General features: G+C 41.2%; 6 protein-coding genes and 1 non-coding gene across 14 annotated transcripts; 6 read left to right on the top strand and 1 right to left on the bottom strand.

The window, feature by feature from the left end:
- Positions 1-13,187: 13,187 nt before the first annotated feature.
- On the top strand, positions 13,188-86,807 carry LOC103189389 (protogenin). Its single transcript, XM_042344089.1, has 20 exons — positions 13,188-13,300; positions 19,622-19,924; positions 52,084-52,228; positions 52,442-52,575; positions 53,852-53,989; positions 54,177-54,335; positions 54,780-54,942; positions 55,148-55,395; positions 56,789-56,953; positions 57,893-58,198; positions 60,811-60,999; positions 78,195-78,290; positions 80,064-80,250; positions 80,693-80,820; positions 81,032-81,202; positions 83,255-83,446; positions 84,634-84,757; positions 85,365-85,530; positions 85,820-85,930; positions 86,222-86,807. Exons 1-20 carry the CDS (start codon positions 13,228-13,230, stop codon positions 86,663-86,665), a joined length of 3,642 nt encoding a protein of 1,213 aa, XP_042200023.1. The 5' UTR covers positions 13,188-13,227; the 3' UTR covers positions 86,666-86,807.
- A 17,193-nt stretch (positions 86,808-104,000) lies between these two features.
- dnaaf4 (dynein axonemal assembly factor 4) lies at positions 104,001-110,210 on the top strand. The gene is made up of 9 exons (XM_007906582.2): positions 104,001-104,155; positions 105,385-105,532; positions 105,671-105,804; positions 106,302-106,602; positions 107,209-107,351; positions 107,753-107,862; positions 108,188-108,341; positions 108,611-108,716; positions 109,153-110,210. Exons 1-9 carry the CDS (start codon positions 104,033-104,035, stop codon positions 109,260-109,262), a joined length of 1,329 nt encoding a protein of 442 aa, XP_007904773.1. The 5' UTR covers positions 104,001-104,032; the 3' UTR covers positions 109,263-110,210.
- Positions 110,211-112,212: 2,002 nt separating this feature from the next.
- ccpg1 (cell cycle progression 1) lies at positions 112,213-134,612 on the top strand. 5 transcript variants are annotated; one of them, XM_042344032.1, is made up of 12 exons: positions 112,213-112,391; positions 117,091-117,166; positions 118,664-118,751; positions 119,607-119,689; positions 120,211-120,418; positions 122,457-122,552; positions 125,713-125,967; positions 127,369-127,380; positions 129,981-130,099; positions 130,465-130,581; positions 131,463-132,904; positions 133,745-134,612. In XM_042344032.1, exons 2-12 carry the CDS (start codon positions 117,107-117,109, stop codon positions 133,941-133,943), a joined length of 2,679 nt encoding a protein of 892 aa, XP_042199966.1. In that variant the 5' UTR covers positions 112,213-112,391; positions 117,091-117,106; the 3' UTR covers positions 133,944-134,612. The 5 variants fall into 5 exon arrangements, with proteins under 5 accessions (XP_042199966.1, XP_042199967.1, XP_042199968.1 ...); XM_007906601.2 differs by lacking the exon at positions 112,213-112,391 and adding an exon at positions 114,727-114,744; XM_042344033.1 differs by lacking the exon at positions 127,369-127,380.
- Positions 134,613-135,662: 1,050 nt separating this feature from the next.
- On the top strand, positions 135,663-136,578 carry LOC121850844 (protein PIGBOS1-like). Its single transcript, XM_042344023.1, has 2 exons — positions 135,663-135,916; positions 136,495-136,578. The coding sequence occupies exons 1-2, from the start codon at positions 135,710-135,712 to the stop codon at positions 136,576-136,578; spliced, it is 291 nt and encodes a 96-aa protein (XP_042199957.1). The 5' UTR covers positions 135,663-135,709.
- Positions 136,579-137,309: 731 nt separating this feature from the next.
- trnap-ugg lies at positions 137,310-137,381 on the bottom strand. Its single transcript has one exon. It is a non-coding gene; the product is annotated as a tRNA-Pro (tRNA).
- Positions 137,382-141,236: 3,855 nt separating this feature from the next.
- On the top strand, positions 141,237-182,650 carry rab27a (RAB27A, member RAS oncogene family). 4 transcript variants are annotated; one of them, XM_007906628.2, is made up of 7 exons: positions 141,276-141,339; positions 157,534-157,661; positions 167,183-167,355; positions 176,247-176,332; positions 177,346-177,449; positions 179,698-179,821; positions 181,398-182,650. In XM_007906628.2, exons 3-7 carry the CDS (start codon positions 167,203-167,205, stop codon positions 181,597-181,599), a joined length of 669 nt encoding a protein of 222 aa, XP_007904819.1. In that variant the 5' UTR covers positions 141,276-141,339; positions 157,534-157,661; positions 167,183-167,202; the 3' UTR covers positions 181,600-182,650. The 4 variants fall into 4 exon arrangements, with proteins under 4 accessions (XP_007904854.1, XP_007904819.1, XP_007904851.1 ...); XM_007906660.2 differs by lacking the exon at positions 141,276-141,339 and adding an exon at positions 157,360-157,413; XM_007906663.2 differs by lacking the exon at positions 157,534-157,661 and having other exon boundaries at positions 141,237-141,339.
- A 6,053-nt stretch (positions 182,651-188,703) lies between these two features.
- Positions 188,704-195,767, top strand: rsl24d1 (ribosomal L24 domain containing 1). Its single transcript, XM_007906672.2, has 6 exons — positions 188,704-188,859; positions 191,010-191,123; positions 191,229-191,301; positions 193,140-193,203; positions 194,600-194,685; positions 195,508-195,767. The coding sequence occupies exons 1-6, from the start codon at positions 188,779-188,781 to the stop codon at positions 195,579-195,581; spliced, it is 492 nt and encodes a 163-aa protein (XP_007904863.1). The 5' UTR covers positions 188,704-188,778; the 3' UTR covers positions 195,582-195,767.
- Positions 195,768-262,581: the final 66,814 nt, after the last annotated feature.

Raw genomic sequence — 262,581 nt, forward strand, 5'->3', positions numbered from 1 at the left:
CACCGGTTCCCAGGTCCCCAACAATCACGCTCTTAACTTAGCTGTTAGGAGCTTTTCTCCTACTCTCCTACTTTTCTGTTCGCCCCCTCCCCTTGATAAACTAGGGCCTGCTGCTTGTCCCCCGTCGGGGATTGGGGAAGCCAGGCCTTTTTGCAACTATGCACCCAACCTTTGGAACTTCACTTCCCCCACCCCCTCATCTCTATCGATAAATCCCAGCTGAAAAAATAACCTCTTTGACCGCATCAAAAGTCCACCCACTCCTCCCTTACTCCGCATACGGGAGCAGCGTATCTGAGCTGCCATCCTGCATGAGTTATATGACTTCCAAGTTGTTGTGCAATGAGGAACTCGCCTTGCAAGGCACGACCTGCATCTTCTGATGAATTATCCTTAATAGCGCAGTGATATTAATTCCTGACCCAGAGGATTTATTTTCCTTTTCCGCTGGCTGAAACGTACTAAGCAGCCAAACTTTACCAGTCGGTGTGCGTATTGATTAACTGGGGGGGGAGAGGAAGGGGAATTGTGTGTCCAGTTGCTGATTGTTGAAGCAGGAAGTGTCCATGCATTTAAGAAGAAACTCAACCTGAGAGAGAGGGAAGGGAATAAATATGGGGGTGGGGGGGTGGAGCGGAGAAAGGAATTGGCGCTATTTCAAATTGAAAGGATTATTTATTGTTCCGATCAGCGTGAAACTCCCACTTCGCCATCCCAACAAAGTGCCTTAACCAAAAGCTCAAGAGAGCAACCCCATCTGATCCACTGTGACATTTTAATTCTTCATGCAGGCGTCCCTGTGGGCTGTCTCCAAGCCACATTCTCAGTTCAGAGAGAAGTCGTGCGGGGTTCTGGGTTGAGACTGTCTGAGTAGAAATTCCACCTAGGTCTAGATTTACTCCGGCCACCTTAGTATTCCAGAGTTTGACACGTAGATGTACAGTACAATTTTGAAGTCGGTTTTCCTATCGGGTTCCTTTTTTTAAAAAAAAACACACACTACAGAAAACCGTCTTTGAAGAAAAAGACTGAATTCAAACAATACGGCAAATTCCGAAAGGCTGAGAAAATAAAGAGTAAATCCAAACCCAGTGGAATTTCTACTCCATCCTTTCCAAACTTGTTTGAAGTTGTAAGGGAAGGAATCTCTTTTTAAAATCCCATTAGAAACGACTTGAATTTGAGCCCAGGTCCCAGACGTGAAAAGATTCTTTGTCAGTAACTTTTACTCTTAATTTAAGAGTTTCGATTAAAAACTTGCAGGACTCTGGGATAAGAGCAGGGAGAATGGGAGTAGGATAGGCCTTTCAAATAGCCGGCACAGGCACGATCGGCCGAATGGCCTCCTTATTTACTATGAATAAAAAAACAGCATGAAATTCCTCCATAACATCAAGGCACCAGTTGCTTTGAGCATGATTCCCACCGGGAGCTCTATTGACAAAATATTCATACAGACTTCCACGCAGAACAACTTTTTAAGAGTTCTGCATCATCTGTTTATATATAATATATGTGTGTATATACAGTATATACTTTTGGAGGGGTCTGCCTTTCCCCAGAGATAGAAAATAAAAAGGGTACAGTTTGCGTTTCGAGATGATATATATATATATTTTTGTGTGAATGAAAATCTGTTGCGTTCAAATGAAACTGCCGAGTGTTACTCCAATAGCATCTGAATGAAATGCAGCCACTAAATAATATAACTTCGCCATTCAGCGGTTTGGCTAAGCTTTTTGTGACGAGAAAGTGTAAGAATGGATTTTTTTCTGTTTGGAGCCAGTCTTGCCGTTTGGGCTTCAGTGTTGTATCTTGTGCATCTTAATTGTTTTCTAAAAAAAATTATACCTTTATACGATTTAATGTACCTTGTCATGTAGTCTGTACTAACAGTATAACTGTTAATAAAATATTGTCATGTTGAACATCATTCATTAATAAAACACTTGGATTACTTCAATTGAAACCTAAAGACTCCCAACACAGAGTCATGAAAGGTCTTAATTAAAAGCACTCTTTCTTTGCATAGGATTAAGGCGAATTGGGTACCCAGTTTTCAAACAATTCTATTTTATTTATTGTTCCTTCTCCCTCTCACACCACCTCAGAATCAATGTCCACTGACAAATATTACAATACATCTTGCTGTACAGATAGCTTCAATTTTATTATTATTTTTACAAATAGCTCAATTTTATTACCATTAAGCTTGTAAGTCAATTGAGTGCAATTACACACCCTTTACTCCCCTCCCCCCCCACCCTTCTCCACCCAGCATTTTTCACTCTATCTCATCTCGTGTAACTTGACACCTCTTGTTAATTTGCTTTTTTGTAAATTGAATGATTAATGTTGCGGAGGGGAAGAGATTTGACCCAAAATTGTATTTGTACAGCAATAAAAAGGTCAGAAATATTCATCAGTTGTGTCAGAGGCAGAATTATGCCCCATTATCTTGCAAAGGGGATAAGAGTTTTGTCAGTTTAGTGCTTTGATTAATGGCTATAATAACACGGTGGGCTAGTACCCAGAACACACTGGATGAAAGACACCAATGATCTTTCCCCCAGGCTGATCTATCCACGACACACCAGATGGTTTTGCAACACTTGGCAGACAGTTTGGGTTGTGAGACGTACATGAAAAAGAAATGATAAGGGAGAGAAAATCAACAAAACTTTGGCTTCCCCCCACCAACCCTCCCAAATATATTTTACCAAATATTTTCCTGGATTTATTCTATTTTTGATTTCGTGCGATATGGATCATTAAGATTGTAGTAATGTTTTTATTTGCCTGATAGAATAACTTCTAATTGTTCATTTAGATTCTGTCCATTCAGTGGAGTTCTGTAGTGGTTAGCGCAATACTGGGTTCGATTCCCGGGAGGGTGATATGTTGGGCAAGTTTCCTTACTCCACACGCCTCTGTTTACCTAGCAGTAAGTAGGAACCCGGTTGTTAGTCAATTGTCGGATCGCTTTTCCGGGTTAATAATTCCTTAAAAAAAATAATTATTTGGTCACTTCAATGCACGACTATTTGTGGGACACTGCCGAGCGCAATTGGCTGCCTTGTTTCATCCACAAAATGTACAGTCAATTCACTTCACAGTATATTCTGTGAAGCGCTTTGAGCCGTCTGAGAGACGCGATAAGGCGCTATGACAAAATGCAGGGATTATCAAGTTACATCCACGCCGCATTAAATAAACTTCTATCATTTCAATGCACCTTGCGCAACTGCAGCTATTATGTTTGTCTTTACAATGGTCATCATCATCATCATCATCTCACGGAGAGATTGGGTGGAGATGCGGTATTTGTTTCGAATGACTGAACGTGTTGTGCAAAAGAGGAACGGTTCAGGTGACCGAAATCCAATGCATTTCACTGCAAACCACGGCGCGCATTTCAAGGATCGTCTTGATGCACTCACACGAAGTGGCCACTGGGCGGCAGTCAACATTTGACAGACACAATCCAGAGCATATGGGACTTTAAATGGGTGTATAGTGTAATTATTGACAGGTTGAAAACATTTGGTACAAGCTGCAATTATGTATTCTTTCCTCAGATCCCTGAAAGAGGCAGCAGGAAAAGGTGCAATTTGTTTTTTTTTTGATTGGCCGGGTGCGGAAACCCAACACCGTGCTTAACCAGACTGAGCGTTCCACAAACGTTACACCACAACAACAACACCAACAACAAAATTACATTTGTATAGCGCCCTTCACGTCGGGAGGACGTCCCAAGTTCGCTGGACAGACAGGCAACCTAAACATGGAAATTTTCCTGTGTCCGGATGTGTGCGTGATAAGAGTATTCAGCTGGATTAAATTATCCTGCTAACGTATCAAAAGGAAGAGAGAGGGATGGCAGAAACGTAGGAAGAAAGGAGGTATAAATAAATGATCCTCGCATTTCATACGATAATAATCCTTGCATTTGATATAGCGCTTTTCACGTCTTCCAGACATCTCAAAGCGCTTCACAGAATACATTGTAAAGTGAATTGACTGTATAGTTGTGGGCGAAACGCGGCAGCCAATTGCGCACAGCAGCGTCCCACAAATAGTCGTGGATTGAAGTGACCAATTTATTATTGTTATTATTGTTTTTTTCTTGAAGGATTATTATCAGGCGTGTGGAGGAAGGAAACTTACCCAAGGTTTTGCCCTGCTGGGAATACAACGCTTGCGAGGCGAGTGCTCTAACCACTGAGCTACAGCACTCCATATAGCACAGATAAAGTAGAAACATCTCAGAAAGCTCTTCATAGCAATTGCTGTGAAGTGTAGTGACTGTGTATTTGTAGACAAATGCAGCAGCCAATTTGTCCCAACAACAACTAGGAGGTGAATGACCAATTTATCTGGAGGATTATTGACCAAGACACCTGCATTAAATGCTGCGGCTGTACAACAACATTTGTATAGCGCCCTTCACACAGGGTAGTGTCCTAGAGCGCTTAAGGCTATAGACTGGAGTATTTGATCAGCTTGGATCAAAGCCATGTATTTGCACTGTCCACACAGAAATTAGAGTTCCAGTATTGCAAGAGAACCTGAGTGCTATTTTGATTGAGTCTTTGCCTCAAATTTGCATCTTACAGAAACGATTGTCTCTGCTTAAAATATGCAAATGCTTTTTACCCAATTATACACTATTATTGAAAAGCCCTAGAGATATGCGTCTGAGGCTGGAAGGAAAAAAATTGATCTGTGGCTAACAAAAAAGCTTTTATTAACAAAGAATAGACTTTTAATTTATGTCCAAAAATAGATGTGACCAGCAGGAGCCACTCAAAGCCAAAAGAAGACAAGCAGTAATCTTTAAATAGAAACAAAGGCACTTCTATGCTCTGTGAAAACCAGGAGCTCATTCAGGTCAAAAAAAAGCTTTACTTGTACACAGTTAATGCAGAAACTGGTTATTATGAATGAACAACGCAATTGTACTTGAAGTAAAGGCTGACTTAATAGTTCTCACAAATGAGATTTTGATGGTAAAATGGAATTACAAGTAACGGGTGAAAGTTTCTGTACAGTTACATCCTGATACCTTTATGAATCAATCTAAAAGGCTTCCTGGGACACGATGAATTAATTTCAGGTCAACGTGTAAAAGTGAACAAACTTTCATCCAAGTCAACACTCGGAGGGATTTCAGTCGGCAGAGATGGAGCGGATTTTAAAATCAGCAGGTGGACAATTTTGATTCACTTCAGATGGGTTAAGGTGCAACAACAATAATAATAATTACTAATAGGAATCCTAGCATTGATACAGCGCCTTTCACAACAGGCAGATGTCTCAGAACACTTCACAGGACAAGCTGTAAAGTGTAGTTGCTTTGTCTTTTGAAGGCAAACAAATAGCTAGTTTCCCTCAAAAAATCATGGACTCAGCCAACAGCAGAATTAGAAAAACGTTTGCATGTGTTCAATTTAATTCAATTGTGTGTTGATAAGCCCAGTGGTAGCATCTCGCCTCTGAGTCAGAAGGGTGTGGGTTCCAGTCCCAAGTCGGGGACTTGAATTCACCAATTCTTATTGCCTTTGTTTTTTTGGAGGATTATATTAGGCGTGTGGAGTAAGGAACTTGCCCAAGGTTCGCCTGATGCTGGAATTGAACTCAGGTCTCTCGCTTGCAAAGCGAGTGCTCTAACCACTGAGCTACAGGACTCCACGAGGAAAGAGAGAAACAGAGAAGGAGGGAGAGAGCAGAGCGAGAGTGATTGAGAGAATGTGAGTGTGTGAGGGGGAGAGAGTGTGCAGTGCTGGGGGGGGTGTTGCGTTGTTCGAAATGCCGTCCTTTTGGATGAGACATTAAACCCGTCTGACTATTCAGGTGGACATTACGTTTCCATAGCACTGTTCAAAAAGAGAAGGTAGTTTCTCTTATTATTAATAATAATAATTATGAGGAGCAACAGCCATTTATTTCAGTTGGTATTGCTTTACTTTACTGTACTGCCGTTCGCCCAAATACAGTCATTCACTTACAGTGTTCTGTGAAGCGCTTGACGTGAAAGCGCTATATAATGCAAGAATTATTATTATTATTAGAAATGTGATTTGCGCGCGCGCGCGTGTGTGTGTGTCCTGTTTTCACTCTTAGGACAGTTGTCTTCCTTTGTTTTTTGGGGTGGGAACTGCAACAGACAAAAAGTGAAGAGAGAGGCACAAACAGAAGCAGAGTGCGAGACATCAATCCCATTTGTACAAAACTAATCTTTTTGGCAAGCTGAGATTGCTCACAAACAGGCCTGGACATACGCAGACGTTTCATACACCCACGTTTGTTTTCTCTTGATAAGATGTGGCTGTCTCCAGGAAGCTGATGGGCGTGAGAGGCTGCTACTGATACAGACTCTTCTGTCTTGTGTCACCCCACAATGGTCCTCCCAGAAATGTTTACAGGCTTTACAGTCCATTGAAGTTGACTATCTTAACTCCCACCCGCACCAGTTAAATGCAAGTGATTATTTCAATGGTATAGTAAAACCAGTTGGAGGAGGGGACGTGCAAGAGGATTTGTAAACAGTGAATACTGGATGAGTCGTGGCCAAACCTCTGAGGGGTTGGATGTGACAGAGAGTTGGTTGTGGTGCTGGCGTGCTTGTGTAGCGTGCACAGGCACAATGGGTATCCCGGCATTAGCGGGGTCCTGGCAACAGCTGGAAACACCCTTGAGGAACCCAAACTGACTTCACCAAAGACCTGGAATCTCTGCCCTGCAGCGTATGTGTTTGTAGCACGACCTGTGATTAACGACAGCCTGCTCCATGTGCCCAGTCCTCGACGGGCAAGCTTTCAGCCATTCTGCCTCCACTCTCTGGAATGGCATCCCGGAGTTTCTCATACTCGCTGCTTTCTTCCCTTCGCTCAAGTCCCATCACTTTGACCTGTGCTTTAGGGCTTTAGGTCACCTTTCCCCTCCCCACCCACTTCAGCTCCCAACAACAACAACAACAAGATTCCATTTATTGAGCGCCTTTCACGTCGGGAGGACGTCCCAAGGCGCTGTACAGTTGGGTCAGGACCCGAGCAAGGGGGAAATGGTCAGGGTGAGGGGAGGGAAGGGAGGGAGCGAGGGGGGGGTAGAGAGTCGAGAGATGAGCTGAAGGCACGGCCAAAGAGAAAGGTCTTGAGAACGGCCTTGAATGAGGAAAGGGAGGAAGCGGCGAAGGCACTGGGGGATAGAGTTCCAGAGCCTCGGAGCTGAGAGGCTGAAGGCCCGGCCACCGATAGTAGGGCGGTTGGGGCGGGGGATGTGGAGCAGACCAGAGCCAGAGGAATGGAGGGTACGGGCGGGTAGGTAGGGGGATAGTAGGATAGTAGCTCCTGTGCCAAGCCAGTAACGTCAAGCGCTTTGAGATTGTTGGCCAGGACACTGGAAGAAACTCTCTTCGCTTTCGATCAGTGCTATGGGTTTCTTTAACTTCCAGCTAAACAGGCAGATGATGGGACCTTATTTACTGTCTCATCCAAAGCACTGCGTCTCCAACAATGCAAAGCTTCCTCAACACTGTATTGGAAGGTGAGCCTGGACTGGGAGTTCAAAGTCCCAACCTTCTGACGGAGCCAGGCCAACAGACTGGACCTTGTTTGAGCAGCCAGTGTAAAATTAAATAACTCTGTTTAAATCAAAGCATCGTCTATCAGAAGATGATAGTGGCTGTGCCTCAATTGCTCAGCTGGTGAACTCCAAACCCCCGCTCTTCAGAATGACACAACTGTGCCATCAAATTGTTTAATTGTGGCTTCACTTTATTTACCATATCAATTAGGCATTTAGGTTTACGCACATTAACTGCTATTTCCTGTCGTATCCGTCACTTGTGTCTTGTCTCAGCATGATGTAAACAGCCCTGCTAAATGCTAAGCTGTGCGTACCTTGCTCTAATGTCACAGACACGTCTCCAGGTGCAAACGTATAGGGCTGCTATCCCTTCTAGGATGGCGAAAAAAAACAGCACCTCCAATACCGCAGCACTCACCAGCACCACAAAGGAATGTCAGCCTCGGCTACACAGCGAGAGGAGCTGCCTGTCTCATGTGGGAATCAGTTTCACTTAAAAACGACAGCGGAGCAGCAGAGGAGAGCGAGAGGAGTAAAAAGACCCCCAAAAAGTTTGCAAGTAACATTTTCTGGTACTCGTCTCCACTATTTAAACATTGCTAACTTTGCGCACGTTTTACTGGGCGATGTTAAGTTTACTCTGCCAATGAGTGAGCTAGTGCTGAACCGGACTGCGAAATGTGGTGTGGCGGAAATGAACATGAGAGATGCTAATAAAAAAGATGATTTTTATTAAAGGGTTTGTGCTGTATGACATTCCCCCCTCACCCGCCCCCCCCCCCCCCCCCCCCCCCACCACACCCTTCCCCCTCCCCCCCCATGTTTGGGGGATATTGTCATTTCAAGCCACAACCCCTCAACAGAAAGTGTCATGTTTGTTACTCTCTGTAATTAGAGTGGAAATGTGAACTGCCTCTTCACTTTGAAAATGTTAGATTTCTGTGTGTGTCCCAGTGTGGGAAAAAAAAACAGGGCTCTTTCTGCACAGAATAAGGGACAGTGTTGGATGCAGGGAGCAGCCCTAAAGCTGCTTTGTAGGAAAATCACATTACTCTCCAAAGACAAATCTTCCAGTTTGATAATCTCTGAAACTACAGACGGTTCTTACACAACAACAACAAAAAGTCCATTTATTCCATTGCCATATATATCACATCATGTTTAAACAGTTGAGACATTTCGATCCCAGTTTATCTGGTCTTTATTCAGGAATGTACATATCAAGTAATATAAAGTTGACACTAGTGGTGCCTTCGAGAATTGTTAGCTTTAACTCCCTGTTTCAAACAAACTCGACCTGGATACCTGGCAAATACATCATTGTTTGAACGTTTTGTCTCTTCCTCAGTTTAGCTTGAATGTGTTTTTTTTACTTGGGGTCTGTGCAGGAAAAAAGCCATGCAGGTTTACTCTAAAACATCTAGAACAGCAACAATTTATAACTGACTGGGAACCTGGGATGGGGGATGGAGGGAGCTTCGGTGGGGTGGCAGGAGAAATCTCAGAGGAAAAAGTGGTGGAAGGAAGAGATCTTGAGGCATAAAACACTGGACTGTTTTAAAGATGAAGGTCTTTTGTGTATAACATACAGATTGTAATTGAGGCAATTCGGCTGGACTGTGAGGTGCACAATGTGTGGTATTTGGTGTGAAATGAGGCTGAGGAACTTGCATTAAACTTTTTTTTGAAACTCCCCCCCCCCCCACCCCACAAAAGTTTGTTTGAAAAGTTCTGACCTCAAAAGTCGACTCGATGCATCCAATCATTATGACAGATGGAGCATTGCAATTTTTACAGGGGTTTTGTTTCAGGGAAATGATCAGGAAAAAAAATCTTCAGAAAATATAAGGAGATACAAACATGTACAGTATTTGGCTGAACATAAGATGCTTTGATTTCATCTTATCTGACACAGCATCAGCTCAGAGGATGACTGTCCCCTATTGAATTCCCTCATCTGTGGTTCATTGCTGAGCGACAGTCTCCTCCACTTGAACATATACAATAAGTGTACAATTCTCAAGTGGTGGGCGGTGCCAAAAAACACATTGGCAATAGAATAACATTTATTTCCCCTTCTGACCACCTGCCTCTTGAGGGGTGGCGAGGGGGGAAGTGGAGGAAAGCATATTTGTTTATTCAAGAGGATTTCTACAGTCATTTTTTTTACGCACACACACTCGCTCGCTCTCTCTCTCCTTTTAAGAAAGCTGGGAGTTTGAAAGGCTCCCTTTTAGCCAAAGTTGTGGATTGGAGTACAGCTGTTGTATGTTGTTCCTTGATTGTCACTTGTTATCAAATGTTAATTCAGAGGCCTGGGGATTGTGCTGAACAAAGTTCCCATGTTTCAACTTTTTAATTGCCTTGGAAGGTTTTAAAGCTGCCTGATACAGTGAATCGACCAGCCAGTGTGATTGCTAACCCACTTCTCTTGTGGAAACATTTGGTGGTGGGATTTTTTTGAATGTTGAGGGCTCCGCCACCCTAGTTTCCCTTTCCTCCTGACTTGATTTTAAATACTTTTTTTTAAACTCTGACTGTTGTCTGAGACACTTCTCGTCTGTTTACCCAGAATGGACATCTAAACTGCCAGCCAAACGCTGACTACAACAACTTCACCTTTTTATAGGTCCTTTTTCACGTCGGAAGTATAATAATAATAATAAACAATAATCCTTGCATTTGATGCAGTGCCTTATCAGGTTGTTGAGACGTCTCAAAGTGCTTCACGCAACATATGTGAATGCATATGAATCTTAGCGCATCATGGAGGGGATGGGGGACAGCTGAGGAAGTGGGGGAGGATGAAAGGTGACCAAATGCGACGTCAAAAAGAAAGGTCTTAAGTTGGCTTTAAAGGGGGGTAGAGGGTGCTGCTTCTTCTTGTGGTGGAATTTCACTGGTCCTTTCACTGGGAAGCGCGTCCAAACCCAATCCAGCTCACCAAACAAATTGTCTTCTCGTTGGCGGGGGTCACTGCCAAGTCAAATCCTGTTCACATCCACTTACAGGTATGTTCTACCAGGATTCACTGATAGAGATTAGAAGTATGATCCTGTACAATATATCCCCCCCTCCCTATCCCATGGGCACCGAAGATTAGTGTAGCTCACCTTAGTGTTCGTATCTGGGATCTTCTTGGCTTGCAATTAGCTCAGCGTCACTCTGGGAAGTAAGTGGCTTTGCCATTGGAGAAGGACTATAGAGCCAGTATTACTAAACCTGGCTTTTTATTTTAAACCAACACAAAAATAACTTCTCATCATAGAATGGAGCAAGATTCCAGCTGTACTGATTTGACACACTTGGTGGCGTGAGCAGAAAGGAAGGTAAGCTTTTCATTGGCATGAGTTTTGCTCACAAGACACACTCCACTTTGTAGTATATCTTGTGAAGTGCATTGGGACATCCACCCAGTAAAAGCTGCTGTACCGAATGTAAGGATTATTATTTTGTTACTATTGTAAATACGCACTGCTGAGGATGGCAACATTACCAAAACAGAGGATTGGTCACTGGAGACCTGGAGATGTGATTCCAGCTGTGACCGAGATGGACAACAGTGCCTGCAGAATAATTTGCTGGATGGTGCCCAATAATAAAAGTTTTTTTTCTTCTGCTTATCGTGCTATTTGTTTTTGAAAGGCAAATGATTTCCACAGACCTGGCTCTGATAAATATCATCCATCAACATGAGAACTTGGGTGGTGAATAACCGCTGACTGTTTGAGCTCCCAGTGGAAAATGGGATCATTGGCTAAAGGCCGGGTAAAGACATAGGAAAACTGGACAAACTATGGTGCTCCCGTTCCACTGAAGAATTCCACGTTTAATTCGGCGCACAATTGGTGAGAAATTGAGATTTTGTCCTGTATTAAAGGGGTGGTATCGCCAGGAATTTCTGGTATGCAAGCCAGAAATTCTTGACTATAATCAGCAGCTAGTTCGGAGTATCAGAGATGGTGACAGGTATGTGAGTCCAGCACAATGTTTACAATAAAGATGATCTGAGTGCATTTCGAGAAGCTGACGTCCCCAAAGGAGGAAGTCAATGGAATGCTTAGATTTTCCAAACCATTTCGATGGCTCAGTTATGATACAGATTATTTCACATTCCAAACGTGAACTCACCCCAGTGATGGAGTAATCTACAGGTCTGCTGTACGGTTAGAAAATCCAAACTGTTTTTGGTGTGTATTAACTTTTGCTTCACAAGTTTGCCATTTTTACGCTAATTACCCCTTGATTTTATCATGTCCATGTGTACCTAAGTGCATGCGTGCAAATAATAATATCAATAATAATGCTTGCATTTGATATAGCGCCTTACCACGTCTTCGAGACGTCTCAAAGCGCTTCAGAGAACATTCTGTAAAGTGAATTGATTGTACATTTTGTGGGCAAAACGTGGCAGGCAGTGTGTGAATGTACGTGGGTATGTGGGCAACTTTATCTATCTGTGTGCGTTTGTGAATCCATGTATGTTTGTTATTGTTGATAAGGATACATCCTGGTGTCTGTCCTGAAATTGCCCTTTTCAATCTGAACCTCTTGTACTGTTCTGAGTTTACTTGTTTTCCAATTATAACAGAAAATAGAAGTCTCTTTTATTTTGCAAACCGTTATAATAACAATAATAATCCTTGCATTTGATACAGCGCTTTTCACGTCTTCTGGAGTCTCAAAGCGCTTCACAGAATGTACTGTAAAGTGAATTGACTGTTTATTTTTGGGCGAACTGCGGCAGCCAACTGTGCGCGGCAGCGTCCCGCAGACAGTCGTGGATTGTGTGACCAACTTATTATTTTATTTTCCACCACCGTTTTACGAAAATGCCAAACAAAATGCGCGCGCAACACAAATAAAATGGGTGCATATCGAATTCAAGTTGTCAGTAATATTATTATTGTTGTGATAAACAAATACCAAATAAAATCAACCGCCACCAAATGCGTTGTGGCGAGAAACGCCCAATAAAATTGAACAAACACAACTGTTGAGCGGCGGTCGCCAGAAATAACAAATTTGCCGCTGTAATAAATACCCGGTTGTAGGTCTCGCGAATGCCCGGGGGTGGGGGGACGGGGGACGGGGGACGGGACGACGTCCTCCCGACGGGAAAGGCCGCTCTACGCGGACGCAATTTTTATTAATTTTTGTTGCCGTAAACGCCAAATAAAATGGCAAACGTGGCACGGCTGACCCTTGGGTTTCTCGGTCAACGCGTCGCCTGTCCTCACCCGGAGAGTTAGGTGACTGCTCTGGATGGATGGGTGGATGGATGGGTGGGGGTGGGTGGGGGTGGAAGTGGGTGGGTGAAGAAAGTAGTGCGTTGGCGGAGGAAGCCAGGGAGGTGGTTGGGTGTCTTGGGCGAGAGGGAGGGGAGGGAGGGAGAGGGGAGGAGCGCAATGTGCGTGCGGTGCCCGCAAGGAGTCCGCAGTGAGTGAGTGAGAGGACAGAGCGGAGACGCTGGAGTTGGAAGTCCATGAGAAGCTGCTGCGGGGAAGAGGTTTCCCAGCGTTTTGGGGGGCGGCGGCGGTGGTGGTGGTGGCGGCTGCGGTGGGGAGGGGAGAGGGTGGGGGTGGGGGGGTTGGAGGTGGGGGGGGTCCTGTGGTATGAGAGGAAGACATTGTGGATTAAATGGCGACTCGTAAAGAAGGAGCGTGCGGTGGGGTCGGGTTGGGACTGGTGGCTTTGCTGCTTCCTATTTCAGGTGGGTTTTCCGAGGGGGGGGTTTCTCGGGAGAAGGAGGGGGAGGGGGAGGGAGAGGGAGGGGTGGGGGGGGGTGTGTGTGTGTGTGTCCCCCACCCTTGTTGTTGAGGCTTTTGCGGGAGCAACTGACCAGAGCAGTGTCCAGGCTCCGGACGGTCCATTGTACAGCACAGTCGGGCCACTGCTCTCTCGACCCTCCAGGAGTTTAACCCCCACTCTCTCTTCTCTCTCTCTCTCCTCTCTCCTCTCTCTCTCTCTCTCTCTCTCCTCTCCTCTCTCCTCTCTCTCTCTCTCTGGGGGAGGGCTCCCCATTTGGAGTTGGGAGTTGAGGGGGTGAGAGAGAGAGAGAGAGAGAGGGGGGTTCCTGGGGGGAAATGGGCTGCAAAGTGTGTGTGTGTGTGTGGGGGGGGGTGAGGAGTTGGGGGGTGTGGGGGGGGGTGAGGTGGGGGGTGAGGAGTTGGGGGGTGAGGAGTTGGGGGTGTGGGGGGTGAGGAGTTGGGGGTGTGGGGGGGGGGTGAGGTGGGGGGGTGAGGAGTTGGGGGGTGAGGAGTTGGGGGTGTGGGGGGGGTGAGGAGTTGGGGGTGTGGGGGGGGGGGTGAGGAGTTGGGGGTGAGGAGTTGGGGGGTGAGGAGTTGGGGGGTGAGGAGTTGGGGGGTGTAAATGGTCTCTATCTGCCTCTCAGAGCCAGAGGTTACTTATCACTGCAATGGCCGGCAATGTCCACACACACACACACACACAGAGGCTTTTGTGTTGACCACTCCACCTCCAGAGCTCTCTTGGTTATCTCTCTCTCTCTCCTCTTCCTTCCTCTCTCTCTTTTTTTTTGGGGGGTGGGGGGGGGGGGGGGTTGCAAACTGGGGCAGAGGGGAGGTAAAAGTTACACAGCGCGTCCTCTTGGCAAAGCTTCTTGATGTCGGCTCAGCCACACGTGTATTTATTTATTTATTCCTTGCGTTTGGATTCCCCACAACTTCCCTTCTCTCTCTCTCTCTCTCTCTCCTCTCCTCTCTCTTCTTTCACTCACTCACTCACTCACTCCCTCTGTTCACTTCTGTTTGGAAGTCGAGACTTTGCATGGGATCACTGGCCATTACATCCCCCCCTCTCTCTCTCCATCACCTCTCTCTCTCTCCCCATCACCCCCCCCCCCCCTCTCTCTCTCTCTCTCCCCACCAACCCTCTCTCTCTCTCTGTCTCTCTCTCCCCACCACCCCCTCTCTCTCTCTCTCCCCACCACCCCTCTCTCTCTTTCTCCCCACCACCCCCTCTCTGTCTCTCTCTCTCTCTATCTTCTATCCTCTTTTAACCCCCTCCCCCCCCCCTCTCTCTCTGTGTGTGTATATATATATAGAGAGAGAGAAGGGGGGTCTTAAAAGTGGATGGAAGATTATATATTATCATAGAAGATTGTTATATATAGAGGGGGCTTTGTATACATACATTTTATATAATATTTTCTATTTTAAAATATATTTGATAGAATATTTGAATTATAATAGTGAAAGTGTTAAGTGTCCAGTGCGGAGTTATAATATATATAAAAATATATTTATATCCCCCTCTCTCTCTCTCTCTATATATATATATAGGTATATTTATGTATCTGTGGGTATATATATATATAGAAAGTATCTGATTTACAAATTCAGTACTTTTTTTTTTGCTCTTCCATCCAAAATGATGAAACTTGTTGACACCATCTCTCCCCCAAAAACAAACCCCCGCACTGGACCCTAACACTCTCACTGACTCCCTCAGTTAGTGACGAAGTCTGTGTGTTTTTTTCTGTGTTATACAATATATATGTGAAATGTATCGGTTGTGCAATGTTTGTAAACATTGTCGATTTTCTGCTTCCGATACTGTGAACCGACCTTTCCTTCGGATCGGTTTGAGCTAAACTGTTGCTATTTTTTCCCCCAAAAAAGCAAACAGTCGTGTAGTGGTATTAGAAACAACACCTTTGGGGATGTCTGGGGTTCAAAGTTGTTATGTTCTTTCTGTTTTAATACCAGAGAAAATATTTTTTTTCCTTCGAAAACAATAGAGACTTATCCTGGATTTATTTTTATTTATGTATTATATATATATGTGTGTGTGTGTGTGTGTGTATATAACGAGTTGGATCCACGCTATCCATCAGGGAGGGTTATGTTGTCCATAATGAAAGATTAATTTACGTCCTGGAAACTGGGATGATTCCAAATTGGGAGGAGGGAGGGAGGGAGGCAATAGGGGAGGGGTGGGGGCAGGAGGAGGGGGGGTACAAGGAGAGAGGGAAGGGGGTGCAGAGAGAGAGGGTGTGGAGAGAGATGGAGGGGGGCAGGAGGAGAGAGAGATGGGGAGGGGGGCAGGAGGGGAGAGAGAGATGGGGAGGGGGGGACAGGAGGGGGAGAGAGATGGGGAGGGGGGAGAGAGATGGGGGGAGGGGGGCAGGAGGGGGGAGAGAGATGGGGAGGGGGGAGAGAGATGGGGAGGGGGAGAGAGATGGGGGAGGGGGGGCAGGGGGGAGAGAGAGATGGGGAGGGGGGCAGGAGGGGGAGAGAGAGACGGGGAGGGGGGAGAGAGATGGGGAGAGGGGGACAGGAGGGGAGAGAGATGGGGAGGGGGGCAGAGAGAGATGGGGAGGGGGGCAGGAGGGGAGATGGGGAGGGGGGAACAGGAGGGGGGAGAGAGATGGGGAGGGGGGGCAGGAGGGGAGAGAGAGATGGGGAGGGGGGGACAGGAGGGGAGAGAGAGGTGGGGAGGGGGGGACAGGAGGGGAGAGAGAGGTGGGGAGGGGGGGACAGGAGGGGGGAACAGGAGGGGGGAGAGAGATGGGGAGGGGGGCAGGAGGGGAGAGAGAGATGGGGAGGGGGGCAGGAGGGGAGAGAGAGGTGGGGAGGGGGGGACAGGAGGGGAGGGGGAGAGATGGGGAGGGTGGGGAGGGGGGGACAGGAGGGGAGAGAGAGGTGGGGAGGGGGGACAGGAGGGGAGGGGAGAGATGGGGAGGGTGGGGAGGGGGGGACAGGAGGGGAGAGAGAGGTGGGGAGGGGGGGACAGGAGGGGAGGGGGAGAGATGGGGAGGGTGGGGAGGGGGGGACAGGAGGGGAGAGAGAGGTGGGGAGGGGGGGACAGGAGGGGAGAGAGAGGTGGGGAGGGGGGACAGTAGGGGAGGGAGAGAGCTGGGGAGGGGGAGGGGGGAACAGGAGGGAGAGAGAGAGATGGGGGGGACAGGAGGGGGGAGGAGGAGGGAGAGAGATGGGGAGGATGGGGGGGGGGTGGGGGGGGGACAGGAGGTCAGATTTGTATTGATAGAGAGAATTGATCAGTCTCGTCTCCCATCAAATGCAGGGAATTCGGTGGGTGGGGAGGGGAGCCCGAGGCGATGGCTCGTTGCTGTTATCATCCCCACTGACAAATAAATACACTGACAAATTAAAATGGGTTATAAACTATAAACTGGGAAAGAAAAAGAAAAAGACTCCCAAGTTCCCAGATCTACCGTTAAAAAACAGCAGTGTTTTTTCTCCAAAAGTTTCACCAAAAGAAAATATAACTCCCAACTTATTGACTTGATCTTCCTCTCGTGCTTTTGGTTTTCAACCAGTTCACCAGCGTGAGGATGGTTGTGACACCAGGGCAATGGGGGTGGTGTGTGTGTGTGTGTGTGTGGATTTTATTAAATAAAATGCTTTTCAAGTCGAATTATTAGTTGGTGGATGGTTTAACGACGACTGCTCTTTGTCCAGAAAGGAGATAGATAGAGAGATAGGGAGAGAGAAAGAGAGAGAGCGAGAGAGATGTCTTTGGGAAGAAAACCCTGATTCTCTTGAGCAGGAGTTTACATGTGGTTCCCCTTCCCCGAGAGAGTGTGTGTGTGTGTGGGGGGGGGGGGGGAAGTGAAAAAAAAGTTTTCTTATAGTGGAGGAGAGAAAAAAAACTTTTAGTATTATTTTTATTGATTGACGAAAAAAGAAAGGAAAGGCGGCGAGAGCTTATTGATACACACGGGCAGTGTGTGCTAATGATTTCTCGTAAAATCAGACTTTTACGACTTCGCCTGTTCAGGCTCCTTTTTGACAAGCTTGTAAAATTAGCTAACATCTTGCGCCAAAGAGACTTCACTTGGGCTTGCGTGTGTGTGTGCGTGTGTATATATATATATATATATATATATGGCCGAGCGACTTAGCTTTGCTTGCAATTTAAGATTATAGTGTAATGTCCACCCACCCACCCCAGCCTGTGTTTAGAATCAAAATAATAACAGCCTTTTTTGCAAGAGCTCTCTCTCTCTCTCTCTCTCTTCCCCCACTTGTCATTCGGATTTTAATTGAGTTTTCTGTTCCATATAAAAGCTCAATAAAAAAAAACCTTTACCATCTGTAATCCTCCCTCCCTCCCTAACCCACCCCCACCCCCTCCTGTTTCAACACGTAAACTTTAGGTGTAAGTAGATGTGACTGGGTTTGTTGGAATTAATTGCTGATCTCGGATTAAGTGAGGGTAGGTTTTGGTGGGGGCTCATTTGGAACTGTTGCAAAGTTTTTTTTTGCAGATGGTTCTTGAGTAACTTTCGGCCCCCTCCTGTTTCGATCGCCCTCCTTATTTTTGAGTAGTTTGGATTCCTTTGGGAATAAATACATAAGCCCTTATTTTAGCCTCTTATCTGATTGTTTTTACTTCCTTCCCAAATTATTAATGCGGTTGAATTTTTGTCAGATTTTTGTTTTATAAAAAAGTTTTTTTAAAAAAAATAATCGCAACAAACAAATGGTATTGTAGTTCTGGGTTTTGTCTCTCTCTCTGGAACATCTATTTTCCGTGTCTTTTACAAGATGCATTTCTGGTGATACAATGAAAAGATGCTGGAGCCAAACACTGTTTCGAAAGGTACCACATGTTGTGGTGCAACAATATCTTTTGGATTATTCATCATTCTTCAAAAGATTGGGGGGTGGAAAGGATCATTTTTTCCTGAGACACGTGGACCCCATGGTATCTCTAATTAATGACGGTTATCAAGATTTTGGGGGAGAAAGAGTTTGTACAAAATACAGTTTGCCACTCCACGTGTGTGTGCAGATTGTGATGTGTGTTTGTGTAGCTTCTTTCTCAGGTTTGAGGATTCGAGGGAGTGATTTGCAAGGAACCTTTTGAAACTGCCATTGTGGCCGGTTAAGTTCGGGACTTGGCTCAGGAATGGGAGGACATGTGCTTGGCTCAAGGGGGATGGGAAGAGGTCGAGATGGTCATAGAATTCTTATCCACAGGACCTAAAAGACGATTGATGCCAGTTGAAATGAGCTGGATTAGATGTAGCAGCCTTGTCTGATTGCAAGTTTTACATTTTTACACACAAGACCATTGTGTCTAGCCAAAGTGGGACGAGAGCTAGAGTGAAGATAAAGGTTGTTTTAATCAAATATATAAGTATATAAGAATATAAGAAATGCTAGACAAAAAAAAGACCAAGGTCTATCCAGTTCGCCTTCCACCTTCCTGGCGGTCACATGCACACGTATCCTGAACTACCTATGTACTATATCCTATAATGTTAAAGAAAAGTATCTCAAAACTATCTTAATATAATTTTGCAACACATAATTTTTTTGGATTATGTTTGTCAAGCAAAGTAGGGCTGGGGGGGTTGTGGGCGGCTTATCAATAGCACCGTTCTGAATCGTGGACTTTCTTGTGAAGCGGAAAAGTTTTACAAAGGTTTTGATCCAAATCTTGTCCCAAGTTTTTAAAAGAGCGTTGACACAAGTTTATGGATAAGGAAACAACGACAAGATTACATTTGTATAGTGCCTTTCACGTCGGGAGGATGCCCCAAGGCTGGATAAAAGATATACTGATATTGATTTATTAAAATCCACATGCATTAAATTCATCTTGGAGTGGCTTATTGATCACTCTGTGATAATAATTGTAAACAATGTGAACAGACCATAAGAAGCTCGGATGGCTCTTGATTACAGATGGTGGGAGGAGGTGAAGCGATCTTTCTTTATATGAGCTTTGATTTTATGATGAATGAACCAATTTAGAAATCTCAATGTGTTGACTTGATTGCATTAAAATTCAAGCATTTTTTCCCTTAAATGTTTGTCCCTATTAATCGTACATAGTTTATGCACAAGTCCTCAAATATGTTCCATTGGTTAAATGACTGCTTCATGTCCCCAGCATTAATTAGAGGACTTTGTTGATTTGAATTGTTTTGAACCAGGCATGGAAAGATAGGTTTAAAGGTCAACATTGTGTTGTAGTTTTTTTAAATGCTCAATACGCATTGGGTACATCTATAATTTGCATTGCATTGTGTTTCCAGGAGTTTGGTGCTTTACTGAACTGTTTTTCGCACGTGAACCCCAGGATGTCATTGCTGTCCGGAAAGATCCTGTGGTTCTTGATTGCCAGGCTAATGGAGAGCTTCCCATCACCATTGTATGGATGAAAAATGGAGTGAGATTAGTGGACAGTGAGCGGATATACAAGTTATCAAATGGGTCTCTCTATATCACTGAGGTTGAACATCGGAGAGGAGAGCGATCGGACGAAGGCCACTATGAATGTTTGGCAGAGAACAGTTATGGAGCCATTCTCAGCCAGAAATCCCATCTTTCTGTTGCCAGTAAGTACAACTTTGGTTTAAAAGGATTAACATATTAAATCAAACCTACATTGTAGATGTTATCACACAAGATCTAAGATGTTTGGTGTTCGCTAACCATACTGTTAATTTGCGCTCGCCCCTATTCCCCATCCCTTCACCCGGGTATAGGCAGATATCGCAAGCTTGGATCAGCAGTCAGTGATGAGGAAACTGATCTCAGCCAAAGCAGCAGTTGGCTATTAAAGCTGCCTTTGGCCCCCTTGATCTTAAGGGGAGAATATCAGCCTGATCCTGATCTCCAACTGCAGTAAACTCCTGATAACTCATCCCTGGCTTAACTTATCACTACCACTTAAGACATCGTGCTGTCAATATCTATTCCAACCACATTTATTTATGTATTAATACATATGCCTAACTCACCTCTCGGATATCTCGTCACTGAGCCCTCTTCCCTTGGAGTGACGAGTTATCAGGAGTTTAATGCAGTGCCTCCTATTGGAAAATGCGATTGGATAGACATTGAGTTACAACAGGATTGGACTCGACCTTGTGGTCAAACAAGCCCCTTGACACCCAATGTCCAGGATGCCCATTTGGCGATGGTTTCCTTCAACTGTGCTACAAGTGTTCGGATTACTTAAAGGTGTCCAACCAATAATCCAGCTCTGTTTTACATGCTCCATCCTCTTGATGTGGATTGGTTTCAAAACCTACCTGTTCATCTTGCAAAGCAGTCTCTCTAGCCTTCCCATATATTGACTGCTTGTTTGCAGAAGTGGAGTGCTGGGCTTGCTGTATCAGACTGCTGAAAGACGTGCAGCTTCATTTCCAGGAAATAACTTCCAAACTGGTAATTTGTACCCGTGGCCACATAATCATTGTGCAGGGCTTTGGTCTACGACTTTGATCCATTGTGAGCAGATTACGTTCCAGTGGTGGAGTTATCATGCGCCAGTATTACACACTGTGATACTTGTGCGGTACTTCTGAGAAACTGCAAACTCTATATAAGGGTGGAATTGCTCTGATAAAAATCATTCGGATGCAGAGAAAGCAATGGGGGGGGAAAATGTTAATCCGATTTCCAAAGCAGAGTAAGCGGCCTTATTTTAGCACTAGAAATTCTCTAGAAGCACAAGATTATTTGCGGCACACGTTTACTTGTTTGATAGCGATCATCCCTTTGAAATTCGAAACTCTTCAAACTCTAGCCTGGCGCTTTCTTAGCTCCGTGGCACTTCAGTAATTTCTTCTGCTACTGATGTAGTTGAGTTATTGCATTTGCGTGTTAATGTAACGTGATAATGCAGTGGATGAAAATCAGTTAAGAGCTTGAAGGCAGCAGTGTTTCGTTTTGGTATTTTCCCTCCTACCAGCTTACCAAGTTCCCTAATCTCTCATTGGGAAATTGCATGGTATGGTTTGGCACCAAGTCATTACAGGCCAAGAACACCCCACGTTTGAGACTTAACCCCTCTTGTCTTCATTGATCTTTATTCCAGTTACTATTACGTAGGGCATAGTGTTTCCTGTGCTTGGTGGGAGAAAAATTACCAAGGGTTCCAGTTCCTGACCACCAACTACAGATCAGCCACATTCTTACCAGAACTGAGGGCTCGAGGGGCTGAATGGCCTACTCCTGTTCCTATGTTCCATCCGTCAAATGGATTGGAGACTGCACCATGGTGGATGTTGGGGTGAGGGCACTATAGAGGAATAGCACATAATTTATTCCTTGGGCTCACATAAAGAGGATGAGCTGTGGATCGGAAGCAACACCAGTTTTGGCGGAAAAAGCTCCTCGTTATCGATCGTGGTGTTGCAGCAACCTATTAAGTGTCACAATTTTGGGAAATAAAACCTTTCGCTGGACCATCAAGCATTCAGCTTAAGGTTGAAACATTGACTTTGTTGCAACCTTCAGCCCCCTGGGATGCTGCAGGCCGCTGTATAAATGCAAGTTGTTGTCGTTGTTGACCTACTGAATCGCTGGAGCTGCCGACTTGCCTGACGAGTTTGCACGACTGCGATTTCCAAGCTGCGAGGTCTGAAAAGGACCGTTACCGGGTTTTATCTCGGAGCTGCCGTCAGTAGGAGACCTGCATCTAGTCAGTTGCATTTTTTTCTGAGATAGGAGGAGGCTGCGCTTTGTTCACGGGCAGGAAACGAAAGTTGCAAACCCCTTGATTTTTTTTTGATACAATTGTGGGTCCTGTCAAATTCACTCTGCGGGGCAAATGGCGCGGATTTGATTAAAGCAGCAGGGCAGGACAGAGTTGTTGGTTGAGGCGATTCTAATTGAAATGGCTCTGATATAAACAGAGCAGAAGCACGAGCAGGGAGTTGCAGGAATGTTCTTTTAAGTTCAGTGCACTTTTTTTTAAAAGGAACTCTCTGGTCAGTAAGGTTATCCTTTATCTTAGATGGGCAATGTCTGATATGGCATTTGGGAACGTGATTTAATCCATCCACAAGAGTTTGGACCCGAGCAACACAGAGAGATAATGACGCAGATTTCAAAGTTAGCCGAGAAGCTGATACTCGCCCACCCCATGGAGGAGAAATTGATTATTCATGTGCAAATTAAGAATTCTTTGGGTTAAAAGGTTAGAGGCTATGCAGGATGAGGTTTAGCCCTGTGATAAAGAGCAGATGACCCTTATTCATTGTCCATAGCTTTCATGTTGTTCCTTCACAAAATACGTGATTGCCAGGAATTGTTCTTAAGGAATGCAGGGATTCGTATGCCTTGCCTTTAGTGTTACTGTGGAGCCTTATCACATAAGGACATCACAGCAGGTCTTCAGGGACAGTTTCTAGCCCCGAAGCCCCCAAGGTCCTGTTTTCTTCTGTTCATCCATGCATACAGGAATTTGCCAACTTTACTTACTTTCTTGAATTCCCTTTAAAGTAATTTCCAGCACTCGTGCGTTCAGCAGATTATTAGAGATTCGAAGAAAAGGACTGTACATTTAATAGATGATTTGACTTGTAACTAGGGGACAATAAGAAGTTCTTTTCACTGCTGTTGTGTTCTTTGTGAGACACCCTGCTGGGGAAAATGCCAGCGAAACAATTGAAGACCCATATGAGTTTGCTTGAGATCCAAGTGAAATGAGTGCAACTGATATGGGACATGTCCATTCATCGTGTGGCAGGATTTCATTTTTTTTCTAAGTAACTTTTGGCTGTGATATAATTGGACGTTAACTGTTTGTTGACTTGTGAAAAGATGGTAATTAAGTTAGACACGTCTGTTAACCAGTTCTCAAATTAAGCATTCTTGTGTCCCTTAGCTTTGCAAGCTGACTGGCAGATTCTGCCTGTGGAGNAAAAAATCTTTATATCTTTGGCAAATGTTGATAAACTTTGGAAGGTGTCCCAATTTGCAAAAGGTAGAACATTGAAAGGAGTAAATTGGGAACTTGCACAAACCGGATGACAAAAGTTTTTAAATTATTGTAAGGACTTTTAGGGTTTGGGGAAAATGATGATCTCGTATCTGTAAATCCTATTATCAGTCCATTATTCTCTTTAAAGCTGTGTCCACATTTAATTCGGTTTCCCCCGTGATGGAATCATTTTGACTGTTGAGATAATATTTTTCTTTAATATATTTTTTAAAAATAAATGTGATGGTTTTGAGTTTAATTACTTTTACTTTTGGGGGGAGAGAGATTCTAAGGATCTCCAGAAATATTCTTTCTACTAATAACGATTTAGCAGAATGTTTTTTGCCATTTCCAGATCATAATCCTCTAATCCACGTACAATTATAATGCATTTACAGATTTCTGTGTGTTCTGCTATTATTACAACAGCTTTGATAGAATTTGTGCGGTGCAGTGTAAATTGGTCTGCTGTCCTTAGGATGTAAAGCAGACTCCAGATAAAGGACGATCTGTCTCTTTAAACATTTCTTTCCTCACTCTCCGTGGGTGCTGGACCAGTTAAGCATTAAAGTCACATTAAAGCATTTAGCAATTGCATTACATTGTATTCCCCATCAAATTCTTCACTGATGACTTTGGGCACATTGCTTCTTACCATCTACTATAATGTGGTTTGGGGGGAAGGTTTTCCTTAAGGTGATGAAGTAGTTTGTGTTTTATTTAACAGGCTAGCTTTTAGAGCTCACTTACCTCTCTAATGGAAGACCTATCCAGAAGGCCATGAAATTTGCAGGTACCTGAGAAATGCTGAAGGGAGGAGACGGAGGGGTGGGGGAGGGGGGTGGTGGGGAGTAGAGTTGAAACTCCTGACCACATTGCCACCTTTTCATGTTAGCCCACATCCTGCCAACAGTTCCCTGTGTGACCAAGTGTCTAAATTGCAGTGGTTTATTGCAAAGCAACTCACTGAAGCACAGGATAGTGCTGGTCCTGCAATTGTTTTACACTCTTAATACTCCAAGGGGCCGGTGAAAAGAATTCATTCGGGTTTCTTTGTGTGCTCTGATTATCCTAAATAAAAGAGATCTTTTTTTTCTTCTTCTTCTTCGCTGCTGTTTGTGCAGGGATTCTCTGTTCTCCATAATTTAACAGCTGGACCTATTGATTATGTGCAGGACAATCAAGGTGATGATTAAAGAGGAACTGGTGGGGGGATTAGGAGTCGGAATTGGGAGCAAGAATTACCGTTTTAAAGATTTAGAGAGCTCGGCGTTTAAAGTCAAACTCTGTTCCTTATCGTTTGCAAGTTTATTCTGTTACATTTTTTTAAAAAAAGAAAAGTTTGATGTTTTGAATAATCATCAGCATTTTCTTTGGGAGGGGAGGCTTAAAACTTCTCTTTTTCAAAATAGTTTGGCTTCCTCGAATGTCTAAAAAGGGGGAATTTTGACACATCTATGCTGTTGTAACATAAGATAAAGACGAGAGTTTCCACAGTCCCCAGTGTACAGAGGGGATTTTCAACACAGAAGCATTCAGCTCTGGGTAATCCAGGATTCTCCCTGAAGGGAGAATCCTGCATTACATCCTAATGGTTTTTTGTTTTATCTGCATACTTGCCTCAGCCTTCTAACCTCACACATTCACTGGCGTAATCAAATTACCTTTTACTGTGTTGTGAAAGACGAGTCTTTTTAAACTCAATTCGAGAGGTTAAGAACTGTGTAGAGAAAACACACGCTCATTACAATAAAAAATTTCATTTGATGGGTTATTGAGGTACTTAAGGCACTTTGCGTGTTATTTTGAGTTTTTTTTCTAATCCTGTCTTGCGATTGATCGTCTCCCTTTTAAAATGTTTTTTGGGTTTCTTTTAATTTAAAATTAATCCCTCTGGTCTATTTGTGTACTCTTTAAAATCCGAACACAGAATTGAACAGCTCTTAAGACCCCAAATGCATCGCTGAATTCATGTGTTTTTTTTCATTTGAACTGTTCTTGACACAAATGATGTGAGTCTGAGAGGCACATGGATGAATTTGAAAATCTTGAAGAATAGGCTATTGACAGCGTGAAGGGAAAACAAACTTGACCAAATGTAAGGTTTATTTTATTCATGATTTTAATGGTGGAATATAATTTTTCTTCAAATAATAATTTGTTTTAAAGATTCAGATGAAATGCAAAAGTAGACATTCTGTTGCACGCATACGTTTACAAAAAGTACGTAAAACAACATGCAAAGTATATTTTTTAATAACTTTGATAACCATCGAATGGATATTTTTACCATAATATGTAAACTTCCTGTTCACCTTAAGGGACCTGGTTTAGGATCTAGCTGTTGTTCGGCATTCTGCAATCCGGTCGTATTAAGGAAGCTATGTATAGACTGGTAGGTACCAGAAGCACGCCACTCTGGGCTTGTGAGCCCGACTTGAATAACTCAAGACCGGAAGCTCTCAGTATTTCAGGCCCACTTCTACTTCTGTAATATAAACACGACGTAAGTGGAGTCGGCAGTTTTCAATCAAACTGAGACAGACCCAATGCAGGGCAGGATGATGCCCAGTCCCGTGGAGGAAATAAAAAGGCACAAAGTGAAGTAGCGCACTCCAGCTCTCGGGGCTCAAGTACTTTTGACTTCTTTAAACAGGACTATGTTTGCATTCTATAATGTTTTGACTGAATTGACCATTTATACGGCTTTTGGTTTGTTCACGTCCCACGGTCTAACCTGCCTCAGTTAGTACTGGTATGAGCACAGCACTGCACAGGAGGACAATATAATAGTGACTGTTTTTAATCAAGTTGTTTGCACCAGTTGAATAATTTTTGATCCTGAACTCGGAAGAAAGTGGCGAGCCCAAATGTGCTAATTGATTCTCAGACTGAACTGCAGCAGCAAAGTAAACGCTGTCTTACTGTGCTTGTGATGTATTTAAATTCAAAACAGCTGTATCTTGTGTGCTACCAACAGAATTACCAGCTGCCGTGCAAATGGGATATTAGATTAAACGGGAAGATGGAACAGAGGCAGCACCTGCTCAATGCAAGAGGAAAGTCCGGCTAATAACAACGTGATTGATTGATTTCTTCATTCTGGGATAGTTAACAATAATAGTAATAATAAGATAATGTAATCTATAATTTATTACCATAAGTTATATAATAACATCTTAATGAATCAATATTATTATTAATAGTGTACGAATATCAGTTTGTACAATCAGGAATCAAAACTTCCCATTTCCAGTTGTGCCTAAGTTTTCCTTTTAAGTTTCTGTTGATTTGTGTTGTAGTTCTGCATCTGAATCAGCTACAGTTGTACAGAAGTTCTCAATGACCGGAGGTGCTCCCTCCCTCCTTCCCTCCCCCCAGTCCCCCCCAAAAGGTATTGGCTTCTCTATTCCCGATTAAAGGTTTCCAGCTTCAATACTTTGCTTTGCAAAGACCACAGCAGACATTGTTGGACATTGTTCGTGTTGGAGCTCTTGGCAGTGAGTATCGGCAGGTAGGCTTCTCGACTGTAGAGTTTTTCGCAGCCAAGCCTGACCTCTTCCCACCCGGCTGCCCCACACATGCACAACCAGTAGAGGGGTGCTGTAGCAGGACCAGGAACCCTGATTGGTTTCCCCCTTCTTAACCCTGGGAAGGCTAGGGCCAACTTATCCTCCTCTTGCAGCCTTGGCTGAGACACGAAAATCTCAGCAAGGACTGACCAGTGAGCTTTTAGTCCATAGGATGCAGCCCCATCTACTGCGGAATGTAAGCTGCCCTGAAATGCACGTGATTTTAAAAGTCCACCACGCGATGAGAGTCAGTGTTTACTTACAAATTGTAGCATCTTCGTGCTGTAGACGATACTAAGAAAAGAAACCGTTCACACACAGTGGTGTCTACTGCTGTACTGGTTTGAGATTGGCTCACTGAGAGCAGGCAAGGCGAGAGGATTGAACCTGGGACCTTCCTATCTTTCTTCAGAGCTACATATTGTGCAGTCACTTTGCCTTTACCCCAGGTGGAAACATCAGGATTATCCCTTGTAAGAAGTGAAGTGGCTCTTCAGGGCAATGACAAAACCTTTCAAGACCATTTGCCAGACTAGTTTTTTTGGGGGTGGGGGGGGGGGCTCTTAAATATTTTTGATAGCCTTAAGAAAAAAAAACTTTTTGCTTTGCCGTCAAGAGCATAACAAATTAATGTGCCTGGAGGAAGATTAATGTGGCCCATTCAAAGCAGTGGCATTTACAAATGATTTTTCTTGAGTTTTAAAACCAGAAATGTAACAAACATGAAGCCCGTTCTTTGGTGGCCTGTAAAAATAGAACTGGCAGGGAAAAACATATTGTCTGTCGAGTTGAGTCTTAGAAACTGCTATAGGCTACTTGTGTATTTGCCAATACTGTACTTCTAGTTCTTTTGTGCAGTTTGCAGTTTTGCGTACACCCTGTTAAGTGCGATTATATTTCTCTGTGTCTTTATTGGAGTAGAATTCATTATGGAAAAGTTCGCAAAATATTACGTGACCCGTTTGCCCACGAAACACACACTTTATAGCATATCCTGTGAAGAGCTTTGGGACCTCCTCTCACGAAAGGCACTGTAACAAATATAGGGATTATCGTTCTATTGTTTTATGAACCAAGGCTTTTCATGCAATGCTGAACACTTGATTTGTCACAATTGGAGAAATAGAATGGTTCATCTTTTTGTAGCCTGGTTCATCCCTGCGGACTCTTCCAAGTCGCCTGCAAACAAGACTCCTGTTGTAGGGTGAAGGCTCCTGTTCCGAACTCAGTAGAGTTGACATTTGCCACCTTCTGTACCAACCACCTTTTGTGAACCGTGAGCGAGTCTGCAGCTGTCTACAGCTCAAGCGCTGGTAGCCTAGGCTGCTGTGAATTTCTACCCCTGATGGGGGTTATTGACATTTAATCAGTGTAACCTTTTGCCCTTGCCAGGAAAAATTGCTTCCGTTCTGAAAGCTGACGTCTTGGGCGAAAAACTCGCCCCCTGAAGCCAGAGGTAAAAAAGGCCTATGAAGTACAGGAACCTAATTTTCGGAACCAGCATTTACGGTTAAATTACCAACACTTCCAAGAGCAGCTCAACGTTGACCTAGCAGATAAATAATTTGATGAGTTATCATTGCCAGTTTTTTTTAAAATTGTGCTTTTCTCTCCGAAAACCCACTTCATTGTTGGCCTAATAAGTGTAACATATCCCCTAGGCTAAAACTTGTGTTATCACTGCTTCACTTCAATAGCAGTCATTGAGTTTATCTACACAATGACAGGCATTCATCATTTTATGTATAAAGCTTGTGTATGTCATTTAGCCACGGGCAAAAACTGGAAATGTCAAACGTTGCTAAATCACTCATTGTACTGTTCAAGTAGCTTTTTTTTAAAAAGAGAGTAGCTTCCTGAATATTGGAATTTGGCTGCTGATGAATTCATAGAAATTATTAGTTAAGTGACACCTTTCATTGATATCAACTTTCGAAGCTTTAAATGGCTCCTACGTGCTGATTTACACCAAAGCTGCAGGTCAAATCTTTTTCTGATTGAGAGACTTGAGCCATTTATTGTCTATGAAAGGCATCAAATCCTATTCTCTTTGTAGAGGAATAACTGTAATGCTACGACTGGGCGACAGGTAATGCTCTTTCTGTGGCACTGCTGCCTTTATTTCTAGTTCTTCTATTTTAAAACAGAAATACAGTGACTAATAACGTGGAACGTTCAAGCACTTCACAACGTTTCTGCAAAGTGTAGAGACTGTGTATTTGGGACATCCTCCCGACGTGAAAGGCGCTTTACAAATGTAATTTTGTATTGTATTTGTAGGTGAATGTGACAGCCAATTTGCACAGTGTCCCACAAACAGCCATGAAACCCAGGAGAAACTCCCTTCTCTTTTCAATAGTCCTATGGGATCTTTAACGTGCACCTGAAAAGGCAGAAGGGACTTCAGTTTAAAGTCCCATTTGAACGACAGCACCTCTGAAAGCTAGCGTATAAGTGGGATTCAAAGTTAGGAAATCGCATGAATCCAAAACGACACGCTCTCGGTCACAAAACGTGGCGCTGAGCTCATTGAGTTCAATCCAACAAATGTGAAAAGGTACAGTTAATTTAAGTTGTTTCATTTATTCACACGACACATCCTGTACCTGAAATTTACCTAGCTGCATTTGTACAGTTGTAGATGGAGGAGACCGATGAGGATACCGATAACTTTGGTTCAGTTGAAACCACTTAAAAGTTGAGCTAAGTGAAAAGACGGGGTTGGGTGCCAAGCGGTGGAATTGGGTTGGTGTTGAAGAACTATTCCGCTCACTGCCACGCACGCTTGTTAAGTGGGGAGGTGCTGAATGTGGGAGGGGCAGAGAGCAAGAGAGAGAGAGAATTGGAGTAATGCGTAGGCAGATCCTCGGTGCCTTTGTGAGTCAGGAGGTTATAGGGTCACTGGTCGCTAGCGTCTAAGTGAGAGAGAGAGGGAGAGAGAGGCCTTGAGCCCATCCTCTCATTTTCAGACATGTGGTCACACAGACAAAGACATTGGGAGGGAGGGAGGGGATTGGGGGTGGAGTGGAATTCTAAAAGATAAAAGAGGAAACTTGAAAGTTTTACTTCCTTTTTAGGGGAATGATCCAGAACTGACTTTTCAAGTAACAAATACAGGAATAGAAGTATTTTGAATATCAGTTACTTGGGATTTCAGCTCAGTTAATAATAATTTAAATAGTCAAGTCAATTGAGCCTGAACCTCAAATTATAAACGTCAGTTAACTGGTGGGAAAGGGGTGTGTATTTGCTGGATAGATCAAATGGCCCGTAGGACTTGATCTCCGTGTGACCATATCAACCGCCCCACTATGCAGAGCTCCCAAGATGCTATCCTGTGCTACATAGAGTGCTGTACAAATGCAAGTTGTTATTTTGTTGATTGGTTTATGAGCGCAAGGTGAATTTACTGAGAGAATTTGCACGATGCAATTCACGGTTAAAATCCATAAGATTTGTTCGATTGGTTGGAAAATTTCTGAATGAACTATGTGAATTTTATGATTTGCTCTGTCACACCTACTTTCATTATAACGGTTTTAAAAGAGGAAGGTTGCGGTTGGAATAGTGGACTTCAGTGACTAACTTTTTTTGGGGGGAGGGATTATTACCCCCGGAAAGCAATCCGCCAATCGACTAACAACTGGGTTCCTACCTACAATTAGGTAAACAGAGGCATGCGGAGTTGCCAAGGGTTTTGCCCTGCCCAGGAATCGAACCCAGGTCCTATTGCTTGTGAGGCGAGGACACTAACCACTATGATACAGGACTTGTTTGCCTAAGAAAGAGAAATCTAAAGCTCCAAATTTGCTTGAAAAGTGCGGGGTTTTTTATTCAGCAGTTTTAGGAAATAACTCAGTGTAACTTCTTTGGCTGCAATGACATGATGTGGACAGAGATGGCAACCATAGATAGATCTAAACCAGGAATCTTCAGCACTCTCTGAATATGCTCATTTAAACATGATTGAATTCAAAATTCTTCCCCACCCACAGCAAGATAAAGTTTTTTCCTTAATTCATAACTCCCGAATAAACCAGTGCTTTATTAACGTATAGATAGAGGTGGGAATCTGTGCTGATATACTTTCACATTTTATTCCGAGTTGAATTTTTTTTAAAATTTGAAACATAAATCTGCTGATATGGTTCAATTATGTTGCCAGCTATTCCTCTTCTTTCCACATTATTATTGATAAATTGCTTCTGATTTGTATCGGAAGCGTTCAGTTCCGATGCTCTGTATAAATGAACAACTTGTCACAAAACGAAATATTGCTGGAATGGATGTACTCTGAGGTACACTCAGTCTAACTCAAAGGCCTTAAGAAGGAAGTAATGGCTGGTAAAAGTGTCAGCACTTTCAGTTCTTTGAAAGAATTTGAGGGAGATGGGAAAGAATTCTTCCAGTGGGGTTAATTTGCTTGGTAAAGAATCAGTGGAACTCTAATCTTTCCAGAGGTCAAACACTGCCAGCCCCACATGGATTCCTGAGCCAATTGAGTCTACAGTTTAGCTAGCATGCAAGGAACATCCCAGCTATGTTACAGCACTCGGCCATTTGACAACCTTAGAGCTGGGATGTTGATTCATGGTTCATTCACAGAACGTAGCATATCCAAATGTCCAAATTTGATCATTTCTTTATCCTCGTTCGCACACCCCGTTAAATGCTTTGGTGAAAGTGTGTAATAATCCCCAATATCAATGACTAACTTTCTTGCTCTCCCTTCTTCCACCAAAGCTTTTTATAGACACTCTGGAAGAACTTGAATGAAGATTGCAAACTGAGGTTTAAAAATACCAAATTACTTCAGAGCACCAGTATTTAATTGCTGGGTGACATCAGTCTTCTAGTTTCTTTTATTTTAAAAGAAACCTGATTACGTAATTGATCTGAACCTTAAACTCATGTGGACAGTTTAAATAGTTATTAAAACCTTATTCTCTTTGGGCATTCACCTGACGCTGAGCTGTTGCATTGAGTTACTTGCCACACAATGTGCCACAACAGGCTTTGAAAGAGTAAAACAATAGGAAAAATGACCAAAGTGTGCGCTGAAAGTTACTGCTGAGAGCCTCAAAGACCGAAATCATTTTTTTTTAAAAAACTGATGCTGATGCATGTCTGTTTAACAAAATGCCCTCAGTGTAAAAAGTATTTTTTTAAAAAAAAGTGTAAGTTGACAAAAGTTTTTTTTCCCTTCCTCCGCCCCCCCCCACCCCTTCTCCCCTCCCCCACCCCTCCCCGTGGCAAAGCATTGACATTTTAAAATGATGAAATGGGCAGTAAACCTGAAAACAAAGCCTTTGCAGGAGCTATCCAATGACCCCTGGGTTCTGGGAGCAGGCTATTCATGGGAGAATTGTCTTTGTTATCTTTTGCCAGTGGTCAGTGAACTCTGGCAGGCTTTTAGTTATCTGCCCTAGCAACAAATGATGTCTCTCCCCATCCTCCCCCACACCATCTATCTCTTGATTAATTTGGCCATCCTCCCATCACATTTCATCCCTTCAAGTACTTTTTTTGCAGCGATGGATCTGTTTCTGGGAACCATTTGTTTAAATCCAAAAGTTTTATAAAGGGGAAGATTTTTGTTGGAACAAAATGAAAAATTCTGTTTCTCTTTTTTTCCGAAAAGCTGTCTTTTCTTTTCCCCCCCTCTTCTCCCTCCCATTATTAATGAACCCCTAATTGCCCAGATTATTCGCCAGAATAATTATCAAGTCTTTAATGCGTCAAAATTCTTCCTTTGAAGGGCAATTTGTGACCGATTGTAGTGATTTTGAAAAAAACAAAGGCTTAGCTGTGCCAGTAATTAGTGTGAGGTCAGACAGGGATTGGAAAGGGACTATTATCTCCTAACAGAACTGTTCACACGTTCTTCCTGCTCCCTGCGTTAGGGAGTATGTGTGTTCTCCTTTGCCTGTTTGCCACTCTCCATTTCCCTTGATCACAGCATGCAGAAAGTTTATGGTCATTTGCATATGAAGTGACAAAATGACCCTTTTGAGCTTGCTCTGTGATTTGTGGAGGAGCAGGCTGCATTCCACTGCAACATGAACTAACTCTTGCTGGAGCCAGAAAGAGACAGTATCTTTCTAGAGTTTTTGCAGCGGGTTGAGCCTGAGCATTAGTTTTCAGTCTTTAGGTGAAAGAAACGTCTTAAAAGTCACTTTTCCGGATCTCCTTTCCACCGGCATTCCCAGTGACTCAGTCTACCTCCCTGTTCAGGCATTTTAAGTGACTTTTTGAAAAAAAATTGTTACTTTACAAGGACTAGCTATAACCAAAATTGGCACATCTTGAGCCCTGTGACATCTGCCACAATGTCCGCCAAAACAATGCAAACTTGCATTGAATTTATTGATCTTGTCTCCTTTGCATTGTTCCCAAGGATGTTTAGGAATTGAAACATCATACCTACCTCTGCTGGATGTGGAGTTTCAATACCAATATGCTCATGTAATGCTGGGCGAAAATATAGTTGGTGTTTCATTTTTAAAAAAATATTCACCAGCATTGCTGATGGTTCCTGGTGGCTTAATGGTCCAAATCCCTGAATCCCCAGCACCTTGGGACATCCTTCTGACGTGAAAGGTCTTGTACAAATGTAATTTGTTGTTGTTAATGCTGCATGGTGGGGAGCTCTAAAGACAGACAGACCCAGAAGGTGTCAAAATGAGATGCCAAACTATGGATCCATCTGCCTGCTTCATTCAGGTGGATGTTGAGGATTCCCATAACAATATTTTGAAGAAGAGCAGGGCGTTCTCCTGGCATCCTGGACAATGTTCCTCCTTTTCCTAATTCCCCGCCCAAATAATTTATGGCACGTTTGCTCCATTTGTCATATATATATATACACATATATATCTGGTCCTGCGATATGAAGGCATTCATTATATTGCACCATTTCATGATTTGTTTTGGAAGTCCACGGTGAGCAATCCCAGATGTGGCTTCTTAAAGCATGGGCGAAGCTGATGTTTTGCTTAGGCCCCCAAACCAGCGCTGATGCGCATCATCGGTCCGCACAGCCGGAAGATAAGCAAGGCTGCTTTTTGCATATTAAATGTGAACAAACTCCTACCACAGCATTATACAGTATGACGTTGATAGGTAGTTTGGAAATGCTTGCCACTTATTAAGGTGGGACATTTCACTTCATATTTTCTATTGAGGATTTGCCTTATGTAAAGTCCCTGACTCTGTTTCAGCGAGTATGAAAAAACTTGGCCAAAAAAAAGCTTGTGGCTGTCAAAGTAAATTGCTTATTTTGAAGATCCCATTTTCTGCCGCTTGCTTATCCAATTGGTTTCCATTTTCTAGTTGGGTTGACATGGTACCGCTGAGAGTACTGGTTTTGGATTTAAGGAACAATCCATCAGCAGCTTCATTTGTCAGCTGTGAAGTCCTGTGGCAGCAGATAGTTTCGTTCTCTCTGATGTAGGTTTCACTCAAGCAATCCTTATGAACGGCTGCGGAAAGAAATGCTGCCTTCTGCTTCTAGTGGACCTAGCAAGCATTAAAAGGCAGATCCGACTAGTTAACCTCTTGCTTTTGTTTTGAGTGAACATGACAAGCAGCCCATAGACGAAATATGATCTACAATAACTTCTTTCCCTGGAAAGTTTTATGACTGTGTGTTGCTTGATTTGGCTCGTTTGAGGTGTTCCACAATACGACTAAGCGGTGATTTACGAGAGGATTTTAGTTCTAGATTTGTGCACACAACCAGCTGAAATGTGTTTTATTAAAAATATGAAAATTGTTGCTTTCCAACAGGTTGCTGGATGATTAACTGTGAACAGGGGAGATTTCATGTGTGTGTGAGCTGTGTGTAAGGTAGAGTGTGAGGGAGATGAGAAGGAAGATGGAAGATAACTGGGAGCAGCAATTCTCCAAACTCCATCCTCACTTCTTCCCCCTACCTTATGTATGGTTGCCATTGACTCCTATAGTATATAATATCACTCTGTCCCACCACTAGCTGAGATCAGCTGACTGTGCACAGGACACTGGCTCAATACCTCACACTAGTTGGTGAATTGCAGAAATGTGAATGTCCACAATATTTCTTGTTTTCTTGAAAGTTTCAAACCAATTTTTGATTAAAATCTTTTTAGTGCAGGAATGATACCGAAGGGTTAAGCCAGTTAAAAGAAGTATTTCTGAAACTTCAAAATAAGTTACATAAATCAGTTTCACATTTATTTCATGGATAAATCTTGCTCGCACACACTTCCTTATTGACTCTGCTTTATAGATAAACACTTGAAACCCCATAAGCAAAGGCTATGTACTGTATGAGCTGTGCCAGGAATCACTCTTAACCACTGTTAAACAGACCAGGCAGAGTAAAAACATGTGCTTTTTTTTGAATGAATGAACAGCAGCCACACAAGTAGAATTGCTTTGATGAAACCTAATGTGGCTTATTGGGTGTGACCCTTGGCATTTCCTGCCTTGCACAGTATAGGAAAAAAACCAAGTGAATCTTGACCAGTGTATTATTGATGTATTTTCTTCTTCCCCCACCTCCCTATTAATCCCCCCCCCCCCCACTCATACACACAGACTTTTCCTAAAGATGCTGAACTGAGCTGGGTCCCATCCTCTGGCACTAGTTGAATTCTATTATTTTGCTCAAGTTGTCAGTTTACATTAATTTGGAGACAAAGACAGTGGGCGTTAGCAGGGTATTTGAGGGGGGTCATCAAAATCAAGCTCCTGTTCTTACCTGATGTCCACACAGACAGACTTTCTAGGAGGGGTCAATGGAGAAGCGAACAGATGTGAGACTGTTCACTGGGCGGAAGTGCTCCCTCTCTAGTTCAAGTGGTGCTACATCATGTTTTCACCGCCAGCTGTTATCAGCAAACACAGTACAGACAGACCAGGAATCGAACTTGTGATCTTCTGGATCTGTATGGCTTAGGGTTACTCATTGGACAGAGAGTTTTATTGCCCTCTTTGATAGCGAGATTCCCAAACCCTCTAGAACTCTCCTTCCTCAACCGCTCGGAACTCATCCCTTTGCCTATCTCGTCTTCAAAAGCAACCTGAAAACCTGCCTCTGATACAGTCACCTCCATCCTCCTCTCTTCCCCTGCACCATCCCAGTAAAACGCTGAGTGACATTTATTTACGTGAAGGGCGCAGTATAAATCCAACTTGTTGCTGTTCACGCTGGTGAGGGAAAGAAATTCAAACTTTAGCATAAAAAATCAAACTGATTCTGGAACTTATATGGTCCTGGTTTTACATTAAAAAGAAGTGTGAGTCAAACTGTAGGTAGCCTGAGGCGCAGTTAAAGAGAGAGGTTTAACATCTCATCCGAAGCACGGCACCACCAACAGTGCAGCGCTCCCCCAGAACCTTGCTGGAATTGTCTGCTCTTCGACTCAAGAGCTCAAACTCCCAATGTAGAGCTTGAACCCCTAACCTTTTGACTTAGGTGACCGAGCTTCCAACTGAGCCAGACCGACACCTGGATAAAGATGATATGAAACATCTTCCTTAGTCAGATACCTATCTTTTAGATTAGAATGAGTCCAAAGAGAATCATTGCTCATCGCTGAATTAGCAAGACATTCAGTGAAATGGAAGGTTCTGGATCATTCTGGGTTGCAGCTATTGCTGAAAAATCAAGTGGGTTTCCTGTGGATAAAATTAGCTGACTTTTTGGGTTCAAGGGACAGTTTTTTTTCTGCAGGCTAATCCTTTGAGAGCTGCTGGAGCAAGAAACAGGCAGGATGGCATACCACTATCGCAAGAAGAATAATGAGATTGCGTTTGACATCTCTGAGGAAACCTTTGTTCTGTCCTGACCCGGCCAGTGACCTCTTGTTTACTCTGTTGCATTGCTTAGTGTTGCGGCTTCTCAGGTTACGGAACAATTGAGCAAATTAGCAGTAGAGTTTCAATGGGGGGAAAAATACTACTGTTTTCTGTGTGAACGTCTTAAGTATGCTGCGTCGAGGGTGAAGTACAATTTGCGGGGGTTTTTGTTTGGTTTGGCGTCGACTGGTTTAATTAAGCACATACGTACATAGATAACTGTTTTGGCAGCAAAGGGGCTTCGGATTGTCTGTGAAGAAAAGGAAAGAAAACCTGCGAGAGGCACAATGTGTCTCAAGAATCCCAGTGGAGCTGGGCCCCCTGGTTGTGATTGATTGGCAGCTCGTTGGGAGCGAGGCAGGCTCATGTAATATGGTCTGTGAAGCAAACTCTGCCTTTGGTTTACTAAGCATTGCTTCAGCAAGGATTTGTGGAGGCCAGAGGTGATGGGGCAGGGGCAGCGGAAGGGGCAGATGGTTAAATCCTCTTTCAGTGCACATGGAATTCTCCAAGCGATTACCTCTGAAAGGTTTCTAAAAAAAGGGCTTTTGAAAACATTTTTAAGCTATCGACCAAAAACTGAAACAAGATGAAATAAAGTGCAAGAATCTGACATTACCTGTGGAGTATGCGGTTTAAGTACGTTGCGATATTGTCACATAAACCTAGTGTTAAATTAGGTTTCATTCCCCCCGTGCCCCCCCCCCGCCCACCCATACCCCTTGCTACCCCGCAGAATTTTTATGTTAAAGGTCCAAAGTGACTGAAAAGAACGAGGTTAGGACTGAAAGGATTTGGGAGAACAAAGAATTGATGAAAATAGTTTGAACAATGGTCCTTTGCATCAAAAGATCCATTCTGGTGGTCAAATAATCTTTGCTTAACCCTTAATGTACTGAAGGGTTGACACATGATACCAAATGAATTGGTATCATGTGTCAACAAAAATTAACCAAACCATCAACTCCACTTTCTTGTGCTGAATACAAAGTACAAGAAATAAGGAAAGTGCACTGAATTGCCCTGTGCTGTGACTTTCTGAATCTCGCTAAAGAAATTATTGTGAAGATGTATTGTTTCCAAGGAGCTCACTGCAATGGTTAACTTGTGCACAGGAAATTGGCCAAACTAAAATGCTTATTAATAAGTGACCCCAACAAGTGAGAAACAATACGGTCATTACCACAAATGTTAGGTTCTGTGCCTTGCTGTGATAGTTGGGTCATCGTTAGAGAACTCCTATCTTTCATTAGTGTGAATCCTCATCCTGTCTTGTATCTGTGAAGTTCTGTAATAACATCCCTCTCCTACCCCCGGGGCCTGTGCTGGTTTGATACCTGCCTGGTGAGAGAATCTCTTGTGCAGCAACAAGGAATTTCCTTTGAAGTTGATTAAAGGTCTGTACCCTGTGCTTTATATAGTGAAGGGAGAGCAGAGGGAGGCTTCTGGACTGGGCTGGCCTCTGTTCTTTCCCCCACAGTTATGATTTCAGAGTGCTGAGAGCAGACCACTGGATGATTAAATGACGGAGACATTTAAGAGACACAAAAAAGGCAGAAAACAATCTTTGCTTTGCTTGGCTGACGAAAAAAAAGTCTAAATACCATTATACACTATGTGCCCAATTAAAGAATATCAAAAGAAATTAAGTCAGTTTTTGCCGAGAAGTGACTTTTACTTTTTTTAGGCTCAGTCATACAGATAAAATTCTGGACTGAATCATCTCCATATAGAGAAACTCCATAATTTATCACACAAGATACTGCAATTTGATACATATTAATAAACTTAAGGTTGTGGTGACCCCACCTCCTGTTAGGGTATTGATGATCTTGCCCCCCCTCTCTATCTTCAAGTCCCACTTTAAAACCCAGTTTTTCAACCACACCTATGGTAACCTCCCTCTTCCCCCCCTCCCTCCCGTCCCTATTGTGTCCGTCCCCTCCCCTGTAAACTCCTGAACCGTTGTTCTACGCAAAGGGTGCTATATAAACGCAAGTTATTGGTTGTGAAGTAGTGTAGATAGAAGGTGTGGTAATGGGGAAGACAAGGGAGGTGTAAATTTAAACAAATTTCTGCTCTTTGCTCTATAATTACGCCCCAATAAACATTCAGTGATTGAGATTAGCAAGGAGTTGTAGAGTTAAATTCTGGAGAAGCAAAGTCTTTCAACTTGTCTGCTGGTGCACAATAGTATTCACCATCACTGTGGCTTTTAGAGAAGTCCTATTGTGCTCTGCTTTCATTAATGCTGATAAGCTTTGATTTAAGCACCAGCCTTTGGAACCCAACTTCCCTGGTTGAACGATTTTGAAGATTACCGAATACAATCTCGGCTTCTTCCTGTTTTTGTTTTCAAGTATTGAGGGGGAGGAAGGGGGAAAGAAAAGTGCGTGGGGGTTTGTGTGCAGGAAAACGGACGATAACTAGGAAAGGTTTGAAAGAGGAGGAAATAAATGAAAGGAGGGAAGAAGTTAGAAAAACAAAAGCAGAGGATGGGAGAAAGGAAGATGGGGGTAATAATCATAATAATCCTTGCGTAATGATCCTTGAGATGTCTCGAAGCACTTCACAGAATATACCGTAATTGCGCACACCAAGGTTGGAGAGAGAGCGCCATTTAAGCATTTAAAGTAAAAGTGAGAGCAGGAAGCAAATGCACCAGAATTGAATCACGCAGCTCTGCAACTACTGGTGTTTTGAGTGTGTGTGTGTGGTGGGGGGGGGGGTCCCCTCTATCTGAGAGACCTTGTATAATTATTCTGTGAACAGGAAGTGGGCAGTAGTAAGTTCCTGAATTCCTGAGTGCTCTTTAGCAAAAGACAGTTACAAAATGTTGTCAGATGCAAAGGGCTACTACCACGTCTTATTGTTGTCTGCATTGAACTGGCACAGCTGAACAATCAAGACCAGATAAAATAGAATTAGGGCGACTTTGATGCAGGCGAAATCTAGAAGCTCCTTTAATCCCCCTCTCTTGCTTGGGTTCCTTCTTTCTCCCTTCCTTCTCTCATTTCACAATATATATCCCATTAGCAGATACACTTTGGTGGAAGGCTTTAGAAAGCAAACACAGGCGAATACTTTAAATTCTTTCACTTAACCTGCGCGAGCACAGATACCGGCTCCACTGTTGGAACTCGGGGTAAAGGATATTCCTGATCTCTTGCCCTGATGAATCCTTGATGCAACTGCTGACAGTGTTGTGTTGGCTTTATATTTTTCCGAGCACAATTTTAGTTACCAAGAGCCTAGCGCGAGCTAATCCTCAGCGGTGCCATTGTATCTTGGGAGACCACAGAGTGCAGTGAACTCCCCAAAGATATTGTTCCTGTTGTGAGGATAAGACCTCAAAAATAAACACTGCCATCAGATGGCCAGAGCTGATGAAAACAAGAGGCTGACACTGCAAGAGGCGTTAACTGATCTATGGGCAGCTCTTTGTGTCCCTGCCGTTCATGATGGAGGGGAGACATTTACTTGCTAATATCCATGGTGAAAGCCATTAATCTGCCATCTTGTTTTTTTGCCCCAGAAGGGGATGTGGATTGCCTGTAGCAGCAAACGCCTGTATTTTCAATCATACCAGTCGGGACGGGGACGTTTGCTTGTTGCAACTGAACAGATGCAGGCTAGCCTCTGCCCTCTCAATAACTCCATGGTGTAACATTAGATGAGATTTAGTGATAAGGCAGCCTTTCCTGCTATCTAAACAGTGAGAGGCAACCCAATTGACTGCCTCCAGCAAAAGGCACTATTGATTTTTTTTTGGGGGGGCACTATTTTCTCGACTTGTTTGGAGGAATAGGAAAGCCGTCGATAGCAATATTGACCAGTTGCCTCGCAAAGTGGTTCTAATTTGGATTAAATATGAAGAATCTCGAGACACCTTTGGTGTACTGACCAGCGTTCTTTTTTAAACAGGAACTAACTGTTTTAATTCATGTTGACTAACTGTGCAAATAGTAAAAGTGCTTCTTGAATTGCCTTTGTTAATGTTAGCCATCCTGCTTTCTCACTCTCCCTCGCTGTGTAAGTGGTACGTTAATGTTGCAGGAGCACTTCTGCAGTCGTGCCTCAGGGCGCTCTTTGTATTCAGGGACTTTTTTCCCACAGCAGCCAGAACAGGGGATTGCAAGCCAAGATTTCAAGCACAGATTGGGCGTAAGTTGTAATTGTACAGGCGGAATGAACTAAACCACGCCAATGCTGTGTACATGTGGGCCACAATTTAGAATGAACTGTCCATGAACTGTAAAGCAAACCGTTCATGTAACAACAACAACTTGCATTTATATAGTGCCCCTCACGCAGGGCAGTGTCTCCAAGTGTAATTGCTTATTATGACCCAATCTTTTATCAGCTGTGAATCTACGTTGAAATGTTATTTGACTATGTAGAGGGAAAGGGGGATGAGAGAGGAACGAAGGATGACAGCCTAGCACACCTAAATAAATAGTGATCAGCGGCAGGAAGAGTGCTGTTTAGAGAAATGGTCAGAGAAGGCATTTTACAGATTTTGTTCATGAATACTTGTGACACACCTAACCATTGCAATCACGCTACCATTTCTGTAACACCGCAAGCATCATCAGGGAGTTATTTAATAACAGCAGAACCTGTGCAGAGAAACTCACTAAAAAAGAAATATCTCGTCAGACAAAAACGGTTCTACTGGGTTGGCACAGTTAAGAGCTTTGTGTTCAAGAAAATTCAAGAAAATCTGAATTTGTTTTCCAATTAACGTGATTGTCAGTGTGAGAAGCAGGTGAATTATTTTGTAAGCCCTTAACCACCCTCCCTTCTTTGGCTTGGCTTTCTTTTGTTAATGGTTTTCTGGAAACTGCAATGAGATTAGTGTAGAACTCGTCCAGCGAAACTGAATCCCTTTCGCGAGGCTATTGAATCATCCCCTCTCTCTCCTACCTCCCGTGCCTTGAGCAGGGACGGTTGCTAAAAGAGAATCCTGTAAAGAATTTAACAGTTGGGTAATAGATTTTGACAGCTGTAGGAAGTAACGACTGTGTTTTAACTGTTTTGATTTGTAAACCACAAAGTGGATTACTGTGCTGATTGAAGGGTTATGTCTTTGAAATGAAATCCATTATGGAGGTTATTACCAGGGGTTTGGGTCAGTGACATTTTTGGCAGCATTCCAAACTGTCACTTGAGGGATAGTGGCTTTGCCGATAGACACAGCTCTCACTTCCTTTGGTTATTCAAGCTACTCAAACTTTAAAAATATTCTTCAACCCGAGGGCTTGATTCACTGTGGAGTCGGAGGGGGTGTCTCAACAGTGAGTTGATATGTTTCAGATTGTGGATATCGCTATTGAGCAACTGAGTCCAGCAGCAGTGACGATAGTTACATATGGATTTCTTTCCGGGTGGAAAGGGTTACCTTATTAACCATTGATTGACCAAGGCGTAACATTAGTAACTATTGATCTGACCTAAGTGTTTCACCAACGGATGGATCTCGACCGTCATCAGGGTGCACTGCTCCCTGAAGACGATTAACGTTTAACGTCTTGCCTGTTTGCCGTCGGTGATAACTATTTGTCAGGTTTACCAGAAGTTGTGGGAAATCATAGGCTAATTTCCTCCCTAGTAATAAATGCCTCGAGCTGTCCAAGCAATGGGAAAGGCGCTATACGTATGTAATTTTGTTGTTGTCGTTGGATTTGTGGCCAAATTTGCGAAACTCACCTGTGACCTCTTCGTGGGAATAGAAGCCATCTTACCTCAGTGGATATGAGCTGTTCCTCCACCACCCCACCCACCACCACCCGAGCTCACCTTCTACATGTGTGTGTGTATAAACTCCCTAAGAGTCTCATTTTAGCGACAGCCTGAGGAAAGATGGATACAAGGTGTTATGAAAAGCGTGTGTGGAGGAGAAGGAAATATTTTAAAAAGTCTCAAAAATACACAGTCAATCCACTTTACATTATATCCTGTGAAGGGCTTTGAGACATCTCAATGACGTGACAAAGTGCTATATCAAATGCAAGGATTAGTATTATTATTATATTGCCTAGTGAGGTATTTAGACATCTTAACAGTTTATGCCTCTCGTTCAATCTGAAGATGGGAATGTTTATTGCCTCATTCTCCCCCCACCTCCCTGAATTTTTATTCGCAGTGTCCAAAGTTTTAATGAATGAGAGAATGACTTGTATCCTTGGTTTATTGATGGTTTTAAAGTTCAGCTCACACAGGCCAATAGGGAAAATACTTTCATAAGTATCAACTTTTATCTAGTTTTTTTTTACCTTTGACAAATGAAAGTCCCGACAAGTCGAGTGATCCAAATTGAATTTGACTGTGGTTTTCGTCTTGCTTGGATAGCTCTAGAGGCACTTCTTATATTCTTATCGATGTCCTACTTAAAGCTACTTAGTTCTCTAAACATTTAACCACACGTAGCATCCATCATACACAGTGTACATAGTAGCTCTGCAGCGCAGTAAAACTGTCCCAATGATAGGTTAATGATTCAGCTGTTCAAAGCTCCACTGTCTCATTGCAAGTTCTTAATACTTTTTTAAAGGGAGATTTATCATGTATCTTGCACAAATCCTATTATGAATTAAATAGGACACAGGGAATTTCCCCTTTCCCTTCCTCACTTTTTGTAACTAAAATTAAAAGCCAAGCCGTGGTGTCCTCTGTTCTTTTCTAGGAAGCAAATTGGTGGTCTGAAAAAATAATTTTCTTTTACTAATGATTGTGTTGATCTTGAAGTTTTAAAACTATTGTATTGTGGTTCAAGGTGTTGGGGGGGGGGGGGGGTGGTGGGCGGGCATTAGCTCAAATACGTGAAGCGTAATTGTGAAAGTGCTTCTCATTAAAATCTGGAGTGACGAGTTGTCTCTTTAAAGAAGGTGTAATGCCATGAGCCTTTTTACAAATTCTGCGATTCATTTTCCATTCAGCTGGCTTCAAATGTGTTCCTAATTTGGAGCCCTCGAATTTGGCATTCAGTCCATTTATTGTGTAATAGCGATAGTTGAATAAATTCTCCCACCTCACAGGTGGAATTTCTGTTTAGAATTTTTCTGTCATGTTCTCTTAACTATTTTTTAAAAAACAGTCTATAATCACTTTACCAAATTCTTCCATGAGGGATAATCTCCAGAATGCTTCAGCATCCTAGAATGATGGGCGTTGGGTCTGTACATGAGATTTCTTTCATACCTAACGAGCTCTTGATTTTTGAGCGTTGCCCCCATGCAGTTGTCAAGTGGAAGTAAACGGAATTAACTACCCCCACAGAAAGAAAGAAAAGTACCATGAAGTGCAATAGTTTCATTAAACATCTCTGATAGTTTAATGGGGCTCTATTTTGTATTTCGTGGAATCCTGAGAATAGCCCTGTGTTCTGCTTTCCCTTTCCAATATCCAGCAACCAGACAGGTCATGAATGGAGACCCAAAGGCATGTGGAGCTTCAAAAGATTGTGAAGACCCAATTTCAGGAAACACACCAGGAAGTATTTCTTTACACCAAAGCGGATTACCAGAAAGGATGTTTGAGACCAGGACACTGAACTCACTTAAGAAACTGTCTGTGCTCTAATGGATGGACAATAGGTTGGGTATGGTATTCCCAAAGGATGAGATGAAATTGGCTAAAAAGGCCTTCTTCATCCGAACCTCTTGTGTGATCTTGTGAAGTCAAGGGGGCTACAAAGAGCACTCAAGTCATTCTGTCAGCACCAGTGGTATGGACGAGAATACAAGGGATCTGAATTGAGGCGGCCGAGTCTTACTTGTTTATCAGCTATATGTTTGAGTTTATGAAATCAAGATTGGATGTCCAGGCCTGTATTAAAAATATATTCCATTGGAAGTGATGGATGGTGTAGGATCTACGTAGGAACATCTGAATTTGCTAATAAATATTAAATGGGACAGCAGTCCTAATCTTATTACTAGGCATTGATGGAAAGATTGATGATGTGGGGAACCTGCCCCATTTATAACATATTTGTCGTGACAAAGTTTTTAAAGGGAGCCTTTCTCCAGGGCTTTGTTTCTCATTAACTTTACAGTGCGTTGGCCTTTTTGTAGAGGGATTTAATGAGTTCTTATGCGGATGAGCACTCAATTTATTACAACGTAAAGAAGAACCCTTCAATGTCAAGGGTTTCATATTGAGTTAATTGTACTTGTAAAATAACATTTTATAGCATCAAATAAAAAGCAAATTCAATGGGCTAAAAGCTAAACTAATTGCCTGCAGAGCCTGTTTCAATGTCACCCTAGTGGTTCTTTGAGAGGTTTAATTCCCTGGTAAATAAGAGGCTCAAGATCTCTCGCTGTGCTCTTTTTTCTCTATGAGTTGTGAAATGTTGCAGTGAGAGGGAGGAAAAAATTGAAAATGCATTCTGCCCCAAGGAGCTGTGTTTGTACTCCACGCTCAACTGCGGCATTGAAGTTCCCATTTAGATACTCTTAAGCATGGTGATGGATTTCCGCATGGGTCAGACACCCGACTGATCAAAAGAAAATTACCATTTTGTTTCAAGTTGATGTTGCAAATTGGTATCCATTATGGTTTTTTTGTGTTATCAGAGTTATTTAGTAGTGACGATGAACATCATAATAATAATCATCCCTGCATTCAATGGTGTTTTTAACATGGGGAGGACTTCACAAAGCACAACACGGGATTTACTGCAAAGTGTTGTGACTGTTTTCCAGGCAAATACAATACAGTATTAACAATACTACTTAAGATGTAGTCTCTGAACACGCTTTTGGCCATCTTTCTCCTCTGTATCTTCCAGCTAATGTGGAGTGGATTTTTGAGTGAAATGCCTTTCTCCATCCCTTTCCAGTATTATACAGTAGAGATGTGAATAAATGCCTAGTGTGAGTCTCCTTCTGACTTCAACTAAGTCCACTCATAAACTGAATGTATAAACTAGATATGAAACAACTTCTTGGTAAGTTTGGACCAACTCAAGATAGACTGTGAGATGGAGCATTGGCATTCATATGGCTTGAGGCTGAAATCAGCCTTCTGACTTGGTGGGAGTGTGGGGGGCTATTTCAGTCAGTGATGGCAAGACAGAGATCACTGTGTCCACAATCCTGTCTTTGTGCCTTTGTTTGCTCAATGCAATGTGGATCTTCTTTTTATCTTGCCCCCTCCCCCCGTTTGAAAATTACATCCCAATTTCCAGGGAAAGAAAGGTCTGGAGAGGCAAAAATCACATCACTGACCCATTGGAGGTGGCCTTTGTGCTATAGCTTTAGCTACCGTACGAAGTCTAAAAATGGTGCCAGACAAAAGTCAAACTGGTGATAGGGTCCTCCATGATGAAATTAATGTTAAAAATAATAATCCTTACCTTTGGCATAGCGCCTTTCATGTTGGGAGGGCATCTCAAAGAGCTTCAGGAATTACTGCCAGGTGCAGTCACTGGGGTTTTGTTTTTGTGAAAAAAAAGAATAATTTTCTGTTGTCCAAATACCATATGAAGAATCTTCCTCCCTTGTTGTGGGGAACCTGAAATTGTGCGTTGTGTGAGGGTAATTTTAGAATGCTTCTTATCCAGTAAATGGGTTTTGGGGTTATTCAGGTCCACTTCTAATAGTCCAGATGAAAGGCTGTTCTTTTGATCAGGGTTTGTTTGTGTTTGACTTTAATTCTGCTGACATCACAAAGCACACACAGACCACCCAGCTTTTTGAAGTTTAGGGCACTTCAATATTGGGCTCTTCCTGCCACAAGCATATCCTGCAGAGGGAACAGCTAAGTAAGTGTTTGCAATAGGAAGTTCCAACCCACAGGATGTACTTTCAGCAGCGAGGCTTCAATTACATCAACACACCTGAAGAGGAAACCGATGTGGATGGACTCAGGAGCTGCAGTCACTGGTGGTAACGAACACGGACTCTGTGAGGAGTTGGGCAACAAACACAAATTGACCAAATCAGAAAGTCACCTTTCAACACATCCATTATTACAATTATGACAGATCATTAAAAAAAAGCACTTAATATTTGTAAAGTAATTGAAAGCAGCTGCCTATAACTGATTCAATTAGCTCTGACTTTAGCCTGTGCCAGGGCTACACACATGCTTGACCTGGGTCAAAACCCGACCTCCACTATTTTCTTCTTGAACTTCCTACAGTTTCCATGGGTTTGATGAGTACAATCCTTTGCTTAGCTTAAAATTGCCTTATCGACTTACTTAATTCTGCATTTGGATTACTTTATCCAAGCTGGTAAATGCCATGAATTCTTCCTTAACATTAAAAAAAAGTTTCTGTCTCTGAACTGAGTTGGATTGATGTGTATGATTAATTTAAATTACTTTCCATTTTTATATTTAAAAAATTGGCTTAACTTCAATGTTCCACTGAGAAAAGGGGTTGCTGTACAACACAAGCCAATCCAGACTTCCTATCAGATACGATTGGTTTTATTTAAGTCCTTCTGTGAAAACATTGGAAGTGATCAATGCTTTGATGAATTTGGTTTTATGCTTTATTTACTAGCAGTTAATTTTGTGTTTAAAATATATCCCAAGTTCATATTTTACCAATGTTTTTCATATTAATTAGCATGTAGCGTACCATAAGCTGCGATGTAAATGAACTTATAGGATTCTGTAAATTGATAAAATGCACATATAGGATTAGGTAAATAGGGATGTCAATGTAATTTAGCAATGTGCCAGGAGCGACAAATTGTGTAAATCCACAAATACTTAAATTGGCATTTCTTGAATGGCCAATCTATAATCCCATATTCATCACCATTAGGTCCATTGGATCATTCAGAGAGACAAAAAAACTAGTACCCCCAACGCTTTACAACTCCCATGACTTAGCGGTTTTATTGAAGGGGCATAAGTTATTAAATAAGTTGATTGTTAATATTAAAACAAGAGGTTATTTTATGTAATCAATGCATTTCAGCCACATCGCAAATGGGGACACTTGTTTTGACTCGATCTTAAGATGGCATAATTTCCCAGTGGTAGGCCTGCCAGTTTATTTTCCCTCAAAAGCATCATATCGTCACAGGGGAAATCCCAAGAGACAATACATTGGCTCATCTGGAATATCAGCCATCACCATCTGCTTCGGAGCCCTGTAGACCTTTCTCCCAAAGGGCCTGATTTACTAGTGTGATAGGTGCTATATTTTCAATCGTCTCTTCCTTGCTCTGTTACAGATATTGGCACAGAGGAGGCCACGCGAGTCTTTAATATTTTTCACGGTATTTCCTCTTCCTATGGCCATTGGCCACTATATGTTTTATAGACAGTATATGACTCCCCTAGTCAGTCTCACCTCGTCACAGTGGCTGGCTTTCTCTAAGCCTTCTATTGATGCATGGTCAGGGATGGTGCCCTGGTGACAGTTGTGTTAACAATAGCCCCTGCCTGTGCTATGACCTATTTGCACTTGCCTTCTGCTTGCAGTGGGGGGCTTACCTGGAAGATGAATGAACTTGGTCAGACTGAGTGGGCCCTCCCCAAAGTACTCTCTCTCTACCCTTCAGTTCGAGTGGGGTCAGTGCTGCCTTGTATAGTGAGTGTCACTGAAGTGGTGCTGGGTTTTTCTACTGAAAGGTAGTGATACGGTATTGCGGTGTTTTTTGTTTGTTGCGACGGACCCGAGCTCCAATGCTTTGGTAATAAATCTAGCAGCAAAGTACGAGGCTTGGTCTTCATTGGCAGCTACACAGGTTTGTCTGGAGGCTCCAGGGTACGAAAGTTCTTCAGTGAGAAAGCTGAGTACATCTGTTTTGAGTGGCTTCACATTCTTATAGGTCAATCGCTAATTGTATAGAATTTCATTGACATTAATGAATGACAATATATTCAAAAATCTTGTGTTAGGATGTCATTTGTGAAACTTGTCCTCCAGGGCCTGAAGAAAATTAACCTCGATGAAGATGGATAATAATAATAATAATAATCATTGCATTTAATATAGCGTCTTATCACGCTTTTTAGACGACTCAAAGCACTTCACCGAATTATACTGTAAAGCGAATTGACTGTATATATTTCGTGGGCGAAACACGGCAGCCAATTGCGCACAGCAATGGATCCAAAGAGAGGTGACTTGGTGGTGTTGGTGATGGCGGGGAGTGAGAAGTAATCTAATAGTTTTAATGTGTTTCTGCCCACACCACAATAACACGTTGTGTAATTTTGTTTACTGACAGTCCCACCCCATCATTTTGATGATCTCTTTTCCATAAGGTTCTCCGTTTCCCTGTATCCTCATCTCAAGTTTAAGTATTTTATTTCTTCAGTAAAATTGTGAATCATTAGGGTACATTATCTTCGCTCACCTGTACACGATCTTGAATGATGAGGGCAAGCCCGACCTCTCCGATCACATTGTATGTGTTTATCATTATCCAGGAAGTGTGGTGAGGTCAGGGCATAGGACTTGTTTAAGAAATATTTTTAATGCTGTAATGTGAAAACTGTGGTGTTCAGCATTCTGGAAGGATGAGATCAAAAAGGGACCATGGGCTTTTTTCAACCAATCTTGTGATCTGGCCAATTAAATCTTTAACCAATGTTCTTCCACTGCCTCAGTAGCAAATGCACCTTATACTTTATCTGATGTGAGTGTGGTTGGATTGGTGGAAAGGAAGACTACATTTGGCCCAGAGGAGGAAGTTGATCAGCGTTCTTGCCCTTCTTGATATGCAGTGGTTTCTGCTGAAAGATTATTAGCAATTATTTTGTGCTTTCGATGCCTTTTATGTCAAATTGCAGTTGCTATTTTTTGTACATTATGCAGAGAAAGACTTCCTTGTATAAATTTGCCTCCTGCAGTGAGTTTCAGTTTCCTCCTGTACCTGGGATTAGCTCATTGACACTTCTCTGTAAATGGGGTGAAAAATCAGTTTCTGGTTGATTTGCATACCCGCCGTGTTGTTCAGCTGTTAATGTGTAAATTCAGAATGTTTGTTGTGAAAGTGGAGGAAGTATCTCATTTCTCCCCGAAATCCTGGTATTGATTTCTGCTCCATACACTTTATTCAAACATCTGCTCTCCTGTAGCCTGCGAATAAGGCCTGTAAATAAATGTGCAGAGTGACCCACACCAACTGCCTTTCACAGCGGCAGTGTAAAATGCTGTTGCATATGGGCGACCTTAACTGAATGTAAATTGGATTAGTAGTGGCCAGCTCTGGGCTTTCATCTCACAGGAAGCTAATTGTGTTATACTAAGAGAATCTGACAAGCCACTTTTGTAACTCAGGCAAGAGGCTGTCAGTAGTATTGTGCTAAAACAAAAGCAGATTGCATTTTACATTCGCAATAAGATCAGGGGCATTAGTAACTCACAAGAAAGTGTGAAAATCCGTTTGGCTATAGAGTGTTCCCTACATCTCCTCAGATTTTTTAAAAAAAATACTTTTAACATGACTTAAACATGCAAACATTTTCTGGGTTGTGCTTTACGCTTTGGAGAATGCGATTGATTCATTAATTCTCCACCCCACCCCCGTTTATATAAAAAAAAGTATCTATATTAATTTGTCAGATTCGCCCAGAGTCGTAAATATCACTGTAGCAAATGGATTTGGGTGGTGGTGGGTCGGAAGGGGGCAAGATTGTTTATTTTAACACGACTTAGTGGGTTTTACATACATTTTCATTCCTGTAATACATTACAAAACGTTTAAGTAAAACGGAACGATTTCTGTGTTGAGTCTGTTCGCAATTGAAGGGTCATAGCCTTTTAGTTAGTTAAATAAGACATTTGCAAGATTACATTTTCCCTGCTTGACGGATATAATAAGTTCAATTAAACCATAAATGTGATGACTGAAATCGTATAGTACAAGCTATCCTCTTAACTGTAATACAGATGGTGTCTCCTGTTACTACTGAGAAGGGGTGGGATGGGCATTTTAATTTCCATTGGTAAATTGTGCTGGATCTTTCTCTAAGAAGAATGATTGATCTCTGACATTTATTGGGCCCCCCTATGGGCTGGTTGATTATTAATTGATTGCAATCTGTATTTTTACCCATTGATTAGGCTTTGGGTTTCTTTAATCTTTCAAGGTTTCTATTGATGTGCGAACGCCCGTCTTTGTTTATGACACCAGAATTTAGATTTAATTCCTTTTTACATATTGATGAGCCGCAAGTTTCAGGCGCTGTGAAATATTTATAAGCTGTAATGTTCTGCTGATTGCCGGGATGAAGGCTGGCAGAGTTTTGTGGGCTGAGTGAGTGAGCGAGGCACTTTATCTTGGGAAAGTTTTTTTTGTCACCTGCAACTGAAAGACTCTGGAGTTCCTTTCAGATCCTGGAGTGTGAGAAATGACTTCGCTCACCGAGTTCCTTTCAATTACTGCTGGCAAAACATCTGTGAGATGATAACCACAATCAGTGAAAAATAAGATTATTTTTCACATTGCTTCAAGTCCCGTCCAGTTGGGCAAATAAGCTGTTCGCCAAACAATTTATATGTCAATGCCAAATGGAAGATTAGTAAGAATTTGCTGTTCAATTTCCGGCTTTTGTTTTCATTTTAGTATCAAAATGCTGAAAGTTTCAGTGTTTGCCTGACTTGTAGGAAAACATTTTTTTAAAAAAAATAAAAACAATTTAAACGTGGGACCTTTTTGTCATTTGCATTCCAGGGAAATTCCTATTTCTTTATCTGATATAAATTGATCTATGATTATTGGAAAATATTTGATTACAATATAAATAAAAATCAGGCTCTGCCATTGTTAAGCGCTCTGAGATGCCGTTCGGCGTGGAGGGCGTTATATAAATCCAAGTTGTTGTTATATAAGTACAAGTTGTTGCGGTTGTTAAATGCTACGGTTAAAATAGAATGCAAGTTGTTGTTTTTGTTGTGCACAAGATAACTGACATTTGGATTTGAATCTGGTTTGAATGTATAACCAACATTTATCCATCAGTGCTGCCTGTCTGCGTTGTCACAGCATGTGTCCTTGTGTAGTCCTGACTCACATGGGCAATGTAAACGCGGAGATGGATCTTTGCCATTGCGTGCAGAGCTTAAAGCTGTAAAGAAAATTCACATTGTTGTGGAAGTTATCTCTAACTGTTACAAATTAATCTTGGGGAATCTGTTTCTGTTTAACAAAATTGTAGGAATAGTTGAAGATTATTGCCGTTGTGACTGTTTTGCTTTGATTATTGCTTCTTGCAGTCATCATTGAATGTTCAAATGCAACTTAAGAAACTTGTACCAGTTCCTTCCATTAGTTGCTTTTGACTTATTCCTGTTATCTGTTCTATTTGAGTTTTTCCTCACTTCCACTTTGCAGCTTTGTAACCCAGCTCCTAGTTTTTTGTGTGTCTAACTGTAGCCATTTCATTCTAGGTATGACTCCATTTGAGGTGCAACCAACCAATACAGTGGCCAGCAAAGGGGAGGTAGCACGATTTGTTTGCAAGATACATGCCAATCCTCCGCCCATCATAACCTGGGAATTCAACCGGACGACACTGCCACTGGTGACGGACAGGTATGATGATCTGTCTTATTTAGTGTCGCCAAAGGAATCCTTTGGAGTCCTGCACCAAAATGCAATGACAGAAACTAATTTGATACTCTGATGGACTTTATTTTGTGCACAAGAGTTTTATGTTAAAAATGTACCAAGTTGTTCCAACAAGAGTAACGTTCAACCTTCTCAGCTAATGCCATGGTTATGTGGGAATGTACCTTTCTCTTTCAGGATAACTGTTCTGCCGACTGGAGTCCTTCAGATATACGGGGTCAAGGAAGCAGATGCTGGGCATTATCGCTGTGTTGCAACTAACATTGCAAATAGACGCAGGAGTGTGGAGGCTGGTTTAACCGTTATACCAGGTATACAGTTAGAATGGGTTTCTGCATTTTGCCCACACTCAGTACTTAATGCAGTCGAGATACTCATGAACCTTATATGTCCACATTGTTAAGAAAGTTATTCATTTAAGGATACTGTCTATATTTTGTTGTGGTACAAAAGGTGAATGGCTGAACTCTATGGGGATGAAATGATGCCTTGTTCGGAGCTGATAAACAAGCAGCAAGCAAGATGTTCCATCAAATTGCAGCTAGCAGTTGTTGAGATTTATTCTCGAAGTTTATCATGTTTTGAAACTCCAAAACCCATTCCTATAACGGTCAAACAACCTTACACTGACGCTCGTTGTTTCACCAGAGTTCTGTGGAAAAGGAAAGGATATCATTAAAGTGAAACTTGGGGGCACGGCAAACTTTCGATGAGAACGTGTCTGCGGGGAAACCTCTAGAGATACGAAATTCCACTTTCAGTATTAAATGAGGCTAAGCAGATTTCTCTGCTCCCTACCAATTTCCATGTTTCTGCAGGCCACTGGCATTATTTTAAATCAAATGCATCTGTGAATATTCACACAGTTGATGGCTCCACTTAATTGTGTGGATATTTTTGTAAAAGAATCTCTTGCCTTTGCTGAGAATGGAAACCTACATCACAGTTCATGACCTGCCTCCTGACATTACAGAAACTCTCACTGTGATAGGATGTGCCTGGTGGCATCAAGGGAATGGAACATTCAGGATCTAAAGTCTAAATATGTACCTTTGGCCCTGTTTTAGTATTACTTCCTTTTATTATTAAAAAGGAAATCCTTTAACCAAGACGGTATTCCAATTTCCCTCGTTTCCTCCTTTGGACGGGGTATAAATAAATAAATATTAAGCCTTGGAGTGACTGTGGATTTTTGTAGGCAAACTATTTGCAAACAGCCATGATGTGAACGACCCATTTTATCCGGGGGAATTGTTTGGCCAGGACACCTGGAGAAACTCGCTTCCCTTTTCAAATAGCGCTTTGGGATATTTTGACGTACGGCTGAACAGGCAGGCGGGATCTCAGTTTTGAGGATGGCACCTCCCAACAATGCAGAGCTCCCCCAAGTACTGCATTGGAGCACCAGTCACGACTGTGAATTAAAGTCCCGATGTAGGGGCTTGAACCCATAACCTGCTGCTCCAGGCGAGAGTGCTCCCAACTAACCCAGACTGACACCCACGTGTATTTAGTATTTGTTTAGTATATTGCAGTAGGTGTATGTACGTATGGACTGTTTTTGTTAACTTGCTCTGTTTTTGATAGCTCTGGCAGCAAAAACCTTTCAGAAACCAATGATTATAGCGGGTCCTCAAAACATCACTGTGCCGGCTCACCAAACGGCAATTCTCGAATGTGTCGCCATTGGTTCCCCGAAGCCCCTCGTATCTTGGAGTCGTTTAGGTAAGCTGTCCGCATGCTCTCTTCCCTTTCCAGTCCTTTTCACCTTCAATATTTGAAAACCACAGACCAGTGGTAAATCACCAGAAAGTCTTGGAAATGCCTTGACTAATCTAGCAAATGATTCGAAAGTGGTTATGGATCGAAGGCTATCTACTAATCCCTGCACTTGCTTTTTATTGCCAAACAGACCACAAGTCCATTGACGTCTTTAACACACGAGTTCTAGGGAATGGGAATCTGATGATATCGGATGTGAAGGTGCAGCACGCTGGAGTGTACGTCTGTCGGGCAACCACCCCAGGAACACGTAACTACACTGTAGCCGCTGCTCTGCTCACTGTGTTAGGTAAGATAACATGTCTAAGTCAAGGGGCCTGAGCCAAGACTCAACCTGAATTGCATTAAAAATGGCAAAATTTTGAAGACTCTTGCCTTTGAAATTATTTGAAGGTTTTGATGGTGCAATTTTATACAGAAGTTATGCAATGAAAAGTGTACTATACAATCTCCTTCAAAGTTAAAAAGAAATGGTTAACACTACCGCCGAGCTGGATAAATGTTCTTTCTGAGGCTGGCTGAGGCTCATATCCCTACCAATTAGGGATAATGTAGGGATATGTTTCGCCCACAAAATATACAGTCAATTCACTATACTATTCTGTGAAGCGCTTTGAGACCTCTCGAAGACCTGATAAGATGCTATATCAAATGCAAGGATTATTTTACTATTATTATTAAGCTGAACTGACGTGTGCCCAAGTCTTACCCAAGACTTTTCCTCTTGTTTCAGCTCCTCCAGCTTTTGTTGAGTGGCCCGAGAGCCTGACCAGACCTCGGGCTGGGACAGCCAGGTTTATGTGCCAGGCAGAAGGTATTCCCACACCGAAAATCAGCTGGTTGAAGAACGGAGAAAAGATTCATTCCAATGGACGGATCAAAGTCCAATACAGCAGGTACAGATTGTTCTGTAAATGTATTCTTTTGTAAAATTTACCCCCATTGACTTTAGATCTGAAGGTCTTTGGGGCAAAAAACTACCTTGTGGAAATAAATAACAGTTTCCCTGGGAATCAAGCTTTTAGTGAATGAATTCTGGACTTGAAAACTGGGTTATGAAGTGAATTTTTTTCAACTTTTTAAAAAATTATTATTTTTAAGCAAATTGGTGATCAATCAAATCATTCCTGAAGATGATGCCATTTACCAGTGCTTGGCCGAGAACCCACAGGGCTCTGTCCTTTCGGTGGCCAGATTGATCGTCATCATGTCCGAGGACAGGCCCAGCGCACCTCGGAATATCCGGGCAGAGACCGTGTCCAGTTCGGGGATTCTTCTGTCCTGGGAACGGCCCATGTACAACTCGGATAAAGTCATTGCATACTCAGTGCATTACATGAAGGCAGAAGGTGAGTGTTGCGTTTGATTAATCCACTCTGGCTCCTCTCAAAAGATCTGAATTTTGAATAAAGCAACCTCACAAACCTGTGTTCTAGCTCAGACAGTGGACAACGTCAAAAATAAGCACATTTTCGCTGTGGGCCGGGTAGTAAAGGAATGGTCAATCTGGCAGATGCAGCAATTGGCTGCTGGGTTTTACCCACAAAATATACAGTCAATTCAGTTTACAGTACATCCCGTGAAACGCTTTGTGACACCTCAAAGACATGGTAAGGCGCTATATCAAATGCAAAATTTATTATTTTTTATTATTAGATACAAAGTTAAATTTGTCCGGAATTTTAAAGGCAGCAGGTTACTATTCTCTTTAGGTAGTTTTTTTTATATATATTAAGAAAAACTTAGGAAGCTTGTTGTAAAGCTAATCTGCAAAGCATCATCCTTTCACTTTTTTTTGTTGTTGAGGCTTCACAGTTCCCAAAGCCTAATTGGAATGTGAGAAGTTTGCCATCTGTTGTTAATATTCTGTTGTGGGCAGAGGTCACAAAGAGAGAATAGCCTGTCTAATGAAATGGGAATAGCAGCCTTCTCTGTACAAACAATGCGATCTGCTGAGATGATTAAAATTGGGTAGAAGGTTTACCTTCTCAAGGGAAAGGTGTTTATTATGAGTTCATAGAGCGGGAGAGTATAGAAATGCATGAAGGTGCAATTGAAGTGTGCTCAGGCACCAGCACTGATTTTCTGTAGGCTTTAAAGTGTTGGCTGCAGAGCGTAGATTGCAGTCGAGCAGTCGCTTTGTATTCCATTATAGTTATTTCATTAAGCCTCAGCGTGAGTTCTGCTGGAGTATTCAGCAGGGTAACAAGACTCTTTAATTTTCCTTCAAGGATTTTGTTTACTAGGTCAGAAATCAGGACTTTTTCAATTCATTATTAACCAGCAATTACTGCTCGTGTAATGGGGCCCTTGAGTTGTTCAAATTAAGCTGCTATCAAGCTCATTCATGAATGTGGGAAAAAGTAATTGGGGAATTATTTTTTTTCTTTGCTTGTTGCTTTATTCAAAATTCAGATCTTTTGAAAGGCAGAGAAAAGTATGGGCCAAGTTTAGTCTAGGAAGGTCAACTTTTGACACAAAAATTGTGACTTCGGTATTTCTCCCTCTACCACCGAAGTTCAGGTGAGAGAAAAAGATTCTCCGCTTTAAAATGCACTTTTGAAAAAAAAATCCCAAAAGTTTTAAAGTCTGAATTCCAAAACCATTTAAGCCATTTCAAGGGTTATTTTGACTGCTCTCGTCATTTCGTTTCTGGCGCTGGTCGCCCACTGTAGCTTTAACAGGCTGCCCAAGTTAATTATCCCAGGCTCACAAATTGACGCAAGGTTTTTCTTTCCCCAGGTTTAAATAATGAGGAATATCAAGTGGTCATTGGGAATGACACAACTCGTTACATTATTGATGACTTAGAGCCGGCCAGCAATTATACATTTTACATTGTAGCATACATGCCCATGGGAGCCAGTCGCATGTCGGAGCTTGTCACTCAACACACTCTGGAAGATGGTAAGCATCGTTTGTTTGAATTTTTTTCCTTTTTTTTCCTTTTAAAAATAAACCACTCTCGACAGTCAACGTATTTCAGATGTCGGCTTCTGCAGCAATGACCACCTCCACCCTAACACACCCCCCACCAAAAAGCAAGCAAAAAGCTACTAGTTTTTGCGAAAATTCCAAATTATTCGCTCCATGTTCAGTTTTTTTTATCTCTTAAAAAATACTGTAATTGAAAGTTTCCTAACCCACTTGCTCGATCCCTGATGTGCCAGTTTACCTTTGAATCAATATTTGTTTCTCTCTTACTCTATACCGTTTCTCCTGGTGTATTGTTTGTGAAGCACAGCCAGTGAGTGCCACAGGAACCATTACTTCGCTCGCACTTATGCTGCTTATGAATTGTGCCAGCCTTTGTGCAAGCCATTATCTTCTATTTAATAATCCCCCCTGCAAAGGCTGATGTAATCTGATGCATATCATTTAGTTACCACCAATGAGTAACTACAAATGCCAGTCACTTTACTGTGAAAACCGTAAAATGCTTTAAAGACGTCCTCCTAACGTAAAGTGTGCTGCACCACATGCAGATGTTGTTGTTGTTATTTTCACATCGGCTAGTGACTTTAACCTCTAAACCTTAAGAGGAGCAAAAAAAATCAAGTCATGCAACAATAGTTTAAAACAATATAAAGTGAATTTGGATATTTCTGTGGTCGTGACTTTCTTTGAATCATAGTTCTACCTGGCTGTCATCATACTTGATGTTGATACTCATTATTATAAAAAAAACATGCAGCAACAACAACAATCTGCATTTATTAAGTGCCCTTCATGTGGGGCAGTGTCCCAGAGCGCTTGAAATGCAGCTGTTATAATGTATGGATTAATTTAGGATAATTTTGTTTGATGAAGATATTCCTGTTGCCTAATGCCTTTCCCCTCACACAGTCCCTCTGAGAGTACCGGAGATCAGCTTGACCAGCCGCAGTCCCACCGACCTCCTGATCTCTTGGCTCCCAATTCCGACCAAGTTCAGGAGAGGGCATATTGTTGCCTACCGCGTTTACTACCGTAAGAGCACAGAGAGCGATGTCCATTTCCTGGAGCTCCCTGGGAACACTCTCGAGCATCTACTTGAAAGTGTCGATCCTGACAGCATTTACCTCGTCCGGATCTCTGCAGCAACGAGTGTGGGATGGGGAGATTCTTCGGTCTGGACATCTCACAGAACCCCAAAGTCCACCAGTGTCGAAGGTGATTTATTTATTTGGTTTTGATTAGAATAGAATTCCCAATTTTTTCTTTTGAAAATTCCCATGCCTACTAATATTGGCCAGAAAGAAGTAATGCCAAGTCTTATCAGTTTCTGTCCACGAAAGTTACAGTGAAATAGTCTCGTGAGCTAAATCTCAAAATCTTCATGTATTCTGAGAATCGCGATGAAACTTGTTCAATTTAGCTTCTCTCACTAGTTCACTGTTCTCAAATTTTAACTTCAGTTGAAAGAAACTCACTTTAAATTATTTTACAGATCGTGGGGAGAAATTTTCCTTGTTCCTTGAACAACCTTTTTGTTACTATCTTCCGTAATGTAACTCTAAATGTATCGCAAGGAAACAATTTGATGCACATGTAACTTAACATGTGTCTGTAAATGCGTAGGAATAGTGATTAATGTGTGTGCAAATGTAACTGCATGCTTCTGTATTTATTAGCTTTACATGAGGAGCTACGTGGGTCATTAAGTAGCAACACGATCACGTAGAAAAATACACAGTCACTGCACTTTGCAGTGAATCCCGCGAAGCGCTTTGAAATGTCCTCCTGGCGTGAAGACTCGAAGCAGAAATTATTTATTATTATTTTACATTATGATTTATGGACTTGGGTCTTAAGTTAAATTCTATAAGTCTGATTACTGCACACGGCACAAGAGATCTCTGAATTAATCAGCACAGCTTCAGATGGTTTTATCCCCAAAATAGGTCAACGGCGGGGGGGTGGGGGGTGGTATTTATACTTGGCTGAATTAAAGTAGTAAGTGCACTCCACCCATTCAGCAATTCGCCTTAATTCTACGCAACTTACGCATCCAGTGCAGTACATTTCTGTAACTGAGATACAAGATGTCTCTTTATTATGACAGGAGAGGAAAATGAAAACCTCCACCTCGGAGCAGGAGCATATGGCGATCAGCCTGTTGTTCAGAAGAGATTGTTGCAATATTCGTGTTAAGATGTTGCAGTTGTTACCCGAGTGGCCTTTGGCCCCGTGCCAGTAACATCAGAACGGGCCCCAAATCAATGGATCATGAGGAAGGCTCGCTTGCAGTGGGTCTGATAGCCCTCAGTCGTGAGGAGGAACCTATTTGTGTTAGCAGTAACCGATTCTCTTGGTGGGTGGGGGGGGAATACACGTAGTGTTTAGCTTTGATTTTTTTTTAGTAACTGGTGTAGGTCCAAAGAATAATTCAGGTTGGCCACAAACAGGGTGATGGGTGTGTTTACCTTTGCCATTGCATCCAAATAAACAGTCGAAGCCTTCAGTATTTCACTCTGGTGCCTGCTATCTTCAACCATCAATCTTGTGGCTGTCAGGCAGGGGGCAGGACACATCCCTGTGGGGATCCAGGCCTGTTGTTTTCATCAGATTAGGGGAGTAAGCAGCAGGGTGGACAGCATTCCTTCCCTTAAAAGAAGAAAAGCCAGACTTAAAAAGCTCATCTCGAGGCTCTGATTCTCCTTGTGTTTTTTTTGGTATCTTCCCTTTGTGTTTCAACCTCCCGCTCCTTCTCCCCCCCCCGCCCCACCTCCGCCCTCCCTTTCCAGTCCTATTCTGAATTTGCCTTTCCTTAACGTGTCTTTTTTAAAAAGGTCTCTTGTGTGTACCTTAGATTTCCTTGGTGTGAATGATGACTGTTTAAAACTCCAAACCTAAAGCATTGGGTGTATCATTGCAATGAAGCGTGTGTGTATAAAGTTAGCCTGAAACTTGAATCTCCAATTTGAATTACTCAGTGCAGGGTTCAGGCTTGTTCTAAAGCAGAAAGTTGCCAACTTCAATTCTTGGCAGTAAGCGGCTTATTTTAACCAATCTTACGCTATTTTAATGGGAGTTCTAAAGGCAAAAGGTTTTCGGGATTCACATTGAGTTATTTTGCCCTCTCAAACCGTCACCCTATCCTTAACCAGTCAGCCTCCATCCATGCAAGTGGCTCTTTTCCATGCCCACAAAGATCAAAGGCTGGTGAGATCAAGGATGATAATAAATTTACCAACTGTAAAGTTCCCATTCCTTATTCCTAGTATTTTTCACTAGGGTTTTCTGTTCACTTTTACCCCTGTCACTCCTAGCCTCTGGCGGTCGCAAAAGAAGGCAAGCAAGTCACTTCTACTTACAAGATGTGCATTTTGTTTATTTAACAGAAACCCTAGAAACTATTCAATGTGGTTTCTTCAGTTCAAGCAGAGACAAAGGGTCAACTGTTGACCTATTTTGAGTGTTACAGAAGGTGAAGAATGTCACCTTGCAAGAAAAGACTTAATACAAAAGATCCTTCGTAAGATGGCAGCACTTTTGATTAACTCTCTGTGGCTGGAAAAGAATCCGTATTTAAGAAAAGAGGTGAAGTTGCCCGAGTTCACATGAGGCTCCTAAAGTTAGCACTTCTTATTTTCCTACGGGGGAGGTAAATTTCAACAATGCAGGGTTCAAGAGGTAAGAGCTATGCTTTTATAATTTAACCAAAAGATGAGGAATTATTCAAGTTCCTTCTGTAGCTCTCGAGCCCATTTGCCACCTTGTTAAGAGATGCTCAAGGTTTTTTTAAAATAATGTTTCCAATGTTTCATTATTTAATTTCACAGTCCCCCTGGCTCCAGAGTTACAGTTGGAGCCTTCGAACTGCACAACCATCACAGTGAGGTGGAAGAAGGCGGAGGAGAACAGCGTGAAGATCCAGGGATACAGGCTCTTCTATAGGGAAGAAAGCCAACAGGAAACTGGGCCAATTTCACTGGGCATGCAAGATTCCCATTATACCATCAGTGGGCTAGGTATGTGTTATGACCATTAACTTGTAATGGCACAAATTCTCTGGTTTGAAAAGTGTGATGCATTTTTCTCTCCGGTTTGTATTTCGGGTGTCTGCCATGTCGTGTATTTTGATAGCTTCAAATGGAGGTTTTGTCAGACTGTTCTTTCCACACTCCCCTGTTTGTGTTGCTCTTTTGAGCTGGAAATCCACAGGGGTTAGGGAAAAGCCTCATTTTCCCTCTGGATCAGCTTCACAATCAAGTTAGAGTAGCAAAGGGTGTGAGAAGCATTGCTGGGAATTTGCTCAGGAAAATGTATCCAGTGTTATTCTTGAACGGAACAATGACGAAGAATTATTTTGTGTTTCTGGTCTGAGGCAAGTTTCTCTTCAGTGAAATGGCAAGGAATTCCCCAGAGGAGCAGCTTCTAAGGGATTGGAACACACCTGTGTTTCTGAGGGTACAACCTTTTAAAGCATGGGCTTTATATATAATGTATAATATGACAACTACAACATTCAGCGCAATAATATCAAATGGAGTTACTTTCAGGTATTGCTCTGTTATCCTTTGCCAGAGAGCCACAGGACAGATTTACCCCTGTACATGGACTTACTCCAATACATATGCAGACAGCAGCTAATGTTGCTCCAGTTGTTCAGTATTCTAGTAAAACAGGAGTGTTAATATGTTGTAAATGAACAATTGGAGGTAGAGCTGATATATGAAGACCCCCAGCTATACAACATCAAACCTCATCGCAACTTGAATTGCTTTGTGTCCGTTCCAAGCACTGTTTGTGTCATTGGTTCCCCACACCACACCACACACTCACTTGTGTAGACTCGTGCTAGGGTTCAGTTGCATGGATTCCCTCTGTTGACTCTACGCACGCTGCCTCCAATAAACTGATTCAGTTCAGCCCAGAGAAGGTTTGAGTCTGAGACCTTCAGAACAGCTTACTAAGCAACTGTTTCCACTCAATATAATAATAAAGAATTCTTTAAAATTTGATACGACTTCTTTCACGATGAGAGAAGATCTCAAAAGTATTTCCTAGGATTTACTGTAAAGTCTAGTGAATCTTGTTTTTGTAGGCTTAAGCCTTTCATAGGCCCCTGGAAGTAGCCCAAATTTTAAAACAATCCTTATATATTGTTTTTTGGGAAAAGTACAGAATCAGAATCTTATGAAATGAGCTGATGTCAATGAGTATTTCTACTTTCACTTGACCAGACTCTTAATGACTCTTCAGTAGCCACGCAAGTTGTGAGGAAATTATTTTCTTTCATGTACAACCTGTAAGGAACACGATGAGCTCGCTCTGTAATTTATTTACAACCTATTGGAGCAAAGTTTTTAATTTGTGCTTCTCAGTGGGGAATTAAACGACAAGCCTTAAATAATTGGAAGTGTACAGATTTCCTGCAAGTTAGCCCTGGAACTTGTGACTGACTCTGTAGGTGTGTTAATATGGACAGGGTTTGGTCTGTCCTCAACGAACATGTCCGAATGTTATTACATTTGAAAGCCTTGTGCTGAATGTTGTAGAAGTATAAGCCATTCCAGAATGATTAGGTCTGACCCCAGTCACTGTTTGGCTGTGGCCCTTGACTGTTGCTTGGTGATGAGCTTAGATTCACATATCCCTGCAATGGGCCTCAAGTCCTGTGTGATGTGGGAACAACAGCACATTCTTAACTACTAACTGGACAACTGACCATCTGTGGCCATTCCAGCCATAGCAGGTGGCTGCCAGCTGACCATTTAACCAGGCAAAAAAAAACTATCGGAGAATGAGGATAGCATAAAACTAGACCATTGATTTCATTTGCCTCATATGTGGTATCTTGTATGTCCGTGCTTTTTTAAAGTGATTTTAGTTCCTCCAGCATCCAGATTGGACTATTTACAAAAATTATATACCAGACCAAGCTACATGTAATTCAGAAAGGATATGGGGGTGGGGGTGGAGGATGTGTGACTCAAATCATACCCATTTGTTGGATCCCTTCCCTTTGTTGGATCCAACTCACAGACGTTGGCTGGATTACAAGTACACCTTGAAATTTAAATCCAAGAACAACTTTGTAACACACAAGAAATGCCTTGATTGAAGGAATAGGAAAATTGGGGATTGATCTGCAGTTGGACTCACCTCCATGCTCAGGTTTCCGAGGGTAACCAGGGCAGAATGATATTAAATAAACGGTAATATTGCAGAAAGCCTCTTTATTAAACCTTTCTTTCAGAGCCACGAGCACACATTTTGTTATTTGGATATAGATGTGAAACGTACGATTGACTGTAGAAAGATTTACATTCTCGTCTTCACCTCCACCACAAAGTTCACAATTTATGCTGGACGGTTTTCCCATTATTCTGTTTCTAAACATTCATAGTCAACGACCAGCATTGAAAAAATCCAATATAAATCCCGAGCACATGTGTGTTTGCTATTTCTGCATTAAGAATATTTTGGTGGTTTTTAATTTTGTAACGCTTGTAAAATTAATCGACAATTGAGCAGCTTCCTTGGATTGCTGGTGAACAGCGTTGATGTTTTATTGCTGTATCCCTGCTTTCTACATGTAGATCAGTTTAATGTGTGGCCAATATCTTTACCTCTGTTTTTTCACCAAATTCCAAGTGGAGGTTAGATGAGCACAGTTTGCTTAAGGCACTCGCCCCAGTCACTGCCTTTTGACCTCTACAAACGCAGTATTTAATCTCTCCCAGTGAACTCGGCTGAAGGTCTGCCCTTACTGATGGTTGATAGTGCCACAACTGAACAAAGCACTGACAGTCTGCGGAGTTTTACAAATGTATCCTTTGCAGCGCGCTCCTCTCACAATAACCAGATATAGTCCGTCAAGACTTGAAGCAGTAATAAGAGAGTTTCTCAGCTATACTTGTGAATTTAATTGCAGACTAGTTGCTACATCGGGATTTGGTCATATGTCTGATATCATTTGTTAATAGGCCTGCAGTGGACAGACAACACACAATTCACAGAGCTAGGAGATGTGGCGTTATGTTTGGCGGAGCTGTTAAACAAAAATATCCCAAACTCAATCAAATATGCAATGAGGAACAAGCAGAGAGAAGAAAGAATGCACCTTTATTTTGAAATAGTTTAGACTGCGTTTTTAAGTTTTTAATCGATTGAGTTATTCTGAAGTCTGCTGTGCCGCAGGAAAAGTTAGTATCAAAAGCGGTTTAAGTTCTCGGATTGGGTCCAAAAAATACACCTCCCAGCAGCCCCTGCTGGCCACGAAGGACACTGCGGGGCAAAATTGCCCTCACAATTTAATTGAAGTTTTTAGAAAAAACTTTCCAAATACTTTAGATCTGGCATGCCATAATATTGCTTGTTTTAGGCAGTGATTTCTTTTTGATTTTCTAAATTTCCAACAGAGTTTGAGGCTGGTGTCTCTGGCTCTGTTGAAATCTAAATACAACTTTTGTCCAGGTGCCAAACTTGAATCAGGTTTTTGTGTTGCTGAGTGAGAGCGGTTTTGATTTTGCTTCTGTGTCGGTTTGCTTTAAGGCCCCAGTTTAACCGTTGGGTTGAGTGTAATCCTGGGAGATAGGCTCCTCTCATTTGCAGATGGGATGGCAATGGCGTAGCGTTACATTTCTAAGGCTGGAGAAGGAGACAAAACGACCAGAATTCCTGGTCTGATGACCCCTAGATAGGGTTTGAAAGTGATGCTCCCTCTTCCCTCTGCACATATGGGCCAATAACCAGTGGATTCCAGCGCTCATAAAACTGTACAATAGCATAAAGTACCAACTCTCAGAACACAACTGAAGGGCAAAGTTAGAAAATGTACAATTAACACAATAGGGCACCTGGATCGCAATGGTAATTGGCCGCTGATGAGAGGATTTGTTTTTTCCCCCTTGACAACGTCAGTGCGTCCAGTGTTTGGTTTTATTTTCAAAATAACAGGAGTTGAGACCTCGCCGGGGTGACCTAACTTTTTGGGGTGGGGGGTGGCATTTTGACCTATGCACTCGAGGCCCATTTTAATGAGGGTCTCCCAGGGTGCAATAAAATTATACAGGCCAGGGTGGGCCTGAAAGACAACACAAATCGAGCTAAGTACTCTGAAAGGGGGAGGTAAATTGGTAGGAAATGGAGTCTTTTACTAGCTGTTTGTGTTTAAATAGTTGCTGTGAGTTAACAAGGTGTGAAAATCTAATAAACTTCAGAACACCTGTATGGAAGTGTGCCATTTTACAACGTATACAAGAGGCCTTCCTGTGGACCCTTTTTTTAAAAAAACGTGGCTGCATTGTGCTCCGTGCTTGCAGTGTGGAAACGTGTGTGGACCTGGATTATTTTGAATAGCCTCAACCTGTGTTTTAAGTTTTTGTGTATGTGTGTGTGTGTGGGTGTGTATGCACGCATGCACACACACACACACACACCATTAAAATGATTGAAAACAGGAAACGTCTGAAAAACCGCAATGCTGCAACGCAACGCAGTTTGACGGAACAGACTTCTTGACTGCGCACATTCAGAATGGTGGTGTCTTGACTGGTGCCTTGGTGTATCAGCATAACCTGATTGTGGAAGTGCGGAGTTTGGGAAAATGCAAAAGTTTACCTGACTTTAATAAAAATAATTTAAATTGACAATAAGCAATGTATTCCCGAAGCTTTGCCGAGCCCAATGAAATAACTCTAGTCTGTTTTATGGGCAACCATAATTCTACTTTGATGTTCAAACTTAACAATCATGATTAACAAGTTGGAATTAATCCTGAAACAAAGGAAACAGTGTTTGTTTGTGTCACAGATCATTTACAAATGCCAACAATCAAACAACTGGGAGATAAGGTGCCATGATGTAATTATTTCTCGTGGTTTGCTGTGAAAAAAATGACAGTACAATAAAATGGCAAATTGAGCATTGGACAAGAAATAGATTTGTATTAGGAGAGAGACCATTTTTAACGTGGTTCAAAAGTTCAATTGACCATTGCTTTACCATGACAAGATCCCTCCTGTTTCATTTATTGCTAAATGGACATGCGCTATTCACTTTATAGAAAGAGTGGCCGTTTAGTGGTTCAAGAGAAAGCCAGGGAATAATATTATCTCAAGAGAGCATTAAATTTATAATGGAATGACAAGTCTTAAATGCAGTGGGTTATCATGGGACCATGAGCGAGAAGGTTGAGGCCAAAGAGGAACAGATAATGGCAGAGTTGATGTATTTTCTTCAGTGGGTTTACTGACATCAGTAGTGGAAGGTTCTGCAGGCTTTTAAACATGGACTTATGTCATTTTACCTATTACTGATAGCCCTCTGAATGATTGATATAGGTTAATCTTATCCTCGATGCCTGTGCAAAGCTCCGGTTAATTTTTACAGTTCCGTTGGTTACGAGGGTCAAGTATGAAAGTGTATGAATCAGTGAAGCGATTGTGCTTAGATTTGTCTGCCTTTTGTACTTTATCTTCCAGAGAGTCGTTCAATGTTTGTAAACTGCTGTTGACACTGTTTAGTTTGCTTTAGAAGTCATTCTGACTTGCTAAGAGTGCTTTTTCACCTCGGGACTTCAAAGTCCGAGTGCCTGAAAAAATACACAAGGGTTTCAGGAAGCATTATGAATACACACACTTATTGCTAATTGAAATTCTTTTTATTAAGGCAGTTTGTCGTGATTCATCACGCGCATTATTGATCAGCCCAGCACGATCAATAAAGTAATATTCTCAGTACCATTATTTTTTCGCGTTCATTGAATTGGTTTCTCCTTGCAAAACACCCTGTTTGCTGCAGCACCACAGCTGATCGCACCAACACAGGGCTCAGTCACGAAGACTGTTGCAACAGGCGTTAAAAATTTAATTCAAATGATCCGAATTCCCCCCCCACCACCACCACCAAGGAATTAGCAGTTTTAAAACATTCCTTGTTTTAATTTTAAAAACATCTTTATTGATTTATGCTAACCAGTACCCTGTTTATAGATGCAGAGAAGACATTAAACAGTTGCAAATATTAATTTGAACTTTATGGTTACAGTAATTTTTGTTTGTAATTACCCGTCCACCAGATAGATAAATTAGTGGGTTTACCCTACATGAACTATGTTAAGGACAGGGTCCAAGGGCATCTGCCCTGTATTAAAAACCGTGCTGTGTTTCTTTGAAGCTATTAACATGGATATAAAGGAGCGGGGGTTATAAGACAAAAGAATTGTGTTTGTTGGGTGGAAATCACTGCAACTTCAAAGGGTAGAGGGGTCAGGCTCCAGCAATGTTTAGCGCTCTGAGACGCTATCCTACATGAAGGGCAGTATATAAATGCAACTTGTTATTGTTGAGGTTTCCTTTCCTCCATCCAAGCTGCTTCATGTGCCCTCTGCCCCACCTGTGGTAGGTAAGCTTTCAACCATTCGGCTCCCACTATGTGGAACTCTATTCCGGATCCCTGAGGTGAAAGACGCTGGCTGTAGACGTGTAAACTATTTGTTGTTCATAAAAGTTGGGAATCATCAAAGCGATTGCTGTTCCTGGCTCCAGCAATGAGGCCACATGCTTCCGAGCACTTCAAAGATCACAATTAGTTGATAACTGAGCACCTTCAAAATATTACTCTTCATTTATAGCATTAGGCTTTATCACCGCAAAGTGAGATCAAAACGCTGGCCTTGTTTTATCTGATAAATTATCGGCAAAGACTGTAAAATCCTGTTTGAATAAATGGCAGATAAGAGCTATGGATGGGTCCGTAATGATATAAGTAAATATTTGAATGACTTGCAAACACAGTTAATAGTTTGCTGTGTTTAACTTGGTAAATTATTAACTTGATACACTTTTCTTTGGAGTGACTCATATGTTGTCTGGCTAATTTTCAATCTCGCTCTGGTCAGTAAATGCCTTGGCTACAGTCGAGCCTTGAGTAATGGCTTGCTGTCATATTAATTTTACATGTTTTGCTAATGAAAATCTGTACACTAAATAGACATGTGGGCATGAACCACAAAGCCTCTGTTGTTCTGGGTATAAAAGTAGCTCTTGGGCTTTAAAGCACATCCTTGTAAATCCTCTTTATTTTAGTAGTGCATAACTTCATCTGTGGTATAGCTAATGGAAGGAAGTGCATTCAATCGGAGGGGAGGGTGAGTACTTGTGATGAAGTCTGGATTTAAATGCTCCAATGTTGCTTTAAATTACATTGACCAAATCCGCGCAAGAACAAAAAGGGAAGTTACTGCTTTAGACAGCTTTGTTGGGTCAGACGTGCAGAATCTTTCCATGCCCCCAAGTCTTAGCTGTAATCTGCCAAATTTGACATTCTAAACAGAAGCCCGTGTTTAAAAGAGTTGATCCTAGAATTTCCTGAGACAGGAACTGACGAAACCGCACGACTAAAACAATTGTCAAAATCGAACATCGGAGAGTGATTTTAAAACCTTTCTTCACACCAGACGAGGGGGTCACTTCAATGTGATGTTTGAGCTGACTGCTTTCTCTCCATTAATCACATTGTGAGGCAAAATGTGGCTGTTCATTGATTGCCCTCAGAAGAATAAGAAGCCATCAGATAGATGTGTGAGGTCCTGAGTCAAAGGTGCACCGAGTGCTTTGAAAAGATGCTGCAACTTATCACATGAATCGGGCGTGAAGGGAGTTGAGAAGTAAAGAGATTGCTTGGCTGAAGCTGAAATCCCAGACAAATGGTTATACAAAATTCAGTCTCGGCAATAGTCAGTGAAATGCGGGGTTTTGAAGCATGGCTCTTTTGACTCCGATCTGAAGGCTGATGTTGGTTTTTGCAATGCCCCTTGTTTATTTTTAGTGGTGAGTTATGAAATTCCTACGGTTTGCCTTAAGAAGACGTCACATTCCACAACTATTGGCGTCCGACTGGCAGAAATCTTGCACTTGCTTGTCGGGACCTCCTGCCCCCAGAACCTTCTGGAGAAAGTGCTTTTGTAAGATTCACCATTGATAACTGCCCCACGTTCATTCTCTGTGGTTAGAAAAGTTACATTGTGGGGAAGAATGTGCAGAACCACTGTTCTGATGCAAAGGGAAGGTGCAAGCCCGAGACATTGAAGTCAATACATCTGGGGGATAGCTATCTGCCTCTTTACATTACAACGTTGCCGCTTCAGGCAGCAACGGTGATGCTTAAAGTTACAATTCCTCCATTAACGTTAATTATTGGAATTTCACTTAATATGCATCAGACACCCTGTTTTCCCCGCACCCAAAAATAAAATAATATTATAAATCTTGTCTGGTGGAAGTCTCAAAAGTGTTTCACAGCATTTACTGTGAAGTGCAGTTCTCCGTATTTTGTCGGTGCAACGATTATTTGTTTGCCGCTGCCCTTGTTTTAATCAGCCTCGTGACTTTCTAGCCGCCTTTTTGATTAAGTAGAATTGTACTAAACATAATTGTAATTAAGTGATGTCGAGAGCAAACTCTCTGCCACATTATTTTCTTTCCATTGTGTTAGAATAGCAACAAAGTGCCCCTGAGGTGCCCTCAAGTCAGGGGCTTGTGGATTAGCAGAGATCTGTGAGCACAGAGAGCCACAGCCTAAATTCAAAGGCTTGCCTCTTTCATCTATAGTGATCTACAGCATGAATGTAAATTCTACACACCCATGTCTGGTTTGTGCAGCAAAATAATTCTCTACCCCCCCCCCCCCCCCCCTCCCCCCACCTCCTCTCTGTAAAACAGCATAACTGAATGATGCAGGGAAAGAATTCACAGTCCCAGGAACTGGGATGATCTTACAGACTCCTAGGAATTTATTCAGAAGTTTTGAATCCTTGTTGGTGTAAAATCCTGTTGAAAGGCATTGACCTGGGCACAGTAGGATTCTCTTATCTGAATTCCCAAGATTCAAAGCACTTAATTGTGCCCTCCTCGATCTCATTTTGAAGATGCATACTGTCGCTGGTTTGCTTTAAGTTGGATTTTCCTTCCTCCTCAAGGAGTTACCAGGATTAAGTGGATAGATACAGCTGTCAAGAAAGATGGGACGGGTTGGAGCTTTCCTCTCTAGAATTGAGATGATTGAGAAGAGACTTGGCATAGGTTTTCAGGATTGTTAAGGGACTCGATTAGATGGATATTGATGGGCTGTTTCAACTTGTCGGTGAGTCCAAAATAAAGGTGGTGCGATAAATATAAGGTTGTCAAATCTGAAAGGGAGTTTAGAAGGAATTTCTTTAGACAGAGAGTGGTAAGAATGTGGAACTTACTGCTGGAAGCATCAACGTATTTAAGCAGAAACTTGATGTAATCACAAGGGAAAGGGGAATGACAAGATTGGTTTGGGTGAGGGGTGGGGGGACCTCGTGGAGTATCAGCAGCAGTAGAGACTAGTTGCTTCCTCACAAGAGGCAGTGCTGGAAGCCCCCATCCCCCCACCTTTAAATCTATTTTCCCCAACATATTCATGGCCAGTACAACTTGTGGAGAATTTGAGCACCCACCAAAGTGCCGCAGTGCTTGCTGTGGCTAGTCTGTATAGCCAACACCAGACTGTTGCCTTATTGCCTTACTTTAACCAGTTGTGTAGATGTAAGTTTTTTTGTTCTGTTGCAAGGTCACAATGGTAATTAACCCATGAAAAACCCAATAGAGCCGTGTTGATTCTAGAAGAAAATATATTTCTTCGCCTGAGGGGACAGTTAGGCCCAAGTAGATGTTTTCCATTTTTTATGTTAATATTTGATACTGCTTTACGCTGTGCAGTGGTGTGAAGCTTGGACTTCTGGCTTGTGCTGGCTGAGGCATTTGAAACACTTCAAATAATTCTGCCACTTCCACGCTAAGCCGAAGACCTGAAATTCCACCTCGAACTGTAAAAAGCATTTTTTTGTCTTTTTAAAAAAAAATGAGATTGTGCAGAATTGTGGATTGTTGGCTATCTTGATTAAACATTTTCACCTCTGTCCTGTGCGAAAAGGGACCATTTATTTTGGGAGGTGACCCGGGTTCAGTGGGGGGTGGAGTGGGGGAGAAGAGGCTCTGTTTGACCTGAGGGCCTTCAGAGGGGGAAACAGAACAAAGACTCCAGATAGCCAGCATTGGGCAAATAAATCATAAACATCAGGTGACCATGAAGATGTGAAAGGATTTACAATGGGTTAGCGCAGCAATTAAATCTCTTAAAACCTTAGTTTACATTTGCAAATTCGACAATTCGCGCTAAAAAGTTGCTCCTTCATTGCAGCCAGAGCAGAGCACTGGAGGAGTTTATTTCGCTCTGGTCTGTGCTCGGAGGTCGGCTTCGCATGTTGGGCAGTAAAATGCATCTTCCCTTTTTTTTCCTTTTGGAACCGAAAGTAAATTGTCAGATCAACGACTTGATAATGAATGACGGCTGTCTGTAGAAATGGTCCATGATTTATATTCGGTTTAATATAAATTGCTCCTGAATTATTAAGCGGCTACGGTGTGAATTCATCAGAGGGCACAAGGCACACAATGTTGTCTGTGCTGCAAAGTGGAGCAAATGGTTTCTTGGGACTTTTACTGGTAGGGTTGGGGTGGGGGGGGGGGAGGGTAGGAATTAAGGAGCATGTCAGCACCGACACCGCCTTAGATGCCCTGACTTCACAAATGAAACTGCAGTAACACCTCTCTGGTCGAATTGTTATGGGTAGAAAAAAAACAACACTTTTCGGAGGTTTCTGTAACATCATACAGCTTACTTTAGGCTTTGTTGTGTGAGTGCAACCCTTACAGTCCCCCTCTCCTCCCCCACTACCCCCCAGATCTCACAGTCTCTCAATTGCTTCAAAAGCAAGGCTTTAGTCAAGGCAGATTCTAAGCGTGTCAAAGGGCATGGCCCAGATGTCACACCATCTAACATGGTTGGATTCTTTCCTGCATAATTGCTGCATCTTTATTGTATTCTGAGAATGGGCTTGGGGCAGTGAGCTCACCCCAGCAGGCTAGCCCTCTGGACTGCAGCAGGACAATGAGCAATGGGCTCACAGAAAACCAGCAGTAGAAGGCAATGTCTTTTTGTGTGTGTGTGTGGGGGGGTGGGGAGAGAGGTATAGTCAACCTACTTCCCGAATCACGGACTAGAAATCTTGCTTGTGCTTTTTTTTAAAAAAAACAAGATGGAACTTTATCTTGTGTTAATACTCGGTGCAGCTGTAAATTTTCGGTGCAGGCACTGTTTTTGTCTTGTCTAGCCAGCTCTTATCTGTTGCTCGGTCCCAGAGGGGACCTTTTTAGAGCTGCGAGGTCTGGTTTTTCAGGGGCTTTTGCCTCAGCCTTTATCACTAAATGAGGGTTAGTGTGGGTGGACTGACTCTTCAAAAAGAACACATTTCTCCATGGTTTTGACCCCAGATTCATCTTGCATTTCTTCTCTCTGCGGTGACCTGCAAGCCCTTGTTTTCTTCTTTTTGAAGGTCTCTTTTTTGGGGGTGGGGGGGGGGAGGTTTTGCAAACATTTCCAGCAGAAAGGAGAAACTCACGGCTTTTTTTGAAGCCCCAACGATTTACAGCTTGTCATTGGGAATGAATGGTTAGCAAACATTTGCCGGGCAATGATGCATTTGGCAGATTGTTCAAAATGCTTTGCTGACATGTTGGTGCAACCCTTAAATGAACAATTCAGTTCACTTAATTTAGACCCCTGGACAACTGCACTGAAGTGATTGCGCACAGTGCTCCAGTGAGGCCATAAATACAAAATTGAGTACAATGTAGTACAGCACAGTTTGCATTTTAGATCATTTACCTGTAGCCTCAAAACTTGGTTCCTCTTATTGCAGGTCACCGGAGGCCAAAAAAATCCAGCCACTCTTAACCTGTAAACCCATTTTGCCTTAAAATGTGTGAAAAAAAATATTCGATTCAGTTTTAATGTGGTGAAAAGAATTGGCAATTTGAACCGTGGAAGCCCATCATACAAATTAAGACAAGAGTTGAAGAATTTTCCAGTCACTGTACCAGTTGAAGAAATTCGACATCCTTGTGAAAGTTGCACCATCTCTTTTCCAAACTTTTACTCGTCCTTTTAAAGAGAAATTTTGTAAGCGAAAAAGCGCCGGGTTCAGCGCTTACTGGAACCACTGGACTACCCAGTGCGTTGTAGTCTGTAACACTGTTATCTGGAGGGAGGGGGGCAAGGTGGACTTGCTTATTAGTATGGACATATTCTCTTTAGATGCTGTTGTATTCTTCTAGATCCCAATTTTAAAGCAGAAGAAAGCTTCACACCCACATGCAAGCTCGTAAATATTTCATTCCGTTTTTAGACACGTGTTGGTAACTAACTGTAAGTTTGTTTTGGATTGGGAAACCATAATGGACTGACTGGTTAATGCTGATCTGGCGATGATCTTGTCTTGGCGAATCTGCCTAAGTTGTGTTGAAATGTTGGCAAGTCCTCAGGGTTTCCCTTACAAAATGGACAAGCAATTAAATATTACCTCTGCGGCATCAGTGCCATAGATTGTAGCTGAGTGACCCAATTTGTGCAGAACATTGCTTCTAATGAACTGTGACATGCTTTAAAATATTAAAGACTCTTTTTAAAAAAAACTCCTATGAGACGTCGTCTCGTTAGTTTGAGAGATTCAACAGAATCTGCTGAACTCTCAGAGGAGTGTGAAAGAAAGTGGCTTCGTCCTTGTAATTGCAGAAGCACGAATCTCCCTTTAGCGGGTCACCGTGTCCAGTCTTGATGTTTGTTCTGGACATTGACAGATCGATTGATTTTTATTTCAGCATTTTTTTTTCAAAAACCAGCTGTCCATTCGGGAGTGCATGACTTTGTTGCGTCACAAAATACACAGTCAATTCATTTTATAGTATATTCCGTGAAACATTTGGAGCGTCTCAACTACGTGATAAAGCTCTATATCAAATACAAGGGTTATTATTATTATTATCTAAGCTACTGTGGAGGTCGATGAATAGGATTTTGAAAAGGGTGGGAAAAGGTGTAATAAATCTTAAACCAATTTTGTTTTTGTTTTCCTCCAAAACTTAACTTCTGGAATTAAACTCCTGCCTCAATCCCTCCACCTTACTCCCTCTTTATCTTTAAATCCTATCTGAAGACGAACCTTTCCAATCTGGTCACCTCCCTCTTCTCCGTTGCATGGCTTCCAACCCCCGCCACTGTTTAGCTCTCAGAGACACTATTCATGCTGTATAAATGCAAGTTGTTGTTAATGGGTGATGCAGTTTTAAAATTTGTCTTTGGCTGTTAGATAGCTTTAGGGAAAGAGCTGATGTTTAGAATATCTGAGTTCTGATGATGTTGCTGATGATGTCTGAGACTGCCTTGGTCTGGAGTGTATTGCACGGGTTCATAGAATCATAGAATTATACAGCATAGAAGGAGGCCATTTGGCCCATCATGTCTGTTCCACTTGACGGTGGTGGTAAAGTAATGTTTGCAGCCATTGGGAAGATCAATAGGATCTCCAGTGATGGCTTCATTGCTGGTTTGGATGTACTAATAGCAAGTTGCTGAGCAATGCACAGAGATGTCGCTCAGCAGCACCATACCCTATTCCATGCTGCTCTGGCAGCAGAATCCTTTTCTTTTTAATCAATGATTTAGTTGTAGACTGTGTACAATCTTCCCATTACTGCAGATAAGCACGACTTGCAGATCTTCCATCTCTCTTATCAGTCCCCTTTACTCTCGTCTGTAGAGGCAATCTTTAATGAACCTGGAAGCAGAATACAGATACAAGCTAAAATTAGATACAAGATGCTTTACAGCGTTAGCTTAATGGTGACGAGATGAGTTGCTTACTATTCTTAAAAAAAAGGTACCATTTGTTGGACAATACTTAACCCACACCCCCCTCTCACACATACACACAGACTCATACACACACATTCCTTGCACCCGTTACTGTCTGATAAAGTTTTACTACTTTTAAAATGAAACTCTTTTTAACTCTCCCCACTGTATTGTCAAGAAAAACAAAGAGTAGATAATCTTTCAAAATCACATCCGGTGCTAAGAAAATGTCAACTCTCGCCAAAGCCTTAATGGGGTCTATTATACCCTGTGTGCATTATGCACTGTGTTAAGTGAACAGAGAGGCTTAAAGGTGGCCTCAATTGTGTAATTAACCAGCGATGAAAATGATTTATTAATTATATAATTCATAACCGATCCTTTATTCCTAATTAAGGGCAATTATAATTTCCTCTGTGCACATGCATTTACACATGGCGTATAATATATCTCAGTAAATATAATATATCTCGGCAAATCTTATGTGCATTGTACTGAAACATACAGATTGGGAAGCTCCCGTTTAATCCTTGATTCATGTTGAATTAACCAATCTCCCCAGTACCCTGTCGTTGGATGCTGCAGGGAAAGGTGGGGGAGGGAATGTTTAGCCTGGAGTTCCTTAAGATACCTCTTCTAAGAGTATTTTTCACGAGGGTTCGCACTGTAAGTGTTGGTGAGTTTATTTGACTACAGGGAATATCACAACCAACCCCATCCTGTCACCATATGACATCCACTGACGCCTAGCAGGGTTTACTGAATACAGATCTGGGAAAGGAACGCATTGCTGTAGTCATTTATTTTTTGTTAAGAAGCCGACTGCACACTCGAGAGCATTTGAAATGCTCATTCTGAAAGATCGACTGGAAGTTGATTTGGTTGTTTTGTGCTGATTTGCTCTTTTGATTTAAATGCTCCTTCAAACCTTAATTTCCTTAAATAAAACACTTTTTCTTTCTCTCTCACACACACATAAACACACACACACATATATATATATATAATATATATATACAAACGCACACACACACAGAGCAGTATGTATTTTGGGCCAATAAATATTCATAAAGACTTCACGGCTTCAATGATTTACTTGTATCCAAGCACAGGCTGATTTGTACTGTATTCTGGTATTTATATAAGTTTTAGCTTTCTATTTAGTTTCAACTCCAATTGAAGGAATTCATGAAATCGACAAAGAGGAATCTTTACAAAAATTAACTTTACGGGAGATTTTGTTGCCGTCTTCGAATCGAACACAAAAGTCGTTGTTGCTAGTGTGGGTTTCAGTTTGTACAAACTTTCCGGGGAGCTTCTGTAGGTCATCAAAACGAAGCTGCTTTGAAATCTCGGAAGAGATTCTTTAAACATCTTCGTTTAATATCTTAATAGAGCCGCAGAGTGATGGATGGGTTGCATTTACAAAGAGAAAACAGCATGTGTTAAGGTGCATTGTACAGCCCATTGCTGTAAGCAGTCTCGCTCTCAGGAAGGGCAATTCTGTGTTGACATTAGACCTTCACTTGTCTCCATTTAATGGACAGTGACCGGTTCTGGGTGACCACTCACAAGGCCAGCAGGCATTTTTTAAGCCACCTGACAGTATGATGAATGGTCAGTGTTGCCAACCTCTTTGACATTCCCTTGCAGATTAAGTTGCTTTGTGGGAAGGGTAATTAGCCTGTCCTTTATTGTTTTCTGTGGGATAAGAATATTTTGGCATCTTGTTTTATTGCCACTAATTTTGATTGTGGAATTTGCGTGCTGCGTTTTTTTAAAAAATACATCTTTTTTTGAGAATCCAATGTCCGGAGTTAAGAGGAGGAGAAAAAGTGATTTCTGGAGAAATGTCTAGTAAGCTGTTTCGGGAGGGAAGGTAAATGGCTTCCCTCCGACCTAAAAGTAGCCAAACACTGACCTCTATTTGCCACGATAAATCCTCTGAGCTTCACTGAGCAGAGAGAGAGAGGTGCATGTAAGAGGCACCTCAGGCAGTTGGACACAAAATAAGGTGGCCGTGTGGCTTGTGTAGAGAAAGCCCATTTTTCCCCTTTCCGATGTGTATATTATCTTGAACAAGCCCCTGTGTGCAAACTTGCCTATGCCTGTGATGTTTTAATGCAGTGGGTGTAGATTTTCATATAGGTTGGGGGGGTGTTGAGAGGAGCTGGTTGGTATAAGTGGAGCAGCTTTGCAAACGTGACATATATCAAGACAATTCAGTTGCTGACCTCTTTCCCCCCTCCCCCTCCCCCTCCCCAGCCCATTGGCCTCAACACAAACTCACTTCGAAATATCCCTGGGGTCAGTGTTGGGTGGCCTGGATACCAGAACTGGAATTTTTTAAGATGAAACCTTGCTTACACTTAATACCTTCTAGGTTTAGGTTTTTTATCCACTTTTGCATTTTTTTAAAAAAAAACTCCCAAGTGATAGAACAGACAAACCACACAAGAGGGGCAGTGAGATCATGATGGCGGGGGTAGGGGGGGTGGGGGCGCGGGGGGGTGCAGAGGGATGGGGAAAAGAGACGAGGGAGTAATACACTGAGCAAAACTAATTGTCATGTGGCCTGACTGAAACAGTCGAGAGAGAGAGAAGTGAACTAAACAAACAAAAGCCGGGGGCGGGGAGGGTAAACTTCTTCTCTCCCAAGAGTGGGGGCGGGAGAGGGTTTAAACTCGCCAAAAAAATAAATATTGGGGGGTGGGGGCTGGGGTGAACAGCAGGGAGCGTGCCAAATGCAGAAGGGTGCCATAAAATGTCATTGGCACTGTAGGGGATTGCTATTAAATGCCAGTGTCACTGTACAATTACAGAAGAGATGAGATGCAAATGATTACAGAAAAGAGCAAAGAAATATCTGAATAAGTGGAGGATTTATACTCCGCTTTCTTTACATTAAATGATGGATAACTTATTGGATTTACTTCCCCACGCCCAAAGCTTTGGTCATCAAAGTAAGGAAATCAAATTATAACAAAAAACATTACTTTGCTGTGATGTGATTTTTTGTGGACTACAGTTCCACTTTTTCAAACAATATAATTTTTTTAACCCTATAGAAATACCCCCCAAAATTTGTGTAGCTTGATTTGCTTACTTTGACATTTGTTTGCTGATATCTGGCATTTAGTTTAGCCGCTGCTTAAAAAATATTCCCAGCCTGAACTGGTGGCCAACTTAATTCCTTCCAACCCATCCCACTCAACAGGACTTTTGGTTTCAGCAAACAAGGTGGGAAAACATGCTGGAGAAAGAGCTACGATAACCACAGGAGAAAACAAATGACCGAGTGCTTACAGTACAATACAAAATTACATTTGTATAGCGTCTTTCACGTCGGGAGGATGTCCCAAGTTTAGTTGTAAAGTGATTCACACACGCTGCTTTTCGGGTATTTTCTTCACAAACTCTTCTCTTTTGCTTCTTTTAGATCCTCGACGGAAATACCACATGAGGTTGCTTGCGTACAATTATATGGGTGAAGGGTACCAGGCAGATCAGACTGTGAGCACCCCTGGATGTGTGTGTAAGTGCGGCACCTTTAACGTTCCAACCTACGAACATGCAATCAGTGGGTTAGTTGCCTTCCAACAGAAACTGGCGATGGTGGGAGTACGCTCTTGCAATTTATTTTAAATGCACCTATCCAACATGTTTTCCTTTCACCTCTTTCACTCTTCCTTCCTCCTCCGCTGCCCTCCCCCCATCCCCATCCCTAAATTCTTAATCCAGATGACAAAATGCTGAATTCAAAAGTCAAGTCATTAGGAGGGTTGGTAAACAAAGTTTATCTGTCAATCACGGCTAAAGCTGCTAGTTAGTTGTTTTAGAGTCACCCGTTCCCATTAATCACTGAGATTTCCAGGAAGTTTGAGTCTCCTCTTGTTTGTTTTGTTTTATAAATTATTTTCGGCAGGCCCTGTTTTTTTTCCAAAAAAACACTTGAGGAATTCACACACCAGCAGCAGGTAAAATGGTTTGCGTTGGGTGAACAAAACTAATTCGGAAAATACAGTAGGTGGGAATTGTGTCCCGGAAAAAAGCTTAGAAAAGCACAGCTTCTGACCACAGAACAACAAATTCAAGCCCTTCACAGCGAGGGTTGTTGAAAAGCACAGAGCAATCCAGCAAATCAATACCTTGGGGAATGTTTCCCCTTTAACAATTTAAACCAGTCTCTTGCCCTTTGTGTGCATTTCCGTTCAAGGCACATTTTTACCTTGCAATTTCTGCCAACCAATTTGGCCGCTTAAGTTTTCTTTAGTTTCTTTTATCCTTTTTTTAATCCCAGCCCTCAAAAGCATCTTTACATGTATTGGTTCTACCATAGACATACTTATTTGACTGCACTTTCGGTCATCTTTCCTCTCCCCAGCTCCTTTTGGTTCCCACCTCCAGCTTAAGTGCCCAGCTTGTGTCGGGGACTTTGAAACATCCTCCCAACTTGAAAGATGCTATATAAATGTAAATTGAACTGTGCGTCGATGGATAATACACCAATGCTACACTGTATATACTTTTTTTTCTTTTAAAGCATCTTAACGGCATGTACTGGAGTGGATAAAAACAACAACAAAATGTTTTCAAATTTCAATGTTCTAACAGGTGCATCACCTGATATGATTCATATCTACATAACCTGTGTGTGTGTTTGTAATCAAATCCACCTTGTAATTCTATACTTTGTGGTCCGAGAGCTGCAAGACACCTTATCCCTCAAGCGTAGGTTTTGTGTCAGGCTGGCTTTCTGCCGAAGCCACTTTACTTCAATTAATGCACTAGTAATAAGAATACGATTTAAAAGAAAAAAAAAGAGGTTTTTACTAGGTTTCTCCTGTAACTCCCTCCCTCTACCCCTTTGTCCCACCCCTTCCCTATCTCCCAGTGTCCTGGCCAAGAATCCCCCTGGTAATATTGTGGTCACCCACTACATGGCTGTCTGTTGGACCTTGCACTGCATATATTGGCTGCCGCCTTTGCCCACAAAAGTATCCGCAGTTGCACCACCTTCCAGCATATCCCATGAGATGCTTTGAGGTGTCTGGACAACATGATAAGCCACCATGTCAAAAACGAGGATTTTGATTATTATCTGACTTAGGTCCTGCCTTAAAACCGACCTCTTTGCCTGAGATCTACACTCACCTCTCCCTTGCTCGGCCAGCATTCGACCCTACCTTTGTGAAGCTCTCTGAGACATTATTCTACACGCAGGGCGCTAGATGAAATGCAAGTTGTTGTTTAAATACATATATTTTTAAGCCTCAAACGATTACAATGGCACTTTTTTGATTGACAGCTGTTCGAGACCGCATGGTTCCTCCCCCACCTCCGCCTCATCACCTGTACGCAAAAACCAACAGTTCGTCTGCCATCTTCCTGCACTGGGGGAAGCCCGCCTTCACCGCCGCTCCAGTCATCAACTACACTGTCCGCTGCAACCCGGTGGGGCTGCAGAACGCATCACTGGTCATGTACCTTCAGACGTAAGTCCAGTGCCTGCGTTTGCAAATTCAGCTGTTGCTTGTGACACCGAAGCCAACAACTGCTGTTATCAATCGTGACTTTTTCCCTCCGTTCAGGGCGCTCCGGCCTGCTCCACGTCCCCCGCACACCTGGCCATCCCGACCCCACCATCGGCGGTCGGGCCTTCAGCCTCTCTGCCTCCACCCTTTGGAACTCCATCCCACGATCGCTTCGCCTCGCTCCCTCCCCTCCCATGCCTCCTTCAAGGCCCGTCTCAAGACCCTCCTGTCGACCGACCGGGCCTTCGGTCACCCTCCTACCCTACCCTCCCTGCTCTTCACTCCTGGATACCAACCCCCCAGCTCAGCTCAAAATCCAGCGCCTTGTTGTTGTTGTTGCTGTGAAATTAATGCTATTAAATTGTTAATTTCCTCTTTCCCCCCCAAAAAAAAAAATTAATAGGTCTGAAACGCACCTGCTTGTCCGAGGTCTGCAACCATTGACTAAGTACGAGTTTGCGGTCCGTCTCCACGCAGACCAGCTCTCCAGCCCCTGGAGTCCGGTGGTTTATCAGACGACTCTGCCAGAAGGTGAGGACAGCGTCGCTCTCGCGCTCATTTGTACACTGTATTAAAGGCTTTCGAACCCCAAGGCACTGAGATTCCCCATTTATTTGTGGGTAATGACCAAACAGGTCAGCCGCAGGGAGGGAGAGAAGGGGGGAATCCCCGAAGCCAGGGGCCCTCCAGGAGGTTTCAGGCTAGAATTTGGGCTGTTCTCATTGATGGTTTCATCCCACAGCCCCAGTCAGCCCTCCGGCAGGAGTGAAGGTCACTCTGATAGAAAAGGAAACGGCTCTGGTTTCTTGGAAACCTCCAGAGGACACCACCACAGCCATCACTCGCTATACCATCCTTTACGCTTCCAGAAAGGCCTGGATTGCGGGTGAATGGGAAGTGCTACACAGGGAAGGTGAGGGTCGCTCAATAATCTTTTTGCATGTTTATAAGGGTCTCATTGTTTTCTGGAATGTACTCTTTGACCAGGGGTGCTTTGTCATTTCCGTGCAGGCCAGACTCCCTTGTAAGCTTTCTCTCCGAACACATAAGTATCTGGCCAGCTCCCAACCTACACGGTTCTCATGCCAGTGATCGTGGCAATAACACGGGAACAGTGCGATGTGGCAAAATCGTCCCCTTAGTTCGCCCACTGTGTGTCACTGTACACTGGATTCCTCTGTCTTTTTTAAAATAAGGTTTAACATCAACCTGCACATTTATCGTTAGACAACACCCAGGCTTCTTCCAGTATTGCTCTTGGCACAGCAGTTAGGAGAGTGTTTCGGGGAACTTCTGTTGTACGATATCTAGTTATGGAACTTCTGTATGTCAGTGTACTGTGCTTCTACCCACTGCAGATCAGTCGGGTACAGTGACTGACTTGTACAAAGAGCTTGGTTTGACTCGCAGCATGTAGAAATGAGTAAAGTATTGCCATTTCCCAGCACCAGCATCCTTCACAATGATGACCACACAAAAAGAAAAATCAAATTATAATTTAAAAATAGAACCTGGATTGAATAGACAGTTGATTGAATCTAAATGGGATTTTAAAGCCATTCCCCTGATTCCCCTTCAATTTACGAAAGATCAGTTCTTTTTTTACTATGGTCTTTGGAGGCAATATTTTGGTCTGTCTTCTAACCCTGTTAAACATTCAGAGAGGTTCAACTAAAATAACAATTGCAATCATTTGCAGGTACAAGTTAAAGCCAATGATCATTGCAGGAAGTGTTTTTTTAATGTGTGGTGAGAATGTATCTTAGTGCTGCAATGTGTATTACGAATGGCGTTTCTGAACCTGCTGGTTTTATTATACACTGCTTATCAGAAGGAAAACCTAATTGATTACAGATAGCACTGTAAGCGATGTGAAGCATCCTCGCTTTGTTCTGCACCACCTCTGAGAGGGTTAGAAGTTAGGAGGATTGTAACCCCGGTGTGCTTAGGTCCCCAGTAAATCATGCCCAGGACAGATCCTTTTAATGCTGCCAATCAGACGAAGGCTGTCTGTGGACGTCTGATGTTGAAACTTGACCTCTTTCTTAAGGGACGTGGAATGCCGCCTCCACTTTGGTTCTACTTTGCGAACCCGACCCTCGTTGAAACCAGAAAGTTTTTCTTCTCTTTTTCTTCCCATGTATATGTTACACTCGGCTGTCTGAAAGTGATGGATCGTAACAAAGTCAAATGGAGACGGTGGCACAGTGTAGAATTCCCCTTGTTGCTGTTTTATAATTAATAGATCTGAAAAAGATCAGACCCCAGTGTTTGTTCCATGACTGAAACACAATAGCAACAGCCTCGTCATCCGTCCCTCGAACTACAAACGTGTTTTTTTCCAAGGTCATCGGAACATTGGGATTCTGTGTCAGAAGCTGACCACATTCCTGCACGCTTGGATTTTATAATATAAAAATCCCGAGTTTTTTTTTGGTTGGTTAAAGTAGGGTTGTTTTGCCATTCGTGTTATCCGTCTGTGATTGATGTTTTTGTGACCCAGTATGTTAGTGGCCAGTGCATGGATATGCTCATTTTGTCAGTCCGTGCTGACTGACTCTGCTGATAAGCATCAATCAAGCAGAGGAAAGCTTCCAGCAATTATGAAGGTGATTTGCCCAATATTGCTGTGTGACCAGAGAAGTTTACTGTGGCTTTGTAATGAATATTCCATCATGTTTAATACAGCGCTGCTATTGACTCTCCTCTTATTTGCTGGAATCTTTGTTGTTACCATTAGTGGCTGTACAGTGTCCTAATTACTGAGTTGCATATGGTCGAGCTTGTTCCAGTGCCCTTTTTTGTTTGTTAGCCAGGACACCAGGAGAAACTCCCTTCTCTTTTCGAATAGTGACCATGGGATCTTTTAACACCTTCTGACTCAATATGCCCAGTATCGGAGGGCTTCTGCCTCCCTTGGTCTTCAATAATGCATGATCCATTGATTCCATACGTTTGCTTGTAGGAACGATAACCATGGCTTTGTTGGAGAACCTTCTCCCTGGAAACATCTACCTCATTAAGATATCCGCAACCAATGAAGTAGGAGAAGGGCCCTTTTCGAGCACTCTGGAACTGGCCATTCCTCCGAAGGAAACCGTATACCTCAGCCAGGGACCTAAGTGGTCTGACTCTCACAGCAGTGGAGATGCCAAAGGTCAGTAAACAGTCAGCTGCCATTAAGCCAGTGCTGCAACTATGTGGCTAATGTAATCCTTTAGGCCGTTCCTGACAATACCTCTCTTAATGGCAGCCTCAACGGGCCTACTTGTCAGCGAAATAGTACAAGTAAAGCAATCAAAAACCTGCAAAGAAGGAATCTAAAACCAGACAACTTAAAGCCCGTCAATGATGTCTGTCAGCCAGTTCTCCCAACTGGATACTAATTAAGTCCTAATTATATCACGGCTAAAATAGTAAAATGCAGATCTATACTATTAGTTGTGCTTTAATATTTTTAGGTGGGAGATAATGTTTGCACAGGATCTGGTTTGAGTGGTCCTATGTAAGATATGTGGTTGATTAATAAGGAGGGGAAGGGTAGAGGAGAGGAAAATCTTCCACTGATAGTTTGGAGATGCAGTAAAAAGCCCTCATTTTCGAATGTGTTTTACAGCAGTATTTATTCATTCCACATTATTACACTGTATGAAAGGGAACAATTCAACACCCAGCAAGTGCACATCTGCAGCGATAGTGGTGGGGGCGATAGGGAGGAGGGTGAAGAGGAGGAGAGAAAGGAAAGTCACATTACTATTACCAGCTGTGTGTAGTGCAGTGCAGTGTTTGAAAATCCAAAGGATTCACTTTTTGTCAAAACTAAAGTGGGTGATGTGTGAGCTGTGAGTGACCTGATTTTGTCAAACATTCCAAGTGGATTTGCAGGCACCTGTTGTGCTCCGGCCCCCACCTTGTGCTCTGCGGAGACAATAAAATGGATGCTTTTGACTCGTTACCCCAGCATTTAATTTGCTCGTGTGGCTCCAGTGAATTATATATAAATAATTTGTCCTACTCAGGACAAACTAAACCCAGTCGTGTACCAATCTTCACTTCTGTAGTTTTGCACTGTTTCATTGTTTGAATATAGATAAGCTTTTCCCTCTGTAAATCAAAAAATATAACAAAGGTTTAACTTATGTTTCAGAGCAAAATCAGTTGTTTGGGTCATTCTCAAGCCTTTGAGAGCTTCAGATTCTTGTCTCTGCTTTATTTTTGCTTGTGTGAAATCTCTAGGCTCTAAAATTAACAGTAGGGGAGGTATCATAACAACCAAAAGGGAGCACATTGAAGCACTTAGAGTTAATCGTTCTAACTTCCGGTATCATTCTGTTTACACAGCAGCGGATTCCGACGGCTTTTATCACCTGGACCAAAAATCAATGACTGGAATTATTGTTGGAGTTTGCATTGCCCTAGCTTGTATCATCATTTGCATCCTTATCCTTGTTTATAGAAGCAAAGCCAGGTATTGTGTGAACATAGAAGTTAATCACTGTAGGTTTTGGGGGAGGAAGGATTATTGCAAGATAAAATTACTGGTTATTAAATTGTTAGCATAAATTTACAAAATGCATCAGGTCTCATAATGAGAAAGTATTCTTTCCATTAGTCAAAATGNTTTTTTCCAGTAAATGGCTCGCCCTCCCCAACCATTGGGATGACGTTCTTAAAGATTATGTGTGTTAACTGGGATCGAAAACTTTCTAACAATGTTCAGGTGCAGAACAGATTTCTTTTTACCTGTATTCTGTTCAACTAGAAGTACAACCTTGAAGGGAATGGTGTGCTAGTCAAACTTTGTTTATGTGTGACATATTATTAGATGATTTATACGAACATGCTGTGGTTATTGACGGTACCAGCTGCCTCGTTACCATGTGTAACTGTGCAGAATCTAAAATAAATGCCATTCCCTGAGGTTCGAATCTAGTAATACCTTGTACCCACCGACATGCATGAAAGTTTCAGAAAATACCTAGCGATGCAATATATTATATAAATGTGTGTGTCGCGAGCATACTTGGCAATTTCGAGAACGGTATTTTAATGGTGACACTTCTTGTTGCGACTAGAAAATCATCCGCTATCAAGGCTGAGCAACAGGGAAACATCCAGCTGGCACATGTGACCAGACCACTGGTCAATGGAAACCATGTGCAGAAGAGTCAGGGGGCTCAGCAAGAGAATGGAGAGAGCTTGATGCCGATGATGGCTGGGAGTGACTTTTTGGATACCAAGGTAAGTTGGTCTTTTTATATACATAAAAAAAGAAACTTTCCTCGTTTTATAACTAAAATCAAACCCTTCCTCCAATTATTTGAAGCAATCAATACTGCTGTCCCTGTACGATGAGGGTTGGCCGGGGTGGTGGGGGGCGGGAGAGGGAGAGAGAGAATTTACAAGGTGTTTTTTTGGTGGCCCCAATCATGCCATATGGGTGGCTGGAGCAGCCCATCTGCCCGTGGTGTTTTTTTTTAATCTTGATTCTCGCCAATGATTAAATGGATTATGTTTTTCGATTGGACAGGGTGGAACTGACATGATCATCAGGAGCTCTGCCCAAGTCGACGAAAAGCCCAAAAAGTGGTCATTTTTTAGATCTGTAAAGAAATCGTCGAAGCCACCCAAAGAGAAGCAGGTCAGATTCGAGCTCTTTACTAATAAAGGGAGCAACAGATTGGTTAACTACATAGCACAGACATCAGGCCATTCCTGGTCTTTATGCCAACATAGTGCATTTACCAACTAAGTTATAGAAGGGATTCCTTTTTCAGTTCCACTGATGGGTTTTAGTCAACTTGCATGAACTTTCGATGAGAAGGAATTTGTGTTGTACTTTCTAAGACTTTTTTTGTTCCTTAAACGGACCGGACTGTAATTTGAAGTTGTAGCTCGATGTAACGCCTACAAATTGTTGTTTTGATCACAGTCACTGCGAAGAAACGGCCGGGACCTGAGCTCTTACCACCTGACGTCTGCTGTGCTGACCCGTGAGGAATCCGATTGCTCCATGCTCGCCCCCCCCATGTCCCTGCAGGCCGTGTTCAGCGCTGCGGGCGACACCGAGTGCTCCCACAACAGTGAAGGGAGCCATGAAACCGCCGACTCGGGGAGATACTCGCACGACTCCAGGGAGGAAATGGAATTGGCTCACCTCTCGTCTGTCACCTGTACCACACCCAACTTCGAGGGCCCTTTCCTGCCCACCGAGGTGGCTGGCACACCTGTGTCACCCGCCTCAGAGAAAGCCCAACTCCTGCTGATTGTTTCACACACGACGACAACTACCTCAGACCTGCTGGCCTCACCAGTGCGTCCGATGTCTTCTCTAAAAACTGCTGGTGGAAATGACGACAACCAATTTCTAATATAGGCGGCCCGACTGTATTCCGCAGTAATTTATCTGTACAATGGACAATGTGCAGGGAACCAAAGAACACTCGGGAAAGCAAATCTGGGTCTTTTTACACCTCCAGATTCTTAACATGCTTTTGTTTTTATGAATGTTACATTTTTATTTTACCCACCATGAATGTCTGTATTTCAAAAAAAAATGTGAAAAGGACCGCTACATTTCTTTTGATTGTTTTTGAAAGGTATATCACTGGAGCAAGAATAATATTTCAGGTTTTCTACTGAAAAAAGAATCTACCTCAATATTACCTGAATGGTAAACTCCAGTATTTAACAGGTATTGTACTCTCATTACCTTTATATAGCTGTTCCTTCCTTACAGCAATATTTGTTTTGCGAAAAGAAATGTTTGTTGATAACGTTCTGTTGTGTTGTAGGGCTGTAAGGACATTGCCATGAGAGTGTTTGACTAAAGCTCTGTTTACATGTGCAGGTGCCATTCTAAAATTCATACTGGAAGGCAGAGTGGGGCGTCCAAAGATATCTTAATTCCCTCAGACTCTTTATTCAAAAAAAATTGAGGCAGAGGGAAGCCAGTGAAAAAAACCTGAACAGAATATTAAATATCGCAATCGCTGATAAATATTTGAAACCTAATTAAGATCACATTGTAACTATCACGGCCTCTGTTAGTGGACGGAAAAAAAAACGCAAGCAGTGATTGATCAGACCAAAGATGCTTTGGGTGGAGCAGTTTTAAGGAGCTGTTCACACAAATCCATATAGTGCCTTGTCTGTCTACTGAACTATTGAAAGGTTCACCTCTCCTGTTAGCTTGAAAGGCCCAGTGAGTGAGAGCAATGGTACTGTACTCTCTCTGCATGTGCCATTGAAAACAAACTTGCATCTGAACCAATGTAAAATGTGGGTCTGGGGACGTAGAGGCACTGAGTTGAATATCTGCTGGAATGCATAACGTTCAGATTGAACCAGGCCAGGGTTAACTGGAATGATTACCTAAATGCTTCCTGTTATAGAAACTGGAAAATACGATGCAGATGCAGAAATTAGGAACGACATGCCTCCTACAGTGACCCAAATCACACTTGGCCTGGATGGGTTTTGATTTTATGCGTCCCAACAAATAGTACATTTTTGCGCCTATCAGTGAATACGTTGAACATCCACAGGTTCAGGTGTAGGTTAATTCATGCCTATCTCGTACTTCATTATTTTGGGATGATTTGTCATCACATTGGGAAGTTCCTTTGTAATTTGAAAGCCCCAGTACAGTATTAGCCTCTCCTTGGGTACAGTGTCTTGTTGAAGAAACCTTAAATTGCGCAAATCAAGAATGTAAACAAATTGGTTTGAAGTGTTATTCTGAGGAGATTTTGTGTACTTACTCAGTCGTGTGGATTCTCTGCTTGAAGACTTCTGTGCACCCCCGACCACCTCACCCGGTTGTCTGTGCACAAACTATTTTTTTGAACCACAGAATAACCGAGATGTGATGGGATTCCCACTTAATATCACCTTTCATCTCCCTCACATTTCTTTCATTAATAATGAAGTACCTAGATAATGAAGTGCATTTTACTGATGCATTACTTTACATTGCATGACATGTACATGGCAATAATACAATGTACATTGAATAATTCACTTCACAAATGTTCCTGTAGCACTAAACCTTTCAAATTCACTGAGGCCATCTTAAGAATTTTGTTTGCTTTTGAACGGTAGTTTAATCAGAAACCTAAATTAATAATAAGTTGCAAATTCGATTGCGGTTTTCAAATTGAACGGAAGCTACGTTGCTTCAGGTGAATCTTTAAAATACATCCCCAGGTTTTAACAGAATTTTGCAGAGGTGGAATTGTGAATTCTGCTATGGAATATGTATATAATATAATAGAAAACGGCCACCTTTCTTTCTGCACGAGGATTTTATCGGTGCATTGAAAAAGATAACTGAATTCTGCTCCAAATAGCTAACGAATGCCCCCTGCCTGCCTGCCATTACAGAACAAATTCACTTCAGCGTTGCTAATAGGTAACCTCTCGTTACTTGCAATCCAAAGAGTTCCATTGATCGATCGCAATGCAATGCTGGTTGTGTTTTTAGAATTGCTTGTATAAAACAGAGCTTTATGATACCAAAGATTCACAGGGAATAGAAGCTGCTACTCTCATGTGCTCTCGCCTTGCACTTCCTGTTTGATACTACCTCTTTTAAAACCTATTTTAGTGTTATTCTTTTATCTAACCTCAGGGATCAATTTGTTACATTTGAACTGCCGCACCGAAATGTGTTGGCGTACTGACAGGGTATCTTGCTAGAACTTTTGATTGAAATAGTTACTGTGTAGCTTTTAAGAGTTAGAACAGATCACTAGAAATACGTGCCAGTAAATGTTTTGCGATGCCGATTATATCGAAAATTTATTTTAAAACAAGCTTACCAAAGAAAATTATAGTGTATATAAAGTTTGCCTCAGTAGGATATTTGTGGGCCTTGTCATTTTTACCGGTTGAATTCTAATTTTTGTTTAATGATAGTTACTAATCATACAACAGTAGTGACTTGTATGTGTTTGAATAGAAATTGATTGCTTTTCCAATACAATGTGAACATCGGTGTATTCGGAGCATTTGTTTGGGGGAAGAGCCTATATTACAGTGAGATTTTAAAGGGCCTTTGAGTGAATGTGGCTAATCCTCCCTTACTAGCAAAACTGCCTGAAACAATATTGAATGGGTGTCTGAACTTTTTCTGATATTGAAAAAACTGGTTTCAAGCGAGCATTTTTGCCCTATTCAAATGTAAACTTATTCAGCATTTGACTTTATTTGTAGATGAAGTTAAACAATGATGTCTTTGTATCGGCTCAAAGAAAGAAAGATCATTAGTATGAACTACTGAGTACAATTCTGGTTAGCTGCACTCTGCTCTTTATAGCGTAGATCAGAAATTAGAGAAGATAGTCAGTTTAGCACTTGTCTTTCAGATTAGTGTCATCGCATAGGGTTAGGGGTGGTATGCAAAGGTAAATGACATGCGTCCATATCCAAAGATTTACTTTTTCTTGCTGGACATTTTTTAATATTAAACGGGCACTGTGTCTACGCAGTATCTTGAATCCCAGAACCTAAGAACTATGTCACTTTGCACCTTGATGGACAAATTGATAAAAAGAGGATTAAAGAAAAAGAGAATTCTCTTGTCGTTCTAAATGTAAATGTAGTCTGACAATGTGCATTTCTACTCCATGTTGCAATAAGTACTGGTTTAATATCACTGAACGAGCGCAAGAGCATTGTCTTTCACTGACTGACTGATTTAGGAAAACTTCAGATAACTTTATTTGAAAGGGTCTAAATGCCCCCCCCCCCCCCCCCCCCCCGACTAACCCTAAATCCCAATACAAACCAAATCTTTTGCATGAACCAAGGTAAAATACTCCAGCTGTCTTGTACGATTCACTTTAATCTCCAGCTGATTTGATTGAATTCCTGCCACACAACTTGCAGATTCTTCCTCTAATGGTGCCTTGACGGCAATAGACTCATTATCTGTAAAGATTACATTAAAATGCCTACACTCTGATAGCCCCAGACAGAGCGCATGAGAGAAAACGTTTAATAGCTTTTAAGAAAATAGATATATATATATATACATACACACTGTGTGGCAAAATGATTCCGTCTCTCAACTATACGAGTTTCACCAAGTTGTGTGCCGTATTCCTAAATAAAAAGTGCTTTAATATTGAAACCCCCAAATAATGAAAAAACAATGAATTCAGTATTAATATAACTTTATTTTCAAATACAGCTAGAACAGCAGCCCACAAAAACCAAAGAATTTTTTTTTTGGCTTACCTTTGTATATCAGGTGTAGCAGTTTTAGTCCGACGTAACTAGGAAGGGCAGATTTTGTGTCTCCTCGTGAATGTTGTTCGAAATCCCTTTTTTGTTGTTGTTTTGGTGCAGAAGTGTGTCTTCATATCCTAGGTCAAAACCAGCATCTTTTCATCTGTCGATGTCCGCCAGTGTACTTCCCCACTTTTATAATAGTGTTAAAGGGAGCATGTGAATTAAAGGGTGCACCTGCTTGGGGAATATTTCAGGCGAGCTCCATGTCAGAAGCTCTGTGTGGGTAGCTGGAGGAGTGCGTGCCTTTCCCTACTCCATTCACTGCTCCCTGAACATTTTCAAAACTTGCTTTGTGTCTAATTGTATTCACAGTAAGAGAAGCCTTTGAAATCTGACTGCGGTTTCTGTGATTGTGGCAGCTGAAAATGCCTTGTACCACTGACAGAATGGTAAGCTGGGACATTTTATCCTTTGCATAATACCATTTGCAGTGGGAAAAATGTCCCCAAGCATTTCAGTTATCCAGAAAATCTTAAGGAAAATGTCCTGGGCGTCTGATGAAATTTTGCTGGTATTTCATTTTAATTTAGAACCGTTTAGTAAAATATATAAGTAGAAACCACTGCCTCATTTGAATTTGACAAAATACATCTTTTGAAGTATTTGTTGATGCACATTAATCTGGAATTGTGTGTTAAACTGTCTTGACATAGTATTTTAATTTTGATATAATATGTATTAAACTTGTACGGCTGGGTGTCATGTGCTCACACTTGATGCTTTACGGTATCCACACACCTGACTTGTTCAGGTAACTAATGTAGCCATACCGAGAAGTGTTTTGTGTGACTGCTCATGAAGACAGGCCAGAAGAGCGGGAGAGAAAGGTATCTGTGAGCCCGCGAGGGTTTTCTTTTTGCTATTGTTTTTTTTAAAAAATGAGAACGAACAATATTGTGTTAGTTTTTGATTTAGAGAGCGCTGTTAAGGTGTGAACTAAAGGGAAGAAGTGGAGGGTTTGGTCTCTCGTGTTATCTCAGGTGTTCCTGACCTTCCAGCTTCAATTGCCAATTGTCGTGTAAAGACAAGTGTTTGCGATTCTGCGGACTGGACAAGTGGACCTGGATTATATCAAATTTTATTTGTCTCAGGGGATCAGCTCCATTGTGTCCATTCCTGCAAAAGAGCCAACGTTTGCCTTGACTTGTGAATGTACCTCATTTATGTCTTTAACTACTTTTTAACTGTTTTATTGAGAAACTGTGTTCCTCTTCTCCCCACCCCACCCCCTATTTTATAATTAGCAATACGGTGACTGTTGCCTAACGTTCAGGTGCCTGATCTGTAATCTTGCTAAGTCATGCCAAAAATTATAATTAGTCTAAAAAGCCAAAATGTTTTAAAACTGTTGTAAAATAGTCTGAATTCTGAACGATTGCACAGTTTAAATAAAGTTTTTCCATAAAACGAGAATATTCTGTGGCTGCACATTCATTCCAATGTTTCAAAGTATTCTTGGATTCATGTATTTGAGCTTCTTATCCCCAGTGGAAACTTGTTCATATTACCTCAAGCATCTTGTCACTTGGAAACTGATATGACCCAGTATTTTGACTGGTTCACAAACCAAATTCATTACCAAAGAAAACTTTTTTTATTTGAACAATATATTTCCTGCTAATTTTCTCCTCTCTCCTTGAAGCATTTTGGCTATTTTCCCATCTACCAGACCGTTGTATGGTTCAACAAGTACTTGTTGCCCTCCAGGCCCTCACCCAGGTGACTGTTGTTCACGCATGAGTTTTGCCAAACTCGCCCACCACAGGGATTCAAAGTTGAAATGGATCCAACCAGCATCCATCCACGCAGTACATACTTTCCAGCACTAAAAAAGAGGAAGATTACTTATTAACAGCATGGAAAACCTGCACATTTCACTTTACCGACAGCCAATTTGTACATCACTGTGTCCCACAAAGATCTGTGGAATAAATGACCAATTCTGTCTGGGGATTTGTTGGCCAAAAGTGCATTTGTGACACTTTACAGTAAATCCAGTGAAATGCTTTTGAGTCGTCCTCTGGAAGTGAAAAGTGCTGTATTTTTATGGGGGTCATTCTTAGTGTTTTGACAAGACATACCAAACTAGACAAGATTTCCACATGTGTATCCCTCCGACACATTGGGAAACTTGCGATATAGGAATTATTAACTTGAAAGGAAATAAAGAATAGAATTTTCACTACAGCACAGCAATAAGGGATAGCAAATGTAAGTGTGTTTAAAGGGATCAATAGTGGCAGCTTGTGTGGTGTGGCAGGATGTGCTTTCTCTTCCAACACACATGCCTTTGATCTCATCAGTGCCATTTGGGGGAGGGGGAGAGAGAGACAGGCAGAGAGAGGGGGAAAAAAAGCCTGATGAGCCAATTCACAGCACTTAGATAAGCCAGTTCAGACTGGCACTGACCAGAGTCCTGGGTCAGCCTTTGTGCTGACCATTTGTTTGAGTGCAGCTCTGAGGGACCTAAAGTACTGAGAAAATAAAAGCACAAAACACCCGGGAAAAATATAAAATGTTGTTTCAAAAGTTTGTGTTCTGTGGCACTTGGAAACGGTGGTTTTCATTTAGTCTGTTCTTTTAAGATCAAATCTACTCACATCAATGCTGAAACCGCAATCTATTAGGGGACTATGGTGTCGATAGATAAAAGTGGAGACTTCCAAGAGAGAATAAACAAACACTTAACCCAATGCTATGGAATAGTTGATGCATGGATAAGTAAGTGCAGAGATCAGAGAAATTGTGGTACAATTAAGGCAGAGGCAATGGCCAAAAAAAAGGAAGAAATTAATTGAGGTAAGGAGGGCAGGGTCATTAGAGTTAAGTGAAGGGATAAAGAGGAGCTGAAGGAGGCAATGCAAGATTGGAGTGATCAAGCAAGGGCGATCGCTATTCATTGTGTGTACTGTAGAGTCCTTCAAACAATAGATGGACAAGACTAGTAGAGGAGCTGTGTGATTCACAATGCCTTAATAAGATTGTAATTTTATTCAGGAGCAGAAGGAACGGCTGCAAGTTGGAGAGCAGTGGGACCCCTGGTTACTTTTGTAATTCGAAATACACAAATGTGGAGGCTCCTTCTCTAGCTGGTAATGAATTCGACTGATGCACGAGTTGAGGCCATTATTTATGATTTTTCAACATGATTGGGGAAAGGTTCCTATGTCAACTCCTCTAAATATATCAGTTAAACTAGTTGCATTTCATCCCAAGTGCAACACCCAACAAATTGCAGTTACATAGCGCCTTTACACGCATGCAAGATTTCAGTCTCATCTTGCTCTGCTAAGTTTATACTTTTAAATATTTGCAGATAAACCTTAATGGTAAATCAAATCCACAATTGAACAGCGTGGGTGTATATTTGTGAGTGAGAGGGGTTGGGTGTGGGTGTGAGGGGTTGGGTGTGGGTGTGAGGGTGGGGGTGTGTGTGTGGGAGAGGTCGGTGGAGTGAGTGACTGAGTGAGTGAGAGTGTGTGTATGAGAGTGGGAGGGTGGGGTGTTGGTTGGGTGAGGGGTGAGGGAGGGGGTGGGTTGAGGGGGTGTGTGAGAGGTTGGGAGTATCATGAAGATTTATGGAGAGGTGGTGTAACATCGAGGGTGTTTTCTGATTGGCTGAGCAGAGGATCTCCATGACAACAACCAGAGGCCCTGCTGTGATTGGTCATTGTCATGGAGATTCTGGGACGCTGATCTGAAAATTTATGAATGAATGAATGGATGAATGGATGGATGGATGGATGTCCACGTGTGGTCATTAGTAGATCATTCAATGCTTTTCACACCGATTTTATATTGGACTTAAATGTGCTGGCAATTGTCTGATCAATTCGCTTTTTTTAAAAAAAACACACACACACATGGGTTCACGGAATAGTTTGCTGGTACCGTCCCTGATTTCGCGCCGTTCCCTAAAACATTTCCTAAAAATCCCAACTTTTAACCACTTGGGTAACTGGAGTCGTCCCACTCATGACTCTCTCGGGGCTGTTGGGTGGCTAATGAAGTAACAGGTGACCTCGGCGCATGTTCCAGCCAACTTGAGAGAGAGTGAGAGGGTGCGAGAGAGTGAGAGTGTAAGAGTCTGAGAAGGTGTAAAGGGGTGAGAGGGTATAAGAGTGTGCGCACAAAATGGTTGTGATCTGTCTTCCCAATTGTGCAATTGACGAGAAATAGGACACTATCGGGAAAAGTGCTTATTACAATCTACAGTGTGTGATTTCCCCACGTTTAGTTTTTAATCAATGAAGTGAAAAAATGTAGGCTGGCAGTAAAGTGTAGCTCGATGGCACCAATCAACTGCCTGCAATTTTCCACAATCTTTTGTTCCAATTTCACTGCAATTTTTGGCAAATATTTCCGCATGTTTCTAATGGCCCAGCTAATGACCATCTGGGTTGCACTCTCCACTGTATCTCAACCACAGAGAAGTCACCACCAACAACTAAAGACAGTGTCTCTGGTGTGTCCATGTCACCTTACAATGAGACACACACAAACACACACACATGTGAGGTGATGCATAATGTCCCTGACACTGATCAGCATCACACGATCATGCTAAGATGCATTCGGGAATATAAATTGCCCTGTTGAGAGGGGCAGTTGTGTGCAGGGGGGGGGGCGCCTCACTGACTTGCAATCAACCAACTCAGTGCAGACAGAGATTTGAACCTGTGACCCTTTTTCGGTCTGGTCTGTACAACCCAGTGTTAAGTTTTGACGGTAAAGTTGCCCACTCGGTTGGGGAGGGGGGGGGGAGGAAAGGTTTTTTAGTTTGGCAGATTTAAATCAAGGTCCATCCATCGCTACCTTTAAATGAGTGGGTGCCACGCGCGCGAGTGTGTGTGTTTTTTCTCTGAGCTGCACACATCTGTAAAGATGAAATTCAACTTAGAAGAAAGCATAAGACAGACAGGACAGTCCTTCCCCCCCCACCCCCTCTGAGCAGCAGATGTCACAGCCCCCTGTGTGTGTGTGTGTGTGGGTGTGTGTGTGCTCCCCTTCACCAGCTGCTTTGTTTAGTTTTAACCCTTTACTGACACTTGCCACCACACACACACACACACACAGACCAGAGAGAGAGAGAGCATCATCAAAGAGGCCATTGATTTTCTGCAGTGTGAAAAAGTTCCCCCCACTCCACCTTCAGCTTGTGGATCAGTTGCAGTATTAAAGGAATCTTTTGAGTCAGATACTATTTGTTCAGCTCTTGACCACAACTGGACATCCATATGTTACACTGGTCCTAACAGTATGCTAAATAAGAAAGGAGATGATTCCAACCCAGCAGTTTGCATCAGCTGGATGCGAATCCCAAAATGCTCTGAGACTGATATTAAAAGGAGCACTCGGAAAGGAAGGTGGAAAGTTTCATCCCAAACTCACATCAGAAGTTAATTTGCACAATTCATGTGGAGCACTTTGATGGTAAGCAGCTGTAAAACTGCGGAACGAATCTGATTGTACAGCTGTACATTCAACAAAGCTTTTGACCCCAATGATCAGGCTGACCTCTACGGTCAGGCTGAGGCACACTTGCTGTGTGATAGTGTGGGACAAGTCAGACAATAGGGAGGTTTTTTTTTCGCCCCATCACCCCCTCTCCCATTGATTTAAGGATAAGGAAAATAATACAATTCAGCTACAGTTAGCTCCTCTGTTTATGGTTTGATGTTTCACTCAGACCAGCTAGACTCCTATCTTGTCTAAAGCAGTGCTCAGACCCAAACCTCTAACCCAATGGGTCTGGAGTATGCTCTTACGTGCTACATTACACTATCAACAACAACAAGATTTCATTTATAGAGCGCCTTTCACGTCGGAAGGACATCCCAAGGCACTGGACAGTTGGGTCAGAACCCGAGCAGGGGGGAAATGGTCAGGGTGAGGGGAGGGAAGGGAGGGAGTGAGGAGGGGGTAGAGAGTCGAGAGGGGAGCTGAAGGCACGGTCAAAGAGAAAGGTCTTGAGACCAGCCTTGAAGGAGGAAAGGGAGGAAGCAAGACGAAGGCATTGGGGGATGGCCACTCCCAGCAGTTGTTTTTGTTGTAAAACATCACGAGAACCTTATTTTTAATGCCTGTATGTTGCTGGTTATGTAACCGATGTGCACTGAATCCAATTCAGGGCAAGCGTTTTGCAACTTAACTGTGATCTGAGTATAATGTTCTCAGTGGGGAAAACAACATAACCAACTTTAATAACTGAGGAACTACTTGAATCAATTCAAGTGTGCAGGGTCTGAGGAAGCCTGAGGGAATCAAATAGGGTAACTTAGTGATAGGAACTACAAAGTCTTATCATGCTGGGATCAAACTGCATTAGGAATAGCACTTCTCATAATACTGGCAGCTTTTTCATGTACATTTAGTGTTAGGTGACATTGTCGCAGGTGCCATCCTTTGGACGAGCTGTTAAATTAAGGTCCTGTTTACAGAATACATAGTCAAAACTCTTTGCAGTATCTCTTGTGAAGCACTTTTGAGATGTCTTGATGACGTGCTACGGCACTTTATCAAATGCAAGGATTATTATTATTATATATGGTGGAAACAGACATGGTCTAAAACTAGTCTTTATTCTGGAGGGAATCTTGCGTGAATTCAACCGGGGCATGACAAAAAGGAGCATTGAGATTAAAAGATCTCCCAGGAACTGATAAACTAGTGGAACAGGCTTGATGGACTGAAGCACCTCCTCCTGTCCTATCTTCCTTAAAGAACCTCTTTAGTTGACGTTTAGTTCTGAGTGCCAGGATAGTTCACTTTTGTGTGTTTTGTCGACTTTCATGTCGTTTTGCCACACTTTGGCTATGGCCTCTGTGCCAGATCATAAAAATAATCAGATCAAGTTAATCCCTTAAAAGAAATATTTCCTTTCCTGGTATCAATAGCATTGATTGTATGATTTTATACAGCTCTGTTATCTATTTGCCAGAAATAGAGGTCATATCAGTTCAAGACTGATAGCTGGCACAGAACCCACAATCTCTGGAAAGTGTCACTGTGCAAGGAAAAAAGAAACTAATCCATTTAACAAAGGTCTCCTCATCTGCAAAATAGTCAATTAGTTAAAGGACTAGAACGCATATACTCAAAAAATATTGAACTAATTCCTCTGATGTGCTCGTGAGCAAATGTACAGTTTCACACACATCAGTCACCCTTCCATACCCTCACTACTGTTTTTTGGGGCAGCCGGGTGAATGACACATGAGGAAACCCATCACCTTGCTTAAGACAATCCAAACCAAACCAAGGATCCCATGCATCCCACCTACGCACGGAAATGCTTGAGACAGATTTTTGGAAATTCCAGAGAGAGATTGTTGGAAATTCTGGATAGAGATTGTTGGAAATTCTGAATAGAGATTGTTGGAATGCCTTCACTAAAGACACCATTATTCATCTGTGAGCATTGATCGTGAGTGTTGGCTTCCTAATCCAAATGAGTTCGTCTCTCTTTCCCGTTGCATGACTTAAAAAAAACAGAGAAGGAAATTGAATGCATCTCTCACTGCTTCACATCTCACCGCGGATTCCACTGGGAGCAAAGTGCGCAGCAAAAACGTGGCAGAGTTTCTGCAGTGAAGACAATTAAATGGCACAAGGTAGAGAATGGACAGAGCAAGAAACTTAACTGGAAGATAAGCTCCTACCTATGGCTGATAGGGTATTACTGCCCTCTGCTTGGCTGTCAGTGGCAGTGCAATTCGTGATTCAGAACTTCAAATAGAAAAGGGAATTTGCATGGACAACTTTCTGGCTTGTGAACCAGTCCCCAGCTTTGACGACCACAACAGAGCACCAAATGAGAAAAGGCCACTTCTCGCGACCCCTCTTTTATTCCCTTAGGGGGAAAATTCATCACCCAATTCCTGATCCCCAAAGACAACCAAGGAAAAAACTCTGGATCATTCACCCATAATAATAATAATAATCCTTGCATTTGATATAGCGCTTTTCACGTCAGGAGGACGTCCCAAAGCGCTTCACAGAATATACTGTAAAGTGAATTGACTGTATATTTGTGGGCGAACGCGGCAGCCAATTGCGCACAGCAATGTCCCACAAACAGTCGTGGATTGAAAGTGGCCAATTTATTATTGTTTTGTTTTGGAGGGATTATTATTAGGCTCTGTGTGGAGTAAGGAAACTTGCCCAAGGTTTCACCCTCTGCCTGGAATTGAACTCAGGTCTCTCACTTGCAAAGCGAGTGCTCTAACCACTGAGCTACAGGACTCCTGTCCCATCCCCCCTGACCTGCTTCCCTGCACGCACAAGAACCCTGCTTTGCCCCAGCAGCAGAGAAAAACTGTTGTGTCCCATTGAGCATTTGCTCAGTCTATAACCACTTATAATCATCTCAGTCTACAGCCAATAATATTCTCGTCTGGATATTTATCCGGTTCTCCCCTTGAAAGATTTAACAGCAAGGCAACACATTTATTTGATGGATTTTATGGTAGAGTTGCAGATCTCCCTTATTGTACCAAAGGACTTTTTAGATAAATTCGGAATTAATCCAAAATCTGTCTGTCTGAAGTAAAGAACTAGGTTTTGAAACTCAAATCCTATGTGTCTAAAAAGTATCTGCCCTGTACCATTTCTGGTTTCATAGTTGTTCTGGTCTTGTATAGTTAGTTGTTTGACCCCTTTCACTCTTACTGATGGCTCTTTCTCATATGAATGAGGAAGTGTCAAAAGCCAACTCATATTGCACAGGGGTGTGAATGCTGATATCGACAGCCAATACACAGGGCTTCAATTTCAAATGTTTATTGTTTGCATGTGAGATACAAATTAAGATAAAGCATAAAAGACTGCAATGACACTGGGCCCTACTTAAAGGCCTCTGCTTGAAATATATCCAGAATTTAAGGCAACGTGGTCTGACTGAAGTGAAATTAAACATAAAATTATAATAATAATTGCTCTTAAATTTCAGTGTGACAACTTGAATCTTGAACCAAAGTTATCTTATGAATGTAATAAGGAGCTGATGTTATTGAAATCCGCTGGTTATAGAAACATTTGAATTTTTCTGTGGTAGAGGAATTCTCAGTAAAATGGATTGGTTTGATAGAATATGGCACCTTCTAGTGGTCAAATCTGAGTACCTTTGAAACTACTTAACTGAGCTGCTCTGTCAACCTAAGTGATTCATACTGTAACACAGTGAGAGCAATACCTGTTGTGTATTACACTTGAGATTAAACGTGCAGTGCAACCTCAATTATCCGCACCTCAATCATTCCCATTCCCAATTAACCGCCTTAAGATGAGCGTCGGATAATCCACTCACATCCCAGCTTCTCGCTTGTTGTATCAATTGCAAGCATTATTTATTTATCTATCTATATATCTGTCTGTCTGTCAGCAGAAATCCTGGAACAGTGTCCCTCAGTCTTCCCTCACTGTTCATCAATCAGTCGGCTTCCAGCGGCAACCCAAATTGGTATTGATTCCAAAAAGTTCCAGAGTAAAGTAAAAGGTGACAATGTGTGGAGCATCCTCATGTTAAGTGAGGTGTTGGATGCTGGAGCACCAACAACCCACTGTGTATGAATTTGCTTCACAAATTCTCCTGTATTGCTCCGATGACTGGCTTCCTGATGCAAAGCCACCGTGACTCAGCAAGTCACCAAACAGAGTCATAAAATCATTAATCTATTGGCCGAAGCCTTAGCCAAGAGTTGCAGTTGACATTTGGAAGAGGTACAAGTCGATAATTATTTCAGGTCCACGTATCCTTCCCTTCTGTTTGAATCAGTGGAATTAATGTGCGAGACACAGGCCCCTTCATTTTTTTCTTCTGTCTACTTTCTCGACCTGCTTCAAGTAATTGGGAAGCAATTACATCCTTGTGCACCTCACAGAATTCCACAGCCAGCGCGTCAGCCACCTAGCCAGTCGGCTGACTTCAGATGGCCAATCGATTCTGTAATCTCCTCTATGTTTAGAGGCTTATCTAACGCTGTGTCTGACGTGCAGTTTGTAATTGGGATTGTGGTATTGTGTTAAGGAATGCAGCGAATACTATAGGTTCCAGGGAGTCTGAAGAATACAAGTTATAATATATATATATGTGTGTGTGTGTGTCTGTGTGGAAGGCCACAAATATCTGACTAGCATCCATTCTTTTGGTCAGAATTCAAATCTGTTCCCTTCAATTTTCTGCATGCGAGAGGATTCCTCATTGGATTTAAACAGTCCTGTTTACTGTTTCCAAGCTTGTTGCCCTCCTCATAACAATGCATGCAAACAAGCTGTTTTTGTTTGTTTCACTAACTGCAAAGACTCTGTATTTTGGATAAGTAAACATCAGCAATTCAGGTCCTTGTTCTAAATCTGTATTGCCTCTCTCCAGCTCTTTTACTTCCCGGCTTCTCTCCTCCCAAATAGTTATTGCAATCGTCCTTGCTCGTAACGTTTACAGAGCTCACAGGATGGCAGGGCTGCTGATTGATCCCTTCCTTATGTCTGAGTAGATTTCAATCTCCTTTTCCATCACAACGATAATAATAATAATATTAATAAAATCTTTTGAAATTGAAGATTAAAACTTTAAGATGTGGCTTGGATATCTGTCCAAGAGTTAATTGATGCCCAAATCTGGTTTGATGTGTCGATACTGCACACTTCTGACCCATTGCCGAAAAGTTCAATGGGCTCCAATATTAGAATGTAATTAATTCTTCAGCAAACTAAGTCAAACTGCTTCCGTTTCAATGTGCAATCGAGCCTTCGTTTCTTTTGCTCAGATTTACATTCCTTCATCTCTAATTTCAGTCCTTGTACCTCAACTTTAAGCTCCTTGATGGAATTTTTGCTTAATCTTTGGCCTGTAAGGTTCATGCCCATTGAGTAAGCCGGAGGTGGAAGGGGAGGGTGTGGGTGGGGGGGAGGTGGATGGGGAGTTTGCAATCTCTCGCCCTATTATTCAGGGCTAAAATACTTTTGAAGTCACCAAGACCCACTGTGATACTGATAACACTTGTCCAGAGATTGGAAGAAAGCAGTGTTTTAGCCAGGTTCCTAATCTGCACTCTGACTCTCCCCTTTCACCAAAAGATAATAGAGTTTATGGTCTCACAACCTTCTTAAAAAGAAAGTGTTTACATAAGCGAGTCTGTCTCTTGTGCAACTTCTTTATCTTAACTCTGTTCTTATATCTTGTCTTCCTGTTAATTATCTTCACTGATCTCTTTTGCATTTGAGCTGATTTCCTGGCTCTTGTTATTTAGGCCAGACTGCGTGTCAAACTCCCAGATTCACTGGAGCCACAATCTCAACTGCTGGTGGCCTCTTCCATTGCACTGTTTTATTCCACCCCCTCCCCACCACCCCCACCCCCGGATTTAATATCTGATTTTGCTGCACTGGCAAGCAAAGATTGATGTAAAAACCAAAGGAGAAACAGAAAAACAAATCTGTGTGTGAGCTTCTTACTGCCAAAGTCTCCTCAATTTGACTTACTTAAAGGAAACATAAAACACTTTGAGATGTCTTCTCAGGGTGAAAGGTGCTCTATAAATGTAAAATAGTTTTGTTGTTGTTTCACCCACAAAATATACAGTCAATTCATTTTATCTTATATTCTCTGAAGCTCTTTGAGATGTCTCAAAGACATGATGAGGCGCTATATCAAATGCAAGGTTTATTATTAATGTTTGAAGAACCAACAGAGATATTGATATCACGTTTGTGTTCATCTTTCCTTGTAAATATTGCACTGATCAAATTCATCAGAGCTGCAGCTGAGAGATAGTAGGTGTCAATTTTTATCTCATTACACTGTCCAGTGGATTTTATTGACCTGATCTGTTATCAGATATCTGCCTGTTGTGTTCTTTCTAGGGATCTGTTTAATGTAACTTGTCACAGCAATTGAAACCATCTCTTATCTTGCTGCAATTCACCTCATCCCAAGTTTAAATAATTTTTTTTAAAAACTCCTTGCTCGTTGATATGTGAATACTTAAAATACAGTAGCTTCTACCATAGTATAATAATGATAAATAATAATAATCCTTGCATTTGATATAGCTCCTCATTACATATACTATAAAGTGGATTAACTTTTGTGGGCAAAATGCAGCAACCAGTTTACGCAGTTTAAGAGCCATGGAGTGAGTGACCAATTTTGTTTATAAATAGTATAAATGGCCATCTGCACACAGCAGTGAATGCAGTAAGATGTTTGCTGTGCCACTTAACATAGTGTCTGAGCAAATCAAAAGTGAATGTGAAATTCCAATTTGTCTGCCAAGCAATAGTTGGCTGCTCTGCGTGTTCCTTTAGTACCAGATGATATTTATTGTAACAATGACAATCCTTGCATTTGATTTAGTGCCTGATCACACTGTTAAGACGACTTAAAGTGCTTCAAAGGCTGCGAAAGGGGAGTATAGCGAAAAGACAGGTAAATAGCACTGAATGGACTGCTCTGTCAATAATAATAATAATCCTTGCATTTGATATAGTATATGGTACGTCTTCTAGACGTCTCAAAGCACGTCACAGAATATACTGTAAAGTGAATTGACTGTATATTTGTGGGCGAAACACGACAGCCGATTGCGCACAGCAGTGTCCCACAAACAGTCGTGGATTGAGTGACCAAATTATTATTGTTTTTTTTAAGAATTATTACCCCCGGAAAAGCGATCCGCTAATCGACTAACAAGTGGGTTCCTATTTACTGCGAGGTAAACAGAGACGTCAACATCTCGCCCGGCCAGGAATCAAACCCAGGGCTCTCGCTTGCGAGGTGAGTGCTCTAACCACTGAGCTACAGGACTCCACCCAAACACCCAACGCGGACACGATGGGCCGAATAGCTTCCTTGTGCGCTGTGATATTTCGGCACAGCTGTCAATATCAGAAGTGCTGACGGCAAGAGATGGACGGGTAGGTTACGTGGAGTTTCCGGGGCTATGGATTCAGACTCAGGGCATTGACGATGGGGCAACAGTGCTGTAAGGAGCTTCCGGTGAATGTGTGCACATTGCACGTGTTGTAAACCTCTCCGCCTTTTAAAAGTGGGGAACAGGCAGAGAGGCTAAACAAGCCCCACTTTGTTAAATTAGTACATTTGTAGCCCAAAGTCAACCAAACACTCGCCCCCCCGCCCCCCCCCAAAGTAGCCCAACAGCGCGTGTTGCCTCCAGTGGGCAGCAAAGTGTTTGGATGCAATCCTTTTGAAACTGTGCAAGAAAAGGAAAACCCACGCGTTTTGCTCGTTTTTTTTTGAGTTAAGACGTCTTAGCGACGAGGCGCCCGCCCAAAAAGCAGCTGTTTCCAGCCCAATTGGGCGTGAAGCCGCCCAACCTGGACGGCGCCAGCAGGGAGGTGAACCCGGAAGAGACGCCGCCTAGCAACCGAGAGGCGTCGCTAGCAACGGCCTGGCTGGGGTGGAGTGGGAGGAGGGGGGGGGGAAGCCATGCCTCTGATGGTGAGGGACCACCGCTGGGAGCAGAGCGAGTCTCACGTTTATATCAAAGTGCCCCTGAAAGGGGTGAACGCCGCGAAAGCTGATGTGTTTTGCACAGAAGAGTATTTGAAGGTGAGGGGGTGAGGGAGGGAGTGAGGAGGGAGGGAGTGAGGGAGGGAGGGAGGGAGGGGAGTGAGTGAGGGAGGGAGGGAGTGAGGGGGGGAGGGGAGTGAGTGAGTGAGGGAGGGAAGGAGGGGAGTGAGTGAGGGAGTGAGTGAGTGAGTGGGAGGGAGGGAGGGAGTGAGGGGGGGAGTGAGTGAGGGAGGGAGGGAGGGAGGGGAGTGAGTGAGGGAGGGAGTGAGGGGGAGGGAGGGAGGGGGAGGGAGGGAGGGAGCTCCTGGTCTCTCTCTCTCTCTCTCACTCATGGATCCAGTCTTAAGAATTGCTCTAAACAAAAAGAAAAAGCAGAATCCTGCAGGTGCTGGAAACCTGTCATCCAAACAAGTCGCTTTGAACCCACAGCAGGTCAGGCACCTCCCATTGGGGAGAGAGGAAAATGAGTTAACTTTTCAGGTCCTTTGGTCAGAGCTGGTGGTGGGGGGTGGGGGTGTGGGTGGGTGTGGGAAGGCAGCAGATTGTAAGGACGAGCGGAGAAGGAAGGCGGAAAGGCAAAGACAAAAGAGAAGGAAATGAAGGCAAAGGAACCATGCAGGTGGAGGACAGAGGATGACAGATCACAGGTGTTGATGGTGCAAGACAGAAGAAGGCAATAGTGGGAGATTACAGAAAGAAAAGATGCGTCTAAGACCCAGAGGATGTATGAAGAGTGGGGGGCGGGAGAGTTTCAATGCTGAGAGAAGATGGGAACCGTGTTTAAGATCTGATAAGAATCGCTATTCCAGTTCGCCCTCCACTAACCTGGCAGTCACGTGCACACATATCATGCCCCAAACTATATCATGTAACCCGAGATATTATTTCCTAACAGAAATCTATCTAATCTGTTCTTGAAATAATTGACACTTTCTACTTCCACCGTCTACCCAATGGAGACTGTCCGCCCTCCATACGTAGTCGCACTCACAATCCAGGCCACAGATCCATCCATCATGTCACATTGGGTTTGCTATATGGGATGTTATCTTGCATGAGGGGACGCTGAATAAATGCAAGTTGTTGTTGTTGTTACTGTCACATTTGCCGCAGAAAGCTCCCTGAAAAATAAAAACAAATGTAAAGAGAAATTTAATTTGGATTTTTAATTGTTGAAAACTCCCAGAATTTTTGCACCTTTGTGCAATAAATAATTTTCCCATGCAACATTTTAAACAATTTTAACATCAAGTGGTTTGTTTTAACAGGTGAATTTTCCTCCATTTCTGTTTGAAGTGGTGCTCTTTGCCCCGATCGATGATACAAAAAGCTCAGCGAAGATTGGGAATGGCGTTGTTATCTTCACTTTGCTTAAGAAGGAGCCCACAATGTGGGAGCAATTGGCAATGCTGGAAGGTGAGGAAAGGTTTAGAAATTCTGCTTAGTCTAAAAGCTCTTTAGGTGAAAATACGTTTACTGATATTGCGGTAAGATACCGTAAACATTATGATTTTATTGGGATGTTATAACCAGCTTGGGCCTTTCTGTTATTAGATAACAAGGAAATGCTGCAGAAAAAGAGAGAGGATGCTGTCCTTGCTGCCCATGAGAGAGCTCAAGAGAATTCAAAACAAAAAGTTGTTCAAAAACGACAAAATGAGAAATATACGTTGGAAACTATGATGCAGGTAAATACAGCATTGTAGATTCACCCTCCTTCAGCTCATAATTTAAATTGATGTTTCCATGCATCTCAGGTGCATCAATAGAGGCAGTCTGATACATTACTAATATCACAGTGAGAGAGAGATTCTTCACAGAGACATGAACTTGATTTAAAAATTGTTTGGTCATGGAGTAATATCGTTGGGTGGAGCATATCTTACTTAATTTGGGACAATACATATTGGAAATATCATAACTCCATGGCTTGTTGCAATTCCTGCATCCTATTGATGAAGACGTTGGGAATACTTTGAATATATTTACTCAATAGTAGATTAATCAAATATTGATGTTCGGATAAGTATATTCAATGTATCTGTGATAAGTTTACTTTTTTTATATAGGCAGTATATGTGTGATAACAAATACCATATTCACTGCAATTTTTACAGAAATGTAATCCTCTTGCTTCAACGTGCAGTACGTAAAACTCTGAGATTGCGTTGTGCTAAAATTCTAGATAGACGAGAGTAACAGGAAATGTATTGAGGAACTGAAGGAACAAGAGCGAAGACAAGTTACTAAGGAGCTGGAGCAGTGGAAGCTTCAACGGTGTCAAGAGGAAGAGCTGAAGAGAGCAGAGGAGTTAAAAAGAAAGGAGGAACTAAAGAGAGAGCAGCAACAAAAGAGAGAGGAGCAATTGAGGTTTGCAAGGCAAAGAGCCGAGGCAGAGAACAGTAGTAAGAAGAAGAAACAAAATAAAACACAAAATACTCACCGCCTTGCTGCAAAACTTCCAAACAAATCTTCTCTTAAAAAAGGTAAATTAAGCTTTACATCATGTCTATTCAAAATTAATCCGATTGGCAATATACAACAACAACAACTTGCACTTATATAGGGCCCTCCATGCAGAGTAGCGTCTCAGAGAGCTTGGATATAACCATCATCTGTGAATTTACTTCAATATTTAAGTATATTGTGTTTAATGGGTATGAAAAATATCATCATGTTCAGTCCCAATAAACATCCTGAAATGTAGCACAATAGTATTAACCTAGATTGCAGTTTAATTTTTTTAGTTGTGGCTTCTTAAGAAAGAATCCCATTAGATTTCCTGTAATTCCCCAGGATCTCTGCTCCAGAATAAGATCCTGTCAGTGGTTAAAGGAAGGAGTTAGTCCTTTTGTGCCACTTTGACCCCATTATGAAATATCCCAAATTGCGGGTCAGAATTTTATGGTGTGATATCTTGGTGTAATGCTGAGATTTAATCAGTACAGGACCTGCATTTGCAGGCATCATGCTCATTTTTGCAATTTATTTAGGGATTGATTTGTTTTTGTTTTCTTCTCTGATTTAGTTCATAATTATGGCAAACCGCATTTGTTTAACAATATGATTTCTGATGATTGACATCTAAACAGGTGGCAATGCTGACATATTTACTGGAAATTCCAAGGAGGACATGTTACCAGCTCCACGTGAGGCTGGCAGTATTCACATACAGTTCACACCCCGAGTCTTTCCTACTGCTTTAAGAGAATCTCTCATTGCTGAAGAGGAAGAGGTAAAGATTGTATAGTCTAATATTGTCCAGAAATGGAATAAACCTTTCAGCATTACTTCACATGTACAGACTCATACATTCACCTACAGTCACTGCGCTCTACAGTAAATTCTGAAAACATGGTGGGTGGGTGACTTACTTCCATTCTGCTACAAAGCTTAACTGTAATCTGTAAATGTACATGAACGCATGACCGATCCTCTTAATTTTTCGGCCTCTTGTCATTGGGAACCAGTTGGTTTCTGTTCAAAATTTGCAAGTGAGATCAAGTTCTTAGTGGTATAAAGGATGACAAAGACAATGATGACAATTTATGAAGGGGATTTCATTGCAGTAGTCAGATTTGTTTTTACGATTTATGCGACATTGCACTGGAACTGATGTTCTTTATCTCTTTGCAGTGGTTACAAAAACAGGCAGCAGCTAGACGTATTAAAAATATAAATATCTCTGAGCTGAACGATCTAAAGGAAGAAGAGAAAGATCCTGACTGGCTGAAGGACAAAGGGAAGTAAGTTTATTATTAACCTTACTAATAAAATACGCATTTTTAAAAATTTGTGGAGGACAAGGAGGGATACATAATAAATAACAAATAATCCTTGCATTTGATATAGCGCCTTTCGTGTCAGGAGCACGTCTCAAAGCGCTTCACAAGATGTTCTGCTTATTACTAATTTTAATAGACTTAATTTATGTGACCTTTCTACCACTTGCAAGTTGGATCTTCCAAGGTTATGAAAGACGATGGAAACTTAAGAATTAAATTAAGTTTAAGAATTAAATGCAATGTACTGGACTTCAGCAATTCTAAAATGTATCCTCTTTTTTTCTAGTAGGCTGTTTGGAACAGGAAATTATCTTGCAGCTGTTAATGCCTACAACCTGGCCATACGACTGAACAGTAAACTTCCAGTCATTTATCTGAACCGGGCTGCGTGCCACCTTAAATTGAGAAACTTACACAAAGCAATTGAAGACTGCTCCAAGGTTAGTTTACACCTAGTTCCTAGAAAACTAGATACAGTATTGCTGACTAAGGGAATAAACAAGACCCCTTTTTGACTTTTGTCTTGGCCAAAGGATCATCTTACTTTTTCAACGAGGGCCAATTCGAACTATATTTACAGATAACATAATGCTTATCCTTGAATTTTCAAAATCTTAAAATTGAATCCCACGAAAGACGTGTAGTCTCTCAATTGAAATGCTTTTATTTATTTGTTTTCAATATGATATTCAAGCTTTCTCTCTTCTAGGCACTTGACTTGTTAACCCCTCCTGTTCCTGACAATGCAGACACCAGAGTGAAAGCTCATGTTAGAAGAGGGACAGCATTTTGTGAGCTGGAAATGTATGTGGAAGGTAAGAGCAAGACATTTTATTACGAAAAAGGAATACGGTAGTTACAATCTTTTCTTTCGCTGTCCAGTTTTCTCTGCATGAATATTGCCTGTTGAGTGCACTTCCATTGTCCTGTACCTCATCCAAGTGGTCATTTCTCAGTTGTGAACCTAGAAAGTAAGTGTTGATAGGTTCTTTCATTGTGAGGGCATCACAGCTAATCCTGCCGTAATGTAAAGCCCACACACATGAACTTCAGCAAGAGTTATCAGGAGAAGGAACAGCCTAATTTGCCATAACTCTACCCCCAGCCTGGGCATGTTCAGACCAATTATGGAACCACCGCTGCCTGAGATTGGCTCATTCAGAATAAATTGAGCACTAAACTGATGACTCTCCTAGTATGTTTTCGACAATTTGCAATTATTGGATGGATATCTTGTATCTGTTTTGACAGGCCTCCTGGACTACCAAGCTGCTTCGAAGATTAACCCGAATAACCAGACAATCCAAGCAGATGCAGAGAAGATACGGCAAGTGATTCAAGGGACTCTGCCAGATCCTTAAAGGAACAAAACAACTTGCAGTTTTAGACACTACAATTGTAACAAATGAATTTCTACCTTCAACGTCTGTTATGTCACAGAAAATGTATCAGAGACAAGTACCAAACTTACTTGTTAAATACAAACTGGGCCTCTTTGGATTAATCAGAAAATCTAAACTTGGATAAATTTGGAAAAACTTTAACTTTAAATAAGATGACTTAAATATAATTGGTGTTGCTGAGTTTCCAACTCTTTATGGGGATCAAATACAGATACCTTTTGTCATTTATGACAGTTTAGCAGGGATGGGAGTGTGTAGCTTCACTATAATAGTATAATGGGGAGGGAGCATGTATTTTCTTGCCTGGCTCATGAAGACCAGCAGTTGAAAGAATTGTATTCCATCATTTACATCTACTCTAGGAAGTGTGCACCTAACAATTTGAAAAGGGAAATTTCTCAGCCATAAACACAGGTGACCTTAAATTGACTTTATCTATGTTAAACAGCGTGGTTCAGAACTAGTGTTTCTTCCAACCATTCTCTTTCTTAAAAATAGAACTGTGGGTTGGGTTATAAATATGCTGTAGCAAAGCAGAAGGAAATGATGTATAATCACCCTTCAGCACAATGAGTATTCCTGATTCTGGACTTGATCATAATGAGAACTAGTAAGCAAAGTCAGGGTATTTCTGCCCTAGAGAGATAGAGAAAATGTGAAACAAACCATTGTGAGTACCACTTACACAATTCCTATTAGAGCAGCACAGGCAGAAACATGGGATCAGTTTATAGAAGGGAAAGTGTCATGAATGAGGGTAGAGGAGAGACTAAGAACTGAGCATGAGCATTTTGGACAACATTTGGAGGGCCTAAATTTTGACACTCCCAACGAAGTATCAAGAGCTATTCGCTATTACCTAGAAACTCTAGAACGCTCTCCCTCAATCCCTCCGCCTTGTCCCCTCTCTCCCCTTTTTCAAGTCCCGTCTGAAAACCTTCCTTTTCAACCCTGCTTATGGTCACCTCCCCCATGACTCGCAGTCAGGCTCCGCCACTGTTAAGCGCTCTGAGATGCTACCCTGCATGGAGGGCACTAGATAAGTTCAAGGTGTTGTTGTTACCTATACATTTTGTATTTTTTTCACATATTACTAATAGGTTGTCATCCTTTGCATTTCTAATTCCTATTGTAGACAAAAGAAAGATGATCAAATTAATAAGGGAATCCACTTCTATTCCATTGTTTTTCAAAGAGAAACAAACGTTATAGTTGGAATGTGCTGCGATTATATAATATTTTGCAGACTCTATCGATAGTTTTATTATAAGGTGAATGTTACATGGATTTTACAATACAATATTTCATTAAAATAAACATTGAACAGCTGCCTCAAACTGGTATGAAAACTACTGATTATATAGATGCAGTAGTCTGTATTCTTCAAATCCCAACACCTTAATTCCCAGTCACCTTCCCATTCACAACCATTTAACGTGTAAGGTAATGAAATACAATTCAAAATAACTGAAGCTGTCACTCTTCTCTGAAGGATAAAACAATTAACCAAAGGAACCAAAGAAAGTTAATTTCATTTGAATTTACAAAGGTTGTAGTTTGTTTTACAGCTCCTACCCTCACCTTTAAGCAAAATAGCACGATTATTTTTTATTTTATCAAAATATTACATTACAGAGTTGATCGAATTTGAACATATTCTTTAATATGTACAGCATTACAAATAGATGCATTATCAGTTATCTCTATTTTGCTATTAACCATCTATAAAATGCAAAAGCAAATATTAAAAACTCATACAGTCCAAGACTTTGCTCTTGTCCAAGTAGGTATTCATAGAGGAATTGCGGTACATCCCAGCATTTCTCAGTGGTTCAGAGAATGCCTGCGTTAATGGATTGTGTGTAGTAGGTGCTGTTTCGCAAGTAGGAGGGTTGGATCCATATTCAGCAGAAGTCGTCTTGAAGAGTGGGTGCTGTGGGTTGACAAATGGATCCGATGTGGGTGACGGCGTTGAAAGTTGAGATGTGTAGGAAAACACAGGGTTTCCAAGATTCAAATAGGAAGGTGAAGACTGCTGCCTCTTCTTGGGCTGGGGATCGGGGGCAGGGATTGGGCTGGGCTCATCACACATTTTTTTTTCTTAATTAAATAATGCAATTGCCACTTCCTTTCCAATCAGCAATACTTCTGCTTGCTCCTCTTGCTTTCGGTTCTGTGCCCCTTGGTGCCGGCTCTGCTCTGCAGGGTCGCTCTCGCTGTCAGAACCCTTTCTGTTCGAACAGAATTCTTACAATTCCCCCTTTGCTTTGCTGTTGTGTTGGCTTGTTGTTGTGTCCCCCTCCGGTTTGCCCGGCCGCGTTGTCGAGGAGAACCGCCGAGGAGAACTGGATGGACCCTGGTCTTCTTTTGCCAAAGCAAATTCTTACGGTGTCTTAATTCTTATTATCTCGGGTTACAGCGTATAGTTTGGGGCACCACACGTCGAGCGAGCGCCAGGATGATGGAAGGCGAACGAGATGGACCTCGGTCTTCTTTTGGCCAACAAGTTCTTAGGTTCTTATGCCTTGTTACAGTCCCCCTTTGGTTTGCTGACTCTCTTGTCCCCCACCCTCCCCCCGCCCACCACCCCCCAGGTGGTTACCGTTTGTTGTGGAAGCGGCGCCATGGCAACGGCCTCCTGATTGGTCCGGTCGAGCCGCCGACGCGTCAGTAGTTCCCGCCGCGTTGAAGGGAGAGCAAAAGGCAAGGGGAGGCGGCGTCCGTCAGGACTACAGATCCCACAATGCCGCGCGGCACCGGCCCGTGTTGCGCGTATCGTAGAGGGGGGGGCGGGGCGGGACGAGACGACGTCACGGCGTCACTGCGTCACAGCTCTGGCTGTCGTCGGTCAAAACATCACAAGAGCCGCGGCCGGGGGTTTGGGCACGCGCTTGTGTTATTGTCTGTGTTTATCTGCGCGCGCGGGCGGTGAGGGGTGGGGGGGGGGGAAGAAGAGGAGGAGGTGGTGGTGGACGACGCCGACGACGACGAGGTGCCGGGCCGACCGACCGCTGAGCGACTGTATTTTCCACACCGGTTCGGAAGACGGCGGCATTTTTGATCACCGGATGAGCAGAAGTGAAGCAGGTTAAAAAAAAAGTTGCGGTGTTTTTTTTCGCCCTGTGGGGGCGGGTGGGGAGGAGGGGGGAGGAGGTGGGGGTGGGGAGAGAAATGTCATCAACCGAGTGAGATAGAGGTGGGGGAGAGTAAAAGAAAGACTCTTTCCCCTCATTCACTCTCTCACTCTCTCTCCACGGTCGTCGAGCTCGAGGAGAAACGGTTGACATGGCTGTAATAACACGTGACGATGTTGTTGTGAGGCAGGAGACGGTGGTGGGGGGGGAGGGGGTGTCAGACAGAGAGAGAGGGAGAGCAATTGCTACCAGATTGGGCGACTTTCACGCCCAATTGGACGGACGTGTGTGTGGGTGGGGGTGTGTGTGTGTGGGGGGTGTGGGGGGGTGGGGGGGAGAGAAGCTAATTTTTTTTTTAAAAAATGTTTTTATTTAAACCTGTAAAATGTCTCTCTCCCCTACCCCCCCACTCCCTTCCTTCGAAGAGCTTTTCTTTTAACTACTTTACTTGTCTGGTTTTCAAAAAAAAATCCCCCGACTGACTGACTGACTGACCTTAAATCAATCATGTTGTTGTTGTTGTTGTTACTGCTGCTGTGCTGAGGGAGGGGCAGGCGACGTCTGACAAATATTGGGCTACTTTTGGTGGGTTTTAGGCTACAAACGCTATTTTAATTTCTGGCGAACTTGGGAGGGGGTGGGGGGGGGAGAGAGAGAGAGAGAGAGATGTCGGGGGCTTCTGAGGACACTTAACAGACCAGGGGGATGGTGAGAGAGGAGGTGGGGGGGGAGGGGGAAGGTTAAGTAGCTCTCTCTCCTCTCTCTGCTTCTCTATTCCTCGCAATCTCTCTCTTTCAACCCACCCCCCCCACACACACACACACACCCGCCTCCATCAAAAGCCACCAGCCTCCTCCACCCATACCGGCGTATCCTGCCCTCCCCTCCTCCGCGACACCGACATTACATGGCTGAAAAGGGCAGAGGAGAGAGCCGGACGGGCAGGACGTGGTCGAGTTATTTCGGTAGCGGGCTGAGCTGTCTGCCTTGGCTCGGTTTTGCTGGGGAAAGAGAGAGAGAGAGAGAGAGAGCTCTGATGGAAAAGTGACCACATAAATAAATGCATCAACGAGCTAAACTGGGCACTTTACTTTTTGTTCGGTTCTCCCCCCCCCCCCCCCCAAACCCTCCCCCCCCACTATATATATATATAAAACCACAGCTATGTATTCAATTTGGGACTGTACACGATCTGGTTAGCATTGGATAACTCCCCCCCCCCCCCCCACCACCCAGCACTAACCAGCTCTCTACCATTCTTGTTCACTTTGTGAAATAAAAGTATTTAGGTGATTTTTCAACAAAAAAAAACAAATAACCAGAAAACTAGGCTTGTGTTTCAGGTGTGGAAGATGAGTTGTTAGGCAATAGAGTACAAAATTACGTTTGTGTAGCGGGCTTTCATGTTGGGAGGACGTCCCAAGGCATTGGACAGTCAGCGATTTGGACCAGGCAGGCAGGCAAGCGCTTGTTTTGACTAATAGATGCCAACAGACTGTGTAATAATCAGGCAGATGCGAGTGCGCAGACGCGAGCAGGCGAGTGGCTACAGGAACCACTCAAAGAGGAACAGACCGGAGTTAGCCGGCCAACTTTTGCCCTATTGTTGCCCTGTGCCGAAGACGCAAGCGGCCAGATCAGAGGCCTTGGGTGAGCAAACAGTCAGCGAGGGGGCCGAGGGCTTGGTGTTCCAGGCGAGGAGGCTCCAGGCGAGGAAACGCCTTTTCAAAATCTCCCGCCTTCACCAACTGTCTAAACCGCCTACACGACATCATTTCCACGCGCTGTTCTTCAAACGCTCCACAAGCTAAGTATTTATGTTCACCTCTTTTCCATCCTCCTCCTTCCTCCACCCCCGTCCATCCTCCTTCTCTGGCTTTGGTCCAGCAAAGCCATGAGAGCCATCCCCTCTGGCTCCCCTCTGTGCTGTCTCCCCTAGCCCCTGCCATGCCTGTAGGCTGACCATGTCCCACTGAATGCCGCTGCTCCCAGTCTCTGCGTGCGCGTTTTGGCTGCCGCCCCAACCCGAGCCGCTTCCCACCCCCTCTGAAAATGCTCCCCTTCTACTTGCCACACTCCTTGACACCCACCCAGTCCTTCTCTCCCACCGCCCTCCTCTCTCTCCTGGACCCCATAAGTGCCTCCCTCTGCTCCAGCTTGGACATCCACCATCAGGCCCATCATGGCTCTCAGCGATGGTTGTCTCAAAGCAGCCACTCCAACTGCCCCATTGTCCAATCTCCCTGACACAGCCACCTCTTTTTTTTCATGATAAACCGTGGAGGGTGGGGGAGAGTTTGGAACAGGTAAGGATGTGGATGAGGGAAGGCAAACACCCCACTATATAAATGTAAGTTGTTGTTGTAATGATGATTGAATAAAACAAATTTTGTTCTGGAATTGAAGGCCATGTTTCAGACGCTGACGACTATTTGTAATCGTTCTTGGCAGAGGTGCCAAAACAGAAATTATTTGTGTGTTAGTCGTGATCAATCCAGAGGAATTAACATGAAAATGATATTTTGAGCTCTGAGTCAAAATGACTGTAGTTTTACTCTCAACTGTGAGTGGCTGATTGATAATCATCCAAAAAGGCTCAACTGGATCGTAATGGATCACTAAACCTTTGTATCCAAGCACGCGCAACGTAATTACTATTCAGGATCTAGGATCTGGAGTTAAATTACTTTAAATTTAAGTTGAAACTGGTGAAAAAAATAATGCCAAGATAAAAGAGGATCATTATTTTTCCAACGTTGTGACTTGTCATATAGTTTGCAATGGCCTTTTCTGGTCTGGTACATTCCTACATTGTACTTAAAATCTAAATTCTTCTTGTATTTTGTTTTGAGCTCTTTTGTCTCATATTTATAGTAATTCATTGAACAACTTTTTGAACATCTAATGATCCAAGATCTTGTTTCCACATCACTATAGTATACTGTGAACTGGGTGGAAATTTTAAGCTTTTCATAGTTTTTGAGATTTGTCTTGTTGAATCTTATTCATCAGCACGAGATTTGTGAATATATGAATTCCATATTTTTCTGGGGCCGTACTTTACTTGTCAGAGTGACCATTCTGCTTTAAGACCTTGCCAGTGCTGCAATGCTCGATTGTGAGCAGCTGTTTCTCGGTCTCTTGGCCTAAACTCTTTGGCACATCCTCAAAACAATGGAGCTGCATCGCACACCAGCAAGGCACTCTGTCTTGGTGAACATGTTTTACATTTTCATCTTGGTAAATAATTAAGGAAGATTTATTGATTTTTGTGCATTTTCTTGAGTGGTTTTAAGCACCATTAAGGATTTAAATTTAGGTCAAATCCCATAATAGCTGCAGAATAAGATGTTTTCTGTGTCAGTGTAAACAGTGTTTAATCACATGATAATTTTCATGATCTAAATTACTTACTGCTATGAAAATTGCAAGAAATATTTGTCTTGTTTTCAGTGCAACTTTTGTAAAATGTGACTTTTGTCAACTTTCCATTTCCTTCTTTGATCTTAAAATGCAACATTTTGGTGGTGTTGCATCACAGCTTGCAAAGATCGTAGACCATAAAAAGTTTAATTTTTACAAAGATCAGAAAAATTGAGATTTTAGGAAGAGATTGGGAGGGAGCAAACTGTCACACCGGGCAAATGTATTTTTTTTAGAAACAAAATAGTTTAATATTTTGCAGATGTCAGATGCTACCCTTCATGAGGGGCACTGTATAAATGCAGTTGTTTTTCTTGTGGAAAAAATGTCAGTGAATTTAAAGGATAAGAGCAAACTGAGAGACTGCAGAACTCATGTTGTTTTATCTCCTGTAATCTTAGAAATAATTTTAGGAATTAAAATGCACCATGGAGCAATAAAAGTTTTAATGTGTTTTAAATCAGATGGACCATTGTTCTATTTTTGTGCATCATTGCACTGTATTGTAATAATAGAACATGGGTTAGAACCGATGATTTTCTCACATGATAAATTTATGACCTTGATTAAAGATGGGCTAAAATGATAGACATTTGTCTCATAGGGAATGAGAAAAAATGAACAGGTGAATCACCCTAGGCTTCTATCCTAGTCACTGGATCAAGAGTGGCATCAGCAAAGCCTTGAACACCTGTCTGCTCTCAGCTGCATATGGTGCAGAACAGGGAAGAAAGATAAATTGGAAGGAGAAAAATAAGACTATTGTACTTTAATCTGTTTTATTTTTTCAAAACAAAACTGCTTTAAAATAAAAAAGGATCAATATTTGATGATAATTCTGTAGGTACAGTATTCTTGAAAAGTTGTTAGAATAATCTGAGTTTGGATTGGTTTGTTACTGTACACTGTAATCACAAGGATTTATTTATCTGACGTAGTGCTCAAAGCCCCAGTTTCATTTTAAGCTCACACATAAAACCCACACAGCTGCTTTATGAATAGATCCTTTGTCTGCTGGATGGATATTTGTGCAAAGAGAGATGACTGGTCATGTGGCTGGCTTCAGAGACGAATACCTTCTGGCAACTATATTGTGGCTTTTTAATCGTTTTTTGTTCAGTGCAGGTAGCATCAATTGAATTGAAGTGCTATTAAATATAATTTACTGAAATAGTCCATTGCTACACTGCAAAGAGCTGGACTTACGTTTGATATGTTCTGTTTTACAGTTAACCGGGCTTGAAGATGTCCGAGAGTTCCAGTGATAGTGAATCTTCCTGTGGTTGGACCATTATACACCATGAAGTACGAGATTTTTCTTTTACTTTTTTTGTACTTAAGGTGATAGATGATTTTTGCACTCACTGAACACCTGAAGAATTCAATAAAAATCGAAGAACTGCCAACACAAACTAGTGGAATTATGCACATTTACAGATTCCAAATGTGCACTGGTCTGCATAATTTAAGATTTAATTTTCATTCATTTTTTTAAAAAAGTTTCTTAGGTTTGCCACATTGTTGCATTTCTTTCCTCTTTTAATCCCTATTCTCTATTCTATTTTTACAACATCCAACATTTGGAACTATTTCTAACTATTTAGAATAAAGTTTCCAGTTCCCACATCCATTTTGGGAGGTTCTCTTTTATATTGGGACTAAGTCTGTAGCTCATGAGAAGTTAATAGATTGGTTGTTGACAGGGTTACAGCTGTAATGTGACCATTGCATTATCTTGGATATGAAGTTTACATCTAAAAGAGGATGTGGGAAACTGCCAGTGTAAAGATGTAAGTGACATTCTTAAGGTTTACATAATTATATTATCAACTTTTCCTTCATACTAACATCAAGCCTCCCACAAACCATAACTACTAATTATAGACGTGTGGAAATAGTTGTTAGAATGTTAGAAATAAATGCATTTATTTTCTATCAGCGAAAAATAGTGTACTTTAACTGTATCAGCGAAAAATAGTGTACTTTAACTGTTCAATAATGAAATGCTTGCTGCTAAAAAATGGTGAGTTCTCCCTGCACCAGGTCCAGCAGAGTCTTGATGTCCCTGTTAATGACCTCCGGCCTGCTTCACATCCCCCGCCTTGCTCATCCCACTATTGGCGGGTGGGCCTTCCTCCGCTCTACACCCACCCTCTGGAACTCCATCCCGTAGTCCCTCCATCTCGCCCCCTCCCTTGCCACCTTCAAGACCCACCTAAGATCCTTCTCTTCGACCGTGCTTTCGATCTCCCTGCTCCCCCAGCCTGTCCCCCAGCTCATGTCTGTAACTCTCTTGTTCCAGCGCCTTGAGACATCCTCCCGACGTGAAAGGCACTATACAAATGTAATTTTTGTTATTGTCATTTGATGAGACCAGATGATAATGGCACATTTCTTTTTTTATTTTTCTGATGCTTGAGATGGGAACCAACAAACCCACCATCTTCTCATGTGACAGTAGCTTGGTATTGAGCCCACTAGTACCCCAGTACAGCTGAAAGTTTAACGTTTGCCAGCTTGTTGGATAGTTTCCTCCAAACAGAGTCTACTCTCGCATACACCTGCACTGGAGTTATAAAGGCCATAGAATGAGGGAGGAGAAACATCTATATACCTCAGCACAGTTCTACCAGCTATGTGGTTTGGCCTCATCCTGTTGGTTTTATAAAAATACGCCAGTATTTTTGGAATGATTAAAATATCCGTTAACCACATTATTTTTGTAACTGCAAATACATCTGTATATTTTGGACTTTCTACTGTAATATTGTTTGCTGACTGACTTTTTTTACTTTTTAATAGGGCTCTGATGTGGAGGTGCTGGGTCCAGACAGAGGAGAGGCAGAATGCTCAGGGCCTTTGGAGCATCAACAGTTAGATAAGCTCTTGGGTAGGCAGTATAACAGTTAAAATACTTCACAAACATTTACTTTTGTCATTCTAGTTATAAATGAAGATTCATGCAAATGCATAAATTTTAGAATCTAGCTTCCATATCCATATAAAAGAGAGCCTCGTAAAAGTAAAAAATCTTAGATTTTAAAATGGGTATTATTCTCTCTTGAAATAGCTAAAATCATGTATTATCTTTTTACAAAGCCTTATTTTGTCTCTTCCAAAAGTGTATTTAAAAACTGCTATCATTGTATATTGGCCATGTGTGAACAAATAGTTTTTGATAGCACTTGGGGTGGGGGGATATCCATTCATTCCCCGAGTGTACGCTGTAATCCATTTCATTTTGTTCAAGCTTCACAAATTCTCTAACCTTTCTAACCTCATTTGGTGAGAATTCCCTCTTCATTATCCTCCATAGAGAAAATGGTTGTAACTAACAAACGTTATTTCAAAGTTAATTGTGACTACAAATTGGTTAATTCTACCTTATTAACATTTTTTTGTAAGCTTTTTGACCTAATAATGGGCTGAATTAAATAACAAATGGTAATGATCTGGACAAGCAGCAAACCTCAAATAGAAAATATTTAAAGCTCTAGCAACAATTAATGAGCTGCTTACTAGTCAAAGATAGTATTAAGGGCTAATAAATAATACATTTTTTAAACCTGCTGTACTGAGGTTTGGCCAGTGATGAAGCACATACATTGAGTGTACTGGGATATTCAGCACTTAAGACTGCTTGGCTATCACATTATCCTGATATTTCACATCGAGTCGGATTGCTTGTAGTCGCCTTTAATTTCCTGGTCTAAAATATTTTATTTCAACGTAATTTGGTTTGCAGAAGCTGAAACTGATCATTCAGTATCAGTCACAGATGGTCCTGATTCTTCAGTCACTTTGAAAGAAAGGGAATCGCTCTTTGAGGTGAGCTATTCATTGTTCTTTTATCATTAAAGACGTTTAGAAGTGCAGAAGTTTATCAAGGAATTTTAAAGTTGCCTCTGTGTATGCCGTGGAAAAGTAATATTCAGTAAAGTCAAATTGCTTCTGATTGTAAATGTTTCAGAACAATGAATTAATTGAACAACTGTTTAGGTTGAGTCAATTTTTAAAAAGCAAATTTATAGTTGCCATCTTAAAAATAAATAAAATTTGTTTTTGCAAAATAATTGAATATTTGGTTGAGTGGTAACAGTTTTCAGTTAAGTTCAAATTGACCTATTGCTTTAGAAACCTTTCAGCATTTCACGCAAGCCTATCCAGTACTGTGTCTGCCACATCAGATAAATGGCTTCAAAGAGTGCAGCAAATGCTGGCATGTCAACTCCGCCTCTGTTGGTCATCAGAATTAGGTTAACTATTTTAAAGAATAGCAATGTAGAAAACTGAAGATTTTTTCATAAATGAAAAATTAACATGCCTGGTTACCTTTTTCTTTTAAATAGGTACCAAAAGAAAAATCGGCTGATGATGGTGCTATTGTTGGTGCTACCAGTGACGATTCAGATATTGTTACCCTTGAGTCACCTCCTGTAGAAGATTTGCATGTCCAGGAAGAAACTGAAGTTGAAACTGAACAGGATACAAACAATGAAGAATTGAATCTTGGTTCCTCTTCCAGTAGCCAGTATACCTTCACCCCAACTGAAACTGGTAAGACCGGATCATTTAGGCTACAAGCAGAATTTTAAGAAGTACATTTCTGATTTATTGGAATATGTTGTTGATACTGCAGTTACTGACTTAATTCTATTTCAGATGTTGGTGAATAAATGTTGGTTCTGGAGTTTAATGCATATAATATAACTAATTAAAAAATGCAAGAATTATATAATAAAAATATGACAATTATAATAACCCTAATCCTTGCATTTGACATGTCACCTTATTGCATCATCGAGATTTCTGAGTGCTTCATAGGATTTTAAATTTCAAGTTTGCTTATATTCTAGAAGCTTCTGATACCTATTCCTGACATTACAGTTGAGTCTGAGTCAGCTCTTTATGTTGCTAAAACCCAATTACTAAATCAACTATATCTAAATATAATATGTATGGTGATAAAAGAACAATGCATACCTAGAAAGATAATGCAAAGCAGCAAGTTAAGCAAGGATCATGGAATGTTTACGGCAAAGGCCATTTGGCCTGTCTCTGCTGGTACTAGCTCCCCCAGTGTAGCTAACTACTCTAATCCCATTCTCCTAATCTTTCTTCATGACCTTTATTTTTTTTCTTTTGAATGCTTAAGGTATTGCTTAACTTCATTACAGAGCTGAGATAAATGGTGACGATCTCAATATTGATTTTTAGTTCTATTGAACATACTTGTGTTTTCTGACTGTTCGATAAATTGATTTGTTGCTGGCAGTGGCTCAGGATATGTGCGCATGTTGTCATTTGCAGGTCTGTGCAATCAAGTATGTGATTTAACTAATTTGTTATAGGGTGCTAAATGAAAAGTGGATTGCAAAACAGCACACTCATTTTTTATGCAAACATTTAGTTTTTACAAATGCGTCTTCATATGTAAACACACTAAAAGCAGTCATTTTTGTATTTTTCATGCTGTTGTATTCAGTGGCAAAGAATTTGTTTGTATGTATCTCTCATTTTATATAACTAGTCAGAAGTTACAAATCAAAATGTCTATGGATAGTGTTATATAATGTAAAATAATTGAAGTGATCAAATGAATCAAAAGTGAAATAGGCTGTAAAAGTAATATCCAACTGGCACAGATAATTAGCCTAACTTTTCCCAAAATAACTTCTGGAAAGGTTGAATATTGGAATTTAGGGTTGGTAGAAAATGTTTAGAAACCACTGGGAAAAGTTGTTATAGCGTATTCAACTGGGTTCGTTGTCTTAGTTGGGTGGCACTGTATTTTGCATGCTTTGATGATTGAACAAAATGGTGCTCCAACGCGTTGTGTTCTGGATTGTTTAAGGCTGGGTTAATTCCTCAATCACCAATGAACATTATTTATCTTGGCTATACCAAGGTAAAGTGCCTAACAGACGACAGATACTAACATGTGCTGTGAAATCATGAATGCCATTTGCTCTGTGTTGACAAGTGTAGGTACAAAACTACATTGAATCTCAAACTAAATGGCTCAAGCAAAAGAAAGCATAAATCTAGATGATGTTTTCTCCCCTTATTTCACAACTGATACATCAGTTTAGCCAGTGCCAGTTAAATATTTTTAGAATTATGTGGTTTGTTTGTGCCCCATCTCTAAACCTTTTCTCTGAATGGATTGTGTGTGCAATGATTTCCCTTGGGCACGTTTATCCTCATTTGGATCATTGGGAGAAGGAACTGAGGAGATGGCAAACCTATTAGTATTAATTTTTCTACATAGTTCTGCACTCTATTTATAAATCTAAATGAATGGTGAATTCCAGAACCAGCATGTCATTTGCTTACAAAAAAAACAAAAGTGGATGGTGGCTCAATTTATGATTGCTTTACAATATTGTGCCGCAATTAAGCTTCTAGATCAGTAAAAATTTTCACTGTTAATCTCTAAATTTGAACAAATAATTGTGACATTTCTGAGTATGGATAAATTAATACATATGTATTTAACATATAGCTATATACAGCTAATCCAAAATATTTCCTTGATGTGTGATCTGTTCATTAAGCCTTGTAAACTTTTGTTTTATTTCATTTTTTGTGAAAGAAAATATGCTGGAGCATCTTTGGAGGATTCCAGAACATGTAAAAGAATTGGGTAATCGTTTGAGAAAGCATCTGTCAGGCAATCTGACCTTTCCAGGTGGTGTGACTTAGTCTGACCTGTAGGATTTTTTGCTTGCAACTTGCCTCGCTGAATGTGATTTATAGTAGTTTTATTTAATTTTTAAAAATAGAATGTCCAATGAGGAGCCCCTCCTATGTCCAGTACAAATGTTGAAAAATCTTTTTGTTTGGAGAATAGTTCAATGCTTTGTTTGCCCTGACTTTGTATTTAAAATCACCTGTAATCCTTTAACTAATGTAAACAATACAAAGCCGCTGCTTTAGTTTGCATGCTCCATTCCCTTCTGGAGTTGAGCCAAACCACATGATCTGCATTTATTTGCGTTTATGTTTTCAATGTTCACTGTGCATTCACCATTGAGCAATGGTGCACCAACTCACTTCCTTTCTTTTTTCCTGTGCAACACTAATGGGCATCTTATGTTAGAGCAGTAGTTTATTTTCCCCCCAGATTAGAATTACTTTCTCAGTCTTAGTACAGTCATGTTAATCAGTCCCCATTCAAATATTTTGTTTGCAATTATTGTGAATCAGCTTATGCAGTATGTACTGTTATTGTAGTAGAATTTTATTTTGTAGTTTTAATAATAATTGCATTTGGTGTAGCGCCTTATCACGTTGTTGCAATGTCTCAAAGCGCTTCACAGGCTATACTGTGAAATGGATTTGACTATTTTGTGGGTGAAGCACGATAGCCAATTTCATAGTTGTAGAGTTAGTAGGTGTGTTTGTCAGCTCTCCCCTATTTAATTTTTTTATTTTGCTTCAATTTTTAAAAAAAAGCATGTAAGTAACCTTTGGAAAGAGATATCTTTGTCAATGCATCACTCTACCCACCACCATTATCTGTCCCTAATTGAGACCTACCCCAACAATGAGTGCAGTTAAAAAGAAAATGAAGCATTCAGTTATTTGCCTGGCCCTGCACCACTGCAAGAGGTAGTTTGACAGTCTAATTTGAAGCTCTGGAGAAGAATCATGTTGGGTTGGAGCTGTGTGACTACTGTTGATATCAACATGATTGGTTTGCATGAATTAGTTAAGACCATTTCTTTAATTGTCCGCCCTCCCCACCCCACACACACACACAAACAAAATTGCATGTGCTTTAAGCTGTTAATGTATCACATTTTTATTTTGAGGTTTTCAGCTTGAGCTCACTAAAGCATTGCATGTAATTTCTGTGCATGAGTGTGCGGAAATGTTCATGCTAAGGAAAGAATGGTGTTGCACTCAGTATTAGTGTCAAGTGTTCTCAATTTTTTTCCTAGCATGACTTAGATCCAGGATAGAGCTCCCTTTATACTATTATCAACAATGATATTCAACCCTATTTTCAGAAGATCACCTTCTGCTTTCCATTTTCCACATCAGGCAATGAATGTAGTGGCTCTTCTAAGTGAAGGAGACAATTTTGGGCAAAGGCTTGGAACACAGAATTATTATGAGAAGAAAATTTCTTACTGAAACATTATATTTGTGTAGCGCCTTTCACATTGGGAGGAGGTCCCAAGGCTTACATTAGCTAATCTGATCGATGCAATTTTGCATGATTCATTTAAAGTCACAAGTTGAGTTTATTCATATGATACAACTATTGATTAACCTCTTGCATTGTATTCATATGAACTTTATATTAGGAACAAAAACTTAGTAAAAACAGTTCAGCATTTCAATTGATTGAGACAACAACATTTTGTTTGTAACGACAGTCCATCCTTGCATTTTCATGAATTGAATTTGTTGTAATAAATCATACTGTAAGCTTTAATTTTTTCTTTGGATTTGCTTGCTCTCTCTTTTGGACTAGTAAAGATTTTCATATGTGAGAATAATCTTTCAGCATTAGCAATTGACATGGACAAGACCTTGATGCACCAAACAGTCTGGCGTGAAAAGTCGGACATGATTTAACACACAAGATGAATGCAAACTTGAATTTCAGATTCTGGACAAAGTTTCCTTGAAAGGCAAGCTTTTGCCTTTAAAAGCTTAAAGGCAATGGTGAGATCTATCTGCAGCACAGCTTGCCTTTCAAGCCACCTATCTTGTTGAGGGAAGGCAGAGGATACAACTAGCCAGGAAAATAAACCGTGATTAACCTCTTTCCCACAGGCTTATTGGTTGGATTGTGTTGGTGGGAAATGTGTTTTAAATCTTATTATTTGCATTTTAAATATAGACAAAGTTAGAATATCTACTTGCTTCATTTTACTTCTGTGGGATTTTTGGGGTGTTTTATTATTATAACCAACATCCTGCTGGTGAGTTTTTATCATACAGCTAACCCTTGAGCTTGATATTTCTCTGTACAGTGTTGAAAGGCCATCTGGATATGGTTTTAAACTTTCCACACCACTGTCTAGGAAATTCTCTTTTACTATATTTGATTGATTGATACAGTCCTAGTTATCTTTATTTATTGTACATATGATAAGAGCATTTCAATAAGTGCTGTGTTGCTTCTGATCAGTTAGCATTTGTGCTGTTCTATATTTTTTATTTTGAAATATTAAGTACAGTAAATAGTTTTCTAATGCTGCATTACATTTCAGATAGATGACAGTTCCACAGCCTAATTTGCTAAATCCAGTATTCTTTTGAAGAACAAAATCATGTTACTTGCCTGAGCTCAGTTGCCTGAGACCCACCTTAATGGTGGGGATACTCAAGAAGGTACTCCAAGTTCAGGATTGACACCTGCCTGTCATGTGGGCAAGTGTGATTCTCCCCTTTAATTTTCACATGGCTAAGCCCCCCGCGTGGACAGTTGTCATACTCCTATTGTTGTTCTGGCGGAAATTGGTTAGTTTCCTGGCATGTACTAGAGATCAAATTGTGTTGACAGAGAGGAAGCCATGCTGAGAAAACAATACTTCCACTTATGTGCTGACTCTGATCCCCTTTGCCCCTCAATATAAAATGAGCATTTTTCAAAGCCATTAGGTAGGCAATCAGATTGAAAAGTGAATATGGTATAGTGGAGTCTTTTTGCTCATCAGTTTAACTGTCTCTTTTTATCGTCAACTTTTTGAACTTAAGTACCACAGACACTGAGCACCCACATACAATGGGATCTAAAGTTGCTAAATACCACCCCTGTAGCTAACAAATTGGATATAATGGAGCAGCCTTTTGCTGAAGTCCTTATAGAGGCTATCTTTCCTTTTTTTTAGTTTCCTCATTTGAACCGAGCAGAGATGAATCAAGCAGCGATGAAACCAGTGATCTGGCAAGCAATGTGGCACGAAGACGCCGTACTAGAAAAAGAACAATGTCTGCTTCGGAAACTGAGGAGAAACCCGATGAGGAGGAGCCAGAGCAGCAGCAAATTCAGGAGCAGCATCGCCATCGGTTCAATACTACCCTGAATAAATGCATTTTACTTGCACTGGTTATAGCTTTCAGCATGGGATTTGGACACTTCTATGGTATGTTATTGGAGTGTGGCTTTACTAACTAGCAGTAAAAGTAGGTTGTGCCCTGACCTTGGACAGCGCTTCAGTTTGCATATGTGGTGGATCAGTTTGTTCTTCTTCCCTTTCATAATACAATTCTATCACATACTTTGTGTTGTGAAACAATTTCTGCTATGGAATAACTGTAGTTGAAACTGGCATCACTTTGACATTTGGAGTTGGGATGAGACCAACATGGGGAGGTGGTTTTGCATTTTAGGGGACATTTGCACCTGTTGCTGTGTAAATGCAACCAATGCAAAACCAACCTTAAAAGTTTAAAACAACTGCCTAGCCAGTTCTTTCTATAATTGACAGTTTCACTGTCAGTTGTATACTGTTGAGCAGGTGTCAGTGCTCCTCTGACTGAAATGCAGTTGCACAGGTAGTTATGACTCTGTCCTCTCTGCTTATATTTTAAAAGCATGTGCCAGTGTCATGTAGAGCCTGTGGTGTGGCATTAATACAATAATGCTCTAGCACAACAGAGTGAAAGAAATATCGATTATATAACTTTTGATTCTGCCATGCTGAGTTTCAGCAGTCAGTGCAGTTCCAAAGCATCTGCTATAAGGGAGAGGAGAAATTTGATAACGGTGTCTTCTGGTTCACCTTTATGAGTCATTGGTGCCTGGCCAAGAACGGAATTGGTAGTGCTGCATTAGTGCCTTAAAAGCAGCTTTTAGCTGGTGACCTACCATCTTAGACACAAAAAGATGAAGGAGGGGTGGGCATCAGCAAAGCAAAACATGGGAGAAGAGGTGCATTTACATAAATAATAGGCGGTTTTATATAAAGCTGTATTTTCTCAAGAGGCAGAAACATACCCTCAAAAATAAATAAAATCAGTTTCCAATAAAAAACAGAATTTTGTGTTCAAGAATCCTAAATAATGTCTCAAGCATATTAGCTCACCCTTCCACTCTCTGCCAGAATGGGGTCTCAATTCCTGGAGTGGGTGGGAGAGGGGGGGAGGGGGGCGGAATAACAATTGCGGAACAAAGCAGTGTTAAGCTGTGCCATGGGTTATTGAGGGAAAATTCGCTTTGTCCAGAGTTATTTGCTGGATCAAAAATAATCTTGCAGCACTTTAATCGTTGCTTAAAATGTGAAATATCCTAATATCAATAACATAACGAAAGGAAAATTTAAAAATAGATGTGCTTCTCTAAAATTAAAAGTGCATTTAGGAACAGTCAAACAAGTTGAACTATTAAGAACGAAGACTGACTTCTTCACCTGTGACTGAGTTGTAAACCTTCCAGAAAGTTGGAAATTTTGTCGTGTACATTTAATTTAAATGGAGTTCTGTTGTCATGTCTAAAATCACTTCATGTTCTATGATCCGCCTCATGTTTAGTTTTATATTTTCAGGTACATTTGAAGGTAAGAAAGGCAGTAAGTACAATAATAACAGTTATGGGAATGGTGTGGAAATATTAATCTGATTGATAGCTGTCTGGGAACCTTTTTTGTTTTATTGTAGCAGTGCCCTAATTGTTTGCCATTGAATTACTTTCTGGTCGACAAGCGTATCCATTGACAGGTAGGACTGATGTGCTCTCAAGCTTCCATCTTCTGTGCAATAATTGACTCATGATGGTGCAAATTTCCTTCCCAATGGGAGAAGTGCTTGCCTTCTTCCTGGGACCTCTTAAGCTGGCACAGATTGATCATTCAAAAGAGTTGGGGTAATTTCTCTCTTCTCTCCCCCTCCCCCTCCCACGCCCTCCAGAATATAGATATCTCAGGAATGCATATTGGTACCACAACATTGTGCAATCTTGCTTTAAAGCACTTAGAAGAGTTATTGTTCTTAAAGCAAATTACCCTGGCCAGATGAAAAAATTGCCACATATTTATTATATTTATTGTAACAAATGGTATAGCACTTGCAGTAACCAAGTAAAGTTTTTTTTTAAAGCCCCCCCCCACACACACACATTTGGTGCCTGGATTTGATGTGAAATTATTAAAAGTATTCTTTTAGCACTGTATGCAGCATGTAAAATGTGATTTAATATTGATTGCTGTCCTTATGCAGTAACACAGATTCCACCAAGATTTTTAGGTTTTAATGCTTTGTTAAAACATGTAAAGCTATTTGTAATACATTTTTTAAAAGTTTAAATCAGTTAATATACTGGAACAGTGAGTGTATAAAGTGCGTAATCTCATCTAGCTTATCCTATAGCATTTTGATTATGATTGATGCTTTTATTAATGGGAAATTGACGAATAACTGTCACTAAATGAGTTTATTGCTTCCATGTCAACCAAATCCATTGATGTGTGTAACTGGAACTTCTTGTTAAAATCAGGGGTGGGTGCTCTTGTGAGAATCTGTGCATAGTTTCCCTCACCGAGTTCTAGATCTTTCTGAAACTGATTGCTTATGTTCTCAGCATTTCATGCAAAAGAAAGGGAGACAATTAGAGAAGTGCCCAGGTTCTTGATGGCTCCCATTAAACATAAAATCCATACCTCGGCTGACAATTGTCTCTCCTCACTGGTTGTTTCTTTTTTTCTGCTTGTCAAGATAAAGCATGTCTGTGCTAAGGAAGGCTGGACAGTCAATGTCATGAAGCACCCTTGTGTCAGATGTAGCATGACCATCTGCAAATGTAAAAAAAAGTTTGCTCTTATGTAACCTAGCATTGAACTCTTCTTCCTTACCCGCTCCTCAGATCTTAAGAGCAGCATTACCTACTTCTAGTGTGTTTTTTTAAAAAAATTCAACACCAGCTATCCTTAAAGCTTGGCCTTTCTGAGACAAGATTGACAGTTTGTACAAATTTGATGACAGTTTTGTGTTTTTGGCTATGCCAGGCACCTCTCACAGTTGTGCAGTTGAAATGGGAAACTTGCTTGGAAATTGACTAAACTCATTTGTGTAGGAGCCATCCAATTGGCAGAAAGGCTTCATTTTATGCATTTTATTTAAAAAGACATTTAACAAAAATATTTGGTCTAAAATGACTTCACTCTTTCAATAGTAGTCAATCTTATTTGTGGAGATCAGATCATGTTATTGTTGGGCATGAGTAATGTACTAATATAAAAGGCTTCACTCTCAATGCATTTTACACTCATAAAATATATTCTTTAAGAAGTGTTTTTTTTAATAATTTATATTTAATGTTGTGTAATTACATTTTACACTGCTCTGGCGATCAACTTAGAAAGTGCGACATTGTATAAAAAATTTATTCTAGGTACGGTACATTAATGGTGCTTTAAAAACTGCAGTGATCCCACAGGAACAAAAAAGTCACATCAACTATTTGATTTACGCAGAGAAAAAGTAGTAGAATTAGAGAGCTTAAAAATATATTTTTCCTTCAGGTTTATCATAAGACGTTTGCACCAGTAGTAAACTTTTACTTCTCTTTCCTTCTCCCATTTGCAGACCTCAGAGCAGCATTTCCGATTACGCCAGTGTGAAATACTGTTTCTTTCACAATTGTGAAGATGATGGATTGGTAATAGTTGTGAAATAATAGCCAGTATTGTAAGCGGTGAAAAACAAGCAGGAAAGGCCTACTATGGACCACACTACATCGCTACTTTTCTTGGGGCGGGGGGGGGGGGAAGTATTGTGTAGATACTCCCAGAACCCCAATGTAATCGGGTAAAAGCTGCAATACATTCATCCAACGCCTGCCCCCATCCTGCCTCCACCTTTACTATTCAACCTTGACCTTCTTCCTTCCACAGACCAACCCCAAACTCTCCCAGCCCCAGCAGCATAGAAATCATGGTGCCTTGTTGAGTGTTCACTTTGGACTTCATCTATCGTTATGTACTTAAAATACTGTTCTCGGGCATGTGCAAGTTCTTTCTTGAAGGAGTTAAGCAATGCAGCATCGAATGCTTTTGTTGGGAGGCTGTTCAACATTATCACTACTCTCTGAGAGTAGCCTGTGTTTCTGAGAGAACTGTAATTTTTATAGTGCTATGGTGTGCTTTTTATTGGCTGTTTGCAGGAACTACCCAGATACAGGAGCAACAGAAACTGACAATGAAACTCCATGAAGATGAAATAAACGATGTTAGAGATGATCTCTTTCAGTGTCAGAAAGAGCAAGATGCAATTATAGACAAGGTGGGTAGTGATGTGTACAAGCCTCATGTCAAAGTGTTGTATTATGGTTGTATTATGCTTAACCTTGACGTTCCTGAACAAATAGAATCTCTTAGCCCAACAATAAAGGATGAAATATTCCAGGGAACTAATGTTTGATCTCTCATTCCTGGGTGCAGGGACCAGTTTTAGTGATGAAGTTGCAGCTTCAACTAAGATCTGCTGGCTCACTAAAACCCGGATCAAACGTAGGACTTTTCTACTCTATGCTATTTAGCTTCTCACTGGATAAACTGAATGAGTTACAGGAACAGCAGCAAAGTACTATTTCCAAAATGTCCTGGGTGCATCCAGTGGCAATTAATAAGTGATGTGTTACAATTTAGGAAACACCTGGGCAACTAGTAGAGGAAAAACAAGGCACAATGCTTTCAGTGACGGAACTTATGGATAAAATGACAAAAGAGAATCAGCAACTCAGACGAAAGCATACTGAGCTTCAGGTAACTCAACTGGTCTTGGATATAGGACTGTTTTCTGAAACTAAAATTATTTATATAGTGTGTATATATTTTTGCAACAAATCCGCAACTTGTGCATATTACAAATAATGAATCTGACTTAACATTCTGCTGGCGATATCCAATGTCTTTAAATTTCAGGCCTAAACGTGTTGTCAGTTTGTTGTGATTCTCTATTCAGATTTTAAAAATGGAGAACACAATAAAATATTCTGTCAGATTGGAGATCATAAAGATTATTTTTATAAATTAACCTTGGAATGGGGAGATAAATAAAACTAATCCAAAAGGCTTTTAAACCTTTATTGTTTGACAGGATGAAAACTAATTCTATTATTAATGTATCAAGTCAACATAGCACCCATGAAGCAGAGGATAGGAGTTGTATTTTTGTGCTTTCGTTTCCCCTACCCTCCTCTATTCCCATGTTCAACCACATAACAACCGCCAGGATTACTTGTGTAAGTGTAAATAATCTAGAGAATACTTTAAATTGTCTCACCTATTCTGTGGTTTTGGGAGCCATAACCCTATTCCCTAATCTCTTTCACCTGGTGAATACGTTGTGTTGAGCATATGTGATAACTGCTATGGTCATTCAGTCAGACCTATGCCTATAAGTGAGAAGACCATTTCAAAATTCAGCACCTAAATCATAGCAATGAGTACTTTTATGCTGAAACTACTCGTCTCCCCTTGTGGTTCTTTATAAGTAACCATTTTTAAGAGTTGGAGGCTTGGTAAGATTTCACCAGGCATATGTGATTTGTATATAATAAATCCAGAAATGCTACATGCATGTGAATGCCTTTTACACATACAGCATATGCTTAATAGTCTTCCATTTTTGATTACTTGACTAGTCATACAGAGAGAACTTGGCAATGCGTTTGAAACAGACTGTGGATGAGAAGCTATCTGTTCAGTTTCAGCACCAAAACCTTGCTAAAGAGAATCAGCGAATGAAGCAATCTCTGGAAAGGGAAGAAAAAGCTTTATCCTCGCTGCAAAGTGAGCTTCGAAAACTGAGGGAACAGATCAGAACATTAGAGGGAAAACGTATAGATGCTGAAACAATCATCAATGAGAACCAGAAACTAAAGGATCATTTGGAGGAGGACAAGCAACAAATGCAGAGTTTCCTTCAACAGAAAGAGACTCTTGTAGGTGAAGCTCAGATGTTAAGGAGGGAATTAGATAAAGAACGCCGAACTACTGAAGCTTTGCGGAAGGAACTAGATTCTTTGAGCCATCTTCAACATGAAGATGATGATGATGATACGGTACAACCAGATCAAGAAGGTTTACAAACAAGACTGTCGGAGCTGGAGAAGAAATTAGATTTTGAGCAGCAGCGTTCTGACTTGTGGGAGCGTCTTTATGTTGAAGCTAAAGAAGCAAAGGAAGATGACCCTGAAGTTGAATCTTTGAAAACGAATACCAGAACATCAAAGGAAGAATTTGGTGGCAAAGGGGGCAAAAGGAGACAATTCAAGGAAAATGTCATGAACTCGTTTAAAAATAGTTTTGACGCTGTGAAAAACTCGACCAAAGAGTTTGTGCGACATCATAAGGAAAAAATTAAACAGGCGAAAGAAGCTGTGAAAGAGAACCTTAAAAAGTTCTCTGATTCCGTCAAATCCACATTCCGACGTTTCAAAGATTCAGCGAAAAATTTATTTTCCAAAAATAAAAGACGAGAAGAATCAAGAGATGCAAGGGCCAGGTATCGTTTCCAGCAATGTTCCAATGGACGCTCGTGTAGTGCAGATGAATACAAACGTCAAGCCACTCACCAAGGTAAAAATTCAGGTCAATATAAACACAATGAGCAATTCCACAAGAATTCAGGGAAACCCCATAAAATGGATCCTGAAGAGTCGCCTAGCTTTGCCAAACGTACAAGCGGTTTTGATCAATTTAGAAAACATTCCTACCACCAGACTCCTAAAGGCTGCTCTAATGTCTTTGAATGTGCCCATCAAGAATCCCTTAATCTCTTTAATAAAGTTCTTGATCCCATCAAGGTTGAAGAGTTCCAGGACCTGCTACATAAATATCTTCAACAGGAGGACGTCAACTTCCAACACTGGGGTGAACTGGAGAAATTTATAAACAAATTTTTCCACAATGGCCTCTTCATACATGACCAAATGTTGTTCTCTGATTTTGTCAATGATGTTGAGGATTACCTGGAAGATATTGTTGAGTATCAAGAAGGCAAAAATGACCCTTTTGATGACCTGGATGAATACATCTATCGTCATTTTTTTGGTGACACTTATTTTAATCAGTTTGGACCAAGGTAAATTTGAACAATTTTAACTCTTGAATCTTTTCTGTGTTAAGATTTATAAACATTGCCTAAAATTAATCTGAATTATTTGTTAGCATGGCTCAGTTGATTTACATATTCATTTCTGGGTGAGAAGGGGGTGGGTGCTAATCACTAAAAATAACAATCTTTTCATTAGTAAGCAATTCTGATTGGAACTTAATAGTCTTCCACAATATCCAAACACACATAGTGTCTTTCCTGAGATGAGGCACAGCATATTAAATGCTCAAGCTCTAATTCTCTTAGATCTTATTGTCACTGTAGAAAGCTGTCAATTTGGCGACGAAGCCTCCCGCTGTCCAGCCAATAGATTGATGATCGAGCCATTTGCTATTTGTTTCAGACAACCTGAAAAATGTGGTGCACAATCCAAATATGGAATTTTGCTTTGATATTTTCTGTTGACTATATGACACATGTTTTTTTTTGAGCAATGAGTTCACCGTCTGGAAAAGTTTGCTGTGGAAAAGTAATTCAATATCCCAACAAATATGCAAATGAGGAGTGCATAGGCTGAATTAAAGTTCTTAGGTGGTATAAATATTGTTTTCAACTGGACTGGATCAAATTGGTCACTTTTTTTAAAAAAAATTGTTTTAATATCCTTTATTGGGTACATCCAGCCAGTAGATTAATAACAGAAATTTTCTGTTTGGGGGACATTATATCATGCCACATAATATAGTGAATCATGTTTGTTTGTAAAATTTAAACAGAATCTGGCTCAATGACTGATAAAAATTAACAATACAATTTGTGAAACTTTAATACTAAAACAAAATAATGAACTTTTTCTTAACCTTTCAGTCAACTTTTTAACACTCATAAATACAAGCAGTCATCTAAGAATGCTGAAGGCCCGAAACATCAGAAACATCAACGGAAATATCAACAACAGGCTTATCACAAGGAACGGAAATGGAATAAGCCAAGACGTACCAATGGAAGACATATGGCAAATGTTGAAATTGAGTTGGGTCCAATGCCTTTTGATCCAAAATATTGATGGGTGTAAACTGCATAAATCTGTGCTTGAATATGATCCTATCTGAATGCTGCTTTATGAAACATGCCTAAGAGTGATGCCATTTCAAAGAAAAAAACTATATGCATCTTGTTTGATTTCAAGTATTGAGAGTAGAATATTTTCCCCTTTAGCAAAAAAACTGGCCAGAAACTTCCTAAGCCATTTGTTGTGTTGTAAGTGTGTTACGTTATACCAAAGTAGTTTGGTATTAAGAGTTTTAAAATTGCAGGGTCTTTAGTGTATTCGCTAAGTCTTTGCATGCAATGGTGTACATGCATGAGAATGCAAATCTCTTCCCTTCAGCAAGTTTGTAATTTGCTATCATGTGAATTTAAATTTCATGAGGTGTAAATTATTAAGAATATTTGGTGTGCTAAATTTTGCACTATTTGAAGGTTGTAATTTTATTCTATGGTGAAGATTAGCCCAGTTCTTTTAGTTTCCCCTACTTTTGTGTATGCTTTTGTACAGATCTATTCACCTGTGTTAAATTTGTGTTGGGTATAGAGATGCTTTATGTTTTTAATTTGAATTCAACTTGGTTGCACCTTTTTCCGTTTAGCAAATAAAGTGAACACATGTAGGCAACTGATGATAAAATGGAAAATTTCATTGATAAAAATAATAAAGGCGCTGGCTTATTTCAAACCGTGTTTCTTTATGATTCAGCCTTACCTTTTATGAGTTCATGGATTGTCCAAGAGTTGTGAATGTTATTCGTTTTACATGTATGCAAATCTGTCTGACTTGCATATCCGAATACAGTTGCTTCAAAATAAAACCACATTGTTTGCAATAACATTGGTTTGAACTACATAGAATCCTTTTGCAGCCATCACAGCATGATGTTGATCAACTTATTAAGGACAATCGCTGGTGCAGAGGACTTGATTTTACTCCCCGCGCCCCCCTTCCCCCCCCCCCACCCCCCATTTCTGCTAATATTATAACTTGCTGCCGACAGCCGTTAATTGCAAACTGACAATGCTGCAAGGTTCACGATCTAAATCATCAGTTTCCTTCTATTATCGATCGCCAGTGGATAATTACTACAGTAATTACTACAGTAATTATCCACGGTGCCAAGTTTGCAGGGCCATGGGGTGGGTGGGTGGGTGGGTGGGTAAGAGCGCACGCGAGGTGGGGGTGCGGGCGAGGGTGGTGGTGGGGGGTGGGCTTTGGCCGGCTCTTTTCAAGGAGCCCGCACGGACACCAGTGGGGCCGAATGGCCTCCCTCCTGAGCTGTGTAATCCTACAATAGGGACGCGGCGAGTGGTGTGGTGATCCGGGTGGTGGGGTGGGGTGGGGGGGAGAGAGAGAGGTGCGGAGAGAGATGAGGGTGAGGCTAATGGACAGATGATTAATCTCTTGGCCATAAGCAAAGCCTCCAGAGGTCAATGGAGAGAGAGGGGGGGGGGAAGAGGGGTCATCACGTGACACTCACACTACAGAGGGGGGAGGGGTCACTGGCACATGCGCAGTGCTGTCTCCCTGCTCGAGGGCGGCAGGCGGGAAGGGAGGCCGTTAGTCCCCCCCTCACCCCCTCCCTCCCCCCCCGCCACCCCCGGTTATTACAAGGAATGACGGTATTATTAACGTGACTCCCCTTTGCTCTGCAGAGAGAGAGAGAGATAGAGAGAGAGAGCGCCGCTGGGTTCCCGGAGTGAGGAGGAAGAGGAGGAGGCGAGGGGCGGGGCCTGGGCCCTGGGCCCGCGGTGGTGGTGGTTGAGGAGGGGGAGGAGGCCATGTTCGGCAGGTTGTCCTTCCCTCAGATGTCCCTGATGACGGCGCTGGGGGTGGCGGGCGGCCTGTACGTGTACAAACCCATCTTCCAGCAGCTCAGCCTGGAGTCCAGAGCGGGTCTGGGGGGGGAGGAGGAGGAGAAGGAGGAGGTGAAGGTGAAGGAGGAGGAGAAGAAGGAGGAGGTGAAGGTGAAGGAGGAGGAGAAGAAGGAGGAGGTGAAGGTGAAGAAGGAGGAGGTGGAGGAGAAGGTGAAGGAAGAGGTGAAGGTGAAGGAGAAGGTGAAGGAGAAGGTGAAGGAGGAGAAGGTGAAGGAGGAGAAGGTGAAGGAGGAGGAGAAGAAGGTGAAGGAGGAGGAGAAGAAGGAGGTGGAGGAGAAGGGGGCCATTGAGAAGACTGCAGAGCAGAAGATGGCGGCGAGGGTTTGCTGTGGAGCCTAAACTTTAAAAGACTCACCATTTTTTGGGGGGGGTGGAAAAAAAAACCAATCCAGGGACCGCCGACAGTCATTTTTTTGTTAATTCACGATTTATGTACCTTCCCGACGCTGGTTAGTGACTGGAGGAGCTTGTGGCTCTTGACGGCCGGGCCGGGCCGCCTTCCGCCGAGGATCGATTGGTCTCTTGGTAAATACGGCTACGCAATGATCCTCGCGTTCCGATCCAGCGCCTCGTCACGCCGTCGAGGCGTCTCAGGGCGCCTCGCGGGGTAACGTCGCGGAGACGTGTTTTGTGGGTGAAACTTTATTGCTTGCGGTTCTCGTTTGAATGCTGTTGTTGTTCTTGCTCAGTTTGTAGCCGAACTCGAGTCACGGCAGATTTGGCCCCAGGGACACACAGTATTACCTCAACCGGGGACGTATGGTAACCCGTAAGGCAAATGTGCCAGAATTTAGAGGAGAGCGCTATCGGGAGCGGAGTTACGTAGAGCGATAGGACAGGGAAACAGGCCGTTTGCACCATCTGGTCCATGCTTGTGTTTCTAGTCCATTTGAGACCCCCTTATCTATCCGTCCTGTACCCCTCTATTGTCTTCTGCCTCAATTTATGCCTCATATTTTCTCACAAATACATTGATGCTCCAGCCTACTGCAAGGGCATGACGAAAGACAGAAGGGTACGTTAATGCAGCCTTAAACATTTGTTTGAATTGGGGAATATTTTAAGGTCGAATTTGCAGCATCAATGGTAATAATAATCCTCGACTTTCCTGTCAGTCTCAAAGTGCTTTACAGGAGTTACTGTAAAAGTGGGACGCCTCACCAATGTGATAATAGTAATAAATAATAATAATCCTTGCATTTGCATTTGATACAGCGCTTTTCACATCTTCTATGTACAGTTCACATCTGACCCAACTGTACAGCGCCTTGGGACGTCCTCCCGACGTGAAAGGCGCTCTATAAATGGAATCTTGTTGATGTTGTTGTTCTAGATGTCTCAAAGCGCTTTGCAAAATATACTGTGTAAAGTATATTTGTTGGCGAAACATGGCAGCCAGTTGCGCACAGCCGTGTCTCACAAACAGTTGTGGATTGAGTAAACAAATTATTCTTTTTCTTGAGAGATTATCAGGCATGTGCAGTAAGGAAACTTGCCCAAGGTTTCGCCCTGCCGGGAATCAAACCCAGGTCTCTCACTTCCAAGGCAAGTGCTCTACCCACTGAGCTACAGGACTCCACATAAGGCGGTATATCAAATGCAAGGATTATTATTCGTTATTTTGTAGGCAAACCACGTCAACAGCAACGTGCCAATCTCAGGATATTCTAAATAAATCATCCAGAAATGTACTGATTAGATAACTGAATATTTTTGAAAATGTCAATGTGACTTTTCTTTGGTCTTGCAGAATTATTCAGTGGTGGGTGGGCAGGAAAGTGTTGGATCACCACTATTTTATAGACTCAATGTGTGACTCAAAAGTACATACTGTATTTAATTCAACATATTTTCTTGATAAATACATCCCCTCACACACACCAATGTAAAATAATAGTTCAGTAGATGAAATAATCTTATTTATTTGATATGGAATATTAAAAAATGGCACTGCAAAATAAAACACGGAGCCGTGACTGCTGTAAATAACGGATTTGGTTAAGGAAGAATGAATGAAAAATGGTGATATTGTAATAAAAAAAGCTGTCAAATTTCTGAGTTTCTTGTGTCCTTTTATTGGGAAACTGATGTAACAATTACTGTAACAGAGGCCGGTCGTGGGAATGGGGGTTCAGGTGGTTGTCAGTCCCGTTGTCAGACAAAGCCTGACCCCTGGTCACCGTCTGTTGATTTAACTTGTGGCTCCTCGTCACCTGTATTTGCCCATCGGACAATGAAGTTGGGAATGGTTCGCCGGCCGCCAGTTGGATTACACCCTTCCAACCCCCCCCCCGCCCCCCCCCACCCTTCCAGCTGTAACTCATTCAATAAAAAAAATTCCTGGAAGCATGCAGCAATACTGGATTATTGAAAACATTTTCACAATTGCTCAATGTAATGTATAAATGTGCAGACGATGATTAAATCTGATGTACACTGGTATATTGGGACCGCTGTCATGCTGAACTACTGTTCAATTCATTTCAACCAAATTAATTTGCTTTTTCTACTGTGAAGATCTGGGTTTCTTTCAAGATTTAAGATTAGATGTCCATAAGTTGTCATGCAGGATGGATAGAATATTCTGCCAGCTATGCAGTGGCAAATAAGAGTGAAGATGAAGGATTGCTTCTATTTTTGTTTTAAAGTGGAAATTGGTTGTTTAAAATCACAATCCCCAAGAATCCCCAACTGAATGCGAGTAGAAGATAAGGAAAATTTATCTGGGGGGAAAACAAATGCTGCTTAAGTCACCCATGTTAAACATTTTAGATTGTCCCTGTTTTTGTGATCATCAGAGACTTTAACCAGTAAAGTTCAACTGTCAATAGCACTACTAAAGTTAAAGATATAATAATAATAATCCTAACATTTGATATTGCGCCTCTCATTATCATGTCGTCGAGATGTCTCAAAGTGCTACACAGAATATATTGTAAAGCGCATTGACCTTGTATTTGGGGTGATACGCGGCAGCCATTTGCGCACGGCAGTATCCCACAAACAACATGGATTGAGTGACCACATCACTTTTTTTTTGGAAGGATTATTATCCCCGGAAAACGATCTGAAACCAGTTGTGTTAGCCAATCGACTAACACAACTGGGTTCCTATTTACTGCCAGGTGAACAGAGGTGTGTGGAGTAAGGAAGTTTGTCAAGGATAACTTGTAAATGCGCAACCGTATCAGAGATAGAAAATTTACATCCCACCTGTATGCAGTTTAATTATGGGCAATCATCTTTCGTGCATTGGGCTCGATCAATCAATCTTGAAAAAATGTTGGTGTTTTTGGTGTATTGCGGTAGAACCACATTGTTGGCACGAGGTGGTGCTTGGTTATCGGAATCTGTAGTTTCCTAATCCAGGCACTGTGTGGCGCTTGCTTCGCATTATTCAATTGTAATCTGTTTTTGAGCAGCCGAACAAGCAGTCTCGGTATAAACGTTAGATGCAGCACCACTCAGTGGTACGAATCAGATGCTTTAGCTGTTAACTCCTTGACAGAACGTTTTGTTTGTAAATAAGCAAAAAACATGAGAAGAACTTTGTGGTGACGCAAAGTAATAAATGGAAGAACATTCGAATCTCAAGATATGTAAAAGTGACAACAAGAATATTAACTCCTTCCTCCTGAGTGGACGTGAACTCTGAAGGCAGTGCCAGTGCAAACTCACAAACTAACGCTAGCCCATCATTAACTAGCTGGACACATGACATACCTTAGTTTGAATGTCTTCACGGCTGCAATTGTATCCCACTCAATGTTAATGACTCTGTCTATAATCCTAGCATTTCTACAAAGATTTCCAACACAGGACCACCACTGTAGGCAGAACACGTCAAAGCAGACAGATTGTGTGAAGATGACGAGGCATGCTGTGTTGGCATGTGATTATACTGTGCCAGCAGCATGGAGTCTGTGATGTTGCTGTAAAGCCACATTCTAAACTCAGACAAGGTCAGGTCGCCAAAATATTGTTCTTTGAGTTTGAGGTTCAATCTTACTAATGATATGTATGGTAGTTTGTCACTGGCTATACAATGTGTTGTGAACCCGAGCATTAATCCACTTAAAGGACCGCAGAAAACTGGTGAAATGCTGGGAGAAGTGAGCAAATGGCTCAGATAAATCAAGTTCCAAGTTTAATACCGCATTCCATTGCCCTCACTCATTTATTCCGTAGTTCAAATAAATTGCACTTTTATTTTAATGATATTTTTTCCCGTTTCAAACCCAAGGGCAGACCTTTCATGTTTCTAACTACAAGGAGCATTGAGAATAAGTGAACTTCATGGTCCAATGGGAGTCAACGCTGTAAAGAGAACGATAAATGTTTCTTGAACCTGTTGATCATGGTTAGGAACTTTACAGAAAACAATCAGCCTCCAAGAGAACATTTGTGTGTGTAAATATAGTATTCACTGCGGCTCGCAACATGACCTAACCAAATGGAAAATACTCCTTCAGGTTCGAGACACCTAAATTGATGATCGTAATTTCAGTCTTGTACATAGTGTGTTTTATTGGGGAATAGAAATAAACTTGAGTGGTTCAACAAACAATCAGTGGTTATTACTAAATCCTATTACTTCCTGATATATAATCTCTAAATGGGAGGATGGATATGTTCCGCCCAATCCACCAACAGTATTTATCATTAAAAACTTATTTTTTTTAAGCTCTTTGCATGCAAATTTTAATTCAAATAGGGCGACATTTTACTTGCAAACCCAATACCAGCATAAGTTTTATGCTACTTTTTTTTTGGGGGGGGGTGTGGGCGCGAGGTGGGGGGGGTGTGGGCGTGGGGGGGGTGAGGTGGGAGGGGGTACACTTGAGCGAACCAATGTCACGTAATAACAATAATCCTTGCATTTGATATCGCGCCTTAACGCGCCGCCGAGACGTCTCAAAGCGCATCGCGGAATAATACCGCGAAGCATAAATAAACCCCCACCCGCGCGCGTTTGACCACCACCGAGACTTGGAAACGTGCGGAGAAAGCCTTTGGAAGAATTGGACTGAGCTGCAGAGAGAGAGAGGTGGAGGAGGAGTGAGGGGTGGGGGGGGAAGAGACGATGGATGGGTGGGGTGGTGGGGTGGGGGGGGGACTTTCTTTCTCAGCATCAGCCAACAGTCTGAAACCAGGGAGCAGTTGGTTGCTAAGGTACAAACCAGAGAACCTCTGAGGCCAACCGTATAGGAGGAGCTCCATTTACGGGAAGTGATGTTGCGTTGACGGAAAGACCTCTTTACCACCTTTTAAAACAAAAATAGGAAGGGAGAGAGATCTCAGCGAATTGCAATTTAAAAATCCACACACACACACACCAAAAAAAAAGAGAGAGACTTTGGCAGCAACAGCAGCAGCAGCAGCTGCAGCGCTCCTCACTCTCCAGTGCAGCAGCCAACTTGGTGGAGAGCCTCCAGGGGGGCAAAAGAGGGGCAAAAGAAGGGGGCAAAGGGGGCAGAGAGATACACACACAGCCCAGAGCCAACCCAGGGACTTGGCAAAGGAAAGGGATCAGGGTGAGTACACTCAAGACCAGACTTTCTGACTTGACTTTTATGATTGCGACAAAGGTTGGGATGTGGCAGAAGTTTCTTCTTTTTTATTTGGTCGTTTTGGGGCTTCTTTTTTTTATTGCAAAGGAAAGATTTCTTAAGCAATTTTTTGCACCCCCCCCTCTCTCTCCCAGGTGGAGGGAGGGAGGTGGAGGTGGTGAGGGGGTGATGGGGGAAAAAAAAAAGAGACCACAATTTGTGTTTTATTCTTTTATTTAGTCGTTCAGCTTCCCATCTCTGCACAGATAATATTGTGGCTTTGGTGCTGACTGGCGATGCTGTGATATAATGCTTTCCTTTCCAGGGGACCCCCCCCCCCCCCTTTGACCAAACGCGACCAAAGGCATTTGCCAAATCAGCCCAGAGAGTCAGGTGCAAAGAGGAATTATTTTTTAAAAAAAAAATCTATAATAATAATCCACCACTGCTTGTGCCGCAATTGCCGAAATGCACACAATTCACCTCGCAGCGTGTTCCCGTGAAGCGCTTTGAGACGTCTCAAAGACGTGATAAGGCGCTATTATCAAATGCAAGGGTTATTTGTAATTATGGTTAGCTATCTCCACTTCCAGTGACTCGCCTACCCGCCACACGTGCGTGGTCTTGTCAGTTTCATTCCACGAAATATGAATTGTGCAATGTCTTACCTTATTGCATCTTTTATTCTAATTTCTGAGAATTGTTGCCATGCAGTCTGCGCATTCTTGCGCGTGGATTTTCAAATTATGCCACACTGTTTTACCTGAACCAGCGCATGTCAGTGCTAGAGTGCTGGTTAACTCATGTAACTCCGAATGCACATAGACATTCAGTTTCCTTGATGCTGGGCTACCAGCAAATGTGGACCACGTGAATCTCTGGTTCAAATATTGGACAGCAGACACTGTACATTTGTAAAATTCATCTTGATGATTTCTTGAGAGGCTTTTGCCCACCGACCGGAATACCCTCTGAAGTGGGTATTTGACATGTTGGCTCAAATCAAATTAATAATACTTGTATTTGATATAGCTTCACAGGATTTACTGTAAAGTGTAGTGACTGCGTCATTTGTAGATGAACATGACAGCCCAATTGCCCGCAGCAATGTACCACCAACAGCCGTGAAGTAAATGACCAATTTTATCTCGGGAATTGTTGTATGTAGAGTCCTATAGCTCAGTAGTTATAGCACTCACCTCACAAGCGAGAGACCTGGGTTTGATTCCCAGCAGGGCGAAATGTTGGGCAAGTTTCCTTACAACAACAAGATTACATTTGTAATCTTTAATTAATTACATTATTATTTAAATTATTATTAATATATTTAAATATTCATTAAATAATTATGTTGGGAGGACATCCCAAGGCGCTGGACAGAGTACAGCATTTCACACACCTCTGTTTACTTAGCAGTAAGTAGGAACCCCTGGTTGTTAGTTGATTGGTAGATCACTTTTCTGGGGTTAATAATTCCTTCAAAAAAATGATAATAAATTGGTCACTTAATCCACGACTTTTTGTGGGACGCTGCTGTGCGCAATTGGCTGCTGCATTTCACCCACAAAATATACAGTGAATTCACTTTACAGTATATTCTGTGAAGCGCTTTGAGACATCTCGAAGATGTGATAAGACACTATATCAAATGCAAGGATTATTATCATTATGGTTATTGGCCAGGGGTCCTGGGTCCTCTTCGAATAGGATTGTTAACGTTTGCTGAGCCAGCAGACAGAACCCTAGTTAACATCTCATCTGAAGGATGGCACCTCCAACAAGGCAGTGCCCTCTTCCCCCCACCTCCCACCACTCCCCCACTGAACTGACTGTAAGCCTAGACTGTGAGGTTAACGTTCAAATATGGAGCTTGGGCCCACAACTTGTTGACTGAGAGGCTAGGATATTGCCTACTGTGATTCAACCATCATCGTACATTTCAGGCCTCTAACATAGCCTGTGAACTGAGAGACAATCAATGTTTCCATCAGTGCTTTGCTTCCGTTAGTTAACGGCTTTCCTGACCATTTGTTCAATTCTTGGAATTCTGAATAGTACATCCTGTTTACAGTAACTGTAGAGTTACTGTAGACCAGAGGTCTTCTGTCTGTCCAACATTGAGATCATATCAATATTTTTCGCTGCTAGCTGATTTACTTTAAAAGCAAACAATTGAAATGGTTTCAATAGACAAGTATTTGAATAAGTTAGATTCTCAAAATTCAAAATGTTGAATTAACTTGAGCTTGTCAAGATTGAATATTTTACATTTTTTCGTCACTACAATGTGAATCAATCCACGACTGTTTGTGGGTCACTGCTGTGCGCAATTGGCTGCCGCGTTTTGCCCACAAATATACGGTCAATTCACTTTACAGTCTATTCTGTGAAGCGCTTTGAGACGTCTAGAAGATGTGAAAAGCGCTCTATCAAATGCAAGGATTATTATTATTATAATGTGTATTGCCATCTGTTGTATTTAACCAGCAATATTAATCATATTGAACAGGATTCAACTGATTGAACCAGATGTACTTACAGTACTTACATTACATCTGCACTGATTGGTGTTAATTAAATGCTTAATCTAAAAACTGGATTGTTTTAACATTGAAATCTTTTCCATGAGGCACAGTACTAAACACACAATGTTGAGCCCTCGGAAGCCTGTAAATGCTGGAAGTAACCATATGATAGGATTACAGTTGTTGGTATGGGAATGATATAGTAATTTGAGTGATGCCATTGATAATCGCTTGTGCAAAAAATCACAGGAGAGAAGGATTAACCACAACTTGAAAGATTTTTTTCTTTTTTTTAAAAAAAAAGATGTTTTGATGATGAAATGTTATATGAAAGACTAAACATTTGAGTGTTGTCCGCAGAACACAAACTTAATGTTCTACGGCTGACTTGAATTCAGGAGGTCTCATAGTACAAAATAGCAAATTCTCTAAGCTGCTTGTACTTGAGACTATTCTGAGCCTCACAAATATTTTTGTTGGAACAGGTGGCCATGTCACATTGCTGCTATTGATAAGACCTCTGTTCTTTCTACTTTCTACTCCTTCCCCCTGGGTCTTTTTGTATATGTTGCTAACTTTTATCTGGTAAAGGAGAGAGAGTGTGTTCTGGACTAATCAGAGTTAACTTGGATGAGCAAACTTCAACATGGGGAAGATGTATTTGAATTTGGAGCATACTCAAATTCTACTTTATATATAGAATTTGTAGTGGTCAGTAAAATATCGCTGCACTAATCTAGTGATTGATTGTGGGAGTCTGCTGTCTGCCATGAACAAATATGAGCAAATCAGGGAATGTGATGTCTGTCTAATGTAATAGAGGTTTTTCATGGAACCACTGGAGATGCTAAACCAATTAAGCTTTGCTTGTTACGCACTATAAACTGTTTCACGGAAAATGTACAAACTGCTGGATTTGCAAGGCAGCTTTTTTGCAGATGTTATTCAATGATAACATGTTTGTTAAACAAAATCTGCAAAATAAAATGTACCTCTATTGTACCTTTGCGTTGTGCAGTTGGTTACAGTGAGGAGAGGCGCATGAGTTGCTTCTCCAAGTTTGTTGCTAGTACATTATATGTAGTCAATTTCAAGATCTTCACTTTACCCCAGATGTGCAGTCTCCAGTTCTGTCTTAGCTCACAGTCTCAATTCTTGCAGCTCATGACTTGTATCCCATTCTTTTTCATCCATCATCAGAAGCCTAGCCTTCAATCATTGCATATCCACAAGTTCACAAATACTTTATAACATTGCCCCTTCCATAGACTTTTATTTCTAAGACTCTACTGACAACACTGAATATTTCTATTTATCAATTACTGAGCAACAAATTAATGTTCAATGATTGACATTCTGCACCACCTTATTTCATGACGTTGCTTGTAGTTGTAAAGTTTTTTTTTGAGAAAACCCAAAGCATAAAAATACCTGATTCTTTGATAGTTAAGGAAACTGCTTACTTTTGTGATCTCCATACATTGTATCGGAAGATGCGCATTTTGTTTTTGTTTTGATGGTAATATTTGTACACTTAGGAATGTACTTCATGGTCATGTTTATTATTTGCATTTCTTTCATATTTTTCCTTTATATACAAAGCAATAATGTCTGAGCCTTTATTGGCTAATCTCAATGTTGGCCTAATTTTGTTGAATTGCTTCAAGGCTTCGTTGTTGACTAAACTACAGTAAATGTCGCCACACTATAAGACACAACATTTTCTACTACAAATACTGTATATCCAAGACAGTTGACAACCTTGTGAGTTGCTGCAAAATATGTTCTAATTTCTGTGTTTTTTCCTTGATGTGATTGTGATGCAGGCAGGATTGTTATTTCAAGACTTGTTTAACCTTCCCTGACATTTCCACTTGAACAATAAGCTTTGCGAGGAACTGGGAGATTGAAACTAACATGCCAACAACAATTGACATTATATTTGTAAGGAAGCTTTCTAGTAAACGAGCACATTTAAATGCATCTTGAAGTGTCCACAAAATGAGAATGGTTTGAAATGAACTGAATGGCGTTTTATCAGATGCAAGAGGGATTATTAAGTGAATTTGGATGCGAGATAGATAACTGGGAGAACTGAACTCTTCTAAAATAGTGTCACAGGATCTTTAACGTCCACCGCAATCACAATAAATCTTTGTTTAAATACTCATTCTAAATAGGGATGATCCAGTGTAAGTTATGAACTAGCAAGTTTTTTGTGTAGATTTTATGCAACAGTTGGGAGCTAGGGATTGATTGTCATGGCTGTGTAAAGCATTCGAACTTCATGCCAGCACTCTGATTGATCTGAATCCCTTCATTGCAACCTTGTACCACACACGCCAGTCAAGTGTTACTCTGCATGGCTAAACTGCGGCAGCTGTGCAATGACTTTTATTTCCCACTTCTGAAGCCAGTGAGTGAAGTGAATGGGATCCCTTTGTGCAGTTAAAGCTATTTGAGGTCTATTGCACACTGATTGCTAAATCGAGGGAATTTTTTGTTAGTTTGTTACGGGAACGGCCCATTATAAAACTCGTAGAGAAAATAGGCCCATTTTTGTTGTTAAATTTTTTTAAAAAAATTGAAATAATGAAAATCGCTCGCATTGCTTCTTTACACGAGAGCGAGCAATACAATGTTTTTAAAATATTTTTGCTTCAAATTACAGTGTGAAGATCTCCAATCTGCTATGTATAACTATTAACACAGGAACCTACAGTTACATCCATGACAGTTTCTGAATCTGTGTATCGAATCGCTGAAGTCATTTTTTGTTTCATAATCTCAACAGTCAGCCTTGTAGTTGGTAACTACATTTTTTTTAATGTGAATAAACCTCATCCATGTTTTTTTTCCCCCCAGTTGATAAGGGGCTGAATGTGAGATGCTGAGCAACACAGACCAGTCAGGTCTCGGATAATAGAGAAGAAAAATGAGGCAAGGATCCTCTCTCAGTGAGACAATCATTGAGGCTATTTGACTTTGAAAGGATATTTGTTTTGCATTGGTGAGCTATGTGGTGGAATATTAGACATACTCATGCAAATTAAACAACTTGGTAGGAAATTAACCACTTGACCTTTTGCTTGTAATAAGGTGCTCCTTTTACAAAACTACAGTAGTTGTGACACATCCCTATTGGAGCAAGTGAGGGGTTTACATATCGCACAATTTCCACGCACCAAATCTGCAGACCTTGGCTGGGCGAAACCAGTTTGAGCAGCAGAGTCAAGCTCTGGCACTTGAGTCCATCTCTCCTGTAGCATCTCAGCAACTTAAATAGAAAATCAAGTGTAAACCACATTTTCGAGAACGTAAGGGTGCGAATGGTCTGCAAGCCAGCTTTGCAGATTCCTGCCCTCCTCCCCCACCCAGATAGAAACAAGGTGGTGTTTGCAACATTGCAGTCAGGAGGATGGTGGTAATGCACTCAGCTGTGTACACTTACTGGTAATGATCTTGTGAGGAATTCTTAGTGCTTATATCAGTCTAGAGAGGGATCAACCCTACGCGTGTCAAATGGTCAACTAATGACAACAACAACAACTTGCATTTATATAGCGCCCTTCACGTGGGATAGCGTCCCAGAGGGGCAGGGGATAGGAGAGGTAAGCAGTAGCTCTGTGTGGATGAGTTGGGCCAAGTTGACAACCTCAGGTTTGGAAGATCTGAATTGAGTTGATCCTCTTAGTAATGTGCTACCAGAGACGGGCAGACTACCGCGGTGCCCCAAGATACTGTTGATGGTGGACTAGACACTGGCTCACGAGCTGTACTTTGAGGAGCCAGAACAGGCACTAGGGAGTTTGGATTCTTCCTGCTTTGGTTCTTGCTGACCCTGTAAGATGAAGTCCTAATTGGATAGGATAACACTTGGTGGATAAAAAGGGAAAGCTCACCAGTGCTGTACAATAGTAAGCTGTTAAATGTCAGCAATACCATTAATACACACTTTTTGGAGTCCCCAGGTTTTGTCAACAAACACCTAAATTTCCTGGAATTAAAACGGACGAGTACATCGTTCTGGAGAAGAGAGGAGACACTCAATGTCAGCCAAACAAAAGCAATGTATAAAATTTACGTTCTACAGACTATCAGGCAAGATGAGATGATGTGGCATCTTAAGCAAGGACCAAATGTACAAGTTCAGACTTGTTGTGTCTTGGTTAATGATAAAACAACAATGTGCACTGATTCTCTTTCACAACGAGAAGTGCCTTGAATGGTTTGTTCGAAGGCGATTTTTAAAATTATTTTATTTTTTCCATATATATATAATGTATATATGAAATGTAGAATAAAGTCTCTCCTGGAGCTAATCCACACCTACATTTCTAATCATAGATTAGAATGTTAGTTGCATCTTGTTCTGGCTGTTAGTTCTTCCTCTTCTGTTCCTGTTTCTGCGCATGTATATCTCTGTACAGAATGTGTGTATGTATAGCTCAAAGCAGGGGTAAGGTATTTGATGGCACTCAAGAGTGTGTCTTGAGGTACTTAATTCTTCATTGGACCTTAACAGAGCCCATTTGTGTGACCCTGAGTAAACATGTGATTTATTACCACAATGAATGGTAAGATTATCACTAAACTTTTAAGTGGTGTAGTTTTATTATTCCTTAGAGAAAATCAATGTGTTTGGATCCATCTGTGGCATCTATTTGTGAACAGCTCATCTGCAAAGATGTTTGTGAGCCTGCTGTTTTCTACACGTTACTCCTTTTTTTCTCTCTCTCTCTCACACACACACACACACACAATCATTATTTTCCTTGATGAACTGGGTGCCTCTGACCATGAATATATAAGTACATAACACAAAGTATTTTTATTTACCCGCTATAACAAATAATGTTCTTCTGAGTTTCAATTTTTAAACGTGGATTGGAAATGGGGTCTCTGTTCTCTCTGCACACTTTGTTTTGCTGATGGAAGGTGCATTTGGGACAAGACCTGATTCATTTCTACCCGCCAGCTATTTACTGGCCCATTTTGAAAATGATGTTCTTCATTCTGTGATGGCAAACCTACCAGGACTGTAACAAGTGCCTCTTACAAAACTAATGGACACCATCAGGTAATTCATCAAGTGTAATTAATTGAAAGTAAGACCAGCTGAATTCAGACATGGTTAAGGGGGAGTCCTGTTGAGACGAGTGAAATGCTTTTAAAAGGGCAATGTCGTGATGAAAATATTGGCAGTTTTTTCACTTTACAAGGACCACATAGTGCGCACACTCACACTGAAATATATTCCAGTGTCACGAGGTGAGTTGCCTTTTTCATTCCGCAAACGCGTTTTCTAATGATTCGCATTGATATAGTGTGCTTCATTCAGGGAGGACAGCTCAAAAGTGCCTCACGGAGCTGACTGGGAGCCAGAGCTAGTGGTTTTGGGGTGGAGAGTGGGGAAAGAAAACCAAAAGTACTGTCAAAACGATGGGCCTTAAGCTGGGCTTTGAATGTGGGAAGGAATAGAGCAAGGCAGAGGGATTCTGGGCTGAAGTTCAGCATGGAGGCAGAATGGCTGAAAGCTCGCACCAGGCTCAATGAACCAGGCTCAAGTACTAATTGCACTACCTTTCTACCCTCTGCATTTTGAAATGTTACAACAGATAAGAATGACAGTGAGACTCCCAATCTGGTTTACAATCCGTACGAGTTTATCAATCCACAAGACAGTAAGTCTGCTGGGTTTTTTTTTCATTCGTGAGAAAAGACTTAAAAATCTGTCATTTGATAAACTCGTGTGATGGCTCTGGAGAGCGATACATTTTGCAGGGCTACAGAATGTAACGCAAATGTTGTCAAATTGTCACATCATGGAGGTAAAGATTGGAAAACAATGTCATCTATAAATATAGCGGAATCCAAAATGAATAGTAACTATCTGGAGATGTGAATCGCACTTAATGTAAGTTTAACAATAGCAACCATTTTTGTATTTTTAATTCTAAACCATAATATAAACAGCCCAGGATTCACAGCTCCAGGAATTGAATGAGAATCCCATCTGTCTTGGTTGAAGGACAGGACCTTGGGCTGTGTAACTTCCTCTTTGCGGACAGGTGATCTTAAAAAGATGACACAAAACTAAACGAGTCAGTATGAATATGGTCACTATGACTGCTTACCCCAAAACCTGATGCACGCATCATTAGTGTAACCAGTCCACGGATCTTTGATTTTTTTTTAAGAAAGATTTGTTTTGAACTGCAGAACAAATGGTGTGGACATTTCTGACTTTTCACCATCCATCGATCATATTGTCCTTGTTTTGAAATGTCACTCAGTCCGTGATGGCCTGTTTCTAGCTTCCCGCAGGGTTCTCTTTAGCTCACTCCTTTGATAGGGATGAAAGAGTTCCGTGCTATTCAGGACTATAATTTTTTTTAAAAAAAACAATAGGAGGCTGACGCTCTGAGGTGGAGTGGAAATAGAGTGCGTCGTGATGACAGAAGAAAAGACAATTCATTGTGTGCACCTGTGACTTTCATACAGTATTATCCCTCTTTCGCACACTCTGCTGCTTAAATATCCTGGTGGTGAGATGTCCTTGTGTGCTAGCATTACATTTTCAAATGTTTTACCATTAAGTTGGTGGGAATTGGAGTATTCACAATGGAATAAATAATCAATGGACTTACTCAAGGTTGCATCCGCTTGTTGCATACTAATAGTAATTCCATAAGACCATAACATGTAGGAGCAGGAGTAGGCCAATCAGCCCCTCGAGCCTGCCCTGCCATTTAATAAGATCAATGCTGTATCTTCTAACCTAATTCCATTTACCCGCCCTCTCCCCATATCCCTTAGTCTCTCTATCCTTTAGAAATCTATCAACCTCAATTTTGAATATGTTCAAGGACTGAGCATCTATAGCCTTCTGGAGTAGAGAATTCCACACATTCACTATCCTCTGAGTGAAGAAATGTTTCCTCCACTCAGTTCGAAAAGGCTGACCCTTAATCTCGAGACTATGATCCTTAGTTTTAGATTCTCCAACCAGGGGAAACAGTCTCACAGCATCTACCCTGTCAAGACCCTTAAGAATCTTATAGGTTTCTATGAGCTCAGGCTACAGAGGCTGAAGAATTCACCAGCCTTGTGTTTAGTAGCTTTTAAAAAGTTGTTCGATCCTGAGCTTCCTTTTGAGATTAAGCTGTTTCCTCCACTATCATTCTGTGCCTGATCGCTGTCTATGAACATTTTTTTTACAGCACTTTATTGTTCAGCACAAAATGTAAAGCCAGTTCACTCTACAGTGTATTCTGTGAAGCTCTTTGAGATGTCTCTGCGACATGATAATGCGCTATCTCAAATGCAAGGAATATTTTTACAGTAGTGGTAAAAAGTTTCCAGCTTCTAGAAAGGCGCTGTATGGACAGTACCTCTTTGAGAACCGTTCTACTTTCCGAAAGTTAGTTTGCTGGAGAAAGCAAATAGAAACTTTGTGTCCTTTTATTTGTAATTTTCCCTGCTTTTGAAGTGGTTGTGTAAATACAAGCTTTTATGGTTATTTTGTGTTTATAAACAAGTAAAAGCTACCATAAATGCTAGTGTAACAGTTGAACGGTAAACGTTAATAATGAACAAAATGAAAAAAATTAAGAGGGTTCAGTGTGACTGATGCAGTAGTTTTAACGCCTTTCTGGAAGTGACTTGTTTTGTTTATGGGGAGAAGGAAATGTTCGCAAAGACTTTTACGTGCAGTCTTTGGGATTAGAATTTTACTAAAGCTTTGTAGTTGTTGCAAAATGAAAGTAAACTGTTGCAATTCCTGACTGCTCCTTCGTGGAACTAATGACGTTGATAGGAGCCATCCATTTAGTGGTTCATGCCAACAGCAAAGTGCTTCCCCAAGTCTCCAGACGAGGCAAGTGCTCTCCTAAGATAACACTCTCCTCTAATGTTATTGCCGAAAAACTCTTCGTCACAGTAGCTGTAAGTGTTAGTCCAGATGCCATTCATGATTACCAGCTCTGGAGTATTTAACGGTGGCTGTCATTGCAACTGGAGAAGTGCTTCAGATAATTGCCTCCTGTGGCTTACGTTAAATTCCACCTTCAGGGTGAGTGTCTTTTGATCAGAAGGGATCGTGGGCTATATTATTTTCGTCGAGATGTTCTTGTTTCTCTTTTCATGCAATAGTAAGAATCTGTGGCTTTTGAGAAGATAATTTGAGGAAGTGATCACACTTCATTATCTTTGCGTTGATCTGCGGTTTTTTCCCCTTCCCTAAAATAGCCTTAATGTGATATGATGTGACATGGGAGCTGTAGATTAAGGTTGATTAAAGAGTGCTTACAAGTACTGTAGATTAACCCCACCCCCCACCATGTGGCGTTAGAGTTGACGAATAGGACATTTATATCCTAAAATATAAATACTGGATGTCATGTGCTGTTCGGATCTGTAAGGCCACTAAGCAACCCACTTACCGCAAGGTGTGATGTGCCCCCTGGTACGTTCACAGCTGTAGATCAGGGCTAATTGGAAGTTCATTTTCTGCAACTTTTAGTTGATGTTAAAGATGTGAAAAATCTTTTTAAGGAACTCTTTCATAAGGTTGCAAACTTGTTAGCAGCATCCTAGATTGCATCCTACATTGCTAATCTAAAACATGGTCAAAGTCGATAGCCCTGCATATGTTGGCTGACGTTTGTGGCTTGACTGAATAAACCTCCACCTGTTCCTTTCTAATGTGAATTCCAATGCATGGTACATTCCCATTTTGTACACTCTGCATGGTAGGGTTATCTCAGCAGTAAAATATGTCCTTTTCACCACAGTGTAAGCAAACATCCCACAAATCTGCTACAGAAAGAGCAAGAAATGCCCCAGTGGCCACCGGTCTGATTTATTCCTGACTTTATTTACGACTTTGTGTTAGACTTCTGTAAGCCCCGATTCTCTTGGCTTTGGCAGAGCATATTGGTCTCTCCTGGGGCCGAGTGTACACCTGTCACTATCCAAGCTTTGGGAGCAGCTTGGATATCCCTTTGAGGTTTAGCAAACGTGTGCAGCTTCTCGCCTGAATGTTTTGCAATACAGTTTCAGATTTGATGTTCCTCATCCATTATCTCAGCTCATCTCTCTGCATTGCGCGTATTAGACCAGATTGTACAGTATTTCAATATTACGATATTTGTTCTCGGTTGATTTGATGATGAAGGGTTTGGTGTACATGGGTAGAAATTCATTTTTACTGATTATGTTGTAAAGTGCCAATTTTAAAGTCGCCTTTTAATGTGGTGCAGTGGGAAGAACTGACTGAATAGTGCAGGACTCTTGGAAGTCAGGCAAGTGGTGTGTGGGCAGAAGCAAAGCATTCTGTGGAGATCCATTGATTGGTGAGTTTTCTTACAGGGCTGAGTGACATAGCCTGGTGTGTGATGTTCACCGGATCCATGCTACATGGTGATTGTAATCAAGATTGCCTTGAAATGATGCATGTTTGGAGCATGCGCTGAAATGATTAGGACTGCGTGGTGCACACAGAGGATGTCGGGCCTTGTACATACCATCCTCTTAAGTGTCAATGAGCGAGTGCTGAAGGGGCGGGTGGGTGGGGGGGGGGGGGGTGGCTGGTTGTGGGCTGATAGAGGGCCTCAGTTCCTTTACAGGAAGCTGTGGTACAAATGCAGCAATCCATCACCGAAGACTGGATGTCCTTTTGTTATCCCTTAATGTCAAATAAAATGGACACATCTCACAGTTTCTGAGTGCTTATTCAGAATCCCATCTATTTTTAGTCTGACTGTGAACGATGCCTTTGCTTGTGACCAGACATCGGTAGATCTGGTAAGCTGCACAGAGGCATTACGTGATCCTTGAAAGTACACTATGCACTATGTTTTGGTAATGGGTTTTAGTTTTAAAAAAAGTGATCTTGTGATTCTGTGGTTAATTCTTTAGAACTTGTTTTCTGGAGGCAACAGAGGAGAGCAACGCACAGTGACAAAGACATCCATTTGGTGCTTTTACTAGCTACGTAACCCTGAGTTCCCAGTCATAATTGGTATGATATACTGGTGGGATTTCATTTCACAGGAGTGAGGCTAAATCTCACACAGGGCAGTGACTCAGCTTGCTTCGTTAAATTGCTGCTGCCACACTGAGTGCTAATACATGTCTTGGTGCTCTGTGTTAATTTCTGATCTTGGCTGATTCATCATGAGAATGTGCTGAGGGACACTAAAAAAAAATGCGGTCACTCAATCCACGACTGTTTGTGGGACACTACTGTGTGCAATTGACTGCTGCGTTTCGCCCACAAAATACAAAGTTCCTGTGAAGCATCTTGAGACATCTTAATGAAGTGATAAGTATTATTGAAAGTATTAAGTATTAGAATGTATTATTGTAGTATTAAATGAAAGTATTATTATTACTATTGTAGTATTACATCTTCAATAAATATAATGCAGGCGAAACTGCAAGTTTATAACGTAAAAAAAAAAAAAAAAAAAAATTGTATTTCAATCACGATGTTTACATGCTGTGGATTGGCTGGGTTGACAAATAAGTCAATTCATTACAGTGTGTAAGCTTATGACGTAAAAGATATAAATGCAAGATATTAGATTAATTACTAAGACATTCTCTTAGTAATAAATGCCTGTCAATGGTGCTTCTCCAGTGGAGGTGTGGATTGATACTCAAATCTTCTACTAATATATTAAAATTGCGCCTAATTTTAAAGGGTCACTTTGTTAAAGTTTTGTTTCTTTCTGAACGGGGCTATTCAAACGCAGCAGCAACAACTTGCATTTATATAGCGCCCCTCATGCAGGTCGTTTGTTGCTATTAAATTCTTCTTGTGCAATCGCACATAGTAAGTAAGCCCTCGTTCCAAATAAACTTATTCACAGAAACTAGGTGTTGCCCTGGCTCAGTTGGTGGCACTCTCACCCATGAGTCAGAAGGTATATTCTGTAAATTGTTGCTCTACAGGTCCTAACTGGCTATTTGTGGTATGTGTGGGCGGGCAATTTCACATTGCGTCAATGAATTTTCGCCTAAGAGTACAGTCACTACGCATCCGAGAAAATCCTGAGAAGCGCTTTGAGATATTTCAACGTTCAGCTAAAGGCAGTTGGTTTTATTGCTGTGAGGTACATTTGCTGATGCAGCAGCAGATTTCTGAGCTTTGTCTACGTGTTGTCGAGGACGAGATGTGTCCGTGTGTTTACACGATAAGATCGAACACTCAGTGAGGGTATGGGCACTCGCTTTACTGCTAGTGAAGGTGTCCAGTGCCTTGCATGCACTAATGGAACAGCAACAGTTGCTGAGATGGATTTGCTGCCCTTTCAACCACAATTGCATAGCAAAAAATCCCATTACAGCCACACAATGAAATAATCTCACCTCCACATTCAGATGTAAGTGAATCACTTGAAACTTCATCTGTGTGATTTAGAAAGTCAAACCACTCTGTGTAATTTTCCTGTAATCACTGACACCCACTCTCCACTTGAACTGGCGTGTACGTAGTAAGGCTTCAGCTTATCAACGTGCATTTATATAGCGCTCTTCTGTGTCGGTTAACCTCTCGGAGGTCTTTTAAAATGATGGGGGAAGGGTCAAGAGGCCATGCAAAGAACAGGGGAGGGGGAGGAGACCACAGGTACAGTCAAAGAGGTAGGTTTTAAAGTGGGACTTTTAAAGACTGAGGGGGTAAGACGGAAGGGAAGGAGATCTAGAGGTGACCAATCTTTGAAGTTTTAAAATTCCCCTCCCATTACTTTTTGGGGTGGAGGGTGAGAGATGATTGACACATGTTGGGTTTAAACGCTTTTGCTTTGATAACACTTTTGCTATGATAGCTTGTGTGTGTGTGTGTGTTGCCGCACCCACCCAATGACGAGGACACCAGTTTCTGTTTGCACATGGAAGGGTGATAACTTGGTGTGTGTGCGTGCGTACGTGTGTCTCTCCTGTTTCGCTCACATGTGATTTTTTTTGACACATGGCCACTGATTGGTGAAGATTCAGTGTTGGCCCAGATCCCCCTCACTGCTATAGTGAACGGTCCTTTCCTCTCTTCTAATGAGCCTCCATTATTGGTTTACTAGATGCTCTTGAGCGAGTCGCTGTCCTCAATGCCTTTGGTTGCACTTCAGTAGAGGATTATGCTGCATGTGCAATCTCTCGTCTGTGTACCAGTTCCCATCTTTCAATGAGGCGGAATTGAGAAAATGCATGGCTTTGCAAGCTTCACCATTGCTGTCACTAAATCGCCAAGATGTAGTCTTGCATCGAATAATCACAATGTTGTCGAATGCATTTTATGAATGGAATAAAGGGGAGAGGAAGTTTGCGTTGTGGTTTGGATTCCCTAGCTGGTGAATGGCAGGCAATCCGGTCTGACTGCTTGTGAGATGCAAATCACATTCCATGGCTGCTTTTCCTGTTTGCTCTCTGTGTAAGGTGGAAGTCATTTTGTTGCAAAGCTCATTCCATCAAGTCTCTCTCAGAATGATTTTATTAGTATCCTCCTGCCATTCCTACTTACTTGGTTGGTAGATAGTTGAATACTCTCATGGAATAATAACAATAATAATCCTTGCATTTGATATAGCGCCTCACAGGATATACTGTAAAGTGAATTGACTGCATATTTTGGGCAGCTAATTATGCACAAGGATGCTGCAGAACATCACTTCCTCGAAGTGTATTGAAGGTGGAATCCGTGGGGAATTTGCAGCCCAGCCACTGCTTGGATGGAAGTAACTCCTGCTTCGATTGTAAACCATCCCGAACTATGTGTAGTCCTTTCCTGGTGGAGGTTACTAAGGTTTACAGGGCAGATACGATGGTTTCTTGTTTGTCAACCTGTCTCAGCCAGTTGGTAGCACTATCACCTTCTGAGTCAGAAGATGGTGTTATTGGTTAGTCTTTGTTCTTCTCTTTTTGAATAAGAAAATAGCAGATGATAAGATTTGTAAATGCGTTTTCGAACGTGTGAAAAAGACATGCCACCATCAGCTAACTTTATCAAGCGACCCAATTGACCACACGTCAACTCAGAAAGGCAGGTTCAATTGGCGGAGAGACATTTTACACTTTCCAATACAAAACAAAGTTACATTTGTATAGCACCTTTTATATCGAGAGGATGTCCCAAGGCGCTGGATCTTTACAATGCTATGCAACATCAGAACTCTTAAATGCTTTTTTTTTAAAAAAAGTGTGACCTTTAGACTTGTTAAAACTTCAGGTTTGGAGCTCTGAAATTCAAACAATCAAATTTCCTGCCCCCCCCCCCCCCCCCCGCACACCACTCCTCCGCACAGAATTTTAGCTTATTAAAAACTTCAAATTGTTCACAACTCATTTTGGAAGTGGGGATGTTGTTTCAGTCTTCAATGTGATGCATTGGTTGTGCTGAAGGAAGACTGGGCTGATCCGTCCACAGGACCACATGACAAGCAGCTGATGCCCATTTGGAAAGGCTGCAGTGTTTGCCCTGTCTGTGGGACCCGCACTGTGCAGTAAAGCACACTCGAGACGTTTCTCTTTTCTGGTAACCACTGCTGCTTATCTGCTTCAGCGTGTCCATTTGGACGTTTAATCACAGATCTTCTGATCGCATTATCTTCCCTTTCTCTCCTCTTTCTCCCACCCCCCGCTCCCCTCCTTCCAGGATCCTGGATGAAACGGACGTTTTGTTACCAAGGCAGAGATCTGGCAGTTGAGTCATCACACCGTCACATTGGGATTGTAGAACTATAAGGAGTTCTGAGCTGGTGCCCATTTTCCCTTTGTGTTGAGGTATGGCTGTCACATTGCTTCTAATGTTATTTGTGTTGAAATATTACGACTTTGAACTTGTGTTAAATCCCAGCTTTGTTTCGACTCAGTAAGGCAGCTACCTACGTCTCTTAGGAGATTTACTGTTTTTTGACCTCTTTATAAAGGGTCAGCATGTTTCAAATGGCTCCGTCTCTCAGCTGTGAGAAACGAGAAACTAAGTTTTTTTTAAATTTACATATTCGGGTAACTGCCTTGAGCTCCATGTTTGCCGCTTTTTAAATGGGATATAAGGAGTAACTTCAATTGGTGTTCATTTGTTTGAAATATCTATTTCCTTTGGTGTAAAGGAATAACAATTGAAATTGGGAAGAAATCGGTCTTTTTGAAATAAATATATGTATCTTAAATTGTGGGTAGATGTGAGATGAGTTTGTAGGGTTCATATACAGTTGCTGCACTTTACGAAAACAGCTTTGAGATGTTTTAAATTGATACGGCACCGAATCGAGTGCTATTATTGTATAATAATTCCTTCAAAATAAATAAAAAAATAATTTGGTCACTCAATCCATGACTGTTTGTGGGACACTGCTGTGTGCAATTGGCTGCCGCGTATCTCCCACAAAATATACAGTCAATTCACTTCACAGTGGGGTTGTGATTTTGCCTAAAATTGCCTAAAATTGTTTTCGAAAATCATCGTTGCACATTGATGAGATTATGAACCTAAATTAAAAATCGTTGAGGTATTTGGGGTCATTGGTTGTAAAATGTCTGTTAGATGTATGATAACTTACTGCGAATAAACATTCTGTTTATCCACTTAAGTCTGCACAAAGTAGGCTACGTGACTGATTAGATTTAAAAAAAAACTACCGATTTCATCTTGCGGCTCGCACTATATCTACACTTGCAGTGTATCATTTCACTGTAGAGTCAACAGCACAAAAAATAAAACAATTACTTTTTTTAAAAAATTCAAGTTTGCATTTGTGTAGCGCCCTTCACATAGGCTATTGACAATACTCTTTCCCTACACATCTCATGAATGAAACTTGATCTTATTTAATAAAAATAGCTAAAGCTTTTACCCCCCCCACACCAACTCCCACAGTCTTGTGTGTAGGAAACTCCCTGTGTAGGGCTGAGTCATACAAATCAAACCAAAGTGATGTTGTTTTGATTCTCGATCTGTGCTGAGTTAGTTGATTTGAACCTGGACAGCAAAGAAGGATGACATTTGTAAAGCGCCTTTTCACGCTGGGAGGTTATCCCAAGGCGTTGGACAGTCAGGGATTTGGACCTGAGCTGGGGGTTCGATCAGGAGGGGTGCAGGGCAGGATGGGTAGGGGTAGAAAGGTGACCGAAGGTGCGGTTGAAGAGGAGGGTCTTGAGATTGACATTAAAAGAGGGAAGGGAGCGAGGTGAAGGGACTGTGGGATGAAGTTCTAAAGGGTGGGTTCAGGTGTAGGCCAGGGATTGGGTACTACAATTAGTTGTATGATAGAGAGGGTTGGGGGTAATAATAGCCAAGGGGCTTCTACCAGCAAATGATCATTGTTTTGGCTTTAGATGATGATTTCTTCGGGCAAAATAATCATTAAGTTGCGTTTTCAGGAGAAATCGAATAGAGTAACCTGTGCATGTGAATGTTTTTTTTAACGCCGTCGCTCTCGATGTCAACCCGAAATGTTGACTCACCTTCCTTTCTCTATAGATGCTGCCTGACCTGCTGAGTGTTCCTCAGATTTTCCAGCATCTGCAGTATTTTGCATTTTGATCTCAATGTGTGTTTGATTGTATCTCTTTGCGATAGGTCAACTTTATTATCGGAGGGGACTGAAAAATGGCTTGGTGTGTTCTATGCAGGTGCGTGCGTGCCCATGCACATACAGTCATTAACCAGCCAAGTAAGCCGTTCATTCAGGCACGTGCAACTCACAAGAGCACGTGCTCAATAAGTGAACATTGAATCCATTCCGCCTGGCTAAATTGGCAAGAGTTCCTGAATTTTTCTTCCTTGAGTGTTTGGTGGCTGCAGTACACTCAAGAAGTAGGTCAGGATGGCAGCTGTATGTGTGTGCATTTGTGTGCGTGCGTGCAGGAGTTCATTGCACTGCAGGTATAGATTGAGGGCAGTGTAGTCCAGGTATGGGTGGAGAGCATGTAATTTGATTTAACACAATACAGTAACCACTGAAAGTAGCTGGGTGTGTCTGAGTTTACAGTGTTAATCTTTTTTCCTCCATGCGAATGCTTGCAAACTAATTTACTGCCTTCAGAATGTGAGCGATGTTTCTCTGCTTCACAAAATGGATTAATGATTATCCAAAAATCGCCAAAAGAGGACAATGTGGCTCTCACTCGGCCTCCTCCCTTGTGGAAAGAGCAAACGCCCTGAAAATGAGAGATTGCTGCGCAAACTGCGCAAATGCGCAGTTGCTATACTTTTATTGCAGTGGTAGCTCTGTCGCCTCTCACTTAGGGGAGGCTGTTGCATTGTCGGAGATGCCGTCCTTTAGATGAGACATTAAACCTGTCCAGGTGGATGTTGAAGATCCCACGGCACTATTCTAAAAGAGAAGGGAGTCTCCACCTTTCTCTCTCTCCTGGTGTCCTGGCAACAAATCCCCCAAATAAAGTTGGTCATTCACTCTATGGCTCTCTGTGGGACATTGGTGCTCAAACTGGCTGCTGTATTTCGCCCACAAAATAAACACTTTACAGTATATCCTGTGAAGCATTTTGAGATGTCTTGACAATATGGTAAGGCACTATATCAAATGCAAGGATCATTCTCATTTATTATAAATTCTTTGAAGGGTTTCGAGACCTGCTCATGGCGTGAAAAGCGCTAGATCAGATGTGAAGATTATTTATTATCCAAAGAGGAAATTCAGCATGGAAAGTCCTGCAACCAGATGGTTTAGATATTGAAATAATGAATAATGCTTTCTTAAGTACGCGCTAAGAGAAGTGCCCTTCATGGTTGAATTTCAGAGGTGTGGTTTAAGTTGTTCTTTCACCACTGAGTGTGATGTTTCATTTGAGCCCAGAGTGATGTGACGATGGCTCAGTGTCTCTTCTGGTTAGAAAGGCTCCTAGAATTCAATTTGAATTTTGAGATTCTTACCTCCATTCCCACTTGGTACAGAACTTACTTACGTGGCATCTAGAACTGAGGTTTGCCGCTTGACTAAATTATCCAATTCACACTCTTAGAAGCCATAAGGATTGCCCATGTGTACATGGGGACATATGGAGAAGTGTGCATATGGAGAGTTGTATCTGGGGCAAAGGCATTGCTGGTGAACTCTATTCTGTCTGTATGTGCTGTATCTGATCTGAAAGTTCTTAATGCTGACAGTAGCTTAGAATATAGTTCAGCAGCTTGTTGTGGTAAGCTGTACACATGTCAAGATGTGTACCCTGGCTTTGCAGTGATCTCATTCCCAGGGTATTTCCAGACCTTGGGTTTCCTTCAGTACCTTTTCTAACGCTGAGAAATTTAACTGTAGCATTCAGACTGTGTGTGTATGTGTGTGTGTGTGTGTGTTTAAGGTATGCCACTAGCTTCATCCTCCAGCTATGCACATAAATGCCACACCTTCATTTCAGGAAGTTCCTGGCAAAAGGCAAACATTGACACGTAAGCTAAAATGCTTGCGTGCTTTACAGGTGGAGCTTGTTAAAGTCCTACAGCAGTTTGAAACACACTAACATTAGTTTGACCCAATCTTGCTCTGCAGACCTGAAAGGTAAGAGCGATTTAAAATATTTTGGACGGGGAGGGGTAGGATTAAGAAGGATTGTATAATACCTTCTAGAAGTACTTGGATTCTGCTCTTTATAGTTCTAAACGATTTGACATTCAATGGTTCTCAGTTTCTCTGGTGAATATTGTGTTTCAGAGATCATAGGGCGACTTTATCTTTTTAAAACCCACAAGATGAACATTTTATTTAGTGTACAAGTACATTTTGTGCTCAGAATGATTTTTGACATCTCTCTGGCTTGCAGCACGGTTGTGGCTTGACCGCAGACTGGATGGGTGGATGGACGTGCATGGCAACAGAGCTTAAGGTTTACATGTGGGAAATGTACCCAAATGTCTTCCTACGCGATGCCTTTAAATTATAATTTGTAACTCCTTGTTTGCTCAGGTGGTGACATTGACTAAGGTAACTGCTGCCGAAAGTTTTTTTTTCGTCAAAACCTCACTCTTAGGTATTTTAAAGTTTTTTATTTTCTGCTGCGTGCAATTGGTTGCTGTGTTTTGCCCACAAAATATATAATCAATTCACTTTACAGTATATTCCTCGAAGACGCGGTCAGGCGCTATATCAAATGCAACTATTATTAGTATTAAAACTGATTTAAATCAGATAAATTTGAAACCGGCTTCATATAATGGGTTGGTTTCTGGAGAATGGAATGTGGTGACAACCTTCAGAGATCCTGTTTGGACTAATGTTGTGGGGAGGTTTGAAATGTTGTCTGAATTTGTGGCTTCAGCAGTTTTGGCTTTTTTTTTTAAACATTGAGTTTTTATGATGTTTAGAGAACTATATCCCCAGTTGCAGATTGGTCCTGAAACCAGAAAAGTTCCCTGCGTTTGATTTGCTTGCAAGCAATGCTGGAGAATTGTGGGTGCTATCTCGCGCACGTGTGCATTATTCATGTGATCATGTGTTGATCATTGGGGTAATATTGCAACTGAGATCCGTTTTACCCTTGTCCGACAAACACATACCTGCAGTCAGGCTCAGTGAAGCATAGCTACATAATACAGTCGCTATACTATACATTAAATCCTGCGAAGCGTTTTGAAACAGCTCGATGATGTGATTGATGAGGCTTGATATCAAATGGAAAGATTATTATTTTACATGCCAATCCGGTCTGGTGTTAAATATCACTGTCATTTGAATGTTCCACCTGCTTGCAAAGTTTGTGGAACGTGCTTGCTTAACGCTTTGTAATGGAAGCTTGTCCAGTTTTTAAGCCCAATCGGAAGGTACGAGTTGCTGAGAGAAACATTTCCACTCTTTGCAAATCAAATTGAACACAGGCCCAGACCTGCACCATCCTCCAAATAGCATTCAGCAGAGAGAGAGAGAGAGGACCATTAGCTGATCCTACTTCATCCTGTCTGTCAACAATAAACATGCACCTTTGGGCTCAGAAAGTGGTCCCAGTATTAACGCTAAACAACTGTGAAAGGGTGCAAGCTCATGTTAAGGTGATGGTGTGAGGCACTCGTAGAACAGCTGTGTTCATTTGCTGGAATGCAAAGCATTTCTGCCTCTGCAGGTTTGACTAGTTTTTTTAAAAAAATATTTCTTTACTTAAGGCAGAAAGTTTTCTTTCAGAAAAGAATTCCTCCAGTCCATTTGCAGCGTAAATTCCAGGCGATGAAGTGAGCTCCATAAGCACTTATGCTGGTTTTTACTATGTTTGAAAAGAGAAATTTCTTCCAGTGTCCTGATTTTAAAAAAAAAAACAATTCTCCTCCACTTCATGGCTGGTTGTGGGATGTTGCTGTCCACGAATCGGCTGCCGTGTTCACCTATCAATGTATAGTCACCTTACATTACAGTAAATCCTGTGAGCCGCTTTGATACATCTCAGTGACATATGACACGATGTCAAATGCAAGTGTTATCATAAAGATTGTACATCCAACATGCAGCACTCGAGTAGCAGCCTAGATTATGAACTCAAATCCTGGCGAGCTTCAACCCACAGCCTTTTGACCCGAGGCGAGTGCTACCAACTGAGTCGGGCTGTGATTTTTTTTTTTGCTGTGACATTTTCCTCAACAAATAACGCAAGTGAAGTAGAGTTGCAGCCTTTGTGACATTTTCCTCAACAAATAACGCAAGTGAAGTAGAGTTGCAGCCTTTGTGACATTTTCCTCAACAAATAACGCAAGTGAAGTAGAGTTGCAGCCTTTGTTAAATGTTTGAACAGGGAAGATGTCCTAAAAATAAAGTGGATTACAAAATCACTCCAAAGATCTGTCCGCTGTTAGATTTTAAGGTGTTTCAGCATTTGCCTCTGAGATATTTACACACTGCAAATTTGTTTGCAATTGGCTAATGCCACAGTAGATTGCACGGTAGGTTGCACGGAGTCTGGTCTCCGTATTGGTCAGAAAATGGTTACTGTGATCTGTCTTGCCATTCACCTTTAGTCCCTGAACACAATCGCTGTGGCTTTGCTACTTCAACACTCCTCATTCTCACGTGGCTCATACACCTGTTCCAGCCAAACTCAAAGCAATTCTCTTGGGCACACTCCAGCCCTCGGGCCTCTGCCGTGACTTCATCATCTTTAAACTTCTGTCTTCTCCATTGTCTTCCTAATGAGGTATATGTTTTCCCGCATACATGGATTTAAAGTACTTCTTTCTGTTGTATCGCTCTCTCTATTTGGGTTACGAATGTGTGTGTTTCTGAATTCCATCCAAGATTACCTTTATGTAGTGTACTGCGCGTTAACACTCCTTTCCAAATGTTTAGTGAGCCATTAGTGCCTTGCTGAAAGGAACTGTATCCCAATTATTATTGAATTGGGATTTTTTTAATGGTTGCTTTACGTGAAATGCCTTGCTTGCATCTGGTTGAAAATAACCCATGGGTCCACATAGGTGATGTACAGATTTCTGACTTGTACAGAGAGACCGCCTTCCATCACCTCCGGAACATCGCCAGACTACGGCATTACCTCACCCCTCACGCTGCTGAAACCCTGGTCCACGCCTTTGTCACCTCAAGGCTGGACTACGGGAACTCTCTCCTCGCCGGCCTTCCCGCCACCTCCCTCCACACTGCAGGTCATTCAGAACTCTGCAGCTCGTGTACTGTCCCGCACCAGGCTTCGGGACCACATCACTCCCACCCTCGCCCTCGCTCGCCTCCACTGGCTCCCCATCCCCCAGAGGATTAATTTCAAGATCCTCATTCTCACCTACAAGGCCATTCACGGCCTTGCTCCCTTCTACCTCTCCGACCTACTATCCCCCTACCTACCTGCCCGTACCCTCCGTTCCTCCGGCTCCGGTCTGCTCCACGTCCCCCGCCCCAACCGCCCTACTATCGGTGGTCGGGCCTTCAGCCTCTCAGCCCCGAGGCTCTGGAACTCTATCCCCCAGTGCCTTCGCCGCTTCCTCCCTCTCCTCCTTCAAGGCCGGTCTCAAAACCTTTCTCTTTGACCGAGCCTTCAGCTCCCCTCTCGACTCTCTTCCCCCTCCTCGCTCCCTTCCTTCCCTCCCCTCACCCTGACCATTTCCCCCCTCCTCGCTCCCTCCCTTCCCTCCCCTCACCCTGACCATTTCCCCCCTGCTCGGGTCATGACCCAACTGGGCAGCGCCTTGGGACGTCCTCCTGACGTGAAAGGCGCTTTATAAATGGAATCTTGTTGTTGTTGTTGTTTTTCGTGAGAGGCATCTCCATTCCTCATGGATGCACTGACTCTTACCATGGGTTTGGGATTTGTGAAGAGAAAAAATTCTCACCCAGAGAATGAGCCATATCACGCCGACATGAAGGAGTTTTTTTTGGTTTGGTGGAATTTGTTTAAATAATAACACAACAAATTGCATTTATGTAGCATCTTTCACATTGGCAGGACGTCCCAAGGCCCTGGAAAGTCAAGGATTAACTTATATACATTGAATGTGATGAAATAACTTTTTTTTTATATAGGGTTGCTTTTAAATTACAGATTACCTAATCAATGATGTCTTTATCTTGTGTATGGTACTATTTGGTCTGCCTTCTTTGATTAAACTTTATGCATGTCAAAAGTTGATAGGTTTCCAACCATGCCATGCTCATTTGGTTAGATCAGTGAAGAAGGGGAAGGGTAAGTTTCTAATTACATTATTAGCCTGAAGGAGAAACCATGGAAAACTTTTTAGACAGTAGATAAAGATGAAAGGATGATTATTTTTTTGCAATGAGCTTTCTCTCAAAGCCTTGTTCAGTCTAACTAATGCAATTAGACTGGAACTTTTGCATTTAGTTGGCCTTTAAATTGAAATGGATTACTGAATGTTGAAAACCATTTAGCATCAACATCCATTCAAAGCTCCATCTTTTCTCCTTTGAATACTTTTATTAATAATAATTCTTGCATTTGATATAGTGCCTTATGTCTTCGAGACATCTCAAAGCGCTTCACAAGATATAATATAACGTAAAGTAAATCGACTGCAAAATCAAACTTAAATGGTGTTGTCCTTGAATCCTTTCTGAAAATGAAGACACAACAACTTGCATTCATATGATGCCATTTTATGTAGGATAATGTCTTGCAGTGCTTCACAATGACAAGATTAGATGCTGAGCGATATTCCGATGCCCCACCATTGATGGGTGAATTTTGGAACTCCACCTTGGAGTCCTTCTGCCTCGGTCACACTTTGGTCATCTTTTAGCTCATCTTAAATCAATATGTTTTGCAAACATTATATTAACTGGGTGTTTTGCCACTGAAACAAAAGACTAAAGTTGTACTCTTGAGGTAAATTCAAGATACCTTTAAAGTTAAAGCACAGCTTGGCATATGATTAGTGCTGCCTTACCTTTATTAACGGATAACACTCTTTCACATATAGAATCTCGCAGAGCTGCTCGTTTCTTGTCCAAATGGGTCAGAACCTTTTTGAGCCCCTCACTGTGAGTGACTGCCTTTTATTCAGCAGTTTCATTTTAAAGCGTTTTGGATTGTAGCTATTAAGCTCCTGACACAGTACTTGTAAGTCCCTGGCTTGATGATCTGGAGGAATGCTGAACTCTCTCTGGCTTCTCACAGGGCAGTCATATGATGCGAATAATGAGCTGCAGTCATGTTTTGCCCTCTTTCCAAAAAAGGATGTGGCTTTCCATATTTGGTTTTCAACAAAAAAAATCATTTGATCAATTTTTTTATCAGTGAACTTAAAGTTCCAATTGATTTGCTTTGAATTTTCTTGTGCATATTCTTCTGTAGTGCCCATCTATAGTGCATTGCTTTGTTGAGTTATTGTGTGTGTGTGTGTGTGATATATATATATATATATATTTACACACACACACACACACACAGAAGTTCACTCCCATTGACAGTGTGTTGAGAAATGACTTTGATGGGTGGGTAGTGTCAGATTTTTGGCAGAATTTAAATCCAAGTCTCGTGCAAAATAAACTTCTTGTGGAGCGTTCTGATTCTCAAACAAGACTTGGAGCAAATCACTTTTCTGACCAGCAGCCAAAGTAGAAGATACAGTACTATTCCAGCTTGTTCTGTCAATATCTGCTGCTAATATTCTGCTGGCTTCTACCACAGTCCAGTAACATTTGTCCTGCTTAAGTGTTTGGTTGACGTGAATTTAACTGTGTAAATTTAGTGACCTCAATAGTCAATAGAGTGGTACAACATGGGACAGGTTTGTTCCTACTTAATACAGCATGCGGTGTCTGGAAGGGCTGGAAGTCTAGGGGCCTACAATGCTGTACAAAGCTTGTTGAAATGTCGCTGTCTCTTTGTTGCAGGTCAGGATTCGGTTTTCACTATGTCTGATGGGGACTACGATTACCTCATCAAATTCCTAGCGCTCGGCGATTCAGGAGTCGGGAAAACCAGCTTTCTCTACCAATACACAGATTCCAAATTCAACTCCAAGTTCATCACGACAGTCGGCATAGATTTCAGAGAAAAGCGAGTGGTAAGTTCAGCATGAGTGGATTTGTTTAATAATAATAATAATTATTGTTAATAACTTGGTCACTCAATCCATAACTGTTTATGGGACACCTCTGTGCGCAATCCGCAGCCACGTTTCGCCCACTTTACAGTATATTCTCGAAGCACTTTGAAACGTCTCCACAATGTGATAAGGCACTGTGTCTAATGCAAGGATTATTATTGTTGTTGTTACTCTTTACTCAACTCTCATCAATAGCCCAGTACATTACTTGATATTAGTGGCCCTTTGCTCAAGGATTCAAACCTTTCTGTTTATTTTCCTACTTGCGTCCTGTGTAGCGTTCATATCTGCAGGTGTCATTGAGTGTTTGTTATTGGGATTAATAATATAATAATAACCCTTGATATAGCGCTTTTTACGTCTTCTCGACATCTCAAAGCGCTTCACGGAATAGACTGTAAAGTGAATTGACCGTATATTTGTGGGCGAAACGCAGCATCAAGGGTGATGTCTGATTTTTATTTCTTCTCTGTGCTCTGATCCAGAAGTCAACAAACAAGCTCCTTGCTTCAACATTTGGTTTACGTGAATGCCGGTTCACCATTATTTGTACGACTCTCTTTTCAATCTGTTGGGTAATCCGCTAGCAGAATCCTTGTCCTTCACTTATTACACGACAACTTGTTCTTCATCCGATACCAGACCTTTGTGTTTCCCTTGAAATGTCGTCCACAAGTTAAGAACTCTGCCCTCTGGAGCTCCCTCTTGAAATCCCCCTCTGGTGTGCTCTCTATTCCTTTCTTGCTGCTTTCAAAAAAAACTTTTTTTTAAAAAAAGAAAAAAAAAATCGTGACTAAATTTTGGACCTACCTCTATTCTTCTCCCAGCTCAGGCTCCCACTCCATCTTCGCAAAGTGCTTTGGGACACTCTCACTGTGTGTGAGTGCAGCGAAACCTTGGGCAAGTTTCCTTACTCCACACGCCTAATAATAATCCCTCCAAAACAATAATAAAATGGTCATTTTCAATCCACGACTGTTTGTGGGTCACTGCTGTGTGCAATTGGCTGCCGCGTTCGCCCACAAATATACAGTCAATTCACCTTACAGTATATTCTGTGAAGCGCTTTGGGATGTCTAGAAGATGTGAAAAGCGCTATATCAAATGTAAGGATTATTATTATTAAATGGTACAAGTCTCCGATAGTTGCATTGGCCTTTATGATGAGGCGGTTTGCTCGCTAAATAGGGAAGATGCATTTTCCCTCCCCTTTCTTTTGAGGTTCTTTCAAGTTATGAATCTCTGCTGAGAGGATAATTATTGGGGGGGGCTTTTCTTGATCTGCTGATTGTGCTGATTTTTGGGCAGGTTGCCTCGAAAGCACCAGGCAACAGCTCCGAGTGCCTCTCCTCGCAACACCTTGTCTAGTGAGCCTCAGATCACTACACCGCAGTCTCTCTAAAGCTCCTGATAAACTATCTCCTTTTGGTAGCTATTTCTGTGTTGGTCATGCTTTGCTGCAACGTGCTGTACAAGCTCCATCTCTACTTTTCTGGAGGAAGGTCTGCAAATTCAATTACTCAAAAAAAAAAAAGCCATTGCTCAATAACTCTGGGTGATGTGCACTTAATAAAGAACTTTGTTTTGAACTCGTGTAGTGAGCTGGAAATTTAGTTAAGGATTCCAGCAAATCTAATCTGTATGTCAGTGCACTCGACAGCAACTAAGCTGTTCTGTGGCATTCGTGATGGGCTGCCAGTTGCACTTTGCATTTAGGATGAAAAATCTACCGTTTTCTATTACAAAAGTTGGATATTTTATTATTTTCTAAGTCTGTCGCTTTTTTTAAAAAAACATTTCAATCTGGTTTAACAATAATAATCTTGTGTTTGATATAGCGCCTTATCACGCCCTCGAGACGTCTCAAAGCGCTTCACAGAATATACTGTAAAGTGAATTGATTGTATAATTTTTATGGTAAAACACGGCAGCCATTTGTGCACAGCAGTGTCCCACAAAAGCAGTCGTAGATTGAGTGACTACATTTTTTTAAGCTTCCTTCCTTCAGTAACTGTAGAGCTGTGTTCACCATAAAATACAGTTACTACACTTTTTCTAGCAGATCGTGCGAAGCCCTCTTAGATCTTCTCCTGACATGAAAAGCACTAAAACCAACCATGAGGATTATTATTATTATAGATTACCTATATATGAGAATGGTCATAAAGTAAAACATTTAGTTTTTGTTTTAAATCTATTTTGAGCTTTGGTACACTTAAGAAGATTAAAAATGAAATGTTTTGCAAAAGTAGTGATCGCAAAGGGGCGAGTTTGAAATGCAATGATTTATTTATTTCCCCACCCTATCACTGGGGGCGTGGGTGGGGGAGTTGAACCTGTGTATTGTCCCACAGAACTGCTCTGAAAGTCTCCTTCCATAAGCTGCTACAGCTGCAAGTTTTCATCGCTTCAATAATATGGATTTTTTATCGGTTCAGTAGCACCATATAAATAGACGATATGTCAGCAAGCCAAGTGTTAGCTTACAGCAAATTCCTTTCACAAATGTAAAAGATCTTAAACTTGTGGAGGCTGATAGGTTTCTTCACAGATGTTTTGCCCCCCCACATGCGGTGAAAAGTGCTCAGAGCCTCTGGTTCCTGCTGAGGTAGATGACTGTGGATCAGTGCATCGATGTAAGATCTTCAACACAACTTCAAATGTTTCTGACAAACTGTGACCTAGAAGAACTCATGTGAGGAATGATGTGTGTGGAAGTCTGTTCCTTTGGCTATTGAAAATACCAGCCTTTGGCCGTTGGATTTGCTTTTGTTTTTCTTAGCGTGGTGTCTGAATCAATAACTCTTTCCTCTGAGTGAGCTTATCTAAATTGTCTTTTAAATGTTCACTTGACCGGGCTACAGTAGTAGCCCCTAGGAATTTTGTTCCATATTTTGATAACCCCATCATGTCTTCAGAAAGCTTGTGCTTGTCTCAATAGCTCGAATACTTAGGTTGACTCCATTTGCACTGAATGCTGCTTATGTGTTCAGCGTAAATCAATGGAAGTTCTGCAGCAAGCTTGTGCCTTCTGCAACACCAGCATAGCATCTGACCTCTTAAAGTTCTGCCTCATTAAACCTCCTGCGAGAAGTTTACAGTGATTGCAGTCTGGTTTATTTGTGAAGCCCATTTTATAACCTTGCTTGGTTTTCAGGTGACAGCGAAGTGGGGCTGCAGTAGGGAAATCGCTCTCTGGGGAAGGTGACCTGGTTACTGTTTTCAAATAGATTTATTTTCAAAAGTGTTAATGTAACCACACCGAGTGCACCCTTGAGTGTGCACAATGATGCCCCAGGGATGATGAACTGCTGGTTCCTTTGTTTAAGGTTTAGATTACTTTAACAACTGTATCTGTTAATAGGTGAGGCCGTGCTAGGCTCCCACTGACTGCAGTAGAAAGCACCCGTTTTACATTGCGGCAGCCTTATTGATTTTAAATCTCTGCATGTTTGCAGTTGTTTTAGTGACTCTGTGCGAATATTTCTTTGCTGGTATCTTTTTCCCAGGGACGTGGGGCTAAGATAGGTCAACAAGAACCACTTTTCTATGCACAAAGGCAAACAAGTGTTCAGATGCTCAATCTACCTGTGGCAATCTATCTCTCCCTATCACCAGTGGCATTTAGTACATTGGAGGCTGAGTGGGAACCAGTGTTTTGAAACCCAAGTCAACAGAGCTCACTTTGCCTTGGCTGCACCCTGTCTGTCTCGATGTCAAATGGATTGCTGTTTATATTGTCTACTTGCTGACACTTTTGGTGTGGGTAAATGCTTCGAGATGTTTCCATTAAATGGAAAATATTGTGTAAGTGCAAATTGTCTGTGACAGGCATTCAGTGCAAAATGGGTGATCCGATCAGTGGGATGGGAGAGAGCATCAGTATTCTTTGCCCACCTGATTTAGTTTGCCTCTGTAAACCAGTGGTAGATTTCTGAGCCAGGTGGGTCCTCAGTACTCCAGGGCACTGTTGAAAGTATAGCCAGGACTTGGAAAGGCAGACCAGTCACTGGGATTAGGGACTTGTGTTAACCTTGAAAACCGAAGCACTAACGGGTAGAGTGGCCCTAGCTGGACAAGCAGCGGGAAAGCTCGTCAAGAAGTGGTCTCCATTTTCTCACTCTGGGGTCCCCAAGCCTTGACTCTTATCAACCTGCGCCTAACACTTTCTGGAATTAGGTATCAGCAGGAGGTGTTCCTCCAGGGAGAGAGTTTCCATATTGAAAGGGTATAGAGAGGGTATATTGAAGTGTTACTTGGGGGAGCTATTGTGTTCAATAACATGCCTTAGTGGCATCTTCCAATGGAAAATCAATGTTTTGACCCAGTGTAAATTTGTATTGAGTTTCAGATCAAATACCATTTCAAATTACAAATGTGATGAAGCTAGTTGAGGAGGAAACTTGATTTGTTTTAAAGACCTCGTCCACTTCAGTGAAGGAATATATAATGCGAGGTCAAGACCTCACTCTGCTACAGCAATTCTACCTCAACACTGGGTGCCTTGGAAATGTAATTCATTAAAACAATGATGGATATTGCTATTCATTGTATTGGCTTCATTGAGTAAGACTCCAGACTACTGGGATGAATAATGGACCCAGGAGTGTAGTTGCCAGTGAGATAAGCATTTGAGTGACTGACAGACTTTAATGTAAGCAATTAAAGAGTGTGGGCATTCCATAAAGGAGCCTTTAAATGTATATCAATTCTCAGAGATTGAGAACGAAAAGGATTTTTCTTTGTCTTTTAATCATTCCAGATAATGTGAAGCTGATGCAACAAAGCTTTTCAAATACAAGTTAGTCCATCTTCTATAAGTTCCACGTTCTCTCTTTTTCTGACCAGATGGGTGTGTTCTTCTTCCTCCCCATTGAATGATTGTGGGTTGCTACAAAGCTCCCTCTGGTGGACCTGTTGATCTGACCTGTTATTTTGGTTCCTCTTCAGCTGATTTCCTTTTGTAGCAGAGTGGTTTACTGTTTCAAAGGGGGGGAAAAAATGGTTTTAGGGAATGCAGTAGATTGCGTAAGTTTCCTTCTGAAGGGATTGTGTAAGAAGTCGGGGTGAATAGGGTCTCTTTGTATGTAACTCAGTGTTGCAAACATCTGGATTCGTCCATACATTTATGAATAAAGAGTGTAGATTTGTAAATTGTTAATCAGAGACGAGCGATATCCAAATTGTTAATTTGACAAAAGTGCTTTTCCTCTGCTCGGGAACCACAGCAAGATGTCCTGTGCTAGGTCACAAGACTATTCTCTGAGAATCGTCCGGTACCTCCCCTTGCAGACCAGTTCCCGAGATTGGATGCAAGAGGCTGTTTGTTGTGTCTGTGTGAAAGTTGCCACGAAGATGCTGACACTCAATACAAATTGTCCAGCATCATATGAAAATATCTTCTGCCCCCATTGCAGGCCGGCTGCTTTAAACTGATCTGTTATGCTCACGCTGAATGATTTATAAGGACCTGGAAGAGGAACATGCAGTTAATCTAGAGTCTGAGCTAAATTCTTTACTGCAGTTTATGGGAAGGGTTAAGGTGCAAGTTTGCTACAGCAAGAACTGGGAAATGATTGTCTATGACAACTGGTTCAGTGGAGCATAAAGCATAGGGTGAATACAAATTAGTCTTAAGTGTGTGTTTTCCCCTCCCTTCCTCCCCTCCTTAACGCTTTACACTTTGAACACACATACCGAACCATGACTACCAATAGTTTATTTTAGAATGCACCAGGTTTAGCTTCAAAATCTGTGAAAAAAGCTTAATGAAATATTCTGTTTCTTCAGCATTTTTCCCTTCAAAGATCATAGTTAAATACTCACAAGGTCAGTGAAGTTTGTCTTGTTGATCCACAAATCCTTTCGGTCTCACAGTGCTAGATTTCAAAGTTAAAAGCTGACTTTTTTTGTTGTTTGAAAAAAAGCCCTTTATACAATATATAGAAAAACAGAACTGAAATGGGCCATTTAGCACAATTACCTTGTGCAACGTTTAGATTCCACTTGACACACCCCACTAACCGCCAGCCTATCCTATTGCCCTCTCTCATGTTTGGGGATTAGAAACTTTAAGGGTCTTTGTACATCGCTAAGAAATATTTAACTTGTCCTTAAAACTTGCATTACTTAACTTGCACTACTGCATGTTGTGTATTCCGATTAGTGGCCATTACCAACTGGACTCCTTTCAAGTGGGTTCCTGTGCTTGCTAATTGAACACCTACTAGTAAAACGTGCTAAGGGTTCAAACAATTAACTAATGAGCTATTGGCCTCATAACCTGTTCTTCGACTGTTCTGTGTGTCTCTCCCTTGTTTAGAGTTTGCCCCCCCCCCCCACCCATCGTTCTGAGGCACTCTGAGAAATTATCGGACATGAAGAGTGCCATATTGTGCAAGTTTTTGTTGACATTGAATGTGTAGATGACTCTGGGGAAACATTGACACTGATTACGTTTAGAACAGAGTACATCAGGAGTGAAGTTGTTTGCCAGTGCATAAATTACACTCCACCTGTTCCCCTGATGGTTCGTTCGCTCATTCGAGGCTGTTGAGCAAATGAGAACAGTTCAGTTACCTTTGTGTAGTGTACATTGACCAGTGTTTTGACAACATGGTGCAGCAATTTCTCTGATGTATTCTTGCGATGGTCACTCACCCGTGTGTTACGTAAAATAATGGTTAGAGAATAGGACTCTTCGTCAGAGGCAGACAGGATCTTGGTTTTACATCTCGACCGAAGGTTGGCACCTCTGACGATTGCAGCGCATTGCAACACTATTGGAGTAATCAATGCAGTGATCCCCAGCTAGAATGTGTATGTGTTGTGGTTTCGGGAGGAGGAAATATGTGTGGTGTTGAGGTAGGGGGGGCGGGGGGATTGGAACAGAACAGGATGACACGAATCCACTCAGCTTTATGCCCTCCACAGTCGACGTGCTTGTTGATATTTTGAACGAACAGTATGTGTAGATGACTCTGGGGAAATTAGATCAGAAGAACCCACGGCCCTGACGATGAGAGAGAGCCACATTAACACAGATGGGTGAAGTGAAGACCTCTAAAGTACCCTAGATTAATGACTGTATTTTCTGATGTTAATTTAGCTACCTCCGGCTGTCAGGCTTATTACCTTGTGCCAGATGATATTCCCCTGATGCCGTCAGCAGTCTCCATTTATCAGAAACAACAACCCAAAAAACATTTTGAAAAAATAAAAGAACCTTGGGGATTCATCACTCGCACACCTTTGCCTGGTACCTCTGCCGGCTGCTAAGACTACAAATATTAATGCCTTTGGCATTTTAGATTATTTATATTTATGAATTGACAGGTCGCTGCCTTGAGTGTTGGAATGATTACAGTCGCATTACTGTCTTTGTACTCCCTATTTTAAGGGTTAAGTCATAGATGACAATGTTTTGAAAGTCTATTTCACCACTAGGGCTTTAAGACTTTGGAGTGGGGAGGGAGGGAGAAATGACAGTGGTACTGTGTCCGAAACTTTGCAGTTAGCAGACGATTCGTTTATTATTATTATATTTAGGTACTTGCCACTGTAACCTCCACGGGGAGTTTGCATTCTTCAACAACAACAGCTTGCATTCTAAGAGTACTTTGAACTTGAAAGTCCTGTGTACTTCCAATTGATCTTCTGCTATCTCTGTTAATTCAGAGGATTCTGAAGGAGTGTAATTAAAGCACTCAGCTACTCTTTTGTGTGTTAACAAGTATCTGTCACCTTTTCGAGGAGCTAATTATTTAGGTGATTTACTTTGAGTCGTTTTTGCTAACCTGCACCTGCTTTATTCTCTATAATAATTTTTCTTACTAACTTATTCCCATAGTTCTGCTTTATTAAAGTCCATCACCCTCTCTCTGCTCTCCACACGGAGTAGCACCTCAGGGCTCATTTGCAGAGAACATTTCGACGGCTCTTCTGGAGAGAACAATGAACAGATCTCTGGACAGACCCACTGTTTTTCCAGGTTCTCTCCATCACTGATGGGCTGGAATGTCTAGATTCTAATACATATTGGAAAACATTTACAAAGTGAGATGTTCTGGCACTCAAAGGTAAAATTACAAAAATACAGCTGGCAACAAAATCAATTTGACTTGAAGAGGGCTTCTATCAGAGTTTTACTTAAGCGCTCTGAGATGCTACCCTGTGTGGAGGGTGCTATAAGTGTTTGACATCGCGGGGAATGAGTAAATATTGCCAACATAAGCAGGTTTTTGACAACCTCACCACTAAATACCTCGTAGACTCTTACTACCATGGTTGCTATTTGCACTGAGGTCAATGTCTTTAACATTGGCTTGTGTAACCCACAGTAATGTAGTAGGATCACTTGATGTTAATATCTAGGTTCACTCCAGTGATTTTAAGATGCTTCACTGCTATATCTGTGGCCAAGTAAATAGCCTGTGATCCACTGATGTATTTTGTGCATGTTGAACAGTATTCTCCCAGCAGGTGATGGGCAGAACCCATGTGAATGACTTCTGACAACTTCTACTTTTGTTTACATTCTGAAGTAATCACTAAAGTCCTTTGAGACGTACGTTATGGTGATAAGACACTGTAATAAAAATCCATTTTCTTTCTCTGCAGCCACTGCAGGAAGATAATGAACCTTCCTGCATTTGCATTTTTCCTTGCATTTGATGGACAAGTTGACCTTTAGGACTGCTGTAACCCACATTATACACATCCTTCTTGGAAGAAAAATAATTGCAGCTTGTTTGATACTATGTATAATTGACCTACTTACCATTTTATCGTATTGTAATCTTTATTTCTTGCAGCCTATCTTACTGATAGCAAACTCTAACCTTTTACAGGTCTATAAGCCCAGTGGTGCAGATGGTAATGTAGGGAGGGGACAGAGAATACATCTTCAGCTTTGGGACACAGCTGGCCAAGAGAGGTTAGTCTTTTGTCTTCTACATTTTTATAAGGCCCCAGATAAGATAAAGCGTGTGTATGTCTTGCTTTCCACGTACACTGTTAGTGACGCATGTTTGTTTTACAATGCTGTGCAGAGCAGAATGGATTCCACAACCTATCGTTGAAAAAAACTTATCGCTTTCATTTCGCCAGGTCCAATCCTCCAGCTTGAACTTTAAATGTACCTCAACCTTATTCCCACTAACATCTTGTGATTCCAAGGTTTTTGTTTACATTTTATGCCAAAAAGCACATTAGTCTGTAACATTAATATTAACAGAAAGGGAGTCCTTTCTGATTGATGAAGGTTGGTCTCCTTCCTTCCTGTTCTTTGCTGCTGAACTAACAATGTTATTAAAAAGTTTTTTCTTTTAACTGATGATCTCCTGGTTATGACTTGTTTTTAAGCAACAGTGACACTTTCATCCAATTTGAACTTCACATTATAACCATTATTCCTTGCCAGACACGTTCTTCTTTTCAAACCTTGGCACAGTAATAATCTCTCATATGCCTCATTTCTCTCTCTGGAATGGGATTGACCATCTCAATAACTTTTTATTTTCCTGTCCAGTGACCTGTTCCATTGCTTTCCCATCTGTTTGTCAGAACTAGGTGACTGGGGTCAGCCTGGCTCAGTTGGTAGGAATCATTGTCAAAGGTACCATCCTTTTGACGTGATGTTAAACTGAGGTCCCATCTGCCTGTCCAGGTTGACATTGAAGACCCAGGCGTTTCTCCTGGTGTCCTGACCAACAAGTCCTCAGATAAAATTGGTCTTACATTTCATTGTTGTGTTACCTCCAAATACACAATCACTACACTTTACAGTAAATCCTTTGAGACATCTCGATATTGTAATAAGGCACTACATCAAATGCAAGGAATATGATGCATTACAAATAACCCTTGTTTTAGTTTTGTGAGGGGCTTTGATATTTGTAAAAACGTTGGTCATGCATTGTAATTGTTTTTGTTTCTCTTACCTTTTAGATTCCGCAGTCTAACAACTGCTTTCTTCAGAGATGCCATGGGATTCCTGCTGATTTTTGACCTGACAAGCGAGCAGAGTTTCCTCAATGTCAGAAACTGGATGAGTAAGTTCATTTCGGTTTCCCATCCATAGCTTCAATTTGCTCGGGAACCCCAGAGATTTTTTTCAGCTTTATCTTGAGACATTTATGGTCAGGTGCCACAGCGTCTCAGTGCCAGAGAACTAGGAAGGAGAGAAATAGATGCCTGAGTGTCTTTGGAGCCATCTCAGCAGAACAACTGAAAGTCTCGCCACCTTATGCATAGAGAATGCACTTGCGTGTGTGTGTGTATATATATATATATATAATATATATGTATATAGGGAGGAAAGGAGCAAAGTGCTATTGTTTAATGGGTTGGGACACAGAACATCCTGTGATGAGCAAATAGAGCAGTTATTTGTGCAAATTCCAGGCAAGGTGTGAGCCTAAAAGAAGGTTAATTTCAGTGATTGATGATTATTATTATTTTCACACACATCCCAAACATCATTTGTCTTATTATTCTAAATTAGACTTCTTGCAGTTCAATCTTCTTTTTTGCTGTTTGTTGGCACAGTTTTGTGTCTGAGGCAATTTTGGTTCCAGATACATTCAAACCCCAGGAAGTTCACTCTCCATAGTTACGTGTTTGGTAATAACATGGGCAATACCGCAGCTGTTTTCTGATACTGGGGTGAATTCTGTGGACCATTTGAATTCCACTTGCGTTCAGGGTCTGTGCTGCCCTTCACCCAGAAAGCTGTTCTCTGTGAGAGCCTGGCTTCTCGTTCACTTGTTTCAGGAATTTCTGTAATTTTACTTTGCCACATTTTGCTCTAATTCACAGAGACTGAAAGGTTTCTCTTAATTCACTTATCTGTAAATTCAGTGTGATTAGACAGGCTCTGTTAGAAATTAATTGCTCTGCTAAGCTTATTAATACAATGATCTGATAGAGAACCTGATCCACAAGTTGATTTTAATTGACGTCTTCTAGTAGCTCGCTGTTCACTTTAGTCTTACGAAAATAAATGTATAAAGATTGTCTTTCTAAATTGGAGGGGAATAATTGGGGGAGGAGGGCAAAATTTGGAGAACCTTTTTCTTGTGGTAAGAATGTTGTTTTTTTTAAAAAACAGCATTGATTGACAAAGGGACTTCCCTTCCAGAAAGAGTACAACCCATTCTCATAAGAGCTCCACAGAACTCACATAATCTCACAAGAAAAGGTTCTGTGAAGCTTCCCCCTTTCTCCCACAGATAAATAATTCCACAACCCAAGATGATGTCTACTTTACATATGTCTCAAAGCAGCTGTCTTCCTTGGCATGACATTCCTGGCTCTCAACAGCTCAGGAACTATTAAATGCTACACACCATTTTGAGTAACACTATGTCATCTTCTGAATCCCTCAATCCCAGTTATCTCCAATTTTCATTCTCGTTTTTGTTTGAAAAGGTGTTAATTGATGCAGCTCAGAACGCTTCATCTGCCAGGAGGTTCCACTAATTTGTGAGGTTCAACTGGATCACTTTTGGTCTTCAGTCTTGCTTGAGGCTGCTTGATGATAATAATCCTTGGATTTGGCTTATCACGTCTTCGAGACACCTCAAATTTTTAAAAAATGTTTTAATGTTTGCAGCTCTGTCCCCCAGTTCTGTATTTGCTGTTCAAGCTAATTAACTTGCCAGCATCTATTGTACACTTAGTGAGAGTCCAGAATGGCAAACATTAAGCATGTGCGTTCGTGTCGTATTCACGGCCAGAATTCATACATTTCAATTTTTAGTTTAAGCTTTTCTGCCGCGATTAAAACAAGCAAGATGCACATCAAAATTGAAGTGTTTTTTTTTTTTTTCTTCGAACATTTATTCTTCAGGCAAAATTCAATTTCCGTTTAATAGACATTTTGAATTCATCGCAGAACAACAAACAACTTGTATTTATTATAGCGCCCTTCACATAGAATAACTAGCTGGGTGTCGAGGCTAAGGTAAGAAATGCAGTGTTTAGCACTTGGCAGTAGAGGTCCTGGGAAGATAACGGAGATGAATAATAATGGCCATCTGTGGTACAATTGTACTGGTAAACACCAGAGAGGATTTTTCCAATGAATTGTCAGTAAGGTCACTGTCGATCTTTGTGCTGATTTTTCAGTTGTTAATTTGCCGCTGCTCTGCCACTGTCGAGTGCTTCCCTATACCAAGGTGCTATATAAATGCAAGTTATTGTTGCTGAGGTGCCGATTCACATTGGCACTGGATTTTGCAATTTCACGTCCTTTCCGGAAAATGATTCCCTCCATCTGCTGAATGCTTTTGTGTCCAGGTCAGCTCCAAATGCACGCTTACTGCGAAAACCCAGACATTGTCTTGTGCGGCAATAAAAGCGATCTGGACGATCAGAGGGTTGTAAAAGAAGAGGAAGCCAAGGAATTGGCAGAGAAATACGGGTAAGTGGATAACTCCCAAGCAGTAAAGTTCAACATGTGTTGTTTATCTAAGGGGATGCTTTGTGTTTCTTGTGCCAATGAACTGGTGAGTTAGAACGGAACAGGAAAATACTGTCCCAGCAAACCAGAGGAACACTTCCCAATTTGATAAGATTACTGAGCAAATATTTGTGGGGAAACATGTCGTGACTGCACTTTCACAATGCAATCAATAGAGCTGGTGCTTTTTGGGGCACTGCGGCCAATAACATGGTTTAGACAGTGAGTGCCCTGTGGAGAATGGGTCTCCTTGTACCACTCTACTACTGGGTGCCATTAGTAGAAGCGAACTCATCTATACTGCATGGTTGGCAGTTATTCACCGCCAAATGCAGTGTAAAAAGACTGGGGTTGTTTAATCCTTCTCTATAAATGCACAGAATGGAAAGTGCTGAAGCTTCTTTGGAGTAAGATAGTTACTGAAGCATAAAAGGATCCAATAATTACCCCCTGATTACATTATCACATAAAAGCTTATTTGTCCTATTCATTTTCAATCAGAAATGCAAGTTGCACACTGACCCCATGACACTGAGCAAAGCAAACTGTTCTGACACAAGCTGTATTGGATGGGTTTCTGAACCCGCATGATATGCAAAGTCACATCATTTTATAGTATATCATGTGAAGTGCTTTGAGAAGTCGCAATGACTTAAACAATGCAGTGAACAGGCGCTATATCAAATGCAAGGATTATTATGTACAGAATACTATTGGGGTAAAAGGATAGATGATGACAAGTGGTGCCCCCTAGGGATTGATGCTGGAACTGCAGCATACTACGGCTGAATGATGGAATAATGGGGCAGTTTTCTGATGATAAAGTAAAAGGTGTAGACACTAGTGAAGAGGAGAAAATTGCAAAGGGACATAGACTGTGTTTTGCCCCTTAGTTAGAGGCCTTTTATAGGATTAGTTATATAATTAAGCCATCTGAAAGAGAAAAGAATAATCAGACAGTCACGGTGACAACCTTCTAAGGTCAGTCATTAATTTCACTATGCACCACTTGCCAACATCTGGTCACTCATTTCTGAGAACCTTAAACCCATTACTGAAGGGTGCAAGTGCCAGCAAACCAAACAGAAAGCATCAAAGTGCTGACAGTTTCAAAGCAGCCTCTGAATTAGTCTAAGAAAGCACGCAGCAGTTTTGCTTGGGGGCAGTACGGTCATTAATAACCTTGAGAGTCTCATTATTGACCTTTGATCATCTCGGGCTGGTAATGAGCATAATGTCCTTCAAAAATAATAGCAGGTTCAAGGATAATTTGTCATGTGTAAAGTGCACCCTTGGAGATTAACCAGTCTTTGGGCATTGCAACCTGATCGATTTTGGTACAGATTAGTTTCACTGAAATTTTGGCTACAAGTGGCTTTCCGTTTACTTGTCAGAATAATAGCATTTGTTGCATGTAATCACTCACACTTGCATCTGTTAAGCTTAATCAAGGATGGTGTATTAGCTTGCATCTTAATCGGGTAAATGTAGTGTGCTCTGGGGTCCTGCCTGACTGCTGGTCTGGTCTTGGTTTCAGACTCTCCTACTTTGAAACGAGTGCGGCAATTGGGACAAATGTGAACAAGGCGGTGGATACTCTGTTGGACCTTATCATGAAGCGAATGGAACGGTGTGTGGACAAATCTTGGATACCTGAAGGCGTAGTAAGGTCAAATGGCCACAGCTCCACTGAGCAACTAAATGGAGATGACCAGGACCAAGGGAAATGTGCCTGCTAGATTTGGCATGTGTGCAAACTTTTTTTTTTGTTTGTTTGTTAATGATTTGAGCTAAACCACGTATTTTTCTGATATGCATGCCATGTCCCAAACTAATATTTTGATATAATAAGATATTTGTGGACTAAAGATTACTAATGCCATCTGTGAATTACGTGTACTCTTCTGTTTCTACAGGAGATCAGGGCAGGTTGAGCACCAGCAATAGCTAATTCAGGGTTGGCGCAAGATTTTGAAAGTCTGAGTGACCATTTCTGATTTTAATAGACCGGTACAAATGTAGACAGACCCTGGAGTGGTAAGAAGCGACTGCCAAAAACTAATCACTTAATTCTTTGCTTACACAATCTTTATTTTAAACGAGTCTTCTGGTGCACCTTGTGATACTACTGTAGTCTCGTCATTCTTTCCCTTTATACACGATCGGGGGCTTCTTTCTTTTGAAAACCAATCTTGAGTTTTCTCACTTGGTGTCTGATTTTTAAAATTCATTATTTATGGGTTTTATTGCTGATTCCTGGTTCTTGCGATCTGAGCAAAAATAAACCATACTTCAGATTCCTTTGCACGGAAAGATTTGTTCAAATTTGATACTGTATGTGCCCACAAGAACTGCTAGTGCATTGCCAAGTCCTTATACTGGACTAATGCTAAACTGTTTAAATCCTGCCGAATACTTGATTAGATCCAAGGTAGAGTTAATTTAATGAACCTCTCGTATGAAGGTGTTTTTTTTTACAAAAAATACACTCTACCAGTTTCATGTTGGTTTGTAACATGTTGGGGGTTATTGGAATGAAGGGGGAGATAGCACTTTAGAAAAGGAATGTGGTCTTTAAATCAGTATGATGGATCAAGGTAAACCGAATTTTCAAAATTGTTTCCATTGGGATTAAAAGTTTCTGGATTGTAAATGTAATTAGATTTGATACAAATTGTTAAAAATACTGTATTTTTCTCTTATGTACATCTGTTTACAATGCTGTTTTTAAAAGCCTTATTTGGGGGAAAAAAAGTATCATGTCCTTTCTAATAAAACCAAAATCCTCTTTTTCTGTTTGATGTTGTACATCTTTGAAGAAATATAGTATTAATGTGCTCTAAGTAATAATGTATATTTGCTGTGTCAACTGACATGCTGAAAACATCACAGCTTGACACACCATCACACAGTTGAAGTGGATGAAAAAACATCCCAAGTGATGCTATATTTTCAACCCGCCTTCTGCATTACTAAATATTAGAAGCCTTCCCCCACCACCCACAAAAAATATTATTTTTGTTTATTAAGTGAAACCTGGAATGATGTTTATCACCCCAAAAATCTGCGTACAATATTAATGTTTTGGAATTTTTGAAATTCTCAGAAAATAATTAGCAACCCTTGAATTCCTAAACCGAGTTCCTGGTTTTATTATCTCAAAAGGTTGAAGGAAATATCTCATAATATTTAATAAGTTCCTTATTGCTATTGTACACTCTTGTAACCAATTTAATTTGTCGAGAGAACAGGGCCATAAATAACTTTTGTTCCGAACAAGCAGAAATAATTGACTGGGTCAACGGCTGAGGGATGTTAGTTTTCTATACTGCGAGATTAATTACAAAACACGTGAGAAAAATTATTTTGCAGTGCAATAACATGTTTTAGTTATACAGCCAATGGAATTTTTGTTGGTGGTTGTCAATTTCATGGATCAAGCACGAGATGTGGAATGACAACAATATGCATTTATAAAGCACCCTTCAAATGGGAGATGTCTTGGATTGCTTATAAACCAGCATTCGCCAGCGGTGGAATTGACCCGAGGAGTAGGGGGAACAGGAGGTCATAGAAAAAGGGTGGGGGATGTGGGGGGGGTAAGGCTGTCGATATGGGTGATAGGCTCAGGGAGCCTTCCTAGCTAGGGAAGGACACGGGCTGCAGAGTTCTGGACAGTCAGAGCATTGGAATAATCAAGCCAACAATCTAAGGCTGGAGTTCAAGTAACAAAGTTACTACACTATTTAGAGTCACACACTATGAACAGAAGGTCAATTTGACGCATCGAATCCACCCAGTCAATTAATGCAGCCGGCCATGTATTTTGGTTAGTATTAATGTCGTGGCATTAGGTGTCTATATCTCAATAGATTCCCAGGACGTCACGTTTCAAGCTAGAAAAAGACAATAACACAATAGATAATCATGGAGCATACTTCTCATTTGTTCCTGTTTCTTGACACCTTAGCTTTACAGTGAATCTGCCAATTGCAATTCTGGTGGGAATTCCTGCCCATAAACCTTTCAGTGTTTTCCTGACTTAATTGTTAATTAGTTGGTATCCAGCAGATGAATATGTAGAGGTTACCCATATTCTGCTGTTCAATATATCAGTTTACTATTTCTTTAAAACAAGCAAGCTCAACAAAAGCAATTAATCACGTTGTTACATCCAAGTTGTTCTGCAGAAACATAAATGTAGTGCGACACTTTGTAATATATATTGGTAACACTGCAGAACGGATATAACATATTTAGGATATGGAGACGTTCTAGATTTCAGCATTGTGCTATGAATTCAAAGCATGCATCTTGTAACTAACCTTGTTTTCTCTTAAGTTTCCTGTCTTAATGTGTGCTGGCTTTGTGCCCTCTTCTTTGGCCGAAGGTCTCGTCTCACCCTAAGGTTGCGATATATTAATAAATGGTGATTTGTTTAGGATGTTTTTGTTCTTGCAATGGCTCCCCGTTATGCTGTTTGTTTGTTTTAGGAATTCTCTATTCCATACTCTAATTTCTCCCAGGGACTCATTCACTGTGCCGTTGTTTCTCTTGCCGATTTGCTGGGTCATTTTGTGTTTGTGTCTGAGATTCGATGCCTGTTCCTGATTTCCACCCTCCCTTCCTCACTCATAAAACTTTCTCTCAGGCGTGCCTTGATGGAGAGCTCTAGCTCTCCAGTTTCTTACTGACATTCGCTGTCCTCTTCAAGTGATTCATCACTCTTCTCATTTCACATAGGGATTGACCACGACATTCTACTAACCCCCTGGGATTTGCAAGAGCTCTCAGACATTCCTCTCAGACCTTTGTGACGTTTGCCTGTCAAGAGAGATCCAGCACAAAAATGTTTTCATCGGGAGGTTTGCTAAGGCCCCATTATTTGTTGCACTTATTATTTGTTCTTCATTTGATGTTACAAAGAGATATTGTATTCACTGTTCTAGTAATAATCCTTGCATTAGATTATAGTGACATGTTATCAAGATTTCTCAAACCGATTCACTGAATTTGCTGTAAAGTGCAGTGGCTTTGTATTTTGTAGGCAAACGCATCAGCCAATTTCCATACTGCAATGAAACACTGAAATTATAGTGTAAGAAATGATGGGGGTGGGGGGCAGTTTCTAGACAAAATCTTGATAACCCCACAACCTCTGAGAGAATCTGTGCAGCAGCCTGTTTATTAAGAGGTTTGGTATTCTAAGAACAAGTTAGTAAAGTGGTGAGCACTGTGATTGGTGCCATGCTGAGGAAACAGGCCAAGATTCAGTTCCCGTACATCATTGTCAAATCTCTGCTGGACCGCTGGCTGCTCATTGGCTTGACAACGTCAGGGGCCAACAGTTCGCTGTGTAACGAGTTTTCCCCATTGTGAATGCTACATAATTCAAGGCCATCACCATTGGAAACTCATCATTGACAGACCCAAGAAGGGAACCTGAAACAGCAAGATCAATTCGTGCAATAGGTTGGCACACTTAAAAGAGCAAAGAACCATCCATCTAGCACAGGTCTTGAATAAGCTTGACGAATATTCAGCAGCAATGCGGCTTAATTTATGTCCCAGTTGGCTCCCGCATCCTGCTCCTGTGTCTGACAGATGAGGATATCTGGTGTGGTTCCTCGTAATTGCCTTCACTGATCCCAATATGAGTTGAATATTGATGATGGGTCTGATTTTAATGTATCTTCTACAATTGAGCTCATGGCACGCTCATCCCATCATATGCATTGTGTGTAGCTCTTGCTGTCTTGCTCCCTCTAGGATTGGGGCATCGTGGAGAAATCCGGGCTGATGGATGTCCAGCACAGAGTGGTGGCTGCATTGTTGAATTACGACTTGGGGACACATAATGAGTATGGGGATAGTGGCTCATGAATAATGGGAATTCTGCATGCAAGGGAAAGTCACTGGAGTATAACGTTGTCTGATGGATGCTGACAGAGCCCCTGTATATTGTCACAGGCTAGGAATCACAGGAAAGCATCCTTCAGGTGTTGGTGAAATGAAGCTACATCTGGCATTTGTGATTGCCACAGGATGTATGGAACCAGATAAGATGGTAAGGTAAGATTTCCTGCGAAATATATGAAAGGTCCGTTCCTCTATCCAGCCAGCAACCTACGTAAAAGGACATGGATATAGGAATGTTTCCACACTTCCCAGAATCTTTGAGTACCTGAAAGAAACTCAAGTAATTGTGCTAATGGCAGGTTTATGTCGACAGACACCTGTAGTGTCTAATTTGTGGGGTCTGGAGCAAAGAAGGGTGAGAAACTTAAAACCTTAATGTGGTGTACCATTCAAAGTACCCAATACAGTACTCCCGGATTCTCCCTACTCATTTACCCCCAGGCATCAGATGGCATAAACTTTACGCCAATGCAAGACAGTAGGCAGTAGCAGTGCTAAGCTCACTCACCATTCGGAGAGGTTGCTGACAACTTTACTTCCTGGAGCAATCTGCTCCAAAATGAAATGAGATATTTGCTGCAAATTATGATTCTTTTTCATATTCCTTTTGTCAGTTTTTAATCAAGATAGGTCAGAAGTGATTTGCAACAGCAAAACCAATCACAGGCGCAATGTTATTCAGTCGTTCAGTCTTGTTAGATGGACATCTAGCAAGCTTCCAAGGCAACAATGCCTTTTTAAAAGCACTCATGTCGAATGGAAAAAAAACTTGTAGAGTACATGGTTAGAAAGGGAATTTGAGCTCTCTCCGTAAATGCCTCAACAGCCGTTGTAAAGGCGCTGTACAAATAATCTGCAGTCAGTCTATAACATTGTGAATGAAGGAAATCAACTAGCATTGATTTAAAAGTGAAGGGAGTTTCTCCTAGTGTCCTGGCCAATAATCCCCCAAATCGATTTGATCATTCACTTCAGGGCTTTTTATGGGATATTTGCTGCGTGCAAATTAACGGCTGCATTTGCCTGCAAAATACAGTCATTACACTTTGCAGTAAGGGCTTTGAGATGTATTACCCAATTGAAACATAAGGTACTTTCAAAGGCGAAGGGAGGGTGGGGGGGGAGAGAGAAAGGAATTGCCTGAGTTCTCAGGGAAGTTGCCGTGTGTGTGTGTGCATATTGCAGTTGACTGAACCAGCAGTGCAAGCTGGTGCGAGGGTGGAAGGGGGCGCTGCAGACTGTGGGGAAAATTGTTGAATTTTAATGATCGTCAGGCTGTGGAGCGGGACCGATCGTGGATGTTAATGACCTCTGATCTGGTTACCTCAGGGCTGCAGGTTCCAGCCAACGTGAGAGAAGATGCAACAGCACCAGGAGTTGGTTGTGATCTGCCTTCCCGATCGACGAGAGATAAGGGCACTGTCGGGAAAAGTGCAGAACAACGGGGAACATGAGTTATTCGCAACTTAATAGCGTTCACATTTAGGAATGCCCCACAAAACAATTGCCTCACCCCCCCACCCCACCAACCCCCGAACCCCACCTCAAACCCCCACTCACTGCACATGATGGTTCAGAGTTAGTCCAGCGAGTCGCTGAGGAACACACACATGGCAGGTCTCAGGGCCGATGGTTAAATTCCAACTACAAACCCATCGTTTGTCATTTATCCATTTATTCCCCCTTTTCGGCCCCAAAAACAACAGCCAATGACATTTGCGAAGCGGCCTTTCGCGTCAGGAGGACGTCCCAAACCCTCCAACAAATGATTGCACCTTGACATAAAAAGAGGGGGGTGGGGTGCAGGGTGGGGGGTGCGGGGGGGGGGGTGCAGGGGGGGTAAGGGAGGGGGGCAGGGGGTGGGGCTGAGCGGACCCCCGAGAGACACCCTCGCACACATGGGCGCAGGCGGGTGGTGACGCGGACCTGGGGGGCAATGACCACTGGGAGGCCACGCTGCTGTCAGCGCTCCGGGACGCTATCCTGCTTGAGGCGCGCTGTATAAATGCAACCTGTTGTCGTTGTCGGCGTGAGAGTCGGTCACTGCCTGGCCACAGGGGGCGCTGTCAGTCACTCCCAGCCCCGCCCACAGAGGGGGCGCGGTCAGTCACACCCCGGCCCCGCCCACAGAGGGGCGCTGTCAGTCACACCCCGGCCCCGCCCACAGAGGGGGCGCTGTCAGTCACTCCCCTGGCCACGCCCACAGAGGGGGCGCTGTCATCACCCCCGCCCGCCCACAGAGGGGCGCTGTCAATCACTCCCCTGGCCCGCCCACAGAGCGGGCGCTGTCATCACACCCCGCCCGCCCACAGAGGGGGCGCTGTCAGTCACACCCCGGCCCCGCCCACAGAAGGGGTGCTGTCAGTCACACCCCGGCCCCGCCCACAGAAGGGGCGCTGTCAATCACACCCCGCCCCGCCCACAGAAGGGGCGCTGTCAATCACTCCCCTGGCCGCGCCCACAGAGCGGGCGCTGTCAATCACACTCCCGCCCCGCCCACAGAGGGGGCGCTGTCAGTCACACCCCGGCCCCGCCCACAGAGGGGCGCTGTCAGTCACACCCCGGCCCCGCCCACAGAAGTGGTGCTGTCAGTCACTCCCCTGGCCCCGCCCACAGAGGGGGCGCTGTCAGTCACTCCCCTGGCCCGCCCACAGAGGGGGCGCTGTCAGTCACACCCCGCCCCGCCCACAGAGGGGGCGCTGTCAATCACTCCCCGGTCCTCGCCCACAAAGGGGGCGCTGTCAGTCACTCCCCTGGCCCCGCCCACAGAGTGGGCGCTGTCAATCACTCCCCGGTTCTCGCCCACAAAGGGGGCGCTGTCAGTCACTCCCATGGCCCCGCCCACAGAGTGGGCGCTGTCAATCACTCCCCCGGCCACAGGAGGCGCTGTCCGGGGCGCCGGCCGCTTTGCCGCGGCTCCTCACGGGGATCGGCCATTTTGTTTCGCTCCCGGAGCCGGAGGAGAACGTGGAGGCCTCGGGGGCCGAGCGAGAGGAGGGATGAGGATCGAGAAGTGCTATTTCTGCTCGGCTCCGGTGTACCCGGGCCACGGCATGATGTTTGTACGCAATGACTGCAAGGTGAGCGGGGGCGGCGGCGGGGGCTGCGCCCTGGCGAGGCCGAGGCTCCAGGGCCTGAGGTGCTCCCTGGGCCCGGGGGCTATTCTATCGTCTATTTCAATTCTCTCAGAATCTGAGGATTTCTTTTATAATTATATTTATATTATAATTTAAAAAAAAAAAGCTGCTGGTGCTGGAGGAGGAAGGGAGTGTGTGTGTGTGTGTGAGAGAGAGAGAGAGAGAGGGGGTGGGGGGCAGTCAGGGGACTCAACTTCTTTGCCCCCCTTCTTTTTCCGGTCAGCCGGGTGTCTGACCCGTGCGGAGACCCATCACCGTTGCTTAAGGGTATCCGAACCAAGCTGAGGTTTCCATGCATCCCGCCTACACGGGGAAATTCCAGAGATAATAATAATAATAATAATCCTTGCATTTGACACACAGCGCTTTTCACGTCGGGAGGACGTCCCAAAGCGCTTCACAGAACACACTGTAAAGTGAATTGACTGTATGTTTGTGGGTGAACGCGGCAGCCAATCGCGCACAGCAATGTCCCACAAACAGTCGTAGATTGAAAATGACCAATTTTTTTTTGATTGTTGTTTTTGGTTTTTGGAGGGATTATTATTAGGCTCTGTGTGGAGTAAGGAAACTTGCCCAAGGTTTGGCCCTCTGCTGGGAATTGAACTCAGGTCTCTCGCTTGCAAAGCGAGTGCTCTAACCACTGAGCTACAGGACTCCACGAATATTGAGTGAAATGGAATGCGCGCTCCCTCCCTGCAGGGACGCAGCTACTTGTACCTAATTCCGGAAAGTATTCGGAGCAGGTTGTCAAGAGCCAAGGCTTGGGGACCCCAGGGTGTGCGTTGGGAGTACGGCTGGAGTCCAACCAGCTAAAGCTGCAGAGCTTACCATTGATAGCACTGTTTGGCAGGCTTTCCCTCTGCTTGCCCAGCCAGGACCACCAAACCCGTTAGAGCTTTGGCTTTCAGGGTTCAGGGGCCCAGAGTAGGAAGAGTCCCTGCCCCCAGTGACTGATCTTCTCTTCTAAGTCCTGCCGATGAGCCAGGCTGGCTCTGCTGTCATCAGCAATGCTCTGGAATACTGTGGACCTGCCGGGCTCATCAGGAACCGGGACCGCCACAGAGTACAGGGTGTTATAGTCGAGCCTGGATGTGATGAATACGTGGCTGAGGGGAGAGGCGAAGGCAGGCAGGCAATGTTGTGAAGGTTGGGGGAACCAGATGGGTCATGGCATGGATGTTGGCGTTTGAAAGTTTGAATACTTGGAGTGAATGTGTAATAAGGGAAAGAATAGGATTTGGGTAGTTAGTGCCAGTGGAGGAGGAACACTGTATTGACACGTTTTGTTACCTGAATCGGTTTTGTTACCTGTGTCCTTAGCTTGTAACCAAAAGTGCCATCCATCTGTTGAGATTGATTATAAGGTCATCTGTACATTATCACAGGATTCAGAGGTGATTTGTGAACACACATGAGTGTCATTTAGCTGAAATACAATGTGTGCATATCCTGGAAACTAATACGTGGAGGTGATTGAGAAATTAGTTTTTTTAGTTAACTCACCAAAAAATCCCAGTATTTATGGTGGAAATTAGTAAAAAAAATTGACTAACATGCTTATTAAACCCATTAAGTATTTCACTTAGCAGAAGTTGTAAATGATTTTCATTTCAATACAAGTACCTAAGATTAGCTCCTGTAGTTTTAGTGTGCTCCAATGTATATTTCCATAACAGTGTGTGGGTGTATTAACAGGTCCGATTGGTAACTAGCCTGTTGTTGGGTGTATAGTCCTGGAATGTTAATTTAATATAGCAATGTATTTAAACAAAGATAAAAGTTCTCAGTGGACAAAAAGCAAAGTTGCTGGCAGCCAGACTGGCTATTTTCTATTGATCCTAAACTGAGATTGATGTATTTTTACTAGTTCTTTGCTGAATTATTGAACTGTTTAAATTGAAAGGAATAGCAAAAACCTTTCTTAAACAGAAAGAGACAACATAATAGATCGAAACTAGAATTGCACTTCCACAGGACTCAATTTATAAAAAGCCTGCGGATCCAGAATAACAAGAGATATTCAATGCTAGTTGTCAGATTTGCCATGCTCTCATCCACTGTTGTAATTCATTAAATTTTTCTTTTTCTAGGTTTTCAGATTCTGTAGATCAAAATGTCATAAGAACTTTAAGAAGAAGCGTAACCCAAGAAAGGTCAGGTGGACAAAGGCCTTCCGTAAATCAGCTGGCAAAGAATTGACAGTGGTGCGTAACAGGAACATGTTCTCCATACTGCTTCTCTTTCTTAGCATTGTACATTGTTTTGAGCTCTGTTAGTTTTAACATTGTCCTCAATCTTTCATTCCTCAGGATAACTCATTTGAATTTGAAAAACGCAGGAATATGCCAGTCAAATACCAGAGAGAGCTGTGGTCCAAGACGGGTAAGAAGCTCTTCTACAGCATAGGATTTGTGTTCTGAATATATTAAATGTTTTGAAGAGGATAAGAGTTGTCTTAATGTAGCTAGTGAAATTCACTGAATGGTTGTATGCAGAGGAAAAGTCAACCCAAGAATGAGTGGCATCTCTGACATTTCAGATATTTTTGGTTATTTTCCACAAATGATTAAGGGAGAAAGAATGATTGAGTGAACAGAATATTACAAATGTAAGATGTTTATAGAGGGTCTTTCACATCAGGATGACTTAAAGTGCTTTGCGCAGTTTGCTGGAAGACAAAACTGGGTTGGGGTGGTGAAGGTGGCTGAAAGAGCTGTTGAAGAGATAGGTTTTGAAGTTTGGAGGGAGGTGACAAGGGGTGGGGGGATAGGTGGGGTATTCGGAAAACTCGCTTCCCAATGGTGGGGTGGATATCGGATTATAGGAGCAGCTCTTGTAATTGTGAGAAGCTGCGTTGCCATCTGACTGAAATCACTGACGTTGATGTTAAATGCGATCCGAATTGGAGAGGATAAGTGATGAGTGCTGGTTTATCAGAGCTTATGCAAGATGCAATCTGTCAAGAATAGGGTCAGGCAACTGACATAACTCTACTCTGGGTTTAGGCCTAAGGCATGTTGCTACATTAACTAATACAGATCCAAATTCTCACTGCACATATTATGAAATGGAAGTAGTTTTCATTCTCTGCTATTTAATTTTGAATGTAGAATTTCTGTGAGTTTTCTGGGCCAATCCTTCTACAGTGTTGGATCCTAATATGGGAAATTAACTGTATAATGGAGATGATATTCCAGAAAATTTTAAAGATGTGCTTCTTTTGTGGGGAACTATTTACAGTTTAGACTTAATAGACCTAAATTCTCTATAATAATCCCTATTTTGAACAGCTGAAAGCTTTAACAGTCCCAATCAGAAATTCAACAACAACATTCCATTTATAGAGCGCCTTTCACGTCGGGAGGACGTCCCAAGGCGCTGGACAGTTGGGTCAGGACCCGAGCAGGGGGGAAATGGTCAGGGTGAGGGGAGGGAAGGGAGGGAGCGAGGAGCGGGTAGAGAGTTGAGAGGGGAGCTGAAGGCACAGTCGAAGAGAAAGGTCTTGAGACCGGCTTTGAAGGAGGAAAGGGAGGAAGCAAGGCAAAGGCACTGGGGGATGGAGTTCCAGAGCCTCGGGGCTGAGAGGCTGAAGGCCCGGCCACCAATGGTAGGGCGGTTGGGGCGGGGGATGTAGAGCAGACCGGAGCCAGAGGAACGGAGGGTACGGGCAGGTAAGTAGGGGGATAGGAGGTCAGAGAGGTAGGAGGGAGCAAGGCCGTGAATGGCCTTGTAAGTGAGGATGAGGATCTTGAATTTGAATGCAGAAGTCCACGGAATAATACAGCAAGTCCAAGGAACCTGTGCAGTCTTAGTCTGGCATAAAAGCTGATATTCTTATACTACCTCAGTGTGTGTAATCTAAACACTAGTCTGGGTTAGATTATTACATGTATTCATGCATGAGCATTGTCAGTGGGCAAGCATAGTGTAAAGATCAAGTTTGAATTTTGTGGTAGCAGTTAACCAGATGTGATGAAGAGAGCTAAAGAGCATGTTATTGCTGGCAGCCAATCCCGGAAAATAGAGCAAATGAAGAGACTTTTTTTTAAAATTCCACTTTTTATCATATGTGAATGACTGGAGAGGCCGGATTATTTTAGAACTACCATTCGGAAAGCTCTCAATTTTCAAATGACCAAATGTTGGCTTGTTAATGAAATCCGTGTTTGAATAAAAGCATTATTTTGCAATCACACTAATGACACAATTGTGTTCAACAGTTGAGGTTATGAAGAGAGTTCAAGAAATCAAACAGAAACGGCAAGCAAAATTTATCACAAACAGGTGAGTGTGACAAACGGCTTCAGAGGGAAGAACTGAAGGACATTGCATTTAGTTCCAATTATTTCAGAAGCAAGATTTCAAATTTCAATTAAAACTTATCAAATGCAGCTATCTTTCTATGTACTAATGGTTTGTAATACGAAGGGTGTTAGCCACAGAATAATTGGATGCAGTTTCTCCCCAGCTAGGTTTGTTATCTCTTGTATTGTCTTGGGAGAGGGAGGAGATGTTGAATTGTGGTTTGGTATTTTCTTCTTTCAACTTCCTTCTCTGCCGCTGCTGCCTGAGTAAAGCTGAAATCAAGCCTCCCAAGATCAGTATTGTACAGTTATAAGCTGTGGCCTGGAAATTATGATATTGGTGGTTGGGCGGGCAAGCAGAAGAAAGTAATTCAACGAGGAGTTTAAAATGTAAAATAACTTGCAAATGTCTGCTCAGATTGAGCCCCAAACGACAGTATGAACTCGTAATCTACAATGATGTCCCAGTGCAGCACTCGGGGAGTACTATGATGCTGAAGTTGCTGTCCTTGGGATGAGACTTCATCTTGTCTGCCTGTTCATGAGAATTTTAAAGATCCATGCCACTATTTTGATGAAGGACAGTGTTCTCTTGGATTTCTGCACAATATTCCTCCCTCATGAATGTAACCAAAAATAATTACATGTTTAAATCTGGCAATTCATCTCATGGAGTTGCTGCTGCAGCTCAGCTGTCACGTTTGCCTACCTATATAATCAGTCCCGGCACTTCACAGAGCAAATCATTATGGGAAGCGCTTCGAGAATTTGCAGCGTGGGTAGGTGCTGTATTATTTCATTAATGGGTAAAGATACTGCCCAGAACAGAGATAATGGCTTGATTTCCTGATCTTTTGAGTTAACTGATCTGAAGCAGTTAGTAGTTGGAGCAGACTAATTGACCTGGGTGCTCCTGAATTTCGGGGGAAAAAAAAGGGAATTGGCCAGGATATCTCATTGCTCTGCATTGACTTCTGCTGGAAATTATGTATGTTAGACTGTTGGTGGAGTTTGGGCTTTACTAATCTCTTACAGAATTTTACCTGCATTGTTATGGTTCTAAAGAAACACTTGTTTTTTTACAAGAGACAAATGTATGCAGTTTCAGTGGAATAATTTTCCTTGCAAAGGCCTCAACAGTTCTTATTATTTGATGAGTTATTGTATAACAATTCCTGTTGTGTGCAGAATTCTTTGTTCTCTATATTAATATTGATTTGCCTACTCTTGTTTGCTTTTGATCATAAAGTCTAGTTTGGCAAGGTGACATGTGGAATGTGCAGCTTTAATGTTATTTCTAAAATACCTGCTTTATACTCTACAATGTTTAATAAAATTGGAAATGCTGATATGTGTTGAATATTCTGCTTTTCAAGATTGAAGAAAGACAAAGAGCTACAGACAAAGTCAGACATCACAGAGGTCAAACAGAATATCCATCTTCTCGAAGCTCCTCATGCAGGTAAGTGGCTGTAATTGTATAATGACCAAAAGGAAATCTACCGATCCTCCAATATTAAAGATTAACAGCATACGTGTTTAAATATTATTCGATCTGAAAAGAAGTTTTATCTTTATGAGAAAGCACACTTGTGCTATGCTTACTAGTGCATTTTTATAGAAAGCAATGTGTGCCATGGGCTGGAAGTCCTTTTTTAGTGCAGGAAGCCAGTTAGTCAGCACTGGAAGCTGGATTTACTGTGAATCCGGATACCGTTCTCTCACTATAGACCATCACTTTTAGTGAGATAGCGCTGAATGGTGCTATAACTGAGCTCCCCTGAATCTATTTACCAAAATAAACCTTGCATATTGCTTTAGACTTGCCATCCAACAACAAACCAATACATTGCAATATATAGTTTGGGACACAATACATCAAGTGACTGCTAGGATGGTGGAAGGCGAACTGGATGGACCTTGGTCTTCTTTTGCCCAGCAAAATAATATATTCTGATCTCTTATTTGTATTCTGTAACAGCTTTTTACAGCAGTAGAAACTTCCTTTTTAGAATCAAAATAATAAATCAATTTCATTTTCAGCATTCTGAATAATTGCACATCTACCAGATGAGAAGATTTTCATACTTCATTTCAGACTAAGTTGATATGTGGTTGTTTTTAAATTGGTTAGCAATATAATTGTCAAAGCCCCACAATTGAGAGTACTGTTAAAATAAAATTTCATTTTGCTATTGTGAGTCTTTCAGAATGAATTAGAACAACGTTTTCAGTTTGGTTCATTATGAGATGCGTAACTCTCATGTATGCTTTCTTTTAACAGTGAAGCCAAAGAAATTGGAACCGAAGTTGGTGCAGACTGTACAAGAAGATATGGAGATGACAGAAGGCTCCTAATCACAGAAGCTCGTAGTCTAAAGATGAGAGATTTTGTGAACTGTTTCCTCTTGTACTGTTGTTGGATTTTACCAGAAGCATTGAATTTATGGATTCCATCTAATGGTACCAAAAATCACTTTACTTTATACTTTTGAGAAAGTGGGAATGAAGACAAATTGCCAATAAAGAAGCCTCTATTATTAATCAGTGTCCTTTTTTTTAATTGAATTATAAATGGCTTTTTCTGCAACTGTAACTAAGATTGTATTTTATGGGGGATCTAGCTCACATGTCTAAATCTTGAGAGCAGCCTGGTTTTGCTCTCTTTCCGCTCCCCCTCCACACACACAGACTTATCTTGGGGCCTGCATGCTGCGATTGATCTGGCACAAGTCAATCATTACACGCTACCTGAGAAATGTAACCTCGCCCGAGTGGGATGCTTTCTGATAACAGCCCACATTGAGCTGGCTAACACCGAAACATTGAGCAGTGACGAGTGGTGATAAATGGTTACTTGTGTATTGGGCAGGCCCAATTTTCGAGTCCAAAAAAGAACTGAGGTAAACATGCCATTTGTCAAATAAATGTGACTTTGGTATAATGATATTCTTTAAACATTGCAAAATTATATGCACCACTTTTTAAAAAAAATTGTATGCATTTTGTCTATTTCCACCATGGTTTTTTTAAAAAGTGACAGTTCTGCATTTCCATTCCTACATTGTTGACTGAACAAAGCTGCCATGAGTTAATATGAAGATGCAACATTTAAATTGCCTTAGCAGCATCGTGACTTGTGTGGCAGAAGACACTTATTTGCAAACAAAACAAAGCCTGAAAATTAGTCAGTGAAATCGATTCAGTCCACCATGAAGCTGGGATGGTTTTGCCATTTGCTATGTAAAGCAGCTATGAGTGGCTTCAATCTTGTTTAAATAAAGGCTCAATTCTTGAAAATATATCTACTTAAAATGTTTTTGCTTAAGGATTGGTCTGGGCAGTGCTTGATTCCTTTTCTTGCTTTTCAAATATACTTACTAATTCTAAAGTAGTGCAAAGAATTACAGAAAAAAATATTCATCAACTGCTTCTCCTTCAACATCACATGTGGCGGTCCTCAGGGCTCTGTCCTTGGTCGGTCCTCTGTTTAATATGTACATGCTCCTACTGGGTGATGTCATCCAAAGGCATGGGTTAACTTCAACATGCATGCAGATGACTTCCAACTCTATCTCTTTGACTCATTATCAGACATCAAATCCTGGATGAGAGCCAATTTTCTCCAGTTAAAAATACAAAAGCCAAGATAGACCCTCCTGCTTGGCTGACAGGATCACTATTCATGGAGGCATTCTCCACCTCACCAAGTCAGTACAGAAACTTGGTCATTTGTTTGACCCTCAACTGTCTTTTAAAAGCTACATCCATGCTATGACCTGTTCTGCCTCCCCCCACCTTCTGCTGCCAGCTTCAGGCATTGACATCTGTTTTTTTTATAACCAGTGTTGCCTTGATAAATAGGATTAATGTGCACACAGCTGTCTCTAAGCAGCCCGTAGTATTTCTATGGCTTGCCAAACTAAAAAGTTCAGAAATTGATCCAAATGTCTATTGACTAATTTGCCAGTGGGACCAATTTAGAGGATATACCAGAGAACAGTAGATTTATTGTGAGAGAAGATGGGTTTCATTTGAGAGAAATGACGGGACAGTAGAAGCTCTGTCACATAGATAAAAAGAGAAATGGGGTATCACGCTGACTGACATGTTTCCTCTGATGTTTTCAGTTGTGCTAATGTGGAAATTGGAATGCAATCAAGTATTTTGCAAATGGAAATACAGTACAATAGATAATACCCACATGAGCATTGTAAGTGTTATCACAGGAACCCTTTCTGAAAAGTGATGCAAAGTGCAGTACCTAAATTTGCTTGATGTTTTCATTTTCCGAGTGTCAATATCTTTGAAAAATGATTTGATTTTGCCCTCTGATATTAGTGCTGCTCTGTGGCACGGCTGGGAAGCGGTGATTTATTTTTCTCGGCATCCCTAAGCCTTGTTGAAAGCGAGGAGCCCAGTGGGGAATGTTATGCGCGGCAGTTTCATTAAATGCTTGCTCGGCAGTGTGCCGAAACAACAGTTACAAATGTTCTGCAACAAGAGCAGAACACACGTTAAATAAAGGTTGTTAAGTGTTAAAAAAATGAAATGCTGCGAGGAGCTTCAATGAGAGAATTAGACCTGAATGAGCCCACAGGAGCAAGAGCAATTAAAATGTAGACAAATCTTGCTGTCCAGGTTGTGTGTTTTTTTTCATCGTAAAAATAACCAGCATTGCAGAGGAAATATGATCAAGTTTTTTCTCCTAACATCAGAGTCAATGCTGCCATCTGGTATTTTGATTACTGGGATCATAAGGACGCGAAGGGCGTTTAAAGCGAGACAACTGTTCATCTGGAGGAGCTGCCTACTTTGGCACTGCCTAAGTACGTGGTGGTCAACCTGTGGCCCGCGGGCCGGAAGAAGCCCCCGGGGGCTATCAAGACGCGCCACCCCCCCAACCCGAACATTGGCACAAATCCAGGTAAGTCTGTGTTCGGTTGGTGTAATGTGTTTTCAGTTTTTTCTTGATTGAATATTGATTTATGGCGTAAATCAAAAAATAATCAATTAAGAAAATTTATTTTGTTTTGGCCGAACTTAAAAGCCTAAATCTTAGGATTGGAGAGAGAACACCAATTTTGAGTAAACTCGACGAAACATGTGCGTGCGTACCTTAAATCTTTCCCATCCATAAATGGCTTTCAATGCACAACTTTAACTGGCAGATGAAACAACAACTTACATTTATATAGCGGCTCTCATGGAGGGTAGTGCCTCAGAGCGCTTAGATCTTGGAAATTCTCTCTTTAAAGAAAAAGAGCCCCGGAAAAAAAGACATTTATCTAAAAAAAATTAAGGATGGTTAAGCATTTCAGCTTGGATCATTAAAAAAAAAACTATTTTGCACTTGGGGAAAAAAGCATTGGCATGTGATAGCTTGACTGGAGGATGGCTTTGATGTTTATAATGAACCTTTGTGCCTGAGGAGCCTCAATATTGGGACTTGTTAAAGGAAATCGAAGCAGTTCGTTTGCAGGGCTAATGATCTGTTCATTCACCAGTGAAGGGACCAGGAAAGCAGTCACAATGGATAGAGTTCAGGTACAGTGTTTCTCTAAAGAGGCGAAATGCAATTTGCAGTCGGTGGTTCCAGTTAAATTATTTTTTAAAAAATGAATGACAGATGTAAACTCCTGCCAGGTTATTTAACATCAGACAGTCTAGCACAGTTCCCCTTGGCTAGTTTGATACATATTTGAAGAGNTTTTTTTAATATACAGTTGAACTGCTTGAGAAACAATTAAAATGATTTCTGTGGAAGTAGGATGATGTTCAAGGCTTGGAGGCGTTTCACACACTGATCATTGACGGAGAAATGTTAATTTTTTTTAAAAAAGGGCAGGTTGGGCACGAGTTCCACATTTCAGAGTGGTTGGTTTTGCTGAGAATCTTTGTGAAGCCCTGGATAAGTGGGAGATGAAGAGGAAAAGAGATAGGAAAAGCAGCAGATCTCATACGAAAGCTCAATGAACAAATGGGGTGGGGGGGTGCATGAGAAGATGAGGTGAAGTAAGATGGGCTTCAACAATAATATTAGGTGCTCACACACACACACACACATTTTGTCAAATGTCACTGGAAATGTGATAAGACACTTCAACCCTGGCTCTATAGTTTTCTTTGTAGGCTATTGACGCTGAGGTCAAGTTGTACCCCATTGCCTCCTGGGTTGACATCCGTTAACTTGGTGCATCGAACAGAAACTCATCTTTTTTGCAAATCAAGATTTACGACTGAATGTAATTTATTATTATAACTTAAACATGAATGCTTTTCAGTGGCCAATTGATTGTTAATTTTTCTCTTCAACCGTGCCTTCAGCTCCCCTCTCGACTCTCTACCCCCTCCTCGCTCCCTCCCTTCCCTCCCCTCACCCTGACCATTTCCCCCCTGCTCAGGTCCCGACCCAACTGTCCAGCGCCTTGGGACATCCTCCCGACGTGAAAGGCGCTCTGTAAATGAAATCTTGTTGTTGTTGATGTTGTTAATAGACAAGGTATTGTCTTGGTGTCTTGCTGTAATGCCATTTTGTTTTACCAATTCTCAAATTCGCTGATGTATAATTTTGCTCTGTGCTTTTGATATTAATTGTGCTGCATGTTTTTTTTGTCAGCTGGAAATGTACATGAGTCTTGGGATAGATTTGATGTTTGCTTTAATTCACTGTAATAAGATGTCTTTTCAACAAGTTTGTGTTACAGTTCCTTTTGACAAGATAATTAAACAATTTTTTAAAAAAATGGTGCTTTATTGAATCAAGATACATTACAGATCACAAGATATCTGCAACTGTCATATGCTGAATTATTGTGCACAGTAATAGGGTGTGACATGCTTTTGTGCCTGGAATCAACTGTGTAGTTCAAGAATGTGGATCAGATTTGTTATTTGTGGGGCTTGAATTGGTGACAAAATAATTCTTGGTTACAGCGTATCCCATTCTGTGCTCTAAAAAACACGGAATCTGAGCATTTGCATTCGTTATAATCAGGTAAAAATGTTCACTGAGTGGAAAAGTCAAATCAAAATTAAATGGAAATTTTAGTCAATCATGGTGTGTTAAATGCAATTATCCCCAGCTCTCTAAATATGCAGGATGAAGGTGTTGGGTACACATTTGCCTCAATTTCCATATACATGAATGAGGTAGATTTGTTGGCTCACTTTATGGTTCTGTCAATGATGTGGCAGGCTATGTGAATTACATATTAAATAGTATTGTTGTATTATAAGGGGTGACAATCACTGTTGCTGAACTGAAAAAGGTGGCAGTACGGAATCAATCACAGCAATTGCAGCAGGTGGTCTGTTGTTGTGCTGAAACCCTAAATAACAGGTAAGAGATATCCAGCCAGGACACATCAGACATTGTGTATGTGTTCCAGTGGGTCAAATAGTTGCTAGTGCTTGGTTTACAAGAGGGGAATAGTCACGTGGGTGATGTAGGAGAGGACTTCTGGTATCCATGGTAGCCTGGCCCAAGCCACTACCTTTAGGAAGGGCAGAAAATTATCAATACAAGTGAAATGTTTTCATGACAATATTATTTTTATTATTTGGATGATAAAATAACTCATACATACAGTGTTTGTTTTCGATAACTAGATAGGTAATAATCTAACATACGCTACTACTCTACCTGGTTTATTCAGCCAATGGGCACTTCACGTTGGAGACTGCACGGCATATTTGTTTATTGGAATAAGGCTGAAATTAAGCATTTGTAGTGGCCACTTACACTAGATTGTTCGGAATCATTAATTTTATTCTGTGTACACACCAGAATGTAGCTCTCTCTCTTAGTACTGCATCAGTATTTACATCTATTTCTGTTGTAATGACTATTTTATTGGTTTTAGATACTGTAGTCAGTCTTGCAAAGCCCATAGCAATGTTCTACCATAAAGAAGAAAAGCTAATCTCCTGAGTATATCTTTGTAGCCATCATCAGTCTGCAGTCCGCAAACTCATGGAACGCTAATTTTTGCTGCATAAAGATTGACACTTGCTTCTTTGTCAGTTCAAATGCTGCAACTCTCGTGAGCTGTTAGTTTGTACGCTCTGAATTAGCCACTATTTTTGTTTGGTCAATATTCTGTAATAATAACCTCCACTGTAATCTTACTTTAAGTAGATAATATTGGGCGTTAAAGTTGGGGAATGAAACATCCATCCATCTTTGCACTGAAGCTGCAGAGTCTTTCCCTAACCATCAGTGCGAAGACTATAAATCAGTCACCGAGTGATGCTTTTTAAATCAGTCACTTTGATGTATTACTCACACTCTGCTATTGATGCATTTTTATAAAGTTTGATTCTAATGTAGAATTCATCAGAGTATACCAGAGCATCAAAAAACTCAGTAAAGTAAAGTCTAACATTGCCCTTGTGTAAACAGATAGAATTCTTCAAATCAGGAATCGCTGTGGTACAAAGGTCCACCTTTAGTTGAAGTGTATTAATTGGAGTCAGTGGTTTGTGACTCAGAGTTGAGAGTTACTGAGAGCGTATTGTCTTGTGGCGACAGATAACACCAGGGCATCAGTATATGCAGCCAAAAGGCTCCTCTCTTAGTCCTATTCCTGTTCTGAGTGTAACAAGGTGGATCTTGAATCAGCAGTGAGGAAAGGCATGACTCCACTTCATGTTCACTAGGCCTGTAGGGCTGAGCTGAGCAGTACAGGGATGAACATTGGCCTTTAGACACTGTTTGTTGCCTCTGGAGGTACCTTGCCCTTAGGTCAGTTACTAAACAATCACTTCTGCCACCACAGATTTCAATCGAAATTAGTTCTGATAGTTTGAACCATATCCTCGGGTGGCAGTATTCTCCTGCACACAGCTCATTTCCTAGTAGAATGAAAGACTTCTTTGTTGTTCAGGAACTTGAAGCGATACTCTACAAAAGAGAGTTCTGGACGTACCAAACACTGTGTCAATATATCAAGGTATGGAATACTTACCAGTAAACTGCATAAAACTGCCATGTCTCCCAATTAATTCATCAGTCTGACCTCAGAGATGCCTAAAACCACAGCAAATACTGATTGGCATGAGACATGGGTTGCAGCCAGGCTCTGTCAACACATCACAAACCTGGGCTCTGTCAGAAATAAATACTCAGTGATGAAAAGTCTTAAACGCTCTCAAATTTTATTTGTAGGATCTAACAAAGGAAGAAATATATTTTAAAAAAAACGTTAATGGTTTTATAATGGATAAAGGACTTATTAGTGAGAGGTATCATATCGTGAGTGGGTTTTATAGTTTGGTTCATTTTTGTGGATAATCCAATTTGCTTTGCTTTTTCTTAGAATTGCCAGTACAAATGGATGCTCACACCAAGCAATACTTTACAGGTGTAATGGTCTGCAGTATAGTTGCAATAAAGGTCTCTTTTAAAACACTCTGGGACGCTACACTGTGTTTGTGGGGGGAAGGGGGTTATATAAATGCAAGTTATTATTGTTGTTAATAATGTACGTTTCCCTTCAGATCGTATTATTTGGGAATGACTTCTTCTGTCCAATCATCACCTGATCTAAAGTATATTATCCCAAGATTGTTCCTCTGGAAAGCTGAGTATAAAAGTTTGCTCTGCTTGACTGGGTCCCACTTCAAAGGATTATGCCAGAACCACAGGATCCGATTGAGGTTCCTGATGGAACAGTTGTGACTTTATATGGCGTATCTCAAGGAACAGACTTATAGGCACTTCTGTCACTCCTGACTTGGGAAAAGCTCTTTGGCTACAGCTGTTAGTTAAAAAAGAGCAATTAGATAGATGCATGTGACGGAAGAGTATGAGAGATCATGAGAAATGAGCAAGGAATCTGCCCAAATGTTCCAAAAAATAAGAGATCACGGTGAAACACAGAATATCTTTGGAGCCTATTTCCCATTGACACACACAAATTGACAAGCATCATGTACAATACAATGTACTTATACACCCACAAAACACCTAGTCACTACATTTTACCATGTATATTGTGAAGCACTTTAATGTAAGGATTATTGTTATTATTATAATAATACAGTAGGATTCAATGGTTTAAAAGAAAATAGGGAGTCTCATCCACAGAATGTTGAATTTAACAATGTGGTATTGGATTGCAAACTGATATTGAAAACTGGCACCAAGAACAACATATAAATACATAATATCCTTAATACTGAGAGAGAGTGAGAGTGAGAGAGAGCAATAGCATTAAATACAATAAATGTAGGAGCTGTAGATTAACATGCCAAAAAAGGCATCAGACCTGTAAAATGTTGGAGGCTCTATTGCAGCTGTCAGTTCAAGAATGATGTTTCCTGCAGCATTCTGAAAATTGTTTTTTACGGATTAGACAAGCAAGTATTAAAAGGCTTTAGTTAAAATGGCCATCGCAATAAAACTCCTGGTTTCCAGCAGGTTAAAAAGGGTCATTTACACTTTTGATGTGGATTATATAAGCAATCAGAGTTTGAAATTTCACTTTGTTGTTCAGTTTGTTCACTTATGTAAAAGTCACCTTCTATTTCATTCCTGGGCTGATGTCTAATGTCCCTTTGCTGATTTAGTTTAGTGCAAGTGTAAAAGACGTTCTGCTCTGCGGCCAACATTTGAGAGAAGTAATTACTTTTTACTGTTCAACTTTTGAGGCGGAGGGAATAGGTCTCTCAGTCATTTATAATAATGATAATCCTTGCATTTGATATAGCACCTTATCAAGTGTTAAGATGTCTCAAAATGCTTCACAGAATATTTTGTAAAGTGGATTGACTGCGTAAATTGTGGGCTAAACGTACTCATTCCAGACGAAGATTCTACTTTTTAGTGAAAAAAAATCCAGATTATTTTAACATTTCTTCCACATTAATGATTCCCATTTTTGAAGGGAGACAAGGCCTGAGGTTCATAGGAACATAGGAACAGGAGTAGGCCATTCAGCCCCTCGGGCCTGTTCTGCCATTCTATTAGATCATGGCTGATTTGTACTTCAACTCAAATTACCCACATTATATCCACATTATATCTAAAGTAAAATAATAATAATAATAATAGCAATATAAGGTGCCTGCATCACCATTTGTGCCAGGCACAACCCTTTATCACACGGTTGCTCTTTCGATCCTCCTTTCCCAGAGGCAACTACTGCCCTATTTGTAGAGAGGTATAATTGGTGGATTTGAAGCTCCTTCAGCCCCATTTGATCTCATCCTGCCAAGATAGCAACCTTACCATCTTCCTATTGGAGCATCAAACAGTTTTCTTAAATGAGTCTAATTTTTTCTGGTCTCAACCACTTTTCCTGGTAACTCATTTCAACTCTTCATTATCCTCTGTGTAAAAAAAATAATAATAATAATAATAATCCTTGCATTTGATATAGCGCTTTTCAAGTCTTCTTGACGTCTCAAAGCGCTTCACAGAATAGACTGTAAAGTGAATTGACCGTATATTTGTGGGTGAAACGCGGCAGCCAATTGTGCACGGCAATGTCCCACAAACAGTCATGGATTGAAAATGACCAATTTATTGTTGTTTTGTTTTGGAGGGATTATTATTAGGCGTGTGGAGTAAGGAAACTTGCCCAAGGTTTCGGCCTGGCTGGAATTGAACCCAGGTGTCTTGCTTGCAAGCGAGTGCTCTAACCGCTGAGCACCAGGACTCCACAATACCTGCTGGGAACAGTCCTAAACTCAAACTCACAACTAAATCTATGATCTCTTGACTTGCCACCTCTGCGTCACCGAGGAAGTATCTTTCTCGACTTACTTTCGTTATCCCTTTGCATCTCCTGAAGGGTCCTACTCTCAAAGTTTCTTTCTCTTGTCCCTAAAGAGACATATATTAAAAAAATCATCAAATGAGTAGAGATTCATGTTCTTACCTCTTTAATGCAGCTAAGCGTGTTTAACTTGCATGTTCTGCATGGCCAGTGTTTGGTTTGGCACGTCTGATGATCGAGAGCATTTTCTGCGCAGGGAATAACTGTTAGGACATCTCAGCTCTGAAACACATTTGTGTCTATACAGTAAGATGGAGTGCTCAGGTCTTGTGCTGGCAGCAAACACACAGTAATTTTGAAAAAAGAGATGTTTTGTACTGCCTGCTACAACACGGTATAGTTACAATAGAGGCTCGGAAAGAATATTAGAATGCACATTAAATTGTGCAATTAGGGTTGGTTGTCTGCAGTAAATATAGGCTGCGGCTTTCATTGTATTCCTGTGTTACATAAATTATTTAGGGTTGTACAGACAGAGTACATCATTTGGTCATCATAATGGTTTACATCTGCAATGCAATGCAAGAATGCTGCCTCTCCTATTGATACAACACTTATTTTCTTCCAATTATAGTGTGCAAAAAAATGTATAACAATACGATGGACATGTCTCACTGAAGAACTCTCATTGCGTCTGAAAGTGACAGTGATTCCAGCTCTGGTCAGAGAAGTAATTGCAATTTCTTGCCACTTGATGGTGTAATTGAAGGGTGTGTTGGAGCATCAGATTTTCTGAAAAGGAAAACACAAAACATTCTCTTTTGTAAACAAAGCAACCAGAAAATGTTTGTAACTGTTCCTTTTTTAAATTGTCATCATTATTTTCTTTCAACAGAAACCTTGGTTGAATTACCCTCCCCCACCCCAACAAAAAAAATGTAAAAAAGGCAAAAATAGTCAATGTTTTATTTTAAAATCTGCAGCTTTTTTTGCATCCTTAAAATTCTATCAAAATAGTATTCGTCTCCTCCATGGTCCACATTTCCAGTGCCTTTGCAGCATCATTCATTGTGATGCACAATTCAAGGTGAGGTCCTTTAAAATGTTATGCAATAAATGTGAAGTGATATTAACCTTATCAGCAGAACAAATCCTCCAAAGGATCAAATACAAACGGTGCTGGGGTAGAAAACATTTGCAATTTTAGTGTGTTTCCCATGATTAATTTCAGGCTGAGAGACAAGTTGTGCTTTATATTTTTTTGTGTGGAAAAATCACTCCATTCTATAGCTCCGCTCCATCCCTCTATCCATAATTCATTGTCTCACACACAGCATGTACGTTTCAGCCGAGGCGATCCCTCCATTGCCTGCCTGCCTTTCAAAGAGAAAAAAAAACACAAATCCAGAATTTTGACATTTTAAAATAAATTAACAAGTCAATAAGATAATCATGTGGGGAGGACAAGTTTGCAGGGCTATGGGGAGAGAGCGGGGAGTGGGATTGAATTGGATAGCTCTTTTCAAAGAGTCGGCCCAGACACAACGGGTTGATTGGCCTCCTTTTGTGCTGCATAATTCTATGATTTTATGATTCTAAGAGTGTGCAGCGAGAATTTGCAAGTTAAACAAGGCGCCAAATGGGAACAAGGCCATGGGTAGACATTTAAGGCAGAAACTACAAGAATTTGGAAGAGAAAAAAAACCAACCCAGTCTTTGAAGAGGATCCCAGTGGTAATACAATTTTCCGACTGAAAACCTTTTGCAATTAGTGCCTGGGGCTTTGGCTATCACTAGATCCCTTTTTCTCTGTGTTAGGATCATACTTGAACGTCCCCTCGACATGAAAGGCACTCTACAAATGTAATTTTGTATTTTACTGTATATACAGTATATATATAAAACACTCTCCAATTTTAACTAGTTTATGTTCCTAAAATAATGTTTTATTATTAATAATGATGATAATTTGATACAGCACCTTCCCACCTTCTGCCGTTCTTAAAGTACTTTAGAGAAAAACGGCTTAAATAGTAAAAAAGGTATTTAAGAATTTGCCAAATTTTGGATGCTTTGAAATGTTAGGAATATAATAATAATAATAATAATAATCTTTGCGTTTGATATAGCGCCTTATCTCGTCTTCGAGACGTCTCAAAAAGCATATACTGAATGCAGAACTGGAAAGTGAATTGGCTATATTTTTTGGGCGAAACGCGGCAGCCAATTGCACACAGCAGCGTCCCACAAACAGTCGTGGATTGAGTGACCAATGTTTACATTTTTTTTCATTTTTTTAAGGAATTATTAGCCCTGGAAAAGCGATCTGCCAATCGATTAACAACCGGGTTCCTGCTTACTGTTAGCTAAACAGAAGTGTGTGGAGCAAGGAAACTTGCCCAACATTTCGCCCTGCCGGGAATCAAACCCAGGTCTCTCGCTTGCGAGGTGAGTACTCTAGCCACTGAGCTACAGGACTCCACAATATAAAATAAATCACTGGACCCAAATGGAATTTCTTCCCCAAGATGAGTGACGGAAGCAGCCAACGTGATTGATTAAGCTTAATGCTTATTCTGACAGTGTTGCATTTACATTCGTATTTGTGTTACATTTAGTAATCACTTGAGTTAATTTTGAAATGACTATAACTGACATTTCTCTCCTCGTTTCTGCTTAGTGGTTTCCAGGTTCAAGTCTCAATGGAGAATGACACTCCAATCTATCTGTCACAAATGTTGGGGGAGGTTTCAATGTTCAGTTGGTTACTGAAGGAGACAAACACTGACAACCGACTCAGTCCTACTTGAATTCGGACTGTTTGTACATCCTTCAATTGGCAGTTTTTATCCCAGCTTAAACATTGGGATGAATTGTAGGCATTTAACTGGGGCCAAACATTTATTTGACCAAATCTATCATCCTCACCTTGGCAGCGAGCAGCAACTCATTTCATTGCTTCTTGCAAGATATTGGGGTTACAGATTAGTTTGCGTACAAAAGACTTCAAATAGACTCAGTAAGTCAGATGCTTTGAGACATTTAAATCTGGTGATAATCATATATAATTATTTAAAAGCTGAGGAGCAAAATTTCAAACAAGTTCGCTCTTTGCTACCGAGTTCATTTTTTGAAGAAGATAAAAGTATGTGATGTTTACATACTGTATATTCTAATATATGTAAAGATCTTTGTACATATACAAATATATTTATAAATACACACACATATGTACAGATCATATATATATATGTACATATATACATATCAATCTACATCCTTGTACATTTACATAGATATGTTGGGAATACGCAAAGAGAAGCAGAAGTTGTATGACATTTTTTACTTCCTTGGATCACTGCAAAAAAAATACTCTCTCGGCGTTCAACTGAATTTCCCTGCAGGAGTAACCGAGAGGCTTCTTTACTGACAGAATGACACATCCCCCGTAGCTGGAACCTTCCAAGAGGCTTTGAACTCAAAATCCAATTGGATAGTTAAGATCTGCACATTCTATCAAACGTTTGGAACACAAATGCTAATGTCGAATTGAATAATTCAGGAAAAACTACAGTTGGATATTATCTAAAGTGATCCATGTTGCTCTCTGTTAAACTCTATTCCTAAACCCCCACGCTCTCCCTCTCTCTCTCGACCTGTGGCTTCTCTGAAGCCGGTTCTGACGGTTACTTCATCAGCTGTTGAAACACCGCTCTTAAAAAATGATACACAAAGGTAAAGGTTTGAGACTTTACCGATCATTGTGATTGTTCTTATTACCTACAATCCAATGTCCCGATGTATAGGGTGGTCTGGCTTAACATCTCAATTTAATATCTCCTCACCTTCAACAATGCAGGATGCCCCCAGACTGTATTGGAGTGTCAGTCTAAACTGTGTGACTTCAAAGTTCCAACATGGGGGTTGAAACCGCAAACTTCTGACTCAGAGGCGTGAGGGCTACCAACTGAGCCTGACTGGCAACTCCACATTACTGCTGTGGTGGCCATCCCATGGCCCGTGGGCCAGAAGTGTCCCGAGGGGCTGGCAAGATGTTTATGGCATAAATCAAGAAATATTCAATCAAGAACATTGATTGTTTTGGCCGATCTAAAAGGTTGGCCACCACTGCATCACTGAGTATTACAGGGGCAGATGGGTACTTTGGGGCCCTAACTCCTTGGCTTCTGTCAGCCTTGAATTATGTTCAAACACACAGCGAAATGCTTTTTGCAGCGGTCGGCAAATGAACCTTTCTGAATACTACATTGCTACCCATTAATTTAGTGAGCTTCAGTCTTACAGGAGTCTTGGGGATATACTTTGAATGTAAAGCATTAGAGAGAGCGTGGAATAGGCATAAATCTTTCTGCAATTTATGAAGCTATGAAGAGGGGATTTGTAGATCATTAACAGAAAAAAAACTGCACATCTGCTCGGTTGAATGTGAAAGTCCTAAGGAGAGCTGGAGAAAAGATGGAGGGGTTGGCACCCTCATCAGCATCTCATGACATGCCCTATTACTCATGTTTACTGGAGAAAACATGCAATCTGTTCAGAGAATGATAAGGATCACTATCAGTCTCGACCCTCATCACTGCCCGAAAATATTACCAATTTGGCTCACTCCTTAACCTTTTATGCCAGACTTCTAATCTACTTCTGTATCCTGCTTTCAGGATCCCATTTCACTGTGTCTGGCAGGGTGATGTGCTCCCATAGCCTTTGCAACATGTCCTAGTTGAAGACACTGATGTGCTTCCTCCTATAAAAAGAAGTTGCTTGGAATGCATTGCCAATTCATAAAGTACTTCACGTCATGGCTGTTTGTGGGAATTCGCTGTGCACAACTTGCTGCCATGTTCACCCACCAAAACACACAGTGTATCTTGTAAAGCGGCTTGGGATGTCCTCTGTCCATATCAAACATAAAAAAAGTAAAATGTAAGGATTATTAAGGAATTAGCATTATTACTGTGAACATTGCAGTGTTAGGTGTCAGACTTAAATAATTGGACATACCCCTTTGTTAATGGGATTGCTACTGTTCCTCATTGTATGTTCTGTAAGATATTAGACCACAGGATACAGATCCATAGAATTTTGCAGCACTGAAGGAGACCTTTGTGCCTGTGCCAGCTCTCTGAAATAGCTTTCCACGTACTCCCACTCCCTGCTGTTTCCCCTGCATTTGAGGTATTGATTGTGTCAATGCTTAGATGTTTGAGATATCTCTTTGGTTCATTACACTTTGCTCTTGTCCTGAAAGCTCCTAATTATACTAATTAAAGCATAGGAAGGAAGGAAGCAAGGTTCAGATGAAGAAGGCCTTTTTGGCCAATTTGATGCCAGCCTGCCAGAATACCAATCCTACCATCTTGTCAAAGAGCATCAAGCTGCTTCTTGAATGAGTCCAGTGTGTTGGCCTCAGCCATTCTTTTTGATAAACCAGCCCAGCTGTTGATCTCCATCTGCATCAATTCTTCCGTACATTTATCTTAAAATTACCTTTCAAAATCTTGAACCTAATCTCTTATTCTGCTGACGTAGCATATGTAAAAGTATTGTATTTGGTTTATTTTCTTTAGCACCTTATAAATCCCTGTACATTATTCATCCCCCTGAGACATGTCATCAAGGTTCAATAGACATACCGTGATTGCTGTTATTGCACTGCATCCTGTTCCTCTCGTGGGCTCTAAAAATATCCGAAAAGAAAGATTATTTTTGAAAGAAGCAGCGTTTTCTCCGCCACCCTCGAAGGAATCCAAGTAATGCGATGGAAGTTGTTCATTACCTCAATGAGTTGAACAATATAAAAAGGCAAATCATCCTTTGGCTCATTACCTCATGCCTCTGTATCCCACTCAGTCAAGATTTCTAGCCAGTCACATTAACTGGCACTTTGGTTGTGTTGGGAATGTGCAGAAAAGAAATGGAGAGTTTCATTTCTCAAAGGACACAACAGGCTATGGTCAACTCATAAAAATACTTTGTCTTGATGGTCAAAATTTGTGCTTATTTTGCTGAGTGCACCAGTTTTTCAGATGCTGCTCAAACACTTTCCATGTCACTGTCTCACACAACTTCCAGTTATTCATAGTAAGGGAAATGAAATGGTATGGGATCACTCTGAGAGCTTACAATTTATGTATACTGCAAAGAAAAATCATAAAGCGCTGGTAAGTTTCACAGCATATATCCCGTTAGGAGCATCCTACCTCTTAAGGATTTGGGCACAGACGATTTGAAGACATGTCTGCTCTTAAATCTGATTGATGGGCCACGCAAGCTGGTGAATCATCAATAGGGCTTTAAATTACTGCAGCTATGTCCAGTGCATCTCCTCAGAGCTAATTTGACCCAAGGGAGACACTACTTTAATGAATCCGTTCGAGAAGGTGATGGATTAATATCTGGTTGGAAATTGGGTCAAAGGTCATAAAACTAAGTATAGATTGGGAAGAGCAAAAAGCCTGGGGGCCAGTGGACAGGTGGAGAAGAAGGAATAGATGAATAATTGTGGTGTTTTGTTAAATTATCTTTGGAAATTTATTTCCTCAGAAGAATGAGTGGGTGGAATCCACGATAAGGTAGATTATCTATAGAGTGCGAAAAGTGCAGACATGAAAGACTCCAGCAACTTGTGTTTATACTGCGTAGCACCCTTCACATGGGGTTGAGTCTTGCTGAACAATGGCATAGTTTGACACACAAGAATCAGTGGTCTCTTCTATGTCTTGTGCTTTGTTCTGATATATCTGAGGCAAGGGAATGACTTGCACAAAGAGTCTTAAAGATGGGGGAGAACATATTTTGAATTATTGCACATGATTAAACCACTTCATTCCAAAATTAATTTTAAGCATCTGGCTTTGCCTTCCACGTGTCAGTTGCCGAGGAAAATAATGTCAAACACATATAAGTAAACAGACAGCAAATAAACATGCTAAATAAAGTAGGAAATAAAAAAGACAAAAACATCACGAGTAAGATAGTTAAACATCTTACGAACTGTTAGCTCTGAACTGCTCCATCTATTAAATGTCATGCTTCAATCACAAGGCAAATTTTATTTACAGCAGTAGTGATTTGATGAACTATTAATGTCAGTGATCAATGCAACTTGCTAACTGAAGTGTATGAGCTGAGCTGTTAAGAGAAAGTTAAACAAAATTGATAGCAATGAAATTCTTAGGAACAGCAAGTCAGGATTAAAGTTTGCCCCATTCATTTGGAGCTGTATTGATCTTATTTCCATTTCTCCACCTGAATTCAATTGCTGTGACAGTCAGAGAAAAGCTGAGCTAAGTTGGTGGGTGACACCGTAAATCTGCAACAACAACTTACTTTCACATAGGGTTTATCACATTTTGAAGATTTCTGCGGAGGGCGGAGCTGAGAGGGGAGCTGAGGAAGAGGAGAGGTAAGATGGCTGTATGCACGATCAAAGAGATAGGTCAAAATGTGGGTTCTGAAGACAGGATGCGAAAGAGCAAGGCCAAGGAGCTCTGGGTTGAAGTTCCAGAGAACAGGGTACCAGAACAGCTGAAAGCTTGCCCAGCATTGGTAGGGCAGAGCAGGTTGGGAACGTGAGATAGGCAAGTGTTTTCTTAGCGGAGGGAGTGTCTGGGGCAGTAGGTCCTAGAAAGATTTTTGGTCTCGCGAGTATGGGTTCCTTTACTGGGCCAGAGTCTACATTTTGAACTTGCGAGATTGAGGTGAGAGTCTGGAGTGCGGACACATAAATACATTTTTTTAATCAAAATTTGGTTCCTTATGAAATTATTTAAAAGAAATAACGCAAAGTATTCCAAAAAATGGAGGCAATTTTTCCCCTCCAAAATTGAAAATGCATTCTACTCCTTAATATGTCTTTAAAATTAAAGTTATTTTCTCTTGGGCTCGACCCTTTTGGGAACTCCGAAAGGTCCAATTTCCAGTTTCTCCTCATTCTTGATTCTTCCCTGCGATCTTTTGCTTTTTTCTTAAATAGTTTGATCCTGACGATTTAATTTTTGTACCTCGATCCTCTGTTAACAAGAATGTAAATTGTGAAAGAACCTTTAGGAATCCTCCCCCTCCTACAGGGATCAACAACAACAATAACTTGCATTTATATAGCTCCCTTCATGTGGGGCAACTTCTTGGAGCGCTTGATAGTGATGAAATGCGACACTGAGCCAGGTGGAGGGAGGAGGTGACCGTAAGCACAGTCGAGCTCAAGGTTATCGGAGGCATCTGAAGATCAGGTAGAGGTGCAAACCAGCAGTTTATTTCAGGCAGGCAGCTGATTGCGACAGAATGTTTGCATTTTGCTCCACAACACGTCAGCAAGTAGGGTTTGAATATAAAAAGAATGTATCGACCAGACTACACGGCTCGTGGCACATGTCCTATTATCTTAGGAAAGGAGAAATTAATTACTTTTGCTAATATTGTTCACTTTGAACTTGCCTCCCTTGAAAACGGTAAACTAAATTTCTCAGTTTGTTTGTTCATCCCCACTGACAACTTAACATCAGATAACTCCTTGGTCTATTAGGCAGACAATTAGAAAGTGTTTCAGAAGGAAACACCCCTAGATTAATGCCAGATGATAAGATAAAAAACAAACACAGGGATTGGAAAATCAAAGGGGTGAACAATGAAATCATAAGATAAACTTAATTTTTGGCTGTAAAAATCAGTTTCATACCTTTTCTTTAAATGCTTTATGTATGGCTGATCATAATTCTGACATTTTGGTTGCACAAAGATATCAACTATAACAACTATTAACAAAAGTGTCGGTCTGATGTACTCTGGAATCACCTACAAAATGCACATTCACTACATTATTATTATTCTTCACTACACTCTACAGTGAATCCTCCCAATGTGAAGGGCACTGTATCGAATTACAGAACTGAATTTATTTTCATTGGTGAAAGCAAATTCATTTGGGGCTTTATAGAATCATAGAATCATAGAAACGTACAGCACAAAAAGAGGCCATTTGGCCCATCGAGTCTGTGCCTGCTCTTTGAAAAGAGCAATGTAATGTCAATCCCACTCTCCAGCCCTTTCCCCATAACCCTGCAAACCCGTCCTCCTCAAATACCCATCCATCGCGTTTTGAAAAGTTGTTATTGAATCGGCCTCCACCACCCTTTCAGGCAATGCGTTCCAGATTCGAACAACTCGCTGCATGAAAAAAATTCTTCTCACCTCCCTCTGCTTCTTTTAGAGACTATTTTAAATCTGTGACCTCGAGTCACCGACACACCCACCAATGGAAACAGTTTTTCCCTTTCTAACCTATCAAATCCCCTCATGATTTTGAAAACCTCTATTAGGGCTCCTCGTAACCTTCTCTGCTCCAATGAGAATAATCCTCGCCTCTCTAGCCTTTCCTCATAATCAAGGTCCCTCATTCTTGGTACATTCTTGTAAATCTCCTCTGCACCCTTTCCAATGCCTCAACATCCTTCCTATAATGTGGTGCCCAGAACTGGGCGCAGTATTCTAACTGAGGCCGAACCAATGTTTTATATAGGTTAATCATAACCTCCTGAATGGTCTTGTACTCTATGCCCTATTTATAAAGCCTAGTATCCCATATGCCTTTTTTACAACTTTATCTACCTGTCCTGCCACCTTCAAGGATTTACCTGCACCTCCAGGCCTGTTCTTTTAACCCCCCTTACGATTGTATTACCAGCTTATATTGCCTTCCCTCATTCTTTCTACCAAAATGCATTACCTCGCATTTCTCCACATTGAAATTCATCTGCCATGTGCCTGCCCATTTTACCATTCTGTTTATGTCGTCCTGCAGTTGGCAACTATCCTTCTCACTGTTTACCACCCTATCTAACATTGTGTCGTCTGCAAACTTGGAAATGGTACTTGCTATACCCAAGTCCAGATCATTTATGTATATTAAGAAGAGCAATGGTCCTAATACTGATCCCTGGGGAACGCCACTGTACACTTACCTCCAGTAAGAAAAGCAGCCATTCACCACAACTCTCTGTTTTAAATCACTGAGAGATGAGGCTGATGAATATGGAGCATATTCTTTGACTTGGAGTATTGAATAGAATCACAGTGCCCAGATCCAAAATGAACCCACAGATTAGAAGATTCACACACCCACACACAGAAAATAATAAATGGAACTGACTCCCTGCAAGAACAATTGATTCTGTGTCGATTAAATTCGTTCAATAAAGAGCTAGATTAATATCTGGTTGGGAACAGCATTGGAGACTGCAGCGATTGAGATCCATAGGTTCAATGATTTTGAAGGAATAAAGGACATTTTTCAGTAAACTAGACTGTAAATTAATCATGTTTTGTAAAATCCAATCTTCCCTATTTACCTGACATCTTATTTGACTCAATTTGCTGAAACTATTCACTGATAATACAAGACTGTTGATTTAATCGTATTCCTTTCCAGGTGCAGAGAATGCACTCAACTCCTAAGGTTGAATGAGTTACCAAGAACCAGCAACTGCAAAGCCCATGTTGCTTTATGTTTGGCAACACAGTGAAGCTGGCACGCCCAAACTATTGCTTTATCTCATCTGTCTTTGGAACAATTTAAGACCAATTGAAAATACAGGGTCTCCTTGGCTAATCCTCTCCACCATCAATGGGTGAGTATTCAGCTATTCTGCCCCCCCCCCCCCCCCTTTCTCTGAAACTCCATCCTGGAATCCCTCCTCCTCATTCCCTCCCCAACTCCAAAACCTAAATTAACACCCACCTTTTCAACTGTGTCTTTGGTCATCTTTTCACCCAGCCTGGGTGACTCAGTCAGCTGTGGGATGTGCTTTTTGAGATATAATTTTTTTTTCTTTAGGAACTATAGAAATATAAGGAACTGACAAATCACCTTTAACATGAGCGTTAATTCTTTTCAGTTTTGTAACTTGGATCAATACATCTTATTTATATCGATTTTCTTTAGAGCACAATTTAAGCTTCAGTCAAAGCCCAACCTACCAACAACAACAACTAGATTACATTTGTATAGCGCCTTTCATGTCGGGAGGACGTCCCAAAGCGCTGGACAGAGAACAGTATTTCAGACCTGAACTGGGATTGGGGGTGTAAGGGAAGGGAGGAGAAGGGGGGTGGCCGTCGGCATGGTCGAAGTAGAGGGTTTTGAGGCAGGACTTGAAGGAGGCTAAGGAGAGGGCGAGGCGGAGTGACTGCGGGATGGAATTCCAGAGATTGGGGGCAGAGTACCTGAAGGCTCTCCCACCAATGGTGGGGCGGGTGGGTCGGGGGACGTGGAGCAGGCCAGAGCTGGCTGAGCGGAGGGAAGGGCGGGTGGGTAGGGGATTAAGAGGTCGCAGAGGTAGGGTGGGGCGAGGCCATGGAGGGCTTTGTATGTGAGGACCAGGATCTTGAACTGGATCCTCTGAAGGATTGGGAGCCAGTGGAGTTGGGCAAGAGTGGGGGAGATGGGTTCACGTAGTTTGGTGCGGGAGAGGACATGGGCTACAGAGTGCCAAATGCCAAGCTTTCAAAGCAGAAGCTGTTATCACTGTATTCTCCTTATTTCAATGTTTTCTTTGAATTAGATTTACGTTCTGCATATTGCATTGAAGCATCTCACAGTATTTCACACAATGCAATGCATGCTAATCTGTGACAGCAACATTCCGCAAACAGCATTGAGAGAGATAACCTATCTATTTGGTTTATGTTTGTTTGACGTGAACGTTTCATCAGCTGGGGCTCAAAGTGGATGGTTAATGTGGCCATTAAAAAGTGACCCAACGAGTGAAGCCAAGCGGGAATGCCTGGAAAGACACACATTTTGGATCGTAGCCTTCAGATACTTAATGGTCAAGACTCTTTTTTATATAAAAAAGGATAAATGAAACAATAGAGTAATAGTCCTTAGCAAAAATAAATCACTACGTGCAATTTAAGGTATAATTTCAAAAGGGACCCGACTTCCTTGCAAAAGAAAAGTGCTTAGTTTTATCAATAAAATGCTGGTCATGATATTCGAGATGTTTTATTGGGGACAGGGAGCAACAACAACAACAAACTACATTTGTATATTTGTATAGCGCCTTTCATGTCGGGAGGGCGTCCCAAGGCACTCGGAAGCAAACACGTGAAACACTAATAAATTAAATTATTAATACATCTTATTAAATAATGATGCTTATATTATTATTATAATAATCATTACCATATTATTATGATTAAGTTATTAAATAAGTTAATAGACAACAGCACAGACTAGTTGGGTCAAATGACCTGTTTCCATTCCATATCATGTCCAGATGCTTATACATTTGGAAGAGAAATGCTTCTTGAACCGTAAATCAAAAGTTTACGCATGGAAGTCTGCATCCCGTCATCTTTTTGCGTTTTCCTAATTCCTGCTCGGCCCATTTCTGCAAATTCACTGGGATTGCCTCTTTAAGCTACAGAGCAATTTTTGCTCGGCTGAAATGAGTGCTAAGACTATCCGTCTGCCCATATGTTTTTAATCCTTGGAAGATTACTGAAGTTATCTCCTGCGTAAATCAAAGAGTATCCTGGGACACAGTCTCACCAAAAGCCTCCTTCAACATTTGAATGCTGGCTGTAGTAGTCAGCTTTAATTTTCGAAGAACCTCAATCGCACTGTTATTTCACAGCATCAAGCTTCTCCAACCCCCCAGTAAGTTGAAAACGTACCAGGAATCTTGATGCATTCACACTGATTTTTAATCTGCACCAATCTGTCTCTTTCAATCAGCGTAGGTGTCGATAAGGTCAACAATGGCCGACAAAAAAATATTGGGGCAAAATTAAAAATGTGCATTTTGTTGTCAGGGTCTGCAGTCATCTTGGCTGTTGTTCGCATTAGCACAGAAGCCTTTCCCCACTGCCACAGCTCCATGCAGCTTCTGGTGAACTGTAGTTAACGGAGGCTTCAAAACATTGAGAGAAAGAAAGTAACAAGGAAATATTCTCCTCTTTTCCACCAAGGAGAGAAAAAAAACTATTTACACCAATTTAGTGGAAACCTAATCTAACCGCTGCAAATTATTGTACATTCAAACAGCTATTTTAGAAAACGACATTCAGCCAGTAATTGTGCCACAGTTACTCAATCACGCTATCACTCACTGGCGGTCTTCTTTTGAGAAAGCTATCCTGTAGAATATAAGACGCTCACTCTGACAGGCTGTCACTTCAAGCGCTTAATACAAATTCTTTAATGTTTTAAATTGGAAACTGCCCAGAATCATGGTTTGTCAGTTCGACATGGCATTGCTCAGCCAGTGGCTAATACACAAGATACTGCCTTTAGCATTCAGTCAGTTACACTCAGGTCTGCCTGCATAGCCTGCTCACGCGCCATTGCCAGCCAATACTGTGCTTCCAAGCTTCCCTGGCTCGCACGTGCGAATATTTAGCTAAATTAAACAAAATATCAGCTAGAAAATCTGCACGGATTTCCCTTTCTGAAATACGTTTCCTTCATGCTGACTACAATCCTGGGAGATTAGGATAATTCCAATAGATAAGAATCCATTTAACCAATATTCCCATCTGTTTAAAGCTATTCAATATCCTAGTCAGTTCTGGTTTGTTCTGATTTTCTTGGTGAAAGACCACACCCTGCGCTGTGCTCTCTAGATTATTGAAGTTTAGTGCTCAATAGGTTAGGACAGTGCTCGGTTTGAATCCTAAAGGGTCCACACAAGGCTGTGAGTATTTAGGAAGGATGAAATAAAATGGGCCAAATGAGAGCAGGTGATCTCAGGTTATCACTGTTCACTTCCTGCTCGTGATGGAATGACACTGGCAGGGGCTAGATTAAGTGAGGTGCCAACTGCAGAGAGACTCCAAGAGGGAAACAAAAGGAGAGATGCTGATAACTGCGATTGACCGAACAAATGAATGGATCAATGAATACAAAACAATCAAGCTGCTATTCAAAGTAAAATGATTGACGTCACTCACATATGGAACCGAGAAGATGCTCGCTGACCCTACAGTAAATCACTGGTCAAATGTTACTTTCACAGCACTGACCATCAGTACATTACCTATCATTAAAGATTTCCACAGTCATTACCTTCGCACATGCAGGATTCCAGCTGGGTCTTTCACAGCAAATGAAAGACAGTACTGATTGTTTGCGAATTTTTCTCTGTTGCTCCCCTATGGTTGTAATAACACACTACGTGTTATCGGTTAACCATTCCCATGGCATTTGAGCTGGTGTAATTTGTACTTGTCATCTTAAAAATTACACAGCCCATTTTTTTTCTACATGTGCGAGCAACTGAGGTTGACCCCTTATCATTCAGCACATACCACACACTACACTGCCTCAAAGACTGACGGGACTCCCGAGTCTGAATTGGCAGACGTGAGAACTATTAGCTGTAGCCACATCTGGACGTTTGTCACCCACGACAAATGGTTTGACACATGTGAACGTCTGTCCTGAAGAATTTTAAACGTCTGCCTGCGAGAATCCAAACAAAAGAATTGCAAAAGATACGCTGTTAGACACAAGAATGAGATGCAGACTTGGAAACTTGCTGATGACAATGGAAAAATTCACGAATGAAAAAATAAATTCTGCTTCCCCCATCTAATTCAACTATTATACCCACAAATTCTAGAAATTCCTCTCTATACCCCTTTCACTCGCCTTCTCTATACCATCTTAAAACCTACTTCTTTGACTACGTTTACAGTCACTTTCTCTTCCCCTTTTCCTCGCCCCCTTGTTGTAAAGTGCTTTGAGACATTACTCCACATCAAAATTCTACATTTCCACCATGGAGATAAATGTCAGTTCATATTTGCTGTTTGTGAAGAAAAGTGAACTCATTCAGGGTCAAATGAAACATCTCATTCAAAGGACCGCACCTCTAACAATGCAGCGGTTCCCCAACACCGTATTGAAGAGACAGACATGACTATAAGTTCAAAAATCCCAATGTGCGGATTGAATCCATGAACCTGTGATTCAGAGGGGAGAGACGGACCACTCTGACCACTTTGAGTGAGGACAGTCTGCCCACGCTCACTGGCAAAGCTAACATGAATAGTGACCACTTGGACCTCAGTGATGCTGTACCTCAGTAAAAGAAACCAAGGAACCAGTTATTTAAAGAAAAAAAACTGGGAAAAATAACAAATAAAAATTGTCTCCATCCATTTATAAAAAAACTAATTTAGAAGACATTGGGATCAGATTACATTAATTTAACGAAATTAAGCTCAGTATTATATATTACATGTATTTCCCCAAGGCTGCTTTTGCTTTATTTTAGATCTATGAAGGCCTTTCTTCAAACCTCGGAGGAAAAGTGTAGACATCTGGGTCATTAATCAAAACTGAGGTGATGGAGGCAAGCCAGTAGGGAAGTATGCATTATGCACACAAGTAGGAGAAAGCGAATAGGCAAACAAGATAGCAATACAGTAAAATGTCTTCCTCTCAGGTACAGACACTTGTATTTGACATCCAGCCAACATAGATGTAATCAAAGGCAACAGATGTAAGTTTTGTTGTAAGCAGAGTCTTATAGCTCAGTGGTTAGAGCACTCGGCTTGCAAGCGAGACACAATTCCAGGCAGGGAGAAACCTTGGGCAAGTTTCCTTACTCCACACGCCTAATAATCTCTCCAAAAAACAAAAACAATAATAAATTGGTGATTTTCAATCCACAACTGTTTGTGGGACACTGCTGTGTGCAATTGGCTGCCGCGTTTCGCCCACAAATATATGGTCAATTCACTTTACAACATATTCTGTGAAGCGCTTTGAGACGTCTAGAATACGTGAAAAGCGCTATATCAAATGCAAGGATTATTATTATTATTATTTGTTAATACTGTATTGAGATTCACATTCATTGTAAAACAGGGGAGAAACCAATTGGGAATGATAGATTTTACAGTAAAAGTAAATGAACAATTAAAAAAAATTTGTTTTTGAAAAGTTTAGCATTGCTCTAAAATACAATGCTAAACTCCCTGAATAATGCGCCTGGTGAAAACAAACACGCTCAGTGTTTCTATTAAAGGATGATTGACTTTCTGACGACTCCAGGATGAGTTTTGCGATTGATTCTTTGTTAAAAACCTTTCATTTTGATCGTTTAGCACTCATCAGAAGCAAATGTTCCTCTGTCGGCATGTACAGCAAACCCTGCCGTCACCCTGTCAAATGTTTACAATGCGTTTCCATCCCTAAGCTTTCTAATAAGCTGTCATTGTGCTTTCAGATACACAGAAATGTGCCTGGCAACTGAGGCATGGAGCAAACCAGTCCAACAAAATTAAGAAAAATGTGTGCAATCTATGAGCCTTTTAGATTATTTAAATACGTGTGTTTATGAGCAATGTCCGGCTTTTCATAAACAGTGGCGTCTGAATGGTATTATCATATAATATTATTATAGTAATAGTATTGTCATCAAGGCTGTAAGTTGCTTCAAGATTTTTTAAATGTTTTAAAAAAGTATGTATTAAAAAAAGTGGTAGTTTTTCCATTTGTCATTGTTATAGCTTTATTCTGAATGTATTAATAAAATCTATATTAGTTTAAACTACAACAGTTCAGACTCTAGCACAATTGTGTCCTTGGACCAAGCAGAGACTGGCTCCCCTGTGAATTGGAACAGAGTATATCATACCAGCCCGACACGTACTGATGAAAGCTTAATTTAATTTTGCAATTTATTGTTGGTATTTTCCGAAATGGCTGCGGAATATAGGGCAACAGTGTCTTGATTTACTTAACACATTAAAACAATTGCTGTTTTCCCCAGTGTAAGTGCTGTGAGATAGCAGCATCAGCCCAACAGCACAATGAGAATACATAGGAGGCATAACAACGCCTGAATTTCACTATTATGGAAAAAAAACACTGTAAAATCAGTGGTGACTAAAGCTTTCACCATATATGTTCCATGTGTTCTTATCTTGGTTCTGTCCAGATGGAGAAGGAACTCCTAGTACATTTTAGAGGTTTCCTCGTGAAGTCTGTAAATAATTTCTAAGGGCTTTAGATATTGCTATTGCTGTTGTCTCCATTTCTCCCCTGCCTCAACAGTCTTTCTTGTCCAATCTATACGACCTGAAGAAATATTAGCCAAACTCTTTCTCTCTCTCTGGGAGAACAAACCCTGTCTGTGGACGCCGGTTGAGTCTGGGAATGGAATTTATGGAGAGAATTTCCAGCTGCTGTGCTGAATATTTACTCCCCGAAGCATTTCAGATCGTCCAGAATTTGGCAAATTCTCAATTTTGCCATCAGTTTTTTTGTAAGTCATTTTAACACCTATTGAAAGCCGACTTCAAAGTTGCGACTAAATAAAATAATAAATAAAATAATTTGTCAAATCCTGGTCTCTCTGGTTCTCAACTCCACTAGAGTAAAGTCTAGACCCAGGTGCAATTTCTCCCCATGCGCACGGTGGAGAGTCCCAAGTTACATTGTTAGCTTATAATTGATACTACCTACACTTGGAGAACTATGAGAATGGGCAGGCAGCTGGATTTTAGGGTTGAATTCAGAGCGCGAAAAAACAGCATAAGTCAGTGGAGAAATTCAAGGTTTTGAAGAATGAATATTGTGAACCAATAAGTACTAACCTCAAGTGAACCAACAATGATAATAATAATAATAATCCTTTCATTTGATATATCACCTTATCATGTGGCTGAGAAGTCTCAAAGCGCTTCAAGAATATACTGTAAAGTGAATTGACTGTATGTTTTGTGGGCGAAATGCAAAAAAAAAGAAAAGCAAGTGAATAATACACAAGCATTCGATGGGTTTCAACTTGCTTGTTTGTCAGAAATAGGTGAAGGTCTGTTTGACACTAGTTTTCTCTCTAAGGACATAAACCAGAAGCAAAGAAACAGCTCACCACTGAAGTTTCACTGACTAACTGATAAGAGGGTCATGCTGCTGTATATGTGTACACTTTGTAGTGCTCACATAAGAGATATTTTCGAATCAGAATATTATAAATACCATTTGAAATAACATTTCATTTGTAGCATTCTCAAAACAAGCTCAAATGTTTCTGTTCGGTTCCAAACCACTTCTTGCCTTCCTGAAACAGTTATAAGTGATTGATCGGTCATAAATATTGACAGGCTAATTATTGGTTTTAAAAATAATAAGCTGCATGCTGTTCAAAGCAGATTCCAACATAATAGGTAATCCACCGCTAGAAACTCTCCATTTCTCTTCTTTTTTATCTTAGTAACAATAATCCTTGCATTTCATATTGTGCCTAAAGACTCGGAGGTAAGATTGCTACCAACTAAGCCAGGCTGACACATTGCAGTACAATATAAAATGTAATAACTCACCTTTATATAGTATCATTCATGTAAAAAGATCTCAAACTATCTTTTTTAGTGGATACCAAGCAAGAAATGGGACACATATTGTACTGGCCAAAGACACAGTCAAAGACATAATTTTAAAGGGATTTTTGAAAGGAGAATGACAAAATGGTAACGTAGGATTTGATTTTTTTAAAAAAAATACTGGAAATATTGCTTATGGATTTGTGATGATTTTCCTCTTAAACCCTCACATTATGAACCTATTGAATCAACTTACTGAAATCCCTTGCAATTTCATGTGAAAAATCTTCCTGTCATTTTATACTTATTTTCAACATATTGAGACAGGAATGAAATATGCCCTCTGAATATATTCAGGGAACAAGACCACAAATGAATCTCAGAGCGATTTCTCTGCTATAATAAGACTTCTCTTACTCTCAACATCACTTGAAAGAAAAAGCTCATTAATCTGCTGGAGCAATATGGGAGATTTTATTTATTGACTGCTCTATACAATTGGGAAAAGTTCCAAGATTCAAGAATTTCCTGTTCAGAATATCCAAATGGGAGAATATCAAATCACCAAAGTAATATTTCCCATGTGTTAAAAAGTCCTAATAGTTCTTCACATCTCTTCTTTGCTACATTTCCTTCTTTCAAATATATATTTATAGATGTGACGTCCTTTGGATGAGACGAGAAACAGTAAGGAGGTCCCTTCTGCCTGTTCAGGTAGACTTTAAAGATCCTATGGCATCATTTGTAAAGAGAAAGGAGTTTCTCCCGGTGTCCGAGCCAACAATCCCCCAGATAAAATGAGTCATTCACTTCACAGCTATTTGTGGGACTCTGCAGTGTGCTAATTGACTATGAATACATATTTGTCTACAAATACACAGTCACAACACTTCAGTTGAATCCTTTAGCCGTACTACCCTGCGGAGAACTATTCTGTTACATTTTGCTCTGACGTACCCTTTTCAATGTCCTGAGAGTCCAGCAATTCCTACTTTGACAGGACAGTACCTTTGCTTGGGAATCAGACATGCACACGTTGTATAATGCGACTAATTATAAAATGATTTATCACTTTCTCCACCTCTCTGTATCAGCGTATCTGCCTCACCCTGCCCTGAGGTTTTTTGGTTCCTGCCAAAGCCTTTTACCTCCCTTCTGCTGGCCTCACTCACTGTCTGTACTGCACTTTCTCTTTGCTCTATAAATTGGAATTTTTTTTAATTTTAAAAAGATTGATGAAGAGGGAGCAATAAAGTGATATGCTAACTACACGCCAATTACTTTGTACCCATTTTTTACATCATGGAAAGTTTGGGAATTCGCCTAACACCACCGTTTGAAAGATTTATGCCTTTAGTTTCTCAATGATTAATATTAATACAATATCCCATAAAGTACAATTTAAAGTCTAGCGATGAGAATGTGGGGGAGAAATGTTAGGCCAAACCGCAAAAGGGATTTGTGGAGATGGTCAACATAGAGGTGGATGAATATGGAATGTATAACTTCAGACCTTTTAATTATTTCCATGCATGTATGCCCTTGTCTATGCTGTCTCTACACTGGTAGAGACTGCGTGGGCTTTAATTGAAACAAAGCACTGGAGAAATGTCCTTCACTTTCATGTAGGAGGATTCTAGGAATTTGTTGGCATGAGACGTAATGAAGAAGAAACAAGAGGAATTTAACATCATCTGGTTGGTGGACTGATTGCTTACATAAAGTCACCAAGTGAGAAGAATGAGTGGAACTTGATTACCCTGTAACTAACCACTTGGCCAGAAATCAGAAGGTAAGAGACAAATTTTAGGGCCACCAGCTTGATAGATGGTAAAAATAATCTCTCCAGAAAGAAAAAAAATCTGCTTGTTTCGAGCATGAATTGAGCATTGAAGCATAGCAGGAAAAACTCTCTTCACTTTCCAAATAGTGCCATGATCGTTAACATCTACTTGAACAGTACCTCGGTCAAACAACTCAACTGAAAAGACGCCACTTCCAACAATGCAGCACACCTGATAAGCAAATAAGTATATGATATCCGACAAAGGCTTACTTCACAAAGCAAGCATTTCCTTCTTTGTATGCGACTTACATGAAGGTTACAGACTTGCACAGAATAGCCATGTCTTATCAGTGTTGTAACTGATGATAATAATAATCCTTGCATTTGATATCACTTGGTTGAGATGTCTCGAAGCCCTTCACAGAATATACTGTAAAGTGAATTGACTGTATATTTTATTGGTGCAACGCCCACATCAATACGCAATTTTGTAAAAAGAGACACCCGTTGATGTGGTAGGGGTGGATTAGTTTCCAATAAATAAAACTCATCTTGGAATATTTATAATTTTTTTAAATTAAGCTGAGAGTTTATTAAAAGGCTGAAAAACATTATGGATTCAGAAAGCATCAGAAACCGCGCTCTTGAAAATCCCACTTGTCTTTCCCGTGTTGTAGCACACTCCCAGGGATTTGCAATGTTGTATAATGTATAATTCTTATGAGGTGCAAGAACTGCAAAAGAAAATCAGATACTTAATCTGCCTTGGTGATATATTAATGTCACAATAAAGCAGCGAGATTATTAAAAGATTGAAGCAATAAATAAATTTAAAAAAAAAAATGAAATGGAAAGGAAATTCGTCTTCATTAAATGGTGTGGGAATTGCCTGGGATTTTCTGCTCAGTGCTGCTCATTGCCATTTTGGATTATATTTAAATTAGCAAACACTGCTTTTATTCCGCTTTGATCGTCAGTTCCAGCATATCTCTAAAGCACTCGCACTCTCTCATCGGACCTTTTTTCTTGTTAAAAAGCTAATTGTCTTCATACAATAATGCTTGTATTTAATATCATGCCTTTCACATTATTGGGGCATCTCAAAGAGCTTCACAGGATATACTGTAAAGTGTTGTGATGGTGTATTTTGTAGGTGAACACAGCAGCTAATTTGTACCCAGCAATGTTCCACAAACAGCCACAAAGTGAACGACTAACTATATTTGGGATATTGGTGGCTAGGACGTCAGAAGAAACTCCCTTGCGCTCTGCTTTGTGCAATTCATTTGCTGCTAAGTATCCTCAACAATAGACTCTGAGCTTCGGGATTTAAGACACCAAACCTCACAGAGCGTGTTGCAAACTCTCTCTGCCTACTCTGGCATCATTGATCAAAATACTTCATGTAGCTAGGTTTGTGCTGAAGGACCAGTGGGAAAAGTTAACCAAGTTGTTATTATAAAGCAGGCTGCTTGCCGGATACACACATTGGACTGTCTAGTCTTTTTTGTCCACTCATGTTTTACTTATAACTCGCTCGAGATTGTGGTATTGTGAATTGCAGTAAGCCTCACTCACAAATTAAACCCATGTAACATTGATATCTGGTCGGGATTCTCAGTGTCAGTTTATTCAATTTGTAACTATTGTGTTGAAGGTACTGTGAAATGTGGAATCTGTGCAGCTACAGTTGCATTTATGGGACATTTTTAAAACCTATTTTTAATTACAGTATTTCACTGTGCCTCTCACACCTCTCTATCTGTCTTCAAGTCTTGCCTTAAAGCCTATCTCTTCGACTGTGCCTATGGTCACCTCCCCTTCTCCTCTTTCCCCTGCTCAGCGTCCGACCCTATCAGTGTAAAATGCTCTGAGATGCTAACTCAATTCACTTTACGGTATAGTCTGTGAAGTGCTTTGAGACATCTCAATGACGTGATAAGGCGGTGTACCAAATGCAAGGATTATTGTTATCATCCTTCCTGAAGATTGCAGTGTAATCACAAGTTGTTACTTTAAACCTTTCTTTTGGAAGTTTACTGCGAGGAATCTTGCTCTACTCAGTTACAGTGAGCCTAACACTCTGGGAGTCTTAGAGGCAGATTTTTACATTTTAATCAGGTTCCAGAACGTTGCAGATCAATCATGTTAAAAGAAATACACAGGGGAAGTTTTGGTGCCGTCGAAGCCGCAGTGCTCCAGCTCTTGCTGGAACTTGATAATGCTTCGCAGCGAGATTGGGGAATGGAAGTAAGTGGTGCAGGTTGCACGGATGTTGACTGGTGCCGAAAAATCTGTATAGTGCAGTCTGAAAGCAATGCACACACCCCGCTGGTCAATTTCTTCTCTGGAACAGTTGGGCTATTGGCAGGCAGCCGGTTGCATTAATTGCAACAAGATATAATTAGATATCACTGCTGTTCAAGAAGTACTATAGGGTGACAATGGCAAGCTCAATCAGCCAACGCTGAGTTGAAAGTAAACAAGGGTACTGCTTATTGCACAATACATTAGTGTCTTTCCAGTTGCCACACAAGATGTGGTCCAGCAGGTCCATGAATCCACATTTATTGTATAATTACTATAATGTTATGCCACAAATCCTACCTGTTCCAGTGTGCACATGGACATCTCCCTCCCTGGCCCACTTCCCCTCTCCCTTAGTTGGTGCCCAACTCTATCCCTGTAAACCACCATGAGCTGTTACCTTACGAGAAAGGCTCTACAAAAACACAAGTCGTTGCTGATGGTAATTCAATGTTATGCACAACTGGTTTGTTTGGAAAATTAGATATTGACAGTCCTTTGCAAATCCAGATTGCAAACAATTCATTTTCGCCCCATTGACTTCTCCGTCGGTGAATTTGATTTACAGCCGACAGCATCTATTTCTGTTAACATCGCCAACATGTGGTGTAGGGCAAACAACATTATCCAAATCACTGCGGCAAATAAATCACATCAAATGGCCTTTAGATACATGCTCATTGATTTCAATCGATGCCTCAACAACAAAATGTTGCCTGATTTACTGTGGACAACCAACCTCAACTGTTAGCGGTTTTATGAATTCAAAAGACTTAAAGTTAAAGGAAAACTTAGCGTTGGAGTAAATTGTAACTCGTGAAGGCTAAAAACTACTATAAGAAAGAAAGCTGTGCAGTGCTCAATGAGAAAAAAGTGCTCTAATAAGACTATAAAATGTATAGTTTTGACTGAGTTACAATGTTTATATTTTATATGACATTTATAACAAACAGTAGATTAATAGGATACAAAAATGAATAATAATCCTTGCATTTGGTGTAGCACATTTTACATCAAGGTACGTCTCAAAGCATTTCACAGTATTTAATATAAAGTGCAGTGGACTGTATTGTGTAGGCAAGCACAGCAGCCAATTTGCACACTGCAATGTCTCCAGAACAGCCATGAAGAGAATGACCAATCTTTTCTGGCAGATTGTTGACCAGGCCACCGGGAGAAACTCCCTTCTCTTTTCATGCAGTGCCACACGATCCTTTAACATCTGAAGGAAACCGTGATTTAATGTCTCATCTGCAGGATGGCATCTACAGCACTAAAATATAGGCCTGGACTATTAGTTCAGATGTGTCCTGATGTGGAGCTTGAACCCACAACCTTCTGACTCAGAGACAAGTGTGTTACCACCTGATACAGTATACTAATTGAAAATGTTTGCAGCCAAATCAATACAATTCACGCTCAGTGAAAAGAATATGTTGTTTGCAGGAAATGGAATAATCTTTTAATTGTATCACTGCTTGTTGATAGGTGTGCACTAAAATTATTCCTGTGCATCCAGAAAATAGCTGAGAAATATTTGTCACTCGGACTCTCTCTGAGAAATCGGAGAGACTCTGGGGAATATTTGATTTGCTTAATAAGCTCGAAGAAAAGGTATTGGGTAAAATATATACATATATTCAGAAAATATTGTAATGTATCCATTTCCAATCCACAAAGATTTCATGCCTCTTTCTGTGTAATGTGGGTAATTTGAAGCTAGCAATTTCTAAGGATTTGCTGTAAAGTACCACTAACATTACATACATACCAAACTACAAGAAGAAATTGTGTCTCACAGACTAAAGAAAAATACAGAGCTGCATTTGCTGCATAATTTAATTCACCATTCTTACAATCAGATTATATCTGATTTTCCCTTCCGATTGTTCCATTGAAAGTTCCACACCCGTATTCCCTTGCTCACTTGGTGCTGCAAGTCCATCAAGCCCATCCTCACCAGTCTTCAATGAGAGTCCTATCTTCCAGTGGATCAACTTTAAGATCCTTACTCTTATCTCCAAATGTCTACACCTTTATAGTGCTCCACCAACTCTGATCTGCTTATGCCTCCCGCGCTCTCTCATGCTACCCACCCTACCATTGGCAGGCAGCTTCCAGATACTTTGCCCTTTGAAAAAAAAGAATATTTTTTCTCACTTGAACTATCCCCCCAAATCCCTCTGCCACGTTCTTCCCTCTCTACTTTCAAATCTCCTCCTGAAGACCCACTTCACTGACTTGAATGTTAGCTCCATCACAGTTCAGAATCCCACTTAGTCTTTGTAAAGTGCTTTGAGATGTTCTTCCAACGTGGAAGTAGTGATTTACGTTTGAATTATTGTTGACATTGACCCATATTGCACATCATTCAATGAACAGCACAATCTCGTCATGAGCTTCTCCCAATACCTATATGCATGAAAGTGACTGAGATTGACTATCCCTTTGATTGTTCTATCCCTTTGGGAAAGCAGTTCATTTCTGCTCTGAATTATTCCCAGAATGTCAGATTGAAGTCCATGTATTACCACTGCAAAATACAGTGCATTGGTAAATATTGAACCAATTTACTTTAACCTCAGCTTACATTGAATCACAACTGATATGATCAATGCACAATTTTTTTTTGTTTTAGAGGAGAGTAAACTACATAACTCATACACATTCAAATGGAAATTCTCGACAAACAAATCTCATTTATTCCATCAATTAGAAAGCCAAATTGACGTAAATCTGATTTCATATAGAAATTATAAGCTTCACAAATTCCAAATTGGTTTAGATTAGGTAAAACTACCTTTGGAGTATCATTCATTCAGTGACCAATTCAATATGAGATGCTACAATATGAGACCTCCAGGCAGTTAGACATATAAACTAAGGATCCCTTTCATCCTTCCAACTGAGTGCTAAGGGCTGGCTAAGAGATATCAAACAGATAGTTCCATTTTTCTTTGCAATTTGTCACAAATTCATGCAGCAAGGTGTTCAGAAGATTGCAAATCAGAAGCCATTCAAAACAAGAGATTGAGTTAAATTGGATCACGGATCACCTGCTTAACATGGTCTTCCTATTACATTTGTCATATTACAATAAGCACTTCGGGGGCATGTACACATAAATACAAGTTGCTGTTGTTGTTGTACATTGTAGGCTGATTGCTAAAAATAGCATCCGTTCCCCTGAGTCTTTTCGTAGAAAGATTTAACAGAAAGGATTGCTGCTTATAGGGATCAGGGTATGCGAGATCCCTGTTGCGTTGATGTCAACTATTATTCTCTAAGATCATTTATTTGATTCTTGGTTACAGATGGAGACAAAACCCAGACACAAATACAAACGGCCTTTTTGTTTCATGGAATGTGGGCCATATGTGAAAAGGGAAATGCTCCAATGCTGGCTTTACTGCCTGAATTACTCAGTGTCACTTGTGATCAGGAAGGCCATCCATTTATCTGCAGTGGTAAATCATGCACAGGTTTCCACAGAGCCTTGCAAGGTGAGCCATGAATCTGTATGTAAGGCTGCTCACACGCAAACCGAGTGTGACAGTGGGTCATCTTTGCCCAAGAGACAGAGCAAAGGAAAATTCTAAATTTGAGCATGGCAGCTTCAGAAAGTGCATCTGCACTATTATAGCAACTAGGAAATCCGTAAGTATGATTTTTTAAAAAGTTAATGCGATCTTATACACTGGCACTTTAAGAAGAAAATTTAGACTTTCATTGGATATCAGCACTTTTGTATGCTTTTCGTAGGGGGTTTAAAGGTGCTTTGGCAAAACTGAGCCCTGGTGGAGGCATTTGGATTCACTGTATTGTCAGAGGTGCCGTCCTTTGGATGAGACATTAAACCGAAGTCCCGTCTGCCTGTTCAGGTGGACCTTAAAAATCCCATGGCACGATTCGAGAGGAGAAGAGAGGTACGTCAATCAGATTCATTACAAAATTCAAAGACTCAATTGTTTCACCGCAAACATTTTATAGCCAGCTGTAATTTTCAGAGAAGCATTCGGTGAAGCTGGGCCTGGAGTGTTGCTGGCCTGTTGGCTACAGGGATTCAAATGTGTTGAGAGATTTTCTAGTTCTGTATTTTCTCTGCACTTCAAACAAACCTGACCTATTTGATTGAAGTCGGTTAAAAACAAATCTACAATAAAAATCCAGCACTAAGTTTATGCCCTGTTGGGTGAGAGATGACAAAGAGAGGAGGAATGCCCAGAAATAGATTTGTGTGAAATACGTGCTATGGATAGAACGTTTCTAGACATACGAACAAAAGGAGGTTCTCCAGGGATGTACGTTCTACAGCTCGTGTATAAACTGGTTCAGAACATCAGTTGGTGTGGCCTGAAATTAAAATACAACCTTAACCCTAGAACAGGTTTAAATAAGGAAAGAGCAGTTGATTCATGCAGTTATCACCTTTAGTGTCACTCATAATAAATGCTTCCTGTAGGAAAATGTTCTCCTTTGAAGTGCACAAAAGTTTTCTTACCACTGCTAATGGTTAGGCTGTGACAGTAATCCTTCGAGTACAAAGGTCCAGGTATCCTGAGAGATTTTATCTCAAAATCTGTCATCAGGAATCTTTCAGTCTAGAAAGAAATCTCTTCATTTGGGGGAATTATATTGCTGTGATTGACAAAAGAAAGCACCGAATGGCACGGAGACAGAGCGTTCTGTGGGGGTCTAGTTTGCAGTATCTCTTTAGGAGATTCCCTGAATAATAAATCTGAGTTGCACAAATGGGGACCCCCTTTTGGGTCTGCACTGTGATACAATCTGTTCTTGGAGTAGAGTTCCTGCGAGTCTGCGTGAATTCTAACGGGATCTGTTAACAAGGAACAGAGATTAGAAATACTGCAAGTTAAACACCCAAGAGTTATCTGAAGTGTTTGAGCAACGATTGAATTTCCATTTACGAGTTAGGTTTTACATCCGAGACTGTTAAAAAAATATACATTTCTGAAACATCCATTATAGTGTCCCGCTACACTTGTTACCATTTGCAATTGGAATGCATTGCCATCTTTCAAATGAGATGTTGGACCGAGGTCCCATCTGCCTATTCAGGTGGACTTTGAAGATCCCAAGTAACTATTCGAAAGGAGAAAGGAGTTTCTTCCCGGTGCCCTAGCCAACAATCCCTCTAAGAAAATTGGTCATCCATGTCATGGCTGTTCGTGGGTCATTGCAGTGCGCAAATTGGCTGCCACATTCACCTACAAAACATACAGCCACTATACTTTATGCTGTGAAGTGCTTCGAGATGTCCTCCTTACCTGAAAGCTGCTGTATAAAATATAAGGATTATTATTCTGTGCCATGCTTTCATTGGGAATTATTGAGCGATGACCAGACCTTTCTCTTCAAGAAATGAAGGGTAAACATCTGGTGTCTAGGTGGTTGGGGATTGGATTCTTAACAGCATTATCAAGAGTGAGGTACATTCTATGCACACAGAATATTACTATGTTTTGTACAGTATACATAAAACATTAAGGAAAAAAGCTGCAATTTAAAAATAATTATGATCGACAGATATCACCAATCTCACTAACAGACGAAATGTTGGGTTCAAGAATTATTTTGATACTTTTCAATAAACTAAAATCAATCTCCGAGTTATTGCTAGGAAACAGAAGGAAATGCACAAAAGCAGCATGAGAACAGCAGATATAAATGTCAGATCTCTCAGTCACAACCATGTTCAGCAATAAGCTGACAGTTTAAATTTCAAACAAAATTTTCTAAGCTTGACAAATAACAACAGTGAAATACACCCACTGGTTTGGGCAGAAATCTCTAACACAAATACAAAATGATACCGTTCAACACACAAGGATTATCGTCCGTCCAGAAAATACAGCTAGACAAACACAGCCTTCAACAATAGCTTCTAATGAGGGTCTGTTTGCTTTGTTAATATACGACTTGCAGGACAATTTGTAGTTGGCAAACCAAAAATAGAGGATTTTATTTCTCACTGTCAAACCCCATGCACATATTGATTCCTTAGAGGCACCTCATTTTTCTCACAGCTGAAGAAAGTCTTACAGATGGGCTCTCAGCTATCATCAAGCCACTTTACACCTCTTTTATGAATCAGACAACACCGTGCCAACTTAGAATTGCTTTTTTTTCAGTACTGCGGCTCTGAAGGATCTTTAGTTCCTCTTATTTTTTTTATTATATTATATTATGTGCTGAAGCTTGCAAAGCAATCCTAGTGTTTGCCTTCCAAGCAACTCAATCATCAGGAGCTAGAGACTGTTACTGCCGATAGTCGGTGAACTCACCTTAACACATGATATTACCAGCATGGGCGCAGTCATATTGTTGCACAAGCCAATTCTTTTTTCCTAGGAAATGCTAAGTAAAATTTGTGGAAGCTGCATTACTTTAAATCACCAGGAAAACTTTTATCAATTTTAACAATTTTATCAAGAGAGGAATAGAGGGTGCCTCTAAACACGTTGCTTTGCATGAAAATACAAACAAGAATCACTGTTCACTGTTCATATGTGGCATGGGATATATTCAAAATGAGGAGTTTCTCCCAGGTTCCTGGCCAAACAATCCTCCAGATAGAGTTGACCGTTAAAATTCACGGTTGTTTGTGGGACTTAGCTGTGCAAATTTCTGCTGGGTTCGCCTACATATACACAGCCAGTACACTTTGAGAAGTTTTGATGACACAATAAGAATAGGGGGTATGATAAGTGTGGGTAGGTTTGTTTGTTGAAGGAGCCAGGGTCGATTTTATATTAATTTGGCAAAAACTTTCACTTATGAGATATTGACTTAACCAGATTCAACTTGCAGTTTACACAATATAGAATTAATTACAGTGATGCCAGCTCAGGATTACCTCTGATAACAACATGAAATTTCTCTTAAGATCAATGTGCTTCCGATAATAGCTCAGGCCTTTTATAATTGGCCAAATAGGATTTGCCTTATCATGGAAACAGCTGTTGTTATTACTCACTTGGTTCAACAGTGGGTTGAAGATTGAAAGTAACCTATCGCTGATTCCAATTAAAAATATGTTATTTCCAGGTATTAAATTTATTTTAAATGAGCAATTTGTTTGTTGGGTATACACTCTGTGATATAACGCCTTTCATGTCTTTGGAATGCTTTGCAATAAATTAGTAGGACATCGCAAAGAGCTTCACAGGGTATATTGCAAAGTATAGTGACTGTGTATTATGTAGGTGAGCACCCAAACTCACATATGCACAATTTTGTAATATTTATAATAATTTGATTTGATACTGCACCTTTCACTTTGGGAGGATGCTTCAAAGTGCTTTGTGGTATGTGGGTGCAAATGGCGGAGTATGTAATTCAACGAGCAAACAAATAAATTGTGTGTTGCAGTAACAGGGCCTTATCAAACGAACAGATAAAATTCTAGAAATTCAGCTGTAAATTAATACATGACAAATGTAGGTTATTACATGAGACCGTGACAATGTTGGCACAACGTAGGATTGAGCCAGAGAAAGTAGACTCAAAATCAAGGTATTTCTCAAATTGCAACTGGCAAAAAGATCAAGAAATGACCAGAAATCTTCATGAACAAGTGGGCCTTTGTAAAGTCCAAACACACAAACATGATGGAAGGAGTCTGACATTGAGGAGGTTTTTACTTAAGTGGTTTAACTACGCACAAGCTGATTAACATGATGATATCGTATTGGCTCTGAGAGCATTGGGTGAGACAATGGAAAGTGCTTTCAGCGTAGACAGCTTGAGGATATTTTCCTACATATCTTGAGACATTGCTCATACTAAGTAGAGATTTATTTGAGAAAGAACTATCTACTGGAAGCAATTATTTGACCTGTCACACAATTGTGAGAAACAGGATCATGGCAGTGGGCCTTAGCAAGTGCTATAGGTGAACAGTGCTGGGGAAACTGGTGTAATCTACTCATTACCAACTGTGGTAATGAGTTGACAAATCTGAACGATGGCGCATACAATTGTAAAAAGGGCACTGCATTCAATGAGTGAATAATAATAATAACAATAAAGCCCTTTGTTGCATTATTCATGGTGAAAGAGAAAAAAACTCCAGGTTATTGGAAAAGCAGGAAACTAATTTATTGCAAAGCATTCCAAAGACATGTTACACAAGTGAAATGCATGGTTGATCAGCACTATTTTTAGTGAATGTCTGCAGGCAAAGCCAAGTCCATTTTGACTATCGTAGACTAAACAATTCTCTTTTTTCAGCTCCTACTCTTACAGTGCATCACCCCACCCCACTCCTCCCCCAATGCAGCATTAGTTCAAGAGCCTATTATTTTGATATTAAAATGAATACCAAGCTCGATGTTGAAATACGTGTCTGGAATCTTGAGAATAAAGTCAAAGAGGAGATTGCTGCAGTGCACTAGTCCATTGCTTAGTTAACGTTTTAATGTCATTTATGGAAAAAATAAGGAGGTTCAATTTGACTATCCAAGCAGCTAAACAACTGTTATTGATTTACAGCTCTGATTTAACACAAAATGTGCTACTGCATTGGATAGGTTTCTTAAAGAGGCCCTTAGAAAAGTATATTCATGAGGAGAAATTTCCCCCGGATTTAGATTTACTCAATGTATGTAACATTACAGAATGTTCTGAGTTTGGCAAATTCTTAAATCCAGCCTCGATTTTGAAGTTGGTTTTCGGTCAATTCTTTTAACTCCTGCAGTAAAATAACTTTCACTTCGGGAGGATGTCTCAAAACACTTGACAGGATATACGGTAAAATGGAGTGAAGGGGGAAGTGACCTCAACAACAACAAAGTTACATTTATATAGCGCCTTTTACGTCAGGAGGACGTCCCAAGGCGCTGGACAGACAGAGTTACGGACCCGAGCTGGGGGTCAGGGTGGGGGAGGGGGAGGGCAGGGGGAGAAGCAGGGAGATCTAAATCACGGTCGAAGAGGAGGGTCTTGAGGTGGGTCTTGAAGGTGGCGAGGGAGGGGGCGAGGCAGAGGGACTGCGGGATGGAGTTCCAGAGGGTGGGGGTAAAGTGGTGGAAGGCCCGCCCACCAATAGTAGGGCGAGCAAGACGGGGGACGTGAAGCAGGCGGAAGCCCGCTGAGCGGAGAGAGCAAACAGGGTGGTAGGGGGTTAGCAGGTCAGGAAGTTAGGGGGGAGCAAGACCATGGAGGGCTTTGAAGGTGAGGACCAGGATCTTGAACTGTATCCTCTGTATGATGGGAAGCCAGTGGAGTTGGGCGAGGATGGGAGTGATAGAGTCGCGGAGCCTAGTGCAGGAGAGGACACGGGCTGCAGAGTTCTGGATCTCAGAACAATACTTTCAGATAAGACAAGCTGGCACAAGAATAGGCCACAGGATTCAGGCCTTGAAAGGTTGGTGTTTTGGAGGCTTTATTTCAGAAGCTCCTTTGCAATCTAAGAATGTGGCTCAGTAAACTTCAGGTCCTGAGGAACTCAACACTTGCAGCCTGGTTGCATTTCTCCAGAGCTCTTTCAAATATTGCGTTTTGTTTGGGATCAAGGTTAGGAACAGGTGAAAGTGAAATATTTTGATATCATCGCATGTGAAAAGAAAGTGGCTAAATGTAATTCTCCCTCATTATATTCAAAATATTGCACAGTATTACAACACTGAAATCAAAAGAATTACAGCCCCAATTACACAAAACACTAACAATCCTTTAACCTTGCTTTAAATTCAAGATCAGATTATTTGAGTATTATCTGGTGATCCCTGTCGGTACTGCTGGTAAATCCTAATTAAGAACATTCAAAAGGTAATGACTTACATATCTTTCAAATATCCATTGAATTACATTACTGCTTGCACTTTTGTAATTGTTAACAACAAAATGCGTCAACTAGTTGCACACAGCAATATCCCACAGACAGTCATGGAGTGAATGACCAATTTTATCTCGGGGATTGTTGGCCAGGCTACAGGGAGAAACTCCCTTCTCTTTTTGAATAGAACCATGGGATTTTTAATGTGTACTTGAACAGGCATAATAAATAACGATAATAATCCTTGCATTTGATATAGCATGTTATCATATTGTTGAGACGTCTCAAAGCGCTTCACAGAATATATTGTAAAATGAGTTGACTGTGTATTTTGGGGGCACACAGGATTCATTTGTTGCATTATACCTGGGAAAATGTTCAAGCCAGCTTTGTTTGGTACGTAAAAGTGCAAATCAAAAGTGAACAAAACACAATGTGGGGAAACTCCTGGAGTTCAGCGACTAATTATACCTTTCAGCATTATGGCAGTCAAAGCACTTGAAGGTTCTGTCGGTATGTGACGGTGTGTCACTCTGTAATATGGAAGGCACTACGAACAATCTGAAATATTGGAGATGTCTCGATTAGAAGAGCTGGAAATAGAATTAGTTCCTTCACCAATAACCACAGAAATCAAATGTAGCTTTAATGTACACCCTAAAAAGTAGCACAAATTCCAATCATACTGAACAGTGAGAGCATAACTCTTACAATCTAAATACCAAAAAAAGGTCTACTTTCTCCCTGATAAGCTCCCATGTCTCAATCCACAATTGTTTGTGGGACACTGCTGTGTGCAATTGGCTGCCGCATTTCGCCCACAAATATACAGTCAATTCACTTTAAGGTATATTCTGTGAAGCGCTTTGAGACGTCTCGAAGATGTGAAAAGCGCTATATCAAATGCAAGGATTATTATTATTATTATTATTATTCTTTATGCAAAGGTCTCCAGCAAAATAAAAGGTTATTCTTCATACCTGTGTTTTTTATGCTAAAAGAACTTGAATGCCATTTATTCAAAGGTTCCCAAGAGTAATTGCATTAAATGAGTTCATCCAAAACAAATCTTAATATAATATTTATTATTATTATTTATAAATCCTAATATGTTTACCAGTTTTCTCCTTGTTATAACCTTTAGGAATACAACCGGTTGTGTGATATGGAGCCTTTTGCTTTCTGTGCCCTGACCAGTTTGAATGTGAATAGATTGGACCGTGTCGTACACATCAGCCCTCTGTTGTTGCATTCCATCAATTCGTATAACTGATCAGATAGTCCAGAAATGGATGCTGGGAAATGTTGGAATGTGTATGTGGTGAGAATTCATGATTTAATCCTTTCCCACTGGAATCTGTGCAACATGCTATAGTTAGCTTCTATTCCCTCAGTTTGTTTCTTAGAACACTCCAGTTCAATCTTGCCTGCACCCAGGATTTGAGTGCACATTCACATTTTTAACCTACTCTCAACCACTCTTCCATTCTAACTTATTGATGAAAAATATTACCCGGGAAAGGCAAAGTTCAGCAAATGCAATGTTTGAAATAAAACTATTTGTACCTGGGGCGTCTAATGTAATCTTTGACAAATAATGATTAAATTATTATAATCATTAAAAAACAAATGTTTGAAACGGGGGCTAAAATACAACCAGTACAAATGGGATTTCTTGACAAGGATTCTCAGTTGCAAATGCAGATTTCCTTCCCATAAGAGCTGCAGGAACAGGAATCCCATTCCTATTATGTATAATAATATATATTTATATACAATATATTAATATTATTATGTTGAAATATGTGTTTTTTAAACCATCACTTTGCGTGTTGGAATTAGCATTCAGTGCAATGCAAAGTTGTATGTTTGCACTGGGAGACAAAGTACCTGCTGATTGCAAGCAACAAAGCAGATCTCAAATAAAAATGTATGGAGTTGATGAATGGATCATTATAAGAAGGCAAGGAAAGGAGGTTGGCATTAAACTCAGCTGCAGTCAAGAGAAGCATTAAAAACAGATGAGAAGCTGTGAAAGGACATGTTCACCTTTAAAGTCCTCCAGGGTCTTGCTCTCCCCGACCTCTGTGACCTCCTAAAACCTTACCAATCTGTCTGCTCCCTCTGCTCACTGGGGACTGGCTTGCTCCGTGCCACCCGCCCTGCCCACTCCACCATCGGAGGTCAGACCTTTAGTCTTTCTGCCCCCACTCTCTGGAACTCCTTCAAGGCTTGCCTCAAGACCTTCCACTTTGACTGTCCCTTTGGTCATCTTCTAACCACCAGCCTCCCTTGCCTTCCACCCCTCTTGACTCCAGCCCTTGACTGTCTAGCACTTTGGGAGTGTGTGTGTGGTGGGGGGGGGGCAGTTGGGGGAAGTCATGGAAAACAGTAGCATCAAAAATATAGGCAGTGCACCTACAATTGATTACTAACTTGATATTAAGTTGCAGATCAGCCATAATCTAATACAATGGTGGAACAGGCTGACCCTATCTTCTCACCTATCTTCTACCCTAGTTATGATTACTGAGCCACTCTTTGTTTCCCCACTTCAAGTGTTTTGTAGTGACCATCACTGGTATCAGCAAAATATGATCACAGAACATCAAAATGCCCTTGTAATGCCTGTGGGGTGTCAGCCTAGACTGTGCGTTCCAAGCCCCAACGTGTGACTTGAACCCACAGCCTTCTGACTCAGAGGTGAGATTCAAATTAACTGAACCAGCTGCGCCAACTGAAACCAACTGAACCAGGCTGACACCTGGACTGTGGCCCAAAACCATACAACCAGCAAAACCAACAAAATATCCAACTCCTGATCTATCGCGGCTTTGATTTCGAGAAACATTTCGTTCCTTCCAACTCCGGGAAAGACATTTTTGATAGTAAGCGAGTCCACTCGGTCTCAGCTTAAATAAAACATATGTTTCTCAAGTGGGAATTTTCTGCTGACGCTATCATGTTTCGCTTGTTAAGTCGGAAATCCAAACAAATACTCCTGATGCTTAAAAAGAAGCATCCAGACCCCCTGACTGGCTTTTAAACGCGTTTGCTGTGAGCGGTGTGACCTACTTTCTGACTGCTGGCAAGCTTTCATCATCCCTGACTTAATGTTTTCATAATTAGTGCACAAATTATTCATAAGACAGCCTGTTAAAGTGGCCGGCACATTTTTATTCATCTTTCAACCTGCTCTCTCATTCCATAACCTGTGAGAGCTAAATGCTGAAGCCATCCATTTTGAGCAGCATAGTCTTTGCAGACCTGAGGCTCGAAATACATATATATGGCAAGTCTCCCTTTAATTACATTTCTTTATTTCTGCTCCTGTAACAGAATTCTTTGAAGTCTCCTTGGTTACCAACTTTTTACCATCTGTGATTCAATTAAGAAGCAGCTTTCAATAAGTCCCGTTTTATATAAAAAAGGTAATTAAAAGCACAAGTGCTGGAGTGTTGAACGTTGAACTGAATCTTTGGATTTTTTAAAAAAAAAATCTTTGTGCATGATGTTCTTTCCGTGATCTTTTAAAGTCCAAGCAAGCAAGAACACGGCGTACGACAGAAGGGTGGTAAATTCAGAACAAATCTGCGGAAACACTACTTCAGTGGGAGAGTAGTAAACTTATGGAACAGTTACCCTAGGGAGACAGTGAAGCAGAAAATGTTATTTGCTTCAAGAACAAATTAGATGGATAGCTGGAAAGAAATAATATCTCGAGATGCACAGTGTATAGTTTGGGACACGGCATGTCACTTGACTGCCAGGATGGTAGAAGGCGAATTAGATGGACCTTGGTCTTCTTTGGCCTAGCAAATTGTTATGTTCTTATCTCCAGTCGGTGTAACATTGAGCGTAATGTGCTGGCAAGAAAAGCAGAGGGCTAACATTCACTGAGTTGGCAAACATTCGGAACGATCACAAGAATATAAAGCCATTTTCCCCCTGTCTCACAATTGCAAAGGTAGCCTGGAAAGAATTCAAATGTGGAATTCTTCCATCCTACATTTCTTTGTGAGAAAGTTCTGCTCAGAAGGGTCAGGGTTAAGGTGCTTTAGGGAATAGTAATAATTCTTGTATTTGATATTGCAGCTTATCATGCCATTGAGACGTCTCGAAGCGCTTCACAGAATATATTGTAAAGTGGATTGACTGTGTAGTTGTGGGAGAAACACGGCAGCCAATTGTGCACAGCAGTGTCCCACGAACAGTGAGTGACCACATTTTTTTTGAGTGATTATTAGCTCTGGAAAGCAACTGTACCAATTGACCAACAACCAGGCTCCTATTTGCTGCTAGGTAAACAGAGGCGCACCTGGGTCCTCTCCCTTGTGAGGTGAGCGTGCGAACCACTACACTACTGGACTCCATGAGTTAGATGAGCTAGACACTCCCTGTGTTATACAGACTGAGAAGTGCCTATAATGAAGATTTGAAAAGGTTTGGTGATTTAATTAATGTTAGCAGCAAAGGAACCAGCAGAACCAGGTGTTTGCAGAATCTGCTTTCAATCTTTCTAATGTTCTTTGAGCCCAAGTGACAATCCTCTAAGGATGTTGACAATCCCAAGTGCTTTTTTAAAAAAAAACATGAATTTTATGTGTGCTGAAGATTGCCCGCCCACAGTTACTGTGGTGGAGATCGAGAGACGGTGAAGTGGTTTCCCTGGAGAGGAGAGAAATGAGATAGAGAACCCCACCCACATGAGCAGAAGGAAATTACAAGTAATTAACCAAAGGCCTCTTGTGTCTGAGACAAAACTCACAGGTTGGCATTCTTGTTGTGCCCAGATTGCAGAGGTGGAGAAATTACAGCTATTGATCTACAACATATCTCTATGGAAGAGGAGGACAGACTGAGGATCTGCCACTTGAAACGCTCACGATTTTCTACTTGTGTTTTACACGCAGTTATTTCCACAATCAGGAGTTGGTGCATGAGGTCTGTAAAGCCTATTTATTTAAAGCCCTTTTTGAAGAACAATCCGATTAAATGCAACAGTGACTTGTAGCCACGCATGTGGGAAAAGCAATCGATGAGAAGACATCTTAAATGAAGAACATCTCACACTGCTGCAGTAACTTAACAAAGCAATTTAGGTTTAAATTTAATCTGTTAATCCCGTTGTGGAGTCAGAAATTCCAGGTTACAATACCACAATGGTAAAGCAAAGGTTGTTTTGGGGACAAGACCTTGACCACTCCTTTTGGGTAATGTCATAGAACAATGCGAGCACACTACCGACAAGAAGAAGAAATGATAAGGATTTTGATGATCAGTGCCATGAACAGTCAATTTGTCTTTTAAATACTCTCCTGCAACAGGCGAATAAGACTCTCTTGAGGCGTGTGCACCTTTGGCAAGGCATGCTCTGGAGTCCTGCTAGGGGTATAAGAGTTATAAAGGCTAAAAGGACTTGAGAAAAATCCATGTTGCCTAGAATGTCAGAACTTGTTCCTGGTTTAGATCAGTGCAGAACAGGTCAATATTGGTTATTAAATTTTGTCTTTCACAAAGTTTAACTTTGCTGACGGCATTTTCTTTAACAGCAACAGTAACAGTTTAGGAGCACTTTCTGAGAAAGTAAACGGTTAGCAAGTGGAAAGAAAAGGCAGAACCAGATCTCAAAGCTCACCACAACAGGACGAGTGGCAAACTGATGTCCTTTTCTGCCTCGAGCCCAACAAGCAGTCGTTATCAATGCCAATTAGGTGCTTGAGCTCTCTCCTCATGACTGTGTCATCAGGAAGGAGAATCAGAGCAGCAGTTGATGTTGACTTAGTTAATCAGCTGCAATTGGGCCCAGGAAACCCACACAGGAGCTCACATCTTAACACATTCTTTCAGGGTTCTGGATTGGTGGATTATGCCCTATGCATCACAGTCCTGGGACCACATCCGTGGCATCAGCTTGGCACCTGGAATGATTTCAGCGAGTGACAGCTGTGCGAGCAGGTGGCTCGGTAATGTTGGCTGGGACCAAGTTTCTGATCCTAATTTCAACAATCATTCTTGAGGAATGGAGAGTATTTTGCGCTGTATTCATAAGAGAACTAGCCAGAAGGTGGGGAGGAAGCAGCATACATATGTTGAGAAGGCCAGACAGAACCCCAAGGTAGTTGAGAGAGAGAAAGAAAGAAAGAAAGAAAGAAAGAAAGAAAAAGAAAGAAAGAAAGAAAGAAAAGAAAGAAAGAAAGAAAGAAAGAAAGAAAGAAAGAAAGAAAGAAAAAAGAAAGAAAGAAAGAAAGAAAGAAAGAAAGAAAGAGCGAGCAGACTATTTGGCAAATAATTTGACAATTATTTAGAATGATAGAAATGTACAGCACAGAAGGAGGCTACTCAGCCCATCAACTCTGTTCTCGTTCCTATAGTAAGGTGTTTATTCAATCCTATTGGCCTGCTTTATCCCCATCTTCTTGTGACTACCTTATAACTATGTCCCCCAGTCACTGATTCCCCTTCCAGAGCAAATAGCTTCTCCTTATTTACCCTATCTATGCATCAATTCATGATAAGCAACCACTCTCTCTGTTGGCATTTCCATACATGAAACCATAGTTCCAAACTTGCATTTGATCCATTTGTGTCACTTCATCCATTTGTGGAGTCCTGTAGCTCAGTGGTTAGAGCGCTCGCTTTGCAAGCGAGAGACCTGAGTTCAATTCCAGGCAGAGGGCGAAACCTTGGGCAAGTTTCCTTACTCCACACAGAGCCTAATAATAATCCCTCCAAAACCAAAAACAATAATAAAAATTGGTCATTTTCAATCTACGACTGTTTGTGGGACATTGCTGTGCGCAATTGGCTGCCGCGTTCGCCCACAAATATACAGTCAATTCATTTTACAGTGTGTTCTGTGAAGCGCTTTGGGACGTCCTCCCGACGTGAAAAGCGCGATATCAAATGCAAGGATTATTATTATTATTATTATTCAGATCAAACCAGATAGCTAACATGAAAATAAATCTCCCAACCAAGTTCAGTTGTCACGGCTTTAAGAAACCTTCACAGAAACAAGCTCAGTTGAAAAAAAATTGTTGAAAGGTCAACAGAATGAGAGATGTGCTAAATATGTTGCTCACACACAAGTCTTTGTAAATAGAGATTGTGGACAAATTCCAGGTCTAGTCAGATGGAAATCAGCACCATAATGTGGAGGTCACCAGGCAAGTGTTCTAAAGAAACTCGGATACTAAAGTAATAATGTAATCACCGGAACTTAAACAGTTTTCAATAGTAATAAAAACACAGAAGAAACCTTAATTCTGTGCCTTTGTCTCGGCTCTTTCTTATTCTCATTTTAAAAAAAATACATTGCGGCTTCAGTATCTTTGATTAGCTTTCTGGGAAGTGCATTCCGCATCTTCACATCCTTCTGTGTTAGGAAAAGCTTGCTAACCCCAGGTCCATGTCCCTTTGTAATGGATTGCCCCTCGAGGGACGCACCCTGCTCACCTAATCTCGGAAACTATTAGGCACAGATTGGCAAGAGCCAAAGGCTTAGGGGACCCCAAAGCATTTGTTGGAGACACAGCTGGAGTTTACCCAGCTAAAACCATTCTAAACAGTATCTGCCAAGCTTCCTGCTGTTTGTCCAGCTAAGAGAAATACAAGTGTAAGAAATATTTCCTTGCTTATCTTTTGCTGCACATTTGCGTTATGGATAACGATGCCTCTCTCTATTTACTTAGTTGCTGGCCTTGCTTTGTGGGCGGATTTATTTTTTATTTTATAAGTCTATGCGAATTATGTGAAGAAATGTTACAAGGCCAAACAATATGCTAACTCTTTAAGGAAGTTCTCCCCCCCCCCCCATGTGAGTTCTGCTACACATCATGGTGGACCTCAGCCAGCTCTGCTTAGATCAGGTTGGGAACGCAGTTGCTATGTAACAGTGCTGTTCTGACCCACATAGAATGCAATGAAACATCTGTCTCAGACACTGATGCACAATAAAGACCCGTTAGGCTTGTTCGTTGTTCTCTGATCATCATTCAGAATAATTTATATCTGATTGGACATAATGCTCATGTTGTGTTAATCAAAACTCTTTCAATGCCACCTCCAATTTCACAGTGATTCCCAATCCATTATTTCTGTTGGTGATGGCGCACTTCTGCACTTAACTCTACTTTTAATATATATACATAAAAATTTACAACCTATTATTCAGCCTGTACTCTGCAGGACTCATCCCTCAGCTCAAATCTAAACTAGCTGCTTCAGTACAGCAAATCACCTTGTTATACGTGTAATAGTTACCAAAGCACTGCACTGAGCACAGGCACTGAGCAAACGAGGGAGAAGGGAACAGTGGGGTAAAGGAGGTAAGACACCAGACATGAAAGGCGTTACAGCAAATGCATGGATATATTATTATTGTTTTTATTATTGTATTTGAATCCCAAAAAGATCTGGTTGTATTACATTTGGATTTTAGGACGTGGAAAACGCTTCTTCTCAATTTCATGACGATGGTTAAAATAAACTATCTCAAATAAAAAAGAGTTAAACAAAAAGCACTTTTAATTTACATAGGATCCTTATATAAAATCTTATAAGATTTTACAGACTTTTTCTTCTCCATGTGCTGCACACTTTAATGTTACTTTTGTCTATGATTGACATTCATCGTCGCTTAGCTACACATCCCCTTTAATGCTGGTAATAATTATGAGTTCAAATTATTAAGCTACTCTGTCTGGATATTTTTGTTGATTTTCATACACATTTCATAAGAATGCCTTATCCACCATGGTTGCCTCTTATCATAACTGAACAATGCTTATTAGTGGATTCTTTTCTACCTGACTGCCCTGATGCACTGACAAACATTGACAACTGCTCCTTCTCCTCTCCACATTCAAAATAAGCCACTGCTCTCTTATGCTTAAGTGGACTTTAGCCAACAAATCACTGGACTATTGCAAATGCTAATACTAAAAGCACGGATGTGATACTTTAGAGTTGTATGTCAGATGTCAGATGTCAATTTTGTCAGTTAGAGAAAACTGATCCAAGCCTTTGGAGCAGAGTAGTACAAATTCTTAAATATATTTCTGTATGGATCATTAAAAAAACGGAAACAATTGCATACACCTTAATCTTCAGCTCCTTTCATGTATTTGAAACTCATAAATATCGATCAGAGGTAAAGGACTGCTTTATATTTTATGAAATGCTATTGAGGGCGCTGCATTTGTTTGAAAATGATTTGCGTTCAATGTATTCTTGCACCAGTGGGTTCACACTTCTTCTATGATGGAAACAAAGCAATTGTCCCATTAGAGAAATTGCCCACCTTATAAATATACCGACTCGTAAAAGTGACCTTCAAATTTCATCCAGAATGAGAGCGAGCGTGCTTCAAAGAGCTTTAAAATATGTTTAATTCTGATACATCAGTCCCTCTATATGCTGCTTATTATAGTTAATACTGTGTTGCCACAAACCAAGCAAGAAGTTCCTTTTATAAGAAGTGTTTCTCACAAAAGGTCATGAAAGTCTTTAATCTAGAGTGCAATTTTTATTTCATCATCTGCCTCAGGCTCAACTCACAGATTTGAACATAAAGTCTTTGCCTTAGTGTTTAACACCATTACGGTATGTTAAGGCAGGGTGGAAGAAAAACCAAACTGGAGTTTCAATATTTAATTCGCACTTGAAGACACCATTTCAAATGTTCAGCCTTCACGATCACAGCTGCTGTACTACCCTAGATTTGTAGCAAAGAAAACCTTTCACTCAGCATTGCCTAGTCCCCATATCTGAAGTGGCTTCATTCCAAAAGCAGGGAACATCAGTCCGTGCTTTACAGCAGAGTTTAATGTTTCTTTCTCAGTTCTCAGGTGCAGCGATCCAATCAAAGGCGACTTCCAAACTGCCAGCTGTCATTTCAAAAGACATACTTATTCTGTCTGTAAGTATGCTCCACAAACACGCAGTCATGCACCTTTTCTGCCACCCAGCAATTCTTGTATTCTTGTATTCTGATTCTTGTATCTTGGTTGGACATTTATGGAACCGTGATTCTTACTGGACTCCTGACAGATGCAGTTCTCCTTGTCACCAAACAAATCGATAATCTGCCCTAATACTTTCTTCGCTTTACTTTGTTTTAATTGAAGAAGCCAAAAAAAGCTCAGTAATTTTAGCTCAATTTGAGACATTTCTCTGCTGAGGTCCTTTCTCCGAGGCCCGCTGAGCGGAGCGAGCGGTAAGGTGGGTGAGGTAACAGCAGTTTGTAAAGGGTCTATGATGACCCGACCTTCATAAGGCATATGAGGTTTTAATGCTATCCATCTCATTCTAGGAGTTATCAGACAATACATTCTACTGAAGGATACATTTCTCTAGGTGCCTTGATTTGTTTCGAAAATAACATCTTAAAGAGCTGAAATCTTAAAGCTTCACTCCTCAATTGTCTGTGCACAGTTCTCACTTTTCTCTCTATGTGGTCTTACCAGAACAGTAAGGGAATCTGAGCCGGTAATCAACTCTTGCAGACTGGCTGCTTTCCCCTCAGCATCCTTCAAATATGGGAGCAGGTGGAGACCTTGGAAACTAAATTGAAACTTCGAACCTCGCAACTTATACGAAGAAAAGGAGCAAAATGTGAATCTCCGTGTCCCTTATTGATTTTCCGACATTGCACATCATTTTATCACTGAAATGAAAAATTACAGCCGTGCTTCCACAACAAATGACAGACTATTTGCCTTGATTCGAATTCAGGACCAGAGATGCATTCTAGGCTGCATTATGGAACCTGTGTATTATTTAGGGGTGCAAGTCTATCCAACCCATACCACAATGACTATAAAGTGCTACATAAATGCAAAGTATTTAATCTGATGTCTGAGGACAAGAAGGATGACCCAGTCCCCAATTCAGCAGACATGTTTCTGTTTCATAATATATAAAGTTTAGATATTGCTGTCATCTCTCTTTAAAAAAAGAAACAAACCATTGACTTCAGGGAGCATAGGGGATCAGTGCGAATTATAAACGAGCCCAACAAGCAATCAGGATTGATTTTGCAGGGCACTGAAAAAAAAATCATTTGGCAATGTTTGATGCCTAGCAACAGGAATCAGTGTACCTGAGCGATTTTCTGTAGATGTTTCTGCAAAGCTGAGGGTTGCCTCTGTGAGATGCACAAATGAGTCTAATTTTCTGCAGTTTCTATAATAGTGACTCCAAGTCACAAAGCGGGGACTCCTTACAGCAACCACAACAACTGTTAAGCACCACACTGACTTGCGTCAGAGAGTGGTATCTTTCTCATGCAAGTTCCCATATCAGTATTCAAAAGAGGAAGAAGTTTGACCTCTGGGTAAATTGGTCAATCGTGGCTGTTGCAGGACCTTGGGGCACCCAAATTGGCTGTCCTACTTGCCAACAAAATACAGTCACTACACCTGACAGTAATTCGATAGAAGGCACAAAAGATTTGGACGTTATAGTCACCATGGCAAGTATAAGGTCACCATTTATTATTACCTAAGGGTCAGTTTGACGCTCTCTTCTGGTGACCACCCTGTTTGTGTTATTGAGGATTCTTGTCTGTAATCGCCAAGTTTTCTCCAATGTGTATGAAGCTGACCTTAAAGTGCAACTTAGACCATTTGATTGTACTGCTACTTTATTAACTGATGCAAAAATCTTACAAATAGTCCAAGAAACTGTGATATTCATCCCAATAAATAAAAACAATGTTCATAAGGCTATGAGGCAATTGCAATGCCTTAAATGATTAAACACAAATCCCCGGTGAATAAGAAAAAAGATCCAGAATCTGTAAATTACTCCTAAATTATTTATATATGTGGAGGTATTGCAGCACATATACTGCAGCATGTGCTTGTCACTATTCTGATTCTCTCTTGAGACTCATTGTGTTTAAAAGATGTTTTATAATTTTTCTATAATCATATTCACATTTTCCACTAGGCGCTTGGAACTAACAGGCCAATAGTTTTCTGCAAGGTAGATTCTGCAGATGAATGCATAACAAGGGATTAACAGTAAACATTAAAAGAAATCTATTGAGAAAATCCTGGAACTTGAGAAAAACTTGTGATATTCTGAATGATTCAGAAAAGAACTTTAAAATTCATGAGTCAGTAAAGGGCAAAGTGTAGGTTATTTGGGAGAATTGTCTTGAATTAAGGATCAAACAACAGTTTTTTTTCAGATGGGTGTGTCTGACATGCGGAAACCCATCGCCATACTTAGGAGTATCCAAACCAGACTGGGAATTCCACATACTTATGCCACTGACACATGGAAAAAAAACTCCAGAGGTGATTTATTTGCACACTGTGAACCTACCTCTTCCTGATGACCACACTTGGAATGCACAGTACCATTGTACCTCCGCTACCCCACAATAAGACACTAATAATAATAATAATAAATTGGTCACTCAATCCACGACTGTTTGTGGGACACTGCTGTACGCAATTGGCTGCTGTGTTTCGCCCACAAAATACACAGTCAATTCACTTTACAGTATATTCTATGAAGCGCTTTGAGACGTCTCGAAGATGTGATAAGACGCTGTATCAAATGCAAGGATTATTATTATTATCATCACTCTGGCTTTAAACCCTTCCTATGTTTTAGTGCTGGAGGATACGGAACAGGGAAAGTGATAACGCAGTGAAGTAGAAAGTCAATCTACAGAAGATTTCAGTCCATCAGTCAGCACAGTTCTTCTCCAGTTCTCCTCTGAATCTGCTGTTGACTTTTATATTTGCTGACAGGCTCAACCAGTGAGAATGGCTGGGCAGAGTTTTGCTATATCCCTGCCTCTGAAAGCTCCTTAACTCCCTATTTAGGAAGAGATGTGGGCTGTTGCCATTGCCATTGTTATCCCTGCTGGGTTTGGCTTTAGGGCCACATTTTATCGTAAGGTTCGGGACTTTATGGATTGCCTGACACTGAATTGATGAAATGTTTTGTTTTGGGTTTATCCTATGTACGTTCTCTGAACCCAAGCGCCCTGTGTCAATCATGGTCCACAGTAAAGTTAGCAAGAGGAACCACAGCTAATTGGCTTGCCAGAAGACTCGTCTTACTTGTTTGCAAATGATCCATTCAACATCCGTTTTACCTTGGGTTAACGCTCTGTGTGACGGTAAGTGTATACGCTTTCAAGATGTGAGCATATAATGGGAAATACATGTAAAGACCATGAGTGTTGGTCTACACTCTGGTTTAAATGATTTTGATGGAAATGGAAATGAAGCTAAGTGCTCTTACGAAATAGGGTTGAGTGATATCCACAAGGCTTTTTTTAAATTAAATTGGTACTTAATTGCTTCAAACATCATGAGTTAACATCATGTGTACTGATGAGCGATCAGGTTGTGTTGGTTTTGCGTTCTCATAGTTCAAGGGAGATGATTCCCTCGAGCCGATTCCTGAATGAGTAGAGTCAAGAACATGAAGACAAATGTTCGACAGTGATAAAGGTACACCCTTTGGATCCCCCTGGCTGAAATCTCATGCAGAAAATTTGTGCAGGTTAAAAATGCCTTCCCTTAATACCTTTGGACAGGTATTAAGCCAAGGGCTCATGTGAAGACACTGTCATTGTGAAGCATTTGGTTGCTATTCCATATTCTAATGATTACCCGCAATGCTGAAATGCAATTAAATAAGGAAAGGCTGAGGGAGCACTTTCCCTTCCAATTATATTCTCCATTTCTCTCAGAAATATACGACACCAGGCAATAACTTCTCTTTTGTGAGTTATTTTCCATCTTATGCAGATCGACGTTTCAGGTATCTGCTTATATCCTAAACTGCTGCACTGATGTGTGTTGCAGGGACAGGCTGCATATCTCCCTGGGTGTCTTTATTAACTTCAATAGGAACAGGCACTTCAGATCAGCTGGGGGGCTTGTCACATTATTGCCCGATCTGGAAAGACCACAGCATATCAAGTTTACAGCGGTGCCAAGTTAGCAGTGATATTTCTCCCAAACCTACTGGTCGAAAACTTCGGCAATCACTCAAGACAATGAAGTCTTTGCAGCAAACACTTGAGCTTACAAAATTGCATTGAAAAATTACTGTTTATTTAATATTCAAAGCATAGGTGCACAATGCTGAAGCCAACCGTTCAAGCGTTGCAAGTCACCGTAAATGTACTGCGAAACTGAAGACAGGGAAAGTTCAGAAACCAAACAGGAGAGACAAATCTGGTAAATGACAGAAACCGAGCGATTGAGCCAATGAAGTGAATGGAGCCAAAGAGCAGGGGAGGCAGGTCAATTAAGAAAGACTAGAGTTAAGTGCGGGCTTTGAATTATGTTCCATTTCACCTCCAGAGGCTCGAAATGTGGTGATGACAAACAGAGGAGGCGTTACTGCATTTTTAGCCACTGCCGATTCTGCACGGCTTCTGGCGTTCCAGAGATTGCAGGAGGCAACATTATAGCACACGTGCGCGTGGATTTCTCCGCATCATTGCGTGCGTATTGCGATAATATCAAGGCGTAAGGCGTTAAATAGCGGGGCACCCAGACAAGAGCAAAAACCCCTCAGCACAACAGCGGGGACTAAGAATTCAAATAAATATTTACTGTTTGCAGTGGTGTCTATGGCAGTGAGCTGTTTTGCACCTGAGTTTCCTCCTCTGTTGCCATGACAATACATGTGAAGCAATGTGTTGGGGGTGGGTGTGGGGGGGTGGGGGGTGCCGAGGAAATAAATCATAACTCTTTGTTGCTTTCTGGTTGGTGTCAGATGTTTAAAAGACGACAATGTTTCAGGCCTCGGTATATCTTAGAGCTGATTTAAAGACAATTGATATTCTTCCAAGTATCTTAAACCGTTACCGTGCGTGAAACCAAAATGTGCGTTTGCCTCAAAATTAGTTACTCGGCCGTTTGGGGAGAAGGAGGAGCTCGCTGAAAAAAAAGGGCCTAATTGTGTGTATTGTCAAGTTTGATTCCAGCAATGGCTTGTGGTCTAGATCAACCGATCACCGATCAACAGCCTGCTTTTCTGCATTTTAGCAAAATGCATTTATTTTACCCAACTGTGCCCAGCACTCTGTCTGAACTGGATAATTAAAGAAAGTGGTCTGGATCTGCCTTGGGAAGTCAAGATGGACTGTTCAAAGGCCACCATTTACAATTGATCAGCGCTGCATTTTAGACCCATTTCAGTAACTGTAGGCGGTAAAGTGAATTTAACATTTTAATTAAAGGAAACTGTGTTGAAAGTGATGACCATTGCAGTGCTTCCCTTCGGAATTATGTGGGCACCTAACTCTTCCTAACAGGTCTTCAAGTCAACTTACTTAACAGTATTGAAAGCCTCACAGAGCCTATACTCCAGCACTATCATGAGACAGTGCTTATATTTAGGTGGATCAGAGTATGAATCTGACCTTAATTTAAATGTTAAGAGAGTACCTCAGTGATCTCCAATTTGACCTTAACGGAGTCATCTAACCTTGAGCTCATATATACCGGAACTTCAGACTCTCTTGTTGGATTTACACAGAGTCCTTGCGTTTAAAATGGTTAGAGTGCCGAAGTAGGGAAGTAATATTAAATATGTTTCAACCTTCGTTAGATCTCATTGGGAGTGTTATGTCCGGCCCTGATTTCCATAACATGTAAAGAATACCAGTGTTTTATCCGTTTGCCCACAAAACACACAGTCACTCCACTTTCCAGTATATCCAGTGAAGCGCTTTGAGACATCCTCCTAACATGAAAGGCGCTAGATCAAATGTAAGGATGAATATTAATTTAGATTCAGAAATAAATTTCAATCAAACTGAAGAGTATGTTTTGTGTTTTGTGAACAGGACCCCATCATTAGAGAGTAATTTAAAACCTCGAGGGAAAGTCTCCGTGTGTCTGGCAATTAAGTGGTGGTCGGTGGGTCTAATCCATCCTCTTGTGACAATATTTACTATATAGCAATTGGTATTGAGCGTCAGTCGGCTATTAACAACATAAGAATCGAATAGTGCTGTGGGATTGTTAGCGCCCACCTGAACAGGCAGATGGGATGTGGGTTTGAATTCATAATCGAAAGATGGATATGATTATAGATTACGGATAAGGTTACTTCTGTGTTGCTCAGAATAAACAATTCCTATATTTCAAGATAAGGAAAATCATTTGTTTATTAATGGCATTGGGATAGGCCTCCACTAATTGAGTCATGGCAAAATAATTGCATGCATAACAATGATCTTACTGAATAACTTTACTTACAAAATACATAGATTCTGTAGTTTGTAATTAATCCTGAGATATCCAACATGAAAGGCGCTGTATAAAATGCAAGGATTATTATTCTTATTTATAATTTACTACATAACTTACTGCCTAACCATAGTGTTACTGTTTTAACAAATGACACGCGCACCGCAGATGTACTATTCAGGCTTTCCCTCACTTCAGAGGTTTAGCTAACAAACCATTTGATTAACAGATCGAGTTGAAAGTGCCACATTATAGTAAAACATTTAAAAATGTTTTTAACTACATTTCTGGACAGCTGGCAATAATAAGTTAATGAAAACAGAAGGTTTCTTGTTGGAGAAAGAACACCTAGTCATTCACTGTCATTCTAATTAAAACTCCTTGGCCATCTGTGCAAGAAGAATTATCACCATGACATTGTGTATAAAATCTGCCGTGCCCTGAGCTCGACTCTAGTCCTTATAACTGCAACACTTACTGCACAACCGTAGTCTGACTGTATTCCTAACTGCAGTACGTACTGGAAATGTACATTGTTTAGGCACAAACTAATTGGGCTGAATGGCATCTTTCATGCTCCTATCATTCCATGTAATAATAATAATCGTTGCATTTGATATAGCACCTTATCATGCTGGCGCAATGTTTTAAAGCGCTTCACAGATTTACCATAGAGTGCTGTGACTGTGTTTTTGTGGGCAAATGCGATAGCCCGTGCGCTCAGAGCAACGTCCCACAAACAGCCGTGAAGTGATCGGTCAATGTATCTGAGAGAATGTTGGCCAGGTCACCGCAGTGGATGACTGAAGATTTCAAGATTTTAATCCTTAAGAGAGCAAAAGAAAAATGTGAAACATTGTTTCTTCATTCAGTATTTAATTAGATCTATCTATCATTTTCTGTATCCAGTCCAATCTCTATCCACATATTTTTTTTTCAAGTTTTCCTTACCTCTTTGATTTATGGGTTTGGACTAATTTTAGTGCACTTGCTTTTCCAAGTCTTGGTTATTCGATAGGAATCATCAACGTTTGTTTGGTAAACCCATTGTTGTTCTTACACACATGAACTATTCCACAAGTAGCCCTTACCTCACCGACAGCGAAGTAATAATAATAATAAACTGCTTTATCAACCTTCTTCCTATTCCCTCTTTTACTTAATCTTATTTAAATGTGTTACTGGTTGTCATTTACATTTGGAAGGTCGCAAAGTCAACCTTTTTAACATAATAATAATAATCCTTTGTATATAGCAATCGTCGAGACGTCTCAAAGCGCTTCACATGTTATACAGTAAAGCAGTGGAATTCTGTGTACTTTCTGAGTGACCCTTTATTTTATCCTTCCAGAAAATCCACCCAATTATACCAATATATGTCTAGTGTAACTCATTCAATCTGTTGTGAGGTTGGCTTGCTAGCATTTAGCTTTGAGCAAGATTGTCTAATTAGTGGTGAATGCTGTTTAGTATTGCACTATGACCTTGTGCCCATTGGGAGAAGGGTACAAACTGTTCATATTAATTTAACTTAAACCCTTCATAGTTTCTGGGGCTAGTCAGGAGAGGGGGAGATGGCGGGAGAAACTTTTATCCGTCTGGGAGTGATTTAAGCTCAGATCCCACTGGCGAATAAGTGTTAAGTTACTGTCAAAATCTTACATGCTTAATTTTGTCAAGCAACAAAACCTTTCACTGAAATTAGCAAAAAGTAAAAATCTTGATTTTGAAAGTAATATTGGAAATTAAACTTCTATAATGCCTGAACATATGTTGGGAATTTTTTTTCTACTCTTCTCCTGAAGATAAAAGAGTTTCCTTGCATTGCGTTCGCCCACAAATATACAGTCAACTCACTTTACAGTATATTCTGTGAAGCGCTTTGGGACGTCCTCCCGACGTGAAAAGCGCTATATCAAATGTAAGAATTATTATTATTATTATTATTATTACCTGGGACTATTCTGTGTGTGTGTGACTGTGTGTGTGTGTGTGTGTGTGTGTGGGTATGGTGAAATTCTATTATATATGGTCTGGACCTTGGTGGCAATTCATTTTTTTAGTGTCAAAACATTAATGCTGGGAAGTTATGGTTTGTGAGTGTTCATCTCTGGAAGTTTATTAATAATAATAATAAATAATAAATAATAATGATCTTAGCATTTTACATAATGCCTTTCATGTCGGAAGGACGTCAGAAACCGTTTCATCAGATTTAGTGTGAAGTGTAATGAATATGTATTTTGATTACACATTCATTGCAATTATCGCCTATCTAAGGATCCCATGAATTTTAAGTAGAGCTGAATGAAATTCCTCTAAATGGCAAGTAGCAGCTGGAATTACCTGGGCTATTTTACAAGTGTTGCTGTCTTTCCTTCTCCTGGGCACTGACATTTGGCAGCCAAACCCTTCTCTTCGGGTCTGTCTGAAGGGTTGCACAAGGATACTGAGCGAGGTGAATGCACATTTGCAAACCTTAATTCAGGCCAGTATCAAAAGTACAGTTCAGTACTGAGTACTCACCGGTACAGAATATCATGTATTTGCTATAAATTCTACATTTGTCACTACGGTATTTTCAGTTCTTGTGCCCCGTCTCCAGATTGCACTTCTCCCATAAAAGATGCAACATGCTGTAATCCAGACAGTAAGTACACTGGGTGCTCACAGTCATGTACTGAAGTCAATAGCTAATGTGAAGTGGAAAGGATGGCTCACCTCAGTTCTTTCCTTCCAACTAAAATACTTCATCTCCATTCTGTACCTCCCCCGCTATCCACCAACCACTACCCCGCACCCCCAAGGCTCTGCTGCCCGTCCCCCGCCTTTTGACACTGTGCCCCCACCTGCTGGAACTCCATCCCGCAGTCCCTCCACCTCTCTCCCTCCCTTGCTTCCTTCAAGACCCATTTCAAGACACTCTTCTACGACTGTTTTCGATCACTCTGCTTCCTCCCCTCTGCCCTCCACCCTCCCCAATCCCAACCCCCAGCTCGAGTCCGAAACACTGACTGTCCAGCGCCTTGGGACATCCTCCTACATGAAAGGCACTATACAAATGTTATTTTTTTGTTGTAATCAAAAGGTCAGTGGCCCAATAAAGCCAGTTTCCTGGACTGTAAAGCTGACTTTTTAAAGTATTTCTTCACAGCTCATCCACTTACATTTGAGATAAATCTTTTTGCCCACATCTTCCAATGCAAGCCTGCATTTATGTCTTTCAGTAAACTGAACACAATATTCTAGATAAGGTCTGACCAGTGGATGATAAAGCTTTAGCTAATGTTTGGAGACTGATGTAAAAATAATAATAATGAAATAATAATGATATTGCACTGTTCTGGGTATGTATCTTAATATCCTATTGCCTTTCCCCAAATAGAATCGGTTGTTTACTTCATTATGCAAACTGTGTTGACCGACAAAATACACAATCACTACACTTTGCAGTGTACCCTGTGAAGCTCTTTGAGATGCCCTTCTGATGTGAAAGGTGCTGTACCAAATGCTCGGGCTGTTATCATTTCCTTTCTAAAACTCTTTGAAAAGTTGCCAAAACAGAGCCACAGATTGGACCTGTCAGGTTCACAATCAAAGCAGAAAAGCAAATCCAGATTTAACAGTAGATGACACTTTAATGGCCCGTAGCCACAAAGAGAAAAAATGTAATGCAGTGACATGCTTAGAAAAGATCAATCAAGAATGAACAGGTGAATTTAATGTTAAAATTACCATTTACATTTTAATTAAACATCAAGTGTTAAATTGTCCATCATTTTTGTTACAGCAGAAGGATATTTAAATTTGCCTGGCTGCTTTCTTCATTATTATTATTACTATACTAAATTTTAAGTTTTTTTTCTACTTTGGTGACATTTTTGATTGCAGAGTTATTAAATGCTGAAAGGTAGTGATCTGTGAATCGCAAATATATTAAAATTTATTACTTTAAATTGTGAGATGGCAACTGACCACACCAATGTTTGATGCGTACTGGGTACAAGATCTTGCTGTTGTGACATTAGTTATTTGCTGTGGTTTAACATCTATTAATTACTGTTTACGTATCTTCATCCACAAACGGCAGGGAAGCAAATCCAGTAAAGAAAAGCAAGGAACGAGAGTGCGCTTCAGCTCTGCAGGGCTCCAGCAGCAAAAAAAATTGCATTTGTACACCGTCCTTCACACAAAGTAACATCTCCCAGTGCTTCACAGAGTAAGACAGTGGGAGAGGAACATTCAGCAGGCTCATGGTTTGAGCGGAGAGGTGAGCAGGAGGCTATAGAGGTCATAGAGGGCATTGTGGATGAGAACAAGGATCTTGAAATTTATCCGCTGGGAGACGTGGAGCTAATAAAGCATGGCGAGGTTGGGGGTGAAGGGCGTTTGAAGCATAGTGAGGTCAGGATGCAAGCAGACAGATTTTGGATGAGTTGAAGCTGGTTTCTATGCACTACAACTAAAAATGTACAGGCGGCAGAATAGTTATCCCCCCCAAATACAAGTGGCAGGACTAGTGGGGGAAAGGCTTAAAGAGTAACTAGATTTCAATATTTCTAGAGGTTATAATTCAGGCATGGCACTGACAGGAGCATCAAGATGTAGAGCATTGTTACAATATTGGAATACTTAGCATATAAAAAAAACTCACCATAGCTTAGACCTCAACTCCATTTATGCACCTGTAGCTCAAAGCAACTTTAAGTTAAGTATGTAAGTGACAGTCAGAATTCCACCACTGTAAATTTTGTCACACGGGGAAGGGTGATGACAGTAATTTAAAACAAGCAGAGGCATTGCTATCTTGTAGATTAATGTCTTTGTTAATATCCAGTATCTCATTTCTTTCCACTATCAAATTGGCAGGGGATAGCACCGTGAGTGCTGCAGTTTTTGTACAAGTCTGCTGTGATAGTAGACATGCACATCCTTGGCAAGTGAGTGAAGTCATTAGAACACGAGGCATTCAGGAACTCAGCAGTGACACACACTAACTCTATAGTTCTCTACGAAGGGATCATGGAAACACCGATACAGTGAGCTAAGAAACGTCTTTGCATATTGTAGCCTGATGTTGGCTTTGAACGGCACCTGTAGTACAGAAGGTGAACAGAGTGTTCCCTTTCGCTGGTGCAATTACAATTCGTCTGTCACTTTAGATTCCCCTTTTACTATGCGGAACATTTGCTTTTCAAACAAGAGTCTCTGAAAATAATGGATGTGATAGGGATCGAGAAGCCTAATGGGACATCCATACATCCAAAGTGGTTTCTGCTCCCTGAATTCAACCATGGTTGCTTCAAGATTTCAGAGATCTTGACACGGTCAAAGAAGAGATTCTACTCTGCCTCACATGGACGTCTCCAGAAGAGCTGTACAAAGAAACTATCTTTACCAAGTGCCTATCTACACCGTCAGAGTGGGATGATGATTGGATATAATAATGATAATAATCATAATTTTTAGGAAGCTCAAATATATTAAGACAAGTAGCATCCGTTCACATATAGTGGCAATGTTATTGGTCTGGCTGACCCATCATTGAAAACTATTAAGAAATTACCTCTACAGTGTGATTTAAACTGTACTAACATAATAATAATTTTTGATTTTGATGCAGACTGTGTATTTTGTAGGTGAACATGCCATACACCCAAACATAATTTAGGATACCTAGATACAAAAAGGATAGATATATGGAGGCAGACTACGGGGTGAAACTAGTGGTATTTTGCAATTCCTCCACTATAGCCCTGGCAAGAGGCAAACTGTAGATTTGTTTTAATCTGATATTTTTTGTGAATTACTGTCTATTTTCTGGATGAGTGTCAGCATGGTGGGGGTGGGGGGGATGTGGAGTGGGGACAGACCCCTGCTGCCCTTGCAGCTATTGTACATCTAGCATTGGCAGTTTATTCACAGGGAGGAATTTTGCTATCTCCTTTCATACACTTGTGAAGCAGAGTCAGCTATTAGGGCTAATCTTTGGCTTCACCAACTTTTTCACCAACTTTTTCTGGCCCATCAAAGGCGACATCTAGAAATAATCCTTGAACATTAACTGATTAGACGTCACTATGTTTCAGCGTAAAATAAAGGATTGAAAGAGTCCTGTAATGTAACCCCCACTTTCCATCAGTTTCTAAACTTGGGAATAGAATTTGAATCTATGTTTAAATTTAGACTGTTAACATTTCATTTCAGAGGCTGCAAATTTTGGAAAATTCTTACTTTTGATCTAAATTATGAAGCCAATTTTTATAACAACTATTAACAAATGAATCCCAAATCAGGACTGAATTTGATAGACAATGTGCTCCAGGAACACAGCCAAGCAAGATATAATCACTAATATGGGGAGACTGTCCCAACAATGTACAGCATATATCTCTTCAAGAGACTTTGTCAAGGCACTTGAAATTGTTGCAGATGAATTGCTAGCAAGAGCTTCCCAATTCTTATGATAATGAAATTTGAATATTATAATTAATTTTCATGGCTCTTAATTTTTATGTCCCTTAAGTAGTTCATGGGTTTGCAGGAAGGTCTGGCTTTCAACCAAATGGTTCGTTTCTTTTCAACCCGTTTACATAAAGCTTAATATAATACCTGCATTGAGTTATGGATCACCCACGTGTGTGTAAAACCATTACATTACATCGTAAGTTGCCTCTTTGTAAAGATAAATAAACTTGAATGAATTTCAGTGCGTGATCCAGTGGGCGTTAAATATTCAGATTGATAATAATGTATGGCTCTGGTGTAACTCGCACTGAACACCCTCAGTTGAAACAGAATGAGAGAAGAAACTGCATTATGGCTGTAATGTGTTGACTTGATGACCTTGAATTCTATTGCTGCCAATATTAAATCTTTGGAAAATATAATAACCTCAAACCGATGTAAGAGAGAACATACGCAATTCAATTGCACACTAGAATCTTAAAAAAAAACAACGACACTTTAAGATGGATTTGGCAGGCAAGCCATCAAGGTTTGCAAGAGCACCTGCTCCCCAACCCAGATGGTCTTAGGTTCAAGTCTTTGGGCTGGTCAGCTGGCAATGACACTAATCTCCTCTTCCTCTGTCTGTTTTTGGACGAGTTGCAAGATGGAGCGAGCATGTCGATATGAAATTTCGACTCAGGATATTAATTTGCTACAGTACACAAATAGCCACTGGGCTGTGGGGACATCAATATCGATGCTTGTTTCTAATGTAGACACCGTCAAGGACCATTCCATTTTCCTGGCTAAAGGAAGCTAAGTGTTGACAAATTGTGGTTCCTTAGGGGAAAACAATGATTTTTATAGGAATCTGGTGACTGTCCGTTTATGGTGTATTGCTTGATAATATCTATCCTATTACTTTATTGAGAGTTCAAGAAGGTATATAGTGGGAGAAGTCCATTCGGACCAATCTCATTAATTTATTCCACAGACTACAATTATACAATTTGTCCCTGAGTCTTATTCACAAAGATAATTAAGATAAAACTCCAGCACATTAATAGAGCCTTACAACATCCACAACCCAAAAAACAGTTCACAGGTGACATGTGCCCTGCAGCACACAAACCACTAAGCTCCAAAGTGTATGTAATAATCTATGCCTATCCTGATCCATGTAATTAACATTCAAGGGCATAAACACAATTATGTAGCCCTTTTTTTTAAGCAGATAATCAGCACAGTACAACTGCATTAACTGACAATGTATTCTACATATCTATTACTCTGTAAGGGAAAATATTCCTTTTAATTACCAGTCTCACTTGAGGCTTACTGATTTTATCCCTGTGTCATGATTTGAAATATCTGAACCATGTCGGACTCTTCATCTTGTTGCTTCTCCAGTGAAAACAAATTCAGTTTAGTGTGTTTCTCTTCATAAATCAGATACTTAAGACTTGGAATGATTCTGCCAGTCTGTCGAATGCATCAAAATCCCATTGAAGGTACAACAAAAATTATAGTTATACAACATGACACTTGAACTGATAAGACTGCCCAAATCATTAAGGCTTTGACTTGTAAGGTTGAGAACATGTCGACATCTCCAGGTTTTATTAATAAACCTGACAGGCTGGTCAACTACAAACAGTGCCTTGGATTTTAATGCAGAGATGGTTATGATTCAATGGGACCCTATTGCTTCTCACCCACAATTAGTCCAGCTAAATACAACAGCCAATTTCCATACAGCAACATACAAGACACTGGGATCAGTAGTCACTAGTCTTCAGACAGAGCTTCTTTCTGTTTTGCATCATTATCTTCTTTTGATTGAATTTCTTCTCAAATTTCATCCTTCCATTTAGTGTAGCACACTTCATGTCAGGAGGACATCCTGAAGTGTTTCACAAGAAACATTGCAAAGTGGAGTTACTGTGGTTTTTCGGTAGCTAACTTGCCTTTTTTGTTTAACAAAAACAACCTCAACAATCTTGTCCTTTTGCTATTTTCTGAAAAACACAAAACATATGGTGGCATCTGCTGCACAAAATATGTTTGAATCCTATACTTCTCTTGCACAATTTTGCATTTGAACAGCACGGAAAAAAGCAATATGCTAAATAGACTCATCCAGGCATGAATTGTCCCAGCAGAAATTCCATCAGAGAAACACAGGGAGATCAATCAAAAACATAAGCCAGAAAAATACTATACGGAGGTAATGTTCATGCCAAAATGTTAATGCTTTTGCGCCATTTAAGGTCAGTTATTGTGTGAGGACTATTTCTATATATACCCAGCAAAAGTTGCGAGTAAAGGATAATTGAAATCTTTCATCTTTTTCTATTGTAAGCTGTCTCGATCTCTGCTACTTACTTTCTCTCGACTCGAGACACCCAGAATTTTAAAAATAAACTTTTATGCAGCCCTTCCCAGTGAATAAACAATTACACAAATGTGATGAGTGCAAACTCCACTTAAATAAGTTTTGACATAAAAGTTCAGATTTCCCTCTATTCATTTCTTCCCTGCCTCCTCTCTATATGTATACTGTATATTCAACTCCAGGGGCAATGAATTGTTGACACGGTACCACTAATATGATGTCGAGTTTGGTACTGGAGAGTACAAATGGAGAATCATTTCCAGCACTGAAAGCGCTTTGTGCAATATGAATACTATATAG

Source organism: Callorhinchus milii, unplaced genomic scaffold (genome assembly GCF_018977255.1).
Source record: "Callorhinchus milii isolate IMCB2004 unplaced genomic scaffold, IMCB_Cmil_1.0 Scaffold26, whole genome shotgun sequence".
In the NCBI taxonomy this organism is placed as follows: domain Eukaryota; kingdom Metazoa; phylum Chordata; class Chondrichthyes; order Chimaeriformes; family Callorhinchidae; genus Callorhinchus; species Callorhinchus milii.

Excerpts from the sequence above, each read along its gene's own strand:
- LOC103189389 (XM_042344089.1), top strand. The coding sequence starts at position 13,228 with ATGGCGACTCGTAAAGAAGGAGCGTGCGGTGGGGTCGGGTTGGGACTG. Across the intron at positions 52,576-53,851 it reads TGGTTTAACCGTTATACCAG|CTCTGGCAGCAAAAACCTTT; the intron begins GTATACAGTTAG and ends TGTTTTTGATAG. Across the intron at positions 80,251-80,692 it reads CTGGTCATGTACCTTCAGAC|GTCTGAAACGCACCTGCTTG; the intron begins GTAAGTCCAGTG and ends AAAAATTAATAG.
- dnaaf4 (XM_007906582.2), top strand. The coding sequence starts at position 104,033 with ATGCCTCTGATGGTGAGGGACCACCGCTGGGAGCAGAGCGAGTCTCAC. Across the intron at positions 105,533-105,670 it reads GCAATTGGCAATGCTGGAAG|ATAACAAGGAAATGCTGCAG; the intron begins GTGAGGAAAGGT and ends TTCTGTTATTAG. Across the intron at positions 107,863-108,187 it reads TGGCTGAAGGACAAAGGGAA|TAGGCTGTTTGGAACAGGAA; the intron begins GTAAGTTTATTA and ends CTTTTTTTCTAG.
- ccpg1 (XM_042344032.1), top strand. The coding sequence starts at position 117,107 with ATGTCCGAGAGTTCCAGTGATAGTGAATCTTCCTGTGGTTGGACCATT. Across the intron at positions 118,752-119,606 it reads ACAGTTAGATAAGCTCTTGG|AAGCTGAAACTGATCATTCA; the intron begins GTAGGCAGTATA and ends TTTGGTTTGCAG. Across the intron at positions 122,553-125,712 it reads AGGCAATCTGACCTTTCCAG|TTTCCTCATTTGAACCGAGC; the intron begins GTGGTGTGACTT and ends CCTTTTTTTTAG.
- LOC121850844 (XM_042344023.1), top strand. The coding sequence starts at position 135,710 with ATGTTCGGCAGGTTGTCCTTCCCTCAGATGTCCCTGATGACGGCGCTG. Across the intron at positions 135,917-136,494 it reads TGAAGGAGGAGGAGAAGAAG|TTTGTAGCCGAACTCGAGTC; the intron begins GAGGAGGTGAAG and ends GTTCTTGCTCAG.
- rab27a (XM_007906663.2), top strand. The coding sequence starts at position 167,203 with ATGTCTGATGGGGACTACGATTACCTCATCAAATTCCTAGCGCTCGGC. Across the intron at positions 177,450-179,697 it reads CAATGTCAGAAACTGGATGA|GTCAGCTCCAAATGCACGCT; the intron begins GTAAGTTCATTT and ends TTTTGTGTCCAG. Across the intron at positions 179,822-181,397 it reads GAATTGGCAGAGAAATACGG|ACTCTCCTACTTTGAAACGA; the intron begins GTAAGTGGATAA and ends TCTTGGTTTCAG.
- rsl24d1 (XM_007906672.2), top strand. The coding sequence starts at position 188,779 with ATGAGGATCGAGAAGTGCTATTTCTGCTCGGCTCCGGTGTACCCGGGC. Across the intron at positions 191,124-191,228 it reads CTGGCAAAGAATTGACAGTG|GATAACTCATTTGAATTTGA; the intron begins GTGCGTAACAGG and ends TTCATTCCTCAG. Across the intron at positions 194,686-195,507 it reads TCTCGAAGCTCCTCATGCAG|TGAAGCCAAAGAAATTGGAA; the intron begins GTAAGTGGCTGT and ends TTCTTTTAACAG.